Raw genomic sequence first — 288,358 nt, forward strand, 5'->3', positions numbered from 1 at the left:
AAATGATATTTTTAGGCTTTTTATATGCCAAAAATATACATTAAACATCAGATATTGCTCTTAAAATACAATTAAATATATATTTTTTTCATATTTGAATGGAACAGGAAGTTGAGCTCCATATAATCCTGTATATATACCACTAACAGACACATCTCCTGCCAGTGTTACTGTATATTGGATTTGCTCAGTGTGTCCATGTGCTCCAGCAGCGAGCAGCCACAAACACACTCCCAGGCTACAAATCTCTGCTGGCGTGAACAGATGGATGAAGCATCAATTTGATTCCGTCCTCGACACCGTGAAAGATTGATTTTACACTTGCTTTTTTAATTTTGCCCATAATTAATTGGATCATTACAACAGTTTTTTTTCTTTTCCCATCGATCCCCTCGTTTAAATGTAAAATTAGAAGGTGATCTATGTTTCTTATCGTTAGGTTTATTTATTTATTTATTTGTGTATTTGTTATGTGGAGAAACATACAGCAACAAAAAAAAAATCATCTTTTTAATTTTTTTTTAATATATTTATTGCTAGTTATTTGAGCGTATGTTTCCTGTTCAATGCAGTAAAACCAAATTATATATTAATAATGCAGAGTTATAAACTCACAAAGTGTGGCCTATTGATTTAAACACACACACACTAGTCCTCTTCAGCATCTCATGACGAAAATATAATAATATAATTAATATACTATAATATTTATATAGTTTTCTGTATTTTCTGATATATTTGACTTTATTTTCCAGTAATATATACAATTTCTGATTTTATTAGGATTATTATGTGCATTATTTTAATGTTAATTTGTCATCAGTTGTCTGCATCTCTCTTAAATGCACCTAAACATATATTTTTTAAAAACAAATATTCTGTAAATAAATAGAATAACATGTAATTTTGTTTTGCTTTTGTCAACTATAACTCTTCAAATATATAAAATCCACGTGTTTTCAACTTTCACGTGGTTCACGTGACAGGCAGATGATCGACCAGTGTTATCTCACACATTAACTATATCAATTTATTTATTTTTAGTTGTCTTCCTTGAGTTCAGGGATGTGTTTGGTGAGAAAACCCATTATCTTATATCTGAAAATATTTTTATTTGTAGAATACATTTTAAAAGCCACAATACATTGTATAAATGATGAATTCAAACATTATAATATAAAACAAAAAGTCGCATTTTATTTTTTTATTTTTTTTTTATTGGTGGTTCGATTTCCAATTTGCTGCCTCCTTATATTTAAACACTTTTTTTTTAAGTGTGCTTATAAATAAATATGTCAGTTTAATGCAGCCAATTTAACCGTTTACTGTCTTTGATGGGGAATCATCAAAAATTAAGAATAGACGTAAAAGTCAATGCGGAAGTTTACAGCAGCGACTCAGGGTCGTATTTCAGATGATAAAACACACACAGGATGGAAGGACTTTGAGCTGCTCTCACTCTTTAACAACTCTTATATCCAGTTTGGTGTTAACTCCAATTATAATTCCTCTTATAGCTGCATGTTGGCAGCTTATTCAGCTGATGATCTGTCATTAGTCCTCACACACACACACACACACATACACACACATGGTGGTTCCAGTGATTTTATATTGTATTAAAGATCCAAATGCAAGTGAGATCAGGTTACATTACTTTGATTAGAAAACACTTTGTTAAATTACTTTTCATACCCTGAGCACAAAAGCAGTCAGACAGTTGAGTTTCTGAGTTTTTCCATGCCTCAGGTACAGCAAATCATTAAGAAAAATTAACATCTCATTTGCATTTAAACGTGAAAGAAGGGCCAAATTACAAAACATCACATATTATTATTAATATTATTATTATTATTATTATTACAAGCTTTTATATCTCTACAGTACAACATTTCAGTATCTTATTTCCTTTTTTTCCCCCCATATAGCCTAAAAAAATTACCATTAATATTCAGAATATATCACACACACACACACACGTATGTCTTTCTACCTCCCATGCATTAAGTTGGGGGAATAAAGCGCCAAAGACTTAAAATACACACTCGCTCCTCATTCATTATGCAGATTTGCACGTAATTGTTAAATATGCCCTGCAGTGCTGGATTAAAAATAGGACTGTATCTTGTCATTTTCAAAAATATATTCTCTCCGTGTTGCATTTTATTGTACTGGGAACAAGAAGGGGCTAAATCCCTTCTCCTCCCTTCATCAAACTTTCCACATGAATAGTTAAATGTGTAACCCTCTGGTTGGAACTTACTGGAGAGGCGTTCAATTTAAGGGCATTGGAAAACTAAAGTCAGGAATATTTTTTGAGAGATTTAGCTTCGCTTTTTCGACAAAAGTCCATCCTGATATCCAAGTACAACATTTCTATAATTTTTCTATTTTATTATTTAAAAATCTCCACCTATATCAACCACCAAGAGAAGCCTCTCTTCCAGTGGATAAAGGCAGCACACACCAGTCCTCCCATAAGGCCCTGGGTTCATCACCGTGGGAGAAGCTGGATCCTTCAATGTGTGTGTGTGCGTGTGTGTAGAGATCAGCCCGAGGCGGCTCGGAGGTGTCCCGCCAGCTGCCTCCGTCCCAACCAGACAGCCAACAGCTTCCAATCACATGTCAGCAATATGGGAAACAGAGCTTCTGTCCAGTGGGCCGCTGACATGTGTTAGCCTATGGCATCATGTGAATGCATAATGTAGCAGTCACCTCCTGGTGGCACGCTTTGAACTCACAAAATTTCTTTTAATTTTCCCCCTCTTTGTCTTTGCTGCTTGTCTTCATTGTAATGATGATATGATAAAATGTCAGCTGCACATTTGCTGATTAGTTTGTGTGTGTGTGTGTGTACATATATTCCTCTCCCCAGAAATCTACGGATGAGCAGCTCCCGCATAAGCTCCTGATCACTTCTGTAAATGCTTCCTGTCACCTTCAGTGGTGTAATGATCATGAAAATTGTGACCTTGATCTATGGAAAGCCATAATGTGACTGAATGGCCTCCTCCCACGCACTCCCGAGCTCGGAGGTATATATGCTAAAGGACGGCTCCGAGGAAGATTGTTTAGTGGTAATAAAAAGCCAGTAGTTTGGCTTGTAATGGTTCGGGCATTCCTCCTCTCTGCAGCCATTTGGCTAAATCTCCAGTGATGGAGGCCTGTGTGAATTTAGATGAGAATCTGGGAGATGTTGACGCTTGTCCTCGGGCACCGGGGAGATTTTATCGTCTGGTGGTCCAACATGATCAACTGTGTTTAGGGGGAGAGAGAAGAGTGCAACACTGATGTGATGTCCTGTGCTTATCATTTAAGTGTAAAAATCCCTTCTTGGTGTTATCGTGCACATATAGGAAGTGGAAGGTTTATTATCATTGTTTACTTCTGGACTCAAGGAACAGTAATCTGTGACTATACCCATAAAAAAATCATACTTTTATGGTGTCACATTAAGCAGGAGTTTGTTTTCTAAAGTGCATTGTTTTAAATAAAGAATCTGTTTATATGAATTTGAATGTGTGATTTGTTTGGCACAACTTTTCCCCCCTCCCCCCAACGTTTGTTTTTCATTTCAAGTGAAGATAGAAAGAAAGAAATCTCTGGCACGATGTCGCTCGAATTCTCATTTAGTCTGGAAAATCTGGTTGGAGCAACGTTGTTTATGATCACACCCTTGCCAGCTTTTCATATTTAAACGAGCAAAGGTTTAATTACCAAATGATGACAGTGTCATATGGTGCCATGATGGCGCGGGGTGTCTAATGAATGCAGGGGAGCGAGGGATGCGTGCGCGACACTGAGTGACAGTGGGATGCACAGATCAAAACAGGAAAAAAAGAAGAGGGGGGAGACAGTAAAACATCTGTAATTTGCAATTCACTAATGTTCAATGGTTGCTCATGGATTAAGAATTTTAAACTATTGTCTGGCAGATGGAAGAGGAGAGGAAGGGGAGGGGTTGTAGAGGAGGAGGAGGGGGCTTCTAAGCAGCATATTTACATCTGTATATCAACCCTGGATTCAGTAATCAGACTCAGGGAAAACCAACAGCCTCCAAAGACACTCTCGGGGCGTCGCGTACCTATTTTCCAGCAGCACAAAACATTCTCCCTCTTTTTTCTGTATTTAAATTTGCCAGGACAGCTTGTAGATTTTTGTGCACGACTTGCTCTATCTATCTCGATATAATCACGAGACAGTTTGGAGAGCCGGACCCGGGGTCTGCTCACACATCAGAGTTAATTTCACCGGGATGTTGATGTGCTCTGAAATATTGCGCTGAAGTAGTATCAGTTAGTGGGCCGCCAAAAGATGTACATGCTTAACCAGGCGTGAAACCTCACTGAATTACACAGTATTTATACTTATCTCAGATCAGCGCATTTGTCACTAAAATTTGGGTCTGGTTGCCTGTCGGTTTTATGGATCTGTTTAATGATGCACTGTGTAATGGCGTTACAATGTATAGTGGCACATTTCACTCAGTGGCGTCGATAAATAACCATGGCAACCTTCAACTTTCATTGCTACTCAGAGGCTCCTTGTATCCCACAATCCTCTGCGTTTTGGTTGAGTCTGTTTACCTTCAGTTTGCAAGTTTTAGCTCCTCACCAACAATTGATGTACTTCATATGATGGAAGAAGTATTCAGACCCTTTAGTTAAGACAAATTGGATCATTACAACTGTTTTCCATTGATCCCCTCCTTTAAATTTAAAATCTATGTCTCTTATCATTATCAAGCCAAATCATGATGTTTTTTTACTACTAAACCTAACCAAGTTTGTTGTCTAAACCTAAAGAAGTAGTTTTGTTGTGTTTCTTGTTTTGTTTTGTTTCAATTTACAACATTAACCACGTGTTTAAAACAGTTTAAAACTGTCACCGTAATCCAGGAGAAAATGTGCTTCCCTCGAAATGTAATGGAGCAGCCCATTCGCACGAAAAGACATATAAATGTCACGATAATGCGCAAGACGTTTAGCGTGCAATAAGTACACCTTTCCTGATTTCCGTGTGTCTTTGAACGCCGTGTATCCTGTACTGACTGCAATGTAAACGCATCTGCGTATATATGCTACGGTAACAGTTAGTGACGTAGTATAAAAAGCGAGGTGGATGAGCCCAAAAAAAAACAGTGGACTTTTAACCAGGAGACCCGTGTTTTGTTTTGTAAGTTACGTTAGTGACATTTGTCACGTGTTTGTCACGTGTTTGTTATTGCCATTGTCACATGTTTTCCGTAGTTGTTTCTGTACGTGTTCTGCTTAGGTTACGTACTTATTTTAAGCCCAACCTTAACGTTTTCCTTTACCCTAACTAAGTGTTTTTCTTGCCTAAACCTAACTGCAGATGTTTGCATGGTGTACAAATGACACACGAAAAGCGGTGTACAAATGACATGCGAAAAGGCTAAAATGCATACTCATGACATGTGGAATATCCTTGTAATGTTGTGCTATTTATGCGTCTTCCTGTAAGACTGGATTTTGTAAAAGACAGTGTTTATTTATGCTACACAAATCCAGGTTTATTTTTTAGTGAATTACTGGATCATTTTACCTCTTTAGCCCTCTAAAATAACTTCCTGGTAGCCATGTTGTATAAGATGTATACCACGTAATCGCAACATCCCTGGTTTGATTCCAGCCAGGGACATTTGTTGCATGTCTGTAACCAAAAAAAGGTAAAATCATCAAAAAATATAAGAAAAAAGGAAAGCAGTATAGTTTAGAAAATATCCAAACTATTCAGGATTTGAAGTAAAATGGCAAAAAGCGATTAATGTCACTGGTATGCTCCTTTAATCCTGGATTCATTCAACACTAGTGGACTGTGGAGAGCTCACCCTTTCATTAGTAATTAAGTGCCGTTGTCATGCTGTGACGTGATGAGTTTACCCCGGCCATCCATCCAGTGACACCGAGGGCTCCTCCCACTGAATCACACACCAGGAAACAGCAAATTATCCATTCAGACACATACGTGTGAGATAAATATTTAAATATTTGCGCCTCTTCTGACCCGAAAAATAAGCTTTTGTAGCTCCTTTTTAATCGTAGTCTTTATTTAGTCACACTGAGGGACGTGCTCTTGTCATGTTGATGTTGTTTTAAAGAAAAGAGCTGACTCCTTGTTTCCGGTGCATGCTGGATGTACTCGGAGGCAGACACATGTTGTAGCAGTTGTTGCCAGCGATATATCGAGGCCCTCTGACTGTACAGGTCTCCCATGGCTCCCTCCCCAGGACTGTGAAAACATCTGTCACAGCGGCTGCCATTTTCCTCTGTGGTCAGAGCGTCAGGTGAAGGTGCTGCCTGCTAGCCTCATGACATGGTACACATGGGTACCTCCAACAACAGTGCTCATTAACAGGCAAATGGAGCAGGAGCCCCAGCAAATTGAGCAGCGTTTCGCCAGGATCGGCCCTGCCAGATTGTTCAGATCGCCAAAGTGACATCACCAAGTGCCAGCCCCCTTTGCCCCACCACCCCCCCACCAGCCTCCAAAAAAAAAAAAAAATTAACATCCCTAATCATCTGCCAGGCTAAACATTATTCTTCATGATTCAGATCAGCCATGCTTGCCCTCCACTCACAGAGTATCTCTCCTCTCTCTGGGCCAAAAGCAGCCAGCCTTGGACTGATTGCTCAGCCTTTTGTGCCCTTCGTTTGTGAGAATGGCAAATCGATTCGAAAATCATCAGCCATGAGCAGCGTCTCATGCAGAGCTGGGCGCGTGAGTGTTGCAGATATGAAATGGAAATCAGGAAAACAGAAAGTGGGGCCCCTGTTTTTTTTGGAAAAAAAGTGTCACTGAAAAATAAACTCACAAATAAGTTTTTCTTTTTGCATAAAAAAATTATATGATTGAATCTGTGATTGCGTCTAAACCAAAGGGGGTCACTCCACCACCAAAATTCAAAACACAGGATTAATATTGTCACAAAAAAAATGCATTAGTATAATACTTGGTAAGTTATTCATGTTTTCTGACGCTTTTAAAGGTTTTATTTATAACATTAAACATTTAATTTAAATTATGATTAACCGATAAAACACATACCAAACTTTTCAATAACTGAACTGAACTTAAATGTCATACTGTTCTCATACACTGTTCATAGCTATACCTACAAAAAGTAATGCACTGTAATACATATATATCCTACAAAAACATTTTGTATCCACGTAATTGTGAACCAGGAAGTAAAAAGAGCGACAAACGCCAAAAGAAACCGGACTTTCGTCTAGTTCGTACCCTCGAACTCGTACGTCAACGTTGATTTATTTGTCACGTAACTACCATACTTAAGTTACGCCACTTACGGAGTTATTTTGACCCCAAACCATGGTCTTTTCCTAAACCTAACTAAGTAGTTTTGTTGCCTAAACCTAATGAAGTTGTTTCCTGTGAAGACAGAAGCTTATTTTGAAAAGACTGGAGCGGAAATCGTCACGTGTTGCTGGACATTTGTAGGAAAACACACGAAAAATGAGGAATAACTTTTCGTAAGATATCATTCAAACCGTTATATAAGGATATTTATCATGTATATGTATGTATATATTTAAAAAATATATATATTAGACCTTTAATAGCTATCGAATCTAATATCTTTATTTTTTTAGTAATTTAATTACGTTACTTTGATGTTAATTTCCAAATTTTTTAATAATCTACTCTTATGTGCACTGATATTTTTCTAATATTCTCATGCAATATCTATAATATATCAGAATACTGGAGAAATACAATGTGCTTTGGTACAGTATATTAGACTCCAAATGAAAATAAGTCCTAAATAAATTATTTTTGCAGTATCCCATCCTAACTAGAGATAAACCCTCAAATTTGACCAAAATAAAGCGAACTACTTGACGAAAGATCAACAAGAGGACCAGAAAGGAAGCTTGGCATATCTAATTAATTACCGCATATTACAATGTTTGTTTACAGAAAATGAAGTGCTACAAGAGGCCTGATGTTAATTAATTTAAAGTGTACTTCCCCCCTCACTCCCCACAATGTGTTGACGACTGCTACCGAGGTACTTTCATGGCAGGTAAACCTATGTCTCATTGGATTTCCATCAATGGCTCTGAGGTGTGTATGGAGCAAGAGCTTGCCACACAGATTAGGGAGAGTGTTAACATGATTGCTGATTAATAACGCCAATTAGAGTTCACGGCAAGGCGACGAGAAGAGCAGATCAGCGTGATTATGACAAGAGCAAGCAGGATTGTCTGAAGTGTACTGACTGAGGAATCACAACGTACATAAATAGTGTGTCGTATCACGTTTCTAATGTCCGACAACATACATATCTGTCCTCCAGGTGTATTTTTAGATTTTGCAGAGTACTGTAAAGGAGTAAGAAGTGCTTATCCATGTGTCCTGTTGACTTTTTTTGTTGCCACTTTATCAGTGTGTCTAGGAGTGAGGCGCAGGGCTGCACACACAGTATAACCAGAGTCTCAGGAGGTCCCTCTCTGGACAATGATGTATTTAAGCCCCTCCAGAGGTCAGATGGACTCTGTCCAGAACATCACCTGCAATCAATAGTGTTGGTAAACCAGGCACAACTGAGCAGACATGGAGGGTCCTCTTCTAAACACACTGTGAGGGAACCGCATGGGCCATTGCACCGCTAAAACTGTGAGAAGAATGGCTTGACGTGCTGCTACTTAAGCACCGGCGACTGAGGGAGGACTTATTTATGTGGGGCTCCGCTGGCACACTCACATTGTTGTAACGTTTCCCCCAAAAACTGGGCGGTGAAAAAATGTGCTGATCCCACTGATAAAAATAAAATAAAACGGCATTATATGAATTTATGTAAAAAGACGTATTAATTCATTTTGTGAATGTCACATCAAGGTCAAGTCTTATTTAGTTTTTATTCATATCCAAGGATTGTTTTGCAGATTCTGCATTCAAAGACAAACTATAAAAATGCTTAGTCTCATAACCTCAACATGTTTAAAAGAGTCGATAGTCTCTGATTTAAAAGCTTTTCTTTATTCATATTTTTTGGCACCTAGGGGTCGAGTTGATACAACTAAAGAGTCACTGACATGACTTTTTGCACTCTGCCTTGGAGTTACAACATAAACAACATTAACTCCAAAATCGCCATTCTTGTTTTTGCTGTGTCATTTGTACGCCATGTCTGTGCTGAGAAATAGTCACGAAATTTAATATATTATTAATTATATAATTTATATTTGAATGTAATCCATGTAATTGTGAACCGGGAAAAAAAACACAGGACTTTCGCGCAGGAGACCGCTGTTCATGTCCCGTGTAAAACCACAGGTCAAAGTTGATTTATTTGCCACGCAACTTCCATACTTAAGTTACGCCACTTCCGGAGTTATTTTAACCCAAACCACAATCTTTTCTGAAACCTAACTAAATAGTTTTGTTGCCTAAACCTAAACAAGTCCATCTATTCCTAACCCTACCTTAGTAGTCTTATTTTGAAAAGACTGGAAAATGCACGAAAAATGAGGATTAACTTTTCGTAAGACATCACATGATCCGTTGTATGAGGATACGTAACATGTATATGTATATATGTATTGAAAAAATTAAATTAAATTAAAATTAAACTCCGAAAAGGACTCACAAAGCTCACAATAATGGTGTCTTCTGCTGTTTCTTTGTTCTGTGTCTTTCATATTTCAGTTTCTGAGTAATATTGGAGGTTTTCAGTCGAGTAACAAATACGACTTCCAAGAGCTCAGATCTTTATCTTGAGCAATCCTGTCAATCATGTGTCTGCGAACTTGAGCCCCCCAAAAAACAATGAATGCAGAGGCACCGAGTGTCAACTGCAAGTGAAGAATCGGCGTAGTCATTTAGGCAGCACCTCACATCCTTCACAAACAAATGAAGCCCCCAGTGCTTCAAAGTGAGATTGATCTCCTTTTGAGACTCGGCGCAGAACACCGGGATTCTGAATATTGAGAAAAAGGTGTCTCTCTCCATGGAAACCCGGTAGGAGCCCGCCCTTCCCCCCTATCCCATCCTCCACTGGAGTGATGTAGAAAAAGGGGACCCGGCGGAGTTTTCAACTTCATCAATATTCACTCATTCATCGTGAATCCTGGCAGCAAATTCTCGACTGTATTACCGGATGGATGTTCTCCTTTGTCACTGCGAGGAGTGTCTGAGATGGAATTTTAAATTAGAGTAAAACAATTCCCAATTTTTATGGACTCCGGTCACAGCCATATATATCACTTAATGATGGAAAACTTTTCAATTTTCCTGTGTAGGCCTTTGGCACAATCCAGCCATTAAATAGGTCAGGGATGAATGTACATAGTTTACTCTCAATCCCATAAAGGAGATGGGAAATCCTGTGTTATGTTGTTACAACAGCTTATTTTAAAAAAGCATAATCAATAAGAAAAAAGGATTGAGCTTCACCTGCATGCCTGATTCTTTTAGCCCATTTGAAAGCTTCACTTTTAATGAAATAAAAATAAAAATCAGCTGTTGATAAAGATGTTTCTCGTCGGTTTAAAAGCCAGTGAACCCAGTAAGTGAACGGATCATAGCTGGTCACCCCTCGCTCCTAATGACCCATGTCAACATGGGTCACAACATCTGCAAAAGCCTGTGACAGAGAGAAGCAGCGAAACTCTTTTCAAGGCGCGCTGTCAATACGCGTTGAAATTTGGTTATTGCATGATTAGCATGACAAACTGCCTGCAGTGTAATTAGATTAGTGTTCATACATATCAGTGTGAGAAAAGAGAGGCCTTTTTTTCTATTTTTTTTAGGGTAAGCATCCAAAGAAATATACTTTCTGAAAGAAAATACAACATGTGTTGGTGGATTGTAAAATATAACAGAGCAGTGACATGTTTACTGTTTTTGTCGACACCTATAAAAGCAATCTAACAATAATGTTTTATCATCAATGGGATGAAATTGAGTTTTTTTGTTAATGATTCCCTTGGTGTAATTCAATCCTGATTAGATGTTCTTTTAATCACTCGGCTCGAAAACCTGAATTAATTACAAATCTGCTACAAAAAAGTGTGTTTTGTCATAAAAATGTTAATTACCAGGGGGTGCTGACCTCCCTTTTGGCGTTGTGTATCCCCAGCTGAGGACAGGGCGTTTGTCCACTGTCGCCACTTAATGACGGTAATATTAAACACTCACAGAATGTTGTCGCGCTTTTGTCTTCATTCATATCGAAATGAAGTTCTTGGAGGCCCACATTTATCAATCACGGCAGGGCTCCAGCTGTTCGCGAGTCTTTGGCCTGGCTTCAACAGCCGGGCTTACAAATTGTCTCTGAATGGAGTCGAGCAAGGCCCCTTCAACCCCCTTTTGTCACTGTCTCCTGACAAATGCTCCTCGGCTGCCTCTCCCAGACACATGCCTCCTTCCTACCTTCTGCTCCGCGCTATCAGATGGCCTGCTTTGCATTCTCGCATGGTTCACTATGAGCGGCTTATTCTCCAGCATAAGACAGGGTTATATCACACTCACAGTTATGGTCTGCATCTACACTGCCAAATACTTTTTTTTTTCTCTGTTTGGCTTTCAACTGGTATAATTATGCAAAAGTGTTGTACTGTTTTCTCAATTTAGTCAATACGCTTCCTATGAATCTATATGAATGGAAGATACTTGCTTGTCTTTACATTTGCAGTGATGTTGTGAAGTGACGGAATTAAACAAAACAAAGTTTTGCAATCGGTTTATCTTCCATCAATTTGATGCATGCCATGATTTTGCATGACCAAAAATGTATTTAAACGTGGGATTCTACAAATATAAATGTTGGTTAACAGGAATTTTTAGGATTGTTTACCGTCTACTTCATTTACGTGCAAATGCAAGTTGATCAAACATGGGTCATTTGATGAAGTCCTTTCAAAGAATTTAGAGAGATTATCAATTTGGATTTTGTAAATGCAACTTCTCTTTCACTTTTTATTCTTTTTTTGGGTCCCCATTGACTTCCACCAAATGTTTGTTGGTTTTCCTGGGGTCCACATGAAAAATTATCAACAATTTGAAAATTAAACAAAAGAAGGAAAAAGCTGAACAAACCAAACATAAACAACAGTAAAATAATAATACATTTAAAATGATTTTTTCCTGAAAAACAAATACATTTACATTTTTAGGATTGTTTACCGTCTATTTAATTTTTGTCTAATTGCTAATGCAAGTTGATCAAACATAGGTCATTTGATGAAGTCCATTCAAATAATTTAGAGAGCTAATCCATTTGGATTTTGTAGAATGAAACTTGTTTGTTAGTCTTCTCTTTCATTTTTTATTCTTTATTTGGGTCCCCATTGACTTCCACTAAGTGTTTGTTGGTCTACCTGGGGTTCACATTGAAGAGTAAACAACAATTTGAACATTTTAACGAGAGAAATAAAAAACAGAACAAACCAATTTGAAAAAAATAAATTTGTTTACATTTTTAGGGTCGTTTACGTCTACTTAATTTCGTCTAATTGCAAATGCAAGTTGATCAAACATGGGTCATGTGATGAAGTACTTTCAAAGCATTCAGAAAGCTTATCAATTTGGATTTTGTAGAATATGCGACTTGTTTTTTAGTCTTCTCTTTCAATTTTTATGCTTTCTTTTGTGTCCCCATTGACTTCCACTAAGTGTTTGTAGGTCTTCCTGGGGTTCACATTGAAAAATAAACAACAATTTGACATTTGACTGAGAGAAGTAAAAAGCAGAACAAACCAAACAGATAAAAAAAGAGAAGAAAAATAAGTCAACAAAAAAATAATATCTGTTTTTAAAAAGAAAATACTGTAAAAAGTATAGTGTAAAAGCCATAGCTAGCTCGATAACGTGTTCCCAAGTGACTGGATAACAACATTTAGAGGAAAACAAAAAAGAAAAATGACAAATCAAATGTCAGCACTAAGAGTTTGTAGTTATTTGTAGCTTAAATCTGAGAGAAAATCCAGCATGTCGAGAGGTAAATAGGAGGATGTGAAGGAACACATAAAGACAAATCAGTCGTCTACTAGAAAAGCTTTGTTCTCTCTCCGTCCGGCATCATTTAGAGCTGTCAAACACCGACTGCCCTCCGCTGACCGACAGCCAGCACTGAACCTACATGTTGAATCATCTGTCAGACTCTCAAAAAAACTCCCGCTGACGGAGACCGACAGAGACTGACAAGCTACAAGTGCCTCCAACTGCTGCTCACCAGCACTTTGTAGCTGACAGCAGACAGTTTTTATCCCTGAGTGATTCTGTGTTGAAGGACAGGCAGAGCCACAGTTCTTATAAAAGTTGTTATCAAAGTTAAAAGCAGGACACGTCAGTCTCTGAAGTCTTCACATGAACTAAAAATGATGAAGTTTGTCAAAGAAAGTTGATGGAAATGATGGAGAACAGTAACAGGAGTTTCTTCCCAATTATTATACTTGGAATATTCTCCGGTGGCTCACCATTCACACACACCTTCACACAACACATATTTTTTTATTTCACATATTTAATGTGGAACATCAAAGGGTATTTGTTATATTTGTATTTTTTCATACTGTTAAATAAGAGCAAACATCCTTCATTAATTTCTCCTTACTGTGATTGTGGCACAAAATGTCCAGATTGGCAGTGTTTTGTCCAGAAATCTGCACCAAATACACAAGTTTAAAGAAATTCCCACATGCGTCACATGTTGCTGGACATTTGTAGGCAAACGCAAAAAAAATACGTTTTTGAAAGTCGTGAATGCTGAGCGCCACGAAAGGCATTCACCTTGAATGGTTAAGGTTATGACAGGTCGTCGAGCAGCGAGTCTCGCAAAAGTTTACGCAAATCCGGGGTTGCCATCTAGACACAACTCTTTTTTAGTCTTTAATGGTGCTAAATTTGAAATTCACAGCATTTCTATTGCCTCCACACGGCTCTCACCATGGCAACGGCTGAGCCGGCAGCTTGCAGCTAACAGTGTAACAACGGCAACACTGCTGAGGGGGAAACCGGAGGGTGGACGCTACGCTTCCGCACTGCCGCCGTCGATCGGGACTGAGTTATCGGCTGTAACCGCTGTAGAGAGCAATGCAGAGCGGTTACCATGAGCTAGCCAGTGGGGCACGCTCACTCGCATGAACATGCATTAAAAGGCACGTGCAGCCGGCCCGGCTACATCAACAAAGCACAGAGGGAGAGTGACTTCATTCTCTGCTTAGGTAGACATTACTCCTTTATATCTTTACATAGCAAATAGTTGTTTGCTGCTATATTAATGCTCTGACTATTGTATAGAGAAACTTTAAGGGCTCCTTTGTGCTTCCTACACCATACCTGTATACCAGCAAACATACTTTTGTATTAAATGAGAGATTTAAAAACGTTGGCTACGACGTCAGCAGAAACGTCAGTTCGAGGTTTAGTCAGAGCGATGTCAGTAGCTGCTCAAAGTAACAGGGAAGTTGAACATACATTTTTTGTAAAGTTCTTTGAGGAATTATTTTTTTTTTTTATAAAAAAAATATTTGTAACATCAACCAGGGTTTTTTGAATTTGACCCTTTTTGCGGAAAAATTGCAAGTAGGCTTTGTAATATTGCTGGAAAATAAGAGAAAATTTCTTCTGACAACACTGTTTCGTCTTATCATGTAGACAAGTTTAATCCGAACCCATTTCCCACTTCAGGTCCTGGCCTTGAAATGCGGCTGCACTAAACTACTCAGTCTGTACAGATTTCATTGTAAAAGAAATGCTGCATCATGTCAAAAAACGGAGGCATTTACCAGCAGATAAAAAATTAAATTGTCATCTGAGAACAAATGAAATGTTCAGTTTGTCTTTTGTATCCATTTCAGAGGAAATAATTAAGACAGATGGGCAGATGAATTAGCTGTCCTCCAAGGTCAAACGCTGATTGCCTTATTACTCTATTATTTCACTCTGGTGGAACTATTACCACTGACACTTTTTCATGATATTTTTGTACATCCAGAGAGTGAGAGAGATACAAATTGATTGTTTGGCGGCCGAATCAGTCATAGTCATCTTCGGCGGATGGATTAATGGCTTTGATGGCTGTTGCAGGTTGAAGCAGAGAGACTGGCTGGAGACAAGAGAGATTGGTTTGAACCCCAGGGAGCTGAATGGATGTGAGTCGCATGTAAGGTTGCTTGGTTTTGTTTAGAGGGAGGGGCCGGTGAAAAATGTGTGTGGTGGAGTTTGACTCGTCCTCAGGATGCACTTTTGTTCCTTTGCTATTACAAGTGATTGACTACCATGTTCACGCTTCCCCAATGTGTGTCAACCAGACTTAAGATGTCATCTTTAATATCCGGCTTTTTAACTCCGTGGAGTTCGAAGTGTTATATTTCCTGGGGAACAAAACCCTTAAAAGACCCCTAAAGTTTTCATGTGAAGATTATGGAAGAATTGGCATGGGGTTGATGCATTTATGAGGTAAAAATAGTCTAAAGCATAAAGGGACTAAAGCTGCATTTTGTTGTGCAACCCTGTGTTGTACAATGACAATAAATTAACCTTGAACCTTGTAAAACAACTGAATTTGATCCTTAAAAGACCAACGTGAAGCCTTAAATGTTCCTTATGCATCTCAAGCTGCTCTTGCGTTAAATATTAACAGTTTTAATAAAATAATCTAAGGTTAATTCAAGCACCCTGCCCCTTAATCTTGCAAATTATGGGGAATTTGAGGCATTTGAGGCATTCAGAAATTTGATGGACCTTGAGTTGATAATTAGTTGTATGTGTATAGGTGGGATGATTAAGGCTTATTCAGTCTTTTATTAGGGGTGTTTGTTTGTTTGTGTTATTGTTTGGCATTGGAATACCACCTGTTTTTTATTATGCTTATTTTTTTTTCATTTTTTTTAAATGTAAAGCACATTCAGTTTCTTTGTAATGAAATGTGTTCTATAAATAAAGCTGCCTTGGCTGCCTAAAAAACTGTCTTTATCACTGTACACTGCATGGTAGCACCTTTATGCAGCACAAATTCAGTTTAATTTTTGGCAGTTTTGTTCCAAATAATTCATCAAGCAATAATCCAAAACATCTAAAAGTAATAAAAAAATATTTTTCTTGTGTGACAGAAGATGTGACTAAAATGATGAAACAATAGCTCTGCTTTAACTTGGTGTAAAGACTGAGATAAACTTGTCCACTTAAAGCAAAGAGTCAGTCATAAATATTGCAACTTAGCTTCAAGGAAACTACAAAATCAAAAGTACTGAATTAGCAGAAGTATTAGCAGGGACAGTGTGTAGAATTTGGTGACATCTAGTGGTGTGGTTGCAGATTGCAACCAACTGAGTACCCCTCCGCTCACTCCTCCCTTTCCAAGACTGCGCTAACGTGAGCCGCCGAGTGCAAAACCGTGGTAACACCCTCTGCCTCGCTAAGAGGCCATCCTTTCCATAATAACACTACTTGAGGAGCAACGGAAGTCGGACGATGGCTGGCGGTACCACGGTTTTGCACTCTGCGGCTCAAGTTACAACAATTTCACAAGCATGTTGGAGAACTACAGTGGCCTTCAGGTAATGTGAAAATGTTAAAGGCTCTCTCTAGAGCCAGTGTTTGGTTTGTCCGTTCTGGGCTACTGTAGAAACATGGCGGAGCAACATGGCGGACTCTGTGAAGAGGACCCGCTCCCTAGATATAAACGGCTCATTCTAAGCTAACGAAAAAACAACGATTCTTAGTTTCAGGTGATTAAACACTAATGAAAACATAGTTATGAATATTATATTCCATTTCTGCTGTTAGATCCTGCAAAATGTTACAAACTGTTCCTTTAAGTGGCAAAAGGACATGTTCTCACTGCGAGGAATTGTTCCTGTCGGAGTAGTGTTGATGCAACATGAGCTATGTTCATTCATCAATAATGAAAAAAAGGTGGAGGTACAAATAAAATCATCCCAAACTATATTTCATTGCATGGTGCACAGGTTGAGAAATTAACAAAATCTTCATAGATGATGTCTAAAAAAGACTATTTTATGGTTCCTTAAATGGCAAGTCAGTGATATTTTGTTTCGATAAAATGTACAATATTTCACTATACAGTGCAGTACAATCTATATGTACACATTACTACCTCTTACCAGTTGTAAAATATTCTTAAAGCAGAGGCAATTATACTTTATCTCCTCAAAGAATCTGGTGAAATTATTCATCTCCACCTTGTAATTCCAAATATTTGTTGCAAGCACTTGATTGGGGTCATTGCCTCAGCACTATATCAGGGGAACAAGGAGTCCCATAATGATTTATTACCAGCCCAGCTGCACATATTATTATGAAATGAGTTTATTAGTTTTAAAGCTAGCAGTAATGTGCTTTTGCTTTAGGGGAGCAGGCATGGGTGACGAGAGCCTGCATTAACCACTTGACGTGAAGGCTCCATTGTACTACATGTATCCCTAATTTGGTTCAGTAGCGTGACATCATGCACATTGCAAAACAACTCAGCTGTGGTGCGTGATTGTATGAGTTGGAATAGAGAATGAATCTTGCATTGTTTCCTTTCATGTCGAGTGTTTTCATGCAGACATCTAAAGATTTGCAGGTTTTTTTTATATAAGAAATAAAAAGTTTTCCAATAGAAAAGTGCAGCATGAGGCTCCTCACTTCCTGTTTTCATAGTCACAGGAGAATAATAACTAAACAAGAATGTTGTTATTCTGTGATGGGAGGGAGACTAAATGGTTTCCTCTCACCATTATCAACTCCATTTCTTCCTCCCATTCCTTCTGATGATCAATTAGATCTTAATGGATAGCCTGCTGTGCTGTGAGATGATGACCAACATGTTTTTGTGTTGAAACTAAGTATAAATGACGAAACCATACACAGCAGCCAGCAGCACAGTGAACTGAGCAGCGTCCCGTTCAAATCTGTCTCTATATGTTTCAGTCATTGATTACATCGTTTTAAACGCGTCGTTATTGGATTTGTTTGTTATACTGGAATCATTTATTTCCACTGTGGGGTGTTTAAAATGAATGTTAACTTCTTGAGCCTTAATGAAAGTTTCTATACCAGTAAATCCTTTAAGTGTTGTTACCGTCTGCTGAGATTTGTCTTCAATGTCGACCTGAAATTTGACTTCTCCTCACTTTTTGTGTAAGGAAATATAATTATATGAATATAAAATATAAATATATTTTTTAAAAGATTATGTTTTTTTACATATTTGTGGCCTCTGAATGGGAGTTTCCAATGGCAGCAGTTAACTGTCATTTGACGGCTGTTGTTGCTAGGAGACGTTCTGTCAACCTCCATAACTTCTTGTATAGTCTACGAAAGTTGATAGCCCACATAGCTCTGCTTATTAGCAATTTAAGACATCGGACTCTTTATAAAGTTCAACATTTGGGAGGACCCATCTTGCTGTTAATTTTGTATTTCACTCGGAAAGTAGAATCTAGAGAACTAGGCTTACTCCACAAGGAAAGTGGAAGCTTCCTTACGTTAGCACGGATTCCCTAGACAGTACCAAAGAAGTGAAAGTCAATTGTTCGTTCCATTGCAACATCAGCGCCAAGCAGCAAAGCTACACTTCCGCCATTTGGGACTGAAAGCGAATACCGGATGCCGATAAAACGTCTGCCTAAAAATGCCGTACTAAAGAAAAACAAAATTATTTATATTCTATTGTCATATTCTACCAAAATGGCCTGTTGAACAGTAAAATACTATAAATATAATAAGTGTCATTTCTTAGGGGTGAAATATTAAGTTGGATATTTTTCACTATAAACTCTATGAAAGTGTGAATAAAGTGATTTTACTCTATTAAGCATCCTTACTGCACAATTTGCCTTTTCAGACCAGAATGGACTCCTAACTGGTCATCTGTCTTCATAATAGAATACAACAGTATAACATGGTGTTTCAGTCCTATTCTCATTTCAACACAAATGGCAAGTCCCTGTTTCAAATGACAGCACCATTAGTAGGATAAATATTCTGAGTGAAAGCAGCTAAAAGCAGCGATATTCACCTGCTAACCCGGCACACATTAAGAGTCCTGCTCACCCTCATAATGCTATAAGTCCTCGCTCGCTGCCTCTAACACAAAAGCCTGATCAACATCCAAGGCTGCCGCTTGTCAGCTGAGGAATATATAAAGATAAATGATATTATGTTAAATTCCACTTAATGACAAATTTTTAATTTTCTGAACATGGTCATTTTCTGGCTAGTGAATCAAGTGTAAGGAGCTAATTACGTGAGGATCTGAGCAAAAATAACTCCTCATTTTCAGGGATAATGGAAGAGAAATGTTGTAGATTAATGGCACTATTTATCTTTTTTAAATTTCTATCTTTCTCCGGTGATGGCTGCGCTCCCCAAGGAAAATATTCATAAAATGAAATTGAAGTCGTAACTTAATAGGTTATTAAAATTTTTGAGTGCATATCACTTCTCTTTTCGCAGCGCTGTAAATTTAAATTGAAGTTTGTGGCGTTCAGAGTCACCAGTGGAGTTTTTTTTTCTTCTTTCTTTTTTTTTATGATGGCACAATAGAGGAGGAACATGCATCTTTGTCAGGAGGTATTTGCTATTCTAATTTTATGGCGGGCCAGATTATCAAAAAGAAATGTCACAGTGTTGGCTGCTGACAACACCTCAGCCTTCAGCCATGTGTTTCCATTAGGGGCCCCGGGGCGTCCAGGGGTTTGTTCCCTCTATTATTTTCCATTTCAGTCTTTTATCTTGATTTAAAGTGAGGCTTGCTGAATATTCTCCCCCCTGCCATTCGATTCCCCTTTTAGGAAGTGAGAAATGCTACACTGTGTAAGGTTTCACAAGAGGGACCGGTGCTCTCTGGGGAGGTGATGTAGATCGGTTCAAGGTGGAATAACTATCTTTAGCCATGCAGCGTGTTTGGAAATGCAGAGAGAGTACCTGGAAGGAACAGAGAGGCAAAGCAACCTGCAGCGGTGTTTCTCTCAAGGTCGTAGGGCAAACCTTTTCCTCTAAGCCAACTTTATGATACATTTTTTACTGAATGCATCCCGGTTATTATGAGGCAGGCCACGGTCCAATGAGTTCGTCTCAGTTATTGGTCAACAACAATGAAACTGTTTTTTATTTGGCTTTCAGAGGCAAAGTTTTATGTCTTTGTTATGTGTCAAATTTTCTATGAGTGAAAAACACTTGGCTGACCTGCTGTTGTATGAGTAATAATAATAATAATAATTTCAAAATCAATCCATTTATTTCCCTTAAAGGAGCTTAATACGGGATTGGGAGCATTTCTGTTGCCTCTCAACGGCTCTCAACATGGCGACGGCAAGCTGCAGCTAGCAGCTAACAGTGCTAAACAGTGCAAACAACAGTTGACCTGCTCGCTGTACATTATCCCTTACTTAATGCCCTGGATATCGAATTTATCACCTCTTAAAGGTGCAGTGTGTAGGATCTGGCGGAATCTAGCAGTGAGGTTGCAAATTGAAACCAACTGAAGCTTCTCTCGTGTGCAAAGCTTGTAGTAGAACTACGGTGGCCGACGTGAAAACGTGAAAATGAGAATGGCCCTATCCAGAGCCAGTGTTTGGTTTGTCCGTTCTAGGCTACTGTAGGAACATGGTGGACGGCTCCGTGAAGAGGACCCGCTCTACAGTATATGTAGATATAAACATCTCATTCTTAGGTAACGAAAACACAACGATTCTTATTTTCAGGTGATTACACACTAAAGAAAATTTCTGCCAGTAGATCCCCCTAAATGCTTCACACTGTTCCTTTAAATACATATTTTTATTTTTCTACTCCTTATTAAAACACAATATGTAGAAAAGTATCGTGGTATAAGTGGTAAACGTTCCCTTTGCCACAAACTGGGCTTCAACATTTGATGAAGGTGACATATGAAAATGACCTTAACTGCTATTACACCAAATAAGGAATTATTTATGCTATATGGGCTATGCATTAACAAATTTATATTTCTCTTGTAAAAAAGAGTCTCTTGTTGCAAAAAAGTCATTCACAGACAAAGAAATGTGCAGTATGTTGTCCTACTTAACTTACAGTACATATGGAGCTGAACTCTGTCTGACCTCTCATGGACAAACTGTTACAAAACTCCAATAACAGAAATAGTGCAGCGTAAAAAATTGTGTCAGCACCATTCATGGATACAGATCATATGAAAATCCATCCATGTTTTATAGCTGAGGATATCAGTTCAAAATTATGTTTGTGACCAATTCTCATAATTATATGAAAAGTAAAGAGCCATCAAGGTGATAAAACATTGTAAAGTATGTCTTTTGAGCTGCTAAAGAGTGCCAGAGTTAAATAATGTTATTTATAGTATAACTGTATTTTATATGGAATAGGACAGAAGGGTTTACAACTTTCAAAAATAACATTTTTAAAGGGTAATTACACATTTTCAGATGTATTTTTTAAAAATTCAAACACTTTTTAGAGGTCACTTGTACAGCAACATCGTCGTTTTCAATGCAGTTATTCTCGAAAATTGTATTTAATTATATGCAACCAACACATTCAATACTGGATTGAATATATGACGGCCAACCAGTATGCTATAACCTCATGAATGAGATGTGTTTATCTCCCACAATCAAATACAATTCCAATACAAATGGCCTTGGGTTTGCCCAAGTCTTCATTCTTTATATATTTCTCCAGCCTGGATGCAGCCCCTTAATTGTGAATCTTCGGCCGGTTATGAAACACTAATAGTTTTAGTGAAGTCAGAGCGTCAGCCGAAGACAAGAACCGGGGCCTATTATATCGTTTGACTGCTTCAAGACAAACTGGAGCGTTGGGATGCTCCAAAACACTCAGCCCCGCACAAAAAGGCGAGCTGGAGCGCCTGTCAGTCAATCATCCTCTCCAGCAGACTCATATTACTTACAGTCTGAGAAATTGTGATACGGAGGTCTCCAGTTGGTTTGAAATTAATAACATTTTGTTCCCCCATTTCAAAAACGGACACAGCGCAAATTTATCATTTCTTGGGCACGGAGGCTGTGTAGCATCCCCTTAAGGACCCCTTTCTTTTTTTTTCCTTTTTTCAATTTCTATTTAGAAATTCTGCGAGCTCAAAAACCTTAAAGTATAACATATAGGAATGCTCATACAATCCTGACCTGTTTATGCGGTAGGTATAACGCTGATAGGCTGTCAAGCCCCCAGCGAAAAGGCCCAGAATGAAGCGAGCTATCCTTTAAATTGCCGGGGTGATATTCGCAGATAATAAAAGAAATAAATCAGACAATGGGGCTGAATATTTCATTTTTTATCCATATTCCTTATGGGCAAAAAAATGATACAGAAATGTAAAAACAGCAATTCCACTTTACCCCCTCTGGAATTGTAACACTTGAGATGCTGTTTTCGCGTCTGAAGACAAAGTGCATGCTTTCCCTCAGCCTGCAACAGATAAATCTAATAGGCAGCCAGAATTACTGGTTGTAATGTTGTGTAGTCTTAACCTAGTCTGCTCTCTCACTATTTTTATTTCTGTCAATCTCTCAAACTAATGGATACTCTGCAGAAATAGCTGGGGACTGCTTTCTATTTATAGATTTATAGAATGTAGCACAAGGCCAAAAAGAGGTTAGACATCATGACGACTCTGAATGTGACATTTTACCTTCTGGTTTCTTTTGAACAAAGTGTGCTTAAGAGTACTAAAGTGTATATATATCGCACAAATCTACAATGATCTATTTACTGACAACATGCTCTCTTCTTCCAGCTTCAATAACATGAAATGTGTTTTGTAATGACATAATAAGTCAGAAGTTTATAGCATTGTTAATACATTAAATCATATGTATGTCATTTTCTCACTTAAAGGGAGAGTTCAGGTGTTTTGAAGTGGGGATGTATGAGGTACTTATCCATAGTCAGTGTGTTACCTACAGTAGATGACTGTCTGCACGACCCCAGTTTGGAGAAACAGACAGGAGTTAACACACAGGAGCAAAGTAATGTACTGCTGTGGACGGGGGCAGCAGCAAAACATATTTTAGCCACCTAAAAGAAAGGCTAACCTAAAAAGTGTACGCTTTTAGAATATTTTCACCGGTTTACCTTGCTTTCAGACAGCTAGGCTATACACTCTATAGGTCTTTGCACACCAAGTCCGTATTTTTCGTATGCGTGTTTTTAATCCGCCATCCGATAAAAAAACGTAATGCAAAGAAACCTTGCACACTGAGTTCGATGCGTTTTATTATTTTATTTGTTGCAAAAATTCGCAATACGAGACAAAACTGAATTAATTAGTGCAATGGATAGCGCTAGTCCAAAACGGGTCTAATGAATGAATGACATAAGCAAGAAGCTATCGTTTAGCTGCCAAGAGCACAATAACTACTGTCTAATCTTTCCTACATTCTTTGTTTTGTGACCATCCCTGATTACAAGCTGTTCTGCCACAATCTATTTTTAATTTCTGCATTTTCTTCTATTTCTTTATCGTAAAGTACTTTGTGCTGGGAGTGATGTCAATGTTTATCATGCCATTTTAGATGATGATGTTTGCACAGATGGTGGCTCAAACAACCTTCTTTTGCCTTTTGACTGCTGCGAAAAAATGCCGAACTCAAATCTGTTCCGAAAACTTTAATGACACAAGAAAGTCTTTTATTTATTTCTAAACATGTGATAATTTGGGACAAAAAATACGGACTTGGTATGCAAAGGCCTTATGTTTCCGACAAGGCACTGAAGCCATTATCTATGCTCTCGCCAAAGCAACCAGACTCCATTGAAAAAAACTGTAATTTTACCGGTAAGTTTGTGTTATTGTGTGACTTTGGTTAGTTTGGATCAGAAGAGACCAGAAACCCCTGTGTTCTGCGAGGTAAAATTACAGTTTTTTTCAATGGAGTCTGGTGGCTTTAGCGAGAGCATAGATGGAAGCAATGGCTTCAGTTCCTCGTCAGAAGGTGCTGTCTGACGGCAAAGTAAATTGGTATAAATATGTACATATATATAATATAAATGTCATCTACTGTAGGTGACACACTGACTATGGATAAGAACTTCATACAACCCCACTTCAGAACACCCGAACTATCCCTTTAAGAGTATTAATATCCGTTTGCTGAGTCTGTGTCTCCATTGTTAACCCAATCTAATTTAACCCCATTATCACATTAATAAGATGTTTTTCACCCTGTAAGTCCCACACAGAGAAACACGGCGTCCTGCTGCTGCTGCTGTGTGATGGGTCTTTTGCTACACGAGGCCCAGAGCACATCGCTCATCAGCGAAGCCGCTGTACATTATGTTTCGTGAGATGACACCTCAGACCTCCCACAACCCCTGGGTGAGATTTCCTCCCCTCTGCAGTGGCACTTTAATCTTTATTTCGTCATGTCCGTCCTCCCCGACCTCTAATATACTGTCTCATTTCTTCTTTGCCCATTTTCTGCTAATTCACCACCATCTGCCTTAGCATCTGTTTGAAGGGAGGGGGAAAAAAAAAAATCTTCAGGAAAAAGTCTGTTTCTTTCTTTCTTTCTTTCTTCTTCTAACTTTCTCTCTCTTGCTCATTGTGTCTCCCACCGTCTTTGTCAGAGCCGAAGCCTCCGCCCCCTCTCTGTCTTCCTTTTTCGCATAAGCCTCCTCAAACCCTTTTTAAGGTCTAATGCTACATGTAAACCTCGGACCTGCTTCCTCTCTTGTTCGTGGAGGCCCCCCAAAGACGACGAAAAAAAAAAAAAAGGCAGAGGAGGGGAGGGTAAAGGGTGGGGGTCATATCCTTTCCATGTCCAACCGCTTAGTCAATAACCACTGTCAACAGGAGTGCACAAAAGATCAGAAAAGTGCAATTGTAATTTTCGGACAATGGCAGGGAGCTCTCATAAGGCCGGGCTGAAAAAGGGACACCACCTCCCCCCGTCTCCCCTCTCTCCTCTCTCTGGCTTCCTCTTTGAGCGTCTCTGACAATAGGGAAGCCTGCTGCATTGCCGGGGAGAGCCACGGGATCACCTCAGTCAGCCTGCGGATTACAGACATTCTTTGGCAGGGCCAGTGTTGCTGCGGAGAGCCCGGGTCCTCGCGGGCCCTCAGAGGCTGCAGCACCGCCTCGGGCCCCCCCACCCCCGCCTCCCCACCTCCCTTCCTTTTTTGTATTGTGTTCACATGTTTGACAGACACAGAGCCCATAATAATCTCTTTCCCGCAGGGACCTGCACCATTTGTTTGGCAGACCCTACAAACAGTTCCAATCCCTTTTCTCCCTGCCTTGTCTTCGCCGCTGTAGCCCTTCGCCATCATCTAATTAATGCAGCCTCCCTTTTCATCTCCACTTCCTGTTCATTGTTTGATCCTCTCCCCCCTCCTCTCTTAAGTCCCAGATTTAAAAGTCACAGCCTCCGCTGGTTATCATACCATATTTGAGTGGCTGGGGGATTAAAAAGGTGTCTTTTTTACTGTGGATTATGACTTTCTTACATATTCATTGTTTTACCATTACTTCTCTTAATGTCCTCAGAAATGTAGTTAAAGAGGTCAGGATTGGTTTTAAACAGAGTAAAAAAGGATTAACCAGTTCATGCTCGCCTTTTATTTGAAGCGGCTTCATGGGATTTAATTTGCAGCTAATTGTGTACTTTCTCATTGTTCATGACATTAGCATTTTAATTAGGATATCCCAAGACACATATTCATATTCCGAGACTATATGCCTGAAACAGAGTAGATAGCTGTTACATAATGATATATTATTCAGAGTGATCACCACGACAACAAGACACTATAACAGCCGTATTATAAGAAAGGCGTTCAGAACAGTAAAAGGGCTGTAGCATGGATTTAAAAATAGGTTAAAATTCCTCGATTGCAACTTCATGCCCACTAAGAAGTTTTTGACCAACCTGCAAATTTGTATTTTTTTTTTTTAATATTTAGCATTTCATTTAACTGTGAATAGGGTAAAAAATTATATTGCTAATAACTAATATCGCTAAACTAATAGATATTGCCATGAAACTTCCCCAGTTGATTATTTACATTAAATGAAGCATTATCTTGTCAAATATGTGCTAATTTGCATACAATACGATAAAATGACAATAATAATATAGAATAACATTAATAAGAAAGAAAGACAAGATAAAATGACAATAAGTGTTAGATTAAAAAAAAAGTAATGACATAAATCAAATGAAATTCAGTACTATATAGATGAGGAAAATGAGGATTGTGTGTGAAAGTGAGTGACAGTATTTACACTTAATTACATTTCTTGAAACACAAAAGTGCCTGCAGTAAGTCCAAGGAACCTTTGGGTTCTCTTTAAGATGAAAAAACAGGTAACGGAATAAAAACCTTTATGTAGTTTGGCATATAAATGGTTTCAAAATGTTGTCAACATCACAAGATCAGATGTAACAAAAACAGATTCTTAACTCAAAAAAATACAAACTCTTTAAGTGTTGTTCTTTTACTACTTTGAATATTATTGCTTTATTACTTTTCCCTGCTACATCTCCTTATTGCTATTATTGTTTTAATTAATTATTTCAACTAACAATTATTATAGCTGCCAGAAATACAGTAATACTGTTATTGATTGTTGTGCTGTGATATTTATGTGTCATAAGTGTGATTGTCATGTCTCTTATGTATATGTTGTTAAAAAAAGTGAAAAATAAAGTTAAAAATGCAAACTTAAGGTCAACTTTCTTTTAGTTTTAATTAACTTTGTTTATTTGTTTATTTATTTATTCATTTATTTATTTATGTCAAACTACTATGGTCAAGAACAAACTGTCATGCTGAATAAAACCAGACTAATTACAACTGATAGTAGATAGAAGTAAACATTATTGCATTGACCACCTCACATCCAAATGAGGTTTAAAACATTTCTCATAACAAATCTCAGAATGTCTAAATATCACTCCTATATTTGTCATTTAAAAGTATTTTGTTTTGCAAATACATGAAAAAGTTTTCCACGATGACACAACTCTATTTAAAACTTTGTTGTTTTGTTTTCATGCTTGTAGCTTTTTACTGTACTCTCAAACAGTATAACATTAGTTTGAGGATGTCTGTTACCTTTAATGATACCGACAGACAAGCATCTCCATATGGAGTGATATACAGTACAGCGTGTTCACCACTATAGCAACCTATTAATGCCCTCTCCCTCTGAGAAAGAGAGATTTGAGGAGCTATAATTGGTTCTCCTCACATGTATCCTCCCCAGTGTGCGCCCTGCTCTCTCCACGGGGAGCACTTTGATGATAACTTGCCGCATTACACGCTAACTTTTCGACAATGGCTACACGCTCTATCTTTATCGCCCCGACTCCTAATGGCTATCTTGAAGTGCTGCCTCTGGCAATCCGGTCGCAAATAAATAGAAGCTGACACAGTAATTTACTCAAATCTTCTCTACAGTTTTGCCCCGTTCTCCCTCCAGAGATTACCCCTGTAACAACAATTATTTCAAATGTCATTGATTCCTGCCTGCAGGGCGCAGACAAAACGAACATAAAGTCTTTTCACATGGTCAGAATTAAAATATTTAGGGTTTTTCCGAGAACAGAAAGGGTCTCGTGAGGTGGATGACAAATGTAAGCATTGCTTGGTTGTGTTTGTGTTCTGGATCAGACATAAAATCAGCTGTTTTCTTCACCAAATGACTATTAACCTTTATCTAATAGGGGCAATGGCTCTCATTTAGAGAGAAGACCCAGCGGAGGACATATAATTCCCTTTCAGTGGAGTCTTGTCAGCTCAGTGCACTAAACAAGATGAACACATGGCCATAGTGCTGCCTTCTAGTTGAACAATCCTGCACAAGACGTGGGATTTAAAAAAAAAATATTGAAATTATCCTGTAAACATCAAACAGCTGAGACTTTTATTGTGATAGGAATAAGATCAGTTCATATTTATATGTATTTTAAGTTCCCATCCTTGTATTTGCATGGTGTTTTGTGAGCGTATGTGTGTTTCTAGTAGCTAGGGGGGGTCAGGAAAACGTTTGTGGCTCATTTCCTTGTTTCATGTTGTTGTGCAAGGCACAGCTCAGTGGAGGGGATCCTAACATGTCACAGTGTCATGCCAGTGTCCCTGACTGGTTCTACATGACCTCTCTCACCCTCTGCTCTCCTCTCCACGGACTCTGCTTGGCCAGACACACCAGCAGATAATGTAATAAAGATATTTCTGCTCCAATAGGAAATAAAGAAGGTGTCCTTGTGTGACCGCCCGGTATTGAACTGTGCTCCTCTATGAACCTGCAGCTCACCTGCTGAACAGTATGATCGTGGTTCATGTACAACAAGATAGTGAGGTACATGATGTGCTCATAGTGAAATAAAATACAGTTCTTAGAGAATGTATATCTTTACTATTATTACAACTATAGGAAATGTTTAGAATTGTTTAATTAGCATGTGGATACTGAATCCAGTCATACTAATAAGCAGAGAGCAACCATCTAACTAAAATGGAAGAAGTCTTTGTATGTTTGTCCTTCGATTTTCTCAACAACCATTCATCCGATCAACTTCTCATTTGGTGGGTGTGTTGCTGGTGACTGAAGGAAGCGCAGTGTCAAGTGTGAACTTGTTTAGATGAACGGTTCTCAAAGAAACACCAGCAACATCAAACGCCAAGCAGCAGTCGGACCGTTCCGAACTGGCATGTTCTGAACTGGCATGTTCTGAACGCAAACTAGTTTTTATAAGTAAAGCATTATATAATATAAATGTATCCAGTTGAAGCAGCATCATCTATGGATTTTGCAGAAATATTCTAGATCGATTTGTTTATGTCATTTGGTTTAATTTGCAAGACTTATTATGAATCAGTTAATGTCAAATAAAGGTCAAACTAACAAGAATTTGGCAGCTGATTACATGTAAATGGCGTGGCTTTATAGGGCACTGAGATCATGTCGTCTGAATTTTTACTTGGAATTTTGTGGGCTTTGAGAAGTAAAAAAGGTTTTGACCTTTTCCAGACTCTTTCCCCTCTCCATGCAGCTTATGGAAGTAGGTGAGGTTGTGCCAGAAATCCTTATTTTGTGTGTTTCAGCAACCTGGTGAGACTTAAAATGCCACAATTTAAAATACATGTTGGGGCTTTAATATGCTGATTCCAGTATTTTAAACTCAGTATATTTAACTGCTTTTAGGCCTGTAGATAAACAAATAATTCTATTTCTGGTGGTGTGAAGAAGGCTTTGATGATTTTAGACGATCATGTTGGGAAATAAATAAATAAATAAAATATGAAAAACATACAGGGACAGGACAATGACTTTATTACCTCATGAAATGCTACCAGCTACGATCCTGTTTCATCTAGATACAGCACGTATGTATGTATGAAATTTAGTGAAGATGGGAGGAAATTTGTCAGCGCAAAAAAACAACAACAATCTTAGTCTTAGTCGACTAATATTTCTTTGGTCGATTAGTCGTTTTTTATGCTTTTTCATGTTGAATGACTTATTTCCAAGAAACTTATGAGCAAATCTCTGGTAAACACAAGATTTAAGGTGGTGCTTTTGTGCGATTCTTTTTTGCAAATCTGTCGATTGAATCAATGTGCTTGGTCGAGGACATCCATAAAATCAAGTTTTCCAGGGAAATATTGCCTCTACCAAAAATGAATTATTCCTTCTCCCATAACCTCACCAAATGTCAACATATCCTAAGTAACTTTATTGGCAAACAACATAACAGCATAACCTGATATCACCAGAGGAAATGATAAACAATCCTCATTTTGCATGTTAAGCAAAACATAAAACGCCATCATGTTATATCAAATCCCTCATTTTACACCGTCATCAACACCATCACGAACCTCTCTGGACGTTCTTTATTCGGTGTTCATGTCGCGAATACGACCTGCTGCTGTATATGATGATCAGTTTTAGATGAAGCGGTCTAACAACCTCTCTATGATTATTATCCCTTATAGCTATTGTCTATCAAACACCACATTCGGCTGTGATGAGCCCTGAAGCACCCAGAACTGTCCCAGATTGCTCAATAGTCAGCTTCTGGCCCAGTTTGTTGATTAGTTAGCCTCTTTCACATAAATACTCACTCACACAGACAGACACACAAATGAGAATTGCACCCATGGGACACAATGATTCTATCATACTTTAGCTAAACATAGACTGGGAATTAGTTGACTGGATAATCAATTTGACGGAGTGCCTCGGCAATAAGTGAGTGAAATGCACAGACAGTGCACGTCGGATAAGCCTGTGTAAGTCTAACATTTGTCACACAGATCACACGTGTAATCTGCATGAAGAAAGAGCCTGGAAAGTTTTGAATTATATATATATATATATATATATATTAACCATTTCCCCCCTAGAACCTGAACAGATCTAATATTTGTTTTGTGCAGAAACAAAAAGATCACACTGGTTTGCCTGAAGCCCATGAAGACTTTAGTTCATCCTATTTGGCTTTGACTATTGATTATTTTATTGTGAAACGTCCATGATGTAAAAATGATCCCAATAAAAGTTCTCAGAGAAATCAATGTGTGTTAACAGTGCTGTAATAGTCTATACATGTCAAGCCAAATAATATTTTGGGGAGGGTAAAATCTGTAGGCATCGTGTCAGCATTTTAACGGCAAAGCAGATAAGCACTAAACACCTCTAAAAGTAAATGACTTCTGAATAATTACTACCTATAACCTCTGCTCTCAGGGGAGCAATTCAGTGAGCCCAGATGGCCACCAAAATAGGATTTAGGTGCCAAATTGACAACATTACTCACACAGGGATTATCAATTACCTAAATATCAATTTCAGTGTAATCTTGCTGAAAAGGAAGGTGTCTTGGAGGAGGTGTCGCTGACTATGGTGACTGCAAGCCAGGGGACTCTGACATTTTTATGATGATTATCTTTCTGCAGCCTTATATTTCACAGTGACATATGGCAGTTTATCACTATGTAGCCTATGTTTCCTTGTGTAGCTATACAACGTTACATATGAACAACTTTATACAGCAGTGGTGGAAAAAAAGTACTCAGATTATGTATTTATAGTGAGTAAAGGTAACAATACCACAGTGTAGAAATACACTGTTACAAGTAAAAGCCATATATTCAAAATTGTTTTTAAGTAAAAGTACAAGTATTGGCATCAAAATATACTTTAAGTACCAAAAGTAAAAGTACTCATTATGCAGAATTGCCCATTTCAGGATAATGTATATCATTGGATTATAGTTATTGATGCATTAATGTGTGCATCACTTTAATGTTGAAGCTGGTAAACGGTGGGGCTAATATGAACTACTTTAGGCTACTTTATCTGGGTAGTTTGTGAATATCTTCCCGAGGATCAAGAACGTTTTTTTTATCTTAATCTATAATATTTCAATTTATTTGTTGCTTATATGTTGTATTATTAATCTGAATCTGCAAAGTAACACAAATAACTAAAGTTATCAAATAATTGCAGTTGTAGAAGTAGCCTATAGTACAGTAGCAGAAAATGGAATTAGATAGATAGATAGATAGATAGATAGATAGATAGATAGATAGTAACTTTATTGATCCCGAGGGAAATTTAAGTTTCCAGCATCACAGTTCCATAGTGCAAAAACATGTTAGTAAAAAGGCAGTAAAAAAGTTAGTAGTGCAAAGTACAAAGTACAAAAAAATATACCAGATATAAAAATACAAGGAGATGAAGAAAACTGTTAAAACTGAATATAGTGCAGGGTAACAGCTGTGATACATGACTATTAAAAAAGTGAATATAGTGCAGAAGAGACTGTTAAAAATTAGTATAATACTCAAGTAAAGTAGAAGTATCTCAAAATTGTACTTGAGTAAAAGTACTTTCCAACAACCTAGCAGTGTGGCATCTTATACTAATAATAATCCATCACATTATTATCAGTCTGTTGGCTGGTTGTGATTGACCTTGACTGACAGGTGTGGAGAGGAGACGAAGGTCCCGCCCACAAAGAATCTGATTGGACGAGCTGCCTTCCAGCTAGCCAATCAATGCAAAGCACCACTACAGCTACGTAACTACGCACGGAACGTCAAATACGCACGACGTGGCGCACGTTGCTCGTGGTAAATAAATGGGTAAATATCTTGTTACAAGGTCAGTGTATATTTTAATAGTAGTCTTAAAACAGTAGCCTAGTTTGAGCTAGATAAAAACTGAACTGTCTACCTGCAAAATATGTATTAACTTGACCTGCCAGATGTTTTTTTATCGCGAGAGTTCCAGCTGCTGTGTGCAAGGTAAAAGATGTTTGGAGACATTGCTAGAATATGCAATATGCAATATATCCTTTGATGCAATATACACCTCAAGTGCAACTACCTTTGTTTACTTTTTATTTATTATATCTACCCTACCTATTTTACAAGTGCAATTACCTTTGTTTACATTTCATGAATTTTTATATTTTATACTTCTAGTGTAACACTTCTGTTTATATTTATTTATTACATCTACTTTACCTGTTTTATTTGCTTTATAACTATGTGTGTGTTTTACCTGTTATATGTTTTATCTGCCTCGTTTAGTCTTGTCAAGTATTTGTTTTAAAGCACTGACCAGAAGTGGCAACTGTGAATCTCTTATGATGACAATAAAGCTTTCTATTCTATTCTATTCTATTCTAAAATGTATTTTTTTGTTGTTTTAGGTTATGAAAGACAGCCAAATTCATACACCAGGGATTGACGGTGAATTAATTCTGTCCAGTGAGTTCAAACCCAGAGACCCAGAAACCCAGAAATACAATACAAGTGGCTTCAGGGAGGATTGAGCTGCTCTGCAAACTGCCCATGGAGGACCTGCCCACTGCCTGACTAGATTCTACCAACTTCAGGTATGTACATGATGTAAAGTGTATGCATATGCACTGTTTAATGTGTTTTATTACAGTATTGAAAAGGCCGCAACACACTAGGAATATGACATGTTATTCATCACGAAATGAAACATTTCTGGTCAGGATGATACGATGCAAAGATGATACGATAACCAGCTGGCCAAATAAGAAACAATACATATTGACTTACTCATTCACAAGAATAATAGACATCCTGTACAATGTATTGCAATCTGGTACAGCAGCCCTGCTGTAAATCCTACTTTTTTCCAGTATTTTTGGAGACTGTCGGAAAAAGTGTTCACCGATTTGTGGTCGTTTTGGGGGCCATCAGTTTGTGATGGTTTATTTACCCCACTTTCACTGCATGAAGCGAAGCAGTTTCATAGACATTTATTTATATTAACATGGCTAAACAGTATTTATTTATCCACATAAAACGGGTGTGTAAATACTGTTACATCCACCTGAGAGATGATGATGATTGCTAAGAAGCCAATAGATATATAAATAGAATACTATTTAGATGCTTTCATTACTCCAACATCTTGATCATTTTTATTCGGCAGGTTTTTACGTTAAAAACCCCTCACCTTACACGTTATTAATTCTCCATCAAATCTGTAAAGTTTGGATGCATGTAGTTAAGCACTCAGGCACTGTAAATGAAACGTTTCAGTAAGTTTCTGTGACAGTGATATATAATACATAGATCATCTTCACTTATTTTGAATTGCTAATTAATCAACATTATTTATTCAGGGGAAAAAAGCAAACTTTGTAATTAGCAAATGGCTTGATCTGTTGCAGCACACTCAGCAAGAATTAGGAACTTTGAATTTGATCTGGAAGTCTGAATAACTCATTAGCATTATGATTTAGTAAATGTTACACGGAGCCAGGCAAAAACAGTGCTGCTAATGCTTGACGTGTGGATGATTATATTAGTCAGTAAATTAACAGACAAATTAATCTCTGGGCAAATAATTCCATAATGTGTTGTGTATGAACACGGGCTCCTCTGTGTTTCCAGGAGAGTCATGTTTACATTCAGTAATTACTGACACTAGATAGCTTTGTTATGCCTTTTGGTGACATTACGTTTAATGCAAAGATTAACTTGTACTGACAGGCGCGCGTTACTTTCTATTTGACGGGATAAAACAAACAATCAGTCAGTTTTTCACAAAAGAAAAGAAGCAAAAATATGTGTTTTCTTTTGTGGATGAGGCTCAAAAAGACAGAAATTTGGTCTAGTTTTCAAGCTGGACTGGTGCTTTTGTAGCAGGCAGTGAGTGAGCACATTAATCTAATGCATCAGCAGGTCCACATTTGTTTTAATGCAAACTGAAGAGAAGAAACGCACCGCATCTCAAGGGAGAAGAAGCTTAAAATTTCCGTCTAATGATAATAGATGATAATGTTAATGAGTTGTCCAAACATAACAAATGGAATGAATTACTGCCTTAGAACCAAGTCTGTTTCATTAAAATACAATAAAAAGGAAAGATTAGTTTTATATGGGAAATAACTTTCCTCTTTTGCGTTATTGATGAGAGTAAGGGGAACATATCAAGGTTGGCTTGAGCCTCTGGTCAATATTGGTAACATATTGCTACTGTATGGCGTAGCCATTTTTCTCAGATGCGCATATGACGTTAAGCTGAATCGAATTATTATCATGACTGCTGACCCCTCAATAGGCAACATGAGTCAACGCTGGTCAAAGTTTAAAGTTTCAGTGATCTGTTTTTGGGAGGCAAGATTATCTAAAGTGAGCATTTGAAAGCAAGAGGTGACTGAAATACAGTAGATCATTTCGTGGTCAAAACCATACACTTCCATCTGTCTTGATGATCTTATTCCCCAAGTAATGTTCCTCCACGTTAATAAATTTTGCGGCGGGCCTGTGTTCATAGTAGTCAGGAACACTGGGATTATGTGCTGAGGCTACTCTCTCTCCGAGACGACCTTGCCTGTGTAACAGTACTGTTAGCCCTCGGCCTCGAGCAGTCAAACACACACTCAATCACCCTCCTGTAACCCTTGCAGTCAACGGCAGACTGTCGCAGGCCGTTTGCTACAATCTCAATTTGTATTTCGTCTCAGACTGTGATGACTTGACAGAGAAAAATAAGAGGATTTGTCTTGATCTTCAACTCTCCCTTGAGGAAGTAAGTCTTCACCTTGAAGTTTAGCAACTGCACGGTTACCTGCCTTCGACCGAATGTATCATCCCTTCATCCGTTACGATTTTACAAACAGTTGGACGAGTACAATTATCCACAATCATTTAACTTATATGGAGTCTGTTTTCTCTAAAGGTGAAACGTCAGGAATTCAGTGTGTTTAGATATATTTTCACGGTAAACTCAATGCATGTTTTCAGTTTTTCTAAGATAATATGCAGTATTTGCTAATAGGGTTGTTTATTCACATTTTAATGGCATTTTTTAGATATATAACTTTATGTTTTAGTATGTTGCCTATCTGAAATCAATACTGTACATGTCCTCAACACAGTCTGGTACAGTCATCCTAGGGTCTTCAAGAAATTCCTACTTATAGGCAATAGCACAAATAAAAACTGTGCATCACAAAATAAGTCATCATTGAAATTAGTAGCTAATGATTATTTTCATTATCAATTAATCTGACGTTTATTTTTTCAATTGATTGATTAATCATTTAGTCTATGAAATGTCAGAAAATAGGGAAAAAAATGGCCATCATAGTTTCCCAGAGCCCAAGAGGACATCTTCAGATTGCTTGTTTAGTCTGACCAAGAGTCAAAAACTCAAAGATTTCTAGTTTACAAAGACATACAGGTTTCAACATTAATGGTTTGTTTCAGGGGTCAGGAACCTACTCGCCTGAAGTATATCTGTACTTGCCCCTATACAAATTGTTTTATTTATTATTAAATAACAAATGCCAAAGTTAATCGTCATGTTTAATCCTTATTTAAGTAAATTAATCTGGAGTTTTGCCCACATCCTCTAACGCCATCCAACTAAACTTCTGTTTCCAGGATAATTGAAATGCTCGCTTGTACTTCAGCTTGTAAACTTTGTCTTTACCCGCCGCTATTTTCTTGCTATTTTCGTGCGCAATCGGTACTGCTCATGTGCAACTCTCAGCAGAGACTCTTTAACTATTCCTTAGCTACTTCCATCATCAGCGCCAGAAAAAAAGAATGTGTTTAATTCTATTTTTACCACTTGCCAGATCGGCCACGTGAGTTGCTAGATTTACTAGCCCGACTTGGCATTTTACTTGCCCCGGGCAAGCGGGCAATTCTTATTGTTGAGCCTTGATTAACTTATAGTAATATATAATATAATATAGTGGTGGAAAAAACTACAAATACTCTCCTATGAAAAGTTGGAACTGAATATTTGGCATTTTTCCATTAAAAATTACGAATATCAGAATATTAGATTCATTTTTTGTTGCTCAACTAACTGGTTGATTTCCGCTCTAATTTCAATATCTTTACATAATCTCTGTTTTTTTAGTTAAGTTAAATCAGTGTTGACTTTTTAAGTTGACCGCACTTAGCTTTACAGTCATAGCAGCAGCCTCAAATGGCGCAGGAGTCCTCTGCCAAGCCTACATCAGTAAACACTGCAGGCCTCTAACGGTGATGCACTGTAATGGCTCAGTCTTGAGCCTGGCCAGAACATCGCACGAGGTGCTAAACAGCAACTGGCTATAAATATAAGTGGTGAGCACTGCCAGTTGCACTCTTGCGGCTGAAATGAGCCCGATGATGGGAGCTTGAGAAAGAAAGGGGATATCAGTGGTCACTAAATCATTCTGTAATCAGCTCTCTATGCAGGATCATCCATGCATGTTGAACGCCCCATTCTGGAAGGCTCCAGCAACAGAACGCTCCAGCTGACCCCATCTGTACCCCATCTCGTTTTGCATTATCCCTAACCCATAAAAGTCCCATGCAGCACAAAAGAGTTAATGATTCCCTTTGTTTTGTTGCGGGGAACAGAACCAAAGCAAATGACAACAACAAATCCATCAAACTTAGCAGCAGTGAGCACATCAGCAGTTTTTGCCAGCCCACCAGAGGCCTAAAATGCACATATTGCACGCTGGCCCCCCAAGCAGCAGGCGGCCCTGGGACTCGCCAGCCCCTTGGTGGCCAGAGAGGACTTGATAAATGACTGGAGCAAACTTCTCTGTCACCAGTGAGGGAGGAGTCCCCCACAGTAAGCTACATCATCCTAACAGCATTATTCTTTTCATGCCCGTTGTCGATACGGCGTCCTGTGATTGGCGTCACGCTTTGCACAGGTTAATTGGAATCCTGAACTGGAAAACAGCGGGGGAAAAGTGCAAATATCGTCGCCCAGAGAATCACCATACGAAGACCGTGAATATATGTGTGTGTCGATTCCAATCCATGACAAAGACATGAAACGTTAACAATGTTGAAGTGCAATCCTTACAGATATTCTAAACCGGAGCAAGTTCCTAATCTTTTAATTTATATTTTCTAAAGAGCCGTTAATTGACAGTACATAATAACAAGAAACCAAGAGATTTCCCATTTTTTGTAACGGGCGTTTATAGAGATAAAAGGTCTCGTTTAATATGAAAGCAACATTTATCAGAGCACTTGGGGATGCTGTAGAGCTCACTTTCCCAAGATGCAGTGTACTATTGAGGTCCATTACTGGATTGGATAAAAAGGTAACTCAATCACCGCATGTCTCCGGCCACATAAATAGCATATACTCAGACCAGAGGGCACCCATATGTTCAGTGACCTATGGCATAAACACGACAAGAGCAACACCTTGATAAAGTAGCTTAACGTGATGGAAAACCACAGTGAGATCTACAGTTTCTAGCTTCTAACTTTCACCAAAATTACAGTAAACAATAACGCATTAGTAAATGTAAATGTGAGCCGCTTTATCAAGGTTATGTGCAGATTCTTTAGCCACACGTCAAGATGTCGGACAAACGCAGGGCCATTACACTGGAATGGACAGCTTTCCTCATCAGGGCAAATAGAGGACAATGTCAGATGGCCTTATTGATAAGTTAATGAGGCACAAAACACTTCCTGGAAGACCCATCCACCACCCAGCCCACAACCATCTCCTCAAATCATTGATTTACACATTATTCTCATTGCCGTGTTTACATTGCAGAAATAGTCTAGGTAATTAAACAAGTTAACTTAACCATTTCCTTTCCTCCTGATGCACAATCATCCTAGCTGACATATGTTTGCTGTATTGTGCCGTCGACGTTACGAGCAGCAGGGAAAATCCCTAATGAGACCCGAAATACTTGTTTCATGTTTGAGCAGTAATGTAAATTACTTTTCCTTTTGGAACCAGGCGCACGAGAATCACGAGAATCACCGAGACAGCAGATCAAGAGTAAAATGAAGTATGCAAATGTAATCATATTTATCAGAGAATGCTTATGGCAGAAAGCTATTCATTTCTCCGCTGCTTCTTGACACTTTAACATATGCATCACCTGCTTCGCGCAAATGATTATTTTTGTGTTTTCCATCTCCGTTGACAGAGCATTATTTTCTTTTCCATTGCGTCTTGTTATTTTTCTAAACTTTCTCTGTCTGAAGAGTGTAATGGCCTCTGATTGAAATTTCATTCTGAAAAAAAAAAAAACTAAGTGAAATACATGTTGTGTATTTAATGGGAAAAATAATTGCACGTCAGATGAAACAAAGCATGACGCATAGTAACCAGGAAGAGTGACTGAAAACACAAGTCAGCAAAGAGGTCAGGCTGCTCACTCTCTCATTTGCTGCAATTACTCGCTACACTCATTCATTTACTCACCCCATCACTCTCTCACCTGACTCATCTATTGCTCACACACTCACTGATTTAGCTTTCCATAACACAATTTGACAGATCCCTTTAATACAGTAAAACAGTTTACATCAATGAAGTACTTCAGAACTGTTGAAATATGAGTTTTCATTTCTAAAGGCCGTTACACACCAGGGGTGTTTTTTTTGTGCGATAAATTTTCACGTCAGTATATTTTTTTGAAGTGTTGTTTGTCATGAGTACTTTCACACAGAACGTGAATACTACGCGGCGAAAAATCAACGTCATCTTTTTTTCCGGAACAAGGTTGATTTTTCTGAGCTTTTTCGCCGCAAATAAAGGCATCAACCAAACACGTTGTGCGGAACGGATTGAGTTGCGCCTATATTTATGAAACGACAATTCGGAGGCTCCGTAGTCTAAACCAGGACGGCAAACTTTTATTACTCCTTTCAACCTCGACAAAGGCAGCACATACCAGATCCACTCTTTTCGTTATTACCTTTCACAATAAAAGCCCTAAACGTATAATAGGTCTGTAAAGTGATGATACAGCATAGTATCGTGATATTTTGCGTGGCAATATTGTATTGATACACAGACGTCAAGTATCGATCTTTTATATATATAAACTATTAACCTCTTAACAATCTTGTCGCTATTCTGCGGGCTCAGTCTTAAAGCTAGAGTGAAGATACTGATATCATATGAAACTAGGAAACCCAAGGTACCAACCATGTCGGGAAGAATGCTAAATAATGCTCCAAAGTTAGTAAATTTTGGCGAGGAAAAACTGGCATGGCCATTTTCAAAGGGCTCAATATGACCTCTGACAACTTGACCTCTGACCTCAAGATATGTTAATTAAAAACTCTGCGATGAACAGAGTGAAAACTGTATCTTATTATATAAAACAGATTTTGACAAACTGTGTAATTTGCAGTTAAAAAAAGGTAATAAATCACAATATATCTTATCGCAATACTCAGCATATCGCAAAATGTTTAAAATCGCATTAAGATCGACTTAAGTATCGTGATAATATGGTATCATGGAGCCTCTGGTGATTCCTACCTCTATTGAGTAATGCTATTTTAATTGTATGGACGTTCAAGTTTCAACATATCACTTTTCAAATACGATTGATAAAATCTATTATAGTAAATGGCAAAATCATATCGGCCATATGTCTATTCTTTTTAGTTGCATTCTAGCAATACAACACAGTAACTATACTAACTAACCAAGGGTGCAAACATGTTGTTTAGCTGTTAAGCTGCTCTTACCTTTTAATATCTTACAACACAAGTGACCTAGCGTCTTTCAAAACTTTTTCTGCCTTCTTTTCTGACAAACTATCCTTCCCTTTCAATCGCCACAAAACACAATCATCTCAAAAACAGCAATACTGCCAACCAAGGAACAGAAACTACTGACTATTTAAAGAGCCTCCAGATGACACAATATGTTAATTTGCATTGCATTATAGGCTACAGTCCTTACACTTAGCAGAAGGAGGCCAGCTTTGTGTTACGTTTGAGAAGCGCTGTGATCATCAGACCTGATTGTAGTAAATCAGCATCAGATGGGCACATTATGGCCGAATATATACCATACCACCATATCTGTTACTATTACCACTAAAACATCTGTAAATCTAGTGAGATATACTTTGCACAACTACAGTTCAAGAAATACAACTTGGGTGTATATATGCCCTGACTGTTTTGTACTGACCAGGATTCTATGTAACTGTGCCGAAATCATGTTTTCAGTTTTGTGTTTATGGGGTTTTGCCTTTCCAGCATTATCAGTACTATACTGTATATGTAAACATGGAAACTTATTCAATCCGTGTCAGAAAAGTACTATCGTAATTACCATTTGTAGTGGTCCAATGGGTCAACAAGCCCAGGGTTCGGTTTTTATTACGTTTTTTGGGTCACAGTTTGTTTTGCACATTAGAGAAAAGAAAAACACAACCATTTCCAATGTGTTTGACTTCCAAAATATATAAATAGATTGATTGATTAATAGTAATGAATGATATTTCTATATTATATGAAGCCATAACACAGATTTTTAAAGAAATGAGGCAGGCTACTCACTGGTCAAGTAGGCCTGTGTTCAGATAATTGCCTCTTCTATGTCTCTGACACCTCATCAAATAATTAGAAGGTTCTGTATTTAATAGTGGTGCAACGGTTCAACAACCCCACGGTTCAGTTTGTACGTCGTTGAACGGTTCATTTTTTTATGGTTTGGTTTGGCATCCCTAGTAATTTGGTCACTACTGTACCATGGAGCGATAGGCACTGCATCATCATCATCATCATGGATGTGATAAAGTCATTCTTTTTCTCGCTCAAAATACGCAAAATACAATCTCTAATTGTAGGGCAATATTACATTATTACAATTAGAATATTATACCTTACAACAATTGATAAGGTGTACTATTGATAAGCAGCGTTATCCTCTTCAGTCATGAAGGTGACCTCTGCAGAATTGTGAAATCCCACTGACATGCAGAGCTCTCTCTCTCTCTCTCTCTCTCTCTCCCTCTCTCTCCCTCTGTCGAAGCACAGTTGCTGCATTTGAATGAATAAAAAGCAACGTTTCCTGTAAAGACTGTCTGTCTGTGCGACTACTGTACAGGAGTACTATTTCAATTCATCCCCGGAGCAGCCCACAGGAATTGAGCCCCATATTGAGCTCACTCCTGGGCTCTGAGAGTGGTCAGGAAGATTGATTCCTGGGCTAGATCACCGCTCACTGAAGACTGAAGTGCACTCTGGTTTGAGCGCTTGTATCACATGACCTTGTGGGTTTGAGAAGAAATAAAATATGAAAAATAATGTGAAGATAGAACGTGGTTCTCTTAAGGTATTCATAGATCTGGTCATTCATAATTATCGTCCATCATAATAGAACAGCAGGCTATCATATCTTCTCTATGTATAGTGTAACGACCTGTGGGTTATTGCAGGGACAGTATGGTGGTGATCACTGCATCTGCCAAAGTGCCTCTAACCTTTTGAGTATCACTTATAATTAGCGGGGAGAAGACATGCAAAAAATACCAGATGGTAACATTATTTGATAGTCTCCCAAAATGACGACCACGGTCCTTTAATTCTTGTGTGATAGTTTTAATTAAAATGGCTTGTCAAAACGACAATTTACGCTAAATTGATGCTATGCATGATGCTATTAATACAATGTCACTGACATTCCTATTAATTACCCCGACTAGTTGATATCACACACATCTTCATTATCGACGTAAAGATGAAGATTGCCTTAACTGTTAGAGGACTGGAGATGATGCATTCGTCTAATGTCCATTCGATGTGAATATTAGCTCATTTTGAGGCTGCCGCAAGTCATAAATGATGTACTTTACCTGTCATAAGTGGCATTTGTGTTTTCTTCATTTTTTTTTTTGTGTCTCTTGCTCTATGACCTGAGAAATGGCACCAACAATGACAAGCTTGACAGGGAAAATTGTGGACAAAACAGACCTCTATTTGGTTAACCAACCAGCAAATATGTCTGATGATGCAGTTCATTCACTTCATGCCGTACAACGATCAAACAGAGCAAATTATTCGGATCGACTATTGAAAATCTCCACTTCTTGTCAACTGACGTGCTAGCTTCAAGCAAAAATACTGGCTGAATTTTATTTATTTATTTATTTTATGTTTATTTTTATTTCTGAATGATAACCTTGAATTATCATGAAGATGATTAGGGGTGTAAGAAAATATCGAAAAAATATAGAATATTGCGATATTACATTTTGTGATACTGTATTGATTCTAAAAAAACACTATAGATTTTTAATTAATAGTTTACATGTAATGATTAACTCAGTCAATACTTTATTTCATTTGCAAAGATATGCACCCTTTCAGTGTATGTGACCTTTCAAAGTAGTGCTATTGGTGCCTTCAAATGGGGTCGTATTTACCGTATTCCCCTCTGTTATGGTGTTCACGACCTCGTAAGTGGAAAGTTTCTGAAAGCTCCGAGTTTATGACGTTTTCAGAAATGGCGGAGTCTATGGAAGTTAATTTTTTCGGTGCATAATAAGTTAATATATTGTAATTTTAGTCGTATATTGTTTTTCTTCGTAATTTTATAATATGTCTGAGGAAAATGTTGGTATTCCCAACGGTCTCGTCATTTTCCTCTGTCATTATACCTTTGCATTTATTGCATTATTTTACCCACTTGCTATCTTGCAAAACTGTTAGCCTCTGTGGCTTCTAGACGCCGACAGTAACGTTAATATCGTCGTTGCTTAGCAGCGGTGTTCTCACGACTTAACAACTTGAACGCCAAGCTACATGTACACGACTTCCCATGTTGTAAACACGAGCTCACGATTTTCATTTAAAGGCACCATATGATGTTACAGGGACTGGGATTTATGCAATTGCAGATCTCACGATTCTGATTGCATAAAAAGGTAACTTTTGTTACTCCGATTTTATGCATATGGTGGTGTATTCTTTATATTATGATAGTTTTCCTAAAATTAGATTTAAAAAATCGCAATATATCGCTTTGCTTTGCAATATATTGAATCATAACCGCTGCATCGTGATACGTATCTCATCGCCAGATTCTTGCCAATACACAGCCCTAAAGATAGAATCTGTATAATCTATAGTTTAACAGTCTGTTAAATCATTTTCACAACACTATATCAATAACCTACAAAAACAATAAGATTGCTCAATATATTTTTTGGCATACTTTGTAAGCAGATATAATGCATGGCTGAACATTCTCCACCAGAATGGCTATTGATCAACAATATATATATAAAAAAATGTTAGTTAGGCTGCAGCAGTGTGTTGTGTGAGCTCCCAGGTTGCGGTAAGTGAACAGTTCAGTCAGGTCTGTCTGGTTCATCTGTTTTTCTCCTGTGACAGGGTAGTCATCTTCATTCCCTTTGTCCTTACTTTGGAGCAGGAGGTAATATATAAAGGTCTGTGGTGTCTCCCTCACCTCTCCACTTGTCCTCCTGGACTGAATAATGTCTGAAGCTTCAGTCTTGGCTTGATATGATGAGTTATATCCCGGTTTCAGAGAAGTGGGCATTTCATTTTTTTGGTAATGTAGACATTTTATGATGCGGTCATGTATGATTCCATCCCATTGGCTTCGAGGTTTTATTGGCGGATAAAAAGTGTGTCCTATTCAACATTGTCTGTTAGGTGTATTAACTATATTCTGTGCCATATTATTCACAAGTTAGAGTAATTTTTAGAATATTTTATGTATCTTGTGAAAGCACGTAGCAGCAGTCCGGATGGTCAGTTTCTATATTTCCTAAACGTAATAAGGCAAACCACACGCTATATTTGATAGTAGTAGTGCATGTTAATTGTCCATAGTTTACGACTGTTTGTCCACACTGTTATCCTTTGTTTTATGGCGCCAACCACAGTGAGCTCAAAGTCAAACTCAATATGATGAGGTATTAGCCTCCGCCACCATTTCACTCAGACGTGTCAAGGTCAGGTCACTGTGGGATTGTCTCCAACCCCCAGCGGCCGCAGCCACACATCTTCCCTCTGTTGGGGACGCACATTATTTGTGTTCACCTCATCACTGCTCAGATGGGCTGTGCAGAGATAATAATGCCTCCTTTAACCTTCTAAATGATTACAATTGTAAGAAAAACAACTGCTTTTTGCTGCCACTGCCACAGCGACTAGATTTTCATTTGAGTCTGTCACAAGAGGTAGCTGTTTGTTGTCCTGGTTCATGAGCAACATGGGTATTTATACAGACATGTTTTGTTATGTTTTATAGGTGCTCCATCCTGCGGTGAGCCTCCAATGATGAACCCACCCACCTGCCTGATGAACTTGTACTTCAGAGCAATGAGACCTCCAGTTTTCTGCCATGGTGTTTACTCTGAGGCTGCCAAAGGAGGAAAGAGAGGGGATCCATTTGTCCCAAGGTGAGACACTCTCTGCAACACCCCGATGTTAAATAAACACTCCCAGACCTCTGGCCAGCTCACTCCAGCCACTAGAATACCATTGGTGTGTCTAGATGATGGAGGGCTATTGTTATCTATCGCCTCTGCACTCTGCTGAGAGGCCAAGGAGAAGGCTGGCCACAGCGGCGCGTTACATATAGACTCGCCCACTCGCATTAAGTTATATTCGTTGGCCCTAAATAAAAATAGAAAAGCAGATTTTCAGACACTTTCTTAGAATAACATCTGATTGAAGAGGGAAACAGGGAGAGAGAGATGGGGGGGAAAAAAATTAGAGCGCAGCTCAGCGTGTGTTTCATCACCTGCAAAGCCAATGAGGGAGAGCGTCTCCGCGTCAACAACTGTAAAGCGTATCCCAGCTTCTGCTGCGGCTGCCATCTCTGCTGCACGCTACACTAACCAAGAATGTGTATTTCTGCAGATGATTAAATCAATACCATTTTGACAAGACTTGTTGGAACATGCCTCTTTATTTTACGCAATTCCTTCCCTTTCGTCAGGGAGCATTTATCAACCTGCCGGGGCGCTGTCACCTAATGGAGATTGTTCTTTAGTCTGCACTTGATAGAAGGGAACGATTATGATGCATGTCGATAGTTTACAGAGATATTGACACAGGAACAAAAGAGCAGACCCTTGCGGCTGATAGCCTTTTCCCTCAAAGCACCTTGGTCATGTTTCAAACGCATCTTTTTACCTTCAACATACCTCTCCCATGATGATTTCCTTTGTTTTAGTGGTCAATTAAGGTCCGGAGGCCCCATATAGCTGCAGTTTGTGAGGGGACTACAGTGTTCCCTTGTATTTACTTTTCGACACAAGCCAGGCATTCGTTCTTCTGTCATCTTTAGGCCTTCCTCCACACAAAAAAATCTGTCACCTTTAGAAAACGCCTTTTGGTTTGGCACACAAGGAGTTAATAATAAAACCAGCCCAGGGTGTGACAACAGGCCCTGAATATAATAAGCTTGAAGGAGACAGGAATGAGAAAAGGTGCATATAAAAAGAGGGAGGAGAGTCGGGAAAACAAATGATGAGCTCTACCTATAAATTCTTCATCTGCATTGGCTGATTGGAATGGCTTGACTGTGCGCTCAGCTGTGACTTAACAACTAATCCGGTTTGTAAGTTATTATTTATCTTCGGGAAAGTTTGTCAAACTTGGGCTTTGATTTTCCACCCTGATTTCCCTCTTGTGGCTCGCTCTCGCACATGCTCCCCACATAATTTATGACTGCCTCTGGTCTTGATGACAGATTATTAAAAGTAGAATTAGTTTTTTGCGCGAGATTTCTCCACTGGGAATTGAGAAGGCAGTGCTCTCCGCGGAAGGTCTCTTACGAGGTCTCCATTACTAATAGAAGTTTTTTTCTCTGATGGGGGGCAAGGAGACTAATGATTTGAATTTACTGTGGCAGCCGTCACGTGGTCTGGAAGGCATCAGTCGAACAGACAAGAGGTTAACTTCCTCCCCGTGGAGAGGTTTATTGGATTGTTTAGCAGCAGAAGGATAATGTTTTTGTCATAGACTGCTGCGGCAAAACAGCGGTGTGGCAGAGAGACGGGGTGAAGAGAAATGAAGGGAGGAAGGACACAGAGAGAAGGGGTCCAGGGATGGATAGAGGGGGCAGAGAGGAGAAAGGGATGAAATAGAGAAAACAGCATGATCGCAGCACAGCGAGCACAGGCGAAAAGCAAGTTATTTCTAATATAGGTGGACAGATACTATAAAGCACGTTGATAGCATACCATTCCTCTACAGCTCTTACATGTGCTCAGGAGGAAACACACTCCCATTCAGCGGCGTGCACAAAACATAAGTACACACCACATTCAGCCTCACTCACACACAGACAAAAAGAGAGATGTTAGTTCCTTTCACCTGATGGCCGTTTGGAGCTTGTACTCCCAGCATGCCTCGGCAGTATGGGTACCAGAGGGGAGTCACAGCGCAGCTGAGAGCCTCGGCTTAATCTTATGCATCATTAAGCACTCAGCGGCAAGCCAGCGCTGTTCATATACATCATCCACGCTTAATAAACATAATGATGACATAAGATGTAATTCTAGATGAATTTTCATTTTATAGGGAAATGGAGAATTCCTGTAGAAAGGAAAGAAAAAAAAGTAAATTATCTGGGAAGTACAAAATAAATTATGTTTTTTTTCCCACTTAGATGAATGTAGGTGTTTGGTGCATCTGAGTTGGGGGATAGTGTGTTATAGGCTGGATGTGTTTTTTTATGGTGGCGGTGAGGGTTTTTGGTGATGGTGTGGCAGGTGTGGTTGGATGAGAGGCGGGGTTGTGTGCGGAGGGGGGAGTCGGAGAAAAAAATGGGGGTGGCTATTGTGAAACGTCTGCAATTTTTAATTCCTAATCGCGGGGCATGATGGACAGGCTGAGACACCCCAGAGTGTGGAGCTCATCCATCATGGGAAGAGGAAACCGGAGAGAGCGGGGAGATGGAAGATGTAAAATTTTCAGATGGAGTTACCTTACAGGGGGGGGGGAGAGGGAAAATAGATTCCCGATAAAAGGGAAGGATGTGGGAGTGAAAGGGCAGCGGGTACTGTGGGAGGGCATCACGGGCCTGAGATTGCTTCATGTCTCCCTGCTGGGACTCCGGGGTAGCTCGGCCTGGAAATGAGTTCCGCTTTCAGGGACTGTACCAGACATTGAATCACCCTGAGAATCACCCTCGCTGCACTTGTCTCCAGCAGACGTAAAGTGGTGATGACCTGGCAATGGTAAAGTGAATACCAATGGGATATAATCAAGCAAGGAAACAGCTCAAACGCAAGGAATATAAATGCAAAAGGATTCTCTGCTTTAAATTGTCTCCGTAGCCTCCGTTTGTAAACCAACAACAAATAAATAAATCCTCGAGCAGACGCCGCTGAGGTCACTTTCACATTGTTTGACAACTTTATCCACTAAATGAGTCTTGTCGTCGCCGCCTGATTGTTTCCTTTTTCAAGTTTTTTCGCAAACTGTTTGTGTCCTGATAGCAGAGAGCACCCCGAGAGTGTGTGAACTGTACATCAAACATGATAATGTCTCATTATGTCTGAGAATTAATTAGCTTCAGTGTGTCGAGGTCCTGGTTGCCTGCCTTTTTTTGAGGCGTAATGCGAGTTTTAGACCTCAGCAAGTTTGGAGCCAGTGGACCGTACGAGCCAGTATGCCAGTGGGTGAGCCAAGTCTCTCAATGCAGGGATCATTACCACCTCTCTTTCTCTCTGTCGTTCTGATTCTCTCTCCCTCGCTTTACTCTTTATTTTCCTTTTCCTCCCTTATGTGTAGCCTCCTTTTTTACATGTATTATCTAGGGCTGTCAATTCAAATATTTAATCGCGATTAATCGCATATTTTTTATCTGTTCAAACTGTACCTTAAAGGGAGATTTGTCTAGTATTTAATTCTCTAATCAACATGGGAGTGGGATATATGCTTGCTTTCTGCAAACATATGTACATATTTATTATTGGAAATCAATTAACAACACAAAACAATGACAAATATTGTCCAGAAACCTTCACAGGTACTGCATTTAGCATAAAAAAATATGCTGAAATCATGCAAACTGCAGCCCAACAGTCAACAACAGCTGTCAGTGTGTCAGTGTGCTGACTTGACTATGACTTGCCCCAAATTGCATGTGATTATCATAAAGTGGTCAGAGGTCAGAGGTCAGGGGACCCCTTTGAAAATGGCCATCACAGTTTTTCCTCACCAAAATTTAGCGAAAGTTCAGAGCGTTATTTAACCTCCTTTCCGACAAGCTAGTATGACATAGTTGGTACCAATGGATTCCTTTGGTTTTATAGTTTCATATGATGATAGCATCTTCACTCTAGCTTTAAAATTTAGTCCGCTACAACCTAAAATTTCAAGTTGCTTTAAGGTGTTAAAGAAATTAGTGGCGTTAAAACAAATTTGCGTTATTATCGCGTTAACTTTGACAGCCCTAGTATTATCTAAACACGTTCTTTATCAGAGAAAATCCAGTCATGTGGAAATTAAATACAATATACAGTGTATCCACAAGTCACTTATAAGGTTGAGCCTATTGTGATGTCATCTTGTTGATAATTAGTTACCCATAATCCCCCTCACTCTCCTTTCTAGAAAAAACAGAACAGTAATAGGCCGAGAACAGTGACAGGATCAGAGAAATGGGCTTTTAACTAACATGCAAAGTGATGAATGGATTGACCACAATGTAGACTAATGGAGCCGTGGAACTAATTAGGCCGTGCAGAGCTGTGCTTAAATGTAAATGGATTGAGCTGGATGAAACGTAGGAACAGCTGAGAGAATGATGAGGTCCTTCACTCGGGGGGTCAATCAATGGCCAAGCAAATGCAATCTTTGGGCGTCTGTGAGGTCATTTTATCTGTTAGAATCCAGGTATTGTTGCATGTATGCAGAACGTCTGTATGTCTTATACGCAGCTCCTCCGTGTCAGTAATACACGTGGCCGACTGCATGACTTTGCAGAAAAGCTGTAATAAATCTCTAATCATTCTCGTCCCCGGCGCCCAGCTCTCAGACCCCGCAGCTTGGCACCTACCACATGTTTGCCGCCGTGCCCTCTGACTTTGCGGTCCGTGTAGACCGCTTCTGTTGGCCGCGCCTCAAATCTGCTGCTTTCAACCTCAAGAAATTTGCCGCAAAGATAATTAATGCGCTGGGCTGCGACGCGTAACCCCGGGGTTGTGCTCCTCCTCGCATCGAGCTGTGTTCCCTGCGTTCGTTCAGTCTTTTATGGCCACGCTGTGACCTTGTAAACATCTGTGGAGTGAAGTAAGTGACGGCAGTTTACAGACTTGGCACATGCATTTCTCCGTGTGTGTTTGTCTTTGCCTGCTATGCATCCTAGTGCAGTCTTGTGCAGCAATTATTTTGCTTCCTAAGCTAGGAGACCACATGGGTGAGAAGAGCAATAACATCCCCTCTGATGCCTACCGGTTGCTGGGATGCAGTTCGTGCCCTCCGTTTGGCTCTGTAGGCGCCGCACATCCCCAGAATTAATGCGTGCAGAAATGCAAATAACCCGCCCCAGTAAAAGTTGACATTGCCTCCTCTGATAAATTTTTCTGCTGAGGTAAGAGACAATTTAATGCAGAATTAGAAGTCACTCTCCGCCACCATTTACATCCTTAATTAGCTGTAATTTCTCTGCACCCATTAGAGAGAGGGAGAGAGAGAGAGAGAGAGGACACAATAGAAGAGGAAGAGGTTAAGATGAGAGCGTGTTGCTATCCCCGGTGCCAGGCTGGTGGTGTGTGTCTGTTTGTGTCACCAGTGTTGTGTATCAGCGTGTCCTCCCCGGCTAACGTTGCCGTTGGTGATTGATACACGTCTTGCTCAGTCACCAGCCATTGGCACTGGGGTGGATGTAAACACTGATTAGAGGGAGGAAATGAGGCCCTCACTTTGTCCTCTGTGTCAGGGAGCACTGCGGTGGCTGTCTCTGTTTGTCTAGTTCTTTCCACCTGAGCACGTTTCAGAGGACACCGTTAGCTACGCTTTATAGCCATTATTTAGATAGCGACACAACGGGATGCTCCTTTTGCTCTTTGACTGACATGCCCAGCCATGTGCTCAGCAATTCAACTCCCTGCATCGGACAAAAGTGCCTGCAAGTTTGCACAAAAATGATGACGTGTCAGTTTGTATGAAGGAGAGGTTGGACACTGTTGATTTGATAGGAATACACAAGTAGCAAGCAGTCATTTAACTTTCTGTTAATTTAGTGTTAAGTTTCTTTTGTATTGTTTTCGCAATTTATTAATTTCGCAACTTATGTACTGTTGGTTTTATTTGAGTGAAAACCAGACAGATTCTTGATTTTCCAATATGCTAAAATGCACACAAGCTGTATGGTGTGCTTCACGTTACTGGTTATATATCGGGATATTTATCATACTGTTTTACCTGTAATGTTACAATACATGCAAATCATGAAACCGGATACTTTCCCCTTTTTATGAAATTATGACAAACCATTCAATTTGGACAACAAATCAGCTTCAACTACTTTGTTGGCGCCTTATCAGGGAAAAGAACAGCACAGAAAAAGAGTGCCGCGCCGAAAACATTTTTCTTTCTTTGCCAGGAAAAATGAACTGTCAACATTTAATGATAGATATTTGCATTGTGATACAAATCGTGTCCTTGGCCCTAAACATAAGATATAGATCCATTTATAATGAATTCAGATAAAGTGTCCCTTTTTGCATTCTCGCTCTAATGGATTTGCGGAGCCCAGCGTCAGTGACCCTGGTGCAATCGACAAAAACCTGCGCCAGTGGATGATCAAGACAGACATCTATCATTTCCTCTCACACCTTCTAAGACGTCGCTGATACAAATGTATTTTTTTCCCCCCGACTAAATGTATGTGTAACTTCTGCAAGCTGGCTGACTTTTTTTCATGGTGTTGTGAGAATGTGAGGAAGAAAAGGGGGCAAAAAGACATTAGATTTTTTTTTTTTTCCATCATTAAGCTGTGTCTGGGAGATGATGTGCTAGCCGTATGTGGTCCAGGGGAAGTATTTATAGCCCTGCTGGAATCTTGCTGTGCTGCGTTGATAGCAGAGATAATGGGAGAGAATGGGACGCAGCGAACTGTTCTAATGACACCAACAAGACAAGAGAACAGCGAGGATAAATAAATGTTAGCCATTTTCTCTCGCACATCATTTGCATTTTTTCTTGTTAAGGTCACTTATAGACTCAGACAATAACAACGAGGGGAAAAAAAGGCTCGTGCTGAATAAAAAATCAGAAATAACAAAAACCGCACTACTTAGTATGCAAGTAATTGATTTTATTTCCTAATAGTGTGACATTCAGTTAAAGATAGTGCCGCTTTTTAATTTTTAGCCGCTTTAATTCCCGTGTAGCTGCTTGAGTGGGTTTCCTTGTGAAATAGGGGGAATACAAACAAGATTTCACTTCATTACACAGGAACAAACTGTACAGAAATTGCACTTACTTATGGAAATGACTGTTAAACACGCGCCGGCATTACGTGCTCTGCCTGTGCCGAAAATGCTGGAAACATTAAACCATGAGCATATGAGTACAGACAGTGAGCCAGTGAGGAGGACCAATTACCAAGGACTGAGTTTGAGGAGCGCTGTTCCCAGGGATGATCAAAAGGGACAACTGATTAAAGAAATACATTGACCTTAAAATGGGCCTAATTTAATCAGCCACTGTTTCTGACCGCGGAAACACACCCTTAATGATAAACTGACTTTCCTTCTTTCCACTGTACCACCTAACTCAAATAGCATTCTGACAGATCTAGTGGAGCGGCCGAGGAAAATAACTTTCATTTCATACTTCTGACAACAACGGTAGTGGCAGTAACTTTGTGACAGAGCGGGTCATTAGTGTAACCTCTGGGCCCCGTTTTGCAGCCGCAAGGTAATGAGAGACAAACAGCACGGTCAGCAGTAGGCATAAGTGCTGGGGTTTATGGGCAGTGTGTTGTGTCCCAGGTTAACACTGATGCCACCATTTAGAGCTCTGTGTTTTAGCACCCACCTGCTAATTGAGATGACAAAGGCCATAACAATGACATTGTTGGCCAAACAGCCCTCTCTAGACCCGCGTCTGGCTCCAGTCAAGGACGTCCAGCCGGCTGTAAGTGCAACCTTGGAATTTAAGATGCTGCCCGGGACCTTATGTGTATCTCGAAAACAATTAGCACGGCTCAGGTGGGCCAGCACACATTCTCAGACCGTTTTAAGTGCCAGAACTGCACCGCTTGTTTTGTTTGTTTTACTTAAAGTCACATAAACCACATCCTCCACGCGCAACAATAGCACATAAACGGCTCTGGAAAAAAAAGGGAGAGCAACTGGAATGGACATTGTGTTGTTGTTTCAAAAATCAAGTACCTTATTTGTCATTTATGTTTCACATTACACGCTGAGGCATCCTTGTAAATAGGCTGCTGCTGTAATATGAAACAACATCAATTGACACCCCATAAAACATATATAACGTGTTAACAAGAGATATAAACAAGGCCAGCTGTTGAATTATCTTTGACTGTCCTAAAACTGTGCTTGTGATCAATTAAGGCTCAGTCTCACAATTTCACATTGAAAACAGGATGTCTTCTGTTACCAATCTAATAATAGTAATGCATATGGCGAGTGTTTTTGATTAACATAATGGAAAAAATAGCCCACGTAATTTATCTTCTAAGTCCGAGGGAGAGAGAGCCAGATTGGAGCCCGAGGACTCAATCCACCTCAACATATGCTGCCATTGTAAGTCTCTGAATGTGGAGCATCTCGAGCCTCGTTCCCATGATATTTATCGAAAAACATTTGACTTTATGAGCTGCATACTTAATGAATGCCTATCGATGCCGCGGCTCGGCAGATGAGGCTATAATTCTACATATAAGTATCGCAATCACACGTGGGTCTGTAATGTTGTTTCTAATTGTGATCTATTCTAATTTCTGTTTGTCAGTCCTGGGTAAAACACCGGTCTGCACCACCATTTACTTTGTTAATTATAGAAAGCTATTATAGAAAGATATATGAGCTGTGTAGTCATTTATTTCCTGTTAAGGTTAATATTTTCTTTTTCTGCCCTTAACAGATTTTGTCATGTACAATAAAAGAGACAGAAATCCTGATCTGTACGGTTGACAGCTGGTCAACACAATAAAGCGACTTTTTCTACTATTGAGTAGCGCTGTGTACTGTCAAGAATCTGGCGATACGATACGTATAATGGTAAAGGGGTAACGATGCGATATATTGCGATAATTTCAAATCTAATTTTTTTAGGAAAACTGTCATAGTAGAAAGACACACTACCATATGTGTAAAATCTGATGTGAAATGTCTATTATGGGGACTAACATCATTACACATGAACCTAACTGGACTCACTGGATCCACAAGAGTCTCTGCTTTACAGTGATACCCAGTTTATGCAATTTTAAGATTATTTAGGGACCCCAGTATGCAGAAATATTCAAATACACAATTTTTAGAATAGGTGATAAATAACACATTTGTACTGCATGCAAAAGAATTGCATGGATTTTGCCCAAAATTGCATGTGATTATCATAAAGTGGGTATGTCTGTAAAGGGGAGTCTCGTGGGTACCCATAGAACTTATTTCCATTCACATATCTTGAGGTCAGAGGTCAAGGGACCCCTTTGAAAATGGCCAAGTCAGTTTTTCCTCGCCAAAATTTAGCGCAAGTTTGGAGCGTTATTTAACCTCCTTCCTGCTTCCCCCTTTTATCTTTAAAACTGAGCTCGCTACAACCTCCGAAAGATCGATTGCGTTAATACGTTAAAGAAATTAGTGGCGTTAAAACAAATTTGCATTCACATGTTAACTTTGACAGCCCTAATATATATTTAAATAGTTTGAACCTATGGGGTTTCATGGCCATGCCAGTTTTTCCTCGCCAAAATTTAGCGTATCTTTGGAGCGTTTTTTAATTTCCATTGCGACATGCAAGTATGACACGGTTGGTACCAATGGATTCCTTAGGTTTTTTAGTTTGATATGATGCCAGTATCTAGCTTTAGTTTTAAAACTGAGCCTGTTACAACCTCCGAAAGACAGAACAGCGGCAGTTGAATGATGAAATCCTTTGTTGCTGCACCTCGCTGTGAAGGGAGATGTTGATGTCTGGTCCGGCTCCAGTTTTATACCCAGCAAAAGACAAACATAATTCAAAATGCATTGCCTGGCTTATCTTATCTTGTAAGATGGAAAACAAAAACCTGGGAGGTAAATCTCATTCATATATTTGTCTGAAACCAGATCTGCAGTTGCTACTTAACGCTAGTCCATTGGTTTTGTCTGAGTGATTCACCTATCGGAGGAAAGTTAGATGTATTCCACTGATTGTCTAGCTGCAAGGAAAAATCCATCTCGGAGCATCCTGCGGCTGCTGGGCCTTTATTGACATATCAGATGGGACATTGGAGGAGAAATTGGCCTCATTTGTTTCTCATGTCACCTTAATGGCAGATCTCTTTCAAGGGGGCAAAGAATTGACAGGCCCCCGGTCTCAGTGAGCAAACAGCCAAACCTAGTTTATTGGTTTCCTCTTGCAACCACTCTGCCTAATGTGGCTGGCGAGATCAGCCTCCAAAGTTGAAAAGATCCCCCAGAAAATATTAATCAAGTGCTCTGACTGATTGTCTTTGCATGATAAATTATCTGGAAAGGGACAGTGTTGCTATAGCCCCGGGACATTTATCACACACGTAGGCTGAGTTGGAATTCCAGGAGAGAAACGACTGTGCTGACAGAGTGGAAGGGTCAATTAGACATTTTCAGTGGGGATTTACTGTATATAGACTACATGCTGTTTCAGCTAGCATTGAAGTTTCCACATGTTGCCCAGCCAGCTTCAGGTATGACAACTATATCTTCTGGTTATCCACCAACCACTGTCAATACTTTCCCCAATCATTTCCCACCTCCGCAGTGTTAGCGTCTTGTTTCCCGGGCTTGATTGAAGTTTCTGTGCGTCACTTGGAAGTGAACAGGTGTCAACCTAGCACAGGCACCTCGCAGATGGCAGCATAATTAGCATTGATTCTGGCAGGCTTTCACAGGCCAGGGTCTAGATGGCCGTGACGACCAACTAACCTCCCCACCTCTTGATGGGCTACCTCTGGGACAGATCGAAGCTCATTTTACTCCTAGAGTGGTGCACACTAAAGGACTCTTTAGTAACGCGCACCATCTGAGGCACACAATTCCTGCTGTATAGCCTACGAGAGAAACAACTGACAGTGTAAAAATGCTGCTCTTCAGTTGAGTAAGATGAGCCACGATTAGTGCTTTAGCTTAGCTAAAATGATAATGACTTCAGTTCAAAGTATTTCTTTTTAATTTATTGATTAGGGCTGCAACTAGTGATAATGATCATTATGGAATACTCTATTTTCTCGATTGATTGTATGGTCTGTAAAAATGTTCGAAAACTGTGAAGAATTCCCATTGCAATACTCAAAAGACCAAGTTGATCGATTCAAATTGCTTGTTTTATTCAACCAACAGTCCAAAACTAGGGCTGTCAATCGATTTAGAATATTGAATTGCGATTAATTGCATGATTGTCCATAGTTAACACATTTTTTAACTGTTCAAAATGTAACTTAAAGGGAGATTTAAGTATGTGATACTCTTATCAACATGGGAGTGGACAAATATGCTCTCTTTATGCAAATGTTTGTATATATTTATTATTGGAAATCGATTAACAACATAAAACAATGACAAATATTGTCCAGAAACCCTCACAGGTACTGCATTTAGCATAAAATACATGTTCAAGTCATAACGCGGCAAACTCAAGCTCAACAGGCAACAACAGCTGTCAGTGTGTCAGTGTGCTGTCTTGACTATGACTTGCCCCAAACTGCATGTGATTATCATAAAGTGGGCATGTCTGTAAAGGGGAGACTCGTGGGTACCCATAGAACACATTTTCATTCACATATCTTGAGGTGAGAGGTCAAGGGACCCCTTTTGATAGTGGCCATGCCAGTTTTTATGACATGGTTGGTACCAATGGATTCCTTAGGTTTTTTTAGTTTCATATGACGCCAGTATCTTCACTCCAGCTTTTAAACTGAGCTCGCTACAACCTAAAAATTGCAAGTTGCGTTAATGTGATGAAGAAAATAGTGGCGTTAAAATTAATTATAAAAAAATATAATATAATATAAAAAATATTCAGTTTGTTATCATGGTTATCAAGAAAAACAGAAAATAATCACATTTGAGAAGTGAAGTAAATGATAAGTCGATTATCAGGAATGCTACAGATACATTTTTCTGTCGATCAACTAATCGATTAACCAACTAATCATTTCAGCTCTATTGTTGATCTTAGTCCAGATCAAGGTATTGATCCAGAATATAGACTAATCCTAATCTATGCATCCATCTATCCACTTACTAGATCAGCATTCGTGAATAATATTTTATCTGTTGATTATTTTCTCAATTAATCGATTAGTTATTTGTTCTATAAAATGTCAGGAAATGGTGAAAAATATTGATCAGCGTTTCCCAAAGCCCAAGATGATGTCCTCAAATGTCTTGTTTAGTTTACAACTCAAAGATATTCAGTTTAATGTCATAGAGGAGTAAAGAAACTAGGAAAATATTCACATTTAAGAAGCTGGAATCAGAGAATTTTCACTTTTCTTTCATAAAAAAATTACTCAAACCGATTAATCGATTATCAAAATAGTTGCAGATTAATTTAATAGTTGACAACTAATCGATTAATCGTTGCAGCTATAATTTTGTCAAGGATCTCAGATTGATGGAGACTGAATATCAGTGTCCCTCAGAATGAATAAATTAAAGCAACGCAGTAAAATAACTGTATAAATATTGTATTATATGATGCTGATATCCAAGTGATCGGAGGATAAATATCAAAAATGTGGCAGCATCCTTCAAAAGCGGATTATTCTATAAGTGTGTCAACGTTCATGCCTCAGTACGCCCCCCCCCCCTTCTCGCTCTGTATTTGTATGTTGCAGATTGTATGCTGGAACAGGCCAGCCTCTGCACTTCCTGCACTCTGAAATGGATCCCATCTAATCTTATTTCACCGTGTCAAATGGCAGCATGACATGCTGTTTTACTCCGTAACATTTGGTTGTAGTGAACCAGCTGACTGCATCCGATCCGAGGAGTCCCCTTGTTATTATGAGCCACTTGTAACGGTGTGTCTGTGGGGTTGTTGTCAGAGTCGGCGGGTCACGCATACATGTTGGTCACTAATACAATACACGGAAAATTGCTTCTGCGCCAGACGTTTGTTTTTTTGTTCTTGTATTCCGATGTGTTCAATCCATTACGGAAAACATTTTTCTGTATCGCTAGACAAATTTACACAAAGACCTTTTAATAACACCCAGTGTAGCTTGAACGTGGAATCATAGCGATCTAAATGTCTACATTACAGCAACCAAATGCAGAACACTGACTCATTATATAGAAACGCAATAATATAATTGATGATCTCTAGTGCATTTTTCTCCCCTTTCACCTCAGTCTTTTTCTCCAAAATACTGTCAGTCCTTAACAATGAGCGCCACCCATGCTGTATACTGCACTGGTCAGGTGTCAGGATTCATTATATTTGGCTCAGATTTGCATAATGCAAGAGGCATCAAATTAAATTTGCATAATTCCTTTGATTACACTTGTTATTAAATGTGAGTGACATTGATTTACAAAATGGCCTGATATAAGGTTAATGGCTGATGTCACCTTCTTGCGCCTCTCTGTCTTTTCTCAATTATCATGGCGCTTTGTTCAGTGTGTCATTTATGCTTCTATATCCTTAAGTAACACGGTCCTCTTATATACTGTATGCATCTCCGCCCCTCACCTCTATACATTACGCTGCCTCTGTGCTTGAACTACCCTCTTATACCAGCTTTCTGTAATTATGTAAGGCAGAAAGTAATTTAAATAGGATGAACAGCCATAACATTGGTGTGCCCTGGCCCATTTAAGCACATTTACGTGGGCCATTATTGACAGACGGCTAAGTGTCATTTGTCAAGGAAGGGAGAATTGACAGGGCTAAGAAACAGAGTGAAGTAACGGTCAATCAGACCTACTTTACAGTCATAAGGGGGGGAAAAAAAGCACACATCTCCAATGTATTTTCTTCTGGGAGGAAGCGTAAGATCATAATACCTATTTTCATAATAACACAAACAGCCTGTAGGCTACAAAATGAGAAAAAAAAGGCCATACTCTGTGTATCTGTGCATTGCCTGTCAGAGACAGAGGGGTTTCAATCTCTTTTCCATTTCATCCTGATAGCTCTGCCTTTTATTACCGAGGGACAGGAACGTTTCCTGAGGTAAAAAGGAGTGCACATTCCCAAGATAAAGTTGGAGGTTTACAGCTATTTCCAGCCGTAATGTATTATTCCGTTAAAGCAATGATCAGGTAGTGTTGGATGAATGGGAGATGTTCAGCACCATTACTGCCTGGCACATCAGTGAGGCATTATTACATTATCGCTGCTCTTTAGTAGGAGATTGGGTGTGTGACCGGGTTCTGAATACACTCATCCCGCTCTCCACGGCGTAAATTGCAGATTGGCTCATTGACTTCAATGATAAAATGTAAAAATTGCCAGTAAAGGGAACATAGACTCAGGTTACTCCTTAGCTGTTTGTCAACGGCAGATGTGACTCAGTTGGTGCAGAGCATGTTAAAGAGTTCCATCTCCCAGAAGTCAATGTCATTTATGCCTGAAACTGCTAAAGCAATAGCTCATCTTGTCTCTGGTGTGTCATACTACACTGCCTTTGTCTGAGATTAAAATTTGCTCCGGTGATGGGCTAAAATCCTAAAATGTCACATATAGCCATAGGAGTGAAGATTTACTAACAGAATATGTTGAAAGGACACATAAAAAAAAAAAAGACATTAAAATTTGCATTATTCAATAATTTAAAAATAGACACACCAAAAAGCTGTGCCATCTCCTCACACAAATAATTACAATACATGTCAGTAACATCTTTAGGATAATTTGTGTTTTGATAATTGACAGCTAATTAATTAAATAATGCATCAACCATCCGTCCAACAGACCATGTGTTCAATGTGCGCTTTTAGTGCCACATCAAAGAAAAACCTGCAAGCATTATTATTCTGCTTATTAGACCTGGGCAGGTTATTCTGGAAATGGATACCGCTAATGTTATTTCGCGTGACACTCCAGAAAAGCATTAATCCATGATAATTACCTTGGAAGGAAGCAAATAAAGACAAACTAATGGCGGGGTTGATCATCAATTTCAGACATTCGACTCAAATGCCCTACATTTTTATGCAGGAAGCGTCCAGTTGCTGTGCTTCTGCTTGGAATGCCTTTTTAAGTGTATATTATCCTGTCCTTGACTGGGGAAGTGCTAGGAGAAATCATTAAAGCAAATTAGACTATTAACATCCTAAAGAGCATTTATCTTGTGGATCAATAGGCTCTCATCTTCTTTAGAGGACCCTTTGGTGTCCTAAATCCATTACGAGCCAGATTATGAGGATAGTCAATTCATTACATGCAGATAGGCCAATAATTATTGACACCATAGGTACCAATAATAATTTCGAGAGCATATCTTTTGTGACTTTTAAATTATTTTCTTTTAAAAAAACAAAAGACAAGTGCTGTTTTGAATAAATAAAACATCTCGAGCTGAATTCATTAAAGTTTTCACACAATCTCAGGAGAATCCAGCCGTTCACTGAAGAGGATATTTAAAGCATCCTCTCAGAAGAAAAAAAAAAAAAAGTCTCTTGGCATTGATGCGCTTGTCGTAGATCAAGCAACACTTCACCATATGATTTTTCCTGCTTTGCTGACTGTGTGTGAAGATGCCATACACCGGGAATGGATTGGATCTGCAGTCTACCATCACAAGATCCGCGATGCTCCAATCAACACACAAGATGTTCAGACATTTACAATTGCATCATTTTTGCAGCGCGCTGCGTGTGACGTCACGGCCGCCTCGTTTGTGTTTGCTCACATTTTGTTTCTCTCGGATTTGTCAACAAGATAAATCGACACATACATGCGTTTTGTTGTTATTTTTAGGCATCTATTGTGTGTCAAATATGCATTTAAAGGAGTAGAGAGAAAGGAATAATCAGGCATCATGTGGCCCAAGAGTCAACGCACACAAATCAACAGAGCAGCCGCCTTTGACATGATGTTGATTTGATGAACATGATGTGGTACCATTATCTCTCCCCGAGCCTTCGTCAGTATGTTGGCCAAGAAGGGTATTGTTCAAAACCCATAAATCTCACCCCCTTACGTCGTGCCTATAATAGCCCTAAATGGGGATAAAATGACTTTCCCTTTTTCATCAGTTGTTATGCTAAAAACTGTAACCCTAAAGTGACCGCTGCCACGCATAATGTGCTGCGGCGTTTGTTGTGCGCTGAAAAGGCGAGCGGGAGATCCTTCTGTTCCCCATATGGCCCCATTGTCTTGGTAATGCCGCACAATGCGCCCCCCTCCGGAGCGTGCTCCCGGCCCTGCTGGTAGAGAATAAACTGTTGGTTTCACAGAGGCGAGCAGGAGGCCCGTGGACACAGAAGTGTGTAAGATGTGGGGCTCCCATGCGCGTGGCCGGTCGATTCCGCCCCACGGCCTGCGACAAGCCAGCTGGAGAAAATGGAAAGCGTTTCTCTGAGCGGGTGGAAGAGGAATTCTGTGCCACAGCAGGATGTGTTTGAAAAGTTTGTCAGGAGGTATTTTCTCGGCTTGGAATTAGAAAGTGCAGCAGGACCGAATGTGCTAGTTAACAGCTTTTTGTTGCTGTTGCTGGACAGATTATATTGGTGATCCCTTCTATTGTCACGTTTTTGAAGTACTATTTGATTTATCCCTCCCTGTCACACAAATTTCAGATACAATTTTGAGCCATGAATTTTGCATTGATAACAATGTAGAAATAAAACAGAGCAACTCCGCATCCATTTAGATTAATTTAAAACATCACTTTTGATTTGTGCTTTCAGACACACTCCATCAACAAATAATTACAACGACCTCCATCAACAAATAATTGTAAATATTTGTTTTAATTCATTGATTCATTAGCTATTGGCACAGCAGTAGAGCATTACTGCTTTGTGTTGGCTGTGTGAATATTTCCTCCATAGTTTCCATTGTCTGGCCCCTGGTAGCACTGAAGCTCAACTAATCAGTCAAGGAGTTGCTGAGTAGACAACAACCACCCTTCGTGCAAAAAACTAAAACAGACCATTAAAACACTAACTGGCTCTACCAGAGTACTGTCACATTTCAGCTGCTTTTTCAACCAACACTTGGCACACATAAAGAGCTGCAACTCAGGATTATTTTATTATTATTTTCTCAATTAATCATTTAATCTAAAAAAAAAAGAAAGAAAATGGTGACAAATGTCCATCACAGTTTCTCACAGCCCAATGTGACGTCTTCAAATGTATTTCTTTGTCCGACCAACAATCCAAAACTCAAATTTAGTTTATTATTATAGAAGACTAAGAATACATTCACATTTGGGACCAAAAGCTGTAGGCAGTGAGTGTATTGCATTTTTTTTTTACTTAAAAATGACTTAAATAATTAATCAATTATCAAAATAAGATGTGTAAGAAAATATCAATACATTGCGATCTTATGTTTTCTGATACTGTATCGATTCTCAAAAACACTATTGATTTTTAATAGTTTACATGCAAAGATTAACTTGAATTATTTAATTTGCAAAGAGCTGCACCCTTTCAAAGTAGTGCAATGATGTTGGATGTTACAGGAACTGTGATAAATACTGCAGATCCCACTGTTCTGATTTCATAAAAAAACAAACTTTATTTTAATTAAAATTTATGCAAATGATGGTGTGTTCTTTATACTATTACAGTTTTTCTAAAATTAGATTAAAACAATTATAATGTATCGCCTTGCTTACAGTATAGCAATATATTGCAACATGTTGAATCGTAACCTCTGTATCATGATATGTATTGTATCGCCAGATTCTTGCCAATACACAGCCCTACAATATAGTAATCCACTAATTGATTGTCTAATTGCATATGCACCATGCAATACATGCATTTGTGCTTATGTTTTTTTTTTTTTACCACAAGCGTAATCCCATTGTTTTCGCCCTCTTGTATTTCTTTTGTCCGTCCTTCCTCCTTTGTGTCTTAATAACTAGTTGGACATTAATGGGAGCACAGTGGAGACATGGACCAGGGAGTTTGTGTGGATGGAGCTGGAGGCTTTGGGAATGTAGGGGTCACCTGGTCAATGAATATGAAGGCCCCTCTTATTATAACTTTGTCAATGACAAATAACAAACTGTTGGTATATGAAATGCTCCGTTGTATCATTTTGTGGAGGACAAGGGACATTTTAAGCTTGGCTGCCCGTACACTAGCCTTTGAGCTGGCCCTGGAAAAGCTGTTTGTTTGACCCTAAGGAGTGAGAATTGACAAAGCAAGCCGGGAGCATTTGTTTCATCTGCTAAGCCATAGATTGAAAATGATTTCCCAATGCCCCGTTTGAGATCCCCGTGAAGGGGGTCATCAATTATTTCCTGATACGTGACACAATATTGTACCTATTTTACTGACCACTGCTTTCTGGTTGGTCAGATAGCATCTCTTTTATCAGCCCATTATTGATGGTGAATGGAAGCACAGTAAACAGACCTGTGGGTTTATTTCTACTTTCTCTCTGCCAGGGTGCTGCTGCAGCTCTACAGGGTGACGAGGAGGGAGGTCAATAACATGGGGAATGAAAAAAAGATTCCAAAACTCACAATCAAGGGTGTAAGACAATATTAAAAATATCAAATATCGCGATATTGTGTGTTGTGATAGTGCATTGATTTTTAAATAATAGTTTACATGCAAAGATTAACTCGAGTCAATACTTTTATTTAATATGCACAGATGTATGCCCTCTCAAAGTAGTGTTATGATGTTGAATGTTACAGTGATAAATGCATATGCAGTACCCACTGTTCTGATTGCATTATAAAAAAAATGCATATGGTGGTGTGTTCTTAATACTATGACAGTTTTCCTAAAATTAGATCTAAAAAACACAATATATCGCCATGGTTACAGTATCGCAATATATTGAAACGTAATCCCTGAATCATGATACGTACTGTATCGTATCGCCAGATTCTTACCAATACACAGCGCTAACCACAATACAGTCATGTTGTATAAATGTCAAAAACAAATTGTCATATTGCACAATATTTTTAGAGCTGAAATGATTAGTTAATTTATCAATTAGGCAATCAAAAAAACAGGTTTGGATAATCGATTTATTGTCATTTTTTAAGCAAAAAATTCCAAAAAATCACCGGTACCAGCTTTTCAAATGTAAGTAATTTGCTGTTATTTGTCATATATGACAATTAACTGAATATCTTTGAGTTTTGGTCTGTTGGTTGGACAAAAGAAGACATTTGAGGACACCCCCTTTAACTCGATCACAGCATATTTCACAATTTTCTGACATTTTATCGCCAAAATGATGAAAAGGCAGATCAGTCAATAATGAAAATAACCGTTAGTTGTAGCCCTAAATACTAAAATATCATGATCATGAAAAATCATCATGAAAAATGCTTCCAACTGCAGTAATAACACGCTAATACCTGTTTATTCAACCCACTTCTACACACATACATCACACAAAAGAAGAAAAAAAGACAACTAGAACAATTGCGAGACATTCATATACAATAAAACTCTTTTAGGCAATGCTGTTTAATCTTCATTTTGCTGGGTAGAAGTGTGAGTCTGCTGAAAGCACACTGTTTTTTGAGCAAATGGAGTTCTAAATTGCTTTTTTTAAGTACCATGCGCCAGGGTAATGTCTAGAGGTACCGACACAGCATTCCGGTGGCAATGATTTATGGCGTGGGGCAGCCACAAATTGACTTGTATGCAAGAAATGTAAATGGAAGTGGGACATTTGATGGAGAAGCTCATTTCCAGCCTTAAATGTTTTAAATTAACCACACAAACTCACAAGGCAAAATGTTAATGGGCATTTTTCACTTTTTTTTTTTTTCATTCTTTTCTCCCCCCCTTAACTTAATCTACATTACAGGTCAATTTATTATACAAACAGCAATATTGCTCTAGATTTGCAAGGATCAATGGATTTGACAAAGGGGATTCATTTCAGGAAATAAACCTTTGAAATTAGCCAGGGAATGAGGTAAACATATGAAATGATATATGTTTAGCACAGGACAGTGTCGATTACATGAAGGTGCCACCAGAACAAAGGAAGCTGGAAACAGACCAACAAAGACAGCAGTGTCTCAACCAGGCTGTTTAGCACACATTAAGGCCGTTACACACCGGGGGCGTGACGAAGAAACATCAGGAGAATGCGAAATACTAGCCTGCGGATATTATATATCTAGGGCTTTTATTGTGAAAGGTAAGAACGGAAGGAGTGGATCTAGTCTGCATTGTCTTTGTCAAGATTGAAAGGAGTAATAATGTTTGCCGTCTTGGTTTGGACTACGGAGCGCTTAGTTTTTGTTTTGTAAATATACGCGCAACTCAACCGGTTCCGCACAACGTGATTGGTTGATGCCTTTATTTGCAGAGCAAATGACAATCAAACAGTTGATTACTGTTTTGACCACTTAATAGATGAATCAACTAATTGTTTCAGCTCGATAGGACAAATAAATTTTTACTCTTAGACAACGTGACTGTATTGTGATTAGGGCTGTGTATTGACAAGAATCTGGTGATACGATACGTATCATGATACAGGGGTTATGATTCAATATATTGCGATAATGTAAGCAAGACAATATATTGCAATTTTTTAAATATAATTTTAGGAAACAGTCATCGTATAAAGAACACATATGCATAAAATCTGAGTAAAAAATTACAGAAAATCGAACTTGTTCCGAACAAAACATTTCGTTAATGTTACGATATTTGTAATATTAGCTTCTTTGTTCTGTGTGAAATTACTCATGACAAAAACAACTGTTCGAAAAATATACTGACGTGCAAATAAATCGCAAGTATCATGATACAGGGGTTATGATTCAATATATAGCAATACTGTAAGCAAGGTGATATACAATTTTTTTTTTTTACATCTAATTTTAGAAAACTGTAATAGCATAAAGAACGCATTCGACTTTGTTCCCAAAAAAAATTACGTCACTTTTTCGCCACGTAATATTTGCTTTCACTGTGAAATAACTCATGACAAAAACAACAGTTCAAAAAGATATATTGACGTGCGAATTAATTGCAAGAAAAAAACGCCTCTGCTGTGTAAAGGCCTTTAGACTCTTGTTTTACTGAAATACTACTATAATATATAATCTTATGTCACTGTATTAGTCACAGTACAAAGGAACATTTTTGTGGATCTATTTATTATTACTTAACCGCTTCATGAAAAATATAAAATCTGTATTTAATTTTTCATTAGAACTGCGAATCACAGCTTTCCAACTTTTTTTCTGCATCATTTATTCATCGCACATGAGAGTGTAGCTGGATAACAGGATGGAGGGGTGAAACGTGGAGTCGCTGTGCCCTCAGGCTGAAGAAGAAGTGGCCTGGAGGGAGAAATTGTTTTCTAATAACAAGAGCTTCTGGTCCCCCGAGGGACAATTACAACGTTAGCTCCCTTGTCAAAGTAAAAGCCGCTTTCAAGCTGCTCCTTTTCATAATGCTATCATGTTTGCCCCTGAGATATGCCCACGGTCTCCGTGTCTCTGCCTCTTTATTTCTCTCTATCACTATTGATTGAGGGGCCATTTATATTCACAGTAGGGGGTCTTAATTATGAGTGTGAGTGAGGCCAGCCAAATAGGGCTAAGTGGTAACAGGGGGCCAATGCCTCTGCCACGGGGCTCTTTACCTATTTAACATTCAGCGCCTCACTCCATGATCATTGGCAGTACACTTATAAAATCAACGTTGCTCAGTGGAATAGTAACAGTTTTTGAAGTGGCTTCAGTTAAGCTCGTAGGCACGACAAAAAATGGGATTTTGTTTGGTATAATTGGAAAACAATATATACGTTATCACATAGGGATGAGAGGCAGTTATTTTTAAAAAACCTGTATTGTTACTTATAATTAATTTTTTCTGGGCGTCAATTGTAATTCTCTGTAATACTTTTACTACTCATTTCCTGGATTGCATTTTCTGTATGAAAAATGTTAGTTTTGACTCCTGTGGTTTGTTTAAACACTTGAACCTATACTCATGAGAAAATGCTTTTTCATGTCATAATGTGCCTTTGCTGGATTATCTACTGCTAAGTGAAAATATTACAGAATTCACATCCATTTTCTCTTTTTTTTTCTCTCCTCGATATGGCCGTCCCCGTGAGAATAGCAGCATTGAGAGTTTGCCTCCTCTTTAATTTAAAATCCCCTTTTGCAGTTTGGCAAACTGAGACCATCCAGCCAGTAAATGTTCTGGGTGAGTGTTAAGTCTCTACATTTCAGTCAGCCGTGGGAAATGAGCTCAAGCACAGCTCCTAGTGTTGTGGTAGCTTCAATCTGCCGATCACACGTAACAAAATAAGCCCTTCATTTTTACCTTTTTAATGCTTCTTCTCACAGTACAAATTCTCCCCTTAAATGACAACTGGCAGGCAGAACGGCTGATAACTAAACTGTGTGGATGGCATTCACTTGCTCAGTTCATTCACTGGACTCTTAAATATGTTTGATTAAGAAACATCCTTCACTTGTAGTTGCGGTTTGAAATAACCAGACTCTTTCTTTGTGACATCTGACCTTATAGAAGACTGAGAGCGTTTGGGTTCAAGGCCTCGCTCTGTGTGGCGGTGCTCAGTGGCGTGGCCACCATGGTTGAGGCGGTGGTCCAAGGGTCACGTGGTGCCTGGCTCATAGGCCTCTGTATCCGCAGCCGCTGACAGGGGGACATTGTGTTCCTCTTTTTTTCTCTCCCCGCTTTAACCAGTCAGCCATGGCTTACATGGTTTGTTGTGGCCCCAAGATCAGAAGGAGGAAGCTGAATAATGTCTTCCTATTCTTTAAGGGGAGGGCCACGGTTGGTTGATTATAGAATAGCTTTGACAGACCAGAGGGAACTATGGCTTTTGTCCAATTCCCCACACAAAGAAAGGTAAGTTCAGAAAGAGCTGGGGTTGGCTTTTTTAAGCAGATGCTGGCTGGCCTACTCCTCATCATGCCGTCATAAACTTATAATGCCTTCAGGGACTCCCACCTATGCAGGCTGTCAGAGGACAAGCAGCACCACGCATGCTCTTAAAATAAGTCATTTTAATTGAAGGGCAGCATGAAGTGAATTTAGAGTTAAGACATACATATTAATTATTTATTGCATTAAATGTTACTAGAGGCAGATATCTTAAATTAATTCTACCCAGATTTTAAGTTCACTACATTTAACTTATTTTGTCTTTAATTTGTAGCTGATTTTTATATCACCGAGGAAATCCTATCCCTATGCACATGTGCAACGTGTGTGACCACACGCACGCAGACAAAGACCCACAATCCACACAGTCTGCGAGAATTAGCATTTCATTCAATGTAACAAGGCCCAATATGTTTCCAGAAGTGCCGCCATACTGAAACAAGTCCCTTTTACAAAACAGAGCCCGAGGGCTCGGGGGGCTGACTCCTGGGACCCCGGCAGCCTCCACGGCCTATTTGTTCAGCCGAATCTGTTATTCTGTCACAGCAGGCCTGTCACAAGTGAAATCATTTAAATGTCCAATCCTGTATTTAAGCAGACTGTCTCACCACGAGCAGATGAGCGGCGCTCTGAATTTACAGCCAGACATATCAAAGGGTAAGCGGAGCAGCGTGCGACCTGGTGAAGCAGTGGTCCTCTGGGAGCTGATTTAGTGACTCTGCCTTATGCAACAATAGCAAACAGTCTCTCGTAATGAACGTCTTGGGTATTCCTCATTGTAAATTCAAATTCAGCACTTTACAGTATGTTTGATGAGGGGTTCTTAATACCACTCATTATAACTAACTGAATAAATAATTTTAAACTTTTTAATCCATTGAAGTTATTATTATTTCTTGTTACTACGGGTTAGACCTCCCAATACGATATTATCACAATACTTAAGTCAGGATACGATTTTATTGCGATTTTAAACATTTTGCAATATGCTCAGTATTGCGATAAATTATATTTTGATATATTACCTTTTTTCAACTGCAAATTATGCAGTTTGTCAACATCTGTTTTATCTGATAAGATAAAGCTTTCACTTCGTTCAACTCAGAGTTTTCATTCACATATTTCGAGGTCAGAGGTCAAGGGACCCCTTTGAAAATGGCCACGACAGTTTTTCCTCGCCAAAATTTAACGTAAGTTTGGAGCATTATTTAGCCTCCTTCTCGACAAGCTAGCATGACATTTGTCGGTCTCATTGGTTGGTACCAATGGATTCCTTAGGTTTTCTAGTTTCATACGATGCCAGTTACTTCACTCTTGCTTTAAAACTGAGCCCGCTAGAACCTCCAAAAGATTGATTGCGTTCATATGTTAAAGAAATTAGAGGCGTTAAAACGAACTTGCGTTAACTCGTTTTCACGTTAACTTTAAAATCCCTCGTTTTCTAGTTTCATATGATACCAGGATCTTCACTCTAGCTTTAAGACTGAGCCCGCTACAACCTCTGAAAGACAGAATAGCAACAGATATATAATAAAAAGATATCGCGATACTATGCTGTATTGATTTCTTTTCCCGCACCTCTACTTGTTACCACCAACAAATTAATGTCCAGCACAAACAAAAACAAGATCAGAAATTCAAACTGCTCTGTTCGCTACAGACAAATTCTTCTCTGTAATATTTCAAGTTGCTTGTAATACTTCAAGTGGGACATAGTGGACAAAAAGGGATCAGACCACCAAAAGCAGTTTGATGTTGGCGTGTAATGGACCTGTCAACCCTGATGGATTTTCAACTCTGCCGTATAGTTTGTCCCACTACAGACAATAGAAAGCTAAGGAGACGTGCAGGTCTGTCTGTGTGGGGCAGCACACCTTTTGATCAATAGTAAATTTTTTTATCCGTAATCGCACCAAAACATATAATTGCATGAAGCTGATAGGGGAAATACGATGCAGACTGCTCTTAGGGTGATTTCTCATAAACATAAAAGCTGTTTGGAGGATTATAATCAATGGTGCAACACGACCCACCACGTTGATGATAGACTATCATTACAGATTGTTCTCCGTGAGTAATGGGACCCAAGCAAAAACAGATAATGTGATTCAATAATATATTTACTGAAATTGTGAGGAGAAAGAAATGGGAAAATCTCTGAGTAACCCAGAGGCCTTAATTAGAACTTGCCTAGAATAGGGAGGATGCCACCAGATCACAACAGTGAGTCGGAGCTGGTCATTGTCTATCCACCGTTGTGTCAGATTTGAAACACAAGTGGCTCTCAGCCCCCTAATGTTTGGTGTAGACTCGCATTAAGATCGATGATTTGTTTATTAGATTTCCAATCAGAATATAATGGCCTTGAAGCATTAGCTGCTGTAGGGTAGATGTGTCTGAGTATGTGTCCCCCCCCTCCCACCCTCCTGATTTCTTAGCTCTTCCTCTGAGTGTAAACAGACCAGAAAGAGAATTAAAAGAGATTGTATCGCTGTGTGCCACGCCACTGTGCAATTCCCGAGAGATAAACATTAAGCAAAAGGCAGAATGGCTGTGCTTTTTTTTCTTCTTCTTACAGTCATAAAAGACCCCACCCTCTGAGAGTGTTATTAGCCAGGATCCCGGGGAATGTCATATTAACAATGAATGTCTGGTAGTGAGGGAGATTGTCCTAAGTATGAGCCCGGCAGGGAGCTCTCTTTAACTCTAATTCACATTGGAATCAGATCGCCCTGCTAAGATCTCATCAGCGTTATTACTCCGGTGCCCGGCCACCTCGTTCTCCGCTGTCCATGTGTGTCCCACCGAGCCAGGCAGGCCTCTTGCCATCACATTCTGTCATTACCACTCCCTCTTTCATTTTATATAATGTTGATCAGTTTGGAGGAGGTCATAAAATAACCCTTCTCTATTTTCTCTTTTTTTTTTGTCGCTCACAGATTGAGCCCTCCCTATTTTCTGAAATTTTCACAGTTGTTGTTGATGTTGTTGTTGTTGGTGAACAGCTGCAGGTCTTCCCCAGGAAGTGATGTGTTTTATGCTTCCAGTAGTTTGTTTGGAATAAATACCCATCATGGCAGGAAAATAAAACAACACCACTTATAGAGAATTAAACTTCATGACCAGAAAACTCACAGAAGAAGACATTACAGTACTGGACAGCAATGACGGCTTAGCGCTAATAAAAAGACTATAGCTGGGGAGCACCTCAACTCGGCAACTCAACTTTATTCATACAATCATGCAGTCCAAAGTGCTTCACAGAGCAAGAATAAAACAGCACACAAAAAACTAAAACAAAACAACAACAAATAGAATTTTGCAAAACTAAAAATTACATCAATAAGCAATAAAATGTCAAAATGAATAAAATGCACTAGAATAAATAGGCTCAAGAGAGAGAAATAGTATGAAAACCAATGATTAAGACCTAAAAACTAAGGCAATAAATGACAAGACACCTTAAGTAAAAGTCAGGCTAAGAAGGTAAGTTTCTTTTAAAATTGTCCACAGAGGTGGTTGAGTCCCTCAGATCCTCAGGCAGACTGTTCCAGAGACCAGGGGCAAAGTGGCTAAACGCTGACTCCCCATGCGTTTTTTTTTTTTAGATCCTTAACCTTCGCTTAATGGTGCACAGTTCTCTTAATTAGTTAGAAAAAAAATGCCAGTTTATAAGGCACAACTAGTTAAAACTAATGTAATCTAATACAGCAATCTTGCAATAGATCGTACATGCTTTGTATGAGAAAAGAGTCATGTTGCTGTAGCGCCACCTATAGGCACAATGCCACCAAATTAATTAGCTGTTTAAATGATAGAATGAATTTGCCAGTTTAGTACAACTTGTTAACACTAATGCAATCTGATACAATAGTTGTGCTTTAGATCCTACCGGCTTAGTACGAGAAAAGACCGTAAAAATCTTAATGGAGTCATGTTGCTGTAGCGCCACCTAGAGGCACAATGCCTTCAAGTTTGAAAGGATTATTTGGAAGTGGAGTTAATTGCTGAAACGATTAGTCGAATAATAATAATGGTTGATAAAACGTTAAAGTAATTTTTCAAGCAAAATATTTGCTGGGTACAGCTTCTCAAATGTGAGTATTTACTGCTTTTCTCTGTATTTCTATCATAGTAAACTGAATATATTTTGAATTTTGGACAACGGATCGGACAAAACAAGACATTTGAAGACGTCACCTTGAAATGTTTGAATCTATTCTGGGCATTTTTCTCAATTTTCTGACATTTTCTAAACAAAATGATCAATCCGTTAATTGAGAAAACAACAGAATAATTGTTCGTTGCAGCCCTTTTGCTAATAAAATATAATAAATGGAAGAAAGGAATCTCAATTTAATACGATATGACTGTGAGGTTTCATCTAATGCTATATACAGTCCATTGTGTTATCATAAATGTGTTGATGTGATGTACATCAACACATAAGTTACTTGCAATCTAGACGTTAACAGTGAAATAAGATGTTCATACATGTGTGAACTGTGCATGCTAAAAAAAAGGAAAATCTTACTGAAACTTACATTTTTAATCCAGTTTATATTTAACAGCAACTTCATGCAAAACAGCTGTATTTTGCACTGGAGACCAGGTGGGGAGACTCGACTGTAGAAACCAAGAGGACTGTGGTTGGGTGTAATGTGTTTGGTATTGGCTGAGAGACTGAGGGGGTCGAAGACTTCACTTGTTTTACTCAGATGAATTGGACAGGCTACTAGAGGCGCCGAGGCTTCAGCATCTTGATAGCAAACTTGATAGAGCAATGGGCCGTGGTGGCACTGAACATAGGCTTACATCGATAAAATGCAGCGTACTGTGTATACAGTATATACCCAACGAGATGTGTATTCAGTTGAAACCATTAAAATGCTGAGAGAACCCTATAGCATAAATGAAATTGTTGTACATACTCACTGGGCCCTGACCGACAAAATGGAGTGCAAATGTTAAGTACTGCGAGATGTAAAGTACAAACACATTATGGGCAGGTATTAGCTTATAAAACACCGCAAAGCAGAGAAGAATGTGAACAGTCCTTGCACTGCTCTAGCTCCCTCCACGTAATATCAGGGTTTATTATTGTTTTCTGAAAAAAGTAGAACAATTGGATATCATGTCATGACATTTAAAAGTAAGCAGAGGGTTTTGCTTCATGCACTGTAAAGCAGTCTTTTTCTTTTTTCTATTTATATATAGTAAAACATTTTGGACCTCTTAGTTTGTTCTACATTTTCAGCTTTCAGGAACACATGGAAACATAATCAGCAAATTAAAGGAATACCACACCCCCAAAATGACCATTTGTATATCAATTACTCACCTTGTGTTACCCTGATTTCTTGAAGAAAACGTTTGACAACAGTAAAATTATATCAAAACATCCATTTACAATCTCTCATACAACTCGTGCAGTATAGTCCAAGTCTCATTTATCCAGTCGTATGCTCACTACTTCTCAAACAGATGCATCTTCACTAAAACCTTACTATTTAAAACACTTCCGCATAAACAGTCTCACGCTTGCGCAGGCAAGCTGAGTCCAAAGTGTTTTAAATAGTAAGGTTTTGGCGAAGATGCACGTGTTTAGGAAGTAGTCTGGTTAATGAGACTTTACGTGAGTTTGCAAATGGATGTTTTGATATACAGTAGTTTTGCTGTTGTTAAACGCGGCCCCCATTTACTTTAATTCATTAAGACTTTTCTGTTTTTTGATTCTGCGTTCACCGTGGAGGCATGCGAGAAAAACAAAGTTTTCTTCACAAATTCAAGGTAACACGGGATGAGTAATAGATATAAAAAATGGTAATTATGGGGGTGAAGTATTCTTTTAAGTATGATGCAAACATATTTTAGGTACTCTACTAGGGTTGGGCGATATGTTACATTTTTCCAGTTAGCCATCATTAGCCCGACAACCAGCAATTGCCGATTTACTCGTGAAGATATTTGTGCGTTTTTGTGTAGTTTTAGCTGGAGATCGAGTGGCGGAGCATGGAAAAACACACTTCAAACTTGACAGAAACAAAAAAGAGCTCACCAAAACCGTCTTGGTTAGTCTTTCCAACAATCACCAACTCTGGTTTGGTCAAAATAATCTCTTATTTCATATCTTATTTCTTCCCCCACTGTCTCTCTCTGCTCACTGAGCAGCTCTCATTCTTCAGAACCAGACCATTAAATTAGCAAAATAAAATGGCAAACACCGCCCAAAAAAAAACAAACGGCGATGTACTCAGCCAACCGCCAATATATTTGTCCAATCGCCCAACCCTATACTCTGCAGCCTAACTTAATGAGTAACAGCCTATAATTGTACACATTAGCTTGAAAAGATCTAATAATGATATATATAAGCACATCTCAATCGTTGCAGGCGTTAATATTAACCATAATTGCTAGTCACTTATTCATTTCACTTGAAAACCTTTGCCATCTTTTTGTGCTATACCGTGTGACAGTCAGGCATATCTGATTACTTCATACATGTGACTTATGTTTTTTGCTTTAACAAGTGGAATTACGATCTGTTTGACAATCATGTTTGACAACCTCGGTGGCATTAAAACCGAGCCCCATGATGTCATTTAAAAATACACCTCAAACTTTGCCACACTCTTTAGTCTTTAGTCTTGAAGGGGGGATGCTCACTGATTTGTTACCACTCAGCAGTACTTTTCTTCTTAATGAATTTTTAATATCCTTAATGACAGCAGAAGAATGATGTCATTAGGAGTGGATGTTTGGAAAACGCTGACTTGAACTCTTTTGGACGACCATTTTTATAATGATTTAATATAGATTAACGCCCCATAGTAATGAGCAGTTTGGCTTTGAGGGGGGCAACCATTTAAAGTAAGACCCCACCATTCATTTGGCTGTACACTTTGAAAACTTTTTTCTTTATGATCCATCACTCATTCACTGAAGTTTTTTCTTTGAGTGACAGTGAAATGTCCCCGTTGGTATAACATCAATATCATGTAATAGTAAACAAAGACAACAGGTTATGGTGTCATGTTTTCAAAGAGTACACTAAACATACATTCAGTTTTCATCTCAGAGAGACACGTTTTCAGAATATCCGCGGCGCTCTCATCCTCCTACAACTATCTACATCCACTAATGCTGCGATCATCTCCGGACAGAGCAGTAATGCCATGGAGGCAGAGAATTAAGATTGTGTCCTCCTGGTAATTTACCTACTGGACCTTGTGCGCTGGTGAAGTGTGAATCAATTTGTAAAGGATAGTTAAATTTCTATAACAACCTCCCCCTTCTTCACACTTGACTATCCCACATCAGCTATTAAAAAATGAGAGGAAAAAAAAAAAAAATCACGTGGCGTCTTATGAAGATGATCAAGGGGAAGGCCACTCGCTGGGAATGATAAAACGACTCGCTGCACTTTCACCCCCTTATTTCTTTTTTTTTTTGTGCTGAATGGACCGACCTCTCCCTCTGTGTACTGTATGTGTGTATGACAAGCACATGCATTAGGTGCGAAAGATAAATAAACAAGCCCAGAATATAAAAATGAATAAAACAAGAAGGAGGAAGCAGGCTGGCTAGGACACTGATATCCCTTGGCAAAATGTTTTATCATATTCAGCAAAGGAAGAGTCTTTATTTTATTGATTTAAAAAAAAAAAAAAATCCCAGAGGCACTAAAAGGAACAGGCAATGATTAATGTCCCTCTCAGAAAAAGAAATTATATGGAATAAATTAAACTACTGCGGCAGCAAATTGAAAAATAAGGATGTAAATGAGGTTTGAATACTTAATATCTTATAAAGAAAAATAGTCAATGAGGCCCAAAAATGATGAGGGATTGCCAAAGAAACATAATATTAACTCTAATGACCGAGGCTAGATTTTCTGTACTGTCAGAATTTACCTGTCACAACTGATTTTCTGGCACACACATGAAAAATGAGGGACGGTGTGTGAAGCAATTGAAAGAACCCTGTTCGCAGTGGAAGAAATAAGAACAGAAAAGTGTCATTAAGATGTCTTTAATACATGCTTATGTTACATTATACATCCACGTAAAAGCTCAACATACTTTAAACAAAGCCTGAATGCTACATCTGTTGTAACGCCAGCGAATGCGTCACTGTAATCACACATCAGCCTATTACCGTAGCATGCAGGTTAGTATGTGCATCATTGGAGTGCATTATGTTCATATAAGGAGCTCATGTTTATCACAGGCTTCATCTCCAGGCTCCATCAAACCCAAGAGCACGTCTTTATGTTAACGCAAATGATCTGCGCTTGATTTATCCAGCATTATGGCGTTGATTTTTCTTTCACTATCATCGGGAAAAGGTCAAACCGCTGAAAGACGGCTTGTGCGATATTTGTCAAGTTTTTTTTTTTCTTTTTAGATCGTCCTCATCACGTTGCTCTCAATTAAGTCACAGCGCGATGTGGGAATCAGTCAATCCTCCAGCTATCGTTCACGTTAACAGTACACGCTGCACAATGAGAAGAAAGCCAAAAGCGCAAGAGAGAGAGAGAGATCTGTGGTACGCTATCAGTCGAAGTCGTTGTAGAGTTGGCCCCCGGTCCTCCCCATCCATCAGAGGTGGGGTAAAGATGAGAGAGTGAGACGGGGCCTGGGGAGTGGCAGTCGGGTGCTTGCATTGCACCCCATTACTTCAGATGGATAGCAGAGGGGTGCTCCACATTAAACACTGTTCCCTCAGTCGGAACCTTTAATTATAACTCCTCAGTATCACTTACAGCAGCCCAGCACAGATGTTAAAAACCTTTCGCGGCTTGGTTACCCCACCTTACTTAATCTCAAGAAGGGGGGAAGATACAGATGGCATATCAAGAGTCTGAGGATATGCTTGATCTCTGACAACAGAAGTGGCTTTCCGGTTGGGGAGGGGGTGAAGGTCTGTCTGTTTGTGTGTATGTGTGTGGTAAAAAAATATTTTTGGGCATATTTTGCAGCGAGTCAGAAGTTGCAAAGTTGCCATAAAAACTGGTGAGGGGTAAAATGCATCCGAGCTCGTACTGTCACTAAAGCGGCGCAACCAATTCAGCAGGGAGCAAGACTTGTGCTCTTAGGCAGGGAGGGAGCACTGTAAATCAGTGTGCCTATGAGCAGCTTTGTTTACATATTACACTCTTTACTCTAGTCTGAAGGGTTCAGCAGCCCTTACATCAGCCTGCCTCTGTGTATGGCTCATAAAACTAAAGAAGGAACATAACGCTGGTGTGGTTTGCTGCTTCAACAGTGTGTGGTGGCATCATTGTCGGTGTCAGAGTAGTACACACGGAAACATCAAAGAATATGTTTATATACATCCCGATAACACTATATGTCACGAGACCAGAAATTTAGTAGTCAATACCGATGCCAGAGAAATTCCTCGATTCTCAATTCCTTACCACGGTAAAAAACAAAACAATAAATCCCATGTACGTGGCATACACTCCTTTTATTACCGTTTGTTTTTTCCGAAGATTACATTTGAACACATCATGATAATGTTATAATCATAGACTGTATATAAGAAGTGGACGTAGTTACCGTGACATCATCCATTGGTTTGGGAACTGCCGTTTTTCAAGCCTCGAGTTCGTCATTCTGGACAGAAGTGACACGGGAGGGTGGAGCTAAATGCAACCGAAGGCTGAATAAGACCTGAACTGAAAACACACTGTGAAAGGGTTAAAGTAAGACGAAAACACGGACAACTAACTAGCGATTGAGACCATAAACTCATGTTTACAATGTTTACTGAGGTAATAAATCAAGTGAGAAGTAGGGTCATTTCCTGATAGACTTCTATACAATCAGACTTCTTTTTGCAACCAGAGGAGTTGCCCCCTGCTGGCTATTAGAAAGAATGCAAGTTTAAGTTTATTTGCTTCACTTCTCAGACCCGGAGGTAGCCCATTGGTCATAATTTTACCTTCACCCAAATATAACTCAATGCAACCATTGTACGTTAGCTGTTAGCTCCGTTATTTAGCGAAGCAGGACTGTGCCGCCCACCGGCTGCCAACATTAAAAAAAAACTTGCTCAGTTACGAAAAAAAGGGTTTTATGCTCACTTGAGGTGGTTTTTGCCTTAATCGAAATTAGTTGATGCGCTAAATGAGATATGGAAACGCTTTTGCTGTATAAATTCTGACGTAGTGAACATTTAACTCACTGATAGCTGTTTTTGCTTTTGGTGTCTTCTCAGATATTCCCATAAACGTGCGAATGCTTGTCTTTGTCTCCAGACAACATGAAACATGACCAATAGTAGCTGACATGAAATAACAATTGAAACTTGCCCAATTGAAACAAATTCCTAAGACCTCTCTCCATGTTTTGATGGTTAGATGGCAAAGCCGACTTGTTTTGTTTCCGGTTCACAACCTCCACTTCTTCTTCTACTCTGTTTACTGGCGGATCACAGCGGTATCTACGCTGCTGTAGAAAAATGAGTACTGTCAGGTTTTAAGAATTTTGGTTGGAATCGGTTCTCGTGACATCCCTACAATACCTCATCCAAGCAAAGAAACACAGAAAATGTGCAAAAATAGTTATTTTGTAGCTACAAACAGACTCACAGGTGATCTGTAGTGGTCAATAGAAAGTTGTTGCTGCTCCTTAAGAACAGAAAAAAATCCACCACTTTATTTAGAGAGGTTAATATACAGCATTCCTTTTTTATTGAACTTTATTGTGTGCCGTTGTACACCAACACAGTCATTAAAAAAAGATTCGACAAGAATTACTTCTCACAGTCACCTGCATTAAACCAAGCAGGTAAACTCATGGGCAGAGAGCAGCAGTACATCCTACCTTTGCACTCCGATCACTGTGTTTGAATTACATTATACCACGAGAGCACTACTGTATCTCAATGGGTAACCATTTAAAGGCTGTTACTGGGATGCAATTTAAAGCAGCGCCTTCCTCTGCAAATTACCACACTCAGGCGTGATAAGATACTGCAGAAAAAAATACAAGTCAGGCTGTGTTTGTTGCTGTTACCGCTCCATCCGCTCATCAAGAGGTCGCTGCACACCTGCCTCTTGAGTTTACGATAGCCCACTCATTTCAAAATGCAATAAATTGCATCTGTGTAATCTTGTAAAACATTACTTATTGCTGTCACCTTCAAGTTTGCAATCAAAAAAAAAAAAAAACTTTGCAGTGTATTCCCCCCTCCTTTCACAACACCCAAATCAAAACACTTTTAAAGGTTTTACTTAATCGCACATCCATATTTAATTGTATTTACACTACCAATGTGGAGTTATATTGGATCAGTATCAAGGTCATAAAGCTTGGTTGTTAACTTGGACTTCCAGACGTGTTGCTCACGACTCTCTCATCCAGCTGATTTTATGACGCAGGATCTAATTAATTGACCTCTCTTATGCTGTTTTGTTGTCACGGGTCGTCTGTAAAACACTGTCCGTGGAGGTGATTTTATATGGGCCAGAGAGTATTTGTGTCAACGTCAAGTCAGGCCTGGATACAAGGTGCCACACTCTAAAGGTTTGGTAATATGTGATATCCTGACATGGAATCCATTTCCCTGAATCTATAAGCCTTGCCTGAGTGACTGTGTATTGTGTGAACAGATAACTCCCTCACTCTCTCTCTGCTCTATGCAAACACTCATTGCTGATGGTGCATGCATGGTACCTGAGCAAACACACCAACAATGTGTTACAACAACCACATTTCAGTTTTGCCACGTTGCCGCTGTGATGCAGATGAACTGTCAAAAATGTTGCACAATTTATTCCTTTACGTTAAAGAATTGCGTTATCACTCATGTAAACCCCATAGGGGCTGTTTGTGTTAAGCTGCCAGTGATTTCTGTGCTGACTTTTTGCTTCAACATACAGAAATACAGTATACTGCATAAATAAAATGATAAGAAAGCCATGGTGGTTATCAAACAAGGCAGGTGTGTCAACCAAAGACCAATGCAATGAAAAATAACTAAAACAGAGGCCTGTCTTGTTGCAATACCTAATCTGAATCCTAACCCTGCATATATATATATATCAAGAATGTAGTAATAGGAGTTTTAAAAAGCAAATGAATGTTATTTTTGTGGATAGGCTTGCAAAATAAATAAAGAAGATAAATGTTTTATTGTTGTATATATAATATTGTAAATGTATTATTTATGCAGAGTATCACAGGTGGAAGATATATTGGCCTTTTACTTAAAAGTAGTGATACAACAGTATAAGAGTACTCGATTACATGAAAAAAAAATATATAGTATAGTAGTATTACCCACAAACTCAATATCAAAAGTGAAAAATACTAATAGTTCCCAGAGCTCAAGTTCTTCAAAAATGCTCGCCTTTTATGACCAACAGTCCAAACCCCAAAGATATTTGGTTTACACTAGCCGTGTTTTCATTTAATTGTCAAGCGAGTTTTAAGCGAACTTTTGAAATGTCGCAAAAAACGAAATGCGAATAAGGGCACATTTCCATCACCTGATTTGGAGTGAATAAACTCTGCGACAGCAAAGTTTGGTCAGAAACTGGCGCTATAGGCTATGCATGGCTGTAATCCGCCAGTAAACAGAGTAGAAGAAGAATTAGAGGTAGAGGACCGGAAACAAAACAAGTCACCTTGGTCATCTAACCGCCTACGAGAGAAAAATTCTCTTTTGTTTTCAATTGGGCAAGATTTACCTGTTCTTTCATGTCAGCTAGTATTTGATATGTTTCTTGCTGACCGGAGACAAGCATTTGCACGTTATGGGAATAGAGAAGACGAGATCAGTTATGCGAGTTAAATGTCCGCTACGTAAGAATTTATTTGGTAAAGACATTTTCATATGAAGGCAAAAACCACCTCAAGCGAGCGTAAAACTTTTTTTTCGCAATTGAGGAAGTTTTATCAGATTTTGCCGTTTCCATACAGCTTTTCTAATGTGATACTTCAAAATGTGAATAAAACTATGTGAATAGAAACACGGCTATTGATAAAAAAAACATAGAAAAGCAGAAAATATTCATATTTGAGAGGTTGGAAGCAGCAATTTGTTGGCTTTTTTGCTTAAAAATGACAGTCATCAAAGTTACTGCTGATTATTTTTTAGCGATCAACTTATCAATTAATCGACTTATTGTTGCAGCTCTTGTATAGTCAAAATTGAATCCTGCAATCCAGGTCATAACGTACAGTAATGATTTTGAACATGATTTAAACTCAACAAAATAAATAAACTGCATCATGATTATTCCCATAGTTCATGTTAACAGTATATTTTGTTAATCTTCCATCTGCTCAGTAATCTCTGGATATTTAGAGCATAAAAGAAATACATAATCTACAAGATGAAAACAGCCGTGCAGATATTGACTGATGTATTCTTGTTGTGGCACTGGTAATATTGTACACTATAGAGGTGACTCCGCTGCACAGCACTGGAATAGAAAACTTAACTTAACAGACCTATGCATTAAACATATTGTAGAATACAGTGTAACATTCATCACTGTCAAGGAGAGAGTTTGTATAAATTTAAATGCACTGAAGCGTTGAGAGCATTTTTTTTCCTCCTCTTCCTTTGTCTATGGGTGGGAGTATATGTGTATCACTATCAAGCTGGGTTTTTTTAACACTGCCGAATTAAACATGAAGACTTCAACAACATGAAGGTCTTGTTGTATTTAGCATGGGTCAAATTATTTAAAGTAAGCTTAACTCTCAGGGCTGGAGTACTTTGTCTCACCGTGACGTGAAGTCAATTCAGTAAAAAACCCAAGCAAAAAGAATTGCATTGAGATTTGTGGGAATAGCTTGTTCAAAGATGTAGCCTAGTTTAAAACCAATCATGGCCCCAAGTGCCGAATGTATTGGGAACCAAGACATGGCCGTGTAAGTGCCTGACAGTTTTAACATTAAAATAAATTGCCTAACCTTTCCAACATCCAGTGACAAAAACAGGAAAAATGAAAGATAATGGGTTATTATTCACTGAGGGATCCTATACATAATAATGATATCATCAATAACGGTACACTAGGGCTCATATACTAGGGCTCCTGTGGCTTAAAAAAAAAAAAGATTTAATGGAATTACTTATTTTGAATCATCAGTCCTAGTCCGGTCTTAAGCTATTTGAATGAAAAAGGGAGAAAGCAGTGTATAAATGGAGCGAGGGAAAATATTTGTTGGGATGAAAGAAAGAAAAGGACGGAAAGGGACAAAGAGCAGGAGAACGTAAGGCGTTATAATTCTTTAAGGACTGTTTCCAACCTTCAGCCATGAGTCAATTTGCCAAATAACACAAGCAGAACCACACAAAAGAGGCACATCAGTACCGGCTTAAAGTACATGGCAGTAAGTGGGCAATAGACTTACAAAGTATTGCAGCGCTCGCCTGACAAATGCAATAAACAGCATTATCCTTCAGAGGCGATGCTGGTGGCGGCGGCTGTGCTCCACGGCCCCGTGCCCACCTCCTCCTCGCTGTGGAGGCCAGGGACAACACACAACACTTGGGAGAGTCGGGGAGCAGTGGGGGTAGTGGTGCGTGGGGTGGAAGTGAGGAGGGTGGTGGTGGGGGGGGTCTTATGGGTGGGGGGAGAAATAGGAGTTGCTGGTAGACCGAGACTGGCACCGACATGTGGGGAGGTGTGTGTGAGGCAATCTACAGAACAAATGAGGGCACTATCGCCTGTCATATTTCACATTTTCTTCGTTCTAAATAAGACAAAGACCATGTGAGCCGGGTGAGCAGAAAGCTCTTAGGAGGCATAAACAGCTGGAGAATGCAGCACCTCCACTGCACTGTGACCCACGCTGCAATAAATCTGTATGAAAGTGATTATGATGAGGCAAAGTGATCAAGCAAATGAAATATCTGGGCTTTAGCATATAACTCAGTGAGGTGAGGTGAGCTTTATAGCCCTTGCTCTAGGGGAGCCATACCCTGCATGTCCTGGGCAATTTGCTTCTCTTATTGCATGTCCTGTCTTTACTCTGAGAGGGTTTGGCAATGTGAGCGTTGCATGTTTGAGAGCTTGCTAATGTTGTTGTTTGGATGCTTGAAGACGGTAAAAATAAGGACTGGTTTATAGGTTGCGGAGCCGGATGCATTCCTACCTCCTAGCGTAAAATATCTCATATGTTGTAAAACTATTTTTTTCACCTGAGTGGCGAGTTAGTCGACTAGACAGCTGGAATATAAAGTTTTTTTCCTGGATCTGAGCTGGCCCGAGCCATAAACAGATGCTTAGGATCACTCAGCCGCCAACGATCGAAAATGGGAACTTTCATTGGGTTTATTTATGTATTATTTTTAATGTAATTTACACCAACTGATTTTGCTGTGAAGCCATATATATTGCACCGAAGTAGGATTTTGGGTTCCTATAATACCTTTAGGGAATTATGACAAATAACAACATTTTGGAGATGCAATGTTAAATTTGGAGACTTGGAGCCATCATCACAAATTTATGTGTTATAAGAAATTTTTCAGATGCCATGTAGAGGATGTTAAACATGTTAAAAAATTATGACAACTAACTTACGGGATTTCATAATTAAATTTATTGTTGAGGTGTTGAAACAAATTAACTAGAGCTGCAACGATTAATCCATTAGTCGTCAACTATTCAAGTAATAATTGATTAATCTGTTTGAGTAATATTTTAAGAAAAATAAGTAAAAATTCTTTGATTTCAGCTTCTTAAATGTGAATATTTACTGATTTCTTTTATCTTTCATGACAGTAAAACTGAATATCTTTGAGTTGTGGACAAAACAAGACATTTGAGGACGTCATCTTTGGCTTTGGGGAACACTGAGTGACATTTTTCACCATTTTCTGACATTTTATAGACCAAACAACTAATCGATTAATCGAGAAAATAATCTACCAATTAATCGACAATAAGTGTAATTGTTAGTTGCAGCCCTAAATTAACAATTAACAAAAGATTTTGCAGGTGCACGACCAAATTTTTGGCATTTCTATGACAAATTTTGCAATTAAAGTAATGACATTTTTGGATTTAGGGTTTCTGTAACCTAACAGGTTTGGGATTTTATGGGGTCTTCTAAAAAAATGTTGGTATTATGAGAAATACAACATTTTGTGATTATAAGAACTAACAGATGTTGTGAATGCTGTATAAAAATCAATGATTTGGGGGGAACTATAACAAAATCAGGAAGTGCGATAAATTCAGATTATTTGTTGCTGTGCACATTAGAGGATAGAGATGGTGGTTAGGCTGCTGGTGGTGCTGGGGCCCTAAAAACCCTGGGACCGGCCCTGGCCTCTCCTGTTTGTCCCGACCACAGAGCAGCATCTTGGCTTTTTTCTCTCCAGGCAGTCACTCAGTCAGTGAGATTCCCGTCAGTTCAGTCAGTCGGCGTCCCGGCTCTCTGTGCTGCCGAGTCTATATAGTGATGATCTAGCAATGATAACTGGATCAATACCTCCAGCCATGTGGACAGCCGGCTGGGAGCTGCATCACTACTCTCACAGGCGACCGACTTGCAAACACCTCACCCCCCCCCCCCCCCCCAACCTTCCTCCTGCCGACACTGTTAGCTTCACAACTCCTCTGACACACTTCATCTTATAATTTGATCAAGAAAAGTGTCACATTAAGCAGATCTTACGGTCATAAATGAGAAATATGTGGATTTTATGAACTGTAAATGAGTGCCCCTTCATGGATGGTTATTTTAGTGTCAAAATATATTAAACACATAGGAAGGGAAGGCTGCACCTGATCACTGATTCCATACAGTCAGCACTGCGCTCTAGTTAGTTGTTTATCTTGTTTCGTTTACTTTGAAAAATCACATCAGATCCATTTCTTCTTCAGAATATTTTAGGATAACCAGCCAAGGAATAAAGAAACATAGATATAAAAATATTTTTTTTACAAAATTCATAAAAATCATGTGTGCTGGGAATAGATGTGAGCCAGCAGCATAGGTAAAACCAATGAGATGTTACTTGTAGAGGAATGAAATTGGTTAATACAAAGGCATGTCGGTAATAACAATGTCCTTTCTCCGGTGACAAAGACAAAGTGCCTGCGTTTGGAGCGTACAAGCGCAAGAGACAAGTGATGGCTGAAGGTAGACTTTGGGAGAGCATTTGAATTTCATGTCCAAGAAGAGGCAGCCCATCATTAAAAAACCCTAATTTCTGTGTCAGGTAGAGTTACAGCTAATCGATCATCTTGTCACACCGATTTATTTTTTTCTGCCCGTTCAAAGTGAATTCTACTTCTTTCCAATTAAACTTGTTGCTGAAAAAGAAAACGTCTCTGGCTATTAAAGGCACATTTTGCCATGTTAGGTCTTTTTCCACCAAAGGTAATTTCTGAACATTTGGAAGAAAGGAGCCCAAGGGAGGCTGTGGCTTCCAGGCAATTCTTCATGTAGAGCTGAACAAAGCAGACCCTTTTTGAGGTTGGCACTGGACGTCTATTAATGTACGTGCATAGTCTTAAATCATCTGTTTAAGTCTTCTTAACCAGCACTTGAAACATAGAAATGCTGCTATTTGGTTTATCATTTCCTGCACTAGTTGTGTAACGCTTCCGTGTTATAATCACAACTGTTACGTTTGTAGTTATATGGAACATATGAGATGTTAAAATTAGGTCTGTCAGTCGATTGAAATATTTAATTGCGATTAATCGCATGATTGTCCATAGTTAATTGCAATTAATCACAAATTAATCGCACATTTATCTATTCAAAATGTACCTTTTAAAGGGAGATTTGTCAAGTATTTAATACTCTTATCATCATGAGAGTTGGTACCAATGGATTTCTTAGGTTTTCTTAGGTTTTCTAGTTTCATATGACACCAGTATCTTTACTCTAGCTTTAAAACTGAGCCCGCTACAACCTTAAAGATCACTAATTGCGTTTAAGAAATTAGTGGCGTTAAAACGAATTTGCGTTAACACGTTATTATCGCGCTAAGTTTGACAGCCCTAGTTAAAATGATGACGTAAATTAAGTAGTTTAAATTTTTAAAAGTTGGACGTTTATTTATTTCAAGTGTACAAGTACAGTATTTCATTAATTATGCGTAGTTATTAGTTTGCAGCAGCAGGTAACAGAGGGAACTTTCCATTTTGACAAATGGTGCAGCTGCTGCTAGTGTATAAATACATAACGTGTGTAAATAAATTTAATGGTTCCAGTTTTTCTACACACAGTGAGGCAGCAGTGTGGTTTAACCTAAGGACTGATAGATGCTTTAGGTCTCGAGAGGGGCTTATTTTGGTTTAACCGCTCTGACAGCTTCACTCAACCTGACACTCCTGAAGAGCGGCTCTGGCCGTGACAGTGCGCGCCACCAGGGCATTGGGATACGTCTGCATAAAAGCCATTTATTGGTACATTTCTAAATGTTAACGGTTGTCAGCTTCGGTTTCTTTAAAGACCCTTGGCTCACAGGGGGGATAAAATGCCTGTGCTGTTCTGTACTCCTCTGTCCCTGACAGACAATGACAAAAAACGCCACTGCTTGTGGCCTCCGCCACTAGCGCTGAGGTTTCACATGGGAGCGAGTGCTCCTTTGTCCCCGGGTCTAATTTATTTATGTGGCTAATCTTCAGGGGGTGGAGCGGCCGTGCTCAGAGGTGTGTCATTTTACAGGGGGACCCACCGGAAGGATCAGTGACCTTGCAGAGACATTGCCATAATCGCGTGATTCGTTTCAATTAGCGCACAAAATCTGTCTAAGCTTGCAATCACATAAACAAGGATTATCAAGGGACACACCTTCTCCCAAAAAAGTCCCAAAAAGTTCACCTATCCCCCTAGGAGCACTTAGTTCCCCTCCTATCCATCATTTACAGTTGTAGTCAGCAGATAGATTATTAAAATGACTTTAAATAGTTACCAAAGTACAAGCTGTTTAAACAAATTTAAAGTTGACTCTCTCTTTAAAAAGTTGTAGTCTGGTTTAACATGAGAGCCGCTCGGCTCCCGTAAGATTCAGTGTCAGAGCCAAGACGGCATTCATCCTTACCCAACAGCATTTATTTGGACAGAGGTGCAATGGCAGCAGAAAAAGAGTGGAGGAGATGGAGCCTTGATTAGCAGCAGCCTTCCCAGCATGCTCTGCTATGACAAATGACTGACTTCGAACAATATCTAAGGCGATCAGGATAAAGTACCAACCATTTCAAGGCTCAGCAAAATTCTAATTCTAATTAGACTTTGCACCACACACCAAATAAAAATTGTTCCCATGGCATTTCGGCCTATCAACTGTTCCTCCGATCGCTGAAACAAAACGAATAAAGAAAATGATTAAAGTGATAACAAAGGCATAAAATTTAAATTATTGAGGCACCACATCTGGGATCTGTATGTCACTGCGCTGCCATTTTTACCCTCTCATTCAGCACTCCATTCTTTCTGCATGAGAGAGACTGCAAAACAGAGGGAGGCAAGGAAAAGGAGGGAAAGAGCAGGAAGAAATTGTAACATTAAAAGGTAGAAAGCGAGAACGCAAATAGGCCTTCAGCTTTAGCGTTATTAATGACTCTTCAAAGATCTCCGACTTTTCCAATCTCTCAGAGAAGCGCATGAAGGAGTCTGCAGATGAAGCTGACCTTCAAAATGTTCTTTGGTCTTTAGTTAAGAAATTCACTCGCCATTATGGCATCATTAAGGAAACAAGGATAAAATTACTCCATGGTTAATGGCCTATAGGATCCCCCACCAAAATTTGTTTCAGATCTAATAAAACTGTGCTTAACACACTCGAATGAATTATGAGGACTGTTATGCGGGGTATTAAAATGTGGAAAATAGATTTTCGAGAGCTTGGAGGACTGGACTTTTCAAATCAGATAGTAGAATGGGATTTTCTGGGCAATAAATTCCACCATGTCTCAATTTAATTTCTTTCGGCTCTTAAATCTGAAGGCATGATTTATCGTGTGGTTTTGATCATCTTTACCATTCACTGTAGACAACTTTGCTGTTTCTAAGAAGAATAAACACAAGTGTGCATTCGCATGTTATATATATATATGAACACATAAAATAGCTTGTTTTAAGACGTTATTTTGCTGTGTAATTAACAAGATGTACTGTTTGAGGTAATAACTTCTTATTAAGATCTCAATTATATTGAGGTTTGCATTTGCATTGAGAGAAAGGATGCAGAGTTGGTTATTAGCATATCACATCAGAGGGTGGAGAAAGCAGGCAGGAAGCTGTTATGGAGAAAAATGAAGCTGCAGGCTATCGAGGCTCTTCATTGTCTCATATACAACCGCATCGCAGACCTGCAGAACTGTGTCATTTGCACCACTTATTACCTGCTATTGTAATCCAGACCTCGATGCCATCGTGAAATACAGACTTATTATAAAGAGGGGGAAAAGTTAGCCCAAGATGGTGCCACAGAGAGGTGGTTTGTGTGGTAATGGCATTTGCTCTCTTTAAACTTTAATCTTTCCTATTAATTCCCTGCAACTGGAGAATGTACGAGAGTTAATGTTCCATGAACGTGTTTCTCACTCCGCAATCTCTTCAAGCTAATTACCTTCAGGTGCTAAATGGTGGGAAATTGCCATCCATTTGGATGAGAAAAATTTCACCTCCTGCTCCCTAGTGAAACATTTTTTTGCCGGGCACATTAAGAAAAAAAAAGGAGGAAAAGAGGCAGGCCTCCACTAAGGTAAACAGTGGTCATAAAACTACCTCTTCCTGGTCTTTTCTGTCCTCCTGCTTGAAACAGGAAACCGTAGTCCCTCTCTCCCAACACGTTGCTTTCCGGCGGAGGTCAGGTAGAGGTCAACAGGTGCTCCTCTTGACAAGGGGAATGCTGAACAGATGTTTGATTGGCATGAATCAACTATACTGCCCATTAGAAACTTATGATGTGAAAGGATAGGACTCCAGGTACTAGGACACTTTTTAATTTGACGTCCAAACAGGAACGAGATCTTGAAGTTGCTGCATTTTTAATTAGAGTTTGAATTAGATTAGTCCAATGGCTGGATGTTCAGTGTCAATCAGTCAAATGTGTCCTTCAGATCTGTTTGGCAGACGTGTTTTTATTGTTCTAGTTTAACTTCTGTGCCTAAGTTTACAAAGTTTCACTGTCACTCCAATCTGCTATTATGGCATGTTACTGTATTCAAGACAGGCTGCATATAAGAAGTGGACGTAGTCACTGTGACATCACCCATTGGTTTGTGGACTGACGTTTTAAAGCCTCGTGTTCAGTATTTTGGCTTTCGCCATCTTGGCTTTTTGTAACAAGAAGTGACACGAGGGTGAAGCTAAGCACGACCGAACGCTGAATATTTTTAGGCGACCAAATGGTTACCGTTGACTTTCAAGAACCTAAAACACGCTGTGAAACTGTTAAAGTTGTAAGACGAAAACGTGGACAACTCCCAGATCGGACAATGCCGTGGTAGCGACCTGTCAATCACAAGGTAGCCACGCCCTAAAGCAGACCCTGCTTTATGGTCTATTTGACTCTAAATGGGACCATAATTTACTAAATGAACATCATGCTGTATTGAAGAAGACTTGAAACTAGTGATCAAGACCATAAACTCATGTTTACAATGTTTACTGAGGTAATAAATCAAGTGAGAAGTAGGGTCATTTTCTCATAGACTTCTATACAATCAGACTTCTTTTTGCAACCAGAGGAGTCGCCCCCTGCTGGCTGTTAGAAAGAATGCAAGTTTAAGGCACTTCAGCGTTTGCTTCACTTTTCAGACCCGGAGGTAGCCCACTGATTCAAGAGCTGAGTTATTGAGATGTGTATGTATATAGTGACATAAACCAGCTTTTCATCCAAATGTAGTACACATTTTAACCAAATTACCAGATACTAAGGAAAGGTGCTTCAGTGCTTCCTTTATCTCTTTTAGCATAGAATACAGTGGACTATCTTTTACAAAATAAAGAAGTCAATGCCGTCCCACAATTTCTTGCGGCAGCAACATTCAAAGTGACGCACCTGCCCTTAATGAAAACATGTTAATCTCTCCATCTTGCATAAATGTAACAATTATTTTCATAGTTATACTCATTCAAATTCATGTTAATAAATATGAGTGGACTCTCAATGTGAAAACCAGTTTGTTTCACTTTTGTGACTGGTTGCCTATATTCCTCTTTTTTTATTACAATGCCAGGTAATGAAGTAATATTTTTCAGCAGGTTGTCCAGGTTGTCTGTTAGTAGTCCATCTTCGGAACATTGTAGTTTAACCATGGCAGACCCACAACAAGAACATCTGCTGTAGCATAATTTCGTAGCCTAGTGTAAGAGCAGCATGACGTTTTTCATTGAGGTCAAAGAAATGTTGTTAGGAAAAGACATAGGACGTAATTTTTTTTACTATTTGACTGCAGTTGTAGACATTAATAGGCAATCCTGACTCGTAATGTAAGGAGAGCTGCACCTGCAGTGGTTGCAGTAGCAGCGGGATGGGGGGGTGGAGACACCGAGACCGTGGACGTTTGTGTCGCGTTTCGGCCTCAGTTTCAGAACCGTTACACCCCTAATCTCTCCAGTGGAGCTGAAGCTTCAGTGGACATTTAAGTGCTTCGTGCACGCCATGATTTATTCGCCAAGTCTGTTTTCATTGCACTTTGTTGCATTTTTGCTTTTACACCAACTTTTTTCGCCTCAGCCAAGCATAAAAACTTTTTTGCAATATTTCAAGATTTTTTCTAACTTTCTGCATTTCCACTCAGGTTTTTTTTAAGTACAAATTGAAAATGAAAATGGATGGATGGATGTGTGAATGTGTGAGCATTTTAAAAATTTGTACGTTCACAACTTCCACCAACAAAATTAGGTAGAAGTTGAAAACGGAAATACATTTTGTGCATTAATGTTCACATTTACTTTTTTTCCACTTTGAAACAAGTTGTTTAGACAATATAATTAAATTGAGGACTTGTTGAAAAACCCTTCAGATTGCTTGTGGTTACCTCGTGCACTCTTTTTGTAAAGGTGTGTGTAGTGGTGCTGTAGTCGGTGTTTCCGTTATTCACAAAAAAGTCGGTAAGAAGCAATGAAATAATGGCCAAAACTATGACAGTAAGACCCAGGATGTTGAATAAGAATAACCCTAAAAATCACCTGATGTTTTTACACAAACCATGTGAACATATTTTGGTGTTTTCATACAAGTTGTAGTTAATTGTTTCCATGCTGTTTATAGAGAATCAAACCACTTTAACACTGAGTCCATCCGACTGTATTCAGCCCCCTGTGAACTCCATATGAAACCCTCACGGTGCAGTTCAGCGGGTTCTCAGAAAGAGTCAGGAAGATGCATCATACGAGGGGAGTAAAAAGGCCAGCTGGGATGGGTGGGCCACATTGTGATCACTCACCTTCATCCCTGATTTGTAGTCATTATCCCTACCAGCGTTTGAAGATCAAAAACAAGGACAGGGAGAGTGATGGGGGACAGAGAGAGGCAGCCGGAGAAAGAGAATGGGGGAAATGAGTGAAGGAGGGAGGGACAAAGAGACGGCTGGATGTGTGTGTGTGTGTGTGTGTGTGTGTGTGTGTGTGCGTCTGTCCCACTGACTGCCATTTGGCCCTGTTTGGTGGATATAGGAGTGTAGGTGGCAGCGATGTTGGGGAGTGGGTGGGGTTGGGAGGAGGGTGGATAAGGGTGATAGCACCTTAAAACCAACCAAGCTGCAAAAGCAATGAATATTAAATTCACGCCTAAATAGCTGGGTCTATGTGAAGCATTACTGTATTATAATTTTAGATTTGTCACCGATGGGATGCAGGTTTGAGTTGGAACAACAAGGCACGTCAAAGCAATCTTTACTCCCCTGATAACGGCACAGCTGTAAATTGATAATCTTATCATAAATTATTTTTGAATTTGGCTTTTGGTGGCCGTGCAATCGGACAAATGCAAATAAAGCGTGTTTTATTTGTGCTGGGAAGTGTGATAAGGTAAGACAGTAAAAATAGGGACATATAACAATTAGAGGCAAATATAATTTCTCTTTACCCATCCATGTCCCAGGCAGAGTGTAAATGTTGAAGGACTCCCATCAGGCCATTGTATAAATTAGCCAAACCCTTACTGTGTTGAAATCTATCCCCAACTGTTTGAGTGAGAAAGCAGAGATTTTTCCCTCCTTTTTTAGATTTAATTATCTTTTGTTGTTCTTTTTATCTACCTTCAAGGATTGTCCTCAGTGGGGGGTTAAAAGAATGGGAAGTGGAAAAGACGAGGGGGGTGTCTGATAGCGAGCGCCGGGTATGTAGGGCTAGTTTGTCCTCTGTTTGATCTGATTCCTTACAATGACACAGCGGGAAATTAAATATGAAACCGAATTAAAACCACTACTTAATGAACAACGGGGAAACAAAGTTGGCTCCCTTCCAAATTAAGTGAAAGTCTAACTTCTCCTCGGAGCATTATCTCTTTAGTTCAGCTTAGTCTGAGGTAATTTTCGCTTCATTTAGACACAACATTTAGGGAAGTGTTTGATGATTCGTAATAAAATCCCAATTTCAAAGCATTTACCCTCCCAAAATATATCCGGAAACATTGCACAGAACAGGAAATCTACGCCTGGCTTGTGTGTAAAATCCAGCAGTTTAATTACTCCCTTCACTTTTTTGTGTGATGTACTGGAGGTGAGTTATCCACAGTGGCAAGCCTTCCCACATATTGATTTAATAGACCTTCTGAAGGAGCCTTTCTCCTTTGAGAGAAAACAACACATGTAGAACATCAGCTGAATTGGTGTTGTTAAATAATTTAGTATCAACCTATACTGTATGTGCAGTCATTCATGTGAAGGCTGAGGTACAGTAACAGAAATAAAACAGTGTTATTGGCTGTTTCTTTTCTCTGGTTCGTTGTTCTGTACTTCTGCCACTCTCAGCTTTAGATCGCTGCTCTTTTTATTATGTTTTTACTTCGTTACAAAACTGTATGACAGTGAGTTAGGGATAAATAACATGAACAAAATTGGTCATATAAACATAATAAAATACTAAATTGAAGTTTGTATATCTAATTTTTCTTTAACTTTCTATCCCCAACAGTATCGTCCTACCTGTAAACAAATCAGCAGATTGTTTCGCTCCTGACAGGTGGAAACAAGTAGGAATAATTTCAAACCGAAAGAATACCGAATGCAACAAAAACACTGTCGAAGGATGCCTTTGGCAGGTGGAACTGCTCCCCTGCCAAACTGTCACCATTTAGGCCCCGATAACGCAGGTAATTGCATTTCCAGAAGAGCAGGAGCAGATGAAACATGCTGTGGACAGATACTGCTGGCACACTGGCCCCTTCTGTTGGAAAATTTCATTTTTCCACAAGGAAGCCATGAATGCTAAGGCTGAATCCAAATCCGTTTTTCCGCACTTTATCAGTGTGTGGCCCACCAAGTGGGGAGATGGAGGTAATTCATTCAGCTGAGACTCACCACCCTAATCCAATTTCCAGCCTCCCCCAGCAAGAGATAATTACAAGTATTAAAGCTGTTAGGACAGGGGGGGAAAGGGCCCTCTCTCTGAAACTCTGCTGCAGGCCCTGGAAATATCGACTGAGCGGGGGGATTTCTGCTGGGAGAACTCAAGCTAAGGTATTGTTCAAAACTAAGAAAGTGTGTTAACTAATGAGGCAAAGGGATTCTCAAGGTATAAAAGGACACCCATAGCCACATGTCATTACAGACCCCAGGACTTTTTTTTTCTCCTTTTTCCTCGTGCATCACTTAAGCCTGCACGAACAATTGGTCATTTCATGTGTAAAGACAAGTAAGGGTTCCTGCACAATCAGTATGCATATAATAGTCCTTGGAATGTCTCATCGCCTTTAACTCCATATGAACTTCATAATCAGATGTACAGCACTTCAATATCACTACAGCTCTACTAGAAATACTCAAGCTGTGGCACCTAACTAGTTACTTAAATGCTTCTAAATCTGCCTGTAGTTTATCATAATACACTCTTGGGTGAAAAATCTCACTTTTCACTGTTTGTCCTGCCCTCAGCCACTCCAACACTGCAGCCACCTACACCCCAGCCGGTGGTAAACTATACCTTTTCATGTCTTTGAAGCCACAATGGAGGACTGAGGTTGGAGCAGCACAGAGGGTTTCTTTTTTTTCCCCCTCTCCGCTGCTTAAACTTTGACTCCTCGAGGAGCGGAAGCCGCAAAAAAAGCTCTAATTAACGGAAGCAGAGACGCTCTTGCGCTCACCCATTCAGCGCTCCACAATAGACAAACCTATGAAGCAGAACCAGGAATGGAATATTGAAGGAATGAATGGAAACGCACCCAAATAAGAGACCCGGCATCACCCCTGTCCACTCTTAGTCCCATTGTTTATCTTTGTTGAAGAGGGTCTGCCACAGGAGTCCCATTCTCTATCAATTACTGAAGATCAAAGAGGCATAGAGAAGAGGCATGCTGATGTAAAGTTACTTGAGTTTTTATATCATCTGAGACTACTTTTCTATGAATATAAGTTTAGTCACACACAAATAAGCTCCATCTAGTGCATTTTTAAGAGTTATCCCCAAGGCTACACAATCCTCTAAATGTGTTATTTCACAGTAGCAGAAGAAAATGTTTTTACTCTGCATCATGTCTGTATCAAAATGCACATCATAATGATAAAAAATGGGTCCATGTGAAAGATTCTATTAATTTAATTCAGTTGCATTCATTCAAATAATTAGTAGAACATGAGAAAATAGCCAAAATGTTTAAAAATGTTGCAGCTCGCAATCTGAAAAATAGTTTGAACACTGCCTGGACCTGCACCAAAAACAAATCACTTGTTCCTTGGTACAGTAGAGACGCACCGATCCACCTTTTTCCAGTTCCGATCCGATTCAGACACCTGAATTTGGATATATGCCGATGTAATTCCGATATCAGAGCTCTTTTTGCATAAAATTTGCATTGTATTGCAATTTTGCATTCAGTTTAAATGTATTACAAAGCTATTTATTTGAACTATTGGTTAAGTAGGCTTCACATACAACCATGTGTAGGAGTGCAAATTGCTATGGCAACTCCTTTTATTGTTTTGAAAACTTGAACACATGAAGTGCACAGCAATTATCAACTGCTAGTAGATTTCTATAAATGAGTTTGAAAGTAATAAGAGAATTTTAAAGAGGAATACAATGGCAAATTGACATGTTTATATGGATTGGTACATAGATTGGTAACCTTAGTCCGATATCCGATATGTGAATTACGCCAGTATCGGAACGCAATACCGATGTTGGATCGGAACAGTCCCATCTCTATTCCTTGGATCATTGTCTTGCCTTATTGCAATCTGGAACAAACCAACCAACCAAACTAACAAAAAAACAAACAGTATCTATAAAACATAATCTCTTTGGTAATATCTTTATATTATAGGATATATTACCTTATATGGCATATACATGATGTTTCCACCCAACAAGAGACTTTACTGTTTCACTTTAATGAACACATTTCCATATTTAGTTGTGACCGTGTAACTAATTCTAATTACTTGAGTTAAAAATAGTCAACATTGTTTTCCGTAACTCACATTTCGGAGACTTCCCACTGCTCCATGCATATTATTACCAGCCATTTTAGAGAGATGTTAATCCAATTAATGAGACCCAAACTGGTCCTTTCCCATTACTATTTAGGTGTGTTCAGACTCCCAAGATGAGTCAGTTATCCCCGTTTGAATGTCGTAGTAATTGAAGGAATGAGCTCGAAATGTTTCTGCAACAGGTTCCATCAAAATAGACGATAGGAATGTTTTTCTCTACGAAATGGTTTCGTTCTGCTTCCACATGGTTTTAATCGAAGAAATCAGCTCCTTCTGCAATCAAGAGTTTTAGGTAATTTTTCCCCCAAAAGTGTGAACAATAAAGACTTGACAGTCAGTGAGAAATGTTGTGTCGAAGGCGTTAATATTAACGTGATAACGCAAGTTCTTTTTAACGCCACTAACTCTCTTTAACGCAACTTGCCATTTTTAGGTTGTAGCTGGCTCAGCTAGAGAGAAGATACTGGCATCATATTGTATCCATCGGTACCAACCATCTCACACTAGCTTGTCGAGAAGGAGGCTAATCGTGATTAGGTATTTTAATCGATTGACAGCCTTAACCTAAGTAAGTCTGGGAGTCGCAGTACACTGTACTTGGGATAAATGGTTGTAAGTTACATCCATGTTTGATTCAGTTGAAGAATGATCTTACGGTAAACAGTGCTTTCCATTTAAATAAATTGGGTATTGTTAATTATCCCTCTCCATTAACGTGAAGAGGGTCTAAGATATAAGGCATATATACTGTATATTGTTGCTAAAGGGGCAGAAATAGCCTGACTGCTCATGTTATTTGAAATAGTGACATTCCTATTCTTTACCAAGAATGTTTACTACCGTTTGTCAGCTTTATTTCCTTGAAATATTACATATCCTCGGTGCAGGGGGTGGAAACTGCACGGGGTCTTGTGTGAAAGTTTTTAATATGTCACAGGCATAGTGCTGTTTGGAAATGTAGTGTATTTTACTCAGCCCCCAATAATCTATTCTGTTCAGCCAGGCGCACACATTGACAAATGTTTCCAGCATTAGGTATTTACCTAGTGGAATGTAATGGATGTAAAGAGTTTGAAAACGCCTGGCGCACTAACAGCATGGGCAGTGGCAAGACTATCTAGACTGAGGAGAAAATACACTATTCAAAACAGAATCGATGGCTCTGAAGGATGGCGTGTTTGTGTGTGCACGGTCATGTGCGTGCATGCATGTGTTTGTGTTTAGCTCCCCTCTGTATGTGTGCGCATATCTGTTTGTGCTCTAAAGCGCTGACTGTAAACTTACCATAAGTCACTCCAGACACAGTAATAGTTTCAGCAAAATCCATGCAGTGGAAATGTAAATATTTTTCCTCACGCAAAGACAATGTAGAGGCGTTAAGTGTCACAAAGTATTCCTGTCTGAAATAACAAATGTGTGCCGCAGCCCAAGAGTTTAGTGGTGAGAAGTTAGAGAAAGAATTGCAGGATTTTTCCGAATACTGAGGTTATCCACCACAACAGGACACCAAAAACTGCATGTTAATTTGGATTTTTTTCATATTAGATTGATCGATTGATTCATTATTTGATTGTATTTTCTTTACGCAGAACATCTATTTCTGGTGGGGACATTTTACTTGATTCCTATGATTTTATTTCTTGTTCACAGCCCAAACATAGTCAATAGGCAGAGCTCAATAGAGTTGTAGTTGTAAAATGTAAACCACCTCAGATCACTAAATCCCTGAATTTCCAGGAAGAAAACCAAGGACAAAACCTGATCTTGTGTCCTCGGGGCTCGGTACCATTTGAAATTTTCACTATCATTGCCAAATACAATGTCTCAGTTTCTGTAGCGACTAAAAGCACATATTTTTTAACCTTATTTATTTATTCATTTATTTATTTTTTAGCAAAGTAAGTTGTCAATATGTTTGTGTTGTAGCGGCTGCACAAGCAGGTTTTCAGGAAATATCTGATCAACGGAGCCCCTCGGTAGCTCTCTATCAGGCAAAAAGCCCCCAAAAAAGGAAAGTAAATATCTGATCAAAGAATAAGTATGCCAAAGTAAGAATGTGACTAAACATTAAACACCAACTTTAAGCACTTGTCAGTTTTTGTCTCGTTATTGATGCTATAGATGCATTCAGTCTGTACTCAAAAACCTCTTAACGTGGTAGATCTTCGTCTCTGGCAGGCTGAGAGATGAGAGTTTCTGCTGGGACAGACGTCGGTTTTGGGACAGTTTGAAGGGGCCGATCCCCGGTTCAGCTTGGTTTCTCCTCTCATCATCTGTTGGCTGATCTTTTTTTCTCTCTCTCTCTCTCTCCTTGAAACAACTTTTCAGCCCTGTGGAGGCCTACACCAGCCGTCTCATTCATTACAAGCACCATGCGTCCAGTCAGACGTACAGGCGGGCAGGACACTTTCACACAAAAAGGGGTAAGCTAATTTAAAGTACAAAGATTTAATAGGTCTACTAGAAGTATTACTTATCCAAATAGTTGCAACATTATCGGCTTTATATGGAAAAATTGGATCAAATGTCTAATTACTGAACACGTAAATCACTTTTCATTGACTTTAAAGTCGACTTTGAAACAGTTTTGGGAATAATTTGAGTGTAAATGGGGAGAAAAATCAAACAAGGTTCGGTTGAAGAAAAGGCAGGTCTGACGCATCAAAAGTCCCATATATCTTTGAGAAATGGGATTTATAATCCAGCCTACAACAGGAGGGCTGCCATGATGTGCAGTCAATATATGGGTGGCACTCCCCATAAAGGCCTCGGCCTTCTTTCTGTGTGTGATTTATTGTCACAGCAGCTCAGCTCAGACGGCCTCATGAAACCTTTGTCAGTCCAGTAATGACACTGTTTTTGTTATTTGAATCATTTTTGCCATCCTTTAACTGTTCCTCTCTATATTCCTGCACCAAAAGAGTCAGTTTCTACTTCTATACACCGCAATATCACATTTTTTTTAAACTGAGGATGGCACTGCCGTTTAAGAGGAATAGCTATTTTTCAAGAAAAATGCCTTTTGCTTTTCTGTATTTTATGATTATTCAAATCACAAAGTGAGTTGTCCTGCTGACCGAGGTCTTGGCTTTCTAACTAGAAAGGAATTACTACAGAATGAATTACTGTTTTTGATGTCAGTATGCAATGACGTCTTCAAACTGGACATTACGTTCAGTGAACAAGATGAAAGTGTTAGTCTGACGTACTGCTGGATATTATTTAGCCCATAATGTTGAAGAGATAGACTGTAATATTTTTATTTTCACAATTATCCAGTTATCGTAGACGGCTCAGGTTCGAGGTTTACTTAACGTACGATCTTATTTTACATAGGCACATCCTTCCTTTAGTCTTCAACATCTGCTCTTTGTATGTTTTAAAGGGATGATGTTTCATTACAGTTAAATACCGGTCAAAAATAATTAGTGGAGGTTTGTTTTCTAGTTGCCAAAATTAGCAGATTTAAGGTTAACATGTGTTCAATCATTCCATTCCAGCTCTATATGAAATTTCTATGCAATTATTTATTTTCTCTCATTACTCACTGACTTTTTTTTATAATATATGTTCCTTTATTTTTAAGGACCTACACGTCAGCTGCTGTATGAAACCGACCTTTGCCAAAATCCCCTTGTAATTTGAGCTTAATGTTCGCTCCAGACAAATTAAGTGCAAGTTAATGATTAAGCCATGAATCTATCAGACACTTGGTATGGGAAAGTTTTAGGGAGGAACAGCTTGGCCCGGCTCAACGATCATTAAAACGTGCTGACAGCGATGGGAGAACAAGTTCCCACTTTGATCCGATGACAGACCTGAGCTCAGCCTAACGTCATCCCGCCGCTCTGCCTCCCGCTCTCTCACATTTATTAACTCTGAGGTTCAGACAACAAAATCTGGCACTTATAATACTCATGTGAAAGGTATTATAAGCATATAAGGAGCATAATCCACCTAGAGTGCACTTAAGACCTGCGTCGCTTCCCATACAAATGTGTTTGGGTCACAGATTAGTAAAATAGGAAGTCAAGATATTAAGATTTGATTATTTTTCTCTACATCTCTTAATTGTAATAGTGTCATTACATATTAAGATGCTTTTATTTAATATTTAACATCTAAAAATCACGCTTATTAATGTCTGTGTAATGAATGCAAACAGACTGATATTCTTGGCAATCTGACAGTGATCTCTTCTTATGCTCTTATTAGATTTGCATACATAAATAAAACTGATTTATTAAAGGGATTTTGAGTATAAAAATAATGAATATTTGCATTAAACAATCTTTTCCCATTAGTTACTTTAACGTTTGTGTACGTTTTGGGGAATCTGACGACGAGAAACAGGGGCAGAACAAGCAAGAAAGAAGTTTCTATGAAATCTTAGTTTGTTTGTAAGAGCAAACTTTAATGTTTGTTTTATCAGCAGCCTGAATCGTGGCCTGACTTGAGCCTCAGCGGTAGGTGACAGTGGTGTAAGTCAGCCGTAAGCAGCTGCACCGGCGTAGAAATGAAGGTCTTCTGCTGCCCCCCAGGGGTTCATAGAGGAGATCACAGGCAGACCTGCAGCCAGCAGCTCCCTCATTTGAGCTTAAACATGTGTAAACGCTCATGCTGAGGGAGCAGATCTCAGGACAGTAGGGTGGACATGGTGTGCTTTTATATGAATATCATGCTGCGTGCACTCTTCTTTCATCTGTTAAAATACATATTAATTCATTACACTGTGGTTGTTATGGCTGCACAGTTAGTATGCAGATTTACATTTTAATATATTTTTATTTCTGTTATGTTACAATGAAAAATAATGCAATAATTTCACATTGATTGTGTTTTCTTGCCGCTGCTCTGAAGCAGATTTTCAAAAGAGAGTCAGGAAAAATAAATCAAATTGGTATTTAAATGACAATTAGAGCATCCGTGTAGCTCCATAAAAAACAATCATGGCCTTTTATTACTGAGTACATATTTCCTCCAGCTGCAGAAAACAAGGCCTCAACAGCAAACCATGTGTAAAGACGTCTTATTGAATTGCAGTATGGAGCCTCACTGTACAAAAATGAAACGCTGAAGTGCATTAGGACACAGAAATGCTCATAACATCTGTTTCCTTTGTGTTACAGAGGATATCGCTTTTGTAGCAAGCAATATGTGCCATCAGTGACTGGTGGAATAATATTTGTGTTCCCCGCTCAAACAGACACACTGTCACAGAAGCACTTGTCTACATTTTGTAGTTGCTCGGGGAAAATAATTGCCTTATCTGCAACTGTCAAAATGATGAATGCCCCGGAGAGCACCGAGAATTGACTGATGGAATTGGGGGAAAATCTAATCCCTGATCTGAACACTTTGTGTAATACATTAACCCCTCTGGTACAATAGGCTGCACAGAAACAGATTTGTATAGACTTGTAGAAATAAATTCAACAGAGGCTGAAGGATCGATAAAAAAACATCAGGAGTTATGGCGTCGTCTGCACAGAGTCAAACGGAGCGTCAGGAAACATTAAGCGTATTGAGATGCATGTAGGAGTTGAGTCAAAGAACAGATGCAAAGAGGAATATGATATAATGCAAACATATCTGCATCATCTGCCACATATCAAACTATAATTGATATGGATAAATAGATTGTGGGACATTGTGGTGCAGCCAGGTCACATACTTTACTGGAGGGTAAGAACCAAAATACAATTGAAAAGCCAAATAATATAATATACAATAACTAAAGTAGATTTAAAAAAAAAGAAGAAATGAGCATAGTGAAGAAAATAGGACTTAAATCCAACATGTTTTGAATATACATTGTACAATGATGGTGTTAAGATATTCATAGTGTTTCATAGGGCTGCCCCTTCTTAGTTGATTAGTCTAAATGGTCCTTTTGGTTTTCTTTCTTTGGCCGATTAGTGTTTTTTTACGCTTTTTTTCATGCTGAATGACTTATTTCCAAGAAACTTATGAGCACATCTCTGGTAAACACAAGATTTAAAGTGGTGCTTTTGTGTGATTCTTTATGGAAGAACTCAGGTTTACAGATCTGATTAAATCAATTAATCGATTAGTCAACAAAATCACATGAGTGATAGTCAACACTAGATAACCTCCCCTAGTTGGAAACTGATTCAGTACAGGCTGGAAAACTGGGGAGGGAACAATAAGCTGCCTGTAAGCAGGGAAAACATTCATACAGCATACAGTAAAATAAAAAGAGAGAAGTAGAAGTAGATAAATAAATAGCTGATTGTGACTTTTCGTCATGACAACATCCATTCAACATCCTCCTTTCTTATTTCAGTGACTGTATTTGAACGTTTAGTTTTTAATTTTTCAACAACATAGTATCACTCTTCAGGTATTTATCTATTTTATGTGAAAGTGACAATTGTGTTATGATGGTAGAGATGTTGATCATGTATTGGACACTATGCACTTTACTCTCCGTGTGTATTTATTTATATGGTCATACTCTGCCGCTATTTATTCTAACTGACTTGAATTTTCTAAATGTATTTAGATGCTATTGCTGCTGTGCTTTTTGCACACTGTGGATATGTGAGTCGGACACCAGTGACTACTGTTGTTGGACTTCTAGCACGCTTGTATTCAAGACGCCTCTCCTTCTACTTACTGTGCTGCATGTCTGTGTTCTTTCATGTATTACAATATGCCTTGCTGCGGAACCAATTGCCCTCCTAGGACAAAAACAAAGTTGAAATTCATATATCTGTAAAATCTAGTGACAGATCTATTTAATAATGTTTTTAAAAAATCAAATAAATAACTTAAATGTTTCTAACAATTCTTTCCCAGCAGCATAAGGGAAGCACACTTCAATAACACATGTAGGGCTGCGCAATATGGTTAAAATGAATATCCAATATGAAGATTTTTTCCAATATCAATATAAAATCATGTGGCAAATATATGCAAAATCACATTTAAAATATGCAGTTATTGTGTTCCACTTTTTTGCACTTTGTCTGACACATGTCCTCGAACATTTAAGCCAAAAACTTCAATAACATCCATGATAATCATCACGTTACAATTCCATTGAAAGTCAAGAAACGTTAATATTAAATCATCACCCAAAACATGTACTGTATAAATCAGTATTAAAGGGAATTTTCATTAATAAACAAAGACCAAATGAAAAAGAAAAATATCTTTATCCTGTTATACAAAGGTGCTTGAATGCAATCTTATTTTTAGCTGAACATTTAAGACAAAACTTACAATTCTAATGGAAGTCAATAAACGGTATTATTTAATTATCACCTCCCAATAAACCCCAAAAATGTTCTGTACAAATTAGTATTATGGGAATTTTCATTAATAAAAGGAAAAGAATATATATTTTCTCATATATAAAGGTATTTGAATGCAATCTTAACTTTAGCTGAACATTTGAGTGACAATGGACAATGGGAGATAATGGTTAGATTGAGAATTCAGTGCTGTAAATATGAACACAGTGTGATATGCACAGGAGGATGATGGGAAGTTATCTCGTGCTCTTCCTCTATCGGTCCACAAGCAGCAGAGTGGAAATCTCACCCAGATATGAAGGGATATCTCTCCTGATTAAAAGCCATATTAACTTTTCATAACCTAATGTTCTCAAATGAAGTTTTCTAAAAAAACGAATGCCCGCAAACGACTTCTCGCTCTTTTTTGTCACACTTGGCTGGAATACATTATCCCTAATATTAGGAGAGAACATACCTGTAACAGGTTAATGACCTCACACTTTCCACACCATTTCACTTAGCGGGCCATAGCCAGGAAAAGCTAAACGCTTCACTCCCAGTTCACTAAATTATGAATTAGCCAAAAGGTGAGGCGATTAAAGATTCAACATTTTACGGTTCGACCAATAGACGGCCTCCTCGTTGAGCTTGGGTGGCGATATCTTCAACCATTAGCTGAAAACTGTCTTGATATCCATTACGGAGGGCATAAATATTGGAAGAGGAGCACAAATAATCCAGAAATTACCAATCAAAGTGTTTGCAACCTCGGAGAGAAATTACTATCTGTAATATAAATAAAATCAACCGCACAATCTTCATCTATATATATTAATAAATGAATAACACATTGGAAAGCATTGAATCATGGGGATTTAAAATTGAATAGAGGAAATATTTCAACAGCTGTCATTTTTATTTTGATAAATATTATTTTTTCTTAACAGATTACCTTAAATTTAAGTGTAAATTTCAAACGCTGGTGTTTTCAAACCATCCAAACGCTTGCAGTACAGTCGCCTCGGCGTGTCACACTTCTTCAGCCGTACCCGCTCCGTAACGAGTGCTGACAGGTCACATGGCACAAACTGTGATGTCTGAATAATTTGAACAAATGCTAAATCATTGCAAAGCAGCCAGAGAGATCAGCGACGTGAACGTGAAGTGTTTGCGCTTCCCCAAGGCTCAGTGGCATCTGTTCTACATGTGTGCAGCAACAACATCCATGTTTCACCAATTAATTGTGCTTGTATTAGAGTAAATATTTGACTTTGAAGCGCTAAAGCGTTAATTGGGGGGTCCCTTTCTTGCAAAGAAGCCTATGCGTTTATATTCCACAGCAAAATGTCATTTTTATTTATTTATTTATATTTTAGATTATTTATTTATTTATTTTTTGGGCCTTTTTGCCTTTTATTAGTTATACAGGATATAGACTGGAAAGGGATTAGAGGGGGACGAACTACAGCAAAGGGCCTTGACCTCTGACCTCAAGATATGTGAATGAAAATGGGTTCTATGGGTACCCACGAGTCTCCCCTTTACAGACATGCCCACTTTATGATAATCACATGCAATTTTGTGCAAAAACCAAGCAGTTTTTTTTAATGCAGTATAAATGTGTTATTTTCGCCTATTGTAAAATGGTGTTTTTGAATATTTCTGCATACTGGGGTCCCTAAACAGTCTTGGAATTACATAAATTGGGTATCACTGTAAAGCTGAGACTCTTGTGGATCCAATGAGCTCAACTGTATTCACGTGTGATGACGTTAGTCCCCATAGTAGCCATTTCATTGTAGTGAGACCGCTTTTTAAAACTTGACGTCACTGTATAAAATGACCTGTGGTGACCTCTAGGATAATCACAGCTTCATGAAACTTTACAGCCACAAACTAGAGACCTAGAGCATTCAGAGGATGGATGGCTTTCCTAGGTAGGTTGACAATAAGAATGGTTTCTGAGCAGTTTCCAGAACAGAAGTGCTCGCCATCCAATCGTCAAAAAAATACAATTCTGGCAGAAATCTCCAAATGTCAAAAGTTTTTGATACAAAATCACAGCATGGCTTTTTCTTTTGTGTTCTTCAAGGTCCTGGTGTCTTAATGTGGTGTTTTTGAGGGATTATCGATGATATTTATCAATTCTCGAGTGGTGAAAAAATGGTTGAATTTAGCACCAAATCTGTGTAACAACTAGTATCAACCCAAATATTGCTGCAGCAACTTATCAGACACAATATAGCATGGGAATGGCCATCATATAGTTCTATCATAATGTTTTTATCCCTTTTACACTATAACAATTTATTTTAATTAATTAATTAATTCATGTTTATTTCTGATTTATGACTAGAACAACTTGAAACACAGTGTCGATATATTGCTGACCTGCTATCTCCCCCTAAAGACCCTCTGTGCCGCCCATAAAATAAACAAAATGTCTAAGTGGGTTTCAGAGGGTTAATGGGAAATTCCTAAAATTCTTATTTAATATCAATGATTTTGAACTTGTAGCCGTAGCCTACATTTCAGAATCTCAATTTTCCTTTTTGTCAACCCCAGTCTTGGAGTCTTGTTTCTAAAAAAAAAAGTGTTTGTCCTGAGCACAAATCAGCAGAATAAGACAGGCTGATGGCTCTCCTTAATTCTGTAAATTGGAGGGTTGTGAGTCCAATTACGGTCTGTTGGTTCAGCTCGAGGCCACCAGGGAGAGCTCTGCTTGTTTCTCACAGAGTCACTGGAACAAACCACTCCAACCGCCTCAGCTCTGAAAAGGAAAGTTAATCACTAATTACACTTTTTTTTTTAGTGGCTTTGTTGATGTACAGCACTGTAAAAGAGGTATTTTGTGACAATAATCAGGTTGAGGTTGTGACTATCACTAAAATGTCATCCTGGATTCATTAGGAGAGGATACAGATTCTGATATTTCTTCCTATAATTATGATTGCTGTTGTATTTTCACAATTTGGGACTCTTTTTAACCAGGCAAAGGAATTATGTACATGACACCTCTGCAGGATGTGAGGTTGTTGGGGTCTGTTGCTCCTACTGGCCATTAACTGGGGATTAGTGCTGGTGGGGCACACATGCCTTTGAAGAGGTAATTCCTCACACTTCCTTGCTATAGAAAATCAGGAAGCAATCATAGAAGAAACTATGCAGATGGTCCAGACAGGGAAGCCCGTGATCATTTTTCCTCTTAAGTCACAATTAAGACTCTGAGTCGCTGCTGCCATTGTGAAAACGTAGCACATCAGAAAATTCAAAGAGACATCAGAGTTAGATCCCCGGCCCGTCACGCAATCATGCTTAAAAGTGAACTTTTTTTTTTTTTGTAATTGTAAACAGTGTTTACAAGCTTGTGTAACCCATCGTAGTCAGAGTTTCCCATATATCTGTCAACACTATATATCCAAGCATGTGCAAGGCTGTTAGACTGTAAAAGCTGTCGGAGGGGAGATCATCATGATGTGACATAGAGAGACATTAAGAATATATGTTAGTGAGAGTGATGACTTGGCATGAATCATTGCAGTGTGGCTGGAAAAAATAGAAAGTTATTAGTGCTGTATGTTGGAGCACATTGACCTCTACAGGGACAAAATGTTACAAGATAAATATCTCCAGTGGGAATCCAGGATTCTGCTGATATTAAAGGTGACATATCATGCTCATTTCCAGGTTCATACTTATATTTGGTTAACATGTTTACACGCTTTAATGTTAAAAAAAACACACTTTTTTTCTCATACTGTCTGTATGAATAACCTGTATTCACCCTCTGTCTGAAACGCTCCATTTTAGCGCCTGTCTCTTTAAAACCCCCTCCCAAAAAAGACCAATCACATCATTTATGATCTCGGTAGCCCACAAAAACTGACTGGGTTGTCTTTTTTTCACAGTTTGGTTGATAGATACTCCAGATTAGGGGTGGGCGATGTATCGAATATACTATATGTATTGCGGCTTGTTCTACACGGGATGTAGTAAATGACTGTATCGGCAAAATCAAGTACAAATATCAATTGTTGAGTAATTTTCTAAGCCGCCGGCACAAGTGGCGTATCACTTCACCCGCAGCTCTCCTTGGTGAGTGTGTATGACGTATGAGCATGTATGGGGCGTGTGTTTTTGTATCTGAAGGAGAAGCAGGGAACAGGGAAAGAGCCTGGAGAGAGCGGAAGAAGTGGAGCGACCAAAGTGAGTTTATACGTGTCGGAAACGGTAATGGAAGATGCCCGCCCTCACTTCGAAAAATTCGGTCAATCCAGCCCCCACGTTGTTTTGCGGTACGTGTATATAGTAGGTATTACGGTAAGAGCGTGTAAGAACTGGCTTCAAAATACACGTGATCTTCCGGTGAATGTGTTAGGCAATTTCACATAAATTCAATAAATCAGTCTGTCAGTCTGTTGCACTGCCTGCAAACTCTACTTCGGAGAAAAATGTAATTTCAATTGTGTGAATAATTAGTTAAACTTAATAATATGCATTTCCAAAGACCAATCTGACTTCAATATGACAGTGCACCATATTAGTTTGCTAGAATGATCACGCTGCTATGATCGTACGCATCAAAGGGTTAAATCAAAATGTTATTTTAGAGAAAGTATGAAAATATCAAGATATATATATCGTATATCGCGATATAGCCTAGAAATATTGAGATATTATTTATAAACCATATCGCCCAGCCCTATGGCGGCTGTGTCTCAGAGGTAGAGCAGGTCGTCCACTAATCGGAAGGTCGGTGGTTCGATCACCTGCTCCTCCATTCACGTCTCGAAGTGTCCTTGAGCAAGATACTTAACCCCAAATTGCTCCCAACGGCTTTGCCATCAGTGTGTGAATGAGTAGATTAGATCCTGATGGGCAGGTTGGCACCTTGTGTATGTACCTCAGTGTATGAATGTCTGTGTGAATGGGTGAATGCTGACATGTAGTGTAAAGCGCTTTGAGTGGGCGGGAGACTATAAAAGCACTGTATAAGTGCAAGTGAGTTTTTCATGATATGTCCCCTTTAACTTCTCAAACAGAGGAAAGTCATCTGTGTGTTATATTTTAAGTTCCTCACAGTGGTTACCAAGTGTTTTGTGTGTCCTGTACAACTGCAGTTTTTACACGTTTATCTTGGGTTTCCTCCGGAGGTCTCTCTGGTAAATTGTTAGCATGTCGTCCAAGCCAACCGTACAGTGTTGTATATAGCACTGGGGGTTTGTTCACTCTTTAAGAGCTGTTTCTGTATTTTAAATCACTGACTTTGTAAAAACCAGAGGCCACTTGGTTTTTACTTGCAAAGCTAAATTGAAGGTTGGAGTTGGAGATAACACTTGTATTTAAAGTTTGCACGTAAACTGGGAGTTTTTTAAGGCAGTTTTAAGGGCTGCATGTTGTGCTGTGGGGCTCACAGTGGGTGTTTACTCCAAACACAAACATGTGAATTATCTCTTTTATACGGTGTAATTCTGCCTTTACAGACTTCCCTTTGATTTCTCCAAGTGAGGAGTCTGTAAAGGCAGTCACTTGGCCCATATTATGTATGGTTTCTCTTTGTTTTGATCACGCCCTTTTTAAAAATGTCGACTGTAAAACAGCAATATCGATCAATATCTCATCAGTCTTTGTATTTTCTGGTTGTTTGTCTGCTGTGTGCTTCCTAAAAACTCAAATTAACGCTAATAAAGTAACTCAGAAAGAGACGTAGCCAAGACAACCCCTTTATAAAACAAAACAGACAAGAGAGGAAATGTTAAATGTTTATACAGCAGAACATATTCAAAGTTTTATTAGCTGTTTTATTTGTTTTCATACAGAAACCATCAAGTGTTTCTCTTTCTATCACTATACTTACTGTACATATTATATATTATTTTATCTAGGTCCTTTAATGTAATGTATGAACCCTTTACTGTGTTTATACATGAATTATTACATACCAGTGTTTGCCAAGTTACTCAGGAAGTGTAATAATTAAAAATGACATATTAGTCAGTCCTTTAAAAAGTAATGATATTACTTTACTTATTACTTTGTATCAAAAGTAATTAATTACGTTACTAAACGGCACAAAAAGAAAAAATTGCGTTCTGGTAACACAGCGTTACTTGGATTAATAACTGTAATATAATTACTGTATTGGTAATTTTAATCCCTTACACTACTCACTACTGGGGAAAGTAATAATATTACAGTAACACGTTACTGTCCAACACTGTTAGATAATATATATATATATACTGTTTATAGATTTTCTTATTTATTTATGTCTTAATTATCTCTAGAATCTGCATGCAAGTGAGTTAGATTGAAAATCAGATTAGAATGAAAGTAATTACTTCAGCACAATAAAATATAACATTGGTAAAGTTACATTACAGATAAAAGGATAACTGTGAGATACCATATTTAACTTGATGATGAAGATGTCCAGACACGATGAATCCACACTAAAGGGAGGCATTGTGTTGTGTAAATTCAACCCAGCAAAATCTGTGCAATTAATTCAAGAATAAAAATAATTTATATACTGTAATTACATCTCACCTGCTCTCAGTGTACACCTACTGATTTGGGGAAAAATTCAGAACAACAGTCCAAAGTAACTGCCTATTACAGTATATCTAACACTTAATTAGAGGGCTTAAACCAGTTGTGGTCTGTTGGCTCAGCACCTGTACAGATGTGAAACCACAACAACAGTAAAGATTTTGGGTTGGTAAGTCATTGACTTCTGTGTTTGCGTGGAAATCAAACATTGCATCGATCACTACAATCACATGTTATGTTATTTTTCTTTTAGTCAAACATGAGCTGTGTGTCCCAGCTGGAGGGGCCCCGGGGCCACAGTCGATGCTCCCTCTGCTTCAAGCTGCTGCCGTCGGATTATCGGCCGCTGGGTTACACGTCAGCCGGCCAGAGATTTGATTAGCAGCATCTGTGGAAGAGAAAAGTCGAGGGCAAGCATGGGAACTGACTTGTGTGAGCGACCGGTCATTTACGAGGCATGCGAGAGGCCCTCGTACTCGTAGCCTCTGGGTACTGTCTGGTACCTTGTTTGTATTTGCCATTTAACCACAAATTTCAAAATGCATTGTATGAATTACATTTATTAATGTCAAAGCAAACTATAATACAATTTTAAAGAAGATTATTTGACAATTCTGTGCAGTGCATTTTGAGCTAATCCTCATTATGTAAAACCCAGATAAAGGTGACTCTAAGTCAGTGATTTTACCTCATCAACTGTACCAAATTCCCAAAATACAAGAAGCTACTGTAGGTGTTCAACTCCTGCCCCTGGAAAAGTAAAGAGAGGTGTGCCTCCCCCCTCAGACGGGCCTCCTTCCTGCACAAACTAACAAAGTACCAAGGTTGTTGAAAGAAGGGAAAGGAGAGTTGAGGCAGCTGTAGGTCAGGTGGTAGCAGAGTGAGTTAGCCGTGTTGCTTTGATCCCTTGCTTCGTAAAAGTGTCCTTGAGCAAGATGTGAAACCACAAATTGCTCCAGATGAGTGTTGAAAAATTTAAGATAAAAGCCAAATGTGCTGCGGTCAGACTGTGCTTAAAAATAAATGATGCTATCAGGTAGATTTCATTTAAAAGAATTTGAATTATTCTCTTTTTTTGTGGAACCCCAAATGAACCAACAACCTGGCCGCTCCTGAATCCAACGTGTATATTATTTCCTTAATTGTTCATACTTTAACACAAAAACATTCATTGTGAGTCATAAGAAAGGGAAGCACTTTCAGTCCAATCAACCAGTGTGCTCATCTGTCGTCAGGCATTAATGAAGGGTCTTGGCCTCACCACCTGTTCTGCATATTCTAGTGCCTCGCAGATGTTTTCGTAGCTGCAGGGGACGTCGCTCTGAGGCCAGCGGTTGCTATCCTGTGCGGTATGTGCGGCACCCGTCCAGTTTGCCCTACCTCTCTAATAATGATAATAATATACTCTGTTCTTTGTCTGAAAGTATGCACACCTGAATCTGTCCTCACCAGGACACGCAGGTGCACGGCAACAAAAAACACTTTTTACTGTCTTTGTACAGCAGTATGGTGGTAGAAAGATATCTGAGGGATTCTCAGGTTTGTCTCTTGTTGTTTCATATTTTTGTTTTATATGTGTCATATTCTATGAGAAAGCGTAGTATGCAAGTATTATTACTGTAAACCAGCTTGATTTATACCTAGACCTATTGTAGGTGCCCCTTTGGGAGTGGACATCATATTTTTGATAAGAATCTTGCAATAAGAGAAAATGAAATGACGCATTGGCCTCTTTTATATAAAACGTTTTACTCCAAGGGGAATTTTACCGGTACTTTATCTGCACCCACCAACCATACATGCATAAACCACTGCTTTGTGCGCTAGAAATAGAGCAGCTTTGTGTGCGAGAAATTGCCGGGGCAAAGGTATGAAAAATGTTCCCTTCCTGTTGCGCCAGTCAAAGAGGGCGAGCGGCCGCTGTGGAAAGGGCTGACTTGTCTTCACAGCTTTATACTGTAGTGTGTATTTAGAGGAGGCAGAGATAAAACAGAACAGGAAACCATGAAGAGTTTCATTGTTTGTCTGTTGTAAATCTCCATTTAAAGATCCATTGTTAGGATGGATTTTAATTTGATGTCTTGGAAATACCTACCCATATTTTAAGCCACACTGTAGGTGGTTTGATTTCTTGTCATCATCACTTACTAACTATTTAAAAAAACATCTTGAAAAGTGAAAGTTACCGACATTAAACTTGACAAATGCCCATATGATCCTCATTTTGTTCTTTTATGAGTTGCAGTGGCGTGGCACACTGGACAGGGGTGCGCTCAGTTATTTAAGCACCGTGGTTTGTGGTCAAATGTGGACATAAGTATATCATTAATATAGCGCGTAGCTCTATTTTTGTCACTGACCCATATTAAAATTATCACGGTATAATAGATATATAAAAAAAATCTATTTAATGTTTGCTATGGCAACTCCAACCCCACAACAGGGCGCCACAGTCTGTAATTATTGTTCAACTTCTACTGAAAATAAACCTGTCTCCGTTCCCCGGTTAGTGGTGCGCGATGCGCTTTGAGTGACACAAATGACTCTTTGTTTCTGTAGCGTCTCCTTTAAGAAGAAAACTTCAAAGTGAGCAGAAAGGTGGGAATGAAAAAGCCCACAATTTCGATTTTCCAAAAACATCTGCGGTTCAGTTTCTCCACCATCATTTCCTCCGTGTAAAAATGGATACTCGCCGTCTGCTTCCGGTGGTCACTCTGGTCCGCTGTGCAAACAAAATATTTCTGCATCTTTGTCGGGTCCTTTCATTTGCAGCATTCGTGCAGCAGCATCACATGGTTGGTGCTCACATGGCATCTGTTGCGTCAAAAAGGAAAAGGCCTGTCATTACACGGTTGAGTCTGGAGATCAATCCATAATTGGTAAATGCATCAGCACCGCATCTTATGGGAAATGAAGACGTTCCCTATTGATGCTTAATGTTTCCCATTAGCCACCCCTGCTCCTTCTGCCTCTTTTTTAGCCCTAAACTGTAATGCCTGTTTGATTGTGACTAATAGTGGCACTAGAAAGGCACTTACTCTGTATTTGGAGCAGAGCCAGCAGAGTGGGACAAATGGAGCGACCCATTCAGTAGTCCTAAATTTTTTTTAAGGACCTCTTTGCTCTGGCTTGGTGCTGACACAAAAGGAGGTATTGATGTGAGGAAAGACTGAAGCTTTGTGTTATGCCCACCAGAACTGGCTGAGGAAACGGCTCTTTCACGAACCTTAATTCAAAATGCAAACGGTGGCACATCTTGTACTCGAGAAACCTACAGTAAGCCTGTTTTAATTTGAGCTGTGCGGTGCTTTAGTGACACACAACACGGACATTTAAGAAGTGATGCCGTTGTGAATGTGATATAGGTATTTAAGCGAAGTTTGAAGGATGCAAAATACAAATTTTACTTGATTTTCTTTTAAAATCTGCAGTTCTCAGTCCTCACTCTTTTGTTGTCTATAACAGGGGCATGATGTTCAGGGCTCTGGTCAGCCTAAAACAAAGGAAAGAAACGAAGAGCACAAGAATGCGCATTGTAAATGTGTGTTTCTCTGGCATGGCAGAAATGAACTTTGTGGCTTGAATCGTCTCAGGAAGGAATGTCTGTCAGTCTGGATTTAGAATATGTGCATGATGAGTATATTCCCTCGTTGAAAGAAAAAAGAAGCGTTAAGTAAATATGGGAATGACACCTATTCACTGAGGTTAGGATCGGCACTTTGTCATCTTGTATTGTTTGCACCACCTGCTGACCTAACCTCAACTATTTACTTAAACTCTCCCCTTACCCACAAAGCCATTGTTTGTACGGCAGGGGGCTGGCTGCAACTAAATGTCATGCAAGATTGCTAAAACCATGAAACGTCTATGTTATTTCTAAACTAGAATAGATATCTAAATTTAGAGTAGGAGTAATGTTTTCTTGCGGGGCTGGGTAGAGGGGTTGGCACCACTGTACATAAACACTGAGCTCATAATCAAAATGATAAAGGGTGTTCCAGTGAAAACATGCAAACCAAGAGACAACCAAGTAGGGAAGTGAAGAATTAGGATTTGTTTGGGTAGAAATCCCCTGGTGTTTATCACATGCCTCCTGCCCTCTAGCAAAACAAAAATCTAGCTAACAAAATTCAAACACAAAGTAGTTGAAACAAGATGAAAAATGATTTTTAAATCCCCGGTCATATTATGCACCTATTTAACAATATATGCAAAAAACAAACTTCAAATTTTTTTTTAATATATATTTTAATAAATTCTGACTTTAAATCTCACAAATCATTGTTTTTGGTCACATGAGGTTCGCACAGGTTACTGTGGTAACGCGTCTCCAACCGGCAAGGAGGTTCTCAGGAAGTGATGACGTAAAACACTGCTCAGTGCGTCTGAAAAGATACACACTAATGTTCATACACACAAAAGTAGGTTGAACGATAGTACACTTATTGTGTATGTAGTGCATAGTATGTTATTTCGGGCAAAGCCATATATCTGAATGACATCAGCTGACAGGAAGTGAACATGGAGCCAAACTGTTGCCTAGCAATGCAATTCCGTTGACACAGTCCATCATGCTACATTCTAAGCCCGCCCACTTTTTAGCGGTCCAGTCAAATATGAAGGATTTGATTTAAATCCCACTTTTAACTGTACAAAGCTCAAATATTCCATTTCACTAAGGAATACTTATAGTACAGGAGCTAAAGACGCTCTAACTTCCGTTTCACTGGGACTTTAAGAAGTAGGATTTTCACTTTCATTGTTTTTAACGGCACATTTTAGGCAAACACATCAGAGAAAACGTCTAGACTTAATTGTATAAGGTTGAAAATTGGTTACTGCGTTTTTTTTCTTTACGCTATACCACAGTCATCACAATTATTGTTATTCTGTGTCTTTTATACATTTTAGTGGCTGTAATGGTCAGACAGCTTCAGCCTCTGACCACATCTCGAGGGAACTTTTCACATGTTTTGCTAAATCTAAATCCAGAGAAAATGGGCATCCATTTCCGTTCTGGCTTAGTATATTTTGGCGCGGTCAGCCTCAATGGAGCACGTTATGTTTCATGGCACAAAGAAATTTCAAAAGTCTTCTGTGACACAGCACGATGAAACAGTCACTGACTTCCCCCTGAAAGATGAATGGACACATAGATGAGGATAAAAGATGGCAGGGGGTGTTAGTGTTATTTGTGTATGAGAAAAACGGGTGCTCATACTCATTTCTGCACTGCTTTTATAAAGTATGTTGACGCTAAACACATCAGTGCAGCCGGGGCAGGGAAACCAAACCGCATCAGATCTTTTGATGTATATGGGTTGTATGTTAAGAAAAATAACAGCACTCATAAATCCCCAGGTTGCCATATCCTGTTTCAAAATTAAAAAAAATGTCTGGCTGTATTAACAGCGAGACAGTTCCTGTGACATTTGATCCGGTGTCAATAAATGCCTGCGAAAAACAGGTTTTATTGCCAGCATTTTTATTTGAAGCAGCATGATATTGGACTAGAAGTGCTTCCTATGCAAAGTTCTCCACAGAGCTGCTTTAGGCAACTTCTGCTGATACACTGGAAAACTGCCCCTATGGATTTTATGTATAGTTGTGAAATGGTCAAAGATGAGAGAAAACTCAATAATAGTGACATTGCCAATGCGCCAGTTTTATATGACAGATGAAAACTGCTTAATTTGTCTCCTCATCACTCATCAGTGAGTTTTGTGCATTGGAATTCTGCGCCCACACCTCGCACATTATCACATGCAACAACCTGAGTTTTATGAATTGCATTCCTCAGTGTGAGATTATTTACTGCGTGTTTAGATTTATGTCTCCTCCTCAACCATCATTATCGCCTGCAACACCACAAGTTTTATGCGTAGCTCTGAGACACGTCTGAATTGACTCAATTGTGTGTCTGTTCATCACATCTTTACAGCAAGGTATCATTTAGATACTCTGCTCGGGCTGTTTTGCATATTTTAAAACCCCTCATGGTTGATGTGGCAGGGCACCATATAACCGAGTGGGAGGGTGGGGTTACCTAAATGCCCTCGTTTTACTGCAGAGGGGGGGTGAAAAGGCTTTAACTCAGCAGAAAGTGGTTATTCTATATTTGCTCCAACCATACAGTTACTCCACCCTCCACACGTCCCACATAAAGCTACTCCAATATAAGAGTTTATGAATGCTGAACCTCTTCTCATTAGACTCTTCAGAAGCTGCAGACCTGGGAACACTTTTTATTAAAATAGAACAACCAGCCCAAACTAACCAGATAATGATCTGTTGATAGGAGTGAATGTGCTTCGAGTGCTCTGATGTGGCTTTGCTTAGCAATGTGTGACAGCTCAGATGAGCGAATTAATAAATATTTAAAGAAAAGAAGTCACTTTTTTGTGTAAAAGAGAATGACTGAGGCAGAAAGATTGTATAAACGACTGCCTCCCTGCGTTTCTGTAAGCGGGTGGGGTCAGGTGGACCAAAATGACTCGGACCACATTATATGTAAAGTTGGTAATTACTAGGTTTAGAGACTTAAATAGACGGGCCCACAGTGGTAAACACACTGGAAGTCAAGGCAGCTGCCTCCAGTATACTTCCTTCGTGCCTCCTCAGGGACAAACTAGTCAGTGTGCAGGAAGCTTAAATATTTGGTTTAGATGGAACCAAAGAAAAAACAGACACACTTCAATTAACCACCAAAACAGGAACTGCTTCAGATACACAACTAAAACTATTAAACTGTTAATGTTTCTTTTTGTATGTTTGTTTGTTTTTTGTACAAAACAGCTCAGCAAACTCTTGAATGCACACAAATAATCGTGCCTTCAAATGAAACTCGTGAGCTCGTGTTTACAATATGGGAAGTCGTGTACACGATATGCTTGGCGTTCAAGTGGTTAAGTCGTGAGAGCACTGCTGCTAAGCAACAGCAATATTAATGTTACTGTCGGCGTCTAGAAGCTACAGAGGCTAAGAATTTACCAAGTTAGCAAGTGGGTAACAAAATGCTGTAAATGCAAAGGCATAAAGACAGAGGGAAAAGATGAGGCCGATGGGAATATCAACATTTTCCTCAGACCTATTTTAAAATTACAAAGAAAAACAATATACGACTAAAATTACAATATATGAACTTATTATGCACCGAAAAATTTACTTCTATGATCTCCGCCACTTCTGATATATCAACAAACACGTCACAAGTCATGAACTCAGAGCTTTCAGAAACTTTCCAGGTCGTGGAAACCACAAGAGTGGGGCGTTCATATGGACTCTTCTCGTGAACACGGTAAACACGACCCCATTTGAAGGCACCATTAATGTAAACCACATCCCCTTTACACCTTTAAATGCATTTTGGGTGATCGGATTGCAATCGGATAGTGCTTGACCACATGAAAGTACAGGTGTAAATGCACCCAAAACGCATTGAGGACAGATTGCGATCGACCAGCCAAACCACCTCCGGAGGTGGTCAGTGACGCATTCTGACCACATTGAATAAAAGTGTAAATGCAATTGTGATTTCAATCCACACACAACAACTACGTGGGCAGAAATACGTAATGCCAGGGCGGTCCCCAGTACCAATTTCTTTGGGCACCAGATCTTCGGTGGCAAATATTCTAAGCTTCAGACGGGTGTGTCCCAGCGCTCCTCTGGTTACTGGACCGCCATGACCAGAGAGATCACCACTGCCTCTCTGGCAATAACCAGCTGCAAGCCTGTGCACAATGCAGCCTTCCTCTCAGCTTTTTCAGACTGAAAATTTAAATTTGGGGCACACATTCATGTCCCTCTCAGGATAAATAATAACTTCTGATCTTGTGCGAACATCCGGTCAAAATTTCAATTAGTCCAATACTTTAATAAACAACATTAGACCTGCACCACTGTGCCAAAGTACAGCCTCACAGAGCTGCTAGCGTGGCTGTAGACTTTTAGTCTTGTTTGAGACTGTGTCAGGGAAGTGTTGATTGAACTGTGACTTCGTAGTGTTGTTAACCAATAATCTGTGAAGGGTCTTTCAGTGTTGGTGAGTTTGCTTGTGCCCACCGTTCCTCTTTTACTAATGTCTGTGTTTGCATCGGAAAAGACAGGCTTTAGTTACAAGCAGACCCCCACTGACACTGATTGAAGTGGGATACTCCATTAGAAGCTTTACGAAGGTAGAATTTATTGCAGGTGAGCTGTTTACTTTTTATTGACAGATTTATTGACCTTTTATTTTATACCACATGGGTATTTTGCATTGATCTGCCACATCTGCTTCCTTGCATGGTTAACCTCTGTGATGATTAAACAAATATGAAACTGACAAAGATAATGAAATGGGGAAGTTGTGCTCATGTCAGTTGATGTGAAACTCAGACAAGTTAACTAAAATGACAGTTTTGCCACAGTTACGGATGCAGGCCAAAAGGGAGATGCTTTACAGTTAATGTAAAAGAAGGTTTATTGTTACAAACAAAATGCCAAAGGAACAGACTGGAACATCAGCAAACAGTCTGGCAAGTCAGCGTATCAGGGCCTCTTTTTATCACCAGCCAAGAGACTTGTGTCAACAGACAGACCTGCCGACAAACCTCGCACAATCCTGCAAACCAGCTGCAGTTGGAATGTTTGCATACAGTGGCCGTGTATACATCTGTTTTAACAGTATGGGGTCTTTACAATCCCGAGGACAAGTTCGAAACAACGTTTGGCCAATTACAAACATGCATGTACAGCAAACTACAGTATATGTGTGCAAGAAAAGTACCCCTGCTGGGGGGGATTACAACCTGTGGAGCACATTCAGAGCTGGAGTCATTATCACTTTTAGCAAAGAAGACATAAATAAATCAGCATGGGACATTACTTCTAAATCTCATGCGTAGAAATTACCTGACAAAACATTTACATTTCTTCTTCCTGCCATAAGCATTGCTATACAAAGCAATTCATTGATTTGGCTTTGCATAGACATTTCGTTTCAAGTTTCTTTGGCGTAAAAGCAGCCTACTGTAAGTCGCTGAACAAAAATAACTAACGGAGGTTCCTGGAAGTGTTTGAAACAGTTCATTCTTGTTCACAAACCCAAAGCTATCTCCCTCAGGGACTTTCTTATTTTCTAAGAAGTTAAATTTGGACAGGATTGCAGGACAAGCCAATGATACAGTTTGGACAGAGAAGATAGTCCGGAGTGCAAAAACAAAGATAGCTTCCTATTTTCACCATACGTGAAGTCTCAATATACACCCTTGCATCAATAGTTAAAAGCTTTATAATTAATTTTCCGCTCAACAATACATTTTCTTCATCAAACTATTTTAAATAGTAAAAAACTTTAAATAGCACACACTCAGAAAATATAAAGCTCTCTGTATCAGGATAAATTACCCTAATAAATATCAGTCATTCCAGAGTTTTCCATATAGCTGTTTTTTCCTGCTTCAGGGTTCAGAGTTCACGTCTGTCAAAGTCTATACAAAGTTGAACACTTTGTCCTCAATCAGACTGATAGACTTATCAGTCAGCATTTCTTCGCTGGTAACAATTTTATACCCGAAAAGCTTCAACGTTCGTCCACAAACTCTCTGTACAACCTGAGCTATTTTGAACGGTAAGCGGAACCGCCACTTCTCTACTTGTTCGGAGGAGTTTTTCTGTGTGGAGTAAACTCCGCTGGTCTCCTTGGAGGCCTGGGTGTTCTTCAGGATCCAGGATTTCACTTGTGGAGTGAACGGGATTCCAGTGAACTTGTACATCTCCGTCGCCTTCCTCATGGGGAACCGGGCGATGTCCTCGTACCGCACCAGCATGTAGCGCCTGCGCAGCCAAGGTGGCTGCCTGAGGCCGATCTCCGCTGACATCCTGATGTTGTCACAGTTCCCTTTCAGCTTTCTCACTTCATAGTCATCAATGGGCACATCCCCATCCGCAGCCCACTGCTTCCAGTTCTTGTATTTGGCTTCAAAGGCCACCATGCGCGAGGCTAGTACCGCCCGAGGATCCCGAACCAGCTGAATGAACTTCACGTCGAGGCGCGGGTCCTCAGCCAGAGGACGGAGGTTTTCCAGCTGGCGCACCCTCACTGACTTGATGGCCCTGTGATCCTTTTGGAGGCAGGACTGAGACGCCATGGTCAGGTTCAGGGGCCCACAGCGTCTGGTCCTGCAGCGATAAGGCTCAAAGACCCCTTTGATGACGGGGCTGCAGACTGACTCCTCGCACAGAGAGCTGCTGGACTCCCTGCGGAAGAGGCCGGCGGTGATGTGGTCCACCGGGAGGGGTTCAATGAAGCTCTCCAGCAGGGAGAAGTCGCACAGGAGGAGCTGCTGGAGCACTTCGCGGTACGCCTTGGCTGCCGCCGTGGCGTTGGTGCCGCCGGTCTCCAGTGTCAGCATCTTCTCCACGTGCCACAGCGGCTCAAACAGGTAAAACATGTTGTCGCCCTGCTGGTTGAAGAACTCGCCCACGAACGAGGAGCCCGTCCTGGTGGTGGCTAACAGGAGGATGTGTTTCCTGCCCCTCGTCGCCACCTGCTGGTGCTGGCTGTAGTTCTCCAGGCGCCGCTTCATTAGCATGAAGGCCGAGTCCACCTTACTGAGTGAGGTTACGGAACCATTGTGCTTCAGCAGTATGTGGGAGACACCACTGGGCTGTAGCGGGGTCTGGGGGGTCTGCTTTAAGGCGAGCTTATCTGACACCCTGAAAGTGTGAGAGGAATCACAGAGTTATATTCTTTCATACGAAGAAGTCATAGCTGTGTTATTTAACTCAACATTTGCAGCAACTTTGTGTTGCTGAAGGGGTTTTTATCAAATATCTGTTTAAAGCTTGGACGAGATAAACACGCACGAACCTGCTGGGAATCACTCCATTGATCGCTGAAATGGACTTACCTTGAGATAATGTTGTTTTCCTTCTCAATGATAACAAGTACCACAAAAAAGACGATGGATATTGTGTATTTGATCCTCATTCTTGGATGTAGCTGTGCCTGGATATGCTATTACAGACTGCTTCTTAATGGGTTCTGCCAATCTTGCAATGTCTCCAGTCGCCTTCTTAAAGAGCCTTCCAGTTATTTGTATTCCCCGTTGTAGGTGATGTTTCATCCTGTAAATGAAACGAACATCAACCTGTCAGTTACACATTTTGCACATTTGAGCACGGCGGAGAGTAAACCTACTTTGGTCTCAATTCTTTCTGTCGAAACACATCAAGGTATTTGTTTTAACCACTCATAGAAAATGGGGAAGTTGACAGTCTATTGCTGCATATATAAAACTGCACTGTGATGCTGACTCAGAGTAGTGGTCATACAGAGCACTTCTCTTTCCCATGCCTCTTTTCTTTCTATATTTTTTATTCGTTCGCAACACTACTGTGCTGTGTTCTGCAAAAACCAACAATGGAGGCATTTACTCAGAGACAAAAATAATCATATCTTGAGAGGGTAAGAATAGAAAATAGCTGAGTGTTTTAGACCGAAATCTATGCCAGTTCTTCCTACGAGGAAGTCCTTGTTATCTTGAAGTGCACCAGTGCATTTCAGGAACATGCCCGCCCACCCTGCAAGACAGAAGGCTGGTGTGCATATAAAAGCTGCGTTTATGAGTCAGCCTTTGTAGAAGCAATTGCGAGAAATAAAATCAAGTGAGACACTGCATTTAAGCACAATTTTGTAATTAAACTGTTAATTCCACAACTGCAAAACTGCTTGCTTAAAAAACTCAGGGTTAGAGTGATAATCTGACCTCCCACTGATAGTTAGCAGAGCAGCGTGGCCCAAACTGCCAGCTGCCGCTTCATGTCAACACCGGGAGGAGATCTTTTCAACAGAGGCCGTCAGTGACATGGGGCTTCTGGTACAGTAGACCATCTGGCGGCGGGCTTCCCCATATTATGTCTTTGTGCCTCTAAAACACTGATTGGACACACGTCCAAGCGTTGAGAGGTATAAGTGCACAGTGCTGAAATTGAAGGGGAAAACCTGCTTGTCATGGAGCCATAAATTGCAGCTCTCTGAGCCTGCGGGACGTTCAGTTCTTGTTACTCTGCAGAGGGCAGGCAGTAGGGAGTCAAATGAAGATAAGGGTGGATTTAATGATGCCTGTGTGTATTTGGGAATGTCCTGCACATTTTTGAAAGATTGATATTTTAAGATAATGGCAGCTTGGCTCAGATCCCTGACTAATCTTCGGATTTTAGCATAATCCTGCCTTACCTCGTCTGCCAGAGAAAGGGTCAATAACACTGCAAGACTAAATGAGACACCCTGAGGAAATTGGCATTGCGTCAGCGTGATGTGTGCCCACAAAAATGCCAACGTTAGAAATTTAGAATAATTTAAAGTAAGCACACAGAAGGTGTACAGTCAGTCTTTTTAAAATCCTGAATCAGACGTCTGGGTTTGTGAAAACATTTGTTTACTGGATCCGTCAGGTGCTAAGCACAGACTCCTGAGTGTGTCCATGATTGCAGGTCTAGCCTCGGGGGCCGACACATTAGTGAAACTGCTGCTATTAATCAGCAGAGCCACAACCAACAAACAGACCAACCTTCTCACTCGCTGACTACAGCAAGGTGGTCGTGTGTTTGACACGAAACAAGCAGCACTGTGTACAGTAGGAAGCCTGATACATGAGAGCATCGTTTTCTGAATCCTGATGAGCCCAAATGTCTTTGAGTTTCAACACGTCTGGAGGTCCAGTTCTCACATCCTGTTGCGACCTCTGTCCCGGGCCAGTGTCGAGCACAGAAGCCAGTCCAAACGACTGCAGTCTAAACACAGGGAATGGTTGGACACTGCCTGTGAAATTCTCTAGAGAGGGAATGAGAAGTTTACAGCTCCAATAGAGAGCACTGTTGACGTGGAACGGCGCGTAATGAAAAGGTGAACAGCTTGTGTACTGAGACACGTTTTTCACCGGGAGGAAAAATCAGCTCCGTCTTGCACCACCCTGCCGCATGCCACAACCACAAAAGGTCTCTTTACACAGGAGTGACTCTAAACCTCCTTTGGGCTGAGATGGCAGAACATAAACACCCAGGTCACTCACACGTCACGGGGTCAGTGACTAACCCCCAGATGTTACAAGGCATGTGGTACATGTCAGATAGTCAGCTGCACCACAGGAAATTACTCAGTCCTCAAGTCTTCAGTGGTCGTTTAACATTGTTTAAATACAGTTACAGTTTGTGTAAGTAAACCAACAGAGGATCTGAGTAAATTTACCGTTATAGAAACAGCATATTTGTTCAGCAGTTTATTTTCTACTTTGACTGTTCCTGAACAAATTTAGACAAACACAAAAAAGGATTTGGCTGAATGAATAACACGAGTGAACGAGTAAAGCTAGGGTGGGTAATGTATTATAGAATTTTTTTCAAATATATTTGTTGAAATTCTCTTTACATCCCGACAGTAATCAATAAATCAAGTGCTCTGACAAAAAGACAAAAGACAAAGACAAAAAATCCGGTATCTGTGGCCAGCCCTTTCTCCCAAAAATGACGTTCCCATACAACTAAACTGCATTCCCAATTACGTTTGGAAAGAAACTGATTTTGTCGCGGATTATGTTTGTCTTTGTCACTATAAAAAATAGTCCGCGGATGGCTGCAGCAAGTGATGTAGTACAACACGCAGAGCAGAGACGTAGTAAGCTAGTAGTTTATCGATCAACCGTTAAAGGACCAGTGTTGTAACATTTAGGGAGATCTGTTGGCAGAAATGGAATATAATATGAATAAGTATGTTTTGTAAGCTAACGAAAACACAACGATTCTTAGTGTCAGGTGATTATACACTAAAGAAAACATAGTTATGAATATTATATTTAATATCTGCTAATAGATCCCCCGGAATGTTACACACTGTTCCTTTAACATACATTTACAGTACTTGAATATGAATTCAAGCAGTTTTAGTTCTCTTCATATATGATTTAAAATAAACACAAAGAAAACCACATCAACAATTCATCACGAGAATAAGTGGTCTGAGGTTTTGTCATTTATATGGTAAATTAGATGTACACCAATTATCTCAGCTTATTGCATCTGCTGTGTTGAGTAAAAAAAAAAAAAAAAGAAAACACACATGAGCTGACATTGTTGAATATTCACAAACCACTGAGGCATATGACACTTTTGATCATCTGCTCATAACAAAACCGCCACTGCACCATTTATCATTTTGCTACAAATGCTTTTAATGGCTGCCTCTTGTTTAATGTAAATCTTATGTGAAGACAAATTAAACACCACCCAACCAAACTTACAATGCCTGAGATATACAGTAAGTGTACACTTTAGAGTTGTAAAAGTACACAGAATATCCCATTTCAGTCCCATTACAACAGGATTCTCTCTGTATTTAGGCGTGATAATTACAGGATGGTGTGTCTCCATATACAAAAATAACACACTAAAAAGTACAAAACTTTTGAAACCAACCATGTCATACTAGCTTGTTAATTTAAAACTAAATTTTGGCGAGGAAAAACTGGCATGGCCTTTTTCAAAGGGGCCCCTTGACCTCTGACCTCAAGATATGTGAATGAAAATGGGTTCTATGGGTACCCACGAGTCTCCCCTTTACAGACATGCCCACTTTATGATAATCACATGCAGTTTGGGGGCAAGTCATAGTCAAGTCAGCACACTGACACACTGACAGCTGTTGTTGCCTGTTGGGCTTCAGTTTGCCATGTTATGATTTGAGCATATTTTCTTATGCTAAATGTAGTACCTGCGAGGGTTTCTGGACAATATTTCTCATTGTTTTGTGTTGTTAATTGATTTCCAATAATAAATATATACATACATTTGCATAAAACAATCACATTTGCCCACTCCCATGTTGATAAGAGTATTAAATACTTGACAAATCTCCCATTAAGGTACATTTTGAACAGATAAAAAATGTGCGATTAATTTGAGATTAATCACGATTAAATATTTTTTATATATTGACAGCCCTAATATAAACATATCACCAACGTATAAGAAAAATGGGATGCATTGTTACTTTCAGGTCAAACATAAACATTCCCATCTGGGTATTTTATATATAAAGATGTTTCTTAATTTACTTTCCAGAAAATGTACAATTTAAAATCATGATATAAAGTGGATCAATATCACGATACAAATGACTAGTGCATTATTTTCTATCTATCTATATATGGAGTGTATTATAGCATGTGTATACCTCGGCCACTTGCCAAAGGAAAACCAGGTCGGCTGTGTTCAATCATTATCTATTTGTTTGGAAAGTTCAACTGAGGGTATATGTCTGTTTCAGTGAGAGTTATTGGGTGAGTTATTATCTGTAACATCAAAAAGAGGTTTTGACCAGCTCTTTCTTGTTTGGATCTCGCCTAAAAGGAGACAGGAGCATGGCCTGTAGGCAGCAGGTTTAATTAAGGTCGGAGTGTAGGTGAGATGAATGTTTGTTGATAGAATACTGTATGTTTGGGTCTATGTGGTCATGCTGCACAAGGAAAAAAAACAAAGTATGCATGCATGATATTACTATAAATCCAGAACACGCTGTTAATTCATAAACAGGTTGAACAGAAACCTCAGTGCATAAAAAGTCTGACTTCTTTAATGCAACAGCGGTTACGGTCCCTGGAGAGCATGCGCTGCATTCAAAGGTCAAAAGGGCAAAGCGGCCAAACTGAAGTCATGCTTTCTTAATAAGAAGACACTTAAAGAAAGACCACTTTTATGTCTGATATCAACAACAATGTTGTTTTTTTCCTTGTGTGGTCATCCGAGCTTAACCGTCCTCCCATGTGATATGCTATTATTAGTTTATAGCTTTTAGTTATTTATAAAGTATCTCCATATACCCACCATCATGATGAGCTGCGGCGTCTGAAGGCGTCCCGCTTCGGTTCATGCGTGAAGTCGATAAACCTTTCTTCAAAGAGCGTCTCCGGATAGAAATTAATTCCATTACTTCCCAAAAATACTTCACTTGTGTGACAAAAAACAATCCAATCCAAAAGAAGAAGAAGAAGAAGCAGTAGAACTAGTTTTAGTGAGTGAAACCTGTGGATCAGATGGACTCATGTTGGAGGAGTCTGCAGGTCAGGCTGCCCGGTCAACTGAATGACATGTGCAAGACAAGTATGTGCAACAGTTGAGACTCAGTGAATCACATGGGGGAAGTTTGGTCCAAAGGAGTGGAGCTTCAGACAGGAGGAGCACTGACACCACCCCTCACAGAGCCCAACTAGTCTGATAATAGATAGCAAACAAACTTTATACACATAAAACACATGATAATCAATGTTAGGGGCTTGTTACTGTCATATTTGTTGCTTTTATTTTGGCATATTTTATGTTTTTAATACTTATTGATGTAGTCACAAAAAAAACAAGAGGTAAGCACTCCACCTAGTGGAGAAATACACAATGTGCGTCTCAATTTATACACTGACCTGCATGTGGATAATTACAAAACACTTATAGATTGTGTATATAATGTGATTTTAATATGAGTTAAATTAAATATTAAAAAGCAAGTCATTTACTCAAGTAGGCTGCTATACTTGTAGGTTACTACATTTCCAAAGTAAATATAACCTACTTTTTACTCTACTACATTTAGTTGACAGCTGTATTTTGTTACTTTGCAGATTAAGATTTTACATATATGACATATTATTGACATATATTAGCCTATATATGTTCTTAATATGATAGTTTTTATATGTATTTGAAGGCCTACTTATATGTCAAGTATTTAAAATGAGCTTTTTCTTACAGCAGTAACATAGGTTATCACTCCTTACTGCATCAGTAATAATAAAACAATGATATAGTGTGAAATGATAACACTCTGAAAGTGGGCATTTGCGTATTAGTTATATCATTATTATAATGTATATATATATATATATATGTGTATATATATATATACATATATATATATATATATGTATGTATATATATATATATATGTATGTATGTATATATATATATATATATATATATATATATATATATATATATGTATATATATATATATGTATGTATATATATATATATATATGTATATATGTATATATATATATATATATATATGTATATATATATATATGTATGTATATATATATATATATATGTATATATATACGTATATATATATATATATGTATGTATATATATATATATATATATATATATATATATATATATATATATGTATGTATATATGTATATCCAAGAAGCAAATGGCAACATTTAAATGTAAAAAATACTTTTTTTAAAAGAAATACTGCTTTCAGTGTTTTAAGTAAAAGAAAAACGTGTTGTCAGAAAAGGGTACTTCAAATATATATATATATATATATATATATATATATATATATATTCTATTTTATATTCACTTATATTATATATTCTATTCTAATTCTATATTCTATTATATATATATATATATATACTGAAAGCAGTATTTTTTTATAAAGGAGTATTTTTTTCATTTAAATATTGCTATTTATTACTTCTTGGATCTGAATACTCTTTAAACCACAGATTATAAATGCAACCCGATTTAGAACTACAACTCCCATCAAACTTGTCGCCTACTGATGACGTACTACGTAGAGAAATTTTCTCGAAGGTTGCAAAACAAGTGCGTCAGAGAGCTGCGCACGTCATTCTGGAAAGGTGAACGACAACAGACGTTTCTCTCTCGGTATGTAACTAATATACATCTAAATGTCTGGGAATTAACCATCTTAAATCAGAAAATGTGTTGTTAGTGGTAATAGTTAGTTTATGTGGTTTGAGTAAGCATTGTAATACCGGAAGTCCCCAAAGACTTAAACGTTACGCAGCTAGCATGTGTTATCTAACGTTATGTAGCTTAGTTTGCTATCATGAAATGTTCTGTTACCAAAGTTTATGTTCACTAACTGTCCAGTTACTGCAGTACAGTACTGTACTGTTGCCTAACTAATATGTTGCCTGTTGCCTAACTGACTAATATGTGTACAAATGTGTTCAAACATGATGTAACATTGATGTAAGTTACCTGACTCTCTGTTTCTCTTTCAGACTGATACAGGATAATAAAACATTGTGACCATGTTGGTGGCGAGGCTGACGTGCCTGAGGAGTCTTCCTCTCACTGGGCTCCGTCCTGTGTTGTCACAGAGCTCTCCAGCCCTGAGAGGATCCACCATGAAGGCCTGTCCTCCTCTGCTCAGGCCTCAGCAGGTACTGTAAGGTTAACACCCAACACCCAACAGGCTGTCTGGCATCCAATGCTCTCTGACACTTCTCTAAGCTTTCTGATTGCTGCAGCACCACACACACACAACTACCATTACTTTGTACCACTATACTAAGGTTAGACTAGGTTAGAAGAATCTCTTATTCATCTTGAGTCACAGCAGATATTGAAATACTCAGAGGATTAAAGTGGGGGCACTGAATGCAAAGAAAACAATGCATATAACACATCTATATCTGTGTTCCCTTAACAAAAACTATTTTCAATTTGTCTTGCACATTTTTTGGTTTGTGTATCTTCTGTTGAAGGATGGGTGAAGACAGCAAACAATATCTGCATAGGATAGAAGCAGACTAAGATATAGATATAAATATATAAAATAAAGAAATCATAAGAAAATTTAAATAAGAAATATATATAACGACAGTGCAAAAAATACTGCGGAAAAATAAGATATATGTAAATAATATAAATGCATGCATTTATAAAAATGCAAGAGTATTGTTAATAATAATAACAAATAAAATATTAATGTTCTGTATAAATACATGCAGTGTTAATGCCAGTTATTGCACTAAATTATTACACTGTTTAGTCAGTATTACACAGTTGAAGATATAATAAATTATGGGGCTACAGCCCCTGATGGGGGTAAAAAATTATAAATATATATATACAGTCTAATGAACATGTCTACCGTTTTCTAGTCTAGACAAGGGTATATTTGATCCTAAATACAATCTACTTACTTTATGTTGTTGACGTCTGTATGACAATAAAGTAGAATAAATTAAATGCCTATCAGTTTGAGCAGTTAACAAGCGTTACAAATGTTTTTACTGGTAGTCGCACGGAACTGACATTGGATCTTGTTCCATGACGAACACAAAACGGCATTGTACGTTGTCGGTAAGGGCAGGTGGTTAAGTCGGCATCGATGCAGACTCGCTGTTGGAGGGTTTCATAAACTACTTCCACTCCCCATGAATTGGTTTGGAATGGCACTTAATATGGCGGACCCTCCACGTGAACGCGCAAACGGAGTGGAAGTGGGTAGGGAGAGGGTGTAGGGGGTGTTTTGGAATTGGGCCTAAATGTTTATGTAAACTTTTGTTTTAAGCAGGTTTGATGCCTCATATTTTACCAATTGCCTCTACCATGGCTGTGGTTTGGAGTAAAGTTATTAACCGTAGAGTGACCTGCATGGTAGGAAATGTCAGCCTGATATTCAGAATGAATGGTAGTGTCATTATAAAATCAGAGGTCTGACAAAAGGCTTAAAGAACTGTCCTGTAATTGATGGGTCACAAATTTTGAACCCCGCAGCAGCCATCTTGTCCCATCGGTACTCTTATTAATTGAATTAACCTCAGTGGAAGTTGTTGTCAGTAAGACTGCAAGCAAAACACCTATACTGTGAAATGATGATTGAAAGTTCAATAAAAGGATGTATCCACAGCACTCCTTGATTGTTTTGATGTGAAATCCCAGCCACTAAATCAACAATTTTAGTTTTGTGTTAAGTGTGTTTTTCTTTCACCAGGGTTTTTCCTCTAAGGCCAGATTTGGTTTCGGCCGCGGGAAGACGGCCAGGGACAAGCTCAAAGAAGCAGCTTTTGAGCCAGCAACAGATACCGCCATTAGAAGTAATTACCATTACGTATACTAGTCAAATATACTGTTACATGCTGTTGCATAGAGTGTACTGTTACATAACTGGAGTTTTATGCTCATCTCTTAAATAAGCCATAGTTATATAATGAACTCCAAAATATGCTAAGTAATAATGCCAAAATATAATGAACTCACATAGTTTGGAGCTTTCTTTAATGTCTATCTCAATTGCCATAATGCCAAATTTCTTTTTGAGTCACAAATCAAACATTTAACCTGTTACATTCCCTGTGTTTATCTGTAACACTATTAAGTTTATTAACATAATGCAATGGAAAACATTTGAAGATGTGTGTAAAATGGTTATCGTTTTGTCCACAGTTGACAGCATGGGAAGAATAATCCTGGCTGGAGGAGCAGCAGTTGGCCTCGGAGCTCTGTGCTACTATGGACTCGGCATGTCCAATGAAATCGGTGCAATTGAGAAAGCAGTGTGAGTAACAGCAACTCTTTCATTTTGTTTTGAAGCACATGTCATTAAACCGTATTTGTTACCATCTAAGAGCTCCATTTTCACCCAGCTCTTCCCTCTCTGTGCAGGATCTGGCCTCAGTACGTGAAGGACAGGATCCACTCCACCTACATGTACTTTGCAGGCAGTATTGGACTGACAGCTTTGTCAGCTGTAGCAGTGAGCAGAACCCCGGCCATGATGGGTCTGATGATGAGAGGATCCTGGCTGGTAAGCTTCGTAACTCAAGTAGACCCAACATAGGTCCTCTCTGCATTGCAACATTTATTATCAAATTAAATTGAAGGCAAATACACCGTGGAGCTGGTTTAGTAATATCTAGAGCGGCCCCCTCTTAGTCGATTGGTCAACTAATCGGTTGTTTTGGTTTCAGTCTACTAAGTTATCTTTAGTTTTAGTTTTCGATTAGTTTTTTTTTATGCTTTTTCCATGCTGAATGACTTATTTTCAAGAAACTTATGAGCACATCTCTGGTAAACACAAGATTTAAAGTGGGGCTTTGGTGAGATTCTTTGTGGAGAAACTCAGTTTTTCTTTGGTCAAGGAAAATCCTAATAATATTTATACTGTTCAATAATGACTCATAATTATTTAGCATTTGTAGGTGCATGTACAGGTTATTAACATGAATGTCTGATGTTTGTTCTACTCCAGGCTATTGGAGCAACTTTTGCGGCTATGATTGGTGCCGGCATGCTGGTCAGGTCCATTTCATATGAGCACAGCCCAATGCCCAAACACCTCGCTTGGATGCTCCATGCAGGTTTGTAAGACAATTTCTAGTAGAAAGTGATTGATCTGTTATGTTGTCCCACTCAGCCCTGTTATTTCTGTTATGTAGTTGCATCAGTTGGACACAAGAGGGCAGTCATGTAAAGGCTCAGAGTAACAGCCGCTGTTGTATTTGAAACCTCTACACCAGACGTATGGCACAGATCTATTTTGTTGTTTGTTTTGAATGTGGTATTCAGTTGTGTTTTTGCTTTATTTTTTAATAAGGTGTGATGGGCGCTGTCATCGCTCCTCTGACTCTCCTGGGAGGGCCTCTGGTGATGAGGGCCGCCTGGTACACCGCAGGAATCGTGGGAGGTCTGTCCACTGTGGCCATGTGTGCCCCAAGTGAGAAGTTCCTCAGTATGGGCGGGCCATTGGCTGTTGGCTTCGGAGTGGTCTTCGCTTCTTCTATTGGTCAGTATAATGCAGTTTCACCTCATAAACCCTGTCTCAGTCCACTACAGGCAGTACTGAATGCTAGTTTTGGGGCTTTCAGACTTCTGTTAAAAGTAAAGTTAAAGGGGATAAAGTGTGAGTACCTCAGCAAAATGTCGTTAAGTTAAACAACATGATGTTTACATTATTCCACTGAGTACTTAATTAAGGACTACGCCAGGTGTTACATGTGTTTACCATGATTACGTCTGGACAAATGACAAGTAAATCACATACAAATTGATCAAACAACCAATCCAGTTGATTTATGCAAATTAATTTGGTTGATCTCACACAATAAAAGAATATCTGTGAACTGTATGAATTAATTTGCATCAACTACAGAAATTAGTTAGTGGAAAAAAAGTAAATTAGATAGAAAACAAATACATAAATAGCTTAATCTTATTAGGATCATGGCACGTACTATAATATAGGCATTACGACTGTATAATGGTCAATAGAATATAATTCCTTTATTGTCATTGCACAAAGTACAACGAAATTAAGTCGCAATCCTGACGGTGCACATGTATCAAACAGTAATAAAAAATAAAGAAAAGTAGAGTAAAAATATGTTTTAAATAGAAAATATATATTTGCTTGACTTATAAAAACAGTACGATATTGCACTTCAGATATAGCACATTTGCTGAGAACATTTCAGTAGTTTTTCTAGAAACCATATGAAGGTAGCTGATCGATCAGCTACATACATACAAGTTATAATTAGATAATCGGCTAATTCATGATTTATGTCTGTATGCTGTCACTTTGAATCTGTACTTGTCGGTCTCACAGCGAGTCTTCTTGTCTTCTTCAGGATCAATGTTCCTGCCACCTCACTCGGCGTTCGGAGCAGGCCTGTACTCGGTGGCCATCTACGGAGGTCTGATTCTGTTCAGCATGTTCCTCCTCTACGACACACAAAAGGTCATCAAGAGGGCAGAGACACACCCGCTCTATGGTGTACAGAAATACGACCCCATTAACGCGTAAGTCACTCCAGGAAATATTCTAGTACACTTTAAATGCAGTTATGTCATTGCACCGAGGTGTGGGTCTCATACTCTCTCTTCTCTATCACACAGGTGTATGGGGATTTACATGGACACACTGAACATCTTCATGAGGATGGTGATGATTCTGTCTGGTGGCAATGGTAGAAGGAAGTAAACGTTAGCATTCTGACTTCAGCTTCAGTTTTACCTTCCACACAGCTGATCCAAATCATATTTTATTACTAGCAGCGTACATCAGGTGTCATCTCTTAGTGACAAGTTTTATCTAACTGGTAAATATACATGAATGCTTTGCAAGAGTGTGAAGGAGAGGATGCAAAAGAAGACACATTGTGTATATTGATAACACGCTGAGAGCTCTTACCTTGATTGTGGAAGTATGTGGTTTATCCTGGGGGTCACAGATGGGTTAAATCTGTCGTTCAGCATCATTTTCGCCTGCCTCAGATGTCGTTTGTATTCTTATGTTTTGTATTTATTTCATCTTGATTGTGTTTCTGTTTTTAAGAATGAAGGCAACAGAAATGCCACACATGTCAACCGTAGATTGGTCCAGACTCAGTACAATAATGTCTGTGCTCTTGCTCCAGTATACACTGATATGGCACTTCTGTGATGGGTTAAAGCGGTGGGCACTAAGTTCATGTTTCTGAGAAAATATACAATAATTTCAACAAGGAGTCATTCAATAAACAAGTCCAAAATTATGTTTTTTTTGTCAGAAGTTGCTGTTACCTATTTTGAAAAGTGAATCGGAAAATTCAGCAGAGGTTGAGCTGACATGAATCCTGACATAGGCCTTTTTTCACAGAACACATTTTGACATGTCACAGTAGGAAAAGCCCTATTATTAAATACTACAGTTAACAATGGCTGCTTCAGTTTAAGAGTCCTGGTAATGTGCATGCTGCCCCACTGTCACACTGTCACTGTACTTACCGGGACACTTGAATAGAACAAAGCCATTGTTAATGTTTTTAGTAACGCTTGTTGCTGCTATTTCAAGTCATCAAAACACCTGTTATTGAAATATAAAAAGTAAAAAAATAACATTAATTAACATAAATGAAGGGATGCCTATTTACATTTTTCTGGCTCTATAATAAGAATAAAATTCATATACATAGTAATAAATCATATGTGGTTAATAAGTAAGGGATGATGTACAGCAAGTGGGTCATTGTTGTGAAATAAACCCTGAAGGGTGTTTATTACACGACTACTTACTTAAGAAATCAATAATTTGACCCAAAAATGGTCCTCCAGGGTCTGAGATCAGAACTGCATCCATATTAACGGTCTGTTATAAAGAAATAACAGACCGTAGAATGTCGTAATTGACCAATCAGAATCGAGTATTCAACAAAGCTCCGTAATAAGGTTGAATAAGTGACATGAACTTTTGTTCTTATAATTTCTTCTTTAATCAATTATTAAACTTCCTTTTTATAGTTAATTATCTTTGGAAAGCCACATGATGGAATATTTACAATAGAATAATACCAACAAATTTGCATTGATCCTGGTTGAACACGTCGTCTACTTGCACGCTGGTATTTCTAGAATGATAATGTTGGAAAGAATGGACTAATCTAATAATGGTATAATCGGCTCAATTTGTTAAAAAATATCGAATGGTGGGTTTTAGGTGCCTATAGATCATTTCACAGTTGTAAATGTAAACATGCTAAATGTGTCCCAGTTTACTTCCTGTTGCAGTGTATGTGAATGACACCAGCTGACAGGAAGTAAACATGGACCCAAGGTGTTGCCTAGCAATGCAATTCCATTGAAATAAGAAATGTATTGGTTATAGCTAGACAATTACAAATAAGTTCAGTGAGCTGTAATACCACCAACACTCAAACGATAAATTGTGAGCAGCGTCTTAAATCAGTGTGAGGAAATGTTGGTGTAAACACAACGTCTCACCGCTGCCATTACATAACCCTAAATGTACATTGTTTTACCGTTAGTCATCCACTGTCAGCAGCCCTGACCAGACTATGAGGGACCGGTGGGGGTCCACCTTGTATTTGCCTATAAACAGTCAGTGTGTAGCAGCAGATGACAAAGGCTTAGCGTACTAATCCTCTTGTCCACCATCTGGCTGCTCCTCTAAAATTAAACCTCCAAACCAGGGCACTTGCAACAGATGCTAACATCTGTAAATTTGCAGGTGCTTCATTAGATCATGTACACGTGGAGCACACAGCTGCCAGGGAGTGTTTTAAATCTCATATCATGTTCATGTTTAGGACACGTATGATTCATGTGTACTGTGTATCCGGGGTGAGGTGGGGGGGGAGACGGCCTGCAGATGGGAGGGATAAAGAGGGCAATAATGGATGAGATTGGGGAAAGCTTCAGCATGTGGAGATCTGGCATTACTGGGGATAAAAGTTGCTCTCTGGCAGTCATTTTCAGATTGATGACCAATATTTGGTGAGCATCCAAGGTTTTTACTGCTTAATGTAGGCTGGACGTGGTGTGTGTGTGTGTATGTGAAAGAGAGAGGGACTTTAAACAAGTTCAGTGTACATTGAATAATGGTTATGAGTATATTTTTTACAGAAAACAATGTGTACGTTTCAGTGAATTTCCTAAATAGACTGACTTCACTATCAGATGGATTGTCTTGAAATTTTTAACATTTGAGATTCACAGTGAAAGTTTTCACTAATCCTGTGAAATATCTCGTTATCGCACAAAATGGATTGGCACAAAATTTTGTACAACATTCATGGTCTTCAGAGGATGAATCCTTCAGACTTCAGGTCAATATTTTAATATGTCCAAAACTTTGGGTCGTGTCTAGAAGATAACACGCAGATTTGCGATACTCTCACGAGATGGTTAAAGTTAGGCATTGACCTTGAATAGTTAAGGTTGGGACAGGTCGTCGGGCGGCGAGTCCCGCGAGAGTTTTTGCAAGTTTTCGTAATTAGCGGGTTACCTTCTAGACACAACCAAAACTTCCTCAACTGATATTTACCTTTCTTCTTCGATATATGTATCAGTATTGGATAGCAACTAAGTACATTATTTCAGTAAATTTTTAGGTATTTGTACTTTACCCGAGCATTTCTTAATGCTACTTTAAACTTAATAAATATACTACTTTATATAAACTAATTAATAAACTATTTCAGTAGGAAATTATACTTTTATACCACTACATTTATCTGACTACAGCTACATTTAATAGCTACTTTGCAGATTCAGATTTTCTGTGGAAAAAATACAGCTTATAAAATATGATTTATTATTACAGATTAAAGCACCCAACCGTATACAGTAAAAGTTGTTAAAATTAGCTCTACCTCGACCAACTACAACACTCAAATGTTGTTTATAATACGATTAAAGAATATATATTATAACACTCTAAAAGGGGACACCTTGCTTAATGTGTACTTTTACTATTAATACATGAGTACATTTTTCTGATAACACTTATGTACTTTTACTTATATGTAATATTTTGAAATTAAGCATTTTTATTTCTGCATAGTTTTATAAAAAGTTAAATAATTTATACAATTACACTCCAACATTTGCTTTCAAGACGCAAGTTTTAGTTTTTAAATCTTTAATATTCAGTAACGTTGATTCTTGTGTCTGCTCTGTCGAGGTGGGCTTTAAACACTTAACGCTCCATAGATTCTGTGTTTATTTTAGTGAGCAGAGCAGATTTGTCATTGTGGCTGCCAGCCAGTAAGATGCATGTGAGTGTCACTGAGCGTCAGATACTATTTTTATACCTGTGAAAGTAGGAAGTGCACAAGTCTGCACCTCTTAGTGAGTAAGTAATTACAGTCGACACACCTCGCTGAAACAGCAGGCAAGCGTGCAGATCTGATTTTTAAAAAGGTGCTGAACTCTCCCGGGACCAAAGTGGAAATTGTGTTAAAAAATAAATAGTGTGAAGTTTCGGGCTCTCGGTCGTCATCAGATACGATTACAAGATCAAAACGTCACACTCAGTTTTCCACTTTGGCCTTTTTAGCTGTTTATTTTTGGGTTGTATCCCTCCGAATTTGAGAGCAGCGTTTTGAGTTTTGACCTGCTTAAGCTGCAAGTGATTCACAGCAGGAGGATTTCCAGGACAGTGCTTAGTGGCAAACATCTTCTGTAACATGACATACGTACATTAAAGTGACAGTGTTTAGCATTTCAGGGGATTTGACTTCCGTTGCTCCTAAAGGGAAATGTAGGAGCCATGTATTTTACCTTTGGTATTATATTTTGTAAGGTGTAATGTGCCTCCAAGTACTAAATAAATAAACGGCATGTTATAAAGTAGGCTTTTGGCGCTTTGCATATCGTTTGTTTGGAGCACACGTCTTAACAACACTCACCAATCAGCAGCCAGTAGCGGCTAATAGTCTAGGACGTTAGTCACTATGGGAAGGATGGCCTCTGAGCGAGGTGAACGGCGTTACCACGGTTTTGCACTCGGCGGCTCACGTTACCGCAGTCTTAGAAAGGAAGGAGTGAGCGGAAAGGTACTCAGTTTGGTTGCAATCTGCAACCACGCCACTAGATGTCACCAAATCCTGCACACTGCACCTTTAAACTGAACTAAAAATGTAAAGTAGGCTTGCAGTTTGAAAATTTAAAACCAAACATTGCTGACTAAAAGCTTTGTTTTGTGTCTTGAGGGTTAGTCATTGACAGGCCACTGGGCTTCGCGGGGAAAGTGGACTGAAAGCCTCTTTGCTATAAGTGCATCACAGAGCCACAAGTGCATCTGAGGCTTGTGTTGGTCAGTGAAAGTAGGAAGTGCACAAGACTGCACCTCTTAATGAGTAAGTCAGTACAGTTGACACATCTTACTGAAACAGCAGGCAAGCCTGCTTATAAACGGATCTGTAAAAAGGTGCAAAAGTCTCCCATGGCCAAAGTGGGGATTGTGTTAAAAAATAAAAAGTAGTAAGTTTCGGTCTCTCGGCCGCCAGACTGCAAGATCAAAACGTCATACTCAGTTTTCCACTTTGGCCTTTTAGCTGTTTATTTTTGGGTAATATCTCTCTGAATTTGAGAGCAGCATTTTGGTTTTGACCTGCTTAAGCTGGTGATTCACAGCAGGAGGATTTCTTACAATTTTACACAGTGCTTAGTGGCAAGAAATCTTCTGTAACATGACATATGTGCTTTGAGCTGAACTGAGATCCACAAGTGCAGCTGAGGCTTGTGTTGGTCAGCGAGCTGCCAAGGAGAGCAGCCACGGGGAAGCTTGTGACTAATGAGTTTGTAGAAACCCTTTAAAACACCAGCGAGAGGAGCCAAATGTGCCATGTGTCCAAATGTGTAGCACATGGCAGAAGGATGTTTGCTTGAGGTTCCCAGTGTGTAAGCTTGAGTAAATTTCATATAATACTCACTGCTTTCAAACACTGTAAAGCAGAGAAGTCTGTTACGTCATAAAGTCTCTGATTTAACAGTAATCGTTGATGCAGAGCCTCATGTGTGTAATGCAGAGGTGTGATGATCACACCATATTGTGTGAAAGCTGAACTCTCTCCTCTCTCCACGTGTAGTGTTTCAGGAGCAATCGGAGAGAGAGCAGTGTGGTGGAAGATGTCTGCGGAGGGAAGGGATGCGTCACTGGATTAGTGCCTGAGAATCTGCCCCAGCCTCTTCCTCCTGAGCTGCTCGAGACGCCTCCAGAAGGGCACGACGCTCGCCGCTGCTCGCTTTCCCCCTCCACCAAGCCTTCCACATGAGCCAGCCAAGCCTTGCCTCGCCACCAGGATGAAGAAAGAAAAGAAAACGCATGCTTTACTGTTTCTCCTCATGCTTCACTTCACCTCAGGTGAGGTTTTTCTTTTCCTTTTTGTTGTTGTTCTTTGTGTGTGATTAGGACTTCTTGCCTTGCTCTTATCTGGTTAATCCTCTAACACACAGAGGGCATGTCCATCTTAGTGTAGACTGCTCATGCTGCCTGTACTCCATATTTAAATGTGTGATAGTATGTATTTGTATGTTTGTGTTGTGATAAACCTAAATATATTTATAATTCATCTCCTCCTCCCTGCTTTCGGTTCCTGCCCTTTTTAGCAAGTGAGTGCAACAGTTATATCTTAATTACATAAGCATTTCCCTTAGAAATAGAACAAAATATAGACAGATCTATATGATTTATGTGACATTTTTCAGCTTTTATATAGTCACTTGTGCTCAAATAACTGGTTTGTTTATTTGTTTAAAGGGCAATCAGACTATGCTCCATATTTTTATGATAATGGACCCAGCAGTACACATGGGAATATGGCCTTGTTCAGCATCTCAGAGGATACACCAGTTGGTAAGTTTAACAATCACAGATCTGGTTAATTTCAGCGGGAGATGTCTCGCGTCGTTTAAAGGTGTTTCATTTTTCATGCGTAGGTGTAAAGATGAAATTATCACACTTGTATTGAGGCGCCAGCTAATCACTGTAATACCTTTTGGATTGTGACGTATGTCAAGACTTACGGGGAAGAAAACAATATGGATGGTGGCTCGTCTGACCTGATTATTAAACACGAAATTTAAGGGTTAACGCTTCATTTTACAGGTAAGCAAATTTCATGGTAATTAGGTGATAATTATCAAGTTGAAATTTCTTTGGAATTACTGCCAAAATTACCCCAATATTTACCTCAACATTTATCGAAAATTACTTTATTGTAAACATTATTTAATAATGATATGCTGAAATAGCATATAATGGTTAAAATAGGGCCCTCAGGTTTGAGAAGCAGCTGCTCTTCATCAGAGGTGGAAAACCAAAACTAATAGAAGTCACTTCTGATGCACAAATATCCCCATTGTGTGACTTAATGTCTACACAAATGTAACCCGGTAGCTGATGTGATGATTCAGGGAGTTTTTAAAGAAATTTCAAATAAGTTATTTGCTAATTATTATCTATTTACCAGCAGACATGAAAATAAAGCATATCATTTAACTTTGTATTATTTTCCTGGAAATATATAAAATAAATTACCTGCAATTTATTATTGGGAAATAGCAGAATGTAATCATTAAATAATGTTTATAATAGATATAAAATAATAATAAGAGTCAAGTCCCAAGTCAAGACAGACAAACAAAGTAATTTTTTAGGTAAATATTGGCAGTAATTCCAAGGTTACTTGCTAATAATCACCTAATTACCATGAAATTTGCGCACTTGTAAAATGAAGTGTTACCGAAACAAGTATTGAAACAAAGGATTCCAATGATTGTCATGTTTTTGTTTGACATTATTGTGTTTTTGTCTTTTTTTTTTTTACCCCACAGGGACACAGATCTACATTCTGAACGGTACAGATCCAGAGAGCGATCCGGTGCGATACGGTCTGACTTTCGAAAAGGGCTCCAAAGAATATTTTAGGGTTGAGTCCAAATCAGGAAACGTGACTCTGATTCAGGAGCTCGACAGAGAGGTGAGTCAGCCTGTCGATGAGACTCTTGTTTTGAAGAAAACTTGCTGTAAAGCTGTCACCGCTGTGGCTCAAAGTGATGTTCACCTTTTCTTTCTAGAAACAACATGAAATCTCAGTGCTCGTGAGCATAACGGACGGTCGCAATAAAGTGAGTTTTTACTGATATAATTTTGTTCATACTTCATTGTCTTCAATTCACTGCATTAATCACACCGTTGACACTTGAATCTGTATGTGAAAGAAACAAAAAATAGTGAGAGGAAAGAAAAAACAAAGATAGATCTGTGAAAAAAGATGCTGTGACAGACTGCAAACAGCAGGAAACATCCTCTGCTTACAGTCTGTGTTTGAGAAAATAATGTATTTAAATAAGTGAAATATCTTTTTCTGATCACTTTCAGTGAAATATTTCCCTCTGAAAAAGGATGTAGACTTGAAATATATTGAAATAAATTCCAATTGTTGTGTTTTTATGTGTGAGAATTTGTTTTCTTGTTGCTTTCAGGTTGTTGAGACAGTTCGAGTGTTTGTCACCGACTCCAACGATGAACCACCTGAATTTCTAAACCTGCCTTTCATCATTGACATCCCAGAGGTACAGTACATCGAATACATACACCCAATACAATAAAATAAATACAATAAATCCTTTCTATAGGTCTGTCTGTGACACAAATGACCTCTAAATTTGCTGACTGAGTCAAATAATAGAGAATAAAGTGTGTGTTTAGGGTTATAAAATCTCTTGTCTCTTCTAGGATTCTGCTCCAGGAAGTAGCATCTACAGAGTCCAGGCAGTGGATAGAGATATGGGCTCAGGAGGCAGCGTCTCATATTATTTACAGGTAACCTAAAGCTTTGTTTTTATGCAGATGATGCACTATTGTGACTCTGGGATCTCTAAAGCTTTGTCTTGGAGAAATTGAGTGCTAGATTGGAACATTTTGCAACTGATTTAAAACAAGGCTGTTCTGTTTTGTTTGCCCAAGTCTGGTACTTAATTTCAGGAACACACACTGGAGGCTTCGTGTTGAATTTTCAGCTCTAAATCTTTATTTTGACTCTGGTGAAGAGTTATCCAAATTTGCAATACATTTAAAACCAAATATTTCCTAAATATGTAATTCATGCTTTTATTTTCTCTTGCTCAGACAACTGCATCTATCTTTACTCTGGAAATAGGTGGACAATTTCTCTCCAAAATGCAGCAGCCAGGCTTTTACTATTTGTATTTATCTATTTTAGCTTCCTTGTACATGACCTCCAGTTGATTCCAGAGTTTATTATAAGATTTTACTGATCACATATAGAGCTGTAGTTTGGCTCCAGCCTACATCTCCGGGCCTCTTTACTCCTACACACTGGGATGCACCCTGAAATCTGCCAAAAAGTTGATCCTCTCAGTTCCCAAATCCTTATTTTGAAAGCTTGAGTAAGCATTTCATTTTACAATTTTATATATATATATTTTTGTAATTATTTTTATTATTTTTCCATTTTAAACAGAAGATACTCAAGTTGTTACATGTTTTTAAACCATGTTTTTTTACACATAAAAATAATAGCATATAGACATTATGTATATGACAAAAGAAGCACGTACAAACAAGACGTATACATATACAGAGCAAAACAATCTTTTTTTTTAAATATTTTTACTGTTTCACACATACTTTTTACTGTTGTTTTTATATTCTTTGGTTCCACTTTTTAATCCACTACATATTATTCTTAATATTACGACTGCACCGTTATAATCTACATAGTGTTTACTGGCTCGGTGTGGCCCTAACGCTCGGGGGCGAGCCCAGAGGTCGCGCTGACATCATGAGAGCTGTGCTGCCATGTGGAGGGAAGAAAAAGGGCATACTAGTGATGGGACAGTGTGTGGAGGGAAAGATTAATCTCACACCAGAGAGCAGTCTGGAAATGGTTTTACTTTAGTGGATTAAATTTCAATTACATTTGAGCAAGGCACTGAAGGCTTAATAGGGGCTTAGCTTTGGTCCGGGCCAACAGCTGACGGCACAGTAGTTGTTACTGTTCATGTGTCAACTGTGAGATTAAAAACTGTGTTTACTGTCACCCTAAACGCCGCTAACTGTGTGGCTTTATACTTTATCAGACCTTGCCGTTTGCCAAGTTTACCATCGACGGGCACAGCGGCATCCTGAGAGTCAAACCTGGCGAGACTTTGGACTACGAGACGACGCCCACCCACTTTGTGACGGTGGTTGCAAAGGTGAGAGGTCGCACATGACGCCCTTTATCTTTGGGTTTGTCTTCTCCGATGTCATAAAATCAAGTTATAGATTCATCCATGTTGTATTTTTTAACATTAGCATTAATCAGATCTAAGCAGAGAAAATGTATGAAATTACTAGAGTTTATCGATAACACCAACAGCCTTTCTCCAAGAGGCACGTTTAGTCTAAAAATGGAAAAATTGTAATGGGCTGAAATCTACCTCGGCATTTTGCACATGAAACAACGCAGCTCAGCAACCCGTCTGTTGGTGGCCGAAGGTCATGAAAAGTTCAGTCATGATAAGCTTTCTGAACACCAACACTTTGATGAATTTCCACAGTGTCAGTATGTGAAGTAAATGTGAGTCTGATGGAGTGCTGACAGTGTTGCTCCCAGTGTGGGTAACCTGAAGTGTAATCCTTATATTGTGAGTAGGGCTGTCAAAGTTATATAACGCGTTAATGCAAATTTGTTTTAATACGCTCATTTCTTTAACGCATTAACACAACTTACATTTTTTTTCAGTTTTAAAGCTAGATACTGGCATCATATGAAACTAGGAAACCTAAGGAATCCATTGGTACCAACCATGTCATACTAGCTTGTTGCGAAGGAGGTTAAATAACGCTCCAAACTTACGCTAAATTTTGGCGAGGAAAAACTGGCATGGCCAATTTCAAAGAGGTCCCTTGACCTCTGACCTCAAGATATGTGAATGAAAATTGTTTCTATGGGTACCCACGAGTCTCCCCTTTACAGACATGCCCACTTTATGATAATCACATGCAGTTTGGGGCAAGTCATAGTCAAGTCAGCTCACTGACACACTGACAGCTGTTGTTGTCTGTTGGGCTGCAGTTTGCCATGTTATGATTTGAGCATATTTTTTATGCTAAATGCAGAACCTGTGAGGGTTTCTGGACAATATTTGTCATTGTTTTGTGAATTTAATTGATTTCCAATAATACATATACACATATATTTGCATAAAGCAAGCATATTTGTCCACTCCCATGTTGATAAGAGTATTAAATACTTGACAAATCTCCCTTTAAGGTACATTTTGAACAGATAAAAAATGTGCGATTAAATATTTTACTTGATTGACAGCCCTAACTGTGAGTAATGACATGCAGAGAGCTAGTTTGTTTTTCTAGCCTCAGCTCCTCTGTGTGTCTGAGCGGATAACGTACAGTCTGATTTTAATGATGTTTGGTAAATAACAAATCCGATACTGAGAAGTTAAATATATGATGTATAAGATTTGTAATGCAACCATTTCCATCAGTATAATCAGTTTAACTCACTAATGGTTAATTTAAGAAATTACATTGCAGCATTTTGTCCCCACAGAAAAATTTGTCTCTGCATCTTTCGCTGTCACTGAAGCATAACAACATAATTAACAGAACCATGCAAATGAAATTACAGATTCCACTGTCCCCAATTATACTGAATTTGACATGCCAAGAGAGAATTAAGAGGTTTACGTCCCAGTTTTAACTAACCAATAAGGCGCAATTTGCAATTATGTAGTGCTTGTATTTTTATTTTAGTTGGTCTTATTTTTTAATTCTATTCTGCTAGTTAACAGAAACTCATCAAGCCATTTCAAGCTGAACATCTGTTTACTTGTGACCAGTGGAAGGCCTCTAATCATATAATTTTAGTTGGGAAAAATGGAGAAAGTACTCATAGTAAAGTAAAATCTCTGTCTAGGGATTTCAAAAATAGCTCAGTGCTGCAGATAGGACATGATGAGAGGCGACAGCCTGTACAGAGATCACATAAACCCCATTAACTGTGTCCATTAACTGCCAAATGTAAAATAAAATGTTGTGTAACAAGATTGTTTTTCATATTTTAAGACAGTTCTATCATAATTTGTCGTGGATAAAAGTATAATCCAAAGTCAGAATCGTGTTTATTTTTATTTAAATACCTGAGCACTTTATACACTTTGAGAGACGCATCTCTCTCAATGTACGTACACCGAAATAGAAATAACAGCTAGGAACAGGGACAACAAAGCTGGATAAATAAAGGTAAATAATAGACAGAACTGTAATGTACATAAGTAGTGAAAAAAATAGGTATATATATAAATATTATATAAATATATATATAAAAAGCCCCAACGATAAAAATAAGAAATAAAAATGTCTATATACAAATAAATACTGGATGTATAAACATGGACTGGATGATTGTGTATAGTATATAAAGATGTTTATGTACTGTATGTACAGCGTGTAGGATTTATATCGACAGTGACAGATGATATGTACGTATTAAATCTACTGTAAACAGTATAAAATGTGCTAACTCTCCCTTCTGCCTCACTATTTGTTCCCTCAGGATGGAGGTGGAAAGTACAAGGGGAAGCACCAGGTGTTGACCTCCACCGCCACCATCACAATCAATGTACTTGATTCCCAGGACATGCCTCCATCCTTCATAGGAACCCCTTACTTTGGCTACGTCTACGAAGTCTCCGTTCCTGTAAGTCCTCCTCTTCTTCTTTACGCACCAGTGAGGGAGCTGATTTTGTTTACATGCAGTAAATATGCAGCAGATTAATCGTATTTCTTTTCGTCCAGGGTTCTGAAATATTCACTGTGTACGCTAAAGATGGAGATCAAGGCGACCCTAACTCAATCCATTACTCCATTATGAATGGTAAGAACAATACATCAAGAAATAATGTAGAGCTATCTTGTTTACCTTTTTATCAGACACATTTAAAACACCTCTGTTATCACCTTTCAGGTAGTGATGGTGTCTTTGACATAAATAGCACCAGTGGATGCATCACCCTGACAACTTATCCAACTCTGCTGACAAATGAATTATATGAGATTATAGTCAAGGTAATGTTTTCTTTTTCCTCCCAGTTATTTGTTGGGAATTACACTCTTCTAAATGTAACCTACTATTATTACAACTGAATGCGTTGATCATTTTTAAACGCAGGCGTCTGAGTTAGGACCAAACAACAATCTGCAGGACTACGATGTTACCACGGTGACGGTCCGGGTGGTGGATCTCAACAACCATCCTCCGACCTTCTACGGGCAGAACGGACCACAGAGCAAGTTCGAGGTCACCATGTACGAGCATCCTCCCGCAGGGGAGATCCTCCGAGGCTTCAAGATCACCGTCAATGACTCTGATCAGGTGAATTTATTCCCAAAATGTCCACTACGTATCCTCTACACTAACATTCATTCATCAACACATCTGCCAGATGTTTTTCCTTTGTTTTCCATGCATCATGAGTCTAATGAATCTTCATTTTCTTGTTTTCTTTGGGCAGCTATATTTTTATTTACGTTACTAATTCACTACATTCTTGCTGTTTGTTTGTCTTTGCAGGGAGCAAACGCTAAATTTAAACTGAGACTAGTGGGGCCGAGCCGAGTGCTGCGAGTGGTCCCCCAGACGGTCCTCAATGAAGCGCAGGTGACCATCATTGTGGAAGACACATCTGGCATCGACTATGAGAAGGGGCAAACCCTTTCTTTTAAGGTTAGAGTTCATATATCACTAAATTATATTTATAGTATTATTGAAATGACTCCAATATTTAATCTGGGGCTGAAACTCATTATTATTTCCCCCCCTTTCTTAGTCTCTCGGTTATCTGTTTGATCAATCGAATAGTTGCTTTGCTTAGAGCCAAAGATGACGTCTTCAAATTGTTTGTTTCCTCTGACCAACAGCCCTAAACCCAAAGACGTTCAGTCTACAATGAAATAAAGCAGAGTTTTATATGTACAAAATTCTCACATTTGAGATGCTGGAACTAGAAAATATTTTACATCTTTTTTTCATAAATTAGAAACAAGTAATCGATTATGAAAATGATTGTCAATTCATTTTTAGCCAAGCTATCTGCATGGCTCTAGGGATGGCTAAGGCAGTCTGTCTTTCCTCCACTTTGGTCCAGACTGAAATATCTCAACAACTACTGGATAGATTGTCATGAGATTTGCTGCAGGCGTCTCTCAAAGCTGAAGTAGGCGAGATTGGCGCAAATATGATTAAAAAGGTTATTTTTATAAAACGGTCGCTATATTGTGACGGTAGTACATGAAAAAAATCATGTGCCTCTGTGTCCTCCAGTGTCCTGCAGTTTTCTGGGAGTTTGTTCTAGATATTTGCAAATTATTTGTGTGCGATTGTTTTTCTTTTTATTCTGACATCGCCCTCAAATATCAAAAACTAATTTCCATACCTAACAGTTTGCTTTACAATGTTCTATTACAGCCCCAAAGAGCTGCTAGTGTGACTCTTAGTATGTTTTGACAGTAAACGTATCGATTAAGAACATTTCAGCACTGATTTAATCACACTTTGCTTGTGTCTCTCTGCAGCTGCTGGCGGTGGAGATCGACACTCCCGAGCGGTTCAGTGCGACAGCTGACATAGTGATCAACCTGCTGGACACCAACGACAACATCCCCAAGTTCACGTCCGAGTATTACATCGCCAGGGTCCCGGAGAACTCTCGCGGAGGCTCCAGCGTTGTGTCCGTAACAGTGAGTCAATCAAGATTAAAGTCTGCTTTAACCCGACCAAAGTGATTATATAATCCATCAATCCTGCAATAAATGCAATATTACTCTGTGAGGTTCATTAGATGAAAGCAGGTTGTCGCCAGACGAAAAAAAAGCTCCCCGGCTTTGTGTTTGTTGGTCCTAGTTATGAAATTCATGTGTCCGTGTGACACTCAGGCATGTTCTTTAACGTTATACCTGAGGCAGGCAATTCACATATTCATATATAATAGAAATACTGGCACATTTGTCTCTTCTTTTCCATTATATTGTATGTATCCTGCAACCAGGCAACATGTCCAAGCTACGCAGTGGAGTAAAAAGCTTAATTTTGCCTCAAGGTTAATCATTCTGACCTATACCTCCATCCCCACTCACCACAGGAATAGACTTATAGCCTGCCCCACCCACGTGAGCTTAAGACCCTGGCTGGTTATCCTCCGCCAACGCCAGTTTAAAAAAAAAACATCTACATATTGTGTGTGCTATAAGTATTTTAATCTCTTTCCTGTCCCGTCCTCCAGGCAAATGATCCAGATTCAGGGCCTTGGGGTGAAGTCAAATACACGATTTATGGATCAGGATCGGATTTGTAAGTAAAAACATTTCCTTCCTGCCAGTTTAGGTTTGGTCTGATCGGATGCTTAACTCGTGCACTTCCACAAAGCACATTTCATAAAAGTTATTTTTATGTGCATACGACTCAAGACTGCTTGGTGTTCGGTAGCCAGCAGGACACCCAGTTCTTGATTCATCTTTGTGTCTTTGATGGAAGAGGTAAGCAGGAAACCAGTTTGATTGGCCCCTCTGCTGCACAAACAGCTCGCTCTAAAATGGCTGCAAGATGCTGGCTAATCTCCTAATTGGATTGGAGGGTTAAAAATAGACAGCCTGGCCCATCTCACATAGGGAGAGCCAATTAACATGCAATGTGACAGCTGGAGCCACGGAGACGGCAGCTTTGAGAAGCAAGGCAGCACGCAGCAAAGGAAAAGTGAGAATTTATGCTCGTCTTCAGGCAGCGACCTGAGTTAATTGTGTGATAGTTATCAGTTTCAAGGCAACTTGTGAATTTTCACAGTGGAAAATGAGATGGAAAAAAAGCGGCTGAATAAGATGGCAGTACGCCCAAAGTTGAACTGGAAAGCACTCCGAAAGCCCAAACCTACAGCGATGCTGTCAATTAATTTATCATGTGTAAAATACTTGTGTGAATATAACATCTTTGACATTAATCTGATGGCAGGAGCTTTTGATCGTAGAAAAACGACACAAACTTGGTGAAAATTAGTGCAGTGTATCGCACAGCATGCACTGCTGTTTGCCACAGTGTTTGTTTTCAGTACAACCACTGGATATTCTACACGTAAGATCTTTGAAATACTTAGAAAGCTTAGAAATTTTGTGGATCCAAATCTGCATGAAAAAACATAGTGATGCAAAACTGGTTGATGGTGGTGATGAGTTTTGAAGAGGAGTGTGCACCTGTTATCAAAGTTTAAAATTAGACAGTATGTCAAAGAGAGTTATGAAAAAAACAAATTCAAAACAATTTTCAGGCTAACCCAAATATTTTCTATCCCAAATTTGGTGCCAAAAAAACTCTCTCTACACCTCACATCTCAGGAAAGTGTGAATCAAAACATAAAGTGCTTTAAATACGGCCAAATGTTGGTGCTAATTGATCCAGATCCAGACGAGAAAATAACTATTATTCCTTGGCCAATCCCAACTTTCTATCAAATGTCACTTAAATTTGTTAAGTACTAGGTGAGTTATCAGATAAATAAAAAATACTGTAAAGAAAAACACATAACAATATGTAGAAATGTGCTTGAATTAGTAAAAGCTCATAAGAGTGTATCTGCCTAGAATAAAATAAAATAAAATAAAATAAAATAAAAAAATAAAAATAAAATAAATTAAAAAAAGATTATCAGAATCAATAGTCAAATAAACTCAAATATTCAGGACAAAAAACATACATCACATAATTGGCGGAAATAACTTAAGACTTTATTAATTGCTATTGATAACTAATAATGTATTGCTCATTAGGGAGGAAATTCACATGTTACAGTAGAACAGGAAACCGACAAAGCAGGCAGGAAACAAAAAATAAATGTAACTAATGAAAACTAAACAAATTAAATGAAGAAATTAAAGAAATTAAATTCAAAAGCTGTACACATTACAACACCTCTGACCAACTAGAGGATATGTTCGCTTACTGTATCTTCATGATTTCTGAGATAAATGGTGATAAACTCAACATTTAACTTGTTAACCATCAGTATATTTTGACAACTTGTTCGCTGTAATAAAGGAGGTAAATCTTCTTTTCATAGTGAACTATTAATGTGAGTCATGTGGAGGTTCACAGGATGTGATGTGCTGTGAATTAGAAACACCTGGTTGGTGTTTGACACGGAGTGGACAGCTGACGTTATGACTCATCCTCTGTTCTGAATCTGCAGGTTCTCCATCCAGCCGTCGTCAGGCCTCATCTCCACGCAGCCCTGGACCAGCCTGGACGCAGAGGTCAGGTCCAAATACAACTTCTACGTCAAGGCTGAAGATTCGGAGGGGAAGTACAGCTTGTCTGAAGTCTTTGTCACCGTCCTCGATATGAACGACCACACTCCAGCTTTTGATGAAAACCTCCTGGAGAAGACAATGATTATTGGAACACCTGTCAGAGTAGAGGTACGTAATGTCAAATCATTTTCTCCTTGTACTGAAAATCAATGAATACACTAGTCGTTTGTTGTCATACTGACATTTAGAAAACATTGTATGGAAGTCCAGGACTGCCAATATTAAAATTAAATAATCCCAAATTATTAGAATTTCAATTTCAATTTGTGAGCATAGCATATAAAACAGATTAATAAATGTTAAAAAATCTAATGTTTGAAAACTAGTTTATAATAACAATCATAAAAAATGGTAAATTGATAGTTGATTAAACTTTGTTAAAAGTTATTTTACTGTTAACAAGCAATGAAATGATAATTCATAATGTTTACTAATTATTAGTAATGCTATAATTTGTTATTGTAACAGTTTATTGTTGCACACAACATTTTATATGCTATATTAAATATTTAATGATTGCCAAATGATTTTAAGAAATTGTTTGTCAAACATCTATAAACATTAAATAGATCGATGGACCAGATATTTGTAACCGCCTATGATTACAATACCTTGTTAAATGGTTAGTAAATACCTTGTAAAACATCTATAAACATTATTTAGATAGATAGTTAATACTTTATCGATGGTTAATAATTGCTTTCTGGTCCATGTACCCATTTAATCTTTATATATGTTTTACAAATGATTTCTTGAAGGTTTACAAATCATTTGGTAATCACTAACAAATACTTTTTATAGTTTATAAAATGTTGTGTGCAACAATAAACTGTAGTTTACCAATCAGAATGCAATTGTTATCGTCTCTTATCGGCTATGATGCAATATATAATTTCTAAACGAATTATTTCTTATTCCACAAACTGATAAAATTACATAAATTATAGCATTACTAATCATTTATAAACATTATAATTTCATTGTTTGTAAACAATAATAACTATTAACTAAAGTTTAATTAACCATCAATTTACCATTTATTAAGGATGGTTGGTATAAAGTGTTACCTATTTATCTTATTAAACCAACAGTGACTTGATCCCATTAACCTATTAAGTGTCACCTGTATCTAAAGCCTAATATGGATTATTCCCTTGTGCCACATAGCTCTATTGTAGTGGAGGACCTGTTCCTTCATTACGACTATAAATCTGGAGCTGAAAATACTCCCCAATAAATGCAGTTTTTACTTCTGTCTGAGTAACATCTGCTAAAAAATACAGAGCCCAGCTGTTTTAGGAAATGACTTACTACATATGTACGTAGTAAAGGTTGCTATGTCTGCCTATAGCGTAAGCGAATTAGGGGATTGTTTTACCACAAACTCTCTTGAACAGAATGGTCCAGTAATGTGGTTGCAGGTTTGTCCTCTTTTAATTACCTGTGCTTTCTTTTGGTTTGTGCTCGATACTATTGTGGGCTTGTTTTGTGATTTACAAAACAAATATTTAATAAATAAATAAACTGACTTAAAATTGGCAGTCCAGTATATTAAAATGATCGAAATATGCAACTATTTTATGTTACTCTGCTACTATTTACAGGCAGTGGATGAAGATGCAGAGTCTCCGAACAACGTCATCGAGTACTCCATCATGACGGCCGATCCTGACAACGCGTTTGATATCAACACAGACACCGGGGAGATCAAGCTGAAGCCGTACATCAAGTCCATGGAGATCGTGCAGAACATCACCAAGGAGAAGGACTGCAAGTGGTCTCTGGTGGTCCAAGCCCGGGACAGAGGCTCGCCATCCTTCAGCACAACGGCCGTGGTCAACATCGATATCACAGAGGCGGTAAGACTTTTTTAGTTCTGACTTGCAGCATGCTCACAGCGCTTTCTATTCCAAGCCTGAGCTTTAAGGCCGCACGAGCTGTAGATTCAAGCAGTTTAACGTATGATAATAGGCATTGTTTTCATGCTACGCAGCTGCTTATTCAGCGTCCTTGTTTCAGCAAGTCACATTTCATTGATCTCATATTCTTTAAAGGATAATGCTGGCCATTTTTATGCTTTTATTATTAGCAACAAATCCCATTAGGAGACCAAAAACAACGATGAATTTATCCTACTAGCAAGTAAAAAATATCTGGCTCTTAAGCTGTTAGTATTTCCTTTCTTCACTTGCCAGTTGCACCGATTATACATTTTAGTATTATAAATTCATACTGTTTTTTGTTTCGATGGTAAATTTGAAGATATATAATATAAAATAACAGCAGCATTATCCTTTGAGGTTTTCAGTCATTTACATTAATCTATGTTTTACTCTATGATTTCACCATGTTTCCATTCATCTTTACTCGACATGTTGAGATGACTCGGTGTCTTTGGTGTTTCTCTGTTGTGATCGTGCTTTTCAGATCAAAGGTCGAGTTATTTCATACTTCATGGGCCTCAGCAAGCGTCCACTGACTGTTTTTGGGATTTGTCTCAGCATTGTCACTACCCTCATTTTACTGACAATCTGCATATCCACAATCCTGTACTGTAACTCAGTGAAAAAGTCCCGAATCAACCCTGAGAGTAACTATATCAAAGTAGTGCGCAGACTCAAGTGAGACATATTTGACAGCTGTACTACAGTACTCATTCATAACCTTTAAAAAGATATCTAGAGTACTGGAGCACATTTGAAGGAATAGTATTTAATATTATATTATTATAATTTATAATCTATTTTTCTAATAATGTAGTTTGGGTTTTAACACCGCCAAAACCCATCTTTTATAATCTAAAATACTTATTTTTCTAGAGCACGACTGACTATAAGGCTGTCAAAGTGTCAAAGATGGAGCCTTTTCCTTTGGATTTAAACCTGGATTTGCTCGTTTAATCTCCATTTTCCTCACACAAACATATACTTCACTCCGTTTTGGTCTCATGAACTGTCATCGTTCTTGTTCAGCCCTCATCGGTCACATGCCAAAGAGAAATCTTAATGCACCGCACTGCCAGACGCATTCCCAACAACTAGTGTTGTATAGTTCTTAGCTTTGCACCAGCAGTCCTGTACTGTAGGACAGGAGGAAGACGGATGACTGAGTGTGGGAGTGTCACATTGTTGGTAGACATGTTGTTTGGGCCTCCTCTGTCAGTGCTTTGCGCATCCATCTCATGCTTGCATGCTTTGGGCAAATGTTACGCTTGGATTCAGTCCCTTGGGACTTAATTTAAACTATTTTATTGTGCTCTTTCGCAGACTCCTCTCAAGGGGCCTATGGCGGCCTTTTTAATGAAAAGTAGGGACAATCCTATGAGAGCTCTAGGCATGGTCACTGTTATCATTAGCATATTGGTAGGGGTGACTGCCTTGATCTCTGCAGCTATGTACTTGCGCAACTCGAAGTCGAACAGGATCATGCCGGCACGTCGCATCATTAAGAGGCGACCCAGGGACCAGCAGCCCTGGACTTTCAACATGCCCCTTGTCAGATTCAACAACCCTGCAGATAAGTTCCTTATTGTCAACCAAGAGAGAAGCCCCCAGCGGGGCACCAGCAGCGCACGGCCGAAGCCTCCACCCCCTAGCCCTCCTCCGCCCCCGTGTAACATGCGGCCCAATGAGAAGCCCCGGGCGGTCCCGACAATATCCGGCATGCTGACCTCCAAGGGGTCCAAAATAGCAAAATCGAATCGCCGCAAAGAGGGAAATGTCAGCTCTGCTTTGGTGTCGGAGCTTAAAATGAAGCTTGAGCAGAAAATCATTGAGAGCAACAAAGGTTATTATTAACTCCGTCACACAAACGTCTTGTTTAAGGTTCTTTGACGACTCCACTGCTCATCTACTGCCCGAGAGTTCTCCTTCCTTCATGTGATGATCTGGTAGGGTGGGCCTACCTGTAGATTATTCATGATTAAATGGTAAAAAGGGGTGTAACAGGAAGGTTTACAGATATTTATGTCTTAAGCGGGCATCCTCCATTGACCTGGCTTAGATAAAGAGAGAGAGAGAGAGAGAGAGTCTCTGGTGCAGTGGAAGATAATTCACACTGCCATCTTGAGGAAGATTACACCATCTTAAGAAGCACCAGGGAGAGGATTACTAAGACTTACTGTGTATACATAAGTTGAATAACTTCCTGAAAAGTGTATAAAAACGCAGATCTAGGATTTAACCCGATAAATCCTACTATAAAAACGTTTCTTCTCGCTCACTGGGGGCGTGCAGCTGAATGACACGGTCATGAAAACATGCTTCTTATAAAGTGCTAAAGGACCCGTGTGTTAATATTTTTACTGTTACATCAGCCGCTCAAGAGCTGAGCGGTTGCTCTTTTGTATGATTACAATGTGCCACTGTAGGTTTTCACGGTTAATACGAGCTAACAGAGTTGCGTTTATTTCTTTTGAGTGTGTTATTCTAGAAAAAATGCTTTTATATAAATAACATGGGTCCATTTTAAATGTGTATATATATGCATATATAACAAGATATGAACATTTCCCTGTTGTATCTTGCAGCAGTAAAGAACATACAGTACAAATGAAACCATCTAACTCCACTTAAGATTTTCAAGCACAGATCACTATGTATATAACCTTTCCTTTATAGATATAGAAATATAGAGTCTGTGTCGAACATTTAGGTTCCTCTCACAGTTACTTTCCATGTTACTCAATGCCTTCAAATGTAGGCAAATACAATTAGAGTCCTTTAATTGCTGTAATCATCATGTATCTGACTATATCTTAACTTATAACTATCTGAAATGAGTTGAGATTAACTATATATCTTAACTATAAATTACACTTGCCTGGTCCTTTGAAGTAACATATTTGTACCGTCTTTGTACTGTCTTGATTTTGAATAAATATTTGAAAATAATTTAGTCTGTGTGCCATTTTGTCCGGAGGCTTTATTAGTTTAAGTTAGTTTAGTTTGTTGCCATTGGCAGCCATTTTGAGAAATTCGCAGCCTTTGGTTGCCATCATACTTTTTTAAATTTTCAAGATACTATACTATGACTTTTTTTCGACATATTATATTATGACTTTATGTCGACATACCATCCTGTGACTTTTTTAATCCTTTCGACATTCTATACTATGATTTTTTTATTTTTTCGACACACTATACTAAGACTTTTTTTATTTTTTCGAAATACTATATTATGACTTTTTGTATTTTTTCAACATACTCAACTATGCCTTTTTTATTTTTTCAACATACTATGCTGTGACTTATTTTTTTGACATACTCTGACTTTTTTTCGACATACTATACGATGACTTTAAAAAAATGTCGCCGTACTATACTATGACTTTTTAAAATATTTTTGACATACTATAGTTTGACTTTTTTAAATTGTTTTGACATACTACACTATGACTTTTAAAAAAAAATTCGACATATTACACCATGACTTTTTTTCGATATACTTTACTGTGATTTCTTTTATTTTTTCGACACACTGTTCTATGACTTTTTGAAATTTTTTTGATATACTTTCACTTTTTTTCAACATACTATACTATGACTTATTTTTTCGACAAACTACACTGACTTTTTTTCATGACATTTTTCGACATACTATACTATGACTTTTTTTCATAACATTTTTCGACATGCTATACTATGACTTTTTTTCATGGAATTTTTCGATACACGATGCGATGACTTTTTTCCTGATATTTTTCGACATACTATACTATGACTTTTTTTTCATGAAATTTTTCAACATACTATACAATTACTTTTTTTCATGAAATTTTTTTTTTTTAAATTGACATACTATACAATGACTTTATTTTTCGACAAACTTAAGTAAGACTTATTTTTTCAACTTACTATACTATGACTTCTATTTTTTCAACATACTATACTATGACTTTTTTATTTTTTCAACATACTATACTATGACTTTTTTTCGACATGCTATACTATGACTTTTTTCCAACATACTATATCATTTATTTTTTTTATTTTTTCGACATACTATATTATGATTTTTTTCGACATATGAAATTTTATGTTTTTGACATACTATGCTGGCTTTTTTTTTTTACATTTTTTTACATACTATACTATAACTTGTTTGACATACTGTACTATGACTTTTTTTCGACATACTATACCATGACTTTTTTTTTTGCCAAATTATACTATGAGTATAAATAAAGTAACTTTACAGATTATGATTTCACAGATAACATATGATAACATTATGAAATACAATGCATTATTAAAGATTAAACCAGTGGTTCCCCAAAGTTTTGACTTGTAGCCTTTTAAATTGAAGCACACTGGTGTGTTGGATTTAGGGGGATCTACTGGCAGTCATTGAATATAATATAAATGCTTTCATTCATGTATAATCACCTGAAACTAAAAATCGTTGCGTTTTTGTTACCTTAAAATGTTTGTGCATTTTCGCATTTAGATAAAAAAAAATATATATTTTTTCAATTAGACTGAAAAAAATAATTGGAAAGGTAAAATATTCTCTATTTGCCTACAATTGATGTAGAGACACACAATGACCTTGGAACTGTCATTAAATGGAAATATCATGTCCTGCTGACTAGGATTCAGATAGAAAATCCCTTTAATCTGCTTAGAGTGTATGTATAAATGCAAGGGAAAACACTGCTTACGTAACAAATCCTGTTAGAGTGATTGTGCTAAAAAATCTGAGTATGTCTCAGCATTCGTCTCTGACTTCTCTTTAAACAATAATAAAAAATACATATTTTTTCAACATAAAGTGGATTGAAATCTCTTGAAGCAACACACATGATTACAATTTAGTTTGGTGAAGTTGACAATAAAGAAAATTACAAAATATTATTTATATATTTCTTTAAATTCAGGATGTGTTTTGCATTCAGTATCAAAACGTTAAGAAAAAAAACTGAAACCAAAGAAATATGAAATGCATTTTATCACAAACTTCTTTTTGCACATGTATATTAACACAGATAATAACAAACTCTCCTTATAATAAGGAAGAAAGGCATCTCCACATTGAGCTGATAGCTTGAGATATATATTTACAAGATGACTATATACTTAATAGCCCCGGTTTGTGCCTCTCATGCATTAGTGATTTTTCAATGATCACCGGTATTTATTGAATGCTTCGCCCTGTGACTCCAATTTAATAATAATACATGAGAAGCACACTGACATTATTTACATGTATGTACATTTCTTGACTTTGATGCTAGTACAGTTGAGCTGCACTTCCTCCTTTGCCCTTATCCTCAGACTTCCGCCTCTTTTTTGTCTTTTCACCCGAGTCCCTGCACAGGCCTTCATCGCTGGCCGCCTGCAGGCTGTCAAAAGTGCCCTGCCTCTCCGTCTGCAGGTCCTCTCCATGTAGCCTACGCCTCTTCCACAGTTTCACGCAGCGATCCACGCAGCTGAACCTGGCCTCCGTGGTGCAGGCAAACATGCCGGCCGGTACCGCCAGCACCATGGCACACACAATGACGATAATGTGGATGAGTCTCTCTCTTTGCTCCAGCTCGCTGATGTCACTTCCCGTCACGAAAACGATGCACTGGCCTTCCCTCGGCGGATGATTCTTAAGGGTCACGCACACCTCATATTTGGTGACAGGAAGCAGGTCGCTGACGGTGTAGCTGTTGATGCCGGGGCCGATGTAGATCAACTCCTTTTTGTGTGAATCGTATTTGCCAAAGTGGATGGTGAACCAGGTTTCTAGTGGGTTGTCCGTTGCTGCGTACCACTCCAGGGTGATACCGTAAACTGTCTGCTTGGCGATGCGGATGTCAATGTAGGCATTCTCATCTGACGACAATATGGGGACAGGTGGAGGGAGAGGCGCGGAGGAATTGGAGGAGCTGATGTTAACCGTGATGCTGACAGAGGAGTTGCCGATGAAGTTGTTGGCCATGCAGGTGTAGAGTCCTCGGTCTGCCAGGTGAAGAGAGGGGATCACCAGCTGGGAGGTGACGGTCTCCTCGTCTACGTGAGTCTCTGTAGCTGCAAGTAGAAACCATAGCGTCAGAGCGTTTAAATCAGAGGTTTGTTTACATCTGATAAAGACATAGAAAGGTAACCATAAAGAAGGAATTGTTCCTGTGTTTTTTCATAAAGCAGATGCAGCCTGAAAGTTCAATATATACCACACTAAGTGCTCACAGAGCAGGTTCACACCAGTTTAATGGATAGTAGTAATAAAAAAAATCTTACCAGCAAATCCTCTTATAATCTTCAGAGCGTACATCCACTGAATGGTTGGACCTGGCCTGGCCTTCACTAAGCATGTGAGTGTTGCATTTGCTCCGAGAGGTGAAGTGATGCTAGTCTCTGGGGCAGAGGCCACCGGCTTCATGCATGTTTTTAACTGGATCTCGTGGAAAAACTTGTCAGCTTTGGAGGCGGGGCCCGAACACATCAAATAAGAGTTCATGAGAATGATGGGAGGGCTGACCGCCCGGATGAATTCTACGAAGCCTTTGAGGCGGCAATCGCACAACCAGGGGTTGTCATGTAGCGCCAGAACCACATTTGAGACCACCCCTTCTTTCCCCCATGCTTTCTGTGCGGTTTGGTAAAGCGGCCAATTAATGAAGACATCTTTTGATATGACACTAAGCTGATTGAAGGATAAATCTAAGTAGGTCAGTGCAGGTAAGTGTCTCAGAGCGTGTTCAGGCAGGACGTCTAGTCGATTGTGCTTCAGGTCCAAAATCTTCAGTTTCGGTGTGTCCTGAAACGCCGTCCATGTTACCGAAGTCAGCTTGTTCCCTTGCAGCCTGAGCTCAGTCAGGTTGGCCAGCCCGTCCAGGCTTTTGATGTTCATCAGGGAGATCTCATTGAAATTCAGCCAGAGGGACTCCAAGGCGCTTACTTTAGAGAACGATCCTTGAGGTAACTCGGTCAGGTGGCAGTTTTCAATTCGGATTTTAGTGAAATCATATGGGATGTCCTCTGGGATTCGTCCCATGGAGGTTTCCATACATAGTAAAGACCTAGAATGGTAAGATGACATATGTTTAGACAAGAGAAATGCATATTTGTCTTCATGGCTACTCATGTACTGTATATAAACCATTTGTAAAAATGTATATGTGTAGGTTTTAGAGAAATGTCTTTAGCAAGTTACATTCAAAACAACAGGGTTATGACTAACACACAACCTACTTTCAAGAGTTTGTACAGTTTCAGTGGACGCTTACCTTCCCAAGTTGTCATCTGTGCAGGTGCAACCAGTCAGACAAGTTGACGATCCAGGTGTGATGAGATAAAATACCAAAGCGATATGTAATGCGACACTAAAGGCGTCCATATTCCTGGAGGAGCATGCGAAATAGGCCTGTGAGTGCAGGACATGGGCTGCGTGGAAGAAAGCCTATTACCTTAATCCTCCTTGACGTAACACTTAAGACACCAAGTGACATGTGAGACACACATAGGTAAGGTGTATTTATAGCAAGTAAGTAAGTAAGTAATTAAAGCAATGGTGTACTTTGTCTAGAAAACATGATCAAATCTCAAAAGCATGAAAGCACAGATTCAGTGAGTCATGTTTGATATTGCAGTGCTACTTTCAGGTATGACCCTAAACTCGCATTCGCATCAGTCTAATTTAATTTATTTGTCCCCCACTAAAGCGCAGGCATTGACATGACAGGAGGGCCATCTGTAGTAAGTGGGCCGGAGCCCATCGGGCTTAGCAGCGCAGAGAGGGAGGGCTGTAGAGAGACAGATGTCTGGACAGGACTGTAATCTGACCTCAATAATCTGAACACTGGTTGTCTCTCAGGTTGTTAAATCATCATATAAAGCAAGTGTGAAAACAGACAACATCTATAGCACTTTATTTTCAACCTTTAACAAGTACTTTTCTTTTAATACCCAAGCTCTTTCTTGGTGTACATACTAGTTTAACAGGAAAAGAGATTAATCAGATATTTTGGTAATGTAGGCAGTCTCCCAGTTATCATACAAGTTTTAATTTAAAGAGATATTGATGTTCCCTTATTGTTACTTTAATTGCATGGCAGTACAATTCAACCAGAGACATTTGCCAAATTTCATGAGCAAATACTTTTGTATTTTTAGTTTCGTCTAGATACTACACGCATATTTTTCCTGAAGGGACAAAACAAACTGTCCTGAAGTTGATTCAGCATTTTAATTAACCCAAATATCTAAGGATGAATTAATCCACACATCCGTATGTAGGCCTATTCTAGGCTCTCAAGTTGAATTCATCAAAACCTGAATCTTTATCAGAAAACGCTGGTGTTATCGACGCTTCATGATCAATGCATGTTAAGCTGGTATAACGTTTACCATCTTAGTTTAGCGTATTAACACGCTAACATTTGCTACTTAGCCATGAACACAAAAATGTAATTTATCTTCAGCTCACACTTCTACATCTACTATTTCAAGTCAGTTTCACAAAACATTATTAGTTTTAAATGTAACCTGGGTGAGATTATCTGTACGTTTACATCAGCATAAATTTTCAGTGAATTTACGATCTGCATAATACTTATGTTTACGTTCATTAAATGATACTTTGTAATGCACATAAGCTAATTTCTGCTTCAGTCGAGGTGAATATTGATCTAATCAAAAACCAATATTCTGAGGTGTAAGAAAAAAGCTTGAGAGCATATATCAATATAAAAAATATTTATTTTTATACAGTACATTCATACAGACACATTTCAGGTCACATATATCAATACATTATAAAATGTATGTAGGCTTACTGTATTTTAGTTTTTTTGACCAAACAGTAAACCTGGCACATTAACATCATACTGACATACAAAATAGATTAATAAATGCTGGTTCATCATTTCTCTACATACTTTATGTTTTCAATAAAGATTTTAACACAATGCGGAGGTTACATTTTGGAAAAAAAATTAAAAATGATTGGGTTTTAGAGGTTTTAGGGCAACATTTTCTTCTGCAAAACATCACCTTTAAAAGTGCATGAATTAAAAAAAAAATGATTTTTACATATTTACTGTACAACACATGTAAATATTGAAACCATGTCACTGTGTATATATTCCCTTTTTTGCCATCCACCAAATTAATTGTGTTTTTTATTCCCACAAGGCTGCAAAACAACATACATCCAATGCTGACTGAGCTATCAGTGTCCTCTTTCCTTAGTCTTTTGAGTCTTTGAGCACAGTGGTTTTAACTATTCACATCACAGGCCGGTAAAAAAACAAAGTGCGTCCTCTGGAGGTTGAGGCATTCGTTTGGTTTTAGCAGAAGTACTCGTTAGGTGGCACCTCAGTCCTGGCTGTGGCCTCTGAGTCGACACTGGACCTCGCTGAGAGCAACCTGTTGGATTCGTCAGGATTTAGCCTCGTCAGAAATTCGCTTTCCATCCCTTTAGTTTTGACCCCGGGGCCCAGGGTCTCAAACGTGACATACGAGTCCTGCATTTCCTTGGAGTTCCGCCCCAGCAGCTTTTGGCAGCGCTTCTTTAGCGCCCCGCAGCACACTATCAGTGTCAGGGGGACAGCAATCACGCAAGCCACTGTTATCACCACCACATTAATGAGCTTCTGAGTGCCACTAGCGCTGGCCGCCTCATCCGTTGAGAAGATTACACACTGCTCCTTTTTCGGGATCAGGCCTTTAACGCAAACACAAGCAATGTACTTTGTCTTTGGCACAAGGCCATCGATGGTGATCCGGTTCTTTCCGGCACCTACGTTGACCCGACGCATGTCTCTCTCACCAAATACAGCATATAGGACACTGAATTCTGTGATGTTTGTGGCTGTAGGGGCACGCCAGTTCAGAGAGACAGTATGGTCGGTGTCGCCGATCACCTTCACCGAACGCACCACCCTTTTCTCCGGAGCTTGCTGTAAGGATGAGGCATTGGCTGCCAGGTTACTCAGAGCACCCATCTCCACTGGTTTCTGGGGTTCTGACGCCTTGACTCGTCCATCAGAAGCACCGTCAGAGACGCTGTAGCTCTCAATCTCATACTTCCCAGTCACGCCTTTGCTATTGAAAGGTTCGATGATGGGCTGGGCAGCCGTGGTGGTTGGTGGAGGAACATATCTGGCAATAAGTTTCTCCTGGTATGCCGCTCTTCCAATGCCAGCAGGTTTCTTCCCTCTGGTTTTCTTGGAGACACCACCACCACCACCTGCTTCCTCTGACCGAAAGGAATCTGTGATCACCAAAGAGATGACGGCGTCTGCGGTGCCCACAAAGTTGGTTGCTTTGCACACATATTTCCCAGAATCTCGGTAGGCAACTGCAGGAACGCTCAGGATCGACCAAATGATGCCCTCCTTTGAAATCTCTTCCTGAACTGCAAAATAAAAAAGCAGACACCCACAGACTAGTTATACAGATTGGGACAAAAATATTAACGCCCATATTATTCTCATTGTCACTTTGACTTGGACAGAAATAGATACTGTTCTGACCAAATCAGGAATCGGTTCAGCGGAACTCACCAGTGCCGTTCATTTTCTTTCCATCAGCGCGACTCCAGGACAGCTCGGGGATGGGGACTCCAATTGTGCCACAGCGCAGCAGGACGTTGTTGCCCAGTGAGCTTCGTACACGAGCCACAGCCGTGTGCACCCGCGGGCCCTGGCACCTCTGCAGCTCCGCTTCAGTGAAAAGAACCCCTGACAAGCTCTCTGGATCAGCGCATCTCAGCCTGGTGTCGATGAGAGCCACGGATGATGATGGGGATTTCTGAAACTGGACCAGATCGTACAGCCGGCAGTCGCACATCCACGGGTTGTCATGGAGACCTGTAGAGGAAATGAAGCGTGAGGAAGGGTGTTCAACGAAAAGAAAAAACTCAGCATCCTCTTATGAATTACTGTAATGACCATCCAATACATTTTCCTGTAGACATCACGAACAAGACACTTTAAGACCAAATACGTGTGGCTGCGAGTTAAAATAAATAGAATTAGTGTGACAAATTGACACACAATAACTATAATTAGACTAAGCCCTAACTCAGCTTTAAATGCTTCTGGTGTCAAAGAAGTGCTCGCCATGCAAGGCAGCTTAAAAAGGAATATGTTCTAGTATCCCTAATATGTCACAGCTTGATCCTCACCGAGAATTAGTTTGGAGGAATCGGCGTCCTGGGATGGCTTTACACTCAGCCACATTGTGAGAACGTCCGCAGGAACGGTTGTCAGAGTGTTGCTGGATAAGTCCAGATAGGTGAGATTCTTTATGTTCACATTGGCATCGGCAGGGATGGCGGAGATCTTGTTGTTGTGTAAGTCGAGGAGCCTCAGGTTTGGCATGTCGGTAAGAGACTCCCAGGGAAAGGAAGTGAGGGAGTTGCCATCCAGCCGGAGCTCATCCAGGTTGTAAAGACCCCGGAAACTGTCAACATTCAGTGAATTCAATGAATTGAAAGACATCCATAGAAACTCCAGGTTGTTGAGGTAGTGGAAGTTGTCACTTGAAATCCGTGTGATTGCTGTCTTTTCAATGCGCAGCTTCGATGTGTCAATGGGGAAATTTGGAGGAACCACAGTGATCTCTGGATCATTGCAAAGTACACTCCTGCAAGAAAAAAAAATAACAAAAATGTGATCATTTATCATATGACAGACAATATTAAAAAAAATGATAGTGGATTTAATATCAAACGAAATGTACTTTCTCCCTCCATATTACAGAAAAACAATATAGTTGAGCATTTATTTGAGAAAAACATAGTAATCTATTGTTCGGTAACAAGCAAAGGAGATTAAAGGGCAACTCCAAGTTAATCCTCCACTACACAGAGTGACTGAACAGAAGAAAGCTGCAGTGAAAATCACCTTTGCACGCAAGAAAAAAATAAAACACATGTACTGAGAATAAAATTCAAACAACAATATTTAATTTAATAAATTGCCATAATTTACCTTGCTTTTGATCCATCGCTTAATTTGTGGAAGAAGCAGCTGCATTGTGCGGGACATGAACTGCTCAGCAAAGGAAGAAAAACTAAAGCCAAACAAAAAGCAGCGGTAAAATGACGACTCATTTTTTCTCCAGCGAGCTACTAAACGCTATGCAGCTAAACTACAACAAAAAAAAAAATTAGACACTACAGCTCTTTAACGAGGGATCGGATGCATCGTGGTGGTTTGCAGGCTCTCAGCTCCATACTGCTCCGACTGGTCTGAATCCTGAGATAAAAAGGATAGGCAGGGATTAGTGAAGGACTTGGGTTATTTTCATTCACACGATTAGGCTATTGCTTCCTGGAAGCTGATAGGCTGCATAGTTTTTACTTTCATTCTCAGGGAAATATTGTCCAATAGTTGATTGGATGGTTAATTATGTATGGCCACAACAAACTGTACAGCATCTAACATGTAGTTAACCGTCATGAATTTGAAATATTAAACCTTTTTTTCCCCACATAAAGATTTTTAAAATTAGGAATTTGTTCATTGACAGATATGATACACTATTTGTATATTTGTTTTTAATGCTTTTATTTATTTCTTTAATTTATTTTTAAATGTTTTTATTTATTTTTTAATTTGTCTCAATATTTACCTGTCAAGTTATATAATATACTGCCAAATATTGGAGTAAACACTGTAAGAGTGACGGGCCTCCTACCTCACATTTCAGACAATTTCTCTCCAAGAAATAGATTACAACTCTTGATATGAAAGCACAGGGATGTGCTACAGTTTAAGAACATATTCATAAATATATATTATTATATATATATATATATATTATATATATATTATATTGTTATAAGCCTGTTCTTAAATTATATTGTGTTTTTTTATGTAGTCTATCAAAAATGTTTAATATATTGGCAGACTGAAGTTTGAATGTTGGCTAGAAACTTGGCAACACATGACCACTAGATGGCACTGGAGAGTTAATAAAGGTATTTAGGGTATTGTGTTACTCACTCTATTGTTATTAGATCCAAACTTCAAACCACATACATGACAACACTGTAACAACATGCAGTTGATCACTGGGTTTGAATATCAAAAAAAGATCCTTTTTAAAACATCAAAGAATTGTGTGAGAATAATCTCCAATTCTAAGATGACTATTATACTATTATTATATTGTATTACAGTATGTAGTTATCATTTTCAGTAGTATTCTGCAGAACACGTTCATATTTCGTGTGTGACACACTGTGTGGATGACAGACATGTTGTCACAATCGCTGAGGGTTTTTCACAGGTGCAGAGGTTTAAAGACACAGCTGTCTGGCGGGATTTCAAATCCTTTAATCCAGTCATCTCTCTGTCTCTTATTAATACATCTTTGTTCTATTGTCCCAGGCAAAAAAAAACAAGGTATTTGCAAGAATAAATGTTCTCCTAATAAAGAATACCGCCTGTCAGTGTAAAATTATTTTACATATTTGGAGAAAGTGAAATATTGAATAAAATAAATCTGAAAAAAATGGAGACACAAAATGAAACTCCCAAAATGTGTATCTCTAATCTAAGAAATGTTCATTTGTAGAACACTTTGTATTATGCTAAACAAGGCTGTTTTTCATTCCTGCAGTTCTATACGTAGTATTCAGATCCTTAAGTAAAAGTAGAAATACTATAGTTTAAAAATATTCAAAAGTTCTACATTCAAAATATGAAGTACAGAAGTATATCAGCAAAATGCACTTAAAGTATCAAAAGTACTCATTATACCGAATTGCACTGGATATTACTACTTAAAGTAATTTGTTAATGTGTAGCCACTTGTATATACCCTATACACTACTAGTTGGTTTAATAGTAAAGCACAACACCTTTTATAGTCTCATCATGTGTAATAAAAAGCACAATATTTCCCTCTGAAATATAGAGAAGTAGAAGTGTAAGGTAAAGCATTACAATAAAATACTCAAGTAAAAGTACCTCAAAATTGTACTTAAGTACAGAACTTTAGCAAATGTGCTTTAATTACTTTCCGCCTCTGCATTTAGCTTTAACCTAACACACTTTTACAGGAATAGAAAACTTTTATTTCAGCTTTTCATCTTACTCCTGATCTTCAGAGTATGTCAGAACCAATTTCAACAGTGAAACCTTTGTTTCATTGCAAAACCAGCAGATTATGACGGTGTAATTAACTGTTAGCCAATGCATTAATGTGTAACGACTGCAGGGGGGCAAGCACTTTGGGAAAAGAATATTGCAGACAGGGTCAGTTACAGTTCTTTATTTGTGGTTGGCCTCCCTGTAATGATATTAATTAAGAAGTTAAATGAGATCCTGATTTCTTCCAAGTTAAGGCTTTAAGGTGCTGACTTTTATTTTTAAAGGATATAGCTTTTTGGTCCACTGTCCGCCAATATACAATACAGAAAGAGAGTAGAAACCTGTTGCAAGTTGTAGTTATTATCTCATTGCATAGTATACCTTTTGATAAAAAACTGACATTGGCATATGGATAAATCAGATATAGAGTTCATAACAAAGATTACAATATATACCGGTTGATGGTTCAGACTCTTATTTCCTCACACTCTACGCTGCAGTAGATTAGCAGATTGTTTTATTGAAACCTTTGCATTGTGAAGTAGCCACTCTGCTGCTTTATTTTTCTGCCTGGCCTCACACTGGCATTTTACAGGCCTCCTGTTGGGATTTGGGGCAGCATTGAAAACATTTTGATATACAAACCAGATGCTCCAAATTGTCTATTTTATCTGTATAAACACATTTGAGTCACTAAACTGAGTCACATTTGTCAGCAGACGCAGTGATGAGCATCAATACTGCAGCTTTTTGCTGAATGTGAGGAAGTCTGTAACTGGACGGGGCGCTGAGCTTTCACTCAGGACAATATGGGCAGTTTGGGAAAAGGGTATTATAAGTCTATTGGGACACATCATTACTTCATAGTTAATGAGTTTGTGGTAATCTGTGGGCAGATTAGTGGTGCAATCAGACTCGGCCCAAATGTTACATTTTTAAATGTTCAGCCTGCTGCCCTAGTTTTTTACGGTTATATTGGTCAACAGATAAATGAGTAAATGAATAAGGTCTTGATGCTTTCATAGACTTTTTAATTGACCTTTCACACTTAATGTGGTTAAGAGAGAACCACCAGAGTTTGAGTCCAAATTAAAAAAGAGATTCAGGTGTAGAGATCTGATAGTTGGGACTGAGTGGTGCAATATACTTTACATGCATGATTGATGATCCAAGAACTTGTTGGTTTGTTTTTAACAAGGAGAAATCTGTACCAGGATGTAATCCTGAAATTGCAGACCCTGAAGACAGTTGTAAAATGTCTTCCCTGACATAAAAACTCTTGATTTGCTTGAGCAAAATCCAGCGCTGCTGGAGCTTCTTGTACACAGAGCCACTATGCTTTTTTACTACACACCATACGACATATCACTGAGCTTTTATATTAGTATATATATATATATATACAGATAAATGGAGGCAATTTGAATAAAAGTGATTTTTCAATTTTACTGTGGAGGCATTCAGGAAAAAAAACATAATTCAAAGTCAAAATTGCAGACGATATGTCATGGATAAAGTCAAGAACAGACAGTCCAATAATAAAAAAATATGAATGGGTGGAAAGATGTGCGGCGCTTGAGTCGATAAATAAATGTTATATAATAAATAACCATTTATATAGCCCTAAATCACACATTTTTTTGAATTTTACAATCTGTAAATGGCCTTTATCCTCTGATTTGAATAAGAATAAACATCAGGAAGAGCAACAGAGGAGGGATGCTGCTTCCTCCAGGAGGGAGAGGCATGCAATACTGTATCGATACATGATAGTTGTGCGAAAATGTAAATCTGATTTATAATCCATGAGGGAAGTGTTTCAGGAGATTTCTAGACATGTGTAGCAATATCTTTACATCTCCCACATCCAGGTACTTACAGAAGACAGTTTACTCTTTAGCACTGTGACCATATTCTCCATTTGACCCGTTTTACAGTTTCTACTGTTAAAGTCTTGCTTAGTATGAATCCATGTTTATATCTGGTTAATCAACAGTGTAAAACTGTTGTTTGAATGGTAATTTACAAGAGAGGAAGAAGTTTTTCTCACTTAGCCCCTTCTCTTGTGTGCTGATTTATTGTTTACAGTTTGTTATAACTTTTATTTTCATTTAAATAATAGCAGTAGTGTTATTATTCTAATCACTGGCCTTTATTTATTAGAAAAAGATGTGTAATTTGAACCATATGTGTTGTATATTTAAGATTGTGATTTGCTTAGTGGGGGCTCCTGTAGTTCAGCCAAATAATGTTAAGAACATCATTTCCCATGTTTCCTTTTTTTTGTCCTTATCACCCAGAACAACAGTGAGTTGAGGGAAAAGTTCTTCTCAGGTTGCCATAAACTTTCTCACACTGACAGAAAACCCACAGTGGAGCTCTGAATCAACAAACTTTACCATCAAAGAGTTGCTCAGCAAACGCTCACACTTTTGGAGATCGTAAAGTTGCAGGAAAGTTTGAATGCAGTCTGCTCGTTAGGACATTCTTCAGGGGATTGCAAAAGAGGGTTTACTTAGATTAGCCTCTTTGTGCTTTTTCACGTGAAAGAGCCTTTATAAGGCGTCATTTGTGTTTGGAGACGGTGGTGCGCAACACAACGAGGAAAAGGACGCGTCTTCTTGTGCCAAAGTTTGATTTACTTTACGCGTTTTCACCATGGCAGCGTACACGTTACCGGAGGGGTTCGCAGAGTTTGATATGTTTACATTCGGCACAGCGCTTCTTGTTGGGGGTAAGTGGACCGAGCACACCGGAAGACATGTTTCTGCAAGGATTAAAGGGGCAGTTCACTCTGAAACCAGTTGCTTACATGATAAAAAGCATCCTCTGGAAATCACAACCATGCATTATTTTTCTTCTCATTGTGAAATTTAGCAGTTTTTGAGTTACAAGCTTAAATACAACTGTGCTGATAAAAGAAATTAAAGGGAATTTATCTCTTTTTTTTCTTTCTTTTTTTTTCTAAATATATATTATTACATAATATATAATATAATATTTGTTTTTTCACTTCCAGGCATGCTTGGCATCAAGGGTGCCCAAACTTTTCCCTTGGAGGGCCAAAACTGGCACTCAATTGAGGGCCACGGGCCAAAATTAAACACCCATTGTATTGTATTGTTAAGATGCAAAATGGTACTTAGATCCCAAGTTCCCAAGTTGTATCCTGCATTCAAAAAACTGCATGTTTTCCCCAAAACTGCATAGGATTATTATAAAGTGGGCACACTAACCTCAGACGCGACTGACTGTTCTCCCCAGGCAGTCGTCAGCAGGTGAAATCCTCTCTCCGTCACAGGCAGCCCGTCTTAGCGTAGGAGGAGTGGGCCCTAATGAGCAACACTCACGTAGGTTGAGAGCCATCCAAAGATCGTCTTGTTGACTCCTTAAATTAGAAAAATAGCTGCTTAGTATGTTTGGATGTTGACATTAGCATTTAACTCACCGCTGTGCCTGAGTACAGCCTCACAGAGCCATAAGCATGGCTGTAGACTCTAATTCTTGTTGCATTACAACAAGACATTACATCACAGGTCAATTCTTTGGTTTTTTGTTTGTATTATTTCTTTTTTAAACCTGTGTTTAAAATAAGCTGAAAGTAAGTGTATATTGAAACATTAAATTTGTAAAAAAAAAAGATAAGTAAAATAAAATAAAAAAAGACTCCACTAGTCAGCAGGGTTAGGTATTGGCAAGAATCTAGCTATATGATACGTATCATGATACAGGGGTAACGATTCATTATATTGCGATACTGTAAGTAAGGTGATATATTTTGATTTTTTTAAATTTAATTTAAGGAAAACTGTCATAGTATGAAGAACACACCAGAAATACACCATTTTAGAATAGGCAAAAATAACACATTTATGCTGCATGCAAAAAACTGCATGTGATTATCATAAAGTGGGCATGTCTGTAAAGGGCAGACTCGTGGGTACCCATAGAACCCATTTTCATTCACATATCTCAAGGTCAGAGGTCAAGGGACACCTTGACAAATGGCAATGCCAGTTTTTCCCCACCAAAATTTAGCCCAACTTTAGAGTGTTAGCCTCCTTCCTGACAAGCTAATATGACAGCATTGGTACTAATGGAGTCTTTAGGTTTTCTAGTTTCATATGATGCCACTATCTTCTAACCATAAACCCGAGCCTAGTACGGCCTCCAAAAGACAGTAAAGTCGGTTGGGTCTTTTAATAAAAAAAAAAAAAAGAATTTGCTAACATCTGGCGGGCCAAACCAAACCTGATGGCGGGCCAACTTTGGCCCGCGGGCCCCACTTTTGGCAGCCCTGGCTTACATGATAAAAGCATTTTCTGGACATCCCAACTATGCATTATTTTTCTTCTCATTGTGATGTGATATTTAGTAGTTTTTGAGTTACAAGCTTAAATACAACTGTGCTGATAACAGAAATTAAAGGAACATTTCTCTCCTTTTTTTTTTTTTTTTACTTCCAGGCATGCTTGGATTCTTCCTCAATGCCATCAGCATCGTGTCTTTCCTCACAGTGAAGGAGATGAGGACTCCCAGCAACTTCTTTGTGTTCAACCTCGCTGTGGCCGACATCTGTTTGAATATTAATGGACTCACAGCTGCATACTCAAGCTACCTCAGGTATCAAAAACAAGGCACACACTGAGGCTTTAAAAGATTATTTTCCCTCCACAGGCCCTTTTGTATCATGGTGAAGGTACTACATTCCTTTTGGCAATAAATAAAAGGCTTAGTATTTGATATTAGCCAAGGGGTAGCACAAACTAAATAAGCCTTTGGGTTTCATAATCCACAATCCACTTTATTCTGTGTGTAAAGTTCACATTTTTTTCAAGCAGATCTGTTGGGAGGTTACCTAACAGGATTTTAACTGAAATGCAGTAACAGTAAACCATTTCTACTCCACCCCTCTTTTTCATAGACCCGTTTTTGTCTTTTGTTAGGGGGGCACGAGGGATGTTCAGGGGTAAATAAATAGTCAACAGTAGATGTCACATAGAAGTGGTGTACATCATCTGAAGATTAATTTGAGATGCCGCTCAGACACTGTGTGTCAGGTTGTTCAAATCAGAAATCAGAAATAAAAAAAATAATTAATTAATTAATTCACATATTTACTAATTGAAAAATTGATAAAAATCAATAATCTCTCCAAAATACCACATTAAGACACTAAGACCTTGAGAAACACCATAGAAAAAGGTATGCTGTGATTTGGCATGAAAAACTTTTGACATTTGGAGATTTCTGCAAGTATTGCATTTTTCGGCGACTGGATGGTGAGCACTTTTGTTCTGGAAACTGCTCAGAAAGCCCCTTATTGTCAATCTACCTAGGGAAGCCATCAATCCTCTGAATGCCCTCACCACAGAAAATTTCATACAGTGAGGTCAAATTTTAAAAAATGGTCTCACTATCTGAAATGGCTACTTTGGGGACTAACATCATCTCACATGAATACAATTGGGCTCATTGGATCCACAAGCGTCTCAAATCACCATGCCAGTTTTTCCTCTCCAAAATGTAGCGTAACTTCGTAGCGTTGTTTAGCGTTCTTCATGCTAATGTAGCATGACATTGGTTGGTACCAATGGATTCCTTTGGTTTTCTAGTTTCATATGATACCAGTAGCTTCACTCTTAACTCTAAAACTGAGTCTGCTACAGCCTATGAAAAAGTAAAGTCTGCCCAGGGCGCCCTCAAGGAGTGGAAGAGGTTAAATATTTTTTCAATGTCCTATTTAAACCTCTTATATATTTTATTTAGCAGCTGACACCCAGGTTGGGAACCGCTAAAATTTTAAATTAAAAAATTTAGCAGTTCCCAACCTGGGCGTTGGCAGCTTATTATTTTTGAACCCCTTATTTCTCCCGTGGTCTGTGCATGGTGGATGTATTAAGCACACATTTATTTAGTAAAATGAAGCATGTAAGCACAATAAACTGAAATAATTAAGGCCTTAAAACTAGATTTTAACTGCATGCTGGTGCAAACAGTATCAATAAAAAAAATTGCATTTGGGCCCTGCTCATTTTAGCTCGCTTTAGTAATAAATGCAAGTGGTATGCAAGATGGTTAACAAGTACATTTTTCTGACTTTTTTTGGTGGCACACTGAAGTTGACTGAAACAATCCGAGAAGGGCACATCACTCATTGGTTTAACCACTCACAGCTCACATTCAATCTATGATGAGGGGCTGTCGGTAGGCATTGCTTGGCAACAAAGGTTGGGAACCAGTGAGTTAATCTGACTCAGCCGCGTAAAATCAAACTGTTATTTTGTGACCACCGTTTTTTCAAAACTGTAACCAACATGTTTTTACAGCCTGATATATAATAAGTATATAATAACACTGTTTATAACATTGTTTGGTATAGGCAACATTCCTCTGCATGCTGGAGTATGATTCAAGTTTTGTTGTCTTTTCTAGATATTGGCCGTTTGGTCAAGATGGATGTGCCTTTCACGGTTTCCAGGGCATGATAGCGGTCCTGGCGTCCATCAGTTTCATGGCTGCCATCTCTTGGGACAGATATCACCAGTACTGCACTAGTGAGTACAACATATCACCTGTACTGCAACAGTGTAATATAGAACTTAACCAAAGTAAACCCATCTCATTTACAGAATTACACAAACTAAATGTTAGGTAGTCTATTGAAGGTATTTGGAGAATAATTTGTCAAAACAAAATCAGATGCCTTGATACCATGATTCTATTTGAGATTTTGACACACACACACACACACACTTCATTGCATTTCTATAAATAGTGCATCAGAGGCAAACTGAGGATTCTTCACATATAGATTGGGTCGCACCTGCTTTTGTTTTTGTAGTACAAATAGCAGAAAACACACATCATTAGCTATATCTAAACAAATAAACAATTTGTCAAATGTCTACTCACATCCAAATGACCTTATGTATGTCTTCATTCTGCAGGACAGAAGCTCTTCTGGAGCACTACGATGACGATGTGCGGCATCATCTGGATTCTTTCCATCTTCTGGGCCGCTGTTCCGCTCATGGGATGGGGCGTCTATGACTTTGAGCCTATGAGGACTTGCTGCACGCTCGACTACACCAGAGGGGACAGGTAGAGTTGTATAAATATAGGAATGATACCAAATACTATCCATAACATTCTGACAAATATTTACCATATTACTTATCATTATTTTTCTATGCATCTCTTTTCAACAGGGACTACGTGACCTTCATGCTGACTCTGGTGCTGCTCTATCTGACGTTCCCGGCCTTAACCATGTGGTCATGTTACGGTGCTATCCACAAGCAGTTTAAGAAGATCCATCACCATAGGGTAATTGTGCAAAACCCATTTTAAAAGAACACTCTTTTTGTTTTGTTTTGATGTTAGATCAGATTTGGCAGAGAAAATGCACTTTTCTACTTAACCTGAACTTTTTTAGCTGTTCCTGTAGTACACAGTGTCCATTGTATTTGTTATATTTGGACACACATACACACAATGATGCCTCCTACATGTCACCAGCTACTGGAATTAAGTGTGCTCACTGACATCTACTAGTAAACTATAACAAAAAGCGCATGTTAGTAGCACACAATAAGCTCAGCTTAGCATAAAGCATGGAAATGGGGGAAAAACCTAGCCTGGCTCTGTCCACAGGTAGAAAAATACATCTACCAGCACCTATAAAGCTCACTATTTAACACATTATATCTAATTTGGTTAATCTGTGCACAAACAGTAAACAAGTCATGGTATTACGGAGAGTTACGTACAGTGGAGCTAATTATTGTCCGACTGCAGTGACCTCTTCCTGCTAGGTAGTTTACACTTAACGTCTGTACAATCTGTACGTTGGCCGTTTGTGGCAAATAAACACAGACTGCACAAACAGTCCAGCTGTCAGTGTAGCTTGTCAAGCTGTAACCGACAAAAGTGAAATGTTTTCTTCTCATTTCCAGCTGAATATTGTTCAAACTAAACCATCACCTTTGTAAATTCACTACATTTGCATGTTTAATATCTACAGTAACACAACAAACTTTGTTTTCCAGTTTAACACCAATGTGCCTCTGAGGGTAATGCTGATGTGCTGGGGCCCCTACGTCCTCATGTGCATCTACGCCTGCTTTGAGAACGTGAAGCTCGTATCTCCCAAGCTACGAATGGTGAGCACTTTCAATCTAACAGTTTGTGGGGAAATACAGTCAAAATGATGAAAAAGGAAGGAAGGAAGTCATCATATTGCTGACTTAGTTTAAAGGAGAATTCCGGTTTATTTAATCTGGCTAAGCTGTCGACTTGTTTACAACCTGTCTGATCATTTGACCACTCATGTTTCTTGCTGTTGGGACTTTGTTGTTGCGATGTCATAGGCAATTACTTTGTTTTCCTGATGACCGCGACTGCAAAAATGAGACCCAAGTTGTAATAAACTGTCCTTTAAATCAAGTACTTACAAGATGAAAATCCTCGTTTGTGCTCGCAGGTGCTTCCAGTTATTGCAAAGACAAATCCCATCTTCAACGCGCTCCTCTACTCGTTTGGAAATGAGTTCTACCGAGGCGGCGTTTGGAATTTCCTCACCGGGCAGAAGATCGTTGATCCGGTTATCAAGAAGGCATATTAAAAGGAAGCTCAATACGTTCTGGCAAAAAAATCCCAAACCATCATTTGCTCTTAAGATAGGTTCCTGTTGTAAACATCAATACGCCATTTAGACGTCTGTACAGTTTTTCACATGTGGACAGTAGCTGAAGCTCTGGGCGATCTCTACATTTGGTGCCTCATGCTGGATTTGTGTAAATCTACAAAATGTGTTGCATGTAATGTATCCACTTTCAAATTACTGCATTCTTTCTACAGCAATTTGCCATTAACCTGCACTGCTCCTCTGTCCGTTTTAGACCACTTACAATAAACACATTGTGTTGCTGCTCTTCTACTTTAAAGTGTGTTTTTTACCTGAATAATTGAGCGGCTGCAAGTACGTACATTTCTACAATTGACCAGCATCCCGAGATGCTCTCTCATGACACGGTTGTCATTTACTAAGCAGGTTAATCGATTGAGTTTTGGTTAGGACAGTTTGAAGTGACGTAACTTCTATATATGGTAAGAAAAGCAGTCACTGTGTTAAGACTGCATTATGCAATTTAATATAGGCAACACCTGAGGCAAAGTGAGTTTAAGCTCATTTCGAAGTAGCTGTTCCTTAAATGCATAAATTGATACATAAAGAGGTAGATAGTGTGGTAAATCTCATATTTTCTTACCTTGGAGCTACTCATATTTAAATGTTATGGTGTGTTCTAGTTCAGATTCCCCTAATTGAACGTATTTAGCAGTTTTTACACTTTTTTACATTGTGCTGAGGTGTGTAAAAAACAGATCACAGCTCTTTCTAGTGAGACAAATTGCACACTTTGCACATGAATAAAGATGGTAATGTACATAAACACACTGTTTACTGAAGGGACCAGCTATCAAACCTGGAAGGTTTAAATTAAGATCAATCTAATGAACGTATGCGGTTGAATGACATAAGAAGTTATACAGCTTTTATAACAAGTGTTACAGTGTCAGCAAGGTCACAGAGAAGTCTACAGCACTCTGATCTCTGAGCTGCTGAATGCATGCACTCCAGAAATAAGCCTCTGTCACACTAACTTCAGACGCAACTGACTGTTCTCGCCAGGCAGTCGTCAGCAGGTGAAATCCTCTCTCCGTCACAGGCAGCCCGTCTTAGCGTAGGAGGAGTGGGCCCTAATGAGCAACACTCACGTAGGTTGAAAGCCATCCAAAGATAGTCTTGTTGACTCCTTAAATTAGAAAAATAACACGTTTATTTCACACTTATCTAACCTTTTAATTGCAGTGTTATCAGCATGTAGCAGCCATGATATATTGTGTAATGAAGGCATCACCTAAAGTGATCAGTGCATAAATTAGGGGATTACAAAAAGGGATTGCACAGTATGAAGTGTGATCTTTTGGGATTTTTGGATTTAACAAAGATGGGGCAAAGTCCACCACTTTGGTCTAGATGGAAATATTTGAACAACAAGTGGGTGGATTGCCATGAAATTTAGGACATACATCCATAATCCCCAGAGGATGAATCATACTGACTTTGGTGATCTCCTGACTTTTCCTCTAGCACCACCATAAGGTTGACATTTGTGGGTTTGAGTGACATATCTCAAGAACTATTGGAAGGATTGCTATGTGGGGTAAATTGAATCATTTTTGACCTGTCAACTAGCATAAGATCAAAGTGTTAAATTTGTCCAATACTTAAGTTTATGACCAAATACCTGCTATACGAATGATACTTTGTGTTACTGCTAATTAGCAAATATTAGCACGCTAACAGGTTAAACTAAATATAGCAAACATTATAGCTGCTTAGTATGTTTGGATGTTGACATTAGCATTTAACTCACCGCTGTGCCTAAGTACAGCCTCACAGAGCCATAAGCATGGCTGTAGACTCTAAGTCTTGTTGCATTACAACAAGGCATTACATCACAGTTCAATTCTTTGGATTTTTGTTTGTATTATTTCTTTTTTAAACCTGTGTTTAAAATAAGCTGAAAGTAAGTGTAAATTGAAAAGTTAATTTGTAAAAAAAAGAAAATAAAAATAAAAAGACTCCACTAGTCAGCAGGGTTATGTATTGGCAGGAATCTGGCTATATGATACGTATCATGATACAGGGGTAACGATTCAATATATTGCGATACTGTAAGCAAGGTGATATATTTAGATTTTTTAAAATTGAATTTAAGGAAAACTGTCAGTATGAAGAACACACCAGAAATACACCATTTTAGAATAGGCAAAAATAACACATTTATGCTGCATGCAAAAAACTGCATGTGATTATCATAAAGTGGGCATGTCTGTAAAGGGGAGACTCGTGGGTACCCATAGAACCCATTTTCATTCACATATCTTGAGGTCAGAGGTCAAGGGACCCCTTTGAAAATGGCCATGCCAGTTCTTCCAAAAATTAGCCTAACTTTGGAGCGTGCTTGGAACCAATGAATTCCTTAGGTTTTCTAGTTTCATATGATGCCAGTAGCTCCAGCTTTAAAACTGAGCCCGCTACAATCTCTGATTTTTAAGAGATTAATTAAACATACAACATAATATCATTTTACTCATGTGTATGTAGTATCAATATTTTCTTACACCCCTACTAGTCAGAAGCTGACTCAGGTGTGCTGTTGTTATGCGACCAACTCTCTAGTGTCCTTGCAGCACACGAAACAAGCTCTTCTCATTAGCAGGTATTAAATGTCGGGCATAATCATGTACTTCCTCAAACACTACTGCTCCTCAGCCACCTGGGCTGAGCAGGGTGTTTCTCAGGAAAGACTGGGGAATCCAATAGATTAGCATCAAATTCTTGGGAACAGTCGTCCCATTGACTGACAGCTGATTACAAGACAAGTGGACTAGTCTAATTCGATCAGAGCTGTAGACAGAAGCAGCAGTAATAGCAACAAGCTCACAGGAGGAAAGGAGAACAACCTGTGACAGACAGCTAACGTCTCAGTGAGCTTTCTTACAACACATTGTGTAAGTGACTAAATCTGACTACAACCCTTTTCATTCGGTAGAGTCAGGATTACCATCCACGCACAAGGTGAGGTGAAGATGTTCCCGTCTGTGCTTGAATAGTAAACATGAGTGTGTTAAATCTGATGCTGGTCACGACAGCTGGTGTAAAAAAAATAAACATCTGTCACAAAAAACCTTACACAGCAAAAAACAGCAGACCCATCACACACGTGCACGCATGTGACATGTTCAGACAGATTTAGTTAATCAGAGTCAGATTTTGACCTTAAGAGCACCAGATAAACGGGGCTGTAGCTAGAAATTTAGAAATACTGAGGTCATGAGTTCACCTGGTGCAACCCTAACCCACTAAAAACTCTCAATCAAGTGGTACTATCCAAACAGCGCACTCTGTAGGGGTGATACAAACTTTTAAGCCTCTGCATCGTCTACTAATAAACACACACAAAAAAAAAACAACATTTGACCATTTGACCATTTTTCTTTCATATTTTATCCAACTCAACTGTCCAATCAAACAGTACATATATTTGATCTTCCAAGCCTTCTGCACACTGCAAGGAATATAACTCAGGTGTAGAAATATTATAAATTAAATTATAAATGATAGTACAATAATAAAAAAAATGATAAAACCCTTAATTGTTTTTGACAAATATATTCACATTTAAAATATTTAAACAAGCCTTAAAAAATCCCCCAAAACCCCCTAAATTCCGAGAAACAATATTGAGGACATGACCTCATTAATGATAGCTATGGACCTCAAGATCTATGATAAAAGAATTATTATTTAAATTTCCAAAACAGTACAAAATAACATTAAAAAATGCTGTCAGTGCAGCTTACCTTTCCCATTTTGAAACTCTTAAAGCTATAGATTTTGTGTTTCTACAAAAATCTATTTTAAAAAGGAGGATTATGGTTTAAGAGCACTTTATTTTATGCCGACTGATGACCTGTATAAATGCTTAAGAGCCGCTGCTGAGTTACAATTTGGGAAATGAATAAATAATCAGAACATAACAGACTTTACGGAGTAAAAGTTGAAGTACAGAGGTCAATTGAAAGAAGAGGGAAACAATGTTTGCATAAACTCCCAAGTTAATGATCAACTTTGTATTGGCCCGATAAGCACAATGGTTGATGTTAAATAATCATTCAGCTGAGAGCGACATAGAAAAGAAAAACAAAGGTCAGAGTAAATCCCACATTAAACATTACACGTTACAGTCCACGGGTCAGATTAGATGACAGGAGGAGACATGTCACATGACAAAAACAAAGATCTTACATAACGCTGCATGCGTCTATGTCTGTGTGTCACTGTAAGCCATAATGACTTCTCATTCACCGACTGATATTTTGATTTTAACATGACAACAAATGGTGTCAAAGATGAGACACATCTCCTGTGGATTTTTCTTAGAAGAACTTTTAAAGGATTGTTCTCCAGAGTATAATCTGGATTAGATCATATTTGCGTCACTAGCCTTTACAGACAGCCTTTCGTCTGGCCTCATTGTTTAAACCTCTCTCACACCGTCTTCACACCGTCCATATCTCAACCCAGAGGACAAAATTGACACTCTGAACTGCTGCAGACACTGTTAAATTAGAGTTAGACATTATGCAGTCACATATCTGCACTGCCACTCATATGAAATCTGTATATTAAAAAAACTGCAGTGTGTTTATCTAATGGCTGCTGCTGTGCCAAGCCTCTCTCATTAGTGAAATTGGGCAGTTATTTCCTGTGGTGTGTTAATCCTCCTGTTGGTGTTTGTTAATGTTGCCTTTTCTGCATCAAATAATCCACTGAACACACTGGAAACACCCCTCCGCTGTCGACTGACATCATCATCCAATATGCTGTTTTATAACAGTAATCATCGTAAGTGTTGATATCAACAATTTAAATGAAAAAGATGCCGTCATCGCTGGGGCTGCTACACAATCAATACTAACATCTGTAATAAAAGCACTGCAACACAAGTCACATTTGGTAGAAACAGATGTATTCTCCCACAGAGTGAGGATAAATAAAGTAGGAAAAAATAGCATGTGGGAGATAATGTGATTGTTATTGTTTTTGTATTTTCATAATTATTGTAAGTTGTAAAGTTGCAAATCTAATATGACCTATTTGATCTTTAAATGTCCAAACTTTATTTTGTATTAATTTATTTATAGGAGAACAAATAACATAAATAATAGAATACAATCTTTACAAGTATATATCCAAATTGAAGAGTCTGACATAAAGGTTAAAATTTCCTGGTAAAATAGGCCTGTTAAATTGCTGTTTTCACAACTATTACTGATGTAAACAAACATTTTATAGCATTGTGTAGCACCAGAAGACATTATTTATTTACTTTTAAACTTGGATTGGATCCCTGAACTTAATTAAGATCACTTGGTTGTTGTCTAGTATCAGAGAGAGGAGGTTCCAGCCCTGTGTTTTGAGTTTTGGTGTGTGCCACCCAGTGTTTTACACATTTATTATTATTTGCAAGTCTTCATCGCCCTCTACTGGCAAATGATAATAGTTCTAGTTAAGACATGAAAAAATAAACAAGCCTTTTATACTTTTAACAGGATGGAAAATAAAAATCCTGTTTTGTTGTTGTTTTTATCCCATAATAAAATGAACTAATCTAAAATAGGAATGTAACCATAGATGGCAAAAAAATAATAATAATAAAACTAAACTGATAACGAGGATTAACATTAAGTTGGTTGTAATGATGTAAAAAAAATATTTTTATCTTATAACTTCATGGACAATTTGATTTTTTTATGGGTGTTGTGTGTACTTGTAGATTTCCACCACAAGGTGTCGCCAGTGTCTTGTATTAAATCTAACCAGGTCCTCACATCCCCTTACTGTTTGGCACGATTCCATCTCAGGACATAAGAGCTGCATGTCATAGTTCATTTAAATGTCATTACACAGTTTTAATATAATTATAACTGGCATGTTTTGGTTCCTTGACTAAATTTAAAAAACAAATTTCATTCATAAAGTGAGTGAGAATGTCCTGTGTGTCTGTGGTGATGGGAGCTGTCCACAGCCTCGTGGTGCTGAAATCTCTTCAGCTCCTGCAGCAGTCGGTCGTTTATGAGTTCATGTCTGGTATACGTTTAAAAAATATAGTAGACTACAAACTTTTTTTCAATTTAAGCAGCTATTGAATGTACTGAATTGAATATTTGATCAAGTTTTAATATTTTAATTTCCAAAAACGTCTACATGTATAGAGACTCAGTGGTTTTCAGTTGTTTTATTTATGTTTGTGGTGTTTAAAGTCTTCTTTAGATTTATATATAGGCTACCTATGTATACTGTAAGTGGTTGTATCTTATCTTGAGATTATATCAGATAGATTTTCTCTGGTAAAAGATGTATTGCTGCAGATATCCCAGCTGTGCCTTGTGCGTAAAAGTCTATGAATTTATATAGAAGCATTGAAGAATAACACCAAAGTCCAGAGTCACACACACACTGGACATTAAGAATAAGAAAGCCTCCTTTTCTTCCAGGCTCTTGTAGAGAGGGGGTCGTGTGATGTGCATGGTGCTCACTGCACTGGCTCTTATTGGTTGAAGTGATTTGCTGCCATGGGTTGGAAAATTAACATAAAGGAGGCAAGTGGCGAAGGGATCCACTTGGGGGCAAAGCTGGTGATGCGTCATAGCTCTTGGTGAAAAAGAGGAGACAAAAAAAGGGGACTAAAATAGGGTTAATGTGCACCAAATGGCCACGAAGTCACTCGTAGGTCTCAGAGCTTGAGCGCAAAAGTGCCACAGGTGATATAGGAGGTATGGACACAGAGGCGAGAGGAGTTTGGTGATGCAAATATGTAACCAAAAAAACAAACTTTGCCATTTAAAGATGCAGAAATTTCTACCATTTCCACCACGTCACCTCTCTGGGAGATCATGAAACAACATCGGATGTGGCTGAGGTTGAAGACACGTTGAGGAAACTTGAGGAAAAAGCCATCTTCATCACCGATGAGGCAGCCAAGTTCAACCTTCTTCGCCTCTCTCCCTTTTACGCACAGGCGAGGTGAGGATGGAGAGCATCAAATGAGACATCCGAGGTGTTGAACAATCGTGCAGCAGACTGGGAGAAGCACAATTTTTTACAATTTTGAATAGAAAATCATAAAAAAAAAAAGCACACATCATGGATGAAGAAGGAGAAGGAGGATCATCATCTGGGCTGGTGAAATCAGCCGCAGTGAAACTGTCCGAGATGGGAGAAAGAACCAAGCAGTTAGGCACAGCCATGAAGGATCCTCACCAGCAAAGACGGATCATATTAGTGATCGTCTGCGTGGCTCTCCTGCTGGACAACATGCTCTACATGGTAATCGTGCCAATTATTCCAGACTATCTCGCAGAGCTGGAGAGCGAGCAGTCAGAGCACGTCCACGTAGTGTTGCACCCAAACTCTTCATCATCTGCAGCAGCAAACAGCACAAGCCAAGAAAAAAGGAACAATTTAGACATCCAGATAGGAGTGCTTTTTGCATCCAAAGCCATCCTGCAGCTGCTAGTCAACCCTCTGTCTGGCACTTTCATAGACAGGGTTGGATATGACATTCCTCTTTTAATTGGACTCACTGTCATGTTTGTGTCCACATGCATTTTTGCAATAGCGGAGAATTACGCGACCCTGTTTGTGGCCAGAAGTTTGCAAGGTCTTGGCTCTGCGTTCGCGGACACATCTGGAATCGCCATGATAGCTGACAAATACACGGAGGAGTCTGAGAGGAGCACTGCACTGGGCATTGCACTGGCGTTCATCTCTTTCGGGAGTCTGGTGGCGCCTCCATTTGGAGGGATCCTGTACGAGTTTGCGGGCAAGAAAGTGCCCTTCATTGTGCTCGCCCTCATCTGCCTGGCTGATGGTATTCTGCTGCTGACTATCATCAAGCCTTTCTCCAACAGGACTAGAGAGAACATGCCAATAGGGACACCCATATACAAGCTCATGGTTGACCCTTACATAGCAGTAGTGGCCGGTGCACTGACAGTCTGCAACATCCCACTGGCTTTTCTGGAGCCAACCATTGCCAACTGGATGGAGAGCACCATGCACTCCACTCAGTGGGAGATGGGGCTCACCTGGCTCCCAGCTTTCTTCCCTCACGTCCTCGGTGTGTATTTAACAGTCAAACTTGCAGCTAAGCATCCACATCTGCAGTGGTTCTACGGTGCACTGGGTATGGTTATTATAGGAGCGAGCTCCTGCACTGTACCTGCATGCAAAACTTTTGGGCAGCTCATTGCACCATTGTGTGGCATCTGTTTTGGAATCGCACTAGTAGACACTGCCTTGCTGCCAACACTTGCGTTTTTAGTGGACGTGCGTCATGTGTCAGTGTATGGGAGTGTTTATGCAATAGCAGATATTTCTTATTCTGTTGCATATGCAATGGGTCCTATAGTGGCAGGTCAGATCGTGCACAATATGGGGTTTGTGCAGCTTAATTTGGGCATGGGTCTAGTCAATGTGCTTTACGCACCAGCTCTGCTGCTGCTGCGCAACGTGTGCCAAATGAAACCATCTTATTCTGAGAGAGATAACCTGTTAGAGGAGGCTCCACAAGGGTTGTACGATACTATCAAGATGGAGGAGAGGAGAGGTAAGAAGAAAAAGGGCTATAGTTCTGCAGGGAATTGTTTGTCAGTGGATGAAAATGGGTTTGATAACTTTAGAGCACAGCGGTCCTTGTCAGAAGAGTCGTCCGGTCCAGAGTGCACTTAGAGCGGCCACACTCTCATTAACACACCGCCGAAATATTCCCCATGCAGGAGAGATTTGGAGACATGGTTATAGTGAAGTAATTTATACTTTTATGTAAGTATGTGCAATATAAAAACACACCCAGTCACAAAAATCACCATGGTGTGACCACGCTTTCCAGAGTTTTTTCTTTCTTTTCTTTTTTGACTGTGATTTTCATTGTGTCGAACAAGTCTTATGTAGAGTTTGTCATAACTGGACGTATAACTGGAGTTTTTTGTGAGAGATCTAATCAGCTATTGAATTTGTGTGTTTCACTGAGTATTGTAAAAAGATATAAATAGATAAATGTGCGTATACAAGATTATATGGGACCAAACTATATGCAGCACATTTCCCCCCCCCCCCTCCTTACACAACAAAAATAGCCTATATTTTTAGTCTCTGAAGAAACTTTTTTTACTTGCACATCAAAAGAAAAAGGCCTGATTTTTTCCTTTTTTAGGTTTGTTAAAAAAAAAAAATTGTGGATTTTAATTTTGTAACAAGTTTGTTATTTATTTTTATTTCGAAATGTTTTTCTGTTGTTTGAAAATTAAATGTATCATATTAAATGGATTTTTGTACATATGTGGATACATGCACAATGTAAATTGTTAAAACATACGTGGACCTCTACAAAGTGTGTGTGTGTGTGTGCGTGTGTGTGTGTGTGTGTGTGTGTGTGTGTGCGCGTGTATGTTTGAAACATGTTTGTCAAGACGTAGCTATAATGAAGTCAGTTCTCCTTCAGATGAACAAAACATGTATTCATTTATCAATTTGTCGTTTTAATAAATCTCTGTTTGGATCTGTGTGACACTGGTGATTTCATTCTTATTTCAAGCTTCAAAACGAATAAAAACGAAATAAGTGTGGACCTTATTTCGTTATAGAAATATCATGCATTTAGATTCTAAGAGTGATTCAAACTTCATAATGTAATAGTAATAAAATGGTTGAAAAGGACATCAGGATTTCATTATAAAAAGGTGAAAAAAATATAAACCTTCCTTTAAATAACTTTAAAGTTTATTTCAGACTTTTCATTTCCACAAGGTAACCTCTCTCGCCGTGCGCAATTACGCGCAGATGGAGCGCACTTTAGCCACAATATAATAACAAAGAAAACCATCTAAATCAACAGATCAAAGTGCGCAATAGTGATCACTATTAACTGGATGAAGACTTCCACAATTGCTCAATGGTTACAAAAAGTCAAACATCTGTATTCCACATGATGGAATACATGACTGCCCAGGCACAACTGAAATTGCCTATTTATTAAAAGGAGATGGATGTTAGTTATTGAATACCTTAGTCAGGAATCCTGTACTTAATTGTCTTTGATGTACAGTTTTTGTAGTTATATATATGTGGGTGGATGTGTGTGTGTGCACTCCATCCATATGTGGCATTACTTTGTTTATGTGGTTTTGGTGGGTTTGTTTTGTGATGATTAATTGCCTGTTAATTTGTATTAATGGCAATAAAGTAAAAAAAAAAAAAAAAAAAAGTGTGCAATAGTTTAGGAAATAGGTTACAATTGCACAACAGATGTGTTTTCAACAAGTGCATCCAGTATTGTCTAAAATCAGGCTGACAAACTCTGCAGAAAGCACCATGACTGTCATCTCTGTCGACCATCACAGGACCTATGAATGACAAACCAGAAAGGCTCTCACTGCTCTTTTTTCCTATATTAAAATTATTATCGGATGTAGGCAGAGGAGGGGGTGGAGAGAGGCAAGCTGTCAGATAATATGTTCCACGAATAGATGTCGATGGGAGGAGTTTCTTGCCCCAAGGGGGTAGGTAGACAGCAAACACCTTCAGCATCTTTTTCCAAGGCGCGCTTTAATGTGGAGCCACACACAGCAGCCTTATGGAGAGCCGAGGGGACGGTGGAGAGGTCCAGCAGTCTGAGTGGAGCTTTACACTAATATGGGATTTCACTGAGTGGACGTGGGCGTGCAACAACACTTCTCTGACCTCTTGAGTGGTGGTGCACCGATCAGGTAACTTTTCTTCTTCTCTTTCAAGTAATGCATGTTTATTAAAACTTATTATGCTGCTGGATGAGCTTCTTTTACGCACAGCAAGGAAGATTATGCATCTTAAAAGCCTCCTATTATCTTAATTCAATGTTTATGCTCTGAATAAGTGCTTGACCATCATGACTTTTCCTGATTTAATGGGGACAACTGTGTAAACATGAGATTAACATGATGTGTTATCAGTGTCCTCTATGCATTTTGTACGCATCTGTTCTTTGGGATCTTTAAGCTTTTATAAAACATAAGAAATATAGACATTTGCACACATTTCTTTACGTTGTTTTGGCTGATATTGAGGTCACTATCACATGCACTTTCATAATGCTTTAGGGCCCTAACCTGCCATACCTGTAGTAGTGCGAGAACCCTTGAGATTTTCCATTTTCTACCACTGAGGGTTTGTCACAGCTCTTTAACAGTGACTTAGAGGAGAATGGATCTGAGACTTTTCCTAATTTAATGGGGACAACTGTGTAAACATGAGATTAACATGATGTGTTTTCAATGTCCTCTATGCATTTTGTAAGCATCAGTTCTTTGGGATCTTTAAGCTTTTATAAAACATAAGAAATATAACCATTTGCACACATTTGTTTACGTTGTTTTTGGCTGATATTGAGGTCACTATCACATGCACTTTCATAATGCTTCAGGGCCCTAACCTGCCATACTTGCAGTAGTGTGAGAACCCTTGAGATTTTCCATTTTCTACCACTGAGGTTTTGTCACAGCTCTTTAACAGTGAAAGTGACTTAGAGGAGAATGTGTCTGAGACTGAGGGTAATGTTGAGGAGGACCCTGATTATGAGACGTTCTCCTCTGATGATAATGAGACCCTTGGGGTTGCCCCTACCGGTTGTCTCTCAATCACCAGCAGACACGTTACCTTCCAAATATTAAAAGTTATTAGGGTCCCTCTCCCCACTTGAACGGGTATTGGATACTGCTAACATGATCATAATGGTTCCAGGTCCCACCGGATACACCGTCAGCCGTGTCCTAGACATAAAATAAGCATTTGAGCTCTTTAGGACACCATCAATCACAAAGGATATACTTGAGATGACAAACTTAGAGGGGAGGTGCATGTATGGGGAAAAGACTTGGATGTGAGCCACTTGCAAACCCATATTGGGTTGCTCATTTTGGCAGGAGAGCCCAAAGTCAAAAGGCGAAGCAACAGCACGCAAATTTGAAGCAATACAGGATGTATAGGACAAGTGGGTCCAGTGACTACACTTTTCTTTACAATCCAGGCCAGCTGCATGTCGTGAGCGCTGTCCCTTCAGACAAAACATACCAAACAAACATCAAAATATGTGCAGCATGTGATGCCCAGTTTAGATATGCATGGAACATGCAGGTGTAGATTGGGAAACCCCCTGTGGATGCACCTGAAGAGAATCAAGTTATGTTTGATGTTTGGGGAGTTATGTTTTATCTAAAGGGGTATCAACAAAGAGACATAAAGTATCTGGTAATAATTTTAATTACAATCATTTTCTGGAGGTTTAACGTGAAATGTTAGGACGAATTTAAAATATATATATATATTTTTTCTAATTATCCAACCAACTTGCATCCAATGATACAGAATTTTCTACAATTTTATATATTTTTTTATGAAAATGCCATTAAAATGTGAAACTGCACTGAAAATAAGTACATTTTTTCACCTTATAATAACTGAATTTTCATTTGTTTTAATAAAAAATAAGCTTTTAAGACTGACAGAGATAAAAAAAAAATGAGTTTTTAAGATGCATATCTCTTTGCAGTGGTGAGCTATGAGGCGCAGCTGGAATTCAAGGACATGCAGCAAATTGCATTAGGCTGCAAAACGATGAAGAATGGAAGCCTGCTGGTTCACTTTCAGACAACACTATGTAGCTCCATTGCTCAGTGGGCCTAATTTTATTTACTGTATTTTTTTTTTTTTTTTACTTCTGTTTTCTCTCTCAAATGTCTTAACGTGCTTCGTGCAGGGAAGACTGACCTCAGATCATCTCTAGAGGCTTTCTACATTATTTCCCTTTGACTGGACTGGAATGCAAAGATGCCAATCTTGGAGAAAGAGACGGCCAGAGACCGACACAGCCAAGTATGAGAACATGTCATTGTATCTATAGTAAAAGTGTTTTTCTTTACATCAGCACTCATTCTACATTTTCTCTTTTTTATTACACCAATTGACCACTAGAGGCGGAAATCACAGCAGGCCTTTCACCAGTGGTGGTTCTAGGATTTTTTAACTAGGCTGGCAAAGGGATGTTTAGAGGTGGCCATCAGGGATGTCAATCTCAGCGAAAAAATATTATGCATTAATATAAGGGCTGTCAAAGTTCACACGATAACGCAAATTCATTTTAACGCCACTAATTTCCTTAATGCATTAACACAACTTGTGATTTTTAGGTAGTAGCGGGCTCAGTTTAAAAGCTAGAGTGAAGATACTGGCATCATATGAAAACTAAAAAACCTAACGAATCCATTGGTACCAACCATCATACTAGTTTGTTTCGAAGGAGGTTAAATAACGCTCCAAACGTACACTATATTTTGGCGAGAAAAAACTGGCATTTTCAAAAGGGTCCCTTGACCTTTGACCTCAAGATATGTGAATACAAATGGCAGCACTGACAGCTGTTGTTGCCTGTTGGGCTTTAGTTTGCCATGTTATGATTTGAGCATATTTTTGTGCTAAATGCAGTACCTGTGAGGGTTTCTGGACAATATTTATCATCGTTTTGTGTTGTTAATTGATTTTCAATGATAAATATATATATATATTTGCATAAAGTAAGCATATTTGCCCACTCCCATGTTGATAAGAGTATTAAATACTTGACAAATCTCCCTTTAAAAGGTACATTTTTGAACAGATAATTAATTAGTTTGCGATTATTCACAATTAACTATGGACAATCATGTGAATAAATACTTTAATCGATTGACAGCCCTAATTAATATTCTACTAATAATAGGCTTAAACATAAGTAGGCTACATGCATACACATAACTGTCAGTCTCCTATTTTGCAAAACCTTTATAATCAAGTAGGTTAACATTTACACCGACAAATAAAGAGGACCATTTTCTGAGCTCATTTACAAAAATTAAGACTATCAAGTAGTCAAATGCTGTAAGAAAACCACCATACAAAAATGCATTATGCAAACCCTGGGTTTTATCCAAACCAGGTTTTGCGCTGTGAACCAGCCTGACTATTTTACATTTTGATGGGAGACTGGGTTGGTTCTATTTTCCTCCAAATGAACTCAAAATGACTAATCTGAGTCATAATCTTTAATAATAAACTCCATACATTATAGCATATGCTGATATAATAAGAAAATTAATCTGAATGTTATAAAGACCAGGTTCTGACCATATTTAAGGCTTTTAAAAGTCATGGATTTTGTTCTGCAGAACAAACTGTAAGTTGTTAATCAATCCCTGCCATGGTACACCAACACCAATTTACAGGCGTGTTTTAATCTGAGGAGACGAGCATGAAGTGACTGGATCGGCAACATGGATCATTACAGATGATGTGATTTTTGAACAAAGTGACAATGTGTATTAGCATCTTCAGGTTCCTGAGCTTTATTATAATAAATAATGCTCTGACCTAAAGCTAAACCTGTGCAAGTATTTGTGACCATGGATCTATAAGAAGCCATTCAAAGAGCTGATGAGGTCTTTTACCAAAAGGTAGGCTAATCTGAAATAACAAGTCTCGCCTTTACAGACATGCCCACTTTATGATAATCACATGCAGTTTGGGGCAAGTCATAGTCAAGTCTTGAGTTTGTCATGTAATGAATTGAGCATATTTTTTATGCTAAATGCAGTTCCTGCAAGGGTTTCTGGACAATATTTGTCATTGTTTTGTGTTGTTAATTGATTTCCAGTAATAAATATATACATATATTGCATAAAGCAGCTTATTTGCCCACTCCCATGTTGATAAGAGTATTAAATACTTGACAAATCTCCCTTTAAGGTACATTTTGAACAAATAAAAATGTGTGATTAATTTGCGTTTAATTATGGAAAATCATGCAATTAAATATTTTAATCGATTGATAGTCATAACTAATATTCTAAGAGAGTATTAAGTAGTCAAATGCTGTAAGAAAACCACCATACAAAAATGCAATATGCAAACCATGGGTTCTATCCAAACCAGTTTTGTGCTGTGAACCAACGTTGCTATTACACATTTTGATGGGAGACTGGGTTGGTTCTGTCTTCCTCCAAATTAACTCAAAATGACTAATCTGAGTCATAATCTTTAATAATATATAATGTATGCCATACATTATAGCATATGCTGATATAATAAGGCAATTAGGTGAAAAGACAGTTATGTAGCAGAAATTACAAATCAGATGGTCACCCCTTTAAAACCGTGCGTGCCTTTCACCTTTCAGACATTGAAATACATGTGTTATTTTGTGTTTAATCCACATTGAACCAGTGGTGGATTAAGTTATGATGAAGTCTGCATTGTGTTTACTATGATTTGATCACCTCTGAATTTGTTTTTTTGTTTGTTTTCCTGGGTAACACTTACTAAAAATAAAAAATAAAATCTACACAATCCCCATCTCCAGGAATCACAACTTATTTTACAGTTCCAATGTACTGGTCAATATTAACATCTTGAGCTACTAACTTATCCTGTTATGCAAATGATCAAACATCAGACAGAAAAGATAATCAATTTGCGTTTCCCATCATTATAAAAACAAGAGTGTATCAAGTCCCAGAGGGCTGTAGGATTTATTCTCAAACAGGCCTCGAAGCATTTAGGATGAATTATTAACTCAGGTTCTAATAATAAAAGCATAAAGAAAAGATGTGAGGGAATTACCCCTTTAACTAATGAACCCTCGGTGAATCAGAGGAAAGACATAAAAATGCTGAACAGCTGCTGTCCTTTCAGTACTTGTTATGAGTATTTGTACCAATCTGTTGTTTTTTATGACATCAGGTGTTGGAAAAGATCCCTGTGCCCCCACTGAAACAAACCCTTGACACTTACTTGAAATGTGTCCAACACCTGGTGAAGGAGGAGCAATTCAAGAAAACAAAGGCCATCGTGGAGAAGTTCGGGGCTCCCGGAGGCGTCGGAGAGATTCTCCAGAAGAAGCTTTCAGAGAGGAGCGACAAGACGACCAACTGGGTAAACTCTCAGACCTGCAAGATTAAAAAAAACAAACATTGCTGCTTTGCCGTATAGGTGCATGAACTGGAAAACAGACAGACAGAACAAATCCTACTCAGTCTTTCACCTGTATCAATAAAGATGTGTTGGTTTTATTAGTCTTTAAGAGTAGTTGGATGTGTTTCTCCTTTCTAGTTCATCAAGCGTTCATTTGGAAAACTCAATACAGTCACTGCAAAATCATTCTCTAATGATTTTTCTTCAGTCGATACACTTTTTGTATCATTCATTATCATTACATTCCAATTCATTGAATTTGACCTTTTATAATACATTTTTTGTAATCAGCTTTGATTGTGTTTTTTTTGTAATAAGGAGTTATCAATCTTTTCATTCAGTCTGAAAATAAAAATGAATGACATCAGATTTTTTTAACATAACATAAAAAAATAAATAAAAGAGTTGAAGAAAGTGAAACAAGTTTGTAATAAAGATGTATTGAAGCTTTTGTTGCTTCAATCTCTCCACCTCCGTCTGGCTGATCCGTGAGTCCACAACTCATCCAGCTCAGTGGAATCTATCATGCTCCCACTCTCACACTGACTCCCACTCCCACTCCCCTTTTCATCTGGCAGTGATACACTGTGATGGTTTTTTTTTACTCTGTTGCCCACAGGTCCAACTCTGAAAGTAATAACTCGAGTCCAAAACGCTTAACGAAGCCAGATTTCTCAAAAAGCCTCCCTGTGTTTTTATGTAGGTCTATGACTACTGGCTGGAGGACATGTACTTGAACAACAGGTTGGCCCTACCAGTCAACTCCAGTCCTGTCATGGTGTTTCCTAAGCAGACGTTCAGAGATCATAAAGATGCCCTCAGGTATGTGCTCTTTTGGTTCTGCTATTGTAAAACGTTTCCATGTGCTTAAACTTTATCCATCTTCCTTTGTTAACTGTGAGTCACCAGAGACTCTGAAACTACTGCTGCTAAATGTATAGGTCAATGAGAAGAACAATTAAAAAGAAAACCTTATCCTAAGTGACAATATGAAAAATATGCATCTGCAAAAGAACCTTTTGATGTCACAAAACATTTCAGTCAAACTTCAAAAAAAATATTTCTCTTGTGACAGCAGCTAATCTAACAGAACACAGTGAATACCACAATTATTTTCATTATCGATTAATCTCACAAAAATGTTCTCGATTAACCAGTTTGTCCAAAAAATTTCAGAAAATAGTAAACCTGAGTTTCCAAAAGTCCAAATTGACGTCTTTAAGTTGCTTCTTTTTTCCAACCAACAGTCAAAAACCCAAAGATAGTGAGTTTACTTTCACGTTATACAAAATATCATCACAATGAGTGTTTTGCCTTATAATTGACTTAAAAAAAATTATTATAAAAATAGTATCAGATTGATTTTCTCCCAATTGACTAATTATTTCAGCTCTGTTGGAAACCCTCTTTCTCTTCTAACTTTTCAGTAATTTTGGGAAATACAGTAAATCTCAAATTTAAGTCCAAAAATGCACCAAAATAAGCAAACACAATACTTAATATCACATAATATCTCCCAGAATGCACTGAACATCACAGATTGTTAGTTGCAGATGAGAGCATCTGAGGGTCAAGCGACCACACTTTTCCAACCACGACACAACACCATCACTAACAATACAAAGTACACAGTATATCACTCAGTTCTGCAGCCACTGACAGCCTTTTATGTTCCTCTCAGCAGGAACGTCCTCAGATTAAGATCTGAATTACAGACATGGAGAATATCACTGGCATCATCTCTTGGCCACATCTCCGCCCATTATTAAACGAGCCGTGGTCTAACCAGACATTACACCAGTCCAACCAGCCCTGTAACTCAACATTAGCTTTTGTCAGCTCACGCCGCACTAACTGAATATTTCCAGAGCACCCCGAGCTGGTAATCTACTGACACAGACACTTATTAGATTGGGAGTGACAGGGCCAAGCTCTCCGCAGAGACTGCTAGTCAGGCCTCATTTAGGGGTGTGGTGCACTGCGGCCGCCTCCTTTGTATTGATCTGGCTTTGAACGTAATAACACCAAGACAAATGACATACAACATAAGACCTGACAGGGCTCTGTGTTTTCCCTATTTGCCCGCATCGCCCACTCACACATACACACTGTCTCTCTCTCTCTCTCACACAAACACAGATAAACACACACAGCTCGCCCACTGTATCCTAGTAATTTACCATAATGTGATTACCGTTAGTCCTTTGAGAGATGACAGCAGATCTAATTATAATCACCAGCCAGTTCGTTGTGTATGTTTCATGTTTTTTTAAATTGCAAACTTCTCACTCTTTTAAGGTTTGCTGCTCGTCTCATCAGAGGAGTGTTGGACTACAAGGCTCTCATTGATGCGTAAGTTTAACCTATAATGGATTACCTGTCACCCCTCAGCATCCACCTGCATGCCCTATACCTCATCTATGTAATCCCCATAGGGTAAAGTAGGTGAATTTAAGATGAAAATGAAGTGATAAAGTGAGAGTCTAGAGGTAATTTCATGTGTGTAATAATGTCTCTCAGGCGAGCGCTGCCAGTGGATCTTGCTCGAGGCCAGCTAGCTGGGACCCCTCTGTGCATGGAGCAGTACTACCGCCTGTTCAACTCCTACCGCTACCCGGGGCTTAAGACAGACACGCTGAAGGTTCATATGAACGCAGCCTCCTCAGCGCCGGAGCACATCATCGTGGCGTGCAAGAACCAGGTCAGCACGCCGGCCTCTGAGGAGACTTTTCACACTCCATCACACATCTAACTGAAGACTGTGTGTCCTGTCCATGTGAGAGAAAATAGAAGTAAGGATGTTTTAATATTACATTCAGAGTTTATCGATAGATGCTGAGAGGTGAGAGAGGTCAGGACGTCACATCAGACATGAGCCATGACTTTTAAAATGCCTTTTTCTTACCACCAGATGTGTGGTGGATTTACCACTACATGCAGCAATACTGGCCTCTAGTGCAGATAAACTATTCCTTCATCAGATTTCAAAGTATAGGACTATTCTGAGCATCTAAACAGACAATTTATCATATATTCTGTCAAGGTGCCATCTGTGAAAATAATGTGTTACTGATATACAGGCATGACCATTTGCATTTAACTGAAAAAGTCAAATTCCTCCATCCTATTGAATGTTATCAGCCCTGAATACAAGGTTTATTTAAGGACATTAAATTCATAAAGCACTTAATTACAAACATGTCTCAAAGGACTTTAAAGAGGATGAGCTTGCCTACATTATAAGTAATGAATCTCAAAACAAATTGATGTAATACAGTTTGTAAAAAAGGGAGCAAAACACAGTGCAAGATACAAAATCGTGAAAAAGTACAGCACAACAGGCTTACCTAAACTACCAACTGGTACTATGCCACACCTATTCTTCACTATCTTACAGACGCTTTGTATTCAGGACAGACTGAAAAATATGAAGTCTACTAATAGGTCATCATTGACAGATTTTATCTATAATTTACATTTCTAAAGGGATGGAGAGCGAGACCTGAGTATGTGTGGCTGCATTTTAGTTTGAAAACACTGTGCCTTTATAAACCATAATGTTATGTAACGATGTTAAAGTGTTTTTTTTTTTAAACTGGCCAGAATATGAAATAATTTCCGTATTATGTCTGTATAGATATCTAAAGAATGCAATCAATGACAAACACTTTTATCTTTGGGGCTGGCTGAGCAGGAAGTAAACAGAAAATAATATAGCTGTCTTCTTTCACGATTCCTAACCAGACTCCCTGGAAGGAGAACAAACTGGAAGATTTTCTATTCGTAAGAGACGTTTACAGCATGGTGGAAGCTTAATGCTGTCCTATAGTAGGACTATATGAATCATATCAACACAGTTACTCTTCAGTTAGACATTTCATTTCTAATTGCTCTGGTCTGAACAGCTATTCTTACTGATCAAATCAGACAAAAGACTAAAGACTTTAGGTAATCGGTGACCATATATTCTTATTCAAATACATGATCCTATTATACAGGTATCCTAGTATGTGTTTCTCAACTGATCATAATTAAAAATTGACATCTTACACCAGTATTTACAAATTACGGGTTGTCTTTTTCTTTAAGAACACACTAGCCCACTCCCACATTGCCGTACCAAAACAGCATACCTACAACGTGTAGTCTGTGCCATTTCCCCCACATTATCTTTGAGTCCTGACTGATAATCCTCTATAGAGACCCCATAAATGCATAAAATCCCCGTCGCCAACATCTGCACGTCTTAGGTCCAAGGCTACCATTTTTATTAAATTTAGCTCACAAATTGTGCCTTTAAATTACCACGGAAAAGGACACAGTAGGCGCTCTCACCTGGAAACGGTTCTGGGAACTATCAATCTGTGGCACATAAGGGCCCGTCCCTATGGAGATACAGGCTGTTAACTAAATTACTGTTAATTGAATCTGCCAGAGTTTCCTTGAGTCACGTGTTTAACTGATGGCAGTAGAGGAGCCATATTTCATGTAGCAATTTAGTCCATTAAGGCCATTTTAGTCCTTACCATAATTACTAGTGTCCTATTTATTTCAGCTGCTCAAATACTGCACTATAGTAACAATAAGCGCAGATATAAATAACTATTCGTAGGCAAGGATACACACAAAGTATTCACTATTGAAGTTGCTGTAGGACATCAGGTGATGCAGGACATAACGGAATAGTTAAGGAACACATGATTTCTGTAATCTATTTCTCTCACTAGTTTTTCGTGTTGGATGTAGTCGCAAACAGCAAGCAGCTCAACGAGACGGAGATCTTATCCCAACTGGAGAAAATCATGAAAATGGCAGAAAACGCCGAAGAGAGACTCCCTCCATTAGGTATCCTGACATCTGACGGGAGAACAGAATGGGCACAAGCCAGAGATGCACTAACAAAAGGTGTCAGCTGCAAACGTCTCTCTAATTTCTATCAGAAGTTTTAAACGACTGCGAACAATTTTCAGACATATAAACCAAAGCCATATCTCATCTCCTTCCCTTCCTCCATTCAGATCAAACCAACAGGGACTCTCTGGCTCTGATCGAGAGCTGTGCGTGTGTGGTGTGTCTGGATGAGCCCAGCGGCCTGGATCCTAGAGACACCAACAGGGCCCTGCTGATGCTGCATGGAGGCGGCCGTGAGAAGAACGGGGCGAACCGCTGGTATGACAAGTCAATGCAGGTAGGGCTACATTCGAGGCACTTAAATCCTCCATGGTTGAAGAGTTTGGGCTGTTAGCTAATCCACCTTCTCTCAGTTTGTTGTAGGAATGGACGGGATATGCGGAGTTGTGTGCGACCATTCGCCATTCGAAGGGATAGTGATGGTGCAGTTCTCTGAATACCTGATGAAATACATGTAAGTCAGCCAATCGCAGCAAGATATAAGCATACACTGAATATTGTTGTCGCAATGAATGCTGCTGAGGCCAACACTGAAGGAGATACAAGTGATGTTGTTGCCCTGAGCAGAACAGGAAGTCCCTCCAAGATGGCGAGGGCGTCCAGCATCAGAGAGATTCCCCCTCCAAGAAGGCTGCTCTGGAAATGTAACCCACACATCCAAGGACTCTTAGCAGCATCTGGAGACAGACTCAAGAGGCAAGAACAACACTTAATCATATCTACAAATGATTCTTTCTAGAGACATCCTGTCTCATATCTTCTGCTCTTTCTCCGTCAGGCTGGTGAATAATCTTGACATGGATGTTGTCAAGTTCAACGCTTATGGGAAAGACTTCATCAAAAAACAGAAGATGAGTCCAGATGCGTTCATACAAGTCGCCCTACAGCTTGCATTTTACAAGTAAAGTACATTCATGATCTCCATCTTCAAATATGGCCATAAATATGCACTTTTAAAAATCTGATATCGCCATGATCGTGTCTCGTCATACAGATGCAACAGAAGGCTCGTGTCCACTTATGAGAGTGCATCCATTCGGCGTTTCCAACAGGGTCGGGTTGATAACATTCGCTCTGCCACCCCCGAGGCCCTGGCCTTTGTGATGTCCATGACAGACGAGAGGGCCACTTTCACCGTGAGTCATTTTTCTCACTTCGACCCCAATTACTGACTAACTCCCACATTACTGTTCATCACGCCTGCTTAAATGAAACAGGTGCGACCAGCCACCTCAGCACGCCAAACCGTGTGTCCCCATCCAAAACAGATGATCTCCCAGCAGATTAACCGGGTCTATGAAAAATGAATTTACTGGCTGTGCTGCTCTCTTTTTGTACAATGTGAAAAATGCACTTTTTTTTTAATCTACATTATGTTTCACTTCTCCAACAGGATTCAGAAAAAATTAGACGATTGAGGAATGCAATTGATGCCCAGACAAATTATACAATTAAAGTAAGTATTTCAAAGCAGTTTTTTGTCACTATATTAATTATTCTGGCTGTAGCAGCCATAATTTTAAAGTGTAAACTAAACATCTTCATCTCAAAATATCTTTTGAGTATCAAACTCCCTGGAGACTAAAGAACAAAAGTTTGACCTTTTGAGAAATGCACTTACTCGCTTTATTGCTGAGAGTTATATATAATAATGACACCATTATGATGTCTGTATGGCAATTATAAAGCTCTGGTCAGAGCACTTTTAGCTTAGCTTAGACCAGGGGTCGGCAACCTGCGGCCACATGCGGCTCTTTAGCTCCTCTCCAGTGGCTCCCTGTGGATTTATAAAAATGGAAATGAATAACTGTTTTTTGTTTACATTTTCATTTTTATTTATCATTGTTGTAGGTCTATGGTACGACGGAGTATTAGGGTCACATTGAGGAAAAATAAATAAATCTGAGATTTTGAGAATAAAGTCATAATATTACGAGAATAAAGTCATAGGTTTACGAGAAAAAAAAAGTCATAGTATTATGAGAATAAAGTCATAATATTATAAAGTAGTAATTTTACATGCCATTTTCTTTTTTTCTCGTAAGTTATGACTTTATTCTCATAATATCACAACTTTTTTTTCCGTAATATTATGACTTTATTCTGGAAATCTCAGATGTTTTTTCCCTCAATATGGCCCTAATACTCCGTAGTACATTTGCACTTTGGCCCTCACTGCATTAGACTTATATACTATATACTTAGACTATAAACTGTGTTACCTTCATCTCAATGCTCAAATGTTTTGCAGCTCCAGACAGATTATTTGGGGTTTTCTTTTCCCTAAAACGGCTCTTTTGATAGTAAAGGTTGCTGACCCCTGAGTTAAGGTAATACAGTGATTATGCTCTGCAATCTAATATGTGACCCGTGGGCCTGTGAATAACTCCTATGCTCATATTGAGGTCCTAATTGAAAATACTTCATTAGCATTAAGAAAAAATATATATTTTTCAGGCTATTACAGGAATGGGAATAGACAATCATCTCCTCGGGCTTATGAGGATCGCAAAGGAGCTGAACATGGAGAAGCCAGAGATCTTCTGTGATGAGACGTATATGGCCAGTAACCAGTTCATCCTTTCTACCAGTCAGGTAACTGTTGGAATACGCTGGACTTAATGATATGAGCAACAGAATGATAAACAGTCAGCAGGTGCTGTTTATGCAGAGCAATTTATATTCAGTGGCAGATTTCTTTCTTATTTCTATTTTGCTTCTGTCTGTGTGTATTGTTTTAGCTAGGACACACACATCATGTTGGAAAGAGAGAACAAAAGGAGGAAGACAGCATATGTAGCCTCTCATTTAGTGGAAGTGATTGCACCTGAGGGGGGCGGTTCCTTTCCAGATAGGAGCGTTTGTTTTATCCTCCCTGCCTCAGGTGTGGTCATACAGTCTTTTCTAGTGGATTTTTAACACTAACATATACATTTTCTCCCTTGAAATGATAGCTTCTGGATGAAGTTAGAGAACACAGAGGATATACTGTTGAGGAAATACTGGTGCTGATAATGTTTTGCTGCTTTGCATATAATCCATCCCAACTTCCTCCTCTTGTGAGCAGACGTACAATGATGGGGAAAAAAACCTGCAACAGAAATAGATATTAACAAATTCCTATTTTTGCAAACTTAACACAGTTATTTTTATATAATTCAAGGTGAGAAAACACAGCCCATGCAGGTTGAGTATCCACTGGCAAACACCGTATAGTCAATAAAGGTTCAAATGGCCTACGGAGAAGCCTCTCAAAGAGTCACTGAACTCAAGTGTAGTCATTTAAACATGGACTGAGAAACAACACAACAAAACTTAACAAAAAGCTCAAGACTAAATAAAATATGTAGTTTCTGCTGGTGTTTGGGATCCTCACAGAGGGCTGTGTGCTTACTGGTATAGTGTTTTTAATGGAGACCCTGCCAGACTCATCTACTGCCCTCTGCATTGAGTTTATTCACTTAGACCATATCTATATTTCGCTTTCCTGACAGCAATGGAACCCAACACTTGTAATAATTATATTTTTTTACTAATATCCATTGCTTAAGGCAGCCATATACACAATGGAGTACATACGCTATTAATCCTCAACAGGCTACACTACAACTACTCTCTGTCGCCAGTAAATACACTTCAATAGTGATTCAACCCAAGCCGTGTTCATCATAACTTTTCTATTTTAAACATTTTGTGTCTGCAAGCTCTTCTGGTAAACAGAAATATTTATGCATTTTACATTTCTTAAAGAAGTTTCTACATAAATACATCTAAATGTGAAGGGAAAATATATCAGAGAGATTTCTCAGTGGTGTTAACATCACAAAGACCAAGTGAAAGATGTTTACCTCTGGAACATATTCAGGGTTAAAGCAGCAGTTGCTGCATGCTGTTGGATGTAAACTTACACAAGAGTAATAAAACTGTTACTGGGTAGAAAATGTAATTTAGAGCAAATCAATTTACAGAAAATGTATGACCAACTATGTTATTAATCATCTTTTGGGAGGTTGGTTTGACTAAATAAGCTATTTGAAGATGTCATCTAAGGCTTGGAGAACTTGTGATGAGCATCTTTTTATCTATTTTCTGGCAGTTTAAGCATTAAAAGATTAATCCAAAAAATAATCAATTGAATAAGCAATAATAAAAACTGTTAGTTGAAGTCTTAATCTGATAAATTTTTCTAAAATATTAAGCAGCTCGTTCTCTTGATGAGCTGAACTGGTCTAATCCAGACTGTGTCCTCTTGTATCTAGGTTCCTACCACAGTGGAAATGTTCTGTTGCTACGGCCCGGTGGTGCCCAACGGCTACGGCGCCTGTTACAACCCGCAGTCAGACCACATCATCTTCTGTGTGTCTAGTTTCTGGGAGAACACGCAGACGAGCTCGGCCGTTTTCGTCAAAGCCCTGAACGAGGCCCTGCTGGAAATCAGGGACCTGTGCAATACAAGCAGCGCTGCTGCACCCAAAGTGGCTGCTAGCAGCCAGGGAGCCGGCCAGCCTCGTAAATCAGGGAAATAAGCCATAACACTGAGAGAGAGCACGCCCTCTCAGGATGCTCCACTCAACACTCTTATAGACTTAGACTCAGTAGTTGAGATGCCGTCGTGTGTCTTTGTTGTATGTGCAATAGTGTTACCTTTAACCACAAAATGCAAAAGCCTTAAAGTTAATATATAGTATGTAAATATAAAAAAATGTGAATGAAAACTGGAAACGTTTTTTTTTTTTGGGATGTGTGCAAACATCATAATGATTTCGGGTCCAACGATGACCCTGTTTGACTCGGCAGACTGAGATTAACTGGTCTGCTGCCTTTAGGAAACTGAAGCCATGTCCGCTTTGTAGCACTGATGAGAGGGGCAACGCCTCTATCAGAGTGAATCAGCTGAGTGACCCCAATGTAGATCTTACACACGTAGAGTAGTAATGTAATATAGATGAGAGGATTCTGTAAAAAAAAAGAAAAAAGAAAAATGTATATTTAAGTGACTTATAACAATCATGACATCCTGTAAATGTGATCCTGTTTCACTTTGTGTGTGCCATTATATTAACAACAAACTGGATCAGTTGTATCAACACATTCTCATCCCAACACGTCACATACTGACGCTTTGTCAGACCTATAGACGTCACTTTTTTCGTTGCATTAAACACGTGTCGGCGTCACTTTTTGGTCACAGTAGACACGTGCTTAATGTTGTGAACTAAACAAAAACACGTGCTTAGGTTTAGGCAACAAAACCACCTAGTTAGGTTTAGGAAAAAAACAACATGGTTGGGCTTAAAATGACTGTTTTTACAGTGAAAATGTGACTTGACATGAACACAGGACACAAACGAATAGCTGATTGTAAAGTGAAAGTGAAACGTAACGCACGGGACACAAACCGCGGTCTCCTGGATAAAAGCCCTGTGTTTGTTGGACCCATCCACCCGCCCTGTATGTCTCTTTTGCTCTTTCTAATACATCACCAAAGCACTTTCCCTGAGCGTTTAATGTTGCCGTGGATGGGTTTACATTGTAGTTAATGGAAAGCCTGGTGCGTCTCCTAAAAGGGTGCCTCGTACATCGGTATCGAACGCCGACGGGCGTGACAAAGTGTCGGTATTTGACGCCCTCGGAATGAGAACGGGCTGGTTATATTATACTGTATACTATACTGGATCCATTTTAATGTGCTAAAGTTATGTACATTTTTTTTATTCTATTGACACCATAAGGTCGCCAAAGAGGTTGTGTAAATGTGAAGTCTGTCTGATAATGAGGCACTTTAAGATATTTATATTTGAATAACTGTAAACGTAGAAGACTGAATAATGTGTGCAGAATGAAAACATGTGGTTTCAGTGGCACATTTGAAGTCGTCTAGTTGTACTATATGTATGTTACATATTATAGCAATAGTTAATAAGTGTAGAGTGTAATGAACAGTGCTACTTTAGAAGTAAAATACAGTCCAGTGGTGAGTGAGGCAAACCACTGTGTTCATGTGTATATAAGTGTTCTTTATTTGCACTTAGAAGTAGAATAAGGGATGTATTGTTATACTGTAGTGCAATAACACAATAGCAAGTGCAGTGAGGGTATTATGTGCAATTTATTGAATCAATCATTTGATGCATGTAGCTTATGTAATATCTATTTTTGATACTCGGAAATATCAAAATATTATCAGGAACATTCAAATTAATTATTGCAATCTGCACCGTGCATGCTGTTTGGGTCAAACGTGTCCATTCAAGTACTGTGACTTGGATTCTTCTACAAAATGTGTATTGTGTTTCAATCTGTGGTGGTTAATGTTACTGCAAATCGAATCTGTAGCGGTGAAAATGTGAGGATATCTGTTGTCCTGTATCCAGATGACACTTGTTTATGTATCTATCAATCATCAGCCAAAGTGAATGTGAATCATGTAGATCCATGTCCAAGAAAAAGACTATAAGCGACACACGTTGCATGTTTATTCTTACATACTAAGTGTATTTTTATATGTTCACATGAAAAGCGTATATTATGATATAGTAAAATATTGATTAAGTGACACATTAGTATCAAAAATGCCTTAAAATAAAGTGATGCAAACAGTTTTCCTGCCAGATGTAATATTCTATAAATGTTTAATGTTTTACCTCTGATGTTAATTTGTTCCTACTTGGTGTTTGCCGTCTAATCTGAGTGATACATGTAAAAGAATGTAATATTTGTCATGTGTCAATAAGTGGCGTTTCCCTTTGTCTCATTCATAAAACTAATAATCCCTGTGAGTAAATCTGGCTGTTATATATATTGAACCACGGCATTGTATTAATGTAACCTGATAAATTAATGTTACACTCGTCCATGATAACAGTTCTGTGAATGATATAATTAATGTGTAACACAGGGAGAATATTGTGTTTCTTTAAGCAATTTAATATTCAATGAATGTTCAGTGAAAACTGTTTATCATTACGAAAAATAAAACAAAAAGGCTGATTTATTTTTTTAGGCTACAACAATATTTTGTTGGTAGAAGAAGACATTGTTAATTTAAGCTGTCGTGTAGAAAAAACTGATTCCAGAAATAAAAATGACCTTCAAACTGTCTAATCGTGTCAGTGTTTTCTGTTCAAATCGATGCCCCGTCTAGTTTATTTCCTTAATATATCATTCTCAAAGTAGTTTGTTGGCACAGTACGGTATAATGGCCGTAAAAAGAGGGGCAATCACATTAAATTGTGTTGCTGTCTGGGAGGGTTACACCTCGCAGTCACAGCTCTGAATGCCACATTATTTAGTATTGCCACAGTTAATACAACCACTGTGGTATGTTGCTATGCTCTAAAGAGACGCAGCTTACTACTTGTACAATATAATACAAGCTACCTGCAGCAGAATGATTTTACTTTGAGTCCAGAAGTTCTTTAGTTGCGCCATTAACTCCTAGATTTCCAATACCCATACTACCAGTTAGTTAAGTATAGTATGCCAGAAAAAGATTTAGTATGTCCCAATACATATGTCAAATACAGTATGCCAAAAATATCAGGATGTCCTACTACATCTGGTCGCAGTATTCAAGCCAGCATGCTTTCTGGCTATTCTGACCCACAATCCTCTGCGCAGCGGAAGATACTTCACATCAGTAAGATGACAGCCTAATGACTGCTCATTCATAGATATCACATATATTAGATATATAAGCAAGCAGGTCAAAGTTCAAGGTGCAATGTTATGACGTAGTATGTCCGAATTGTTTGCATACTGCATGCAACCGTTTGTACTTTGTAAGGGCAGCTGCAGTAAGTACTAAAAGTAAAAAGAAAAAGTATGCAACGTATGGAACGCAGCCTTAGTCTACATAGCGACAACAATTACTATTAGCAACATTCAGATGTTGAGGGACGATTCAATTACAGATGTTGCTCACTTGACTTGAATATCACAATAAAATGGTACACATCAACAGCACAATCTAATTTTATTTTGATAACTTTCTAATCGATTTGAATAAAACATTAGATAGCAACTGCTTTAAATCAAAGTTACTGATGTTTTCTGATGCCGTTAAAGGTTTGTTTGTTTTTTTGTACTCATCTGTAATGGTTGATAAAACGTTTTTTACAGTAAATGTCACATCCTGAACTAGGATATCATACACACAAGAACACATTTACTCACTTTAATGCCTGTTTTCAAACATAATGCTAAGCTAACATGGCCGTGAAGTGAACTCCAACCATGATGATCAGTCTCAAGTACAACTGTCATTGGAGAAACAACTGGACTCATTTGCACAGAGTTGTCTGTTTGCAGCATGGCCACTTCACTAATACACTCCCGACAGATGGCCTCGTTTTCACTGGCATCTGATAAGGTCTTTGGGGAGAGACCCAAATTTAATTCTCCATTGGCTAAACCACTGAACCAGGTCGATCAAGTGCCCAAAAAACATTAAACATTTAGTCAAGCTTCCGTGAACCGGTCCAATTAAATCTGGAATTACAAATTGGGGTGAAAATAAATCATGCAGACTCGTCTGGATTAAACAGTTCAGTGTGTTAGAGGGTTAGTCGTGTCTTTTATTACAATACCACTGCTGAATTAAGACGTTGGTTGAACTAAATTTGCAGAAACTTGATTTGCATTAAAGAACATGATTAGACAATACACCGCAATACTTCAGCAAATTAATTTACAAGCAAATAAGAAAGATAATCTCAGCATTCTGTAGACTGGATGGGAAAACTACCGTTATTATTCCAATATCCAAGAGCAAGTCACACCCTAACATAAGCTTTCCTGGGGAGGAAGGAAGTTAAAGTTTTTAGTCAGCTAAACAACACCCAGCGCCTTCAGCATCTCAGGCTGAATATCATTTACTTCATAAATGGTGCCTCCTCGCCACTGAGGAGCTTTTTGTCTCAGTGACCTCCGCCATGAGAAAGCTCCCCATGAGTCTTGGTTTCTTAAAATGTTCCTTCCACCATCCGGCCCAATTTGCAGTCAGCATTTCTCCTCCCCTTCCAGGATCAGTATGGGCCTCTCTTCTCATGAGAATACAGCAATATTATTAGGTATTTCTTACCTTGATAAACAATCGTACCATTAGCAGGCACACCATAGCTCTTGCGCATATTACAAAGATCTTACGGAAGCTTTGCTCATACAGTTTGTTTTATAAAGTAATCAATATGTGCATCTTAGCAGGGATTCAGACTAAAAACAGCTGCATTGATGGGGGCCTGTTGTTTATCGACATGAAATATGATCCAGGAAGTCCAGATGGAGTACAGATTCATGTGTTTGAAGGCTCATCAGACAGTGAAACACTGCACAGCAGTTTGTAATGCTCACAGACAGGATCTTACAACTCAACTTATCACGGCAGCAACTATTTCATCTTTCGTCTCGACGATCGTAACAAGAAATAAAATGTTCAAAATTACGATATCTGATTGGCAGCGCCTTGCCGGATGACGTCACATTGTGTTGCAGCAAAAGTTGAGCCAGGTTAGACTTTTTTGCCAGACGACCTTGATGTTGGCACCCCCATTGCGTCGACAAAATGAGTAAGAGGACAGAGTTAATTTCAGGGCTATTGTTGGTCTGAACACGGCCTTAGAATCACAGAAAGATTTATCCTATTTCACTGCATTACAAGAGTCACTGCTAACTAAAAGAGAATATAGATGTAAATTCTCCTAATGGGTGATGTCATCTGAACTCACTGCCATATGAATATGACATTAACATCTCAAGTGTCATAAACCTCTGTGCCTCGTTCTGTTTGTCTGGTCTGAATTTAGGTATTGAAGAGCATTGGGAGGAAAACATCTCACACCGCTGTGCGAGTCACCTCACAGCTTTAACACCGGCTGTCCAGCAGCGAGTCTATTGACAGAACATTAAGTCAGGTCATCTAAAGCCAGTGCTGGCAGCGACCGGCGCTTTCGCTGTGTGAGGAGCAGCTAGTGACAGGCCTTGGCGTCGAGATCAATGGCGGAAGCCCACCTGGAGATGGATGATGGGAGTACATTACCACTAATAAGTGTCGGCCACGCTGCAGACGGAGACGGAGGCTTATACCTGCTGGCTGCTATCGACTGGAGAGACGGGAGCAGAGCTGTCCATCCAGATTCCCTCCTCCCTGCTTACGGGCCAGCCAGAGTCCAAGAGAAATGAAAGGCTGGATTTCTACCTCAACTGAGAACGACAGAAGCAAAACAGGGGCGGTGTCCATGTGAAATAAGACCTTCATACATAGAAACTTCCTCCTCAATAGGTAGGATTCCAGGATAGGGTGAGTTAAGGCCCTGATTGGTGGTTTAGCTTCAGAGCACGAGAAAAGAAACGGAAGTGAGGAAAGCAAGAAAACAAGTAAAGTCAAGAGGAAAAACAAAGAAGGCTCCTCTCCTTTTTCATCTTCATCTCATCTGATCATTCCAATACACGTATATTTTCACGACATGTCCACCTGGAATGAAGCTAAGTGGTGAGTGAGAGTGGTGTGAAAATGGTCGGCAAACGGCGCTTTGTTTCATGTACGTATCATAACAACGACTTTTATATCTGCCGTCCTCGGTCTTCCGGTTTCCCTTTTTGAATGACGAATACGGACTATCGCGACCTGTTGGTGTGGAGAGTTATTTCATCTCACGCAGGCGCAGAACATACGTGGTAGTTGGCCGTCAGCTGTCGTCTTTGCGGTGTGTTCGAGTGCAACTTTTTGGCATTTTCTTTTGAGGCGACTCAACAGGTGGCCTTCGTCGCTGCTAGTTCTTTGATGTCGGCTTGGTGTGTCCCCAGCTTTACAAAGAGATCCACCGCTGTACAATGAGACATTGAAGACGATCTCAGCAGGAACAGGCATGATAAGTAGCTTCAAGCATATGATTTGAGTATATATAATCATTCAGAACTGCAATTAAACTAAAAATGGAAGCAGCAAATATCTGCGGATAAATATCAATGACAATAGTCTTTAAAAGGAGTGCACAAGGCATCAATTAGCAAAAACATAACTTCATGTCCTTACATCTGACCAGCGGACATGCTCAACTACCCGTGAGCGCGTCAGCTCTCACAAATCATGTCATGCGCCGCAATCACTAATCACCATGTAGTCGTAATGAGCCTCTGTAATTGAACATGTGCACATGAATCAAAAATAACAGCTACAAGATTACAATCTGACTCCATCCAACAGCCAATTAGTTACACCGATCCTGTCATCCAAATGTGCTCCACACACTATTAATATATTAGGTAATTCAGAAGCCATGATGCAGCCATCTTTGAAAATGAAACTGACATTTTCCCTCCAAAATGGTACAGAGGGGGGGAAAAAAAAAAAGTCTTGTGTTTCAGATATTGACATTTAAGGAGGGAATTCAAAGATAGTACCACTGCCATTCTTACAATCTTTCAATTAAGGCGGAAGTCTATATTATAGCTGTCTGTTTTCACTCACAAAGGGATTCTGATAATGGCCATTCTGGCATTTATGAAGGAGCTGCTCCCAGGACAGAAGCTACATTTACACACCATCTTAGAGCCTAATTGGGCAAGAAGTGAAGCCCCATTAAATAATACACCACAATATGCCAAGAGCTGAAACGAAGTACTTCCATGGAACCTGTCCCATTTAAGTTAGATGTAGAGAAAAGTACCGATACTGCCGTGACAGATTCCAGTGTATTTCAGTGATTGACTGGTTTCCATTATGGCTTCTTAAACAGAGAATTTGTGAAGAATTTGTTTCCGTCACATAAAAGAAAAATTGCCAGCATGAATAAGTTCATTTCTGAAGAACTGCCGTATAATAATAATATCACAGGCAATTATTCTCAAATGAAAATATTAAAATGACTATTATAATCACACACTGTTGCATATCACCACATTAGACTTCAAGCGATTCACTTCAGCGACTGTCAAAGAGTTTCTTCAGCTGTTTTTGATATGTTATAATGAGGCTCTTGCTGGATGACAACACGACACCTATTCATCTCAAGGTTCTAATTTCTTTTTCCTATTTATTTTCTATTCCTGTTCGGCGCAGGTATTTGTTTTCTCATGTTTTTTTCTGAACAATAATCCATCCCCAGGCTGCATATCAGCAGTACCGCCACTGTAAACGTAGTACCTAAACAGTGCTGGCAACGGTATGATTCATTTTGGGATTGGGAGATCAATAACCAATTTGAAGATGACCTGGTGGAGAGGGTCCAGATTGCGGGGCTGGTGCTCGGATGTGCGGCGTAAATCTCGGGTGGTGGATGTGCGTCCAGGCCTGCCACGGCTCCTGCTTCTTGGGAATGATTTATGCCTCGGTCCTGCGACATGTCCTGTAGCAGTTTGGCTCTCAACGAACGGCCGGAGCTAATTTGAGTGGCCTCAGTGAGTGAATAGTGGGGATGGTAAGCGAAAGGGTCAGGGTGTTAACAGTTAGAGAAAGTGCAGAAAGTCATGATTGGTGTGGAGGACAAAAATTTCATTAGCTTTATCATCATTATCATACGCACACAGCAGTATAAATGCCTTTTCTCAAGCACACACTAGATGTGAGCAGATAAACAAAGAGAAAAAGAGGGAGGAAGTGAGAGTTCATGACTGGATGTGAGTTGAGAAGGTAAATGGTTGTGCCAGGCCATCATCTCAAGACCCGAGTCAATCATCCACAAAAGCACTGCAAAGAGACAACCGCTTAAATGCTCTCCTCACATCGGAGTAACAACCATTATCGTCCGCCTGCATGGGCCTCCCAGTTCAGCATGAGAGAGACTCTGAGAGCCGGTTGCATAAGCGCCAAATATGAATGGATCCAAGGCGACAGCAGGGATAAAAGTTAGATGGAAGGAACTCATTAAGAGCGCTGCGCTCTCCTCGCAAACGCCGTCTCGGTAACGCAGGGAAATTTGCGAACTGGCCATGAGTTCTGAAGGATATCTCATAACGCTTGACAAGTGAAAACCGCCACCAGGCAGCTAATAGCTATACTGTCATGAGGGCAAATAGAAAGGCATGGGTTTGCATGCATGTGCGACTTTGTGGCTCTGGTCATGTGAGACTTTTCAAAAAGGCAATTCCCTCACTCCCTAAGTTCCCCCCAACAGATCTATTCTGCTGCCACGCCAGATGTGAGATGGAGGGATTGTTGACGTTAGGAAAAAGGGGGGTTGATTGAGGTGAAGAGGAGTAAAAAAAAAAAGTGTGCTTCATTAAGTGCTCAGCTCCCAGGTGGCCATTTTTGTCCCAGTAGTATTGTCCCTGTGGAGCAGAGCAGTGTGGGGTGGAGAGGAGATGAACAGAGGAGCAGTGAGAAGCAGCAGCATCCTCGAGCTCACAGCTGCCAATGGCTCCATCACTCTCAGGGCTCCGGTAACTAAACCACACGCCATGGAGCAGCGCCCGCTTCCTGACTCCGCCAATTACAGTGACCCATTAAGAGGAACGAACGCAGCTCCAGCAGATGGGAGAACAGAGGTGTGTTCATTGGCTTGTTTGGTGAAAGGAGACAAAACCTATCTAGATGCTGATGTGTTTTTTTTTTTTACCTCTGGTCTAAAGGGACAAAAAGAGAGTTTTTAAAGTTTCCAAAATAGATCATTCATATATTAATGTGACAATTATATAGTTATTTTGCCAGAGTGTGGTTTAGGAATCAGGTGAAATTCTTATAAATTGATACTTGCCATACTAACATCTATCAGTCTTAATGTTTACTAGAGCAGTGCCCATTCGGAGCGCGTGCACGTCCAGAACGGGCCGATAGCTTGGCGCCCAGTAGCGTTGTCGAGAACAACAGAGTATGGCCGCTTGCACCTGCCAAGTGTGAAGTCGATTGGATGAACGGTTCTCGAGATGTGTGAAGGTCATACATATATACACAGAGACACAGACAGAGAATACTTCCTTTATAGTTAGGTGATGCTGCTACAGCACCCCCTATTGGTGTAATGGCACCAACTTTGGTCGCAATAGCACAAATCGTTCAGGAGATATGATATATTTTGTAATATAAGCCCAGCCCACAGCATTTGAGCTAACTTCAAGGGCCAGCTACCGCAAAACTGTATGTAACATCAAAAATACAATAAAGTAACTTTTTTCTGGCTTGGTCCAGAGATGTACTGTACCAAATTTGGTGACAATTGCTGATAAAATTTGTAGGAGGAGCAGCGAAAAATCAGATTTGGACACAATTCAAAATGCTGGAAAACCCCCCCAGACACAAGTGGGTGTGGATGAATTTTGTTTTGAATTTTGAATTGAGTTAAGTTTCAAAAGTTACAGGCCAAAACATAAAGTTAATTATTACACGGCTTTGTTGAATACCCGATTCTGGTGGTCAATTACGGCGTTCTACGCAGTTTTGATGTCGGACTCTGGCGGGCCGTTTTTGTGTCAAATTATTGATTTCTTAAGTAAGTAGCCGTGTAATAAGTGGGATAATGTACAGCGAGCTAGCGGGTCATTGTTGTGAAATAAAACCCTTCAGGGTTATGCGGCACCCTGACCCTCTTACTTGTTATAGCGCCACCATCTGATCAAATAGCACCACATTCTGCACTGCACTCCCTTGGGTCCCCGGCAATACACTGTATGTGAAGGACATACAGAAAGACAGACAGAGATTCCTCGCTTTACAGTTAGAATACATTTCTTTCAATAAAAGATATGTAACAGATGTTACAGATGTTTGCACGTTTGACCGTACTGTAAATATACAGACCATATATTCCAGTTTTCAATTGCCTTTGCATTACATTAGGTCGACAGACTATTAACATATTCCATGACATACAACGTGTACAGGGGCATCCGATCCAACACATCTATGGGGCTTATAGCGACTGATAACGCCTATTTAATAGCCTGAAAACAGTCTAACCGGCTGACAGAAGAGTTAAAGGGAATTCCCTCATTCGTTCACAGAGCCTTCAAATTATACTATTTCCACTATCCACTATTTCACTATCAGAAATAATCAAACAACAATCTAAACTAGCAGAAATGAGGAGTTCTGTGACTGTCCTTCCCCTACTGGCGAAGCAAACAACACAGTTGAAATCCAAATAACACCACGGGGAACGCACACTCACTATGATCAACAAACACATTACGCTGCATAGTTCACAGGGGAGTTTTCTTCAGAAGTAAACTTAATCCGACCACTAAAGAGATGTTATGGTAAGAGGCATTAGGAGCTTAATGGGCCACACAGTTGGTATAAGTAATACTGTGTGGCCACCTTTCACAGGTTTGCCTCATATGCTTTCTGTACATCCTTGAGCTCATTTGTGTCTATTTACTTCCAGGGGGCTGTGAAGGCAGCTGAAGGAGGAGCGGAGAGAAGCGAGCCGGAGCTGTAAAGTAATGGTTCCATCTTTAATGAGCGGCTGGGGAACCGCAATATGTGATGACAGAGAGGGTCCCTCTGCCGAATCTCTGTCACAGTGGAGAGGCTCATCCTAAATCTCGCTCTTATTGCTACGAGCGGCGCGACGATATCTCACTCCGGAGACAGAACCTCAGGTTTTTATGGGTGCTTGGGTAATTGAGCAGCAGGAGGAAGAAAAAGGTCTAATCCACTTATCCGTAAAGGAAGTGTATCCAAACTAAACGACTGGTGAATTTATTCACTCTCTCCGTTGGCTCTCACTCTTAGTAGTTTGTCAATGAGATTTGTTTGTGAGCCAGTGGTGTTTGGCACTGGAGCAATGGTGTCATCTTCGCTACACGTGTCCTGGTGCAAATAAGCCTGTCAGTTTGTTCATATGTAATAGAGGACAGGACTGAGGAATGGTGGCGGTGCCGCTTTATGGTCCCTCAGACCACACTTGTCAGGGAAACTGGCCCACGAGACAGCTCCGATGGCCACGACAAATAGGCTTTGTCTCTGGTTTACAATTACCCAACAAGGAGACAGACTATAAAGCATTTTCAGTCTCTAAACTGACACTGACACTGACACGCTGTTGCTTTTGCCAGTGCAAAAGCAAACATTACAGCATAAAATAAAACAACTGTAAAGTCAGACTTTCACTTCCACAATCAAACAAAACACTGACAGGTGTAGAAAGCAACAAATTGTGGCAGAGATATACCAATATGGTTGTCAAGGTGCAAAACTACTAGACATCTTGAAATTTGTAGCATAATATCATTAGATTTACATCTCAATATAGAAAAAAAAAATCTAAATGTTATCCCAAGGATGTGCAAAAAAAACAGCACTAGTTATATCTTCTCATTCTCTCACAGGCCCTGACACCAAATCACTCTTTTTTTTTGTTGCTGCGCTTTAATATCTCCTCTTAATCACAAATTAAGTACTTGATCATGAATAAGATGTTAAGCAGAGTGCAAAGATAAAAGAATGATCTCAATTAGAAGTCATAAATCCCCTCAGAGTTATGATACTTGCAATCATTTTTAGCATGTCTCATTTATGTTTTGATTAAAAGGGATGTCTCTGTAAAGGACTGGAGGGCTTTCACAGATGAAATCCAATTAACATTCAGTAAAAAAAAGGCCCAGCAGGGATTCACTTTCTAACCAGGAAATCCTCAACCCCCTGTGAAGCCTGGCTGGCGAATCAGCTGCGCTTTCAAATCACTGTAATTACTGTTTAGTCACAGAATAACAGACCAATACTAATAGTTTGGTTCCTTAATTTATCTGTGAATAACAGTCAAAGAAGCACACAAACAGAACTCATTTGCTTGCGTTTTTCTTTTACACTCCACATAGATCCTGTCCGACTTCGACAAAACGTGGCCGTTGCATTGTGCGCTGCCACCCCAACGGTGACAGCTCCATAACAAGCCCAGTGCACGACAAGAGCCTAGAGGTCCACTCTACCAGAGCGACTCTGAAAAGCTCTAAAGGCACATGCAGACAGCTCCCTCCTCTCTATGGACAGACGCACACAAGAGTCGACCTGCAACACGTGACAGGCCCTCGCCTCGAGTCGCTCTGTTCTGCCGATATCCCCCACAGTCCACTGTCACAAAGTCCTCACATCATACATGCAGCAAACAACATATCAAGCACTTTGAGATGTCAGGAACAGTTCTGGTTGAGGTTTCCGTTCTCTTAGTATTGAAAACTAATATACAGGCCTGCAGTTAAAGATTGTTTATTTATTAAACCCTTTTTTTAAGATTAGTTGTCAAGTTAATGTCAGAATAATAGAAAAGAATGTCTTCATATTGCATTTGCGTTTGTTCGACCAGCAGTCCAAAACCCAAAAGATATTCAATTTACAATGATATAAAACAGAGGAAGGCAACAAATCCTCACATTTGAGAAGTTGGAAGAAGTCCCTCTTTGGCAATTCTGCTTGTCAAAAGCACCTATTTGTGCAATATTTCAGATTTAAACCCACTGCTATAAGGGAACCATAACATTAATGAGGTAATCGCTGTGAAGAGGATGGAGAGCGGTCACAGCCGGTGTGTGCTGCGCAGCGGCGCCGGGTGGAAACCTGCAGCCCCGCAACGAAAGCTCTACCAGAGAGGCCAGACACACAGCCATCCGACATTAAAGATCAGAGTAAACGCACTACACATATTGACCGTCATCTTTTCTTGTAAAATATCCGGTGTAATCCGTAACACCGTTGTTGTCAGAAGTTTATTAACCGGTGGGGAAATTTCCTCACCTTCACATTCCTAGTATCTAGCGGTGAGGTTGCAGATTGCAACCAACTGAAACTTCTCCCGTTTGCCAAGCGTAGGAGAACTACGGTGGGCGACAGGAAAACGCGAATGGCCCTATCTAGAGCTAGCTGTTGTAAGAGTAGCGTAGGTAATTTGGAGCAGAGCCAGTGTGAAGACTGTGTGTGTACATGGGAAGTGAGTGGTGAAGCATGAGAGAGAGCGGCGGCAGTTGGAACGAGTAAAGTTATAGACTCCGGCCCAAAACAGAGTTTGGTTTGTCAATTCTGGGCTACTGTACATGGCGGATTCCGTGAAGAGGACCTGCTCCGTATGTAGATATGAAGGGCTCATTCTATATAACGAAAACACGATTCTTATTTTCAGGTGATTATACATCAATGAAAACATACTTATTAATATTATATTCCATTTCTGCCAATAGATCCCCCTAAATGTTACACACTGGTCCTTTAAACCATTAATCCATCATCAAAATAGTTGTTGGTTAATTTTCTGACAACTGACTAATCAATTAATTGAGCAATCGTTTCAGCACTACATCCAAGGTGAAGTAAAACACACTCAAACTTATTCGCCTTACTTTGTTTTTCTCCAAGTTAATGACTGCTGCCATGTGTTGGGATCTAATCATATCCTGAAAATGATCAAGGCCAGAAGCCAGTAAAATGTCTCCTTTGAAATGTGTGGGAAGCATCTGTTTCTGGCACCTTTGAAACCCAGGAGAGAGACATCTGTCTGATGTGAAGTATCCTAAGATCACCACATATGCATACGTCTAATACATCTCATTCTAACACATAACTCTGCGCGAATCATAGTGTCTTTAAAATATTTTTAAAGCAAAACTAAAAAGTTTCATATTCCTTAATAAGCTTCCTGTAGCACTGTGAAATCTCTGCCAGGGAACTGAATATGTTTTTCTCTTTTTGAAATTATGATTGGTCTTGTGCGGACACGGAGCAGATGGTGTTATCTACCTCGTGGGTGGAAGGAGCAACAAGTGTGCAATTAAAAGGCCTGAAGAGATGCCTTCAGTTCAAAACAGATAAACTCGGGAAAGTAAACCAATTCAGCCATATATACGGTAAAATTAGTAGTTCATACCTGGCGCTTTTAAGATAAATTGGACGTCTAGAATCCTAATATATGGTAAAATGGAATCAGCAAGAAAGCTAATGAACGGTTTGTGCAATTTTAAGTGGTCAGCCATATGTGGACTCTCCCTAAATGGAGAGTTTTTGCACATGGTGATAATCATCCTTCCACAATTACCTATCCAGCTGTTTCTTTCACTAAACATGCTGAGGTTGTACGTTTTATGAAGAGAAATGTAGGCCGTAAGAACAATATAAAAAGAGTTTTAAATGAGAAATGACGCAGCACGAGTAGTAAGTAGCCGTGGCTCTTGTGTGGGAGCAACAATGGCCTTGCTCCATCTTTCATTCAAGCCCAGTCAGTATCAATCACATGACACTGCAATGATAGATAGGCAATCTAATAACACTAGGTGCAAAAATAACTTCACTCACTCAATCCTTGACCTTACGGAGCGGGCAGTCAGTTTGGTTAAAAGCTACAGCTATCACATAAAAATGGATTTTTTCTTTGGGATCAATTGCAGTGGAAACATTTGAGCTAAAATGGCCATAGAAAGCTGTCACTAATAAATAATTGCTGTTGTTATGGATTTATACGCCTGCCTCCGCCTCCTCTACAGCAGCCCATATTTAAGAGTGGTTTTGACTGCAGGCTATTTAGACCGAATAAAAAGACAATGCAAGCAGGTTTTTCAGAGCTCTAAAGGAACTGCCGTTGGACGAGGAACCGTCTCAGCATGTGTAGAGCCGGAGGAGAGACACAATTACCATCAAACGATAGCGGCTTTGACGCTGCTGAGGCGCCACACAGGACACAGAGGAAGTGGTGAAACATTTAGGTGACACCGAGTTCAAACATGCCAACAGCTACAACAGTGAGAGCCGAAGACATTTTCAAAGATGATGCAAGATTTGTTAATCGTGATGGAACAAAATTGATTTAAAAAAGAAGAACATGACGAGGCAAACATCCTGTCTGCAAAGGAAAATTGTGATTCACTGATTGTTTTCTACACTTACTGATGGCTTGGAGAAATAACTGATGGGTGTGTAACAGAATATTGTCTTTTAGCTCAGTGGCTGCAATTTGTTCCAATAATGATAATTAGTGTTCAGCAGTTTTTGGACCCTGTAGCTGGATCACAATCGCTTTGATGTGTCTTGCTGAAGTGTGTAACTACAAATAAGGGCGTCAGATTCACTGTTAAAGCTGTAGTTGATAACTTTTAGCAAATATGATAAGTTATTTTTCATAAAACTGTCACTATATATCCTAACAGTAGTCCATGAGACAGATAATCTGAAAAAAATCATGTTCCTCTGTGTCCTCCTAGTGCTCCTAATGGCATTTCAGCCCGTTCTCCTTCCTAGGGTGTCAAATACCGACGCTTTGTCGCGGCTGTCGGCGTTAGATACCGACGCACAAGGCACCCTTGAGCGTCAGTATGAGGCTTTCCATTAACTACAATCTAAACCCATCTGCGTCAATATTAAACGCTAAGGGAAAGTGCCCCAGGAGTGTGGTGACGTAGTTTTACGACCGAAAAGACACACACCAGGCGAGTGGGAGGGGAGCTGGATGGGTCCAACAAACACAAGGCTTTCAACGCTCAGTTTCATTTTCACTATAAAAACGTAGTAGTTTTAAGCTCAACCAAGTTGTTTTTTCCTAAACCTAACTATAGTGGTTTTATTGTCTCAACCTAAGCAAGTGTTTTTGTTTAATTCACAACATTAAGCACGTGTTTACTGCAACCAAAAAGTGACGCCGAAGGCTCATTAAGCAGCATGTGTTTACAGCAACCGAAAAGAGTGAAGCCGACGGGTTTCACAAAGCGTCGGTATATGAGGAGTTGGGATGAGATCGCGTTGGGCATTTGCAAGATTTCAATGTGCCCGAAGGAAAACAACCAATCAGAGCCGAGGGGTCTCTAAAGCAGATACCCAAAGCCCAGGTATCGCTATAGGTATCGGGACTGAAAAAGTTGGATCGGTGCATCTCTGATGCCGGTAGATGTGGCTAGCTAGAGCTATGGAGTATGTGAGAGGGAAGGAGGATGTCATATCTCATGTCGTGATAGTTTCATGTATGTTACTGTCTTTGAGAGAGAGACCACATTTTCCAGTTAAGCCCATTTGATCGCCTGGTTGCAAGCACACAGCCCCGCTCCACAGGAGCATCAGCTGTTTTGCCCGACGAGCTTTGCCAAGGTGTTTTTGAAGCGTTGTGGAAGTAAAACTTTTAGAACTTATGGAAATATGTTAACCAATGTGTCTCAAACCTAACCTCACCCTGCCCATCTGCATGGCCACAGCACAACTTGATAAGACTGCATGCTTCTCTCAGCCAGAATATGGACTGAACGAGAGACCTTGTTTAAAACCCAGCAGATAGTCAAATGTGCCAGACATCAGATCCAGACATCAGATCCAGACATCAGATCCAGACATCAGAAGCAGGTTAAGTCAGGTAACAGAGAAACCTGTTAACAGGTATGATAAAAAAAAAATAGACACTTTACTGTCTCATACATACTGGAAGCAACACCCTGTGTTGACTTTTTTGACATCCTGAACATTGATTTTTGTAGAAAGTTGGTCAAGGTTTTCAGACATAATTTGGCCCGAGGCCCGAAATATTTTGCTTCGACAGCGGCCGCACCTATAGCAGAGCATCTCTGTGTGATCAGCTTCGTAGAAACTTGCAAATGCCATTAGGAGCACTAGGAGGACACAACAGAATATGACTTTTTTTCACAGATTATTTGTGTCATGCACTGTTGTCACAATATAGTGACAGTTCAATAAAAATAACTTTTTATCATATTTGCTCAAAGTTACCAACTGCAGCTTTAAGCTCGGTCGACTGTGTCCCACTCCAGCGAGCTAACTACTGTAACAAGATGCACCTGTGCTGAGCGTCTTGCCAAATAATAAGACATTTCTTAATAAATCCCTTGGAAAACTGCAACGCACAATTTAATTAAGATAGGCATGAAATATAACCACCTTAGAGTACGGCCTTTGATGTCTAAAATTATTTTTGAACAGTTGACTTCTGTAATAGTGTGGACAGACTGCAGAGAAAAATACATTGAAGCAAGCCCGAAGCAAAGGAATACATGGACGGAAAATTTGCATTCAAAGAGGGAAACAACGTTAGTATGTAAATATACTCATCCTTGCCCTAATCTAACATTTAAACTCAATTTTTTTGTTTCTTTCTTCAACTAATAGTGTGTAAAATGGTAATAATTCGTGCATAATGTTCTAAGATGCAAATACCCGCATCCCATATGTACTCAAATGCCCCAGTATGTATACACATTATGTGCAGCATTCATCTTTTTATCATAAAATAAGATTTTTATCATGGAAAAGACAAAGTCTGAATAATTACCAAAAAGGCAACTCATGACAACGAATCCTATTTTTGTATTATGTGTTCAATCCAAACAAATGTAAGCCACAGCTCCCAGGGTTGCATCAAACATATCAATATTCAGCTGATAACGCCTTTAATCTGTGGCCAAGACTTCCTCCTCCTCCAAACACTACAGGGAGTTCCCACTAATGATCAAAAAATGATAAAGAAATATGAAGTAAATAGCTTATAATGAATTCAAATAGGCCTTTCCCATTTATAATACAGAACCCTACAGTATCAGAGCTGACCTTCTTGGATGGAAACAAAGCAAAAGTGGAAAGATTATATGGCAACGTCGTTCCAGCTTCAAAAAGAATCTAATGATGAACTGTTTGATGCACTTTATTTGTTCTCTGGGGTCCATTGATAATTCATATAATAGACTAGAGAAAACTTGGTCTTACTGTAGAACTATGTTTACTGTATGATTACTCAGTGCACTGTACCTAAAAACTGTTGCTTGATCTCCTGATTCTTCACATCAAACACAAGTTTGACTGCTGAACTTACTTTTTTATGCTTCAACACAATGTTTAAAAATCAGAAACAACCTTTCTGGATGTTAAAAATTAATTTTACAATATCTCTGCTACGCTTGAGATGTAGCATTTATCAATGATCTGCTCACTTCATCTATGGCAAGAGTCTGTACCGGAAAAAAACAAGTTATTCTGTAAAAAAAGTGACAGGAATTGCAATTATGTATAGAGCTGCAACGATTAATCAACAACTATTTTGATAATCAATTAATTGGTTTGAGTATTTCTTTCAGAAAAAATGTAAAATTCTCTGATTCCTGCTTCTTAAATGTGAATATTTTCTAGTTTCTTCACTCCTATGACAGGAAACTGAATACAAATACGAAAACTGGTGTGGTGCAACAAGGGCATATTTATGTTTAAACTGTACATGGTCCCTTTTAAATAAAAATAAATAAATAATAATAAAATAATATCTTGGGAAAAAACAAGACATTTGAGAACGTCATCTTGGGATGTGGGTAACAATATTTTTCACCATTTTTTGACATTATATAGACCAAACTGATCGAGAAAATAATCAACAATGAAAATAATCGTGAGTTTTTTTTAAAGGCAAATCCATTATTTGATTTCATATAATTTTTTTCTCCCTTTTATTATTTTATTTTCTATTTATTTACTTTTTTAAAAATTATTTTTATTTTATTACTATTATTTTTTTTTCTTCTTTTTCCTTTATTTATTTTTTTCCCCCTTCTTTGTGACCAAGACCAAAATGGGGTGGGGTGGGGGTTAGGGTTGGTCCTTTTTCGTTTTTTATTTCATGTCATGGACACTGAGTTATGTTCTACAACTGATAAGATGACTTTTGCCATGTCGGCAAAAAAAACAATAAAAAAAGATTTGGAAGAAAATAATCGTTAGTTGCAGCCCTATTTATGTATTAATAATAGTCATCAGAGGTACGTTAATGTTCTGAGAGGAAACTGATTACTTACAGGACATCCTCAAAGCTAAATATAGAAATGAAGTATTTTTGTGGTCATTTTTTTCAACTACCCCTCTGCCCCTCTTATCTGCAAACTGCATTATTGATCTAACTGTTAAAACCCAAACTGTAGTACAGTTATGTGTCAAAGTGTGATCATGTTTAAGATACTAAACACTGTTCGTGACTTTATGACAGATGGCAGCCGAAAGGTCAAAGACACACATGGGGCTCACTGCAGAGGGATCAATCCAGTCGGATACCCCTGTGTGTCTATGATGGATCCCCTCAGGAGAGACGCCACCAAAGGCTTTTTTTGAACTCAGCAAGCCACAAAGAGAGACCCACCTACTTCAAGTCCTGATTCCATGAAGGCAGACAGCAACCAGGCTCAGAGACGCCTCCACTTCGTTCATTCACTTACAGGCTCCCAGGAGTCCATTCAGCGCCGCACACTCTGGGGACAAAACTAATTCAACATCCAACTAAACATATTTAGTCAATAACACTGCTGCTGACTGGGTAATCTGTACATTGACAGATAACAGCGTGTTAGGCATGTAACTAGATAATCACAAATTGAGAAAAAGTCACAACATGCATCACTGAAATACTAAGTGTTGTGTCTATAATCAATTTTTCAGCCACCTAAAAGAAATCAGTATAAGTGTGCGCTATATTTAGAATATTTTCGCCGGTTTACCTTGCCGTCAGACAGCCCTTTCTGACAGGGAACTGAAGCCGTTGTATCCCTCTATGCTCTCGCCAAAGCCAACAGAGTCCATTGAAAAAACATGTAATTTTACCTGGCAGAACCCAGATTAGATTTGGTGAATCCAAACTAACCAAAGACACACAATAACACACAGAAACTAACCGATTGAGGCAGCGGTAGACCAGCAACTCCTGTGTTTTTTTCAATGTAGTCTGGTTGCTTTGGCGAGAACATAGATAACGGCTTCAGTTCTCCATGGAAAACAGACTGTATAGCTGTCTCACCGCAAGGAAATATTCTAAATATAGCGTACACTTAAACTAATATTGACTTTTTTTAAGTGAGCCTTTCTTTTAGGTGGCTAAAATACGTTTTTCTTCCGGCGCCGTCCACAGCAGTACATTGCTTTGCTCCTGTGTCGGTACTCCTGTTTGTTTCTACAAACTGGGGGCGTGCCGACCGTCATCTACTGTATGTAATACACTGAATATGGATAAGTAGTTCGTACAACCCCACTTCAAAACACTCCCTCTAAAATCATTCAATCAGTATCAAACAGGGAATTAATATACATATCAACTTTAAATGTTTTAATATTGTGAACCCAGTGTCATATATGTTAAATTGTATTGTGTGCCAAGATTATCTTTAAACGTCCACAAATACCACAAAATCAAACCTGGATACAAAGTGCCAAAGGTTAAACCTCTGAGACTCGCGTCAAGCAGCTTCTCCTTGATGCAAATGAAGCGGCGTTTCATCCGACAGAGAGAGAAATCACCCAGGAGCCCCACTGCCCGACTCTCGCCTCTGACTGGATGTTCTATGATCTACTCTTTACTTAATGAGGTGTCATGTACAGTTTATATAAAAGGTATGACCTTATTAAACTGTGAGTGAAAGGGTGAAGCAATAGCTGGCAGAGGATAAATGGCAGGGGCTGTAGAGAAACATCCGTGGGACAAGAGGCCCTCATTCTGATTGTTCCGAGATGTACGACTGACATTTGTGGCTCTATTCAAATGGTGCTTCAGTATAAAACATAAAAACATTTGAATATTACGTTTACTTTAAACTGATTTTATTCAGGATGTATAAAAAAAACTTCTCACTTTTCATTTAAGTGCAGCTACAAAGCAATTATTAAGATCAAATAACAGATTCACACTGAAATTAGTTGTAAAATACAGAAACAAACCAATCAAATCAATATTTTAAGTGCAAATGGGTTCTTTGGAGTGTGTATCGCATAAAGAACCGTGATTGTAAGTAGTGTTTTGCTGTGAATGCAGAAGGTAAAAGATTATTTCCCGAAAGAGCCGGGCTGCTCTTTAAATCAAACCGCTTTCCTGAGAGCGCTCCAAGCTCTCCAAAACCCCGTTCTTGTTATTCTTTTCCTTTAACTTGATTTCTGACAGCCAATTCAATTAGGCTGGATATGTGTGGGTGTAAAAAAAAAAAGCAACATGACAAACTCAGAAGATGGATGGCAACCTTTGCTTCACCATTAAAATCACAATTGCGTCGTATTGAAGCTCAATCCATTGGCGTATTACCAGCAGCAGTGAAATGAACACAGCGCCAGACAGGGTCGTAACTAATCACCCTCTGCAGTTCCGGTCTGCATGCTAGATTGTCATTTTCGGCTGCCAGTGGTGGGGACCACATTTGGTACATCCACCACTGTTAATCAAGTTTGTCTTAACAAAACATTAAGCTAAAAAATAAAGCTAAGGGCAGACGAAGAATGTTTTAATTCGGTTTTGTTTCGTTTTTCCGAAGATAAGGCGCGGTGACTCATCAGCCACCTGACCTTAACGGCAGTCTGCGGGGACGTGATGTCTGGCCGAGCCATCGTCGGAGTCATCTGGCGCCAAGGAGGAGCCGACCTGTTGGTAGATGAACGAGTAGAGGCTGACGTCAGGGCGCCGACTGAGGCAGCTCTTGCACACTGAGCTGTAGTACTGTTCCAGGAGATCATACACCTCCCCTGTGACGGAGACAAGGAGATTGTGTATGTTATCTCATCTCATATCACAGAAAGCAAAAAGTGTGAGTTTTAAGGAGTAATAATAAACCATATCATTGTTTCATGAGATCACACTGTTTACAACAAAATCCCAAGAGGAAATATTCCAAAATATAATTAATCATGGTATTATTTCATTCCTTGGCAGTGAAATCTAAAAGGAAAAAGGCATCAACACAGTTGCATATCAACAGGAAGCAGGCATGGTGGTTGTTTTCCTCACCGACACTGATCTTCCTCTGAGTTAGGAAAGAGTGCATCTTGTGGACATCTGTCATGAGCTGGCTGTCACCAAAGGTGAAATAGGCCACATCTCGACCCGCCTCGGCAGCTGCCAGCATCTGGAGCAGAGCTGGAGGAAAATAAAACCTGTGTTAAACCTCGACAGTGAGAGCAGCACAAAATCAGTTTCATTACTGATTGGTTTGTTTTTCTCCGGTCTGTGAAATCTTGCAGATGCCATTAGGAGCACCGGAGGACACCGGAGGACACAGAGGCACATGATTACCTGTCTCATACACTACTGTCAGGATACAGTGGCCGTTTTATGAAAATTAACTTTTTTAAAATCATATTTGCTCCAATTCTACCCACTGCAGTTTTAACGGAGACCGCCATGTTGCTCCTCCATGTTTCTACAGTAGCCCAGAACTCAGCGGTTCACGTTAACGCAGTCCTGGAAAGGGAGGAGTGAGCGGATAGTGGACTAGATACCGCCAAATCCTACACACTTTACCTTTAAAGAGACTGTATACTGTAAAAGGTTTTACATGTATAAACATTTTTTAATTGTTTTTATTGCCAATGTGCGAACAGGTTGTAACCGAACCTAAAAAATTAAACCTTCTGCAGTTTCCTCTATCAGCCTGTAGACTGCTTTTAATGTGAACAGGGGTAACAGTGTGCAACTAACGGCTAACGGCAACAAACGGCCAGCCTCCACCACAATTCAGACTCCAACAGAAACTCCATGGAAGCACAAAAAAACAAAGTTATATCTAGTGAAGTCCGTCTCGCAAAACAGGAATGTGACCGACCTCGAGGGGAAAACTAGGATCAACATCGGCCGGGCCTTTGATTCATGGAGGGACCTTCGTTTGGATTTGGGTATCAAAACGGACCCCGAGCTGGCAAAATTAACATTACTGCCAAGCATGTGAAATATATCACGTTCATGTCAATCACGTTTAGTCTCGTGTGTGTCGCCTCACTGTTTTGCTTGATGCTAGCTCGCATCTACGTAGTGCGAGCACAAGCGCGAACAACAGGAGGGCGACTGTCGTTGATTTAACGGCCACAGGTGTCACTGTTAACAAGCAATTTCTGATTCTTACATTGAGCCTCTTTAAGGCTTTTTTTTTTACAGGTTTGTTCACACTTTCTCATCTTCTTACTTTAAAAATACAGAAAAGTTTAAATAAACAGAGATCTGAAGAGTCACTGTTACCATTTAAAGTGTGCAGCAGCAGCAGCCTCTGTGGCATGTACAGTCAAAGGCAAGTAATCGGGGGGAATAGGTCTCACCCCCACTGAGAACTCTGGATTAGTTACAAAGAGAGACCAGGTCTGGCCCCGGAGAGCTGTGAATATTTTAAGAGACTGGAAATACGTCTGCTGATTAATGAAGGTTGGGATGGTGGCAAAGTTAACGAGCATAACTGAATCAACATTTTCAGGAGAGGGCTAAGCTGAATAGATCTACACTTCAGCAGTTTCCCTCCCCTGCTCCGTTTCAACTGCTTTTCCCGAGAATTATCTGACAATTAAAAAATAGGTGGCCATCTGAGGCCACAGAAGGTATCTACAGGAGGAGAACAGCATCTGAATTACAAAGCTCTTCCCAGGAGGCATGTCATTAAGCAGACAGTAGGTGATTGTGCCGATGGAGAGCTATACCTTGCTACAGCTAATTAACAAATGTGTATGTATATAGTATGCAAGCACAGCGGCTCCAATTCCGGTAGAAAGAAGAAGCTCCTACTGCAAACGGTTAGTATAAAGTCTCCTGGAGCTCCCTGCTCAGTGACAGTGATACAAGGCTGAGACAGAAAGCTGTAACGGATTGATGGACTCGAGCAGGCGATCAATTTCACTATTAATGAAACATATTAACTTTGTCATTTGATCAATAGAAGGAAGGCGACGAATAGGCCTTAACTAAATGAACGCATTCCCGGAAGACAAATGGATGCCCACGCTGATCTGCTGGAGCCTTTCAAGCTGAAATTTATTCTGTTATATCCGGGAAGAGAGCCCGCTTAGACTGCCAATTGCACGAAGATGATCTGAGCACGTTTCTCCGCGAGACCTACTGACGTCAGTGCTCACCTTTCAGACGTGTGTCACCTCCAAAAACACCGCAGCCCCAGTTCCCTGTAGCCACTGCCGCAAGGTTCTGGCTTTGTTCCTCAGGGCGAGCAAAGCCACAGTAGGCCTAAATGAAGACAGAGCAAAGGGAAGATCAACAACAACATATTAGGAGAGAAGATGTAAAAGAAAAACACAATTTGATATGACAGGACAAGTGTTCTGTAGCAGACCATACTTGCCAAACTTGAGACCTGTGAAATAGGAAGGATTTCAAAACCAAAGCGAGGGGGTGTAGGGGTCCTCCCCCAGAAAAACTTAAGTCCTGCATTCTGGTGACTTTTAAAGAATGAAAATAACAAAATAATAATTACACTGCAACATCATTTTTATGTTAAATAGGCCTACTTTTAATTTTACTTTTAATTCTCAGGAAATTGAAAACTGAATAATTCACCCCTCTGGTGCGAATGTGTGTGAATCTCTGGCATAAAATAATATTCATTAGTTTTTATTCATTCATTTTTTGACCCTGCTTGATAGTTTCTCCAAACTGGGGGTGTGCCGACTGTCATCTACTGTAGGTAATACACTGACTATGGATAAGTACCTCATACTACCCCACTTAAAAACACCTGAACTATCTCTTTAAGTCAAGTCTGATGTCTGATCTTCCACACAGTGAGGCATACAGCTTATTAATTAAACATTGGTATCGGATCGGTGTTCGGTATCGGCCCAAAGCCCAGGTATTGTATCGGGACTGAAAAAGTCAGATCGGTGCCTCCCTATTTTCAGATACCACCATTGCCTCATGATAAGCAAAGCCCTTCCGTCATCACAATTGTGAATGAACCAGGTTTTTCTTTAGATGACATTCTACATCAAGTCGTATTATGTCATTTGGTAACATAAAAGGCGGAACCAGCTCTGATGAGCCTCGGGTCTCGGGGTCGCCTCATTGTTCCAGATCACTGGTATGTTTTATAAGAACCAGGCCGACAGAACGTCTCCATACTAACAGACATAAATGGAAAGCAGCAAAGTAATTCCATTTGCCTGTAGGCCTGTGCTTGACACGTCATTCGATGCATGAACACGTAAAGGTTGGGTGGCCTGGCCGAACATACATTTCTAACGTTGTGTCATTTCGCAACATGTCATTTCACACCTATTCCCTCAATTCAACTGCAAATGGTGTGAAACTAGCGTGGGTTTTACATATCAATAATTGCACACTACGGACTAAACCAATGTGCATGAACGAGAGCATTTGACATGACAACATGTCAGGTGGAATGTGTGTTACATGAGAAATAATTTCTAGATGTTAAATGAAAGATCTGAAGGAGCTCAGGACATTAATTTTCACATTGGATTTGAGGTGAATAGTGAAAATGAATTGTGAGCGCCCACACTCTCCCTGACCAGTCATAAATTCTTCCTGTGAAAGGGCAGATGTGACAGATAGCTGAACAATATTCGAAACAGGATTGATCTACATGTTGGTGCATTCTTCACGCCGTTGTCAGAGCTGTCAAACTCCTCCGTGCTTTCTGACTTGACAACATCAACATCTTGATTTTCTATTACGGACAGACATCTCTGACTGGGAAGACTGCACACATGGAAGGATTCCTATTTTAAAAAATCTTTGATGTAAATGTAATAATTGAGATTAATCGCCCTGAGGTCAATTATGTTCATTGAAATTCATTCTGGGCCTAATGGACAGTGTGTAATGATTAAGATTAAGCATATTCTCTACAAATATGACAATCCATCAGTCTGTATTACATACATAAGACACATCTTTAATTCAAATATTTACCGCAAGAAAAGTAAACATGAGTCAATGTCATCTCAGCTGACATTTGATATGAGACTGTTTCCCAATTATCAACCAAATGGATTGACATAAAAAGTCATTAAAGCTGTGCCAAGTCCCGCCCCTTCCAGTGGACCCCGTGGGACCTTATTTTGGAAAATTCATGGTGCAATTCAAACAGGATCAAAAAATTATTTGTCTCTTGCCGTTGATTACCATAAATATTTTTTCCGAAATAAGGTCCCATGGGGCGGACGGGGAGGGACTTCGTCTTTCTATAAAGTTAAAACATAACATGACTGCAGCCGTATACTGTTAAAAATACATGACTATGGAAGATCAAAGAGCAGTGGTAGATTGCCCCCAAACTTCCACTGCCATAAATTATACAAACTGTACACACTACAAAAAATAAAAGCACTTACAGCAGCACTCACCATACAGTTACTAATACCCATTTTCCAATGAGCTGACACAATGTTTTGTTTTTGTTCACACATTTTTTTTTTTTACAAAGGCACAACCTATCATTCATGTTTTGTGACATGCAGAGCGAAGACACTTAGCAGAAAGACAAGAGAAAGAAACACAAACACTCAAAGAAAGCAAGCAGGAAATACAGATTAAAATAAAAAAAAGAAAAGATAACCTTGTTGAGTTCTCGGTTGAATCTCGCTGGTTGAAACTGTTCAAGGAAGTTCCTGAACTGCAGCGCATCGATGGCCACGATCTCTGTGCATCTTCTCTGCCAGCCGTCTCTGAAACAAATCATACAAATTTTGTACTATTTCATGTACACGTAGTGAAATTAGGCAATCATTTCTTGTAGCTAAGTCCAAGACGGAAATAGGAAGTTCCACAATATAAAGCCGATAAAACAGACAGAAATCCCGTCTAGATTTTACATGATGATGAAGGCGCTAGGAGAAAGGTCAGGGGATCACCAAATTTCTTAAAATTCATCCTGAGGGAGGCCTTTCTGTACCATATTTTAGGTCAAACGTATGTTGGCACTATAGGATCCAAATTGATTCTTCTTCTGGGGAACATGAATGACTGTACAAATTTCGAATACAGTCCATCCAATAGTTGTTGAGATATTTCAGTCTGGACCAAGGTGATGGACCGACCGAAAAACGAGCAAAAAATTATTGTAACAAAGAGGTCAAACATAGCATTTTGTTATTATTTAAGCATTTAAAGGTCTTAAAGGCAACTAGGTTCAATAAATACCTTGGAGTTGTGTCCTGGTGGCTGCCACTCCACTGGTAGGTCTGAGCATAACCTGTGTATTTACTGTACTGCTGCGTACCTGGTAAAAACAAAGAGGGACATTAGTAAAACCACTGCAAAGCATTAGCACATTTAGCTTGATTTTTAAACATGGTCTGAATTAAAGAATAGTTCCAATCGTAATTAGGTGGCAAAGCTGAAAGGTAGGTATGATTACACTGTGTTACCTTACTAGGCATATAAAATCCTGTTTAGCCACGAATCATGCTAAATTAAAAAATGGTTTAAAGGTGCTAAATTCAAAATTCAGAGCAAATCCATGATTGTCACTACATGGCGATGGCTGAGCCAACAGCTAGTAGCTAACGATGCTAACAACATAAACAGTGCAAACAATAGCAACAGTGCTGACAGTGTTAACCTGTGGGAGAACCGGAGGGTGATTTATGCTTGACGCATCCGCAAGGGTCCATACGGCCAAAATGACATCACACCATCAGACACGGCCCCTTGTGGGGGTTCCGTGCAGCAGGTTTTTCACCTGTCCGCGCACATCCAACATTTTTTAACACTGCGGCCGCAGACGATCGGAGAAAATGGAGAACTCTGAGTAGCTTTAAGAATGTCGGTTTGCTGTAAGGAGAAACCCGCAAGGAGTGTAAAAGTTCTGCGTCAGCTCATGTCTGTGCGACCAGCCTTGCAGAAAGTATAACCAAGGCTTTACGCTTCCATGACGACGCCGTGGGTCAGGACAGCGTTATCAACGTTAACACAGAGGGAGAGCGACTTCATTCTCTGCTCAGGTAGACATTATTCACCTATATCTTTACATTGCAAACAGTTCTTTGCCGCTATATTAATGCTCTGAATTTCAAATTTAGCACCTTTAAGTTTTATGGTGTAATAATACTCATGCTGCTATAATCAATATGTTTTTCATTCAACATAATTATAAATGCTGATATGACTCATTCATATACTATAAGTGGTGGATAAATGATCCTAAAAAGAACGTGTGGCAAACGCATCTAAATATTTTAAAATATACATTCATATAAACAATCAAATAATAAATAAACAGTAAAAACGCAAAGAAAAAGGAATCATCTGCAACTGGTTACTCTTTGAAATGTTGGCATAGACATCCAATAACACAAATTGCTTTTTAAATTCATTAGAATAACAAAAGGCTTTCAGGGGGTGTGTCTGTAGTGATTCTGCCTGATGTAATCGGATGAAATAGGAGCAGCTGTCTCCTGACAAGAGGAAGGTCAAGTTATTACCCCCCTTGAAACGACGTGAGAAGCAGCGAGTGACCGCCAGCCCACAGGGGAACACTCAACACCAGTAAAAGGGGGGGAGCGGAGGGTGGGGAGGCAACAGCACAGTCAAACAAATGAGGCCACAAATTAACTTCCCATTCATTAGCGCTCATTAGTACCTGGCTGTCGAGAGCACTCGCTGAGATGCTTCATGCTCCAAAGTGAATAAACCAAGTGATTAGTAGTGGGGACTTGGTCAGCAGGTATTAGGAGGTGCACAAAGGGGGGGCGGGAATCTCTAGAGCGCTCTCCACTTGACAGACATTTCACTAATAATCAGCCTGCCTCTCACTTTTTTAAGTAATAAGCACAATTACTGCCTGAATAAGACACTGAAGTACCTAATCTAGTTCACCAGTATACCATTAAACAAACTCAGATGAGCAAGAAGCAGAAAGGGCAATATAACACTCTTAACATTGTATTTACTTTTTCAGCTAAGTCATACAACCACAGCCTTTTTACAATCCGACTACTGGCCACAGACGGACATCTCCACTTGCACCAATCTGAGAGCATATGAACATTCAAATCACTAAACTGAGAGCTCAATTTAGGACAATTTATGGACAAAAAAAGAGGTAATGTCTGTGCCAAGCTGTATAGTCTTCTGGTTCATCAGACTTCTGGACAGTAAACTGGCAGAAATAGATAACGGCACAGTGAAATACCTTCACTCAGAAGATAACTGCTGATTTGCGTTGTTCAATACCACAATGTCGAGTGTGGCAATCCTTACGTGGGTGGGGTATGTCATAAATATTCTGCTGACCGCTTTAAAGTTTGACTAATGCATTACAACAGCCAACTGGCGAATAAGAACTGAGTTGGAAAAATGTACACTAAAACCGGGTTTCTACCAAGAAGTGCTACTTCCTTTTCAAGGAACTAAAAGGTTCCTTCAGCCCATTGTTGTCTGCGTTTTGATAACCGTCTAATGACCTGCGAAGATTATGCAAATTAATCCGCTGACGTATGAAAAAGCAACATGACGTGTGACGAGGGCTGCTGGTGGTCGCAGCTGTAAAAACACACTCTGCAGCGGAATGTCAATGTACCCACCCGTTTCATCTGAACACGTTGAGAAGAAATAAACGTTTTCGTCTCACTGTGATGGCATTTACTGCTGCATAGTATTTATTGATGCATGTTGGATGTAATGAATGAATAGTAAATCGACTCGCATGTTACAGTATATTGCACCTGTCTAGTCTTCCGACCACTCAAAGCGCTTTACACTACATGTCAGCATTCACACACACATTTATACACTGATGACAGAGGCTGCCACGCAAGGTGCCAACCTGCCCATAAGGATCGAATCTAAATACTCATTCACACAACGTGTGCACAGCCTTTGCGAGCAAATTGGGGTTAAGTATCTTGTTCAGGGACACTTCGACATGTGACCAGAGGAGCCGGGGATCATACCGCCGAGCCAACCTTCCGATTGTTGGACGACCCACTCTACCTCAGAGCCACAGCTGCCCGAATGAAATGCAGAGGAGGAACATGAAACTAAGAGCGTCTTTCTCACTTGCGCAAGCTCTCTCTTTTTCTCTCGGGAAGCCAACGGCAGAGCCTAATTTTACTTTCAATGTTAACAAACAAGAAACAAGCTCTCCCCTCATCCTAAAATGGTCCTAAATTGATACTAAAGTACCTCCTTGTTTTATGAATGTAGCGGTACAGTTGAAGTAGCGGCGCTGTGAGTGTGTTTCACCAATGAGTGACGGTCATCCCTGCAAACTCCACCCCGAAAGTTCCTGTACTTTCAGAAAGTACTACCCCCAAATCAGGGCCTTTTTGGGGGGTAAAAAGGCCCTGGAACCTAATTTGGGTCTAAAATGGTCCCTGCAGTCAAAACGCAAACGAGTTCCTCAAAAGGTTCCTAGTTCCAGGGGAAAGTTCCTACGGTCGAAACGGGGTTTAATTAAACAGTTCCATAATATACTAAAGTTTATCAAACCAATACAACAAGCCCACTGAGTAGCTACAACTGAAAGTATGTTGGTAAAAACACATTAAATAATTACAAATTTGGATAAAAAAAGAAAACGATGAGTTACTTTAAGAATATTTCAAAAATACTCTAGCGATGTTAGAAAGTTCACAGACAGACGTTTGCGTAGCTGATAATGTTGAACACTCCCGCCGTAAAACTAGATGGCCTACTGTTAGCTATGCATACACCTGACCTTTACTGGTCCTCCAAGAATATCAAACTCTAGGATCAACCATATTTGCGTTTGAAAGGAACAACCTTCAGGAACAATTATGATTTTGAATTTTTTATGCAACCCGTTTGTCATTCAAAAATGATTTGAAGTGGAAAGCAGATCAATCTTCGCCAGTGAACGATGTGTCTGGTTATTACAAATTGTTCCTAAATAGCAAATAGGTTGCATAAAAGTCAGCAGGTATAGTTCACGATGTTCCTGAAGGTTGTTTCTTTCATGTGTAAATACATCAAAACAAAGTGTCTCATATTTGCGGTGGACAAGAGACTGTAAAAGGTCAGAGGCGCATCTCATTGCCATGTCGAGGAAAAAGTGGGCAACTGAGGAAGTTTTAGTACGGTATAACTGTCAAGATCTGCGTGTGAACAAACGAGGATAACATGGTTTCTCACCTATAAAAAATGCATAGCTGTCTACAATAAGAATAACATTAAATATTATTTAACATTTTGTGCTGAGTCAAGAAAAATGTCTCTATATCTCCTGCTTGCAGCACATTTTCTGGTCAGTGCTGGCATCAATGAATCATGTGACTTCTCCTTGATGCTGTTTAGACTTTTGACCGCCCCGATGGCAGCCACATATCTAGCAATCACGGAGAATTAAATTAAGCCTGGGCACTTTGGCAAATTTCAGTGCAGAGGTAAGATCCATTAGCTTCTCTACTGTATGCCAAAACGTATCACGGGGGGGATGTGATTTACCACAGGGCCACAATTCAGCTAAGGCTTGGACTCGGCTTTTTACAACGGAGGGACAAGAGATACGGGCAGGGTTTAATAAAGATGATGGAATGGAAGAGTCCATTAGCGGAGCAGGTCTTGGGCAGGTCCTCCAGCTATAATTAATTCTGGGCCCTAGTAATAAAGTTAAGTGGCGTAAGTGGAGGCGAGGGAGAGATGGCCGGCAAGAAGTCTGAAGGTGACTCCGCCATGGCGAGAAGACCTGATGCAGCGGTATGATTGCTGATCAGGAGGGCGGAGGCTCTGTTGCTTCACTTCCTGCTCTAATACAACACACTTGTTAATGCAATGTTGAAGCAGTTAATCTATTTATGGGCGGTGGGTATGTGTGTTGTAACAGTGGTTCACGTCATGGACTTGCATTTATTAAAATGTACTTTTTCAATTCACAAATATCTCTAATATAATCAGGACTTGGTGACCAATTAGCAGCTAATATCTCTGCCATTTGGTGTAAACATGAAAGGCTCGCTAGATCTATTAAAATAAGTACTCATGATTTGTAATCCATAGATTCCTGATTTACAGTAAATTATATTTCTTGTTGTAGAATGGCAACTGGATTACCATCAGTTTTAATAAGCTATTACTATATTACATAACATACGTTTTCTAACCTCTTCATCAAACGCAATCAAGCAGCTACAACAGTCTAGACAAACAGTATTAGACAGATAAGAAAAAAGAGGAAAAAATTGACAAGAGCCATCAGCCACCTGCTGCTAGCTCTTGTTACTAGGTCTACTGGCCTGTCCCAACCTTGTTTGTTGCAACCACTCAATCCTGAAGTACAGTCAGTGGGAATCACTCAACAGAAAGACTCCAACAGAGCAATCAGGACAGCCCAATCTATGACTCCCGACTGATGCGACTCTCCCATACGCAGCCAATCAAAAGGGAACATGTGATAAGGACAGATGCAGAAAACAGGGCGATTGCCACAAACATCCTTTAGCCTCTCGCTGAGCCAGGATGGGGTAAATTGAAGGTGTGTACTTCATGCTGTGTGTGACAACAAACGCCTACAATGTTTCCTCTTGTCAAGTTATAGGTCAAGTGTGAGAAAAGTGAACCCAAGGGCATTATTGATCTGATCTGGATCAACGGACTAACTCATGAATAACTGATTTTTGTTTTTATAAAAAGGTGTGGGAGAGTTTTTGATCACTGACCTGTGATGATCAGACATTCATTATGATTCAGGGCTTCAGTGAAGAGGCGAGAGACAATGAGCTCGGGGTTGATCAGGAAACGGATTTCCTCCTGGACGAGACCGGAACTGGTGACTCCTCCTCCGACAAACTGATTGGCAAAATCCACCTGCAAATCAAGACAAAAGGCTGCTGAGTTTAGAGCATCCATGCCCTTTGCAGTCACGTGCACATATTCTTATATCTAAACATTTTCTTTGACTGTGATATGTATAGGTTACCAAACACGGACAACAAGAGGAAAACACTTCATGAAAGGGTCTCGGCCCTTTTTCTTTTATTTGTGACAGAATCCCTGACAAGCTGATTGGGAAAGGTGGCCGGAGGTGCTGGCATTACTCAGACATCTGTCCCCCTATGCCAAAATGAGCTCTCCCCAGGAGCAGCACTTAGGTGTGCTGCTGCCAGTAGCAAATATGAAAAACAAGAGAGCGGTCCTACGGTCCAAAGTAAACATCTCCCTCCAGTCACAACATGCTGCTAAATTGACTGCTGACTGATGCTTGTGATATATCTTGCTGCTTGTGTTCTTTCAGGTTTTTGGGCAGATCTATGAGTGACACTGACTTTTATGTTTCATCTGTTTATGATTCAAAAGAAAATACTAGGGCTGTCAGTCAATTAAAATATTTAATCGCATGATTGTCCATGATTAATCACAAATTAATTGCACATTTTTTATCTGTTAGAAATGCACCTTAAAGGGAGATTTGTCAAGTATTTAATATTCTTATCAACATGGAAGGGGGAAAATATGCTTGCTTTATGTAAATGTATGTATAATCTATTATTGGAAATCAATTAACAACACAAAACAATGACAGATATTGTCCAGAAACCCTCACAGGTACTGCATTTAGCATAAAAAAATGCTGAAATCATAACATGGCAAACTGAAGCCCAACAGGCAACAACAGCTGTCAGTGTGTCAGTGTGCTGACTTGACTATGACTTGCCCCAAACTGCATGTGATTTTCATAAAGTGGGCATATCTGTAAAGGGGAGACTCGTGGGTACCCATACAACCCATTTTCATTCACATATCTTGAGGTCAGAGGTCAAAGGACCCCTTTGAAAATGGCCATGCCAGTTTTTCCTTGCCAAAATTTAGCATAAGTTTGGAGCATTATTTAGCCTCCTTCACAACCAGCTAGTATGAAACGGTTGGTACCAATGGATTCCTTAGGTTTTGTAGTTTCATATGATAACAGTATCTTCACTCTGCTACAAGCTACAACCTCCGAAAGATCAATTGCGTTAATGCGTTAAATAAATTAGTGCCGTTAAAACGAATTTGCATTAACGCGTTATTATCGCGTTAACTTTGACAGCCCTTGAAAATACACGTCTCATCGTTTCAGCTCAGACACAGACTCATTGTTTTAGTCGGAAAGCAGCCATGTGGAACACATAATCAAATTTCGGGACTGACAGTTGGCACTCATTGGCCTACAGACCAACCCCGTCACAACCCCCAAGAAGAGGCTGCAAAGGGGCGAGCAGCAGTCGGAGAGCAGATCTCCCCAAACTGGTCACTCAACTCTGGGACAGCGAGCCAGCCTCCAAAGTCTCCTTTGACAGGCTGTCAGCATCCCCCCCACCCCCACCCCTAGCCCAGCAGAGCATCCATCAATCCGGGCCGCGGCGTGCCCCGGAGCTGGTCATGTGTGCACATCAACTGTCAGCTTGTGGCAACTGGAGGCAAACAAAAGGTGAAAGGCAAAGCGGGCCGTCCTGACAGTGTACAGGAAGCACGGCCGACACAGAGAGCAGAGGAGGCTCAGAGGCCTCGACCCCAGTCCCAGCACACACTCCCTCCGACGTGTCACGGGCTCCCTCAAAGGCCTTTTCAGCAGTAGTAAGCATTCTGGGTGAAAGACTCCAGAATATGGTGGCTCAGTGACGGACTACAACAAAGGGAAAGGAGGATAGGGACCAAGCACAAGGTGGAGTATTCCTCAAACTAAGAGCTCCTTCAAGCCAAAGAATAGGATTCCCTATAAAGTCCCTCTAAGTGCACATTACTGGTATACTTCTCCTGCTCTGCGTCTTACCTGAAGCATTCCATAACCATCATCCTCAATGGTCCCTTCACAAGTGATGTGGAGCTTTGTGAGCGGAGTCTGTGAGCTGAAACACAAAGAATGAGGGATGTTTTCCAGTTATTGATGCAGTTGAGACAATGGATCCTTGCTTGCTTCCAAACAATCTACTGGATTTAGCAAGCTGCAACATTTTTTTTAATCTTTTATTTATATATTTATTTACCAGGGATAATGTAAATGTGCCAGAGTTAGCTAGAGAGCTTATTTATATCTATAGTCCCTGGGCAGGTTATTGACATATTACAACTACTACAGTAATACTATTTTTCTTTGATTACAGTGTCTACAATACTATACAGTCTGTATAAAAAGATGAACGACATGACAGCTCCCCAAAAGTGAAGCCAAAACATCTTGATCGCCCCCTGGTGGCTGGTTGCAGTATATGTCATAAATCCCGCCACCCACATGTTAGCGGATGGGCCAAACTAAAAAGTCAAAGTACACGTCAAATAAATTGTTCCCAAAGATGGTTTCTGTCATTTTAGATAGTTTGTATCATGCTGATGTGCGCTCAAATGTTTGTTTTTCAGATAAGTTTGGTTTTAATTAGTTATTTGATGCTATAAAAAGGGGATGAGACATGGCGATTGACAGCTGCTCTGTGTGAAGCAGTCACAGCCGGAGGCTCTGAAATGTACGAGAGGGATGTATCTTTAACTTTCCACAATCGTCACGAGTCTGTGTAATAGAAAATGTGTGAATTTGATCAGAAATGTAGTTATAGAGATATTATGATTAGTTGTTGTGTCTTTCTAGCCAAACAGCTACTGTGGTGCTAACATAACGGCTAGGTGGCTCACGCTAACAAGCTGTGGCCGTGCTCGGCTCGTGATTAGTTTGGGCGGGACGTTGATACCGCGGCTCCAGCCCCCCGATCACTACTGTGCAGACTTTTGTACAATTTGTACAGTGGGAGAAAGTGGAGACATGTCATCCATCTATATATAGTCTATGGTCAATACACTACACCTTTTCCAATTCAGAGGTTTATCCAAGCTTTTTCTGGTGAATGTTACAAGTCCATCCGGCTCTGAAAAACAAAAAAGGGAAGTAAGAAATATTCAATATTGTATTGTACGTTACATCAATAACAACGTATTGCTGCAAAATTTGACATGTGAACACCTACTTTGCTTGGTGAAACTTTTAAAATAGCACATCAGGGTTTTCAGCTTCTCAATCTTCCTTGAAGAGGACCCCTCAAACAGTCTGAAGGCAAGAAGAGAATATGAATTTAATTCAGTTCTTGATATACTTTATGTTCTTCTTCTTCTAAAAAATGAAGCACACTTTTAGGTCATACATGGCATCACAGCCAACCACCAACTCTTTCAGTGGTTAAACAACTAAAGCGAAGACCAGGAAAAAATGACTCTCCAGTGCTGTCGAGACACAAGACCTCCACTTTGGCCATGTGAGTTCAGTCATGCTTTAACTTTTGATATGAATTGGTTCATCTCTCACTCAGCTTCCCTTTCAGTCACTAGCCGATTATGTAGGAGTTCCTTCGCTGTTACGACAATGGAGTTGCCCCAGGCTTGCCATCACGGAGTCACACTCGTGTGCCACTTCACAGCACTCACACAAAAAAACGGAACAGAGAGGGAAACAGGGCTCCCTCCTTCGGGGTACATTAAGAAGCCCTGTGTCCCTTTTAAGCAACAGAGTCCTCAGGAGGCAAAAAGGTCAATCCCCCTGAAAAATAACACACAACCGCACACACACAAAGCTGCTGGTAGCGAGGTGCAATGGGCGGGTTTGAGTGCACTTTAAGCCCACCATCTTCGTCTCAAACAAACTCTATAAAGAACCATAAATAAAGAGAAAGTGTGAGCGAAATGAAATAACGACAAAAGCTTGATGCACTGAGAGCCCTTCAGGGGCTGAGAAACACATTCATCCAAGTCAGCTCCTGCATTCATTTGTATTTTTTTTGTCAGTTTGGCCCCTAGAAACAATCGTGCGTCGTGTAGTCCTCAGGGCAAATGTCTTTGACATAAGCTAGCCACTAGTGAGAGCAGGCTTTTAGTAACATATTGCAGTATGTTCTCTGGGGAATAGAGAATTAATACACAATTATATAACATCAATATACCCCCCACAGATGTGAAAAACCTCTGATGTAACTCAGGAAAAGGGTATAAGTGACTACACTATGTTTAACAGCTGGGTTTCTGCATCATCAGCACAAGAAAATATTTCTTAAAAAGCAGGAAAACCCAGCCTGGAAATATAATAATAAATTAAGTTTGCTTCTGAAGAATACTTTGAATGACAGCGCCAACATTCAATCTAGCCAAAAAAAACAGTCTTAATAGCTTTATCTCAATGCCAAAAAGAAGTCTGCATTAAGATAAAAGAAAATCTGAGGATAAACAGCTTTATTTTTTATTTCTTCTATCTATTCCTGTGAAGTGAAAATGCAGAAAAAAAGAGTTTGAAACCGACAGAACTTTACCAAAAGTAATAAAATAAATTAATGAATAAAAAAGCCAACACATTTTTCAAAGCTGGCTCGCACCAAATTGGTGATTCAGGACCATTTTTAGCGGCAGGCTAAAAGGATTACTCATGGTTTTCCATTCAAATCACAGCAAAAACCTTTATGTGAATGAAATACTGATGCAGTTGAACTCTGTTACAGCCTTCTGCAAAACAGCCAATGGCCTTCTCCATTGTCAAAAGCAGCCATCTGAGTCAATGTTAATCTAATTCCCTCCTCCATTTAGGTAATTACACCGTGATGCCAACAGAGATGGGGGACAAGACTGAGCAGAGATCTGCAGACTGATCTCCACTGTGAAAGCTTGCAGGGATTAAAAAATGACCCTCCTGCCCTCCTCTATTTATATATCTGAGACGTTTGAAGGAAAAGGTTTGGCTCTGAACTACACATACAAAAAGGTACCTATTTTTCTGGTAAAAGTGCAAGAGAAAGATAGAATGACCAACAAATAGTTGTGGTAAGCATTGCAGAGTAAAAGAAATGTCTGCACTGTGCTTTAAAATGTGATTAAACATTTATAAAAGGTGACATATGTCAGATCAGAATGTAAATACGCCAGAGTGATCAGTCTCTGATCAAAATACTCTTATGTATTATTATATCTATGTACAATGTAAATGTTTCCAGCCGGAAGATAAAATGATTAATGAGGAAAACGTATACAGTAGTGCCCCCTCATGGAAATTAAACTAGTTGTCACAGCAGCATCATTTTACAAACTGATTGTGTAACTTTAAACTTCACGTATGAAACTACCACATCCCATCGTTACCTGGAGAAGTTGATGTCTGGGTAGTTGCGGTACTCGTTCCTTCTGGAGTTGCGTCGGGGGAAGGTGCAGAAGAAGGCGTTGGCGAGCAGACATGCCACCTGCTCCTGAGACATGGTGATGGAGTGGTCCATGCCTTCCTTGAGGAGGGGTATCGGCTAGAGGAGGAACAGAGGTACGACTGAGGAAGGTCAAAATAATTTGCTTTGACAATTTGACAAACGAGGCATTGAAGTATGTTGCATGAATGTTCTAATTTGGCACCACTCGGTGCTTCTTGAATCAACCATAATCACAATCAACGTCCATCTTTGCTCACAAGAGATCCATACTCCTAATAAAGGCTATGGGTTTATAAATAAACAGTGCATCTGTATAAGCAATTCTGTCATGACAATGGGGAGAGCTTGTTTTATTGAGTCAAGACCAACAGGAAAAATGTTTGTTTGGCTACAAGTTACATGACAAAAATGTTTGAAAATGACCAATTTAGGAACAATACAGCACTCACGATGGATATGATGGATTCTATTTATTTTGCATAATATTTAACAAGGTTTTATGATGTAGAAGATCAGAAATGTAAGAGCACATTCAGTTTACTTAAGTATTAATCTCTTCATCTCTCCTCCTCAAACACAGACCAGCTTTCAAGAGAATTAATAGATTTTTAGATCAATTTTAGACTAGCTAATTTTCTATCCATTAAAAAAAAAGTATTGTATTGGAAAATAACTAATTACAAAATGTAATATAGGGGACAGAAATTAACTCTTACACTGTAACACATAAACTTTCTACGCTACTCACGTGTTTGCATCACTAAATGCTGTTTTAGATCAAACTTCCTTGCTAAGGTAATGTTTTTACTTGTGTGAGCCACTTTTCAGTGTTTAATTCATCAAACTAGAAATACATTTAACATACAGATATAAAACTAAAATTAAACAATTGGCTGCTTGGCCAAATTAATGCACAAAAAATAATTTTAATGAGACTTTTTCTGCTGCATACACACCTTGCTCTCCATCATCCACACACACCAAACAGGACAATAAAACCTTGGACAAATGACCATCAACAGTTACGTGCCTTGACCCCACCTCACCATTTTTTTCTACTATTTCACAAGATATTTGTCATGTCGTGACCTTTGGGATCAACCAGCTGCGGTGATCCACTGTGTCGCGGACCAGTGAGTCGGTGTCTGTTGGTTAGTGATGGCTGTTACCTTGGTACAGAGCTCAGATGCTCTCAGTGCTAATTGCACCATGTCTGGCAGCAGGGAGCCAAACAGATGTTCAGCAGCATCAGGCTCCAGGACCTTGGAGAGAGCAAGAGATCTGTTTATGTTTGTTGTTTTTGCCACAAAACTCAGCTGTGACACTATTAGCTGTTTGTGTTGATTAGGACAGATAGAGGGCAGATCAAATTAACGACTCTGATACATATCAAAATGTTGAGAATTTTACGGAGACAAATATTTGACTTATAAGAAATATAGAACATCAAATGGCAAAACCCTCTTTTTTAAGAAATGAGTAAAATTCCACTATCCAACCTACAATACTGTGCATGCAGATGTAAAACAGCCTGAATATCATTACAATACATCTTGCTTTACTAAAGCAAAATGCCAATCATCCATGACTCCACAACAGTGCTTAAGTGCACTAATGGATCTTAGACAATACATACTACCCAGATTTACACCCATATTGGCTACAAAATGCCAGAATGATCAATCACAGAGCAATTTCATCAAGGTTGCGCGGTCATGCCAGCTGATTAAACAGTCTTCCTGGAAGAGATGCAAATGCATTTGAAACAGAAAGGACAGCGTGTTCCCAGGACAAGGAGCCTTGACTTGTGATTTAGCAAAGGATATTTATATTATAGCAAAGGAAGCCTGACTAAACACTGTCATAAGTAATGACCTGGTTGACATCATAAACTGCTCCTATGGGCGTAATAAATGAAGGCGGCTGACAGGGCGCGGCGGTGGATATAGCTGAGGTAGTAGAAGCCAAGCTCTTTAAATCAGCACAAGGCAGTGCATCAAATCAACCGAACTAACACTCTGTATGACTTGATACAGGTCTGTACATCACACCAGACTGACAAAGTAATCAAGCGAGATGCGGGGGTGCGGGCAGTGAGACAACCAGAGCTCTCATACAGATTTAACAACAACTCCTGATGCTCCTGTTGTTCCTATTCCCCGCAGGTCCGAGCAGCAATAAAGCAATCTGCTTGACTGCGTCTGTGGACGTGTGACCGTGTAAAAATAAAAGACTTGCGTGCTCATAACCGTAAATACAACAGAGAGAGCTGGAGAGAGAGAAATTGACAAAAACCCAATGCTGTCCGTCAACAGCTTTTCAGTTATTCATGAGGTGTGTGTGTGTTGAGATGAATATTCAATGAGGGCGCCCGGCCCGTCACTCTGTGCCATTCATGTCTACTTTTCTCTGACACTCAAAATAAGTCTGCTCCAGTGTCTCCAATCCAGCATCTCCAGGGGAAGAGTAACAAAGTGAAAACTGAGTGTCCATGTTGCCTGTGTGTTGCATTGGAAATAAATCAAACATGTAGGATCCTCCGTGATTGGCTTTTAAAATTAAATTAAAGTTAAATGCCGACACTATATTCTCCTGTGGGATATATGAGCTGCTTTCTATCAATATATTAAAGATATTGCTACCACCCATTCTGCATATTAGACTGTTAAAACACAGATTTATTGTCGAGCTGTGAATAAATTCTGTAAGGGACAGAAGCAATAAACAGGCTTTGTTAAGAGTAACTGTGTGTGTCAACATTGCAATAATATAGAGCATAAATAAAACAAATGTATTTTGTGTGAGCTACAATGACACAGGCGGCTCTAAAGAGTTACTTGAAAGTATCTAACATGAAACACCATTGTATCGCTTTTCATTTTCGCTATTTTACGGTCAATATATAAGATTTACAGTGTTAACCGAACTACCAATAATCAATGATTCCGACAGACCATCTTCACTTCAATCAACAAAACAGAGAGTGATTGATGTAAGCTACAATTTATGTCACTTCAACTTAGGGCTGTCACGATACACATTTTCACAACACGATTGTCATGGCTAAAAGAATTCACGATTAGGTTTTTGTCGTGATACCTATATAAAAGTCAGTCGAATTCATCTTTAACTTTTAATGTGCGTTTGGTCTCTTTTTGCCAAATGAATTACACTCAAAATATGAGTGTAGAGAGGTGGAGCGAGAGGGTTACTGTATATATACAATTATTTAAGAGGTGCTGCATTATTTACACAATATTATCATATGTGTATCATTAACATTATATCACTATTTCATTTTTAAATATCCCGATTATCGTCAATACCAGTGTATCGCAACACCCCTACTTCAAATCCAACTCTATTTTAATACATTTTATGGAACTGGACATTTTCCAGTCTGACAAAATCAAATTTTGCCATCCTAGTAGACTTGACACAATTCAAATCCAACCACAACAACACAACTTGGGCCTACGGCAAAAGCCTCTCAACATGTTCCGATCTTATCTAATAACATTCCCATTCGGACGTGATTTATGACATACATGTGGCACGCAATTGATTCAACTGTACAAGGCTGGAGTAAAGTGTTCTCTGGGATGTAATGTCAGCCGTTTTCATTCCTGACAAGTTACTAAACATGACCTTTTGGCAAAAGATTAAATTATTTCTCCAGACTCCCACTTTGCCTCTGAAGGGCTGCAACATTCCCCCGTGAGGAATCCATTACTGCTCTTGTACAAAATGACAGAAACACATTTGACAAACTGGCATTCATGGAAAAAAGCGTTACATGTACTTCTTTCCTGAGATGTGAGAAATCATAAAAACATGCAGTTGGTGTATTCTAGATGATGCCATGGAGCACCAAGTGGACGAGTGCTCCCTTACTATAAGGAAAATAAAGCCTATTATGTGTCTCGTCTTACAGGCTCAGGGTTTCTTATATCAAACACTCAAGTCACAACACGGCCCATTTCTCCAAAATGAAGATTCCCGACCGCTTTGATGAGCCAGACAGTAGTACAGCCCTCCCTGATTCTCTACACAGGATGACGCAGAGCGCATCAAGACAAAGGATGATGGATGGCCTCCAAACGAGGCTGGAGAAGACACTGACAACTCTGAGCAACAACCGATAAACCAACAGTGGTCTGGCCATCATGATGCAACTCAGGCCTATTTTACCCTTGGCCTGTAAAGAAAATGAGACAGCTGGGAACAGTAATAAAATAAATAAATAAAAGTCACATAAAGACCTTTAAAAAAACAACCTAATAATCGGAGCTTCAGATCTCCAAACAGCCAGACGTCCAGACAGCACAAGAAGATAAAATATGTACAAATGAATTGCATGCTATTAACTGCAAAAACGCACACACAATGCTTGAGAAAGCCTTGTAACAATACAGGACAAACCTTTTCACAAAACTTTATTCTGACACTTAGCCAAGTATTTACTTTAAAAATATGTATTTTCAACTCTCAATTATTGTACGACAGGCTCATTATATTGTATGTACTGTGTGAATTATTGACTGTTTAAGTAGTAGAGAAACAAACACAAGACAAATTGCTGCATAAGTAGGCTTACCTATCGATATTGATTCACAATGCCACTTAAATACTGGTTATACCAAGCTAAATCTAATCTGGTGTCAAATGAGACATCCGTATCACTGAGTCTTCCACAAACTGAAGATATTATCCTCACTAACTAATGAGACATCTGTACTTTCTTTGACCCGAGCTCTGTGAGAAGCACCAACAACTGGTTTATGATGCCTTCTGTCGGGCAATTAAGTATCATGATTGGACAGTTGATGTTTCATTAGTCGACTATACAGTTATCCCTCCAACATCTTCCAACATGTGTGCCCATCTGTGTCTACATGTCTGCATGCCAGTATTAATCCAATCACTCTCAGATCAGTAATCATAACAGATGTTTATATTGTTTACCTTATTGCAGTACAAACGTAATGCGTTGAAGTCCCATTTCTTGGCCTGTGAGGCATTGTATTTCAATATTGCATTCTGTAACAAACAAATTCAATAATCACATAAATTTAAGAAACAAAATGAATCTGAATCGTCATTTTAAATCAGAATTACTAAATGTGTATTAAAACAACATATCGTCAAAATAGCAAAATTCTGAGAGACTGTGTGCTTCTCAGTTTCTGGGCTTAGGACGCCATCTAGTGGCGTAGTCTAGTAACGACAACTACAGTGCACTATGCCCCTCATTTTACGAAGTGAAATAAATTAGGATTTAACAATAAAAGGACATGCGAAGGAGGATGTGAAACTTGCCTTCAACTCGAGTTGACTTGTTAATTTGTTGTTTAAAGTCTCCTTGATCAGCTCCCACCGACTCTTATTCTGCAGTTCTAGTGTTTTCTGTAGGAGAACAAATTTTGTTATTAGGTCTCTGCAGGGTGAATTCAGTTCAGCTTGTCATATGCAAAGAATATTAATGGTGTGTTGTTGTGCATGTTTCTTGCAGTGATTTTGTTTCTTCATTTAATAAATACCGTACCATCATTTGTGTTTCACTCATGCACATGCAAATTAAAGACGTGAAAAGTGAATGTGGATGGATAAGTATCATTATGTGTAACTCTTGACAGTCTTACCTAAAGTGATATTTAAATATTTATAAAATTAAATATCTCAGTGCTCATCATATAATCATCATTAGTAACAATAATAGACAGAATATGCCTTCAGTCAGGCATATCATGTGATTGCACCGTTTATGTGACCCATGAACCACAGGTGTGCAATTAAAAGCAGCACATATTTCAATGTGCCATTTCTATATCTTTTTAACATAATCAGTTACTACAATTGTTTTTTATACTGATATAAACACTTGGACCATCACCTCATCCTGTACAGGAAACAGGTTGCGACTGGAACAGGGCATCTTGACATGGACATCGTCCCAGGTATCCCTAAACTTAGCAGGATATGGAACAGGAAATTTACCATTCTGAAGAAGGTCTGTCTGTCAATGGGAGAGAATGAAAACAAGTAGCATTAGTACATACAGTACTTGTGTGCAAACCAAATGCTCCTGTTGACAATAAAATATAGATATGTGAGAAACTCAAGGAACAATCATCATATTAAAGATCATGTTGTTGCATGTTAAAACTTTGCCTTGCATGCTTATATTATTCTGAAACACCTCATAAAAATACCCCCTTATTGTACAAACTATTGCTGAAATAAGCTGACTCAGAAACCTGCAAAGATATTGGGATGACCAATTAAATTACTGCATGCTTCTATAACATAACCACCTTAAGTGCTGTGAACAGTATAAACAAGGAAGAATTGCTCAAACCCTTATCATCACAGTGTGCTGGCCAGGAACATCCTTCAGCGGAGGAAGCGGTCCGCCACATTCAGGCATTCTCTTTAGTTCACTGATTGGCGTCCCCAGCCATTTGACATCAGGCTTGACAACAGCAGAGGTACTTTCCTTGTCTGAATCTGGAGACATCTCTGGCCTGCCCCGTCTCACAGGTAAACCTGGTGATGACGTCCCTGAAAAGAAGTCTGTTATTTTGGTATGATGTTTGACAGAGCCCTCTGAGCTTGCTGAGCATGTCTCTACTTCTTCTGTCTCTAATCCACCATAATTGTGGGACAGTGTCTGCATTAACCTACTTCCTCCAGAATCCTTGGAAGCTGGTGACACAGGTGTGTCTTCTTCATCCAGCTCTTGTGATGTCAAAAGTTGGGTTTCTTCATCCGAGTCAGACAGAGAAGGCTTTTGAGCATTTTGGCAGTCCAGAGCCTGAGCTGAGGTGCTTTGAATGCCACCATCATCGGCCATCTCTGCATCCTCTTGGGTTTGACACACTTCGTTTGTACTTGCATTTTTTTGGGGCTTAACCAACCATCGGTCTAGAGTATTTCTTAACTTCTGTTGCAGTCTGGGGCCGGTTCTTTGATGGTTACCTTTCGTTTTTACACCTCGCAAACTATCTGCTCCAGTCTTTGGTCGTGTATCCATCTTCGTCTCTGTGTTGTTTTGAAGAATAAAAAAAATAATTGATTTACAAAGAGGGAGATACGTATGCCAATGACTTGTTTGACATATACTCTGGCAGAAAATAGCTAAATTACCTTGGAGAGGAGATGAAGGGGACGTTGGGGCACTGATTTCAACCCTGAGTCTCTTTGCTAAAGGTTCAAAGTCTGTCAGCGCAGTCATTCTACAAAAGGGGAAAGCACACATGTTCGTATTATTTTGAGAGAGTCTCTTGGCAGTTTTTTTTTAAACTTTATTGCCATTAATAAAAATTAACAGGCAATTAATCATCACAAAACAAAACCGCCTTGAGACTACGCCTCACCTGACACACATGTACAAAAAAAACAAAGTAACGCCACATATGGATGGAGTGGACACACATCCACCCACATATATACCTACAAAAACTATACATCAAAGACAATTAAATACAGGATTCCTGACTAAGGTATTCTATAACTAACATCCATCTCCTTTTAAAAATAGGTAATTTCAGTTGTACCTGGGCAGTCATATATTCCATCATGAACACCTGTTTGACTTTTTGTAACCATTGAGCAATTGTGGGAGTCTTCATCCAGTTAATAGTGATTATTTTTTCTTGCAACCATCAATAAAAATATGCAAAACATAGCACTGATGTGTGGTAGTCTCTTGGCAGTTTAAACATAAAAAAGACACTAAATGTATACTTACAATACAACTTGAGCTGACACCACGATTGAGGTGTTATTTGGTTTTGTCCAGACTTGTTTTTTGGGGAGTCCTTTCTTCAACAGGTGAGCAAATCTTAACATATAGTATGCAGCCATACATGACGAATCTATATCAAGAAAGCACACAGACTTACACAGTGCTTTAGTTAACTTAGGGACATCATTCTCTGAGTGACGTTTATAAACGAATAACTTAGTATTTATTGATGCACGAAAATGCTGTTTTGTATTTCAGACGTTTACCTTCAGGTCGTATTTAGTTGTTGTCCAACGAGAGGATGACAGACAGTCAACTGTCAACAAACCTTTAGCTTGTTAGCTTCATGCTAAGCTACATGCTAACTAGCTTTGTGCTACACCTAGTTGTTAAGTTTTAACTAAAAACTACCGGAAAATAATGTTGAATAGCGTCAGCCACTTGAGCGGGTGCTGTGTAGAGTGATAGCTTTCTAGTATAAATAGCTTCAATGTTAATGTTGATGTTAAAAAGCACTTTTAACTCACTGAACGATGCTACCGAAACAGAGCTGTTGTGTTCAAGACCAAAACACTCCAGTGACGTCGCAATGACTGAAATAACGCGAGATTCCAACGCAGTTCTCGTCAACGTACTCTCGTCAAATAACAGGGTACATGTTGGCTGTGGCAGGTGAAAATTTCAGGTCACCTGCACCATGGCAGTTTTCCTTATATTATCCCTCCTGTTACCTTCAAATTTACTAACATCTTTTATCCTTGGGGTCAATTTGACCCCAGCAATTTAAACCTCCAGAAAATGATAATAATTAAAATTGTTACCCAAGTTTATGTGTCAGGTACTTTATGTTTGTTTGTTGACTACCTAAATAGCCCTTTAAATAAAATCAATATCTTCACGAGAACCATATTTTGCCGCCCCCAAAGCGTGGAGAAATATCAAAGTTCTCGCGAGAATGATGTTTCCCCTCTCCCATGTCGTGTGAACTATCAGTGGTTCTCGCACTACTACAGTTATGGTTATGTTAGGTTAGGGCCCTAAAGCTTTTTGAAGATTATAAAGTTGCATGTTATAGTGACCTCAATATCATCCAAAACAAATGTGTGTAAAATGTTGATATTTCTTATATGTTTTATACAGCTAAAACAGCCTGGGGTCAAATTGACCCCAAAGAACACCGATGCGTACAGCATGTGTACAGGACATTGAAAACATATCATCATTTTAATTTTATGTTTACCCAGTTGTCCCCATTAAATTAGGAAAAGTCATTAAATATGAAGCAAAAAAAATTATGTCAATCATTTATTTAGAGACATTAAACATTGAATGGGGTCAAATTGACCCCAAAGATAATAGGAGGGTTAAGAAATATAATTTTTTTTAAATCAATTCTAAAGCCTAAATTAAATATATTCTGTATTCATTTTACAGGTCCACAAATTGCATGGCAATTAGGTGATAATTAGCAAGTATTTGAAATTTCTTTGGAATTACTGCCAAATTACCTCCAATATTTACCTATACATTTATTGAAAATTACTTTATTATAAACATTATTTAATATTCATATTCCGCTATTTCTCAATAGCTGATCATTTATTTAATACATTTCCAGGAAAAGAATACAAAGGGAATTGATATGCTTTATTTCCATGTCTGCTGGTAAATAGATCATAATTAGCAAATTTGAAATTTCTTTAAAAAAAACTCCCTGAATCATTACATCAGCTACCAGGTTACATCTGTGTTGACAATAAGTCACATAAATGGTGAGATTTGTGCCTGATCAGAAGAGTCTTCTATTAGTTTTCCACCTCTGATGAAGAGCAGCGCCTAAGGGCCCTATTTTAACGACTATATACTATTTTAGCATATAATTATTACATTTATAATAAAGTAATTTTTGATCAATTTTGAGGTAAATATTGGGGGTAATTTGGCAGTAATTCCAAAGAAATTTCAAATAGGTTACTTGCTAATTATCACCTAATTACCATGAAATCTGCAGACCTGTACAATGAAGTGTTACCAAATATAGTCATGCATTAAGGTTACATGATATATAGTCCATAATTCTACAGTCTGGTACCACTGACTCAGTGTTTCCACATATAGATTTCAGAAGTGCCAAAAAATGAGTGGCTGGTAGAAATGTTCAGTGACCTGCCACAGTGGCAGGTGAGGAAAAGGTTAATTTCAGACCCTGCTTACAGCATAGTTTAGTAACGTTAACTGTCTGGGGAAAAACCTCTCACGAACATTAGTAGTCTCGTCAAGATTCCACCTGTTTGTTTTGCAGCTCACCTGTCGTTATAGCCACGCCCACCATGACTCACCTGACCAGCAGCCAAGAAGCAAAGGCACAGAACAGTGTGCATTCATTAATAGTTGTCATACTGTAGGTGTCACTTTAACCAGGATCATGGTCAGAATATACATCTTTCTCGCTATTTTTTTGCTGTCTTTCGTTTCCCGGATTGACAACAAAGGTGAGGCACAGCTGATTTTGTGTATAACCTGTTGTTTAGGCTTTCGATGGAGCAGAAAAAAGCGTCCTTTGTGCACCCTGACAACGATGTTTTGGAGTCTTTTTTTTGCCATGTCTACAAAAGATTAATTTTGTATGCTCAATAGTTTCTATACAGTAACTAATAAGAAAGAGGTCCAAATATTTCACAATTAATATCCCTTTTTTTTTATATGTGGTTGAATTATGTGTCCTGATAACATCTGAATACCTTCTCAATATTTACAGTTCCTCTGTGTATTATTCACCTTTCTTCCAGACATTTTTGATGGGCTCTCCAAGTACTCCATTGTAAACCCTCAGCTGATTCACAGATGGACAAGGAGCATCAACATAGAGGTAAATAATAACAACCCTGATTAAATCTTTTTAACTGATATTTTAATGTGACAACATCAAGAATGCTTTTTTTCTTTTTACCTATTTCAGAAACATGGAGAGAAGATATCATATGCAGTCAACATAAACAACAGGAAGCACATCCTTCGTCTGAAAAAGAACAGGTATGCACAAATTTAATGATGCTGACTTTATTATAATTCCTTGTTAATGCTTCAGATGAAATATCCCATGTATTTTTTTTTTCTCTCTCTTCTTGTCAGAGACTTTTTACACCCAAACTTTGTTCAGTATTCACGTGACGCCGCCGGTAACTACGAGACATCATATCCAAAAGAGCATGTAAGTCGACACTTGATCATTCTTTTTTTATTAGGCTGGTTTGAACTTTGACCCTTGAGCCTGTTTTATTACTTTTCTTTTCCCAGGTGCACTGCTATTACCACGGAGAGGTGGAGGGATATGAGGATTCAGTGGTGGCGCTCAGCACCTGCTCTGGCCTCAGGTTTGAACATCTCTCTTGCTGTTTCTTGTTCCTCTTATTCAATATTGACATTTATTGACTTACAGTGGAACCATATCATGATTATATGATCGGATTGCGTTATCGTCACATAATATTTTGTTGTCCAAATGAAAGATCTAGAGCAGCAAAGGCACTTTTATTGAAGTTTTCTACTTCAATAAGTTGGAAAATGCTTCCTCACCTCAGATTTTCCCAGTATGAGGAAGTCTATTGTGTTTATTTGCTCAAGTTTCCTCAAAGTCTAGCTTTGCCAAAGAGATCTGTAGGGCTGCGCCTTCTCTGTTTGTTGTTTCGGTCTTAGTTGACTAAGATTTCTTTAGTCAACTAGTCGTTTTTTATGCTTTTTTTCATGCAGAATGACTAATTTTTAAGAAACTCATGAGCACATCTCTGGTAAACACAAGATTTAAAGTTGTTTGATTCTTTGTGGAGAAACGTAGTTTTACAAATCTGTAGATTAAATCAACCAATAAATTAGTCGACAAAATCGTATGAGGGTTAGTTGACTAAGAATTTCTTTGGTTGATTAGTTGTTTTTTTTTGCATTTTTCATGCTAAATGACTTATTTCCAAGAAACTGATGAGCACATCTCTGGTAAACACAAGATTTAAAGTGGTGCTTTTGTGTGATACTTTATCGAGACACAGTTTTACAGATCAGTCGATTAAATCAACTTATCGATTAGTTGTCAAAATCACATGAGTGTTAGTCGACGAAGAATTTCTTTGGTCGAGCACAGCCCTACTGATCTGTGTCCCTCTGTTCCTCAGTAAATAATTAATGCCAGGTAATGCTGCCACACCCAGTCTTTGGCACATACTGAAAGCTTAAACTAATGTTGTATCTGCTATGCCCTACTTCTCTTTAGGGGTGTAATCCTTCTCGGAAGTGAGACCTACGGACTTGAGCCTGTGCCACAGTCTGCCACCAACGAGCACCTTCTCTACCTACTGAAGGACTCTCAGTCCGGGCCTGTCACCTGTGGGGTCGTCAGCGAGGCCAAATCGACGGAAAGCCACGAACCCTTCGAGCCTGGCCAATCGCTAACTTCACTACTGCGGGTTAGGGATGCGCACCACATTCACCTGAAGTGTACTCATATTTATTGTGTGAACAGGTTTTGAAATGAATAAGTGGCAGAGGGTGACTGCTTTTCCTTCTTTACTGTTTGTTGTTCAAACAGAGGAAGCGCAATTTACCGCGAACCAGTTATGTGGAGTTGGTGCTGGTCGTCGATAATCTCAGGGTGAGTGTGCATAGTGAGAATTAACAGGCTGCAAAAGGTTTGCTTTGTTTAGACTAGATGCAAGTAAATGATCACTTTTAACATTGACTCATCTGCCTGTAACAGTTCGTTAGGAATGTCCTTTTTCCCCCTCAAATGTGCCGCAGTGCTTTTCCAATGCTGTGTCTATATTTGTATTTACAGTATAATTTTAAGAAACAAAATGAGACGGCAGTACGAGAGGAAATGGTGAACATGGCTAATCTACTGGATGGGGTGAGATTTCAAGTTGTTTTTTAAAAGAAAGTATGCTCAATTCTAATTAATCCTAATATTGTTGTTGTGCTTGGCTTTATAATCTTTTATTTTCTGTTTTATTCTAGTATTACAAGCAGCTGAATATCCGTGTGGTGCTGGTGGGCCTGCAGATTTTCAAGGATAGTAATCCCTTTAGTGTGGCAGGCTCTGCAGGAGAGGTGTTGTCGAAGTTTGTCAAGTGGAGGAAGAGTACTCTGATACCAAAGCTCAGGCATGACATGGGGCAACTCATTGTGTAAGTAACGTGTGTTTTTTAGTCACCGATGGCCACATCAAGTCTGAATCGTTCTGACATGTTGAGTTAAGTTTATGACTCATCTCTTGGTCCACTTGTTTCTTCTCAGCGGTAGGCCCAACTCATACGATGGTGGAATCTTGGGTATGGCCTTCGTGGGCACGGTCTGCTCTGTAGCGACCTCCGGAGGAATCAACGTGGTTAGTTCGAAACCCCTTTTTAACTTCTAACACCAGCTGTCACCTTGGCGCTTTGGCAGCTTGAGCTTTTGTGCAGAAACTGATACTGCCTGCATTATTCATGACAGGTTCTATATGTGCTGCTCATTCTCACATGCTCTGAATAACACAGGAGTCAAACAGGTTAGACTTGAACACAGTCTTACAAAAACACCATGACGAGACAACTTTGTTAGTGTTATTGAATTCCTTAGATTCTTTTGCATTGTGATGCCTGATGGTGTCCCTTTTTAAAGTCACACAGGAAGGGATGACAACTATGTTTTAGACAACTAAAATATACCATATGTTAGTTTGAGAATTTATGTAAAGAATGACATTTAGTTTCTGACATTTATAATGTTCACGAATGTTTCACTTCCTGATCAACTAAAAATATAGTACCTAACCTAATAATATAAATAAACATTTGCAGCCCTTCTTTTCCCCTCAAATAAAACTTTCTTTATGTAACCATCCAATTTACTGTATATCCAATTGGTTTACACTTTTCACAGATCATTTTATGCCTGCTCTCTTCTTCCTTTATGCCAGATCTTTTCTTCCAGTATCCTGTTTAAGGGAAGATTCATTTGTAGCTAAAGATTTTAGTTTTTTTTTAAATGTAATATCGATGCATAAATTGTCAATTGGGGATCACATGTTTCTGTATATTAACTATGGAGAATGTTAGCACTGAATGTACTGCGTGTGCTTCCACAGTTCAGCGGTGACAACCTGGCTTATGTCTCCACTGTGGTGGCCCATGAGATGGGCCACAACCTGGGCATGAATCACGATGACGCGGGCTGCAGCTGCAGTGGAGGCAGCTGCATCATGGCACCCTCTGCTAGGTAACACATCTTTCACAAAATATTCTTTAACCTATTGACATGAAATGTATAGCAGCAGTTTTGTTGTTTTTATTTTTTTAGTTAAGTTGAATGTCCATGATGGGTCATGTATTAATTGTACAGGATTTAAGGGCAATATGCTTTTATATAATGTAGCCTCTTTTGGAGGAAGTTCTTATTGTGCTAAAAACTACAGTTGCAGACACGCTCACTCCATTTATCTTGGGATTATAAGAAGCAAATGTATGATCTTTTAACTTTTCTCTATCTGGTAGGATAGGGACCATGTAGCCTAATGTAATTTAACAATATGGACACTTATACAACAAAAAAAAAAATATGCACACTTCGTTTTTAGTGGCTCCGCACTTAAGTAATACAATTCTGTGTGCTACATGCCATACAAAAAACTGTTACTTAATATTAATTTGACAACAATAAAATGTCTTCTGCTCAATGATGAGAGATTGTTTAGTAATGTGAGGCCTGTCCAATTGGATATTTGCATTACTGGTTTATCCTGCCGTCCTGTAGTGGTGCAACCAATTTCAGCAGCTGCAGCGGAAGAGCCTTTGAGACGTTGATTTTACGTGGAGGAGGCCAGTGTCTGAAAAACCAGCCCTCCTCGTCAGACGAGGTTGGTGTGGCTGAATGTGGCAATGGCCGCCTGGACAAAGGAGAGCAGTGTGACTGTGGCAAACCAGAGGTAGAGTACTGCCTGCCAGATAAACTCACATACAAGTATTTTTTTAATACGTCATTTTATGTGTTTGTATTGTTTATATATGTGTGTTTTTTGCTGGCATTTAGATCTGACAACTAATAAATACAAATGTAGACCAGATACAGAAACAATATAGGGGTGGAGTTGTGGAGAATATGTTTGCAATATACTTTCAATTTGGAAATGTGGTGTCCATGAAGCTGAGAAGTTTGTGATACGGTGCAAACCAGTACAAATGAAAACAAACATCAGCAAATGAATGATGAGTATTTCTTTGTAAATCAAGGATAACTAAATAAGAATTTTGTTTTCACCCTTTACAGGCTAGACACACACATCATGTCTTACAATACAAATATTCTGGCAGAGTTAAATTCTTGTATTTCAGTTTTATGTGGTGGTAAGCACAGTTTTTCTCTGTTTCCATTTCATACAGGAATGCAACAACAGATGCTGTGATGCTGCCACCTGCAAACTTACAAGCGGGTCCGCCTGTGCTCAGGGTGACTGCTGCGGCAACTGTCAGGTCAGCATTATGTTGGACTTTAGGATACGTAGCTTATGACAGCACTAAATAGACGTAGTAAATTGTACTTGGGAAAACAATCTATGCACATGCAAGAAAAGTGGGTTGTTTTCTGTATGTAATGTTTTTTTTATTTAGATCCTAGTTTCTGGAACACCATGCAGGGAGTCTGTCAACACCTGTGATCTTTCCGAATACTGCGATGGCAAGACCGAGTTCTGTCCCAATGACTACAATGTCATGGACGGCCTGCCCTGTCAAGACCGCCAAGCTGCCGCGTACTGCTATGAGGGCCGATGTCAGACGTATGATTTCCAGTGCAGACATATCTTTGCGCCAGGTACATTCAATAACGCGTGATACAAAGCCAATTAAACTCTATAAACTGTGATGGTTTGTGCACTTTTGGTCATAATGTGTGGCTGCGAGTTATACCCCGTGTGCCAGTCCAACACATGACTTTTGATTTCTGTCTGTTATTGTAAATGTGGAGAATCCAGTAGAGAATACATCAGTGGTCAACTTACACTTCTCTTGTCATTAATATTTTTATCTCGTATATTATGTCTCTTTTGGTCAGATCCAGCAACAAAGGCAGCAGATATTTGTTATCAGAATGCAAATACGCAAGGAGGCAAATTTGGAAACTGTGGAGTGAACAGCCAAGGAGTTTTTATGAAATGTACTGTAGCGTAAGTACTCTGGTTTTTAATAATTGAATGATATGAACTTAAATATGGATATATACATACTGTGTATATATATATATATATATATATACTGTATATAAATCCTCTGATTAAGTGAGGAGGTTTGTTTTATCATAGTTTGCAGAAAGCCTTCCAATTTAATCGACTTAGGATGGTCATTTTAAACATAATGATGTGATGCAACTTTATTTTGTCAGTTAAAGGATCCAACATTTAACTCATAACCGTGGGATCTGACTTGTGTTCTCTTGAACCTGCACTGCAGGAATTCCATGTGTGGGAAGTTGCAGTGTGTTAACGTGAACCTCAACTCCCCCCCTACTGGTGCCCAAGTCAGCGTTGAAGTAGTCCAAGGGGAAACGTGTATTAATGCACACTTCAACCTCGGCACAGATGTGCTAGATCCTGCCTACGTCAACACTGGCAGCCCTTGTGAGAAAGGAAAGGTGACTATTTTAAGAAGCGTACATGCCAAAGAGAAGGAATGTAACCTGGAACTAATGTGCTTTTATAGGTGTGCCAGGACAGCGCTGTCATTTTGACAGTGGAAATAATGACTCATTTTGATTGTCTTCTCTCTCTAAGACCTGCATGGACTTTAAGTGTGTGAACGCCTCCGATCTGCTGCCCAAGTTGAACTGTGATGCCGAGACGACCTGCAGTGGCCGAGGGGTGAGTCTGCATTTATTTGACTTTTTTTTTTTTTTTTTACTCTGTTACCAGCCAATAATGACACGTCTGACTTTGCTGTTAATGTTTCCTTCAGGTATGTAATGACCAAGGGAACTGCCATTGTGGAAACGGATGGGCCCCGCCAAACTGTGATAAGTCAGGGCGTGGTGGCAGCATAAACAGTGGTCCTGCTCAGATAGGTGGGTTCAAATGGATGTTATGAGACCTACTTTTCAAGATAAAGAACCCGGAAAGTCAAAGGCACTCTATACAGTTCACCTAATGCCACACTCATAAGCTCTAATTGTAGCAACATATGGAAAACAGCATTCAAGTTCTCAAAATGTATCACTAGATGCACAGTAATCTAATGCAGCAGTCCTTTTATTAGACTTCATATTACTTCTATAGTAATCATTCTGTCTTCTGACTGTGGAAGCAGTGGTTCCTCATAACATCTGTTGTTGTAGCGCCCAAATGTGAATGTGTTTTGGTCTTGGATCTTTTTTTTTTTTATGTTGACAAGAACAAGATATAGAAAACATGTTCTTAAAATATTTGTTTAAATATTCATATACAACAAACATGTTGAACTTGTTGTGGAAACCCAGCTTTAGTTGTCTTTTCTGCACCGTGTCTCCACTCCTGATGTATTCATGTATGTTATGTTTGTCGTGATGTCTTGTATTGTCATGTTTGGGGGGGACTTCGTAGCAAAAGTTGCTGCAAAAACAGCAAACCACTGATTTAATTGTAGGGTATCTGCGAGGAGTAGAGAGTTGACGGTTTGGGTGTAACTACTAATACAGTTAAATATACTGTATTGTTTCTTATACACACATAACCTTTTCTACCACAGACTACTCCCTCAGGAACGGCCTGTTGATCTTCTTCCTCTTGGTGGTTCCTGTTCTGGTCGTTGTCATTCTGGGATTGCTCTACTTCTTCAGGAGAGACTCCCTGGACCTGTGCCTGAAAGGAGGCCGCCTCAAGTAAACCATCACCTCACATTTTAGAAATATACTGGTAGATATTTTAAAAGGCTGCACTTGCAATGTTTTATATTTCGATGATTAGAAGTTTTCTGCTCTCACAGGTCACGTAATGCTGGAAATGGAAACGTGAACGTGCAGTCAAACGTGAACGGGCAGTCAAACCGCAACGTTCAAAGTGCCGCAACCCAGCCTCCAGCACAGACTCCTTCTGTCGGGGTAAATATGTTTTTCTTAATAATAATCAGCACTGCAGGGAAGGTAGTGTAATGTTGATTTTGCAGTAGGATAATCAGTTTTTCATTACCTGAAAAAAGGAAAGAGGTAATGTACATGTTTTGTTTTCAGCAGCACACATTTTAAGTTGTTTTTCCTTCTAATTCCAGCCTGGATATCCACCAGCTACCGCCGTTCCAATTTCTAAGTATGAATTTTTATTTTTTTATTTCACTCAATCCATGTTACTCTTACACACACATGGAAATTTAAGCTTTCAATGCACAAGCGAACCTGTAGTATAACCGGTTTAACCTAATTTGCACACGACCTCAGTTTCAGGTATGGAGAATTGGATTATTGGAATGCAGAGGTAAGCACTGACTCTCCACAATCATCAGCTCCCAGGCAGGGCCCCGGAGTACCCAGACCAATCCCATCCAGATAGTCACCGTGTTGATTCTCTTTTTATACTGTAATGTATTGTGAATGTATGGAGTTAATTACAGATCAACAGTGTATGAAGTTTAAAAAACTGTGATAACCCTTTTAACTTGTTGCCAGCACCTTTTTATTTTATGGTTGACTGTAGTTATGTGGTGGTGGTGGTGGATGAGGCTGGTACACGTGTAAATATTTATTGGAATATGTGTGTTTTGTTATATTATCAGTCATTGGAAATACATGCACATAAAATATTTTTTAAAATATCCCCAAACTTTTTGTATATTATGTTACTATGTATCAAAATATTTTAAAGATTTCATGAATGTAATCTGAATAAAGAAATGTATCAGTCAATGAGGTTCAAGCTTTTTTACTGTAAGAGTGTGTGTTTCTTGGAGCTACAGTCATGCTTCTTTGCTACCAGTGTAGCCCTAGTTTGTTTCACTCTTGTAATGTAATAATATAATAACTGGGTCTATTTAGGTGTCAGAAATATGCATGGAGCAAGAAAATGTTTCTGGCAGTGGCTTTGCTTTTTGTTTGACATTGGGTTGTTCAAAGAATTATGGAAATAGCCTGTGAAGCCCTGAAGTGAACTTCTCCTTCATCAATATGTTTTGACAGTTCAGACACTTCTAGGAGTGTCACAGCTTTCCCAGAGTGAAGAATGAATGACTTAAACCACCATGCATGCTCTTTTTGTGTAAAAGAAGTATCTAGTGACCTTTCATTAGACCCCTAGGTTGGAAACAGCAGTCTTAAACAAAGCACCCTTTGTCCAACAATTTAGAAAAAAAAATATGTTGACTGTCTTCCCCCAAAAAGAAGTTTATTCAAGTGCGCTATTAGTATACTTCTTTTAAACTTAAAATAAGCGAGTATACTTTCAGTTTACTATGTAGGCTACTTATCAGAGATATACTTAACAAACATATACTTAAGTATACTTGGCTTATACTGACAAGTATACAGAAAAGTCTAAGTATACTTGGCTCATACTGACAAGTATGCAGAAAAGTCTAAGTATACTTGACTTGTATGCCTACTTGTATTTTATCTTTTGATCGAGATATAATAATAATATAAGTAATATAATATATCTATATATTATATATAATATATATATATATAATTATATATAATAATATAACTTTAAGTATTCTTGCCTTATAGGCCTACAGAAAGGTATACTTGGCTTGTAGTTGTGCTGACTTTTTCATAGAGTATCCTATTAAAACGTGTGAGATCAGGACTACCACATTTGCATAATATGGAAATGTTTATTGAGCTCACAGGTTCCCGAGCCTCTGTCTAGTATATCACTATCATTGCCTATTTGACCATTCTTCAATCAATAATGAAGAAATGTCGCCCTTTTTATTTTGAAAGGATTGGGGCGGGAAGTCACGTGTTTCCGTTATGGTTTTGAAGCAGCGTGATGCGGAAGTGAGCAAACTACAACTGCTACAACAGCAAAAGCATGTAAACAGCAGAGTTTTAAAGAAGCGGCTCTCTGGTAGCAGCTCATGGCAGCAGAGGAAGCCGGAGGTGTCTGCCGGGCTCCGGTGTGTCTGTGTGTCCTCTGCGGGCTTCCTGCCGCAGGGAAGTCCTCGCTGGCCCGTCAGGTCCTCAGCACCGCTGCACGGAGCGGATGGAGAGCCAGTGTTGTCCAGTATGATGACCTGATACCCGGGCAGGCTTTCCAGACCAGAGGGCTGGAGGACGGCGGCAAAGAGACAGTAAAGACAGATGATGACACCATATCCAAAACTACAGTAGTAGAATAGCACAATATAAATAGTATTATATATTTGAAATATTATATATTATTATAATTATAATAATATTATATATTTTAAATATTATATATTATTATAATTATAATAATATATAATATTATATATTTGAAATATTATATATTATTATAATTATAATAATATTATATATTTGAAATATTATATATTATTATAATTATAATAATATTATAATATTATATATTTTAAATATTATATATTATAATTATAATAATATTATATATTTTAAATATTATATATTATTATAATTATAATAATATTATAATATTATATATTTTAAATATTATATATTATTATAATTATAATAATATTATATATTTTAAATATTATATATTATTATAATTATAATAATATTATAATATTATATATTTTAAATATTATATATTATTATAATTATAATAATATTATATATTTTAAATATTATATATTATTATAATTATAATAATATCATAATATATATTTGAAATATTATATATTATTATAATTATAATAATATTATAATATTATATATTTTAAATGGACTTTCGCTGTAACAGTAATTTTAAGTTGTAAACTAAAAATAAAATGTTAATAACATTGGGAGGTGTACTATGGAGAGTAACAATAATTGTATTGTGAGGATAATATATAGACAATGCAGCTAAGTTTTGCATCAATATCATAAGAGATGATAGATAGATAGATAGATAGATAGATAGATAATCATTTATAGATACATTATAGTAATTTTAAGTTGTAAACTAAAAATAAAATGTTGTTGAGTAACAATAATTGTATTGTGAGAATAATATATACACAGACAATGCAGCAAAGTTGTGCATCAATATAAGAGATGATAGATAGATAGATGTACTTTAATGATCCCAGATTGGGAAATTATTGTGTTATGATGACACAGGAGAGGAAGAAGAAAAAGTTCAAAATGTTATTAAGTTGTTATTATTTAGGGAAAAGTGCCAAATATCACTGGTTGCAGCTTCTCACATGGTTTTTTTTTCTTTTTTTAGTCATGATATTTAACAGAATATCTTTGGGTTTTGGACTGTTGGTCAGACAAATTAAGTAATTTAAATGTGACAACTCAGGCTCTGAGAACTTGTGAACTTTCTTTTTACTATTTTCTAGACCAAATGATGAATAAGTACACATGTATTCATTATAAGGTACCAGAGTCATTTTCCACAATAGTTTTGTGTCCTAACAATGTAAATTTCATATTCCCAGCATGCATTAAAATGTTTTATTGATTGGTTATTTTCTCTCTTTCTAGCACACTGAGTGGAAGTTACACCGACAAGCAGTTTTGCAGTGCATTGAGCGGTTCCTGGAGAAATCTTGTGTTTTGGCAGAGCTGCCGGACAGCTGTCAGATCAACATGGCTGCATGGGAGCGATGCATTCAAGCTCTACCGCAGCCTGAAGCTTCGGACCGCTCACAGGCTGACCGGGCTCCACTTCTCTTTCTACTGGACGACAACTTCTACTATCCAAGCATGAGATACGAAGTGTACCAACTGGCAAGAAAGTGTAAGCACACACAGACCACTAACTTGAATGTTCATAAAGGACCATAATGGTAGTGTGGAATGCACCACTGAATACTTCAACACCATTGTCAAGAACATAACTGAGCAATTTAAAGGCAACTAAATGTTTACTATGATGAATTACTGATCTCAAGCAAGTTTCAAGACTTTGTGTAGTAGCTATTTATTTGTTGTTAGTATTAAGTTGTTTTTCTAATAATAAGTATTTTTTGATTTATTATTCTAGATGTTTACTTTATTTAGACTTGATTTTTGATTGTTTTCTTTTGCTAGTTATTTGTTTAGTTTAACTATTTATCACGATAAGTAATCAATGTAAAAACTATGGGACAAAACACACAAAAAACACTTGTATGCTTCCTTTTAAATTTCTCTTTGTTTGAACTAATTTGTCTGTTGTCTGTTTAGATTCACTGGGTTTCTGCCAGGTGTATCTGCAGTGTGATTTGGAGTCCTGCATCAGCAGAAACCAGAGCCGGTCTGAACCCGTTCCCACTGAGGTGATACTGGAGATGGTGAAGCGTTTGGAGTCTCCGAATCCACAGAAGAACTCATGGGAGACGAACAGCATTTCACTCAACACCACAGACGATTTGTCCAAATGTGACATGTAAGACAGCAGCATAAGCAGCATGAAGTTGAAGTTCACACGTATAGATCAGGTATTCATGTTCGCCTCTGTATTTTTTCTCGTCCTCAGCCAAAGGGTGATGGAGTTTATCTACTCTGCACTGAGCAACCCGCTGAGCCCGGCTGAAGACAACACTGAACAAAAGGTGGGTCAGCGTAGCTCCCATCATATCTGTTAATAGTGGACTTTTGAATTTATGTGTTGTGGTCTCCCGCTGTGCAGGAGGCGGACCGGCTGAAATGTGCCACTAGTGTGGTTCACCAGACTGACCAGGCCTGTCGACGCCACATATCTGAAGCCATGAAGACCGCCAGAGGTCAGTTGTGATACAAATTTACTCAGTTTGTCATTTGCAGCCCGACGTTCTGATCATTTTGTCACCTTAACTTCAGAGAATCGAGTCCCCCCCGAGCACATGAGGTCTTTGGCCGCTCAGCTGAATGAATCCAAAGCAGCATTTCTTCACAACTTGCGGAGGGAGCTGCTCCAGGAAGTGCCTTTCGCTCAGGAGGAGGACATCGACGTGGAACGCGTGGTGAAAAGAGCAGTAGACGTTTTTGATCACGAGACAATGGAAATCCTGTTTAGAATCATGAATGAAAATAAATGACCTGAATCTTTTTCTTGACTTTTCACAAAGGCAGATTTTAATTGCATCACAAGAGAATGCGTGACACTCTGTACATAATTAAATGTACTTTTGCTGGTCATTGTGGCATTAAGTGAAACAAAGAAAATGTAAGTATCCTATTATTTTATCTTTAATAAAAAAGCTTTTTTTTTTAAAAGCCAAACTTTCATCAAAAGTTATTTTAACCTCAAGATACAGTAATACACTCATGGACATCTACACGGTCTCTGCAAATATGGTGTCAGTATACAAATGATGTAGAGATAAGAGCACATTGATCTCCAATTTTCACCTTCAGTCCATAATAAGATAATCTTCACATACAAACAAGTTAACCTATTGAATAAATCTTTGCTTTAGACCAAGATTTACACAAATCAAAAGCTATTCTTTTGTTCCACATTATATCTTCGACTCACAGGGATCTATACAGTGTCTCAACATCTGCTACTATACACAAGAGAAGTGGCTACAGTGAAATCAGATTTGTACTAAAAAGTGGTCCCACAAAACTTCTCAAGACTACTTATAAATATAAAATAGTTCCATGAGTATAAATTAGTAAAAACAATATTGAAATCTATCTAAATTATACATGATTGATTTGGCTGACGCCTTCTAGTCTCTGGAGTGAGGTATAAATAAATGTCAGAACAGCAAACAGGATTTTAATGAGTCTGGCTGGACACAAACTTAAGATTTGAACAGAAAATGGGGCAATTAAGTAGAGCTACAAAGATTAATTGATAAGTTGTCAACTATTAAATTAATCACCAACTATTTTGATAATTGATTAATCGGTTTGAGTATTTTTTTAAGAAAAAAAAAGTCTAAATTCTCTGATTCCAGCTTCTTAAATGTGAATATGTCCTGGTTTCTTTACTCCTCTATGACAGTAAACTGAATATCTTTCAGTTGTGGACAAAACAAGACATTTGAGGACGTCCTCTTGGACTTCGGGAAACACTGATCGTCATTTTTCACCATTTTCAGACATTTTACAGACCAAACAACTAAACCAAATAAAATATCATTAGTTGCAGCCCTACAACTAAGCGGTCAGTCTCTGAACATCCCGCAGCCAAACGTGTCCAGACAATTTAACTGAGATGGAAACTTTGGTGTATAATTAGACTTAACAGACCATACAGTACACAGATGGTGGACGAAATTACAGTTTAACAGCCCCACGATGAATGCAGAGCTGGTGAAGCTCCTAATGTTTGGTGTTAAATACTGTTGGTATTTTATTTTAAATGTCTCGTATAGTATAGCTGCCTATGTAATTGTGATGGAGCTGAGTGGCTCGCTGCAAAGCAATGAGACACTGAAATAAAAAGAAATCAGGATAATATGTCAAACACACGAGCAGCTGCATTGGCATAGAAGGAGGATGTTTCTGTTGTTTTGTCCACCGTTTGTATGCATCAATCTAAAACTAACATGAAAAACTCAAAGCAATGTAGAACTTCAGTAAGGCAACCAAATAGTGAGTATAAAATGAAAAGGGAATACTGTAAAAAAAAAAAAAAACTGTACACAACAAAATAAAAAATATAACTCAGTGTACAAGCAATATACTGAAAACAGTATAGAGAATGGAGCTCAGAGTCCATGTGCATCCACGTTGCTTGGAATCACTTTTTATGTTGTCCGCGGGCAAAATGGCACGAAAAATCGTATTTGTCTGTGCACATGTGGCCGCAGATGTTGCACTGGAATGGTTGTTCGTAGCCATGGCAGCCCATGTGAATGGTGTAGAGGATGTTATCCAGGAAGTGAATATCACAGTGCTGGCATTTAATCAAGAGCTGTTGGTCCAGCGTGGTCAGGGCGGGGGCGGGCGTGCTCGGCTGGCTGTTGCAGACACTCGTAGCGTGAGTGTTCACGCTGTTCTCGAAGCCGAAGCCGGGAACGGGACTGCAACTCCCTTGGCCTGAGGTGGGAGATTCATTTTTATGTGGGGAAGTCTGCACTCCATTTGAACACATGGCAACGTGCTCACTGGAGACCTGCTGTATGAGGATGGGCTTCTCGTCCTTTAAGGAGTCCCCGTCTGGGGATGCTGGGGTCTGAGACTCGGGATGGAGGTCGGCTAACTGACCAGCGAGTGTAGACAGCTGGTCCAGTGGGTTATTAAAAGTCAAACCATTAGCACCTCTGTTGCGACTGCCGCTCTCATCCACCTTGGGATGGTTCTTATACTCGCTGCTATTCAAATGGTGGTGGATCTTGTGAGACAAGTCACTCAGATAGTCCGACTTTGGCATCACCATGGCGGGGGGGTTTAGGTTGATGAGCAGTCGCCTGCCGAAGCCCAGCGAGCCTGTCCTCTTCTGCAGGGAGCTCAGAATCCTCTTGTTGGAGAAAGGGGAGCGGACGGCCCTCGTGGGCAGGAGCTTGTGGCGGCGGCGGCGGTGGTGCGACAGGTTGCTGCGGTCGCTGCAGCGGAAGGTGCAGAGGTCACATTTGTAGGGTTTCTCTCCTGTGTGCGAGCGCATGTGGGCTTCCAAATGGCGCTCGTACGCTGAGGCAAACGGGCACAGCTGGCAGCGATGAGGCTTTTCTCCTGGGCGAGAGGAAATAATCGCAGTTATAATATTGATATTACCAAGCATGTTTTACTGTGAAAGAGTAAACAGTGGTGAGGCAGAAAATACAATGTAGTATGTGTGCTGCACAAGAGGTTATACAAAATGGGACATGGTGATATAAACAAATAAGAGATAACAAGTAGAGGATATTCTTGCAATATTTCATCCTTAATTGTCTACTTAAAGGTATACTATGTAACCGTTGTCGGTTGCTTTTTGTAAACACAAACAGGAAACCCCTCCTGCTCGGCTCAACTAGCGAGCGAGGGAGAGAGAGCAGTGATGGTCGAGCGAGCTATAGAGTGACTGAAAAGAGAGAGCACTGTTGTGGGAACAAAGCAGCGAATCAGAGACATAAAACTCTCTTGGCGGTTACGTTCTAAAGCACAAATAAACACACAACTAACTCCGAACACCTCTGCACAACCCTGCGTTAGCAGCACACAACAGCCACTGCACACAGCAGAGGAGAGACCGAGGAACAGGGGAACTCACAGCGATGCAACAAACCCACTCTCCTCCATCAAACACGGCCACTTTGTATCTGTCAGAAGCCGAGGGGCGTGACAACGCGGCGATATTTGACTGCCTGAACAGGCTGCAATCTGTTATTGGCTGGGAGTTACACCCCCACGTGAGTCCCAAAGGCGGTTTGAAGCGACCCGAGTAAAGCAAATTAATAAGAAAAGTGAAAATCTAGGCAGAGGGCTGCAGGGTTTCTGCAGAAGCAGACACCATCACACACTTCTAGTGGGGCATAAGTGATGATTGAGAGGATTTTTGTATCAGTCTATACATTGGGTTTTTTAGCAAATTGTTGCACATGTAGCTGATATATGTACAATTATAACAGTAGTTGATTAGGAACATTTCCAGTCCATTTGGCTGGGAATCACTTTGAATTTACTTCACGACCACCACCCTGAGAGCTACTGGTATACTGGTATATATATGGCAGCAGTGTTTAGGCATGGTGTGGCCTTAATGGATGAATGCATTGTGACCACTGACCTGTGTGGATGCGGATGTGCTCTATTAAACGAGCCATGCCCTTGTTGGCATAGCTGCAGTAGCTGCACTTGTACTTCCCATCGCAGGTCCTCTCCAGCCCTTCCATCTGCACATCTGGCCCATCATCCATCGGCAGACTCACCTCCACAGACGGAGGATCCAGACCATTCTGCTCACTCCTTGGGGCAACTAAAAAAAACAAAACGCACATTTGCTTAAAACATTTGACTCTTTACTTATCAAAGCTATATATGCTGTGTAGTTTATTGTACTCCATTCCCACCGGCTTGAAACGGCTGCCCTGCCTCTTTCTCTGCACACACAGAGCCTGAGATCATGTTGACATGGTGGGTTTGCTGTGTCAGGTATTCTTGGAATTCCTTCACAAAATCCACAGGCTCGGTCTTTATCTCTTCCATTACTCCTTCTTCTGTGTGTTGAACCTGGAAAGATCCAGAAGAGAGATGAGTTAGTAGTCAGACAGTGACAGCTCTGCTTTCATTTGGCACCTGTGACTCATTCTCACTGTGCAATATCATTTTCCACATGTGCAATTTTGTTAATAGTCTGTTTATTGTCAATACTGTATATGCTGCTCCTATTTTTATACTTCCTTCTTTTTAAATGGTTCATATTTTGTTACACTTTGTTTAGCTGTTAGCTCACACAACAACAACAATGCTAACGTTGCCTAGCTTAGCTCGAACCTTTCAGCAATGTTCATTACTATTAACACGAAGTATCTAACTACATCCTCGACGCAGTTCATATCCTACCTTTCAGAGTGTGAGTAACATTATCACTAAGCAGAAACAAGTGTGAAAATTGAGCCCAGTGGAGATAAACTATCCGGCTAGAATTGTTACCAGGTGAACACTTCCGGTTTCCGTGTCCTCTCGTCCCATCAAACGCAACTGTTGCCTTCGCGTACTGTCGGAAAAATATGTTTCAAATATTTTTATTACAGTTTTTCTCGATTGTTTACACACATTTTCTGAAAGCATGCCTCATACTCTCAGAACTCTACACACAAATCAAAAAACACACACACAATGGGCAAAACCCCTCAATTATCCTGCAAAATGAAACTTTACATTCAAAACAATGTTATTTCTTCTCAAAATGGTATTTTGTTTTCAAATGACACACACACACCATCATATGAATAGACATTTATAAGAACCAGTTGAACACTGATGTGCTCAATGTAAAACACTATGATGAATGGAAAACACTTCTTCTCCATTCATCATGATGACTTAGGCCTTTTTTTGTTCAGTGTTACACTTACTACAGACAGTACATACATAAGTGTGTTGTAAAATATTTTAGAATATTGTTTTTATACTCAGAACACACAAATACACGGTAACAAATATATTTTATTTTCCCCACAAAAACAATGTACACAGTGAACATCCCAACCAACACAAAGTTGCACATACAGTGGTCTACATACAAAACAACAGAGGAATTTACTGTATATAGTTACAGTAAAAAAAAACGAAAAAAAAAACTATGCTGCATCCTCTCTTCTGTTTCGGTCTGACCACAGCACCTCATCCACATCACAAGCAATGTTTTCCCTGGCCAAGCAGCGGGGGAAATATCGCTTAGCATGTCGATGTCATGAAAAGCATCAACTGATTGCTAATTGTAACACTGTGTGACAGGTGTTTGCCCATGTGATGAGTCAGTGTGCATAGTAGGGCAATTGACTTTAGAATTTTGAATGACAGTGTGTTCCTTGTGAAAACGAGATTTTCTTCATGAAAATTGTGCCAAATGCAGAGAATTGTGTGTAGTGTTTTGAAAAAAGTGTGTTTTAGAACTGCAATTTGAGTGTAAAGCAGGAATTGTGCTTGTAGTTTAGCAGAATTGGTTCAGGGGGTTGGTGCATGAGTTACATGTTGTGGTCATTGTGTGTCAAGTACCAGTATTTGTGTGTAAACAATTGAGAAAAACTGTAATTGTCTGTCCCTCCTATAAAGGAGATCATCGGTCTCCAAATCCTTTCAAATACCTCCAGTCTGTCTTTAAGGGTGTATCGGATCCTTTCTAGGTGGAGGGTATCAGTCAGTGTTGTTATCCAGGATTTAAATGTTGGCACCTCTGTCCCTTTCCAGAACAAGAGAATCAGTTTCTTTGCACAAAGGAGACCATAGGACAGGAGATGATATTGTGTGTTGTGTAGGATTTTAGAGCTTTCAGAAGCTCCCAGAATAACCAAAAGTGGATCAGGTTTTAATTGGACTTTAAAAATCTTAGAAAAGAATGAAAATATTGCAACCCAAAAGTCCTGTATTTTAGGGCATAGTGCATAGCTATGAAGTAAATCTGCATCTGCTTGGGCACATTTCTCACATCTTGGTGACGTTTCTGGAAAGATTTTATGTAGCTTTACTTTAGAGTAATGTAGCCTGTGCAGAATCTTAAACTGTATCAAACAGTGTCTGGCATTCAAAGAACAGATGTGAACATACTTCAAAATCTTGTCCCAAATGTTCTCCGTTATTCCTATCCCGAGGTCTTTTTCCCAGCCCTTTTTTATAGAGCTCACATCTACTTGTTGAAGGTCTTGCAATGTATTGTATACAAATGAAACTGGATGTTTATCTGCTATACCTGTCGGAAAAATATGATAATTAAGTTGGCAGATACAAACGAGTCTCAGACCACCATCATGGGCTTTCCAGTGATATGTCATGTGTTTGTTTGTTTTTTTAAATCAAGTTGAATGTATTCTTGGTTAAATATCACTCTATAGCCATTATATTTGTGTGTCTTCTAAATTCGGCTGTCTTTTCACACTGAAATAGTCCTACAGTGGACATATTGCAAAATTAGAAATACAAAATAAAAAATTCTAAATTGTAAGATGTTCTTTTAACCCTAAATAGGAAGTGTGATGGAATTTTCCATCAATTCCTCTCTTATTGGTAGAAAGGTCAGAGTGTTTGTCAGAGTGTCCCTCTGTTGACATTATTGGGTTGGAGTCCTGTCTAGAGGAGCTACCGTTATCTGTACAGCTGGGTCTGTAGTGGAGACCGTAGAGCCAGTCGCTAGGGCAACCAGGGTCAGAGATGCCAGAGGAACTAAGTAAGTCATAACATGATAAGGGGTAAGACACTGAGCACCAGGGAGGAAGGGCAGAGTTGTGAGGCCTTCACGCAGAGAGCATCTATTGTGGAGACCTGTCAATTCTCCTTGATCAAGCTTCAATAAACCTTCTTTTGTAAGACATCATCAGCTCCGGACCTCTTCCTTCCAAAGATAACTTGTGTATCAATTATTCCATCACAGGAAGGAAATCACACACAAAAAAAAATTGGAAGACACTTTTTTTTTTACTCGGTTTCCAGGATGATAGAGCATCGTTTACACCCCCCCCATAAAAACGAGTCTTACAAGTGGCACTTGAAGGCAGCATCACGCCTTTGGTTGACGCAGAGCGCAGACGTCGGTGACGTAGGCTGGCACGTAAGCACGCGCGTATGTAAACATTTCCTAACCGATCATGGCTGCACAACTGAGCAGGATTCTCTCAAAGGTGAGACTGAATATCACTTCACAAACAAACTTGTTGTACTTGTAAATCACAACAACTCGACAGTAGTTGATTATAGCCGGCTTGAGCGTGTATCTACTCTTATATCTCATGTATTTACCCAAATACGCAGATAGACATGTCCACTGTTGTCTGCCCTGTTTGTAGTCGTGCAGACAGATCTCTGGACCATGGGGTGCATGCCAGGCTGGATGGAGGAGCAGGTCCACCAATGCTTCTCCAGATGTGGCCTCAGACCAGGCAGCAGCTGGAGGGATGGTCTCCTTTCCTCCACTTCAAACCTTTTCAGAGGAGGAGAGCATGATGAAGGAAGCAGGTGAGTTGGGAAGCAACATATGGTGGTAACAGCTGCTGACAGCTGGAGACAGAGATTATTGCTGATTCAATAAACCTACTCTACTTTGAAATGCTACTGCTTTGTATTTCAGCTCTTAGCTTCTTTAGGTAATGCAGTTCAGATTTCAACTATGCCAGTTGTACATTTCATCTTCTGGGGTGTTCAGCAGTGCAGTGCAATGCATTTGAGCTTTAACATTTTTAGGCAAGTCATTTCACATTTCTGCATTTTCAGCAATGCTTTGCAATAAATTTCAGCTGTCTGCATTCCCATGCATTTTCAGCAGGAAATGCATTTTCTAGTTCATTTTTTATTTATTTAACCTTTATTTAACCAGGCTAGTCCCATTGAGATTAAGAACCTCTTTTCCAAGGGAGACCTGGCCAAAACAGCCAGCCTCAAGAACACAAAGTTGCAGACACAAATAGAGATAAAATACAATTCACAAACACTAAAAGCTCTAAAATTTGCATTAAAAGAGAACTATGTAAAGACAGACGGGGGGACAAAAAGGAATTTCAAAGTTCACGTGTCACTTGTGCAAAACGGGGCTTTTACAAATGTTTTTTTTAAATTTACATAATTAATTTGATTAATATCTTAGCAAAATATTACATCCATAAAATGATGTGGCTTAAAAGAATACCCTCCTTTTATACTTTTAAAGATACTGATTTTAAAACATATCTTTTTTTAAATTTATTTAACCTTTATTTAACCAGGCTAGTCCCACTGAGATTAAGAACCTCTTTTCCAAGGGAGACCTGGCCAAAACAGCCAGCCTCAAGAACACAAAGTTGCAGACACAAATAGAGATAAAATACAATTCACAAACACTAAAAGCACTAAAATTTGCGTTAAAAGAGAACTATCTAAAGACAGATGGGGGGGACAAAAAGGAACTTTTCTGGGAGTCAGCTGTACAACAAGGGGGCTAAAAACATTGGCATGCCATAGAGTCTGCTCCTAAAGCATTCATTTTAGATTTAAAAATATTTAAATTTGTTTGGTCATTTTGGAGCAAATTCCCGGCTGAGGGTGCAGAATATGCAAAAGCCTTTTCCCCAATTTTTGTCCAAGCTTTTGGGAAAGAGAGCACAAAGAGGTCCTGTGAACGCAGTGAATACTGTCCACAATGTTTTTGCATAATAAAAACACGTAAGTATTGTGGGAGCAGACCCAGAATCACCTTATATATAAAGATGTACCAATGGAAGAGCCTACAGGTTGCCAGTGCAGGCCATCCCACCCGAGAGTACAACTCACAGTGGTGGGTCAGAGCTTTACAAAAAACAATCTTTAACAACAAAACAAGCTTTAATTAAAACATGTGTCTTGTTCTTTGACAGTTAAAAAATATGCACAAGAGCGCATTGCTCCGTTTGTGTCAAAGATGGATGAACACTCTTTCATGGACGAGGAAGTCATCAAATCTCTCTTTGAACAGGGTGTATGTATAATTCATTTAAATTAACAAATCATCATGTATGTCTTTTGTTCTCTCCAGTGACTCCGGCATTTACTTTTTTGTTATTTATTGTTTTTACAGCTCATGGGCATTGAGATTGACCCCGAGTACAACGGCACTGGCTCCTCATTCTTCTCCTCCATCCTGGTCATCGAGGAGCTGGCGAAGGTGGACCCCTCTGTGGCTGTGCTCTGCGACATCCAGAACACACTGATCAACACGCTGTTTGCCAAACTGGGTACGGCAGCTCAGAAAGAGCAGTACCTCAACCGACTGTCAACCGACATGGTGAGCAATTTCACACGTCGTCTTTCAGTTTATGGCATAAAAACACTACATTGTCACCACATAATACTGTTGATCTCTTGACTGGCTGTGTATACTCTGCCCTGTATTTGCTGTAATGTTTATGCACCTGTGTCATGTCACACAGATCGGAAGCTTCTGCCTCTCCGAAGCAGATTCGGGGAGCGACGCCTTTGCTCTGAAGACGCGTGCAGACAAACACAAGGACTATTACGTCATCAATGGATCCAAGTTGTGGATCAGCAATGCAGAGCATGCGGGTGTTTTCCTGGTGATGGCCAATGTTGACCACTCTGCTGTGAGTAACTGCTCATCTTTCCATTCTTGTTTCACTCTTGTCAGCTAAAGATAAATGGTCAACAATTTATAATATTTCTCTGGCATAATCTTAATGTAAAAATATCTAATCTGATCATCTCACATCACAAAGACATCGGATTTTTCCTGTTTCCTTAAATGCAATTCAACTTGTTAAATACCACAAATATGTAAATCCTAAAACGTCAGAAGTTCTTAGTCAAGTTAATTGAAGACCTCTCTAACTCAGTCTCTACAAAAGTTTGCCTCTACAATGTACGAAATGTATAGACAAACTCCCTTTTGGATTGACAGGGGTACAGAGGCATCACCTGCTTCATCATGGACCGAGACACGGAGGGGCTGGAGATTTGCAAGAAGGAGAACAAGCTCGGCCTGCGTGCGTCCTCCACCTGCCCGCTCAACTTCGACAATGTCAAGGTGACACCTCGTACTGCACCGGATCAGCATGAAACAAATGCATGCTGTGATTTCGACTAACTTTGTGCTTTTCATTGTAGGTACCAGAGACAAACATTTTGGGAGAAATCGGTCAGGGTTACAAGTACGCTATCGGGATGTTGAACGAGGGCAGGATTGGAATTGCCGCTCAGGTAAAGCATCTTTATTTGAATTATACTTAAAACAAGCTAAATGTGCTCTATTCAAGATTATAAAGTGTGAAATGGAAACGTTGCATGTGCTAACTATGTGTTTCAGATGATCGGGCTGGCGCAGGGCTGCTTCGACAACACTATTCCTTACACCAGACAGAGAGTGCAGTTTGGAAAACGCATCTTTGACTTCCAGGTAACGACCCACAATAGACTCACAGGTCATGTTTGTGATTATTCACGTTATTCTGGTGGTCAGTGTGTTCTTATGTTGTTATGGTGCTGTTTGTGTTCCAGGGCATGCAGCACCAAATAGCCCACGTAGCAACTCAGATTGAAGCCGGTCGGCTGCTGACGTACAACGCTGCTCGTCTGAAGGAAGCTGGAAGACCTTTCATCAAGGAGGCCTGCATGGCGAAATACTTCACTGCAGAGGTGAGCTTCCTCATTCACTGACTTTATATGTATTTATAGGATATATTGTCATCAGTGTTATCTGTTTATTTTATGTGTATTTTTAAGGATTTTTCCTTGTACTTTGCTGCTTTACCAATTTAAAATTATTTGTCTGATCCTATCTGTGTTGTTGAACCTTGATTACTCTCTATTCTATGTGTTGCTGTCTTAGCCAGGAAACTCCTGTAAAAAGAAAGATATTTTCAGTCTCTGTGAAACGTTTTCCTGGTTGGATTAAAGTCATTATAATATCTGTTTTGTTCTATTTTCCTCAGGTTGCAGCCCTAACCACATCTAAATGCATCGAATGGATGGGAGGGGTTGGCTTCACCAAAGACTACCCCATAGAGAAATTCTACAGAGACTGTAAAATCGGTGAGCATGACTCGACAAATATGCACCACTAGAAATAAATATTTACTTGTTTGCACCAGGGTTATTACCGTAAACTAAAACTGAAACTAAATCAAAAATAAGAAGTGAAAAATATTTTTGTAAAAAAGAAACTAGATAAAAACAGTATCCTTTAAGAAAAACTAAACTGAAACGATATTGCCTGGGTAAAAAAAAGAATAAAGTTAAAAAATTACATTAAATTAAATTAAATTAAATTAAATTAAATTAAAAAAAAATGAATATAAATTCATTTCAGTTTTAGTTTTTTAGCTATAATATATCACACCCAGAAAAAGGAGAGAGCATGAATTTCCATCAACTTTTGTGACATTGAACCACAGAAATTGAACGGACTTCCAGGAGATGACGCTATGCCGCAATTGCTTAAAAAAAGAAGCGCGAAGATTAAACGTTTTGGTCCTTTCTACACGATTCTCCAACCGTGCATTTTGTATGTATATAGCTACATACTTCTGAGACATTATTCTTGGCCCTAACAAAAACCAAAACTAAACTAAAACTAGCAAAACAGACTCTGAAAACTAACTCAAAAGAAATTGAATAGTCAAAACTAAGATAAAATAAAAAGTAATTGAAAGTTCAAGACTATTATAACTGTGGTTTGCACACTGTTTGTTAGATTGCTGCAGACATTAGAGCCGGTTTAAATAACTGTGGCTAAAGCAACAGTGTGGAAAAGGACACACTCATGAGCAGCAGGAAGGTCAGGTGTAGCTGTGTGTGATTGGACCAGAGCTGGGAGGCGAAAAGGGGCTGATAGCAGCAGCGGCTGTAATCGGACTCCGCAGGAATTCCCCCGTCAGAGTGCCATTATACCAACACACAGCCAAGGAAGCTGCCAGGGCAAAATGTCACTTTTCCTGTCATCACCGCCATTTTGGCTCCCCCCAGTCCTCCAGCTGGAGCACCGGCTGCATAATGAGCCCCCTTGTCTCCTGATAGCGAACGCTGCAGGTTCATGTGCTGTTGCGGGGGAATTCGACAAAATTGACCTTGTTATGCTTTGTTTTGTCTCCGTGTGCAGGTACCATTTATGAGGGCACAACAAATATCCAGCTATCCACTATGGCCAAGTTCATTGATAAGGAGTATGATCACTGATCTGACCGGAGCCTGAAGGATTGATGTGTTACACTCCATGTTCTTCTCCTCTAGTGACTTTGGGGGATGCTTTGCTGTAGATCTGCTTTCATGTTTTTTAGAGTTTTGTTGCAGTTCTAGATGTTTCTTCTCAATATCACCACTCTTGTTAAGTAGTTCTCACTACTGATTTTACTGATGTTACGATTCTCCAGCTTTAGTTTAAAGTTGCTCTCGTACAATGATTTTTTTATCCTATCAGACCTTTCCGAAAGTCTGCGAATAAGACAGTGTATGTAGAGCTGTACCACTTCCCTCTTGTCCATACTTATTATTGCACTTATTGAGATCTGGTGATGAATCGTGTCGGAATAACATAACTGTTCCATATATGATCGGGATTTTTTTCTTTGAATGTTTCAGTGCCTTCAGTGGTTCGGCTATCTTCTTCTTCGCAGGATACTTTCAAATAGGTGACACTCATTTAAATACTGTGCAGTTCCTTGTGTGGGGAAAATTGAAGTGATTTCACTTCATATAAAGATATTCTGTATAGAGCAATAACTTAATACAATAAATGTAAAGTATGCTGTATCAACAATCTCTCTTTGAGGCAGATTAACACCACGTTGTGTCACTAGATGGCAGCGTTCTCCACAGTGTGTGTCAGCAGCAGCAGCAGCTTCTCACTGTGAGAGAACAGTCATTTAACAGCCCGTCACCTCTAATGATATTTTATATCCGTTTAATTATGCTGCTGCTTCAGATGGAAAGAGTCTGTCGTGCGTAATCGACTCACTGGTCATTTTTCAGGTGAGATTGATCGGATTTCCACGGCCTACATGTGTAAAATGAGGTCTATTGTTTTACACAACACAGACGAGCTGTGTCCAAGTATACAGACCCGTAATAGCCAAGATGATCCCTTGTAAAAAATGAATCTTGCGAGGTATCTGTTAGGGCTGGGCAACATATCGATATTATATCGATATCGTGATATGACACAAGATAATAATATGGTAATATGGCATAAATGTTCCTGGTTTTAAAGGCTACATTACAGTTAAGTGATGTATTTTTGTGAATTTACCAGACTGTTCTAGCTGTTCTTGTATTTGCCTTTAGTCATTATGTCCACATTACTGATAATTATTTATCAAAATCTCAGTGTAAACATTTTTCAAATATCACCAAGCCCTAGCAGCTGTTTAACAAAAAAACATTAATTACTGACAATACTTAATAATAGTCATTAACAGGGATGAAACCGTCAGATTCATACCTGCTGCGATGGTATACATTGACACTAGTGATGCCAAATATGGAGACGTTCAGATTCCCATGAAGTAAATGGATAACAGCGCTGTCATACTCTCTAACCATGTACCATTTTACATTGCATTGATTCAAGTTTATTTTAACAGGGAAATAACAAACCTCTCTTTCTCTTTGGTGCCCCAAAAACACTGTATCTTAACACTATACACAGAGAAGAGAGCAGAGAGAAAGTAAACTAGTCTATAAAAGAAAAACAGACAAATATGTAAAGATACTTTCTGTTGTCAAAGATGTCCCATCTTACTTTTTTTTTTTTTAAATCATTCCACTTACAACAAAACTAAGTGTTGTCTAACCTAATACTGTTTAGTATTGTGATCATAAGATTTTATTTACTGATTAATATATGATAAGTATTTAGTATCACCTGTTGACACTAGAGCATACAACAGTTTTTTGATATTTTAAGACAAAATATAAAGCATCACTTAGGCGAGACAGAACCAATAATGTGACATGAGTCTCTTATGTGGGATGTAATTAGATATAAACATGACGGGTTCAAACTGAAGACAGACAGAGAACAAAATGTTACTTACAAGATATTTTGCCCAGACATTCAAAATCACTATCATGACAAAACTGCCTGTGTTTTGCATCACTGATTGAGTGTACTTTGTTTCCCCCCTCTGATCCACTCTGACTTGTTCCATCTATTGTATAAATCCCCCTGTTTAATGAGCATAATCTGATGAAAACACAGCTATCTGCTTCTCACTTTGCATTGGCAAACGCAGCTCAACTGGCCTCCTTCTCCGCCCCCGTCTTTAACACGGCTATGAGACCTCTAATTATGCAGGGATTCAAGTAGCTTTTCACAAAACACAGTGTTGTCCTTTAGAGCTGGAGAGCGCTCCGCGAGCTAAAAGGACAGGCTGCGTGTTTAGGAGGTTGAGCAAATCCAATTGGTTTGATTAGTTCCTCTGCATCTGCTTCCAAGTCTGGTGTAAATGATGAATCTTAAATGGTGTGTTTTTTGTTCTTATTTTATTCATTTTTGGCCGTATATGCTGATAAGTCTGAGCCAAATGTTACCTCATAGATAAACAAAAACATCTATATTCAAAGGCTGTTTTTGTGTGTGTTTCCTTTAGGATTTTCTAAGCAACATATGCATTAAAAGCACACTCCAGAGGCTAGTTTGATTAAAAAAAATTCAGAATTTATCATACCTCTCCCTCTCACACATACATAGTTCCCTCAATCTTAAGAGAAAGGCAGTTTGGTGGCTTACAAATGTAAACGCAATCTCCCTCCTGCTCATTTTTATGTCTTTATCTATGTAATTATCCTTTAATCTGACCTCACTTGATCATATGAATGTCTCATTGCACATACAAATATAATTAGCTGCATCCAAGCAGCATCATTGTTGTAACAAGTGACAGAAACAAGACTTGTTGTGTCATCCTCATGCGTTACATCACCTGCTGTTGCCCCTGTGGGTTTACAGCCCCTTTTTGTACACAGCTGATTTGAAAAGCCTTTATCACAGTGGTAACTAAGCATTCAATGTGATGTCTGCCTGTAGCACTTCCTGACTAATAACATTACAGTGAAGTCAATGAGCTCTGGTGCAGGAGAAATGCAGGTATACATATTGCTTTCCTGCAGGTGGAACAGAGGAAATAACAGATGGATGATGAGGTTGATGCTCAGCTGGTCACAGAGTTCAACACACACGTGCAAAGGCAAAATAAATACATGTTCTATCATCTTCTATAATAATCTGTATCGGCTAGTAAATGTATAGCCATTCACTGGAAAAATGAGGAGCCCCCTAGTGTATCTTTTTGGCTTTAAGAGCTCTCATCATATTTACCTTCAGAGAACATTATGTTTAATCTCAAAAAGAAACCATGGCTCTCTGATAAATGTTGGGGTGACTTTGTAACCTTTTTACATACTGGTACTTCTCTTAATGGTGTTGTCCATGGTCAGACCCTTTAAGAGAATATACTACATGTATATAGCTTGTCTATCTCTTGTACTACTATTACTTCTGTAATTCCATTCTCTATTTGTTTTTACTTATTTATATGTGTGTGTGTGTATGTATATATGAATATATATATATATGTGTGTGTGTGTATATATATATATATATATATATATATATATATATATATATATATATATATGAACATATATGTTCTTTCTTCCTTTTCTATTATTTCTTATTTCTTTACTTTCTCCCTTTTATTTTTATTTTTTTCTTTCTTCACTTGTATTTATTACAACTGTGACTACTGTTATTTTGTTATCGTATATGCTAATTTTATTCATGCATTATCTTACGGGGGTCAATGTGTATTGCTGTCTGTATTGATTGTGTGCTCTCGTTTGTGGGGGGGAAAAAACTCAATAAATATATTGTTTTAAAAAAAAATTGTTTATTATTGTTTTATATGTTTTCAGTGTCTTACATTAGTGCGTAAAATGTGAGTAATAGTTGTGCCAAGGCCACGTTGAGGTGTAATAATCCCCGGACCGTTTATTCAATTTACTGACAGGTGATTGCAGCTCGTGCACACCCCCCTAAAAACCCCCACGAGCCATTCTCCTCTTTAATCTAATTGGATGATAAGTGGGTGCGTACTGTTGGAGACTGGAGCCAAAACGCTTGTGTTCCTTTTGGAGTCTATTCTCGTCACGGTTCCATCTCCAATCCCATTTGCTATTGTACCTGCACCAATAGCAGAGACCGAGGAGCGCGTTTTAACTCGGGTGGCATTTTTTATATTCCATCATTACAATCCTGGCGCAAGTTTGACGCAGTGATCTCTGAGCTCTCTCTCTCTCTCTCTCTCTCTCTCTCTCAAGATCATCTTTTCCAGGTGTTTTTTTTTTCTCCTTAGATTTGATGTTTTGATGGTGATCCACTTCGGAAAAGTAAACCGGTGATGGCAGACTCTGATGCGCAAGAGACTCGCCAACCTGCAAAAGACTCGCCTTTCTCCATCAAGAACCTGCTGAACATTGAAGACAAACCCACAACAATAAAGCAGCCCAAGAGCTTCCTGGGCTCGTCCAAAGGAGTGTTTGAAGGCAGCTTCTTCTCTCGACTCGGGGACTTGTCTTCTTTCCCAAGGTTTGAGCTGCAGCCCGCACAGAGAATCGGACTATCTGCGCAGTATTTGGAGAGAGCGACTACAGCCTGGTGGTACCCATACACACTAGGGACTCATCTGAGGACTGCAGGTACAATATTATTAACTAACATGTTAGTGTTTTGGTCTGGATGCATCTGAATTTAGATGTTATTTATAGCAAAAGGGCCTATCATGAAGGGATACCATCAATACTATCTACCTTTAAACATGCACTATCTGCCTTTAAACATGCACTACCTACCTTTTAACATGCACTATCTAACTATCTACCTTTAAACATGCACTATCTAACTATCTACCTTTAAACCTACCTTTTAACATGCACTATCTACCTTTAAACATGCACTATCTACCTTTAAACAAATATTAAGATAAGATATAAGATATACTTTTATTGTCCCCGTGGGGAAATTCTTTCTGGACTCCGTCCAACTGCAGTTACAAACACTAAATTAAAACAGCATCAACAACAACTAGAAAATGCATTTCCTGCTGAAAATGCGTGGGAATGCTGACAGCTGAAATTTATTGCAAAACATTGCTGAAAATGCAGAAATGTGAAATGACTTGCCTAAAAATGTTAAAGCTCAAATGCATTGCACTGCACTGCTGAAAACCCTAGGAGATGCAATGTACAACTGGCAGAGTTGGAATCTGAACTGCATTACCTAAAGAAGCTAAGAGCTGAAATACAAAGCAGTAGCATTTCAAAGTGGAGTAGATTTAAGACGATTTGAAGATTTTCGCCATTGAGTTACATTGTAAAAAAAATGTGGAAAAAGCTTAAAATTTTAAAAGGTATAAATAGTTGAGAAAAGAAAAGTCATAGCACTAATGTCCTTAAAGAGTTGAATATTTTGATAGTCGAACGGTTTCTGTAGCTGAAAGTATGCAGGAGTAGTTAAACTGCAAAAAACGTACGGAAGAAATAGTTGAAGAAGTTGAATAAACCTTAGAAGAACAATACTATGATAATACACGATTCCACATCAGACAGGGAAACAGTTTCACAGAAACAGATGTTTCAACACATACACAGTCCACATACATAATGGCACATACTATCACACACACCATGGCAGGTATTGCACCCAGGTAGTGCACTGCACCGTCTACTGTCTTGTCCATATTGCACAGACAATAGCCCAATATTACACAGATGCAACATATTGCACTGTCCCTATTTAACATATTGCACTGTCCTAATTTAACATATTGCACTGTCCATATGATAGCTTTATGTTACGAGTTGTTGAGGAGTTTAATAGACATCTGCAAGAATGATTGTTTTGTAACGGTTCAATCTGCACCGTGGGGGACTCTATATCTCCTGCCTGAAAGGTAAAAGTTGGTACTCCTGGTGTAAGATGTGAGTTGGGTCTGACACAATTTTCTGTGCCTGTCTGATGACAGACTGCTCATAAAGCATTTGGAGGGTATAGGGTGGTTTTTGACCTCCATAATCTTCATGGCAGTCTGCAACCAGGTGAGAAATATGTGACCTCAACTGTACAGTCAGGTAACTAACATGTAGTGTTTTGGTCTGGATACATCTGAATTTAGATTTTATTTATAGCAAAGGGGCCTATCATGAAGGGATACCATCATATGGGGTTTAAAATATAGCCTATAAAAATACAAGGAGATGAAGAAAACTGTTAAAACTGAATATAGTGCAGGGTAACAGCTGTGATACACGACTATTAAAAAAAGTGCAGGAGAGACTGTTAATACCATCATATGGGGTTTAAAATATAGCCTGAATTATAAGGAATTGTGTCCCTAAATTAAATTTTTCAATAAAAGGTCAAACGAATATTACACCAATAAACTATGAATTAAAATAGGTTTTGCCTTTGACTTTACATCCTATATACCACTTTATAGACTGCACATATGCACATATTACATGTATTTATTGACGGACTGTACACACTATGTTCACCTATTCACTCTGTATCTTTTATATCTGTATTATTGATTTTATATTTTTTGTATACCTTTACCTCTCCTGTGTTTCACTCTGTTTGCGGCTGTTGCTGCTTTGACACCTGAATAAAGGTTCATCTTATCTTATCTTATCTTATCGTATATGGGGTTTAAAATATAGCCTGAATTATAAGGAATTATGTCCCTAAATATCAATTTCTTCAACAAAAGGTCAAACGCACATTACACCAATAAACTATGAATTAAAATAGGTTTTAACACGTTGTATGGCTTAGAAGATCAAACTGTGATACACGACTATTAAAAAAGTGCAGAAGAGACTGTTAATACCATCATATGGGGGTTTAAAATATAGCCTGAATTATAAGGAATTATGTCCCTAAATCAATTTTTCAACAAAAGGCATATTACACCAATAAACTATGAATTAAAAAAGGTTTTAACACGTTTTATGTCTTAGAAGATCAAATTTGAATGCATTTTCTCTCCCCTGCAGGTTCTGAGAAGGCCAGCCTAAGAGAAGCATCACCAGCACCGGACAACAGACGCTCTCCGGATCTCCAGAAGAGTTCAGACCAAGATGCCAAAGAGGAAAGCGCCGACGATGACAACATCACCCTGGATGAGAGTGACTCCGAGGAGCCAAAGAAAGAACTGGACCAAGAGGACGACCACTGGAGGAGGAAAACGGACAACGAGCATGACTCCTCCGAGAGGAAGCCCGGCTGCAGGAAGAAGAAAACTCGCACGGTGTTCTCCAGGAGCCAGGTGTTCCAGCTCGAGTCCACCTTCGACATCAAGCGCTACCTGAGCAGCTCGGAGCGCGCGGGCCTCGCGGCGTCGCTGCACCTGACGGAGACGCAGGTGAAGATCTGGTTTCAGAACCGCAGGAATAAGTGGAAGAGGCAGCTGGCCGCGGAGCTAGAGGCGGCCAACCTGAGCCACGCGGCGGCGCAGAGGATTGTGAGGGTTCCGATACTTTACCACGAAAACGGAGCTCCGGAGACCAGCGGGGGTCCAGCTGGGAACTCACCCGGGAATCAGTCACTGCTGGCGGCTTTCCCTCACCACATGTACTACTCCCACCCGGTGCCACTGCTGAGGCCGGTTTAACACTGGATCTGTGGTGGCAGCTGTACAGATGTTTTTAAATGAGAGTGACCCTTAAGAAAAAAAACAATAAAATACATTTTGTATATTTTGTAGATTCAACGGACACAATGTTAGGTCATGTTATTATTATTATTATTATAATTATTTTTTTTAATTATTATTATTATAGCCTATGTAATCATCTTTTATCCTGCTGAAGCGTTCTTGAGCAAGTACATTTTACGCCTATAATTGGTGTTTTTGGAGGGACAATCGAAAATGATTAGCCTTTTAGTATTATTATTATTATTATTATTATTATATTATTATTATTATTATTATTATTATTATTATTATTATCATCGCCTATGTAATCATTTTTATCCTAATTTTAATCCGTTCTTGAGCAAGTCCATTTTACGCCTACAATTAGTGCTATTGGAGGGACAATCGAATATGATTAGCCTTTTATTATTATTATTATTATTATTATTATTATTATTATTATTATTTTATTTTATTTTATTTTATTTTATTTTTTTGTGATCAATTTCTTACTGGTATTTAAGCATAATTATATACGATGGGGTTGCAAATTGATAGATCACCATTAGAGTAAAAGAATATAATCACAAATGTCAAAAACAAACAAACAAACAGGAAGAAGAAAAAACAAAACAAACAACAAAATTTGTTATGCAATTATTATTATTATCATTATTATTATTATTATTATTATCATTATCATTATTATTATTATTGGTGAAATTGCTACATGCTCAAAGGTGGGTGAATATAATTTAATGTATTCAAATTGAAAAAAATAACTTGTTTTGATTGACTGTCCATATGTATTTTACGGAGATTTGTGTCAGTGTTTGTAGCAAAACATGTGGGATTTAATATTTTGATATTTTCCAATATTGTGCAATAATGTTGGCTTCACATTATAGGCTTACCAGCCTTACAGAAAAAAAAAATCCCTTTTTCTCTTTGTAATAGTGAAGACAATCATGTGATCCTTAAAAAAAATCCCCGAGAAACTGCAGGTGAAAAGCATTTGTTTTTATGACGCAATGTTTTGCAGGTAATTCAAAAGCCATGCAAAGAGCCAAAAATAGCCTCTGTTTTTGTGTGTTTTTTTTCTCTCTGATATTGTTATTGAAATTCTGTATATTATATGGTCTCAGTAAAGATTTCGTTCCAAAAAAGAAATGTATCTATCTTTAATACAATTGTGATTTACATGGGAAAGAAATTCATTCAATAAGTTATGTCCTAAAGATTTTAGTTTTCAAACATTTGTGAGGATGCATCTTTTTTTTTTTTGTTTTTAAGGAGGCATTAAGGCACATGAGGGTCTGCAGAGATAATCGTGCTCTCCAAAATAAAATACTAAAATTGGATAATTTAACAGATAATTAATGATGGCTATCATTTTTAATATGATGATTTGAAAAATGTTGCACAATGGCAGCCTCATTTTAAACATTGAACATTTTTGGAACCATTATTCTGGACGTTTTTAAGCCTATAGACTATTTTGACTACACACTAACACTTTGATCTCATATAGGGGTATTCATTTTGCTACATAGTTTTCTCAAATAAGCAATAATTGTGCTGATAACAATTCGCAAACGCTAGATTAGATGCTCACAGTTAAAAGGCAAAAAATCCAAGAGATTAACTATAAATCAGTCTTTATATTTTCACAAATATTAACGATATTGAATGTTATGTTTAGAAGGCTCAGCTATTTATTTGTCTATAGACTGTTACTAGATCTATTTGGACAAAGTTTTCCTCAAAACACACAAAAAAATCATATATAGATACAGATACAGCAGTCTATGTCATTTAATAGCCAAACCATTATGGATGTACCTTTGCTGATACTAATTCAGCCTGTCGCCCTGATGAAAAATCATTTTTTATATTCCTATTGTAAGGTTTTCCTATAGCTTGTAGCAGTAGGCTATGATAATCCCAATGTAGGCATTTTTTTATTTGTATTATGATGCATTAGGACTTTAGTGTTTTTATATTATTATATTTGCATTGTGTCTATCATAAATGAAAGGACACAAATCCTCAGAAAACACCTCTTATGTTTGTCTCCAGAGAGAGAGAGAGACACAGAGAGACACACACAGAGAGAGAGAGTGAGAGAGAGATAGAGAGAGAGATGAGACACAGAGAGAGAGAGAGAGGGGTGAGAGAAAGAGACACAGAGAGAGAGAGAGAGAGAGATGAGACACAGAGAGAGAGAGAGAGGGGTGAGAGAAAGAAAGAGAGATGGAGAGAGAGAGAAAGAGAGACAGAGAGAGAGAGAGAGGGGTGAGAGAAAGAGACACAGAGAGAGAGAGAGAGATGAGACACAGAGAGAGAGAGAGAGGGGTGAGAGAAAGAAAGAGAGATGGAGAGAGAGAGAAAGAGAGACAGAGAGAGAGAGAGAGGGGTGAGAGAAAGAGAGAGAGAGAGAGATGGAGAGAGAGAGAAAGAGAGAGACAGAGAGAGAGAGAGATAGAAGAGAGAGAGAAAGAGAGAGAGATGGAGAGAGAGAGATGGAGAGAGAGAGAGAGATGAGACACAGAGAGAGAGAGAGAGAGGGGTGAGAGAAAGAGACAGAGAGAGAGAGAGAGAGAGAGAGAGAGAGAGAGAGAGAGCGAGAGGGAGAGAGAGATGGAGAGAGAACAGTCCTATGTCATGTGACCTGGGCTGAGACAACAGAAACTTCCGGTTAGCTCTTAAATCAACCAATCACATCGCAGGCGGGAAGTTCGTCCCAACCAATCAGCGTCCAGCTGGAGCTCCGGCTAAAGGAGTTAGCTTCGGTTAGCTTCACGCATCCACATTGCTTTGTGGCATCTCCACGCTATAATATATACCTTATATTTAACTGTAAATCAAAGCTTAATAACCAGGATCGCTAAAGAAAAGCATCAAAGCACCAAACCGAAGCGGTAAGTAGAGTGAAACGGCTAACAGCAGTAGTTGTAGTGATGTTATCTTTACTGTAACGAGCTAACGTTAGCATTAGCACACTGGTGGTGGTGGCTAGTAGCAGTAGGCTTCAGTGTACATGCTGGATGCAACGTGTTTTCAGTGTAAAACAAGAACACATGTGCTCTAAAACACACAAAGTAAAGTATTGTTCCACCAGCTCTCTCAACAGGAAGCTATGCTATTTATCTTGTATGTTAGCAGAACACAACCGCTGCAACTGAGCTAGGCTAGGCTAACAACAAGCTGCAAAGCCATTGATCCACCTAGTTGTTTCCTCTCTGGTGGAATATCTCAGATCTTCATTCATTTTGAGAGATGTTTTAGATAACTGAGGCATGTGTTATAACTTGTCAGACTCCACAACCAGCACTGCTCCCAGTAGACCACTTACACACCAAAAAACTGACAATAACCTGATATTTTCATTCATTCATTCATTCATTCTCACTGTGCAATATCATTTTCCACTTGTGCAAGTGGGGAGTGTACAGCAGCAAAGGGGATAGTGCAAAAAACAAGATGCATCAGCTAACAGTAAAAAAGAGCTAAACAAAGTGTAACAAAATATGAACCATTTAAATAGAAGGGAGTATAAAAAATAGGAGCAGTATATGCAGTATTGACAATAAACAGACTGTTAACAAAATTGCACAAGTGGGAAATGATATTGCACAGTGAGAATGAATGAATGAATGAAATTCCACCTGAAAATATCAGGTTATTGTCAGTATACCAATAATATACGGGGATGAACACAATAACACTACCTGTAGGAATTCAATGTAGTGTATCTGTAACAATGATTACTTTCCTGAAGCATAAGGTATGTAAATAACTTTGTATTTCAGCCACAGAGAGGTGTTGATTAAACTCTGTGGATATTTTTTAAGCTTGAGGAGTTGTTGAGCTAAGGTGTTTATGGTGTGTCCACCCCTGTATATTGGCATGTAATGAAGTATTGTTATATTTAAACGTGTCATTTATGCTTCAAGTAGGTGTCATTAAAGTCACCATGGAACATGACTTAGTTTCAGTCTCAGACCTTATATGTTTCCTCTTTGCAGATGACGGGCTCAAACGAGTACAAGCTAAACCAGGGACCAGAGGACAGCATCTCTGCTGTCAAGTTCAGCCCCAGTGCAGCCCAGTTCCTGCTGGTTTCCTCCTGGGACGGCACTGTCCGTCTCTTCGATGTCGGAGGCAACACCATGCGGATGAAGTACCAGCACACAGCTCCAGTTCTTGACTGTGCTTTTTACGTAGGTCTATTTCTTTCATATTTGTTTAGGTTCCTTATTGCCAGTGTCTGGTTCACACAGATAACGTTCCTATTTTACTTGCAGGACCCAACACATTCTTGGAGTGGAGGTTTAGATGCACAGCTAAAAACTCATGATTTGAACACAGACCAAGGTATGTCACATTAAACCTGCTAAGTACTAATAAAAGGTTTCAGGAAGTATCACCTAAACCTGTCACAGATCTTCATAGCAATGCCATGTATTAGCTGTTTTCATTTATGCTGCTCTATCATTTTATTATCCTTAAACAGATACAATAGTTGGAACACATGATGCCCCCATTCGCTGTGTGGAGTACTGTCCAGAGGTTAACGTCATGGTAACGGGTAGCTGGGACAGATCGGTTCGGCTGTGGGACCCAAGGACGCCCTGCAATGCTGGCACCTTCACTCAGCCTGAAAAGGTAGACACACAGTATAGTATAGTATAGTATAATATACTGTATATAGTATAACAATGTATGCAAGATTTTATGAGTCACTGTATTGCACGAACATCTAAACAACCTAAAGCCTATTTGTTCGATAGGTTTGCACCTCTTAATAAATGTCTCTGGTTGTGGAGTTTATAATCATTGTTACATGTGTTTTTTGTACGTGTCAAGTAAGACTTTCAGCATTTCTAGTGTTGTGTCTCATCTCGTCTCTGTCGTTTTTGTGAAAGGTGTACACCCTCTCGGTGGCTGGAGATAGGCTGATCGTCGGCACGGCTGGAAGACGAGTGCTGGTGTGGGATTTGAGGAACATGGGCTACGTACAGCAAAGACGAGAGTCCAGTCTCAAGTATCAAACTCGCAGCATTAGAGCCTTCCCCAACAAACAGGTACACTTTGAATTCAAATCAACTTTTTATCAATTAAGTGTGCACAGTTCAACAGTTAAAAGTTGTCAGATAATTTGCTCCTAACAGACACAGATTCCTGTGTTAATGAATAGAAGTTGGATGGTAACTTCATATTTTGTGTCTTGGCTTCAGGGCTACGTCTTGAGTTCAATCGAGGGACGTGTAGCTGTGGAGTACCTGGACCCGAGCCAGGAGTTTCAGAAGAAGAAGTATGCCTTCAAATGCCACAGGCTGAAGGAGGAGGGAATTGAGCATGTTTACCCCGTCAATGCCATCTCGTTTCACAGTATTCATAACACCTTTGCCACAGGTACGACCGGCTAGTTGGTACTTGATAAAAGACAATTTGTTTCCACCTACATTTAGTCTGTCTCTGTAACAGGGCAATTTGTTTTTATAAAGCTCATAGATTTCCCAATGACCTTTGGCATTGCGCTGCCAAGGTTGCATGAGGAACACAGAGTTATTATAGATCCATATCTCAGCAGCAACACGGTCTAAATCTTTTTGAGGTTGACCTTGAGTCTCTCCTTCTTCCAGGTGGCTCAGACGGCTTCGTGAACATCTGGGACCCGTTCAACAAGAAGCGCCTGTGTCAGTTCCACAGGTACCCGACCAGCATCGCCTCGCTGGCCTTCAACAACGACGGCACCATGCTCGCCATCGCCGCCTCCTACATGCACGAGAAGGGAGACATCAACCACCCAGAGGACGCCATCTTCATCCGCCAAGTCACAGATGCCGAGACGAAACCCAAGTGAGTCTTCCTCACTTCTTGTGTCCTCGGTACGACGGTTTGTTTTGCTCACTGCGAATCATGTACGCAGCTGCGTGTACAAGGAGCACGTCCAGCTGCAGCATAATGCTGATCTGTATCTCTGCCCGTCCACTTTTCAATATCCGACAGTTGAAAGATAGACAGATGAGAGCTTGAAAATCCTCCCACCGGTTTGTGTGTCCATGCTGTCGTGAATATACACTCAGTGCTGCACAATGTAATGCAATCCACTACAATGGCCCTGTAATACATACTACATTTGTGAAACTAAATCAGTGTTTGACCAGGAACTATAAAAACACCTTTTTAAAAATGTATGAATGTTTGTATGCAGTATTAGGTAAGAAATATTAGACTCCAGCAGTAACGCATCGTTGGTTAAACAGTTTTCCCTCAGAGGGCATTGTGGGTGTTGAATGATGAGTTTTGTGAAGACCAAGGATTAATTTTGTTTAGGGCTGTCAATCGATTCAAATATTTAATCGTGATTAAATATTTTTTTTATCTGTTCAAAATGTACCTTTTTAAAGGTAGATTTGTCAAGTATTTAATACTCTTATCAACATGGGAGTGGACAAATATGCTTGCTTTATGCAAATGTATGTATATATTATTATTGGAAATCAATCAACAACACAAAACAATGACGATATTGTCCAGAAACCCTCACAGGTACTGCAATTAGCATAACAAATATGCTCAAATCATAACATGGCAAACTCAAGTCCAACAGGCAACAGCTGTTTTGACTATGACTTGACCCAATACTGCATGTGATTATCATAAAGTGGGCATGTCTGTAAAGGGGAGACTCGTGGGTACCCATAGAACCCATTTTCATTCACATATCTTGAGGTCAGAGGTCAAGGAAACCCTTTGAAAATGGCCATAACAGTTTTTCCTGCGTTATTTAAACTTATTTGCAACAAGCTAGTATGACATGGTTGGTACCAATAGATTCCTTAGGTGTTTGTAGTTTCATATGATGCCAGCAGCATCACTTTAGCTTTTAAAAAATTGCAAGCTGTGTTAATGTGTTAAAGAAATTGGTGGCGCTAAAACAAATTTGCGTTAACGTGTTATCGCGTTAACTTTGACAAGCCCTGCTTTTGTTGTAATGTCAGTACAAAATGTTCCCACTTATGTCACACTATAGCAACTTTGGAGTATATGGCCTCTTCTCATTGTTGATCCAAGTGTAATAAACTTCTAAAACATCTGTTTTAGCAGACCTTTTTTTTTGGTGCCCAGAATTACTATGGAACTGTATTCAATGAATGGGATATCACTGGTTCAGTGATTCAGTTGATTGAATCCGTTCTTTCCTGTTTTTTGGTTCACAGGTCAACCTAAATCAGCCTTGGAGTGGTTCCCTCTGCGTATGAAGCCTTTTATCACATTTGGGTTATCTGCTGGCATCCAGTGTACCATTACCATATTGTTTGCCATCATTTCTTTCCATTCCAAAAAACAGATTTTCTCTTTTGTATGTTTGTGAAAAACCTTTTCTTCTCTCTTGTTAAATATTTCATTGTTTCTTGTATGTTCTGACAAACCAACTATTGTTTTTCTTGAAATAATAACTGATTTTATATCGAAATTCTTTTGCTCGGTCATTTTGGAGACATCAAACTTTGCTGACTCTAATGATGGAAGTTACATTTAACATCACACCGAAGCGGATCAGTCTTGTAACGTTGATATGAGTTGGACACTTTTGACTGTATAATAAAACCTTTTTATCTCAAGTTTTGTCACATGTACTACCTGCAAAAGAGAACCTAAGAAATGCCAGGAATGTGTTGAGGCTGTCCTCTTGATGATGTGTTGAGGGAAAGCGATGATCCACTCGTCTTGCCGAGGGCTCCACTTGCCCCCTGACACTGACCTGTGTTGATAGACATCAGAGGTCTACGGCCTAAACCAGATCCTGCTTTATTATTGGGGGGGAAATTGGGAGAAAACCACTAAACTTGATGACCCGGGCTGCATCTAGCAGACTGAAAGGTTCACACTAAAATCAAATGATTATGAGGCTCATTTATAGATTTCTCTTATTTTTAATGGTGCATCGAGTACCCTGGGTGGTAAATTCAAGGTTTATCAGGCCTGAGTGCTATCAATCTTTATGGCTTCACTGCACGATTGGATTGTTTTTAACTCGAAAATAAGGTTTAATGCATAAAACATTCTACAAATTGTATTACTATAGAAGATAAAGGGTGATAGCGGAGACGTTTCACTGGGCTAATACCTTTTTCATCATTATCGATGAATTTATCTGCTGTTGTTTTGCAAGTTGTTACACTGGTGACAGAGTCGGATGCGACGCAGACCCTTTTTTTAAAGCAGTATTACATGAATGGGAGCGGTGAACACAGAGCAGTGCCCTGCAAAAGTCCTAAGTGGTGTCTTTTTCCCCTCAGTTCACATTTTCAATTGCAACTAATGCAATTTCTGAAGCCTTCAGCCAAAGCAGCAGAGAAGATATAGATGTCAATTATTCCATTTAAGAGCTCCAATTTTTTCTAATGGCTCTATCTGCTTCTGCGGTATCCTGGAAATGATTAGTTCGGATTGGTTAAATGATGTAACTAATTCCCGTGATTGCCGATAATGAGTCCATCTTTGACGTTGGATTATGACTGCAGCTTAATATGAAATGGCATTCATTTTGGGACGTAATTACTGCCCATGAAGCAGGCGGAGAATGGCCGGGGATTTGTTGTTGGGAGGCCACAGCGAATTACCTTGTTTCCTGTCATCTTTGGCTTCCGCTAAATTGGAAAATTGAGTTCTTTGAGTGTGCATTAAAACTGTTAAGGTCTTCTTGTCTGTATTGTTTAGCTGTTTTATAGGAAAAAGGTAATTTTGCAGCCAATTTGTCTGGTGCATTGAAGCTATTTGTAGTTTTTGCAGTACTTTAAAGGATTTATTAAGGCCCGTAACTTAACAAATTGCAGCAGATAAATCTGGCATTATCTATCAGCATCTTCCCCCAAGCCTGTCTCCATAGATCTCTCTCTTTTTTTGTTCCTTCAGCGAAGGCCCAGTTAACCATATCTGTGGTTGTGTGGCCAGGCTCTGGTTTCCAACCGCTGAAGTGTTGCA

At 39.1% G+C, this 288,358-nt stretch overlaps 15 protein-coding genes across 20 annotated transcripts; 10 read left to right on the plus strand and 5 right to left on the minus strand.

Moving 5' to 3' along the window:
• The first annotated feature begins 32,003 nt into the window (after positions 1-32,003).
• Positions 32,004-153,297, plus strand: LOC119479332 (cadherin-related family member 1). Of its 3 annotated transcripts, none has more exons than XM_037754795.1 (22): positions 32,004-32,134; positions 32,688-32,873; positions 44,543-44,693; positions 97,447-97,541; positions 137,109-137,383; positions 137,629-137,631; positions 137,780-137,875; positions 138,856-139,001; positions 139,099-139,149; positions 139,507-139,596; positions 139,760-139,846; positions 141,127-141,243; positions 143,607-143,750; positions 143,849-143,927; positions 144,018-144,118; positions 144,222-144,425; positions 144,624-144,776; positions 145,625-145,789; positions 146,332-146,399; positions 148,285-148,513; positions 150,010-150,264; positions 151,672-153,297. In XM_037754795.1, the coding sequence occupies exons 5-22, from the start codon at positions 137,323-137,325 to the stop codon at positions 152,200-152,202; spliced, it is 2,580 nt and encodes an 859-aa protein (XP_037610723.1). In that variant the 5' UTR covers positions 32,004-32,134; positions 32,688-32,873; positions 44,543-44,693; positions 97,447-97,541; positions 137,109-137,322; the 3' UTR covers positions 152,203-153,297. The 3 variants fall into 3 exon arrangements, with proteins under 3 accessions (XP_037610723.1, XP_037610725.1, XP_037610724.1); XM_037754797.1 differs by lacking the exon at positions 151,672-153,297 and adding an exon at positions 150,833-151,651; XM_037754796.1 differs by lacking the exon at positions 32,004-32,134 and adding an exon at positions 32,141-32,277.
• On the minus strand, positions 117,379-125,092 carry chst3b (carbohydrate (chondroitin 6) sulfotransferase 3b). Its single transcript, XM_037754798.1, has 3 exons — positions 124,797-125,092; positions 119,828-120,044; positions 117,379-119,633 (listed from the first exon to the last, which is right to left on the minus strand). The coding sequence occupies exons 2-3, from the start codon at positions 119,905-119,907 to the stop codon at positions 118,406-118,408; spliced, it is 1,308 nt and encodes a 435-aa protein (XP_037610726.1). The 5' UTR covers positions 119,908-120,044; positions 124,797-125,092; the 3' UTR covers positions 117,379-118,405.
• On the plus strand, positions 126,509-132,272 carry ghitm (growth hormone inducible transmembrane protein). The gene is made up of 9 exons (XM_037754800.1): positions 126,509-126,648; positions 127,011-127,172; positions 128,732-128,834; positions 129,184-129,295; positions 129,403-129,544; positions 129,989-130,097; positions 130,334-130,522; positions 131,367-131,538; positions 131,635-132,272. Exons 2-9 carry the CDS (start codon positions 127,041-127,043, stop codon positions 131,717-131,719), a joined length of 1,044 nt encoding a protein of 347 aa, XP_037610728.1. The 5' UTR covers positions 126,509-126,648; positions 127,011-127,040; the 3' UTR covers positions 131,720-132,272.
• A 2,038-nt stretch (positions 153,298-155,335) lies between the features above and the next one.
• Positions 155,336-157,755, minus strand: LOC119479623 (leucine-rich repeat, immunoglobulin-like domain and transmembrane domain-containing protein 2). Its single transcript, XM_037755420.1, has 3 exons — positions 157,620-157,755; positions 156,631-157,412; positions 155,336-156,420 (listed from the first exon to the last, which is right to left on the minus strand). The coding sequence occupies exons 1-3, from the start codon at positions 157,727-157,729 to the stop codon at positions 155,636-155,638; spliced, it is 1,677 nt and encodes a 558-aa protein (XP_037611348.1). The 5' UTR covers positions 157,730-157,755; the 3' UTR covers positions 155,336-155,635.
• A 1,317-nt stretch (positions 157,756-159,072) lies between these two features.
• On the minus strand, positions 159,073-167,808 carry lrit1b (leucine-rich repeat, immunoglobulin-like and transmembrane domains 1b). Of its 2 annotated transcripts, XM_037756109.1 has the most exons (5): positions 167,675-167,808; positions 162,330-162,589; positions 161,522-161,982; positions 160,899-161,204; positions 159,073-160,750 (listed from the first exon to the last, which is right to left on the minus strand). In XM_037756109.1, the coding sequence occupies exons 2-5, from the start codon at positions 162,449-162,451 to the stop codon at positions 159,681-159,683; spliced, it is 1,959 nt and encodes a 652-aa protein (XP_037612037.1). In that variant the 5' UTR covers positions 162,452-162,589; positions 167,675-167,808; the 3' UTR covers positions 159,073-159,680. The 2 variants fall into 2 exon arrangements, with proteins under 2 accessions (XP_037612037.1, XP_037612038.1); XM_037756110.1 differs by lacking the exon at positions 167,675-167,808 and having other exon boundaries at positions 162,330-162,911.
• On the plus strand, positions 166,726-173,379 carry rgrb (retinal G protein coupled receptor b). The gene is made up of 7 exons (XM_037756111.1): positions 166,726-167,172; positions 168,905-169,061; positions 170,874-170,995; positions 171,389-171,542; positions 171,650-171,767; positions 172,490-172,603; positions 172,924-173,379. Exons 1-7 carry the CDS (start codon positions 167,097-167,099, stop codon positions 173,062-173,064), a joined length of 882 nt encoding a protein of 293 aa, XP_037612039.1. The 5' UTR covers positions 166,726-167,096; the 3' UTR covers positions 173,065-173,379.
• A 6,334-nt stretch (positions 173,380-179,713) lies between these two features.
• slc18a3b (solute carrier family 18 member 3b) lies at positions 179,714-182,649 on the plus strand. The gene has a single exon (XM_037754301.1). It carries the CDS (start codon positions 180,220-180,222, stop codon positions 181,804-181,806), a length of 1,587 nt encoding a protein of 528 aa, XP_037610229.1. The 5' UTR covers positions 179,714-180,219; the 3' UTR covers positions 181,807-182,649.
• Positions 182,650-183,233: 584 nt separating this feature from the next.
• LOC119479072 (choline O-acetyltransferase-like) lies at positions 183,234-199,305 on the plus strand. Its single transcript, XM_037754281.1, has 15 exons — positions 183,234-183,842; positions 185,867-185,982; positions 188,881-189,072; positions 189,815-189,933; positions 191,410-191,463; positions 191,632-191,812; positions 193,839-194,016; positions 194,130-194,299; positions 194,376-194,476; positions 194,590-194,718; positions 194,801-194,923; positions 195,017-195,158; positions 195,416-195,478; positions 196,480-196,617; positions 198,282-199,305. Exons 2-15 carry the CDS (start codon positions 185,938-185,940, stop codon positions 198,546-198,548), a joined length of 1,902 nt encoding a protein of 633 aa, XP_037610209.1. The 5' UTR covers positions 183,234-183,842; positions 185,867-185,937; the 3' UTR covers positions 198,549-199,305.
• Positions 199,306-219,479: 20,174 nt separating this feature from the next.
• Positions 219,480-245,080, minus strand: LOC119479516 (poly(ADP-ribose) glycohydrolase). Of its 2 annotated transcripts, XM_037755240.1 has the most exons (19): positions 244,787-245,080; positions 244,524-244,650; positions 243,920-244,008; positions 243,458-243,814; positions 243,132-243,334; positions 242,667-242,789; positions 242,093-242,179; positions 241,739-241,813; positions 237,943-238,035; positions 236,715-236,869; positions 234,566-234,645; positions 234,406-234,466; positions 233,383-233,458; positions 231,290-231,437; positions 225,813-225,891; positions 225,229-225,337; positions 222,773-222,878; positions 220,668-220,796; positions 219,480-220,405 (listed from the first exon to the last, which is right to left on the minus strand). In XM_037755240.1, exons 2-19 carry the CDS (start codon positions 244,637-244,639, stop codon positions 220,230-220,232), a joined length of 2,262 nt encoding a protein of 753 aa, XP_037611168.1. In that variant the 5' UTR covers positions 244,640-244,650; positions 244,787-245,080; the 3' UTR covers positions 219,480-220,229. The 2 variants fall into 2 exon arrangements, with proteins under 2 accessions (XP_037611168.1, XP_037611167.1); XM_037755239.1 differs by having other exon boundaries at positions 243,132-243,814.
• A 1,770-nt stretch (positions 245,081-246,850) lies between these two features.
• On the plus strand, positions 246,851-255,407 carry zgc:174164 (uncharacterized protein LOC570656 homolog). Its single transcript, XM_037754053.1, has 22 exons — positions 246,851-247,012; positions 247,310-247,389; positions 247,480-247,553; positions 247,653-247,731; positions 247,818-247,894; positions 248,785-248,977; positions 249,100-249,162; positions 249,346-249,417; positions 249,525-249,694; positions 249,804-249,894; positions 250,636-250,766; positions 251,301-251,472; positions 251,927-252,016; positions 252,155-252,356; positions 252,597-252,708; positions 252,992-253,172; positions 253,312-253,398; positions 253,493-253,598; positions 254,258-254,390; positions 254,495-254,609; positions 254,777-254,814; positions 254,943-255,407. Exons 1-22 carry the CDS (start codon positions 246,946-246,948, stop codon positions 255,052-255,054), a joined length of 2,445 nt encoding a protein of 814 aa, XP_037609981.1. The 5' UTR covers positions 246,851-246,945; the 3' UTR covers positions 255,055-255,407.
• A 1,056-nt stretch (positions 255,408-256,463) lies between these two features.
• On the plus strand, positions 256,464-259,860 carry LOC119480009 (L-seryl-tRNA(Sec) kinase). Its single transcript, XM_037756070.1, has 6 exons — positions 256,464-256,792; positions 258,138-258,393; positions 258,822-259,023; positions 259,114-259,189; positions 259,267-259,360; positions 259,437-259,860. The coding sequence occupies exons 1-6, from the start codon at positions 256,580-256,582 to the stop codon at positions 259,652-259,654; spliced, it is 1,059 nt and encodes a 352-aa protein (XP_037611998.1). The 5' UTR covers positions 256,464-256,579; the 3' UTR covers positions 259,655-259,860.
• A 721-nt stretch (positions 259,861-260,581) lies between these two features.
• Positions 260,582-264,194, minus strand: LOC119480052 (zinc finger protein Pegasus-like). Of its 2 annotated transcripts, none has more exons than XM_037756130.1 (4): positions 264,147-264,194; positions 263,564-263,723; positions 263,281-263,469; positions 260,582-262,244 (listed from the first exon to the last, which is right to left on the minus strand). In XM_037756130.1, exons 1-4 carry the CDS (start codon positions 264,183-264,185, stop codon positions 261,313-261,315), a joined length of 1,320 nt encoding a protein of 439 aa, XP_037612058.1. In that variant the 5' UTR covers positions 264,186-264,194; the 3' UTR covers positions 260,582-261,312. The 2 variants fall into 2 exon arrangements, with proteins under 2 accessions (XP_037612058.1, XP_037612059.1); XM_037756131.1 differs by having other exon boundaries at positions 264,057-264,194.
• Positions 264,195-266,680: 2,486 nt separating this feature from the next.
• acadsb (acyl-CoA dehydrogenase short/branched chain) lies at positions 266,681-274,142 on the plus strand. The gene is made up of 11 exons (XM_037755361.1): positions 266,681-266,830; positions 266,996-267,164; positions 268,535-268,635; positions 268,735-268,941; positions 269,087-269,257; positions 269,572-269,697; positions 269,778-269,870; positions 269,977-270,066; positions 270,168-270,305; positions 270,602-270,701; positions 271,768-274,142. The coding sequence occupies exons 1-11, from the start codon at positions 266,798-266,800 to the stop codon at positions 271,842-271,844; spliced, it is 1,305 nt and encodes a 434-aa protein (XP_037611289.1). The 5' UTR covers positions 266,681-266,797; the 3' UTR covers positions 271,845-274,142.
• A 1,590-nt stretch (positions 274,143-275,732) lies between these two features.
• Positions 275,733-280,525, plus strand: LOC119479556 (homeobox protein HMX3-B). Its single transcript, XM_037755315.1, has 2 exons — positions 275,733-276,362; positions 278,721-280,525. The coding sequence occupies exons 1-2, from the start codon at positions 276,065-276,067 to the stop codon at positions 279,335-279,337; spliced, it is 915 nt and encodes a 304-aa protein (XP_037611243.1). The 5' UTR covers positions 275,733-276,064; the 3' UTR covers positions 279,338-280,525.
• Positions 280,526-282,071: 1,546 nt separating this feature from the next.
• bub3 (BUB3 mitotic checkpoint protein) lies at positions 282,072-286,847 on the plus strand. The gene is made up of 8 exons (XM_037756067.1): positions 282,072-282,282; positions 283,390-283,584; positions 283,669-283,738; positions 283,878-284,029; positions 284,290-284,448; positions 284,602-284,779; positions 285,010-285,226; positions 286,591-286,847. Exons 2-8 carry the CDS (start codon positions 283,390-283,392, stop codon positions 286,598-286,600), a joined length of 981 nt encoding a protein of 326 aa, XP_037611995.1. The 5' UTR covers positions 282,072-282,282; the 3' UTR covers positions 286,601-286,847.
• The last annotated feature ends 1,511 nt before the right edge of the window (positions 286,848-288,358 follow it).

This window comes from Sebastes umbrosus, chromosome 20 (genome assembly GCF_015220745.1).
Source record: "Sebastes umbrosus isolate fSebUmb1 chromosome 20, fSebUmb1.pri, whole genome shotgun sequence".
NCBI lineage: Eukaryota > Metazoa > Chordata > Actinopteri > Perciformes > Sebastidae > Sebastes > Sebastes umbrosus.

Excerpts from the sequence above, each read along its gene's own strand:
- chst3b (XM_037754798.1), bottom strand. The coding sequence starts at position 119,907 with ATGAGGATCAAATACACAATATCCATCGTCTTTTTTGTGGTACTTGTT. Across the intron at positions 119,634-119,827 it reads GAAAACAACATTATCTCAAG|GGTGTCAGATAAGCTCGCCT; the intron begins GTAAGTCCATTT and ends TCACACTTTCAG.
- ghitm (XM_037754800.1), top strand. The coding sequence starts at position 127,041 with ATGTTGGTGGCGAGGCTGACGTGCCTGAGGAGTCTTCCTCTCACTGGG. Across the intron at positions 128,835-129,183 it reads AACAGATACCGCCATTAGAA|TTGACAGCATGGGAAGAATA; the intron begins GTAATTACCATT and ends TTTTGTCCACAG. Across the intron at positions 130,098-130,333 it reads CGCTTGGATGCTCCATGCAG|GTGTGATGGGCGCTGTCATC; the intron begins GTTTGTAAGACA and ends TTTTTTAATAAG.
- LOC119479332 (XM_037754795.1), top strand. The coding sequence starts at position 137,323 with ATGAAGAAAGAAAAGAAAACGCATGCTTTACTGTTTCTCCTCATGCTT. Across the intron at positions 139,150-139,506 it reads TAACGGACGGTCGCAATAAA|GTTGTTGAGACAGTTCGAGT; the intron begins GTGAGTTTTTAC and ends TGTTGCTTTCAG. Across the intron at positions 139,597-139,759 it reads TCATCATTGACATCCCAGAG|GATTCTGCTCCAGGAAGTAG; the intron begins GTACAGTACATC and ends TGTCTCTTCTAG.
- LOC119479623 (XM_037755420.1), bottom strand. The coding sequence starts at position 157,729 with ATGGACGCCTTTAGTGTCGCATTACATATCGCTTTGGTATTTTATCTC. Across the intron at positions 157,413-157,619 it reads ACAGATGACAACTTGGGAAG|GTCTTTACTATGTATGGAAA; the intron begins GTAAGCGTCCAC and ends TTACCATTCTAG. Across the intron at positions 156,421-156,630 it reads GATTATAAGAGGATTTGCTG|CTACAGAGACTCACGTAGAC; the intron begins GTAAGATTTTTT and ends TTCTACTTGCAG.
- lrit1b (XM_037756109.1), bottom strand. The coding sequence starts at position 162,451 with ATGAGTCGTCATTTTACCGCTGCTTTTTGTTTGGCTTTAGTTTTTCTT. Across the intron at positions 161,983-162,329 it reads AGCGATGGATCAAAAGCAAG|GAGTGTACTTTGCAATGATC; the intron begins GTAAATTATGGC and ends TTTTTCTTGCAG. Across the intron at positions 160,751-160,898 it reads AAAGAAAATGAACGGCACTG|TTCAGGAAGAGATTTCAAAG; the intron begins GTGAGTTCCGCT and ends TTTATTTTGCAG.
- rgrb (XM_037756111.1), top strand. The coding sequence starts at position 167,097 with ATGGCAGCGTACACGTTACCGGAGGGGTTCGCAGAGTTTGATATGTTT. Across the intron at positions 170,996-171,388 it reads ATATCACCAGTACTGCACTA|GACAGAAGCTCTTCTGGAGC; the intron begins GTGAGTACAACA and ends TTCATTCTGCAG. Across the intron at positions 172,604-172,923 it reads TATCTCCCAAGCTACGAATG|GTGCTTCCAGTTATTGCAAA; the intron begins GTGAGCACTTTC and ends TTGTGCTCGCAG.
- slc18a3b (XM_037754301.1), top strand. The coding sequence starts at position 180,220 with ATGGATGAAGAAGGAGAAGGAGGATCATCATCTGGGCTGGTGAAATCA.
- LOC119479072 (XM_037754281.1), top strand. The coding sequence starts at position 185,938 with ATGCCAATCTTGGAGAAAGAGACGGCCAGAGACCGACACAGCCAA. Across the intron at positions 185,983-188,880 it reads CCAGAGACCGACACAGCCAA|GTGTTGGAAAAGATCCCTGT; the intron begins GTATGAGAACAT and ends TTATGACATCAG. Across the intron at positions 194,924-195,016 it reads CTACAGCTTGCATTTTACAA|ATGCAACAGAAGGCTCGTGT; the intron begins GTAAAGTACATT and ends CTCGTCATACAG.
- LOC119479516 (XM_037755239.1), bottom strand. The coding sequence starts at position 244,639 with ATGGCTGCATACTATATGTTAAGATTTGCTCACCTGTTGAAGAAAGGA. Across the intron at positions 244,009-244,523 it reads GTGTCAGCTCAAGTTGTATT|AATGACTGCGCTGACAGACT; the intron begins GTAAGTATACAT and ends CCCCTTTTGTAG. Across the intron at positions 225,338-225,812 it reads CACCAGGACACAACTCCAAG|AGACGGCTGGCAGAGAAGAT; the intron begins GTATTTATTGAA and ends GATTTGTTTCAG.
- zgc:174164 (XM_037754053.1), top strand. The coding sequence starts at position 246,946 with ATGGTCAGAATATACATCTTTCTCGCTATTTTTTTGCTGTCTTTCGTT. Across the intron at positions 248,978-249,099 it reads CGCTAACTTCACTACTGCGG|AGGAAGCGCAATTTACCGCG; the intron begins GTTAGGGATGCG and ends TTGTTCAAACAG. Across the intron at positions 253,173-253,311 it reads GCCCTTGTGAGAAAGGAAAG|ACCTGCATGGACTTTAAGTG; the intron begins GTGACTATTTTA and ends TCTCTCTCTAAG.
- LOC119480009 (XM_037756070.1), top strand. The coding sequence starts at position 256,580 with ATGGCAGCAGAGGAAGCCGGAGGTGTCTGCCGGGCTCCGGTGTGTCTG. Across the intron at positions 258,394-258,821 it reads GTACCAACTGGCAAGAAAGT|ATTCACTGGGTTTCTGCCAG; the intron begins GTAAGCACACAC and ends TTGTCTGTTTAG. Across the intron at positions 259,361-259,436 it reads AGCCATGAAGACCGCCAGAG|AGAATCGAGTCCCCCCCGAG; the intron begins GTCAGTTGTGAT and ends CCTTAACTTCAG.
- LOC119480052 (XM_037756130.1), bottom strand. The coding sequence starts at position 264,185 with ATGGGACGAGAGGACACGGAAACCGGAAGTGTTCACCTG. Across the intron at positions 263,724-264,146 it reads AAACCGGAAGTGTTCACCTG|GTTCAACACACAGAAGAAGG; the intron begins GTAACAATTCTA and ends GGATCTTTCCAG. Across the intron at positions 263,470-263,563 it reads AGGGCAGCCGTTTCAAGCCG|TTGCCCCAAGGAGTGAGCAG; the intron begins GTGGGAATGGAG and ends TGTTTTTTTTAG.
- acadsb (XM_037755361.1), top strand. The coding sequence starts at position 266,798 with ATGGCTGCACAACTGAGCAGGATTCTCTCAAAG. Across the intron at positions 267,165-268,534 it reads GAGCATGATGAAGGAAGCAG|TTAAAAAATATGCACAAGAG; the intron begins GTGAGTTGGGAA and ends GTTCTTTGACAG. Across the intron at positions 269,871-269,976 it reads GGATTGGAATTGCCGCTCAG|ATGATCGGGCTGGCGCAGGG; the intron begins GTAAAGCATCTT and ends TATGTGTTTCAG.
- LOC119479556 (XM_037755315.1), top strand. The coding sequence starts at position 276,065 with ATGGCAGACTCTGATGCGCAAGAGACTCGCCAACCTGCAAAAGACTCG. Across the intron at positions 276,363-278,720 it reads GACTCATCTGAGGACTGCAG|GTTCTGAGAAGGCCAGCCTA; the intron begins GTACAATATTAT and ends TCTCCCCTGCAG.
- bub3 (XM_037756067.1), top strand. The coding sequence starts at position 283,390 with ATGACGGGCTCAAACGAGTACAAGCTAAACCAGGGACCAGAGGACAGC. Across the intron at positions 284,030-284,289 it reads CCTTCACTCAGCCTGAAAAG|GTGTACACCCTCTCGGTGGC; the intron begins GTAGACACACAG and ends TTTTTGTGAAAG. Across the intron at positions 284,449-284,601 it reads GAGCCTTCCCCAACAAACAG|GGCTACGTCTTGAGTTCAAT; the intron begins GTACACTTTGAA and ends TCTTGGCTTCAG.